Genomic DNA, 243,793 nt, shown 5'->3' on the forward strand with positions numbered 1-243,793 from the left:
GAGCGAATAAAAAGTTAGATAGAAACACACAGGTAAAGCTAATAAAAGCGTGCTAATAAAAACAATTGATGGAGGGCGGATGGCGGGAGTAGAGGAGAGGACCACTGATCGTTCCTCCAAAATTGTCTAGATCTCGTTCTGTATGTACCAGATACCAAATCTATTGATTTAGGAGAAAATTTAGATTGAGTTATAACAATTTATGGATTTTACACCAGAGGGGGAGATAAAGGGGGGCGGGCGGAGGGTGTCACTGCTTACTTTGTAAGCCCTCGACTTATTTGACCCCTTGAGTCTGTGATATTGGTGAAGGCCAGTATACGTAAAGTTATAATGTGTAAAAATTATGAAAAATAATTTCTCGAAGGGTCGTGGGACCCCCACCCCTCTTTCCATGTTCGAAAAAAATTTCGCTAGTAGACTACTGTCTGTGTCCCAAATTTCATCAAAATCCGTGTAGCCATTTTGGCGTGATTCAGTCGCAAAGACGAAAAAATATAATAATTAAATTATAACTGTTCCTAGGGGGCGGGGACCACGCCCCTTTTGAAAAATATATAGCTAGTAGATCCTTCTAGACTATTGGCTATATGTGTGCAAAATTTCGTCCAAATCGGTCCAGCCGTTCTTGCGTTATTGAGTCACAAAGACAAACGTCTGGACAAACATCCAAACATCCAAACATCCAAACATCCAAACATCCAAACATCCAAACATCTAAACATCCAAACATCCAAACATCTTAACATCCAAACTTTCCCATTTATAATATACTAGCCTTTACCCGCGGCCCCGTCCGCAAGGAGAAAATGAAATATGTGGGCTATTCACGTTAGCCTGCTTATAAAGTTATCTGTTTAAAATTTTTTTTCTGTCTAATGCATTTTATTTTTGTAATTGAGTAAAAAAAAGAACTTTATGAGCTGATAACCTGATAGGATCCCAAAATGATAACGAAATTATCCAGAAAAAGCCACGAAATGACCCCGACGCTATCGCGGACGGATCCCGAAAACCATCCGGAAATGCCCCGGAAGTGTTTCCAAAAGTTCCCGAAGTAGTCCCAAAAAAACCCGAAATGACAACGACACGATTCTAGACTTATCCAGATAACCACACAGAAATGATGCCTGAAGGGTACCAAATTGATCCCGAAATAGTCCCGAAAAAGTTCCGAAATTACCCTGACGGGCTCCCGGACGGATCTTAGAAACCATCCAGAAAATATCCAGGAAGGGTCCCTAAATTATCCCGACTAACTCCAGAAAAAGTTCCGAAATGGCTCCGAGGGGATCCACGATGGATCGCGAAAACCATACAGAAATGATTCCGGAAGGATTCCAAAATGATCCCGAAATAGTCCGGAATTGACCCAGATGGGATCCCGCACAGATCCAGAAATGATCCCGGAAGGGTGCAAAAACTATCCCGGAAAAGTAACAAAAAATCCCGAAATGGCTCCTACGGCATCCCGGACGGATCCAGAAATGATCTCGGAAGGGTCCCCAAATGATCCCAAAATGGTCCCGAAATGACCCTGATGGATCCGGCAAACCATCAAGAAATTATGCCGAAAGGGTCCCAAAATGATCCCGAAATAATACAGAAAAAGTCACGAAACGACCCCTAGAGGATCCCCAAATGATCCCGTATTAGCCCCGAAAAGGTCCCGAAATAACCCCGACGGGATCCCGGACAAATCCCGAAAACCATCCAGAAATGATGCCGGAAGGAATCCCAAATGATTCCGTAAAAGTCCCGCATTGATTCCGACGGGATCCCGAACGGATACCGAAAATCATCCAGAAGTGATGCCGGAAAGGTCCTCAAATGATCACCTAATAGTCCCGAAATGACCCTTAAGGGGTCATGGACGGATCCCATAAACCATCCAGAAATGATCCCGATATATTCCCGAAGAAGTCCCGAAATGACCCTGACGGGATCTCGAACGCACCCCTAAATGACCCTGACGGGATCCCGGACAGATCCCGAAATCCATCCAGAAATGATCTTGGGAGGGACCCCAAATGATCCCGAAAAAGTCCCGCAATGATTCCGAGGGGATCCTGATCGGATACCGATAGCCATCCAGAAGTGATGCCGGAAAGGTCCTCAAATGATCACCTAATACCAAAATGACCCTGACGGCATCCCGGACTGATCCCAAAATCCATCCAGAAATGATCTTGGGAAGGTCCCAAAATTATCCCGAAATAGTCTCGGAAAAGTTCAGAAATTACCCTGACGGGTTCCCGGACGAATCCTGAAAGCCATCTCTAAATGATCCCGAAAAAGTCCCGAAATGACCCTGACTGGACCCCGAAAGGATCCCGAAAACTATCCAGAAATGATGCCGGAAATGTCCTCAAATGATCACCTAATAGTTCCGAAAAGACCCTGACGGGATCCCGAACGGATCCCGACAACTATCTAGAAATGATGCCGAACGGGCCCGCAAATGATCCCGTATTAGTCGAGAAAAAGTCCCGAAATAAACCCGACGGGATGCCGGACGAATCCCAAAAACCAGCCAGAAATGATGCCGGAAGGGACACCAAATGATCCCGAAAAAGTCCCGCAACAATTCCGACGGGATCCTGAGCGGATACCGAAAACCATCCAGAAGTGGTGCCGAAAAGGTCCTCAAATGATGACCCTGACGGCATCCCGGACAGATCCCGAAATCCATCCAGAAATGATCTTGGGAGGGTCCCAAAATTATCCCGAAATAGTCTGGGAAAAGTCCAGAAATTACCCTGACGGATACCGGACGAATCCTGAAAACCAATCTTAAATGATGCCGAAAAAGTCCCGAAATGACCCTGATGGGACCCGGAAAGGATCCCGAAAACTAACCAGAAATGATGCCGGAAAGGTCCTCAAATGATCTCCCAATAGTTCCGAAAAGACCCTGACGGGATCCCGAACGGATCCCGACAACTATCCAGAAATGATACCGAAAGGGCCCGCAAATGGTCCCGTATTAGTCGAGAAAAAGTACCGAAATGACCCCGACGGGATGCCGGACGAATCCCAAAAACCATCCAGAAATGATTTTGGAAGGGACCCCAATGATCCCGAAAAAGTCCCGCAATTATTCCGACGGGAATTTGAACGGATACCGAAAACCATCCAGAAGTGATGCCGGAACGGTCCTCAAATGCTCACCTAATAGTCCCAAAATGACCCTGAGGGCATCCCGGACAAATCCCGAAATCCATCCAGAAATGATCTTGAGAAGGTCCCAAAATGATCCCGAAATAGTCTGGGAAAAGTCCAGAAATTACCCTGACGGGTTCCCGGACGAATCCTGAAAGCCATCCTTAAATGATCCCGAAAAAGCCCCGAAATGACCCTGACGGGATCCCGAAAGGATTCCAAAAACTATCCAGAAATGATGCCGGAAAGGTCCTCAAATGATCCCCTAATAGTTCCGAAATGACCGTGACGGGATCCCGAACGGATCCCGACAACTATCCAGAAATTATGCCGAAAGGGTCCGCAAATGATCCCGTATTAGTCGAGAAAAAGTCCCGAAATGACCCCGACGGGATCCCGGACGAATCCCAAAAACCATCCAGAAATGATGTCGGTAGGTATCCCAAATGATCCCGAAATAATCCCGAAATGACCTCGTCGGCATCCCGGACGGATACCGAAACTTATCCAGAAATGATGTCGGAAAGGTCCACAAATGATCCCCTAATAGTCCCGAAATTACCCTGATGGGATCCCGGACGGATCCCGAAAACCATCCAGAAATGATGCCGGAAGAGCCCCCAAATGATCCCGAAAAAGTCCCCAAATGACCCCGACGATATCCCGGACGGATCCCGAAAACCATCCAGAAATGATGCTGGAAGAGCCCCCAAATGATCCCGAAAAAGTCCCCAAATGACCCCGACATACTCCAGAAAAGGTTCCGAAATGGCTCCGAGGGAATCAACGACGGATCGCGAAAACCATACAGAAATGATTCCGGAAGGATCCCAAAATGATCCCGAAATAGTCCGGAAATGACCCAGATGGGATCCCGCACAGATCCAGAAATGATCCCGGAAGAGTCCAAAAACTATCCCGGAAAAGTAACAAAAAATCCCGAAATGGCTCCTACGGCATCCCGGACGGATCCAGAAATGATCGCGGAAGGGTCCCCAAATGATCCCAAAATGGTCCCGAAATTACCCTGATGGATCCGGCAAACCATTAAGAAATTATGCCGGAAGGGTTCCCAAATGATCCCGAAATAAAACAGCCCCAAAAAAGTCCCAAAATGGCCCTGACGGGATCCCGAAAGGATTCCAAAAACAATACAGAAATGATGCCAGAAAGGTCCTCAAATGATCGCCTAATAGTCCCGAAATGACCGTGACGGGATCCCGACAACTATCCAGAAATTATGCCGAAAGGGTCCGCAAATGATCCCGTATTAGTCGAAAAAAAGTCCCGCAAGGACCACGACGGGATCCCGGACGAATCCCAAAAACCATCCAGAAATGATGCCGGTAGGTATCCCAAATGATCCCGAAATAGCCCCGAAATGACCTCGTCGGCATCCCGGACGGATCCCGAAACTTATCTAGAAATGATGCCGGAAAGGTTCCCAAATGATCCCCTAATAGTCCCGAAATTACCCTAATGGGATCCCGGACGGATCCCGAAAACCATCCAGAAATGATGCCGAAAGGTTTCCCAAATGATCCCGTATTAGTCGCGAAAAAGTCCCGAAATGACCCCGACGGGATCCCGGACGGATCCCGAAAACCATCCAGAAATGATGCCGAAAGGGTTCCCAAATGATCCCGTATTAGGCGCGAAAAAGTCCCGAAATTACCCCGACGGGATCCCGGACGGATCCCGAAAACCATCCAGAAATGATGCCGGATGAGCCCCAAAATGATCCCGAAAAAGTCCCCAAATGACCCCGACGAGATCTCGGACGGATCCCGAAAACCATCCAGAAATGATGCCGGAAGAGCCCCCAAATGATCCCGAAAAAGTCCCCAGATGACCTCGACGATATCCCGGACGGATCCCGAAAACCATCCAGAAATGATGCCGGAAGGGTCCCCAAATGATCGCGAAATAGTTCCGAAATGATTCCGGAATAGTCCCGAAAATGTTCCAAAATAACCCCGACGGGATCCCGGACGGATCCCGTAAACTATACAGAAATGATCCCGGAAGGGTCCCAAAATGATCCCGAAATAGTCCCGAAAAAGTCCCGAAATTACCTCGGCGTAATCCCGGACCGATCCCGAAAACCATCCAGAAATGATCCCGGAAGGTTCTCGATATGACCCTTACGGGATTACAAATAAGGTGAAGCTAATTATAAAACCATGTTAATAAAGCAGCAGGCGCATTGGAGCGAATAAAAAGTTAGATAGAAACACACAGGTAAAGCTAATAAAAGCGTGCTAATAAAAACAATTGATGGAGGGCGGATGGCGGGAGTAGAGGAGAGGACCACTGATCGTTCCTCCAAAATTGTCTAGATCTCGTTCTGTATGTACCAGATACCAAATCTATTGATTTAGGAGAAAATTTAGATTGAGTTATAACAATTTATGGATTTTACACCAGAGGGGGAGATAAAGGGGGGCGGGCGGAGGGTGTCACTGCTTACTTTGTAAGCCCTCGACTTATTTGACCCCTTGAGTCTGTGATATTGGTGAAGGCCAGTATACGTAAAGTTATAATGTGTAAAAATTATGAAAAATAATTTCTCGAAGGGTCGTGGGACCCCCACCCCTCTTTCCATGTTCGAAAAAAATTTCGCTAGTAGACTACTGTCTGTGTCCCAAATTTCATCAAAATCCGTGTAGCCATTTTGGCGTGATTCAGTCGCAAAGACGAAAAAATATAATAATTAAATTATAACTGTTCCTAGGGGGCGGGGACCACGCCCCTTTTGAAAAATATATAGCTAGTAGATCCTTCTAGACTATTGGCTATATGTGTGCAAAATTTCGTCCAAATCGGTCCAGCCGTTCTTGCGTTATTGAGTCACAAAGACAAACGTCTGGACAAACATCCAAACATCCAAACATCCAAACATCCAAACATCCAAACATCCAAACATCCAAACATCTAAACATCCAAACATCCAAACATCCAAACATCTTAACATCCAAACTTTCCCATTTATAATATATATTAGATTAGATATTAGATATTAGATTAGATATTAGATTAGATATTAGATTTACAGAGCTGTTACTCAAACGAAAACCAACAACAACACCCTCTGTCTGAGCGATTAGAGAAGATAGTGGAAAAGGTAATTGAGAGAAAATTAGGAGAGCTCAGAATCTCCATAATTGAAAAGCTGACGGCGGTAATGCAGAAATCAGAGGAGAAAGTTATGCAGAAGTTTGGTGAGTTGACTGCTGAAACGACAAATTTAAAACTATAGCTTGAAACACAATGCCCTGACGCCGCAAAATAAACGCGACGAACATCGCTTTTCACAAATAGAATCCCCATAATAACATGAAGGTGAACACAATGAACACCAAGAGCGAAATTTAAGCGACGTAATTTTGCGACGATAGATTTATTTCTATCGTCGCCGCCAGACGATGACGACAAACATTCCAAGGGTTGCTGCTGTTCAATTTTTTAAGTATAAAAAAGAAAACATAATATTCAAAAAACAATTTTTTTTCTTTACATAAAATTTTTAATTTAATTTCTTAAAAGTTTTGTATTGTTTTATTAATTTCTTAACATTTTGAGCGTGTTTTAGCAGTCAAGTGCTAAAGCAGAGAATTAAAAAAGTTTTAATTGTTTTCATCTTTATTTCTAAATAATGGCCACTCTGAATAAACAGCGTCAATTTGGCCCGGCATTTTGTTTTAAGTAGACCAAATGTCTGGGCGTAATTTGAAAAACGTCATCGCCCGACACGGCGTATATCGTCGTCGCTCGGCATTGTGTTTCAAGCATATCACTGGCGGCATTTGAAACAAGTAAGGAAGGCTAAGTTCGGGTGTAACCGAACATTACATACTCAGTTGAGAGATATGGGGACAAAATAAGGGAAAATCACCATGAAGGAAAATGAACCTAGGGTAACCCGGGAACGTGTTTTTATGACATGTGTATCAAATGGAAGGTATTAAAGAGTATTTTAAGAGGGAGTGGGCCATAGTTCTATAGGTGGACGCCATTTAGGGATATCGCCATAAAGGTGGATCAGGGCTGACACTAGAATTTGTTTGTACGATATGGGTATCAAATGAAAGGTGTTAAAGAGTATTTTAAGAGGGCGTGGGCTTAATTCTTTAGGTGGACGCCTTTTCGAGATATCGCCATAAAGGTGGACCAGGGGTGACTCTAGAATTTGTTTGTACGATATGGGTATCAAATGAAAGGTGTTAATGAGTATTTTAAAAGGGAGTAGGCCTTAGATCTATAGGTGGACGCCTTTTCGAGATATCGGCATAAATGTGGACCAGGGGTGACTCTTGAACTTGTTTGTGCGATATGGGTATCAAATGAAAGGTGTTAATGAGTATTTTAAAAGGGAGTAGGCCTCAGATCTATAGGTGGACGCCTTTTCGAGATATCGCCATAAAGGTGGACCAGGGGTGACTCTAGAATTTGTTTGTACGATATGGGTATCAAATTAATTAAATTAATGAGGGTTTTAAAAGGGAGTGGTGGTAGTACGATATGGATATCAAATGAAAGGTGTTAATGAGTATTTTAAAAGGGAGTGGGCCTTAGATCTATAGGTGGACGCCTTTTCGAGTTATCGACATAAAGGTGGACCAGGGGTGACTCTAGAATGCGTAGGTACAATATGGGTGTCAAACGAAAGGTGATAATAAGTATTTTAAAAGCGAGTAGGCCTTGGTTCTATAAAGTATTTTAAAAGGTAGTGAGCCTTAGATCTATAGGTGGACGCCTTTTCGAGACATCGGCATAAAGGTGGACCAGGGCTGACACTAGAATTTGTTTGTACGATATGGGTATCAAATGAAAGGTCTTAAAGAGTATTTTAAGAGGGCGTGGGCTTAATTATTTAGGTGGACGCCTTTTCGAGATATCGCCATAAAGGTGGACCAGGGGTGACTCTAGAATTTGTTGGTACGATATGGGTATCCAATGAAAGGTGTTAATGGGTCTTTTAAAAGGGAGTGGTGGTAGTACGATATAGGTATCAAATGAAAGGCGTTAATGAGTGTTTTAAAAGGGAGTAGGCTTCAGTTCTATAGGTGGACGCCTTTCGGGATATCGTTATAAAGGTGGACCATGGTTGACTCTAGAATGCGTAGGTGCAATATGGGTATCAAACAAAAGGTGATAATGAGTATTTTAAAAGGTAGTAGGCCTTAGTTCTATAGGTGGACGCCTTTTCGAGATATCGCCTTAAAGGTGGACCAGGGGTGACTCTATAATGTGTTTGTACGATATGGGTATCAAATTAAAGGTATTAATGAGGGTTTTAAAAGGGAGTGGTGGTTGTTGTATAGGTGGTCGCCTTTTCGAGATATCGCCTTAAAGGTGGACCAGGCGTGACTCTAGAATGCGTTTGTACGATATGGGTATCAAATGAAAGGTGATAATGAGTATTCTAAAAGGAGTAATCATTAGTTCCATAGGTGGACGCCGTTTCGAGATATCGCCATAAAGGTGGACCAGGAGTGACCCTGGAATTTGTTTGTACAATATGGGTATCAAAATAAAGGTGTTAATGAGTATTTTAAAAGGGAGTAATCCTTAGTTCCATAGGTGGACGCCGTTTCGATATATCGCCATAAAGGTGGGCCAGGGGTGACTCTAGAATTCGTTTGTGCAATATGGGTATAAACGAAAGGAGTTAATGAGTATTTTAAAATGGAGTAATCCTTAGTTCCATAGGTGGACGCCGTTTCGATATATCGCCATAAAGGTGGGCCAGGGGTGACTCTAGAATTCGTTTGTGCAATATGGGTATCAAACGAAAGGAGTTAATGAGTATTTTAAAAGGGAGTGGGCCTTAGTTCTATAGGTGGACGCCTTTTCGAGGTATCGCAATAAGGGTGGACCTGGGGTGACCCTAGAATTTGTTTGTACGATATGGGTATCAAATGAAAGGTGCTAATGGGTATTTTTAAAAGGGCGTGGGGCTTAGTTCTATAGGTGGACGCCTTTTCGAGATATCACCACAAAGGTGGATCAGGGGTGACTCTAGAATGAGTTTGTACGATATGGGAATAAAATTAAAGGCATTAATGAGAGTTTTAAAAGGGAGTGGTAGTAGTTGTATATGTGAAGGCGTTTTCCAGATATCGACCAAAATGTGGACCAGGGTGACCCAGAACATCATCTGTTGGATACTGCTAATTTATTTATATATGTAATATCTGCCAAGATTTTAAGGGTTTTTTATTTCGCCCTGCAGAACTTTTTCAATTTCTTCTACTTAATATGGTAGGTGTTACAACCATTTTATAAAGTTTTTTCTAAAGTCATATTTCGCGTCAATAAAACAATCCAATTACCTTACCATGTTTCATCCTTTTTTTCGTATTTTGTATAGAATTATGGCATTTTTTTACATTTTTCGTAATTTTCGATATCGAAAAAGTGGGCGTGGTCTTAGTCGGATTTCGTTCGTTTTTCATACCAAGATAAAGTGAGTTCAGATAAGTACGTGAACTAAGTTCAGTAAAGATATGTCGATTTTTGCTCAAGTTATCGTGTTAACGGCCATGCGGAAGGACAGACGGACGACTGTGTATAAAAACTGGGCGTGGCATCAACCGATTTCGCCCATTTTCACACAAAACAGTTAGCGTCATAAAATCTATGCCCCCACCAAATTTAAAAAGGATTGGTTAATTTTTGTTCGACTTATGGCGTTAAAAGTTTCCTAGACAAATTAAATGAAAAAGGGCGGAGCCACGCCCATTTTGAAATTGTCTTTTATTTTTGTATTTTGTTGCACAATATCATTACTGGAGTTGAACGTTGATATAATTTATTTATATACTGTAAAGATATTAAATTTTTTGTTAAAATTTTACTTAAAAAAAATTTCTTTTTAAAAGTGGGCGTGGTCCTTCTCCGATTTTGCTAATTTTTATTAAGCGTACATATAGTAATAGGAGTAACGTTCCTGCCAAATTTCATCATGATATCTTCAACGACTGCCAAATTACAGCTTGCAAAATTTTAAATTACCTTCTTTTAAAAGTGGGCGGTGCCACGCCCATTGTCCAAAATTTTACTAATTTTCTATTCTGCGTCATAAGTTCAACCCATCTACCAAGTTTCGTCGCTTTATCCGTCTTTGGTAATGAATTATCGAAAATGATTATTCGAAATTTTCGATATCGAAAAAGTGGGCGTGGTTATAGTCCGATATCGTTCATTTTAAACGGCGATCTTAGGTCAGTGCCCAGGAACTTGCATACCAAATTTCTTCAAGATACCTCAAAATTTACTCAAGTTATCGTGTTAACGGACGGACGGACGGACGGACGGATGGACGGACATTTATCAATCAAATTTGTTTTCGATACTGATGATTTTGATATATGGAAGTCTATATCTATCTCGATTCCTTTATATCTGTACAACCAACCGTTATCTAATCAAAGTTAATATACTCTGTGAGCTCTACTCAACTGAGTATAAAAAAGAGTGTCTCAGGTTGAGAGCACATGCACTGATATTATTTCTCTTCATGGTGAGCTGCACCCCGGTCAGACTCAAATCAGTGTATTAGAAAGCAGCGCAGTATCAATGAATATTTTCAGTTGCATTTTGTCGCTTTTGGAGCCAGACTTAGCCCTTTTTTTTCGTTTAGCTCCACAAATTCCAGTTTAGCTCCTAGCTCTTTTTTTGGCCCTTTTTAAAATGGATCCAAATCAATTTGCGCAATACGTATTTTGAAATTTGTGTTGTGTTTTATGTGTGTCGAAATTTTGGTTTATTTGTTTCTTTATGTATGATGTTGCAACTCATCTGATAACAAAAACTTTAATCGATAAACTGTGCCATGAGGTTGTACATTTGCTTTTCCACCTTGTGCACCAACATAGTGTCACCTTCTAAAAGTTTCGACTCTTTAACTTCAGATTTTAATCAATTTTTGTCTCCCGTACCTTATTTGCATTATACCTTTGAAGAATATAACGAATTAAAAAAGAAGATAAATGTATAGACGAATTTATTGAAAGAAAGGTAGGTAATATATGCCGCGACTTCATAATTAAATTAATAGAGCAATTAAGGCAACACTTGCCGAAAAATATAGAAACCCTTAGCAAAATATATTTCTTTTCAGTTGAAAACACATTGAGAATTGTGAAACCTTAATTGTTTTCATATTTCACAAATGAAAAAAATAAAAAACAAGTATATCGCTGATGAAATAACTAGGTTAGAAATGCCGTGGATAATATCAGTCTCCAAAATTGGAAAAATGTGACTTCAACTTTAAGTTTTTGGTTTGAGGTTAAAGAGTTTAAGAACGCGTTGAATGAAAACCCTTTCCAAGAGTTGTCGATAATGTGCTTACATTTCTTTTGCTGCCAATAAGTAATGCCGAAGTTGAAAGAACGTTTTCAAACGTGGGTTTAATTAAAAGCAAACACGGAAACAAAATGAATTTAGTTATGTTAAAAACCCAAAAAATATTTAAATCTGTTATTTACGTACCTGGTTTATCAGAGCGACTTGCCAAATCAGATTACTATAATAGCGAAGAAACAAGAATTGCCCATAAACAAATAAACACTCTAAAACATATTTTCAATAAAACAAAATCAAAAATACCAAACACCGAAAAAGCAATGTTGTATATAAATATCCTTGCAAAGGTAATGATAAAGAATCGTGCAGTAACATTTATGTGGGCACAACCAAAGCAAAATTAAAAACTCGACTGTCACAACACAAATCTGATTACATACATACAATGTTATTCTACTAACAGCCATAAAACAGCTCTCATGGCCCACTGTGCCAGCAGTTATCATAGTCCGAACTTCGACGACGCTTCAGTTATTGAGAAAGAAGAGAAATGGAAGAAGAGGTACACATTAGAAATGTTAAATATCGTTAACACATCTTCAAACATACGAATTAACTACAGAACAGATATTGACAATACTGCACAGTCGTACAGACACTTGTTGACAAAAAATAAACAGTATAATACTCCACGTCAGACAGTGTAAAAGTGAAATAAATGTATGTAATTAGAAAAATTATTGTTATTTGTGATATATTGTTTGATTATAATTTTCATGTTGTTTTTTATTGTTAATAGTCACCCTGAGGACGATTACCGAAGGTAATCGAAATATATCGGTTATACAAGAACTTTTTGGTGTTTCATTACACCTGACCTCGAGCCAGCTTAACTCACAGAATTTAGTTATGTTGAATTCGCTTCTGACAATAAGAAGTGGTCTTAAACGGCTGAATAAATGCTGTCATGACTTTGAAATAAACAACGATCTTTTAAAATTAATGAACACAACAAATATGTATGAATGTAGCAATAATAATCAGGCCTGTTCTGAATTCCGATTCCGATCAATTTTTTTGGAATCGAAATGGATTGGTGTTCTCAATTTCGATTCCGACCAAAAATTATCGGTTTGAAAAGTATTGCCTCTGAGCAGTCGGAATGAAAATTAATTGGCAGATTATACACAAATGTTGCAATATTTGTCTTTCAAATAATTTTTTTTTAATTCTTCATTTTATTTGGAAGAGTTGTATGTATTTTTTTGTTTAAATTTGAGTTAAATTGGCATAATAAATCTTTCTTTAATAACTTCTATCAAGAAATCTATTAGGAAAACAAATCGATGCTGATCGAAATGAAGTCGACCTGTTCTGAATTCCGATCCAGCGCATTTTTACGATTCGCACGCACAATAGCACGTCTTCTTGCGTCTGCGCATCCAAAAACCCTATCTGCAGGCATTTTTTAATTAAAATAAAATTTTATGATACTTAAAACAAAACACATAAACAAAAACAGCTGATTAAACTGGTTACCGAATCGGAATTAAAACGATTCGAAATCGACTTCAAATCGATTTTTTACAATCGGAATTGAGAACACCAAATAGAAACCGAGTCGAAATCAATGTCGTTTTACTTTTCATTCCGAGTCGGAATTCAGAACAGGCCTGAATAATTCATCTTCTGAGGACGAAATCATAGATTTTGAAGTCTAAGGCCCTTCATATATATCTCGTCCCAACATAAACTTAAATCACGCACGATACCTTACCGCCAAATGGCAAAACAAAAGTTAAAAAATAAAACGTATTTTTGTTGTTAAAAAATATAAAATGAACTACAAGAACAGTATTATTTATGTACCTCTATTGTACCTTACTTTTCTTTTTAGTTTACTATACCTTTTTTATACATTTATTTGAGTTTGATTTAAAATAAATGTGAAAACTTACGTTGAAAAATACACATAATATTTTAGCTCTTTTTGCAACGGGTTTTGAATTTTCTTGAAGAAATTTAGCTCTTTCTAGCCCTGTTTTTCTAGATTATAGTCCCAAAGAAATTTTTTTCCTGACAACACTGGATATTGTAGTGAACGGCAACCCTCATGAAGCAAATGAGTGCCTGTCTAAAATTGTTGAAGAGGTCTGTAATGGAACGCAGCACAAACCACCACCTCTGCGCGATGCATTCCGACTGCGAAGTGCAACAAGCAACGAGGGTAAAAATGCTCCCATAATTTTCAAGCTCTTCCCTCCTCATGAGCGCAATCAACTCTTAAGTCTATCGCTGTTTTTTGCAAAGCGAACAAGATACAGTGCACGGACTTTTAAAGAGAGAATGTTGGTAGACGAAAAATTTAAATAGTGGTAGAAGTTGGTAGATTTTTTTTTTTTTCAAGAAAACAATAGCTACACTTTATATTTGTACAAAACAATTCATATTTTATTGTTAAACAAATAAAGCACATTTCACGGAAATAACACTTAAAAAAAATGTAAACAAAGCAAAAAAATGCATGTAAATTTGTATATACATAGCTTATGCCTATATCATACTTGCTTTTTTCCTGTATTTTGAGCTTGAAATATTGAGGAAACTTTACCGATACGTCTCATTACAACAACGATTTTCCAATGTACCAGTATTTTTCTGCCACAAAATAACCGACTTTGGCAAGTTATCGTTTACTTAAACTTTCTTATTTTCGTTCAAAATTATTCGTAAAAACTGATGAAAATATTTCCGGAAAATATTTGCGAGTTCATTTTCTACATTTCTTTCATAAACAAATTTATTTCTTGTTTGAATTTGTGCACGAATTTTTCAAAATAAAAACCGAATTTCAACAAAAAAATAATCAGAAAAAAACAAAAGAAAAATCTAGTTCCATATGTTATTGTTATATGTTATTAAATACAAAGAACAAAATTACCTTCTACAAAGTAAAATTTTTTATAAAATCATATTAATTTAATTGCAGGCTGAAATAAAGTCCGTCCGATACAATACTCCTTTATTAATATGTGATTGGAAATTCTTTGAATTTTTTATCAATTACGCTTGGCGGTTTTTATGTCGTTTATTATATAGAACTACCTTTCTGCGGCTGCACTACTGTGAGGTAGTACATTTAATCACTCAAATTTTCTTTTAGAAGACTCTTTTCAGTTCCCAATCTTATCCATCCTTTAAGAATATCGTCGAAAAATATCTTTTCTATTATTTCCTTCTCATATAACATTAATGATCGCCATTCGTTGTTAAGAGTTTCCATGGAAGTCTTGTGAAATGGAAAAGCTTTAAATAAGGGAACAGTCATTGTCATTGCACTAGAATTAATATTTTTTTCATCAACATTTTTCAAAAGATGTAACTTTCGTCTTCGAAATTTAATAGTTTCTTAATTTCCTTAAAAAGACAAATGTTGGTAGATTTTTGGGCTTTGGTGGTATGAAAATGGGCTAAAAAGGTTGGTAGATCTACCAATAAAGTGGTAAAGTCCGTGCACTGAGAAGAGACCACTGGCTTTGTTTGATGTTAATTTGCCTGGATATGGCTCTATTTATGTTCACGAGAGCTTACCTAAGACTGGTCGCGATCTGATGTCATATGTCTCTGATCAGCAGACATGGGCAGAGCGGCTCGGTCGTTCTGAGAGAGTAAAATTGCGTGTATATATACAAAAACGAAGAGTACGATTTCAGCGTTGAACTTTTTCAGTCAAACGAACAATTTGATCTCGCACATTTTTTGTAATTCGTGCTTTTGATACAGTGGGCAAACGTTAACGCGCATGAATTTTTTTACTTAAAAACAATGCGGAAACACCGCAATGCCTGATATGTTCAAAGTTATTAAATTTGATAAAAGCATCAAATTTAAAGCTGCGTTTTTTAACGTTTCAATGCAAAATTGCTTCTAAGGAACAGGATAACAGTTCGAAAGAAGCTCATTTAAAAGCGTTAATAGTAATAAGCTGGGCGTTGGCCAAAAAGGGAAGGACACTAGAAGATGAAGTTTTTTTTTAAAGAGCCTGCTGTAGCTGTACTTAAATGTTTAGGGGAAAAAGGCACAGAGATAGCAGAAGTTGTAAGCGCTATACCTTCTTCCCGCCGAACAATTACTCGTCGTGTTACAGATATTTCGCAATTTTTATATCTTAGCCTTAAGAGAAATATAATTAATTAAAAAATTTATAAAAAGAATCAAAATGCGCCTTACTTAAATTTTTTAGTAACTTTTTTCGTTATTACTAGAAGTTACAATTCTTGCAAAGTAATAAATTGAATTATTTTTTATTATTGAAAAAAAAAAAAAAACAAACAAAATATACAAAAAGACAAAAAATTAATAAAAAAGATCAAATCAAAATTTGTGTTATTTTATTTTTTATTAGCGATGTTCATTGTCAACATATTTTTACCAAAAGTTACAAATTGGTAATAAAAAGAAGAATGCTGCAGTTTGTTCCACCGTTCTATCGTAGGCACACCCACCCATGCGCAAGTTGCGCTGATCACTTGAATGTGGTAGTGCCCATGTCTGCTGATAAGAGACGTAAAAGAATATTGACCTCTGCGTTCTCCAAACGTTGCACAATTTATGTGCGCATTAAAGCTAATGAGGAGCCAAAGCTAGTTAGCAACAGATCCGAGGTGAATGCTCTTATTAGCACTCACAGCCAATCAGGGCCGTAGAAAGAAAATCCGGGCCGGGACTAAACAATTTGCGGACCCCATATAAAAATCCACTAAAACATTTGATTAATTTGAATTAATGACGTCTCATTCATGAATCATTATTGAAGGATTACATCAAAAATATTTGTTTTCCACAACAACTAAATGATTTTTAGACTAAGAGCTGAAAATAAAATTAACACAGAATATTTAATATTTATACTGTTCTATTGTAACGTAGAAATAAAATTCTCTTTTAACAGCCACGTATTGTTTTAAATAATCGTTTATAGTTATAAATTTGGTAACATATTAGAACATTTCTGATAAATATAAAGATGATTATAAATTTTAATTATTCAATATAGAAGGTTATAATGATATCAAAATTTAACTGTCCTGCCAAAACGGATTCACCGCAAAGGGTGGTAAGTCCTGAAGCTCGCTCTTGAGATGAACACGATTTATGAAAGATTTTGATTCTTGCAAGGACGCTGAAAGAACGTTCTGCACTAGCTACAGTGACAGGTATAGAGCAAAAGATACGTGAAGCAACACCAATGTTGGGGAAAATTGTATACAGATTTTGAACATAGATGGCATTTAGCAAATCCAATGGTGACAGACCTTTATCAAAATTTGCTTCGTAAATGTGTTCGAAGTTAATTATTCCGCATTCTACGCTTTGAGAAACGTCCGACTTGTATTTTTCGACAAATTTTGCACCGCTCGCCTGAACCGTAGTTTCATCCATGTCTTCAAATTGCCACAAAAAGGAAAACGTCCCTTCAAATTTCTCATAGCTGCAAATCGCTTAGTAATGCCAGTGATTACCGAATCAACGATCACCAGGAATGTATTGTTTTTAAATTCAGACTCTGGATCATCCGTAATCATCTCATTTCCATTATCTTCAAAACGTCTTTTGGGTTTTCTCTTTCGAATGTCCGGAAACTTTGGTGAAATGTTCAATTGAATAGCAGCTGTTTTGCATTCGTTTAAAATTGTTTCCCATTGGTTCCTGATCAACTTCAAATCAGCTAATAAGGCATCTAAATGGCGGGCCTCAACATCTATGGTGGCGTTTCTAGCTTGGAGGACCACGTTTCTTTCATTAATCGTAGTCAGTATTTTGAACCAAATTGAGGACAGAAAGATACATTCGAACTTGTTGATGTACTTGAGAATGCCGGTAACATCGACGTATGCTTGCGCAGTCGAAAATGGGGTTTTGGCTGAAAGACTATGAAGAGAGCTTGGTACATTTTTTTGAGGATGCCCCATCATTGTGGAGTGCTGCTGAAAATAATAAAACATTTTTGTACAACTCCGAAGAAAGCAATTGCAGCCGTACAACATTCTGCGGCATCAATACCACATAAATTGAGACTGTGGGTTGCACAAGGCGAGTAATCAGCATTCGAGTTTTTGTCGAGAATGTGACGTTGTGCTCCGTTGTAAGCGTGAACATATTGGCGCCGTTATCGTACCCTTGTGCAAGACAATCTTTTAATGGGATTTCATGTTTACCTAGAGTATGGCACATTAAATCAACGATTTCCTGACCAGTTTTTGTTACGATCCACTAAAGCCAAAAAACGTTTTTGAATTGTAAAATTTGTTGCTTTCGAATTGAAATCGAGGTAGCGCAAAATGAACGTAGTCAACGTGACTAGCACCAGGCGTAAAATCAACGATAATAGCAAAATACTTGGCTTTCTTGCCTAGGTCTAATATAGTTTCCCTCACGTGCTTTGCACAAATTTCTATAAACTCGTTCTGAATGTCTGTGGAAAGATAGTGAACGGGTAAACGTTTGTGCTGCTGTTGTGAAATCCTAACTTTCTCCAAATGATCTCTAAGTATCGGATCATAATGGCTTATGAGATCTTAGATGCCCAAAAATTGTCCATCGTTTCGTTCACCGATATATATACTTTGGCCTTTGAAAGCTAGGCCTCTTTCACCTAAAAATAAAATAGCGTGCAAAATGCTATATAAAATTCCTTTCCACTTTTGTGTTTCAGTGATTAGCTTTTCATTGATAAGTGTATCAATTGTAGCCTCCCTTTGAATTAGATTTTAGGACAACAAATTTTAGGTCGATTTAATGTATTGGTGCTTAACAGATGACATGGTAGGCAATAAAAAGCATTGCTACTGGCACACCGCCCCAACCAGTCACGCTCCACTTTCTCTCCATTTGGCAAGATTCTGTTTAACAACGAGGTAGGAAATGCCTCGTGATGACGAGCACTTCGAAAAATAACAGGACACTTTTGATGACCTCGATTAATTATTTCGTAGATTTCTTCAGATTGCAAAAACTCATCATTCACGGTACCGAGGTCGAAGTAGTTTAAATAATCTGGACTTTGATACAGAGTTGGTGGTATTGTTGGAAGAATTTTTGAAGATGAAACTTCATCAGTGTCACAACGAAAGTTTATGATTTCGGATTCATGTAAACTGACATTTTTGTTTGATGTTTTTATTGTCTCCTCGCTGTTCGAAGGTCCAGGCAAAAAATCATTATCAATAGTCGAATCGGATGCGGAACTTGAATGGTGAACACAATTGTGCGTGATATCAGAATAGTGTGCATTTACATAGTTACTTTAATCCATTGATTACAAATAACGGGAATTTTTATTTTCTGCTCAGAAAATAACAGTTGTTTTCGAGTTTTTTATTTCGCTTAAAAAATAACCTTTAGTTTTGGAGTGAAATTAAAACGAAATGCAGATATTCGTTGCTTTTGAAATTCGGCTAAAAAATTGCACATGTAACAACTAAAAACTCTCCTGAATTTAAAAAAAATTTCTTAGTACATCTAAATCGCGGGCCCCCTCAGAAACTCCGGGCCCGGGGGCAATCCCCCATTCCCCCTCCCCTATCGTCGGGCATGAACCCAATAACAAAAATTAATATACATATATATGTCTTCTTTAGTCAGTATTATGTTTTATTTGTATTATGTTATGATTGTTTTTATACTCAGCGTGCTTTGCAAACAGAGTATATTAACCTTGATTGGATAACTGTTCGTTGTACAGGTATAAAGGAATCGAGATAGATATAGACTTCCATATATCAAAATCATCAGTATCGAAAAACATTTGATTGAGCCATGTCCGTCTGTCCGTTAACGCGATAACTTGAGTAAATTTTGAGGTATCTTGATGAAATTTGGTAAGTAGGTTCCTGGGCACTAATCTCAGATCGCTATTTAAAATGAACAATATCGGACTATAACCACGCCCACTTTTTCGATATCGAAAATTTCGAAAAACCGAAAAAGTGCGATAATTCATTACAAAAGACCGATAAAGCGACGAAACTTGGTAGATGAGTTGAACTTATGACGAAAAATAGAAAATTAGTAAAATTTTGGACAATGGGTGTGGCACCGCCCACTTTTAAAAGAAGGTAATTTAAAACTTTGCAAGCTGTAATTTGGCAGTCTTTGAAGATATCATGATGAAATTTGGCAGGAACGTTACTCTTATTACTGTATGTACGCTTAATAAAAATTATCAAAATCGGAGAAGGACCACGCCCACTTTTAAAAAAAAATTTTTTTAAGTAAAATTTTAACAAAAAATTTAATATCTTTACAGTATATAAGTAAATTATGTCAAGATTCAACTCCAGTAATGATATGGTGCAACAAAATACAAAAATAAAAGAAAATTTAAAAATGGGCGTGGCTCCGCCCTTTTTCATTTAATTTGTCTAGGACACTTTTAACGCCATAAGTCGAACAAAAATTAACCAATCCTTTTGAAATTTGGTAGGGGCATAGATTTTATGGCGTTAACTGTTTTCTGTGAAAATGGGCGAAATCGGTTGATGTCACGCCCAGTTTTTATACACAGTCGACCGTCTGTCCTTCCGCTCGGCCGTTAACACGATAACTTGCGCAAAAAACGATATATCTTTACTAAACTCAGTTCACGTACTTATCTGAAGTCACTTTATATTGGTATTAACTATGGCCGAAATCGGACTATAACAACGCCCACTTTTTCGATATCGAAAATTACGAAAAATGAAAAAATGCCATAATTCTATACCAAATACGAAAAAAGGGATTAAACATAGTAATTTCATTGGTTTATTCACGCAAAATATAACTTTAGAAAAAACTTTGTAAAATGGGTGTGACACCTACCATATTAAGTAGAAGAAAATAAAAAAGTTTTGCAGGGCGAAACCAAAAGCCCTTGGAATATTGGCAGGAATACTGTTCGTGGTATTACATATATAAATAAATTAGCGGTAACCGACAGATGACGTTCTGGGTCACCCCGGTCCACATTTTGGTCGATATCTCGAAAATGCCTTCACATATATAACTAAGGGTCACTCCCTTTTAAAACCCAATTAATACCTTTAATTTGATACCCATATCGTACAAACACATTATAGAGTCACCCCTCGTCCACCTTTATGGCGATATCTGGAAAAGGCGTCCACATATGCAATTAACACTCATTAACACCATTAATTTCATACCCATATCGTACAAACACATTCTAGAGTCACCCCTGGCCCACCTTTATGGCGATATCTCGAAAAGGCCTCCACCTATAGACCTAAGGCCCACTCCCTTTTAAAATGCTCACTAACACCTTTCATTTGATATCTATTGTACAAACACATTCTAGAGTCACCCCTGGTCCACCTTTATGGCGATATCTCGAAAAGGCGTGCACCTATAGTTCTAAGTCCCACTCCCTTTTAAAATACTCACTAACACCTTTGATTTGATACCCATATAGTACAAACATATTCTATTCTGGTCCACCTTTATGGCGATATCTCGAAAAAGTATCCACTATAGAACTGAGGCCCAATCCCTTCTAAAATACTCATTAACACCTTTAATTTGATACCCATACCGTACACGTACATTCTAGAGTCACCCCTGGTCCACCTTTATGGCGATATCTCGAAAAGGCGTGCACCTATAGTTCTAAGTCCCACTCCCTTTTAAAATACTCATTAGCACCTTTCATTTTATACCCATATAGTACAAACATATCCTATTCTGGTCCACCTTTATGGCGATATCTCGAAAAAGTGTCCACTATAAAACTGAGGCCCACTCCCTTTTAAAATACTCTTTAACACCTTTCATTTGATATCCATATCGTAAAAACAAATTCTAGTGTCAGCCCTGGTCTACCTTTATGGCGATATCCCTAAATGGCGTCCACCTATAGAACTATGGGTCACTCCCTTTTAAAATACTCTTTAATACCTTCCATTTGATACCGTGTCATACAAACACATTCCAGGGTTACCCTAGGTTCATTTTCCTACACGGTGATTTTCCCTTATTTTGTCTCCAAAGCTCTCAGCTGAGTTTGTAATGTTCGGTTACGCCCGAACTTAGCCTTCCTTACTTTTTCTTAATTTATTTGGGCGCAGTAACACTTACCTGTTGATACAGCTGTTTATTTTGCTGTATTTACTTTGTAGTTGTCTCACAATTTGATCGTCTTAAGCCCCAGTAGGAAATATATCTCTGGCATTGAAGGCAACCAGAAGATTATGCTTAATATTTTATGCTAAGAGTCAAGAGGCTTTAAGGTGGTACATTTTAACGCGCGTAGCCTCAGTGGTGGCGAGCTTTACTATGATGGTATATATAGTAGACTGGGTCGATTTATTGACCGATATCGTGCCATCGATTTTTCGATAGGATTTGGGCTCAGGAAAAAAAGTTCCACTATGCATACACAAAAAAATAATTTTCGAGCCTGCGAAATTTCATTTTTTTTACATTTTTTCGACTTTGATTTCACTGGTTTACAGCCAAAATGCACCAGAGACGCTATTATGAAATTCCTATGTAAAATTATGCCGCAATTCCGAAAATTGCGGTTATTTTTAATTCTATAGTAATGTTTTTTTTAGATATTTACGAATAACCGTTTTTTCAAAAAAAAAAAAAAATAAATAAAAAAAAATTGGGTTCACTTAATCATATATATCCCAAGAACGAAGTGAGCAATTCCTAAACGGTTTGAAGCTTTTATAATGTAATAAAACTTGCTATAAACTTTACATACAACACTTTTTGCTAAGCAATGCAGTTTCAAAGATAATGAACAATCATTACATTTGTACTTTGCGAGGAAGGATCTCGAAAACTTTTTAATTTTTTGCAGATTTTTTTTCTCTCTAAGCTCCGTTGTATTACAAAAAAAATAAGATTTCATTCAACAAAATCGATGAACTAATACAAAAGTTATAAGCAGTCAAATAAATATATCCATATAGTAAAAATTAAGTACCCTACAAATAATAGCATAAATACATATGATTATGTCATAATTCTATGATCTTATTTTATAATTGAAAAAGTTATGTGTCTTGTTTTGACACTTATTTAGATTAGGATCGGTTTCTCTTATGAGAAACCAACAGTAGGCACCCATCATAGCGACATCCCAGAATACTTGATACCGACTTTCAATCATTTTCATTTGCTGGTGAAACCTTTCGCCTTGCTCGTCACTTTTGTCGCCAAGATTTTGCGGGAAAAAATTTAAATGGGAGTGTAGAAAATGAATTTTTAAAGACATATTTACCCCTGTGAGAAAATAAAAAAGTATATTAGATAAATACATAAGTGACACATTAGTATATAATTTTCTTAGGCTGGATTTATCTTTCAATTCAGAACATATTTTTTGTTTACATTTTTCTCTTTCTTGTTTGTTCGGGACTGGACGATGAATTCAGATTTAGGGCTATATATTCTCAAGTAAATTAAAAAATTTTCATACAAATTTTTTGTTTATCGGGCAGACAGGTTTTAAAGTTAACTTATAAAGTGGTCTTAAATATGTTTTTTTATTTACCCGTTTCATAGTTTTTGATTAAGTCGTTCACTATCATCTCGTAGTTAGGACTTTTGTGTTTGCCCAAAAAAGAAGTAACGACCTTTTCAAAAGGATCCCACGCTGCTGCCTCCACTGGGGACAATAGTTCTTTGAATTGGTAATTGGTCATCATGTTCCTTATTAGCGGTCCCACAAAAATTCCCTACTTTATTTTTGCTTCTGAAATCTCTGGAAAGATGGTCTTCAAAGGACGAAGAGCTTCGCCTTCTTTGTCTAAAGCCTTGACAAAGTTTTTGATAAGGCTGAGCTTGATATGGAGCTAAGGTAGAATTATTTTTTCCTTCTTTATAAGTGGGGAGTATTTTATGTTATCCACCCCAACTTGAAACTCGATTCATTCTGGCCAATCATTTATGATGTAGTGGTCTTGACGAGCTCGGCTATCCTATTGGCATAGAAAGCAATAGTATTTTGTGTATCCACTTTGTAGACCACATAGCATTCCAACGACTTTAAGATCGTCACATATTTTCCAATCATGTTCTTCGTATTTGATTATTGATTAATTTGAGCAATTTTTGCATTATCTCATACGTTTCCTTCGTATTTACTGCATGCGCGATGGGGATAGATGGCTTTTGTTTGCCATTATGCAATAATACGTCCTTTATACTTAATTTATTGCTATCTATGAACAATCGCCACTCTTTTGATTCATATGGTTCACCAAGCTGTCTGAATAGACCAGCAAAGCCTTTGAAGTAACAAACACTGTCCTCCGTCGCATAGTACTTGGAAAATTGTTCATGACGAGTTTTATAATATGTTACCTTAACATCAGATGAAACAAATTTAAATTGTTGCATACGAGGTGCGTGTAGTTTGGCCTTTTCCTTTGACAATTCCAAATCCCTTATCCAATCATTGAGTTTTGCTTGTGACAAAGAGTTTCTTCATTTTCCGTTTGAAGTCCAGTACAACATGATGTCGCGTAATCAGATATTGCTGTTGACAATGAAACTGGAGCCGGAACTAAAGTTAAATTTGATTCTGGCAATGTAGCTTCCGTTGAATTTAATTCTGGTAATGACACTGTAGATACGCTCGCATAGGTTAGTTTTCATGACTTTCCAACCCCAAGTACTTGTGTAGTACAAATATAGCAGGCCGTTGAATGACAAGTTGGTTCCCTCCACTTCATTGGTGTGATAAATTTCATATGTCGCTTAAATAGATAATTTCAGAAATTAGTCAGCTAGGCATTAAAAGGAGCAAATTCCTAATTTTTACAACGCACTTTTTTGTTCCGGTGTCCGAAAAAATCAATTCGACTCAACATGTGGCGCACACAGTATTCGGTGTCCATGGTTTTTCATTGTTTTTAGGCTCAATTTCAAAATACTTATAGTATGTAACTTTCAAAGGATTTGAAAACACACCTCGCATCCTTTTAACTATAAATGGACCGCAGATGAAACAGAACATATCTGGATCAGTTGTACACTCAAACTCTGGCACCCGTTTATTCATATTATATTTTTAAGTAAATGATGGGTTATAAACTGCAATTATAAACTGAACAGTATCCGCGAGCCCAGATCAAGTAAAAATTCAAGCCTAGTTCTACAAAAAAAACACCACCTGCCTTAAAAATATGCTCTTGCTTGAAATGTACCTGGGCTTCAGAAACCGACACTAATAGTTTTTTGTATCTAATAACCCTTCGAACATCTACCTGCTAACTAACTGATATACGAATACTAACACACATGTACCAGTAGGGTACTTAAGTATTAAATGGATATATTTACTTGAATGCTTATAACTTTTATATTAGTCCATCGATTTTGTTGAGTGAAAGCTTTTTTTTTTGTAATAAAATAGAGTTTAGAATGAAAAAAAATCTGCAAGAATATAAAAAGTTTTCGAGATCCTTCCTCGCAAAGTACACATTTTTTATATTCTTACAAAAAAAATTGAAAAAATCCGTAATGATTGTTCGTTATCTTTGAATCTGTAGGGCCTAGCAAAAAGTGTTGTATGCACAGTTTATTATTACCTTTTAACCGTTTTGGAATTGCTCAATTCGTTCTTGATATATATGTTATTAATTTTACCCAATTTTATGTTTTTTTTTTTTTGAAAAAACGGTAATTCGTAAATATCTCAAAAACCTTACCATAGAATCAAAAATAACTCTGATTTTCGGAATCAGGGGGTGATTTGACATAGGAATTTCATAATAGATTCTCTGGTGCAGAAAAAAAAAATTGGAATTTGTGATCCAGGGTTTTTAAGTTTTTTTTCATGACCTACTAAAAAATTTTCATTTGATTAATGTATACCCTGTCCGAACCAAAAATGTCCGCTAAAAACATTGGCGTAAACATTATTTTGAAAAAAAAAAAAAAATATATATATATATATATATATTTTATTAGGTCATGAAAAAAACCTTAAAAATCAAAGTCGAAAAAAGTCAAAAAAATGAGATTTCGCTGGCTCAAAAATTATTTTTTGGGTATGCGTAGTTTAACTTTTTTTGCTGAGCCCAAATCCTATCGACAAATCGTTGGCGCGATATCGGTTAACTTTCGTCGATACAAATCGACCCACCCCAATATATAGTCTATATGCAGTACTGTGTGTGGTGTGGCGACGGGTCGCCATGAGCAATCGACTGGCGATTCTCTTCCCACTCGGTCCTGCGTTAAGCCAGGGTATTCCTGGGGTTATTTAGAGGGCATTTAGTAATAATTTTGTGGCTTCCTGAGGGTTATTTGGGACTAATTTCCAGATGGTTTTAGGAACTCCCTCGGTATATTCCCAAGGTCAGTTGCGGTTAATTTCGGTATGTTTTCAGGCTCCCTTTGGGGAAACTTTCGGGATGATTTATTGAACTCTATTGGGGTTCTTGCGCGGTCATTTGCGTGTAATTTAAGGATGATTTCGGGTACTCCTTCGGGTTCCTCGCGTTGTCGTTTGCGGGTCATTTCGCGATAATATTGGAGATTTTCCAGGGTTACCGAAAGGGTCTTTTGGGGCTCATTTCGGGGTCTGACAAAAAGGGCTCACTTCCATGTCTGACAAAAAGTGTTAAACTTATACATATTAGACACATTTTTTAAATTAACTCTGAGGTAAAAAAATAAGTTACCGCTCTGCAAGTGTGCCTAAGTCCGCAGATGCACTAATTTGTATAATACCTTCACTGCTTTCTTCAGCATAGCTAATTCTACAATTGCAAATTGTACAGACAATTTAATGTAACAAATAATTTGAATAAAATAATATTATTAAAGAGGAGTGACGAAAATATACAAAATCACGCAATGATGACCAGCTGCGCTTGTATTCACTTGTCGTAACTGCCCACCTACCTCCGGATGCAAACAATAATAGTCCGCTGATCGACACCTCGGCACCACCCACTTAATCCTGAAATTCACGCGAGTTCCAACGACAAAGCACTCAAATTACTTTCTTATCGCATTCTCAACTACCGCCATAAATAACCACCAACATAACTGATTACTAAGGCACGAACATAGTTGTTACTTGTTGTGAGAAAAACAAACAACAATAACAATAAAAGAGAGAAATTGAAACTTTTATGACAGTAGTTAAAAAAATATTAACACAACATGGCGATAGAGCTATAAGGGAGGGTGGTGATTATACCAAACGGGTAATTATCGCTTGTTTACTAAGTTAAAGATATTAAGTTAAAGCATTTGATGGTGGCTGGCGTAGAATTACTTAATTGACACAAATCAAGTAACAGTAAATCAGTGGGAAATTAACAGCTATCGTAGACACCAAAGGCGTTTATTGCTTAACTTAATACAGTTAAGTGACGATTTTATTAACCAACTTGAAGCGTTTTTGTACATGTTGAAATAAAGGCTGTTAGTAGGTGTAATTGTGGGATATCGAAAGTAGAAGTAGAAATAGGAATATTTGAGAGAAATTCCTTTTTCTATATATCAGCTGTTGAGTGGAATATCACCCAAACTCAGCTGCCGTTTCGAAAAATCACCATTTCGTAAATCTTTTGGACAACGCCATATTTAATAAGCAAGGCTGTCTAAGGGTGCAATAGAATATTATATACTCAGCGTGAGCTTCAGTTGTACAGTTAATTTCAGATAAATAACAAGTAAGGAAGGCTAAGTTCGGGTGTAACCGAACATTACATATTCAGTTGAGACAAAGTAAGGGAAAATCACCATGTAGGAAAATGAACATAGGGTAACCCTGGAATGTGTTTGTATGACATGTGTATCAAATGGATGTTATTAAAGAGTAGTTTAAGAGGGCCATGGTTCTATAGGTGGACGCCATTTAGGGATATCGCCTTTAAGGGGGACCAGGGCTGACTAGAATTTGTTTGTACGATATGGGTATCAAAGGAAAGGTGTTAATGAGTATTTTAAAAGGGAGTGGGCCTTAGTTCTATAGGTGGACTCCTTTTCGAGATATCGCCATAAAGGTGGACCAGGGGTGACTCTAGAATGCGTTTGTACAATATGGGTATCAAATGAAAGGTGTTAATGAGTATTTTAAAAGGGCGTGGGCTTTAGTTCTATAGGTGGATGCCTTTTCGAGATATCGCCATAAAGGTGGACCAGGGGTGACTCTAGAATGCGTTTGTACAATATGGGTATCAAATGAAAGGTGTTAATGAGTATTTTAAAAAGGAGCGTGCCTTAGTTCTATGGGTGGACGCTTTTTCGAGATATCGCCATAATGGTGGACCAGGGGTGACTCTAGAATTTGTTTGTACGATATGGGTATCAAATGAAAGGTGTTAATGAATATTTTAAAAGGGAGTGGAGCTTAGTTCTATAGGTGGACTTCTTTTCGAGATATCGCCATAAAGGTGGACCAAGGGTGACTCTAGAATGCGTTTGTACAATATGGGTATCAAACGAAAGGTGTTAATGAGTATTTTAAAAAGGAGCGAGGGGTGAAAGGTGTTAATGAGAATTTTAAAAGGGAGTCGGCCTTAGTTCTATAGGTGGATGCCTTTTCGGGATATCGGCATAAAGGTGGACCAGGGGTGACCCTAGAATTTGCTTGTACGATATGGTTATCAAATGAAAGGTATTAATGAGGCTTTTAAAAGGGAGTGGTGGTAATTGTATATGTGAAGGCGTTTTTAAATATCGAACAAAATGTGGATCAGGGTGACCCAGGCCATCATATGTAGGGTACCGCTAATTTATTTATATATGTAATACCACGAACAGTATTCCTGCCAAGATTCCAAGGGCTTTTGATTTCGCCCTGCAGAACTTTTTCATTTTCTTCTACTTAATATGGTAGGTGTCACACCCATTTGACAAAGTTTTTTTCCAAAGTTATATTTTGCGTCAATAAACCAATCCAAATACCATGTTTCATCCCTTTTTCCGTATTTGGTATAGAATTATGGCATTTTTTTCGTTTTAGGTAATTTTCGATATAGAAAAAGTGACCACAGTCGGATTTCGGCCATTTGTTTTTTTTCCAATACAAAGTGAGTTCAAATAAGTACGTGAACTGAGTTTAGTAAAAATATATAGACGGCCGACTGTGTATTAAAACTGGGCGTGGCTTCAACCGATTTTGCCCTTTTTCACAGAAATAAGTTATCGTCCCAGAATCTAAGTCTCTACCAAATTTCAAAAGGATTGGTAAATTTTTTTTCGACTGATGGCATTAAAAGTATCCTAGACAAATTAAATGAAAAAGGGCGGAGCCACAACCATTTTGAAATTTTCTTTTATTTTTGCATTTTGTTGAACCATATCATTACTGGAGTTGAATGTTGACATAATTTACTTATACATTGTAAAGATATTAAATTTTTTGTCAAAATTTGACTTAAAAAATTTTTTTTTTTAAAAGTCGGCGTGGTAGTTCTCCGATTTTGCTAATTTTTATTAAGCCTACATATAGTAATAGGAGTAACGTTACTGCTAAATTTCATCATGATATCTTCAACGACTGCCAAATTACAGCCTGCAAAACTTCTAAACTACCTTCTTCCAAAAGTGGGCGGTTCCACGCCCATTGTCCAAAATTTTACTAGTTTTCTATTCTGCGTCATAAGTTCAACTCACCTACCAAGTTTCATCGCTTTATCCGTCTTGGGTAATGAGTTATCCCACTTTTTCGGTTTTTTGAAATTTTCGATATCGAAAAAGTGGGCGTGGTCCGATATTGCTCATTTTAAATAGTGATTTGAGATGAGTGCTCAGGAACCTGCATACCAAATTTCATCAAGATACCGCAAAATTTACTCAAGTTATCGTATTAACGGACGGACGGACGGACGGACCGACGGACGGATATGGCTCAATCAAATTTTTTTTTCGATACTGATGATTTTGATATATGGAAGTCTACAACAACCAACCGTTATCCAATCAAAGTTAATATACTCTGTGAGCTCTGCTCAACTGAATATAAAAAAAAAATGTCTCCCAATTTCTACTTACAATAAAACTTGGTAAGGGAAATATCATTGATATAATACTATTTTTCTCTAATTACACTGGATCATAAATTCCAACTTTTTTTCTGCACCAGAGACGCCATTATGAAATTCCTATGTAAAATCACCCCCTGATTCCGAAAATCAAGTTTATTTTTAATTCTATGGTAACTTTTTTGAGATATTTACGAATAACCGTTTTTCAAAAAAAAAAAAACAAAAAAAAAAAACAAAAATGGGTCCACTTAATCATATACATCTCAAGAACGAATGCAGCAATTCTAAAACGGTTTGAAGCTTTAAAAGCTAATAAAATTTGCTATAAACTATGCATACTAACTAACTGATATACGAATACTAACACATATGAACCAGAGGGTACTTAAGTATTAAATGGATATATTTAATTGAATGCTTATAACTTTTGTACTGGTCCATCGATTTTGTTGAACGGAAGCTTATTTTTTTGTAATAAAACAGAGTTGGGATCTATGGTGACAACATAAGGGAAAATAACCATGTAGGAAAATTAACCAAGGGTAACTCTGGAATTTGTTTTTATGACATGTGTATCAAATGAAAAGTATTAAAGAGTATTTTATGAGGGAGGTGGACGCCATTTAGGGATATCGCCATAAAGGTGTACCAGGGCTGACTCTAAAATTTGTTTTGTATCAAATGGAAGGTGTTAATGAGTATTTTAAAAGGGTGTGGGCTTAGTTCTATAGGTGGACGCCTTTACCAGATATCGTCATAAAGGTGGACCAGGGGTGGCCCTAGAATATGTTTGTACGATATGTGTATCCAATGAAAGGGGTTAATGAGTATTTTAAAAGAGAGTGAGCCTTAGTTCTATAGGTGGACGCCTTTTCGAGATATCGCCATAAAGGTGGACCAGGGGTGACCCTAGAATTTGTTTGTACGATATGGGTATCAAACGAAAGATGGTATTGAGTATTTTAAAAGGGCGTGGGGCTTAGTTCTGTAGGTGGACGCCTTTTCGAGATATCGCCATAAAGGTGGACCAGGGGTGACTCTAGACTTTGTTTGTACGATATGGGTATCAACGATTTTTTCTAAAGTTATATTTTGCGTGAATAAACCAATCCAATTACCATGTTTCATCGCTTTTTTGCGTATTTGGTATAGAATTATGGCATTTTGTTCATTCTTCGTAATTTTCGATATCGAAAAAGTGGGCGTAGTCATAGTCGGATTTCGACCATTTTTTATACCAATACAAAGTGAGTTCAGGTAAGTACGTGAACTGAGTTTAGTTTAGATATATCGATTTGTGCTCAAGTTATCGTGGCAACGGCCGAGCGGAAGGACAGACGGTCGACTATGTACAAAAACTGGGCGTGGCTTCAACCGATTTTCCCATTTTCACAGAAAACAGTTGCCGTCATAGAATCTATGCCCCTACCATATTTCACAAGGATTGGTAAATTTTTGTTTGACTTATGGCATTAAAGTATTCTAGACGAATTAAATGAAAAAGGACGGAGTTACGTCCATTTTGAAATTTTCTATTTTTTTTGTATTTTGTTGCACCATATCATTACTGCAGTTGAATGTTAACATAATTTACTTATATACTGTAAAGATATTAAATTTTTTGTTAAAATTTGACTTAAAAAAAAATTTTTTTTTTAAGTGGGCGTGGTCGTTCTCCGATTTCGCTAATTTTTATTAAGCATACATATAGTAATAGTAGTAATGTTTCTGCCAAATTTATTCATGATATCTTCAACGACTGCCAAATTACAGCTTGCAAAATTTTTAAATTACCTTCTTTTAAAAGGGGGCGGTGCCACGCTCATTGTCCAAAATTTTACTGTGAGCTCTGCTCAACTGAGTATAAAAAAAACCTGCAAAAAAATGAAAATGTTTCGAGATCCTTCCTCGCAAAGTACAATTTATTTTATATTTTTACAAAAAAAATTGAAAAAATCCGTAATTATTGTTCGTTATCTTTAAATATGCGGGGCTTAGCCAAAAGTGTTGTATGCACAGTTTATAGCAAATTTTATTAGCTTGTAAAAGCTTCAAACCTATCGGTTAACTTTCGTTTATAAAAATCGACCCAGGTTAATGTGTACCCAATTTTATTACGATATGTTAATTTTTCTTCTAGTTATGGCTCCTGAAACATAGAAAATTGCTTGTTAAAAAAGGTGGAGTGTCACGCCCATTTTACAAATGTTTAATTGTTTCTAACTTTTTGTTATAATTTCATTTAGGAAGTAAAATGCCATTAATATTAAGCTATTTATATTTGTGAAATTTATTTTATCACAAGTGGGCGGTGCCACGACCATTTTCAAAAATGTTTTAAAATTTTTATCAAGAGTCTCAATATCAGTACACAAATCAAATTTCAATATTCTAGGTGTATTATTTAAAAAGTAATCAGGCTTTTTGTGTTTTCCAAAATTTTATATGTGCTCTTTTTCATTATCAATCTATTCTGAGTCCAGATAAGCCCGTATGTCGAATTTGGTGAAGATATCTCAATAGTTGCTCAAGTTATCGTGTTAACGGACGCACAGACGGATGGACATAGCTCAATAAAAATTTTTTTCGATACTGATTATTTTGATATACGGAAGTTAATATCTATCTCGGTTCCTTTATACATGTACAAACAATCGTTATGTTACCAAGTTTAATAACTCTGTGTGCAAAGCAGAAGCCCAACACAGTATAATAGTCGATCGTAAGGTTCTCTCAGTTCCACACGATTTTTCTAAATATCTCAATCCGTGCGTTTTATGTTTTATACTGTCATCGGCCTCTGAATTAACTTTGATATTTCTCCAGCTCACTGAGAAGTTACTTAAAAACGCATTTCAAGATTCAAAATTTCCAAATTCTTGTCTATTGAAAAATGAATGTAATATTTTAAATTATTTGGCAGCAGGAAATTGCATATCTATGTATAAATTGTTGGAGTGGAAAACTCCGGCGTATCTGTATGACAAGTTACAGCTAAACAGGTCACAGAGATGCAATACTTTGGTTGTTCCCTGATATAACTCTCTTACAACTGAGCGAATGTTTTTCATTAACGCTGCAAGACTTGGGAACTCTATTCCTGAAAATACAATATAAGACTAACTAGAAATAACTTTAGGACAAAAATAATTCAATACTTTACTAGCATATGCATATAATTAAACTGGGTATGAGTCTGTACTTCTTACCTGCTCCTATTTACCTAGTGATATTCATCTCCCTGTTAGTTATAAGCCTATGTTAAGCAGATATGTACTTTTTTGTGGAACATTGTCATTCTATGTGATTGAATTTATGAATTTCTCAATTGATGTACATATAAAAGATTTGTAAGTCTTAGTTATACAATCAAATGTTTTCTTTTTTTTTTTAATTAATAAATAAATAAATTATTTCGATCTGTGCGCCACCTAACGGAGTTTCTTTCTACTTTAGCTGCATTGTCTTGGCGTCTTAACCAATCTGTGAAACTTCACGTTTGTAGCTCAATGTGAAGTCACCTAAAAATCGATTTCAAAATTTGTGTTGCAAATGTGGACAAACATTCAGCGGACTAATGTAAAGGAAATAATAATAAATATAAAGGAAATAAAATAGTGCGCACTTAAGTTTTTCCAATATAGTGTAATGTTTATGAAACTGTAATGCACTCAGAATTTAGTGAACTTGTTCCATCTGTGTGGTGGAAAATCTAAAAGATCCCGCGAAAAAAAGAATGATCTAAAGTCAAAACGAATTTCGAAATACCTTTATCTTGTACTTTATTATTGTTCGAAATTTTAGTAAAATTTTCCGAAAAGGATTTTAAAATGCTGTGTACTGTAAAGATTCGAAATTCATGAAAGTTCTTCCTGATACTTTCAAAACAAAAAGAAAGGAATTGACAAAATTTGGTAAAATTTCCACTGCTATTTTCGCGTTCGTAGCTGTAGTAACAAAGACATTTACATGTTCCTTCAACATTAAAATTGTATATGGGAAAATAAATCAGATGTTGTCAATACATAATTATTCAATAAATGCGCGTTGATTATCATGTCAACAGTGGAAATCGATTAAGTTTGCCGGAAATAGAATATTGGAAATGAGCTTTGCGTAACTTAAAGCATAAATGTGAGGTTACATAAATTGTTGTCAATCGTGGTCCCTTGTGAGGTTCCAAAGATTCGTTTATTTTATTCATTGTAAAGCAAATTATAATATCATGCAAAGTTGAGATAATTGATGAAAAAAAAGAGAAAGCTCAACTATGACATTAAGCCTTCGAAAAACGCATAGGTATCACAAATCTCACCAAATTCCCATGGCCTTACAGTGGTCCCCATGAGAGGTGTCTTATTTGAGATTTTCTTGCTGTGACTGCTTCAGGTTTTCAATATGCTATTGGCCTTTGGCAAGTAAATTTATTTTAATATTCACTTAGCTCTTTTTTTTGTTGAGTCTATTGTTCTCTCTAAAAAACAATAACCAAATGCGTTTTTCCATGGCCACTCAGCCAAAATCTTGACAGCTGGCGTGTTTTCCACCAATAAATATAACCAAACATCAATAAACTGCTCAGAAAGATAATGCAAAGTGAAATGTAGTGTAATTAACAGACAGACATGAATATTGTGAAGCTCACAATAACACTAATCAGCCATGTTAAGGAATAAATGTTGGATTTGAAGGAAGCATTTGAATAGGGTAGCCGAAAATTGGGCGCATGTAACATTGATTTTAAGTGTTTTATATATTTGGCTAACGCTTGGAAGAACATACTCTGTACTAGCATCTTAAGACAAGTATTAAACATGTTCTCTGTTTATGTCCTGCGCTTACGAGGTCAGGCTCTAGCTGCTAAGGGCGCTCAAGGCTCCAGCTGTAACGCAAGTCATGTTACATACTCAGGGTCTTTTCGTTTGGTGGTCAAACAAATTCTGGTAACACTATGGACACATTCAGTCCATTTAAGGTCTTTATGGTTCGGCCTTATCTAAATTTTTCTTACCTTAATTTGCTGTCTGATTACGCTCATCTTAGCTCGTCTGCATAATTTGTTACAAAATAAAGCCAATGTTACGCTAGCGTTATATGCTTCCCCATACAGAATATCACTTCCAAAGACTACGCTTAAACTTATACCTAACGCTTACACCTGGGATTACATTTCAAACTTCTTACTTATTAAAAATAAATGTGCAAAAGACGAACTAACAGAAGTAAGTCGAGTAGTCTTTGGACTATACATTTTATATAATTTTTCTCACAAATTGGCCGAATAAGATCGACATGTTTTATGCCGATTCCGGACGGCATCTGCAATGCAGATGAATTTTCCTTGAGAAGTTTTTCATGACAGAAATACACTCAGAGGGTTTTCCGAATCATTGCCGAGGGACGACCCCGCTTAGAAAAACTTTCTTCTAATTGAATAAGCCTTTTAATAAATTTTCGATGTCGCTTTGACCGGGAGTTGAATTCATGACCTTCGATACGGATCACGCTACCACCGCACCATGGCGTCTACCATTTTAAGCGTTAAGTTAGAAAAAGTTTGCACCTTTTGCCATACACACCATATATTCATGGAGGTTGATGGAACCAGAAATAAAGACGGCTTATGCCGAATTCGCTGGCAGAAAATATCAAGTCAAAAGTATATTAGCATTGATTTCGATTAGCCGGCATATTGTTGTACCAAGGCGTGGTATGGAAAATATCAATAAAAAGCAATCAGCTGATGGGATAACATCACCCGGTACTGAATACGCCTTACTTGGAACAGAGCTAGCAGCCACAAACTTCTTTTTTTTCTGGTTGTCATGGAGGGGTAACCAACTCTGGCTTCTTTTCGGCAATGCGCCACAGAATAATGGCAACAAAAAAAAAAAAAAAAATAAAAAAAAATAGATGCACTCTGGGCAAAAAAATTATACCAGTATTTTGTTCTGATCTTCCCCTTTTTTGCTTCCATTTTATTTATGTACCAAGTGTTCGTCAGGGACTTTTTTTGTAAGTTGTTGGAAAAACTCAGACAAATTACTAATATACAATTTTGTATGTCATTTATCGTCCGAGACGTTCGAGACCGAATCAGCAGTGAGAGAGTGAGCTAGGGTGAGGTGTCGTGTGGAATCATATAACAGATAAATATTGATGTATGTACGTCTATATAGCAAACGAAAGCCAGTGGCAACGCTGCTTATTGCGACGTGCATTCTGGCAACGCTTTACATCACAAACGAATTCCTCCTACAAAGAATGAAAGCGAATAAGAAGTAACGATTTAAAATGCATTGAAAAATACTTCGAGTCTTAACTGACACAGGATGTGGCAAACTAAAAACAGAAGAATAAATTTAAGCTATTCTCTTCGTTCTTGCTTTTTTTTGGAGCAGCGAAACGAAACTACCCGTTTGCTATGGGCGGAAACTGCCAGGCAACACGCCTGTGTACCGTTACTGCCGAGTATCTGTGTTTGTGCCAAATTTAAGTAGCACCAACTAAGTACCACATTCTTTCAAGTTGTTGTGGCTGCAGTCGCACTAAGCTATGCAGCTCTTTTAATAGCTCTGTACTCAATACAAAAAAAAAAAAGAAAAAAAAAAACAGAAACAGAAACACAGCAAAGACAGACTATTTGTAGCTCGACTCACGCCAATCTGCCAGTCACTAAACGTCAGTTGAGTTTCAGCGCTTAACTTTAAGTACTTCCGACTTTAAAAAGCACGTCACATCCATTTTGGCTCTTCAGTCATGAAGCGTGTGATTCACTTTGAGAGTTGAGCTGCGAACAAGTGGTGCTTACAAGAGTTTTGTGACGTCTCGGAAATCGGCAAAGCAAGGTGTATTGGTGTTTGTAAAAGTTGTTTAGGTAAAGGTGTGAATACCATAGTCGCAAAGTTGTTTTTATTGTTTTACCTGTTAAAGTGTAAATAATGTAAAGCGTATTAATAATTTGAACGATATTGGCTGTTTGAGTTGGAAATTGGGTGCGTTTTTCCCTTTTAGATGAAATTAATAAATTTCTGGTGCCTTTGTTTCTAATTGTGTCACGAGCCCTAAAAAACAAATGCTTACTTTAATCTTAAAGGTTCATGGCTGATCTGGCGCAGGCAATCTTACTGATGTATCTAAGAATGAAGAAAAAAACGGCACTGAAGAAGGCTGAAGTTGGTTTTTCCCGAAGTCAAATTTGACAAGATATGATGGCTAATTGTTTTAATATACATAAATTAACAGCTTTGTAGGAAATAGGAACTAGTTTCCGCTATAAAAATAACAATCTTACGTCACGGTAAGGCTGTCTTAAAGGTATTCAAATTTAGTTTTAGAAAACCGCACTGGTTCACCATGCTCCTTGGCTGACTTTTCTTGTACAAAAGTATCGAATAGAATGAAAATGAGAGACGACCAGAAACATTCTGAACTCAAGGATTCCTGGTATGAATTTCAGCTCAAGGCCTATAGCAATAGTTTTTATGATAGTTATGGTTTTTTTCTTTTGATGATGAAGTCTTAGCAACCTTTCAAATAGATCTATCAGCACAGCTATGAAAAAGTTCACATCTCTGATCATTAAAAACAAAAACTGCTTATGTTGTTCCATAATCTTTCTAGTATTAATTTCGCGGTAAAATAATTTACAATGAAACAACTTAGATAATTGTGCGGCTACAAAGCATCTATTGCCATGTTTGTATTGGAAAAGGACGAGGTTCCTTATGGATACAGCCATATCGCACGATAGAGTAAACCAAAAACTTTACTCTCCGGAAGCTGCCTAGATTAGTAGGAACAATAATAAGAGCTAATTCATTAATCTGCCTATGCCAAAGACTGCAGGTGAAGCTACTCAGAACTCTGTGATATGTGAAAGTAGATGGTTTAAAGGTATAAAATAGGAAATATCTGGTTGGATGAAACTTCCTCCACTCGACACGGAGCGATACTTAAACTCTACATCTTACGCAACCTTAGCTCTTTGGCTATAGCTCCGCTCAAAATATGCCCAAGATATCAGTTGCCAGTTCAGTCTAAGTAGAATACTTTATTTGGCTCTCTTGATCAACACATTTTGTTTTTATAAGTCAAGCTGAGGTGGCTGGCAATTCAAATACCCGCGGACATTGCTCTGGTATTCAGTTCATCGACGAAAATTTGATTGTTGCTAAGTGTGAATGCTACATACATTGATGTTAGATGATAATCCAGGTGCCTAGTAAGGAGAAAAACTTTGCTGTCAAGGTGCTTGAATCGTTGTGAGAACTTTAAAGTTTTGAATTGCTGAGTCATTGTTTTATATATTATTGTAATTCACCCCTCTGGGTAGGCATACGATACTCGAGCTACGGTGACAAAATAGAAATGTTTGATTTGTGGGTCGGAATCGCCACTTTTATATTGTAACATCTCTTAAAGGCGGCATTATAAGTCGCTCATCGTAACATGTTTGCCTATTTGAAGGTGACACAAAGTCAACGACCACAACGTCGACTGGCTTTAGGGCCACTTAGTGCACTAAATATTTAGAGAAAATAGCACGTTTTTTTTCAAACTAGCAGAGTGCGCCGAAGTTGTTCTGTCCGAACTTTTGTCCATCTACATAACTTTAAAGAAGTGTTTACCTCTTCCTCCCCCTCTCTTTCAACTTTTCTTATCCTTTTGTTCCCTCTTCCCACTTCCTTTATCCTTCTCTGCTTCTCTCCACCTCCCTCTACGTCTTTTTCCTCACTTTTCCGCTCCATATATCCCTGCCTCTCTATATTCGTTTAATTCTATATATTTCTCAGTCTCTTTCTCCTTTCCTGTTTTCTTTTCTCTCTAGTTCTTCTTCTTCTCCTCCTTCCCTTATTTCTAGGCCCAGTTTAAAATTCAGTTACAGTCCCATCTCAAGTCCAAGTCTCAGTGTAAGCCCCATTCCTCAGTGCCAGTGCTAGTGCCAGTCCCATTCACAGAGTCACAGTCCCAGTCCCAGTCCTAGTCCCAGTCCCAGTCCCAGTCCCAGTCCCAGTCCCAGTCCCAGTCCCAGTCCCAGTCCCAGTCCCAGTCCCAGTCCCAGTCCCAGTCCCAGTCCCAGTCCCAGTCCCAGTCCCAGTCCCAGTCCCATTCCCAGTCCCAGTCGCAGTCCCAGTCCCAGTCCCAGTCCCAGTCCCAGTCCCAGTCCCATTCCCATTCCCAGTCCCAGTCCCAGTTCCAGTCCCAGTCCCAGTCCTAGTCCCAGTCCCAGTCCCAGTCCAAACTCGAATTCAAATTCCAGTCCCAGTCCCAGTCCCAGTCCCAGTCCCAGTCCCAGTCCCAGTCCCAGTCCCAGTCCCAGTCCCAGTCCCAGTCCCAGTCCCAGTCCCAGTCCCAGTCCCAGTCCCAATCCCACTCCCAGTCCCAGTCCCAGTCCCAGTCCCAGTCCCAGTCCCAATCCCAGTCCCAGTCCCAGTCCCAGTCCCAGTCCCAGTCCCAGTCCCAGTCCCAGTCCCAGTCCCAGTCCCAGTCCCAGTCCCAGTCCCAGTCCCAGTCCCAGTCCTAGTCCCAATCCCTGCCCCAGTCCCAGTCCAAACTCGAATTCAAATTCCAGTCCCAGTCCCAGTGCGACGGGTCGCGGCAGGGCCCCGCCTTCAAGGAGACTCATAAAATGAGAAAAAATAGTTTCACACATCTGTTGATTTATTACCCTTTGAAGAACACATTGATCAACTGACTGTAACTATCAGATGCGTGAGAAACCTCGACTCAATCAAACGGTTTCCGACTTTCATCCACTTTCAAGATGTGGGCACAGGCGTGAAAATATTGCCGATTCCGTGGTCAGTTACTGTACCCTACTTTAGCGGTCAGTACAAAGGAATACTGGTAAGAGTCTTAGAAGTAAATAATAATGCGGATTATATTCCATCCATAGAAAATTTTGCAAATATAGAGAGATTTTTGTGTTTTCTTTCGAGATCAACGATAAGGCGCCGTATATTAATGAGCCACTTCTCATCACTCAAAATATTACAATTACTGAAGCTATAAAAGCTGTGAAAATTGGATTTGTACACATCAAAAATACACTGACTACGATAAGGGAGGTCGCTGAAGGGAAAGACGTGGTTAGAAATGAAGCACAGTGGTAAGCAGAGAAAAGGAACTCTTTTAAATCAGCTTCATACGTTACGTTTCAGTGTCATTAAACCTGCTCAATGTCCTGCTATAACCACACGAATTGCTGTTAATACTCAGATTTATATTGGTTAAACCAAAAAGAGATGTGTGAGATACATAAAAAGAAGCTCCAGGTACTATCTGTCTGTACGAATTCGATCACCAAATGTTCGCTTGCAACCCCCATACATAAGTATTCCCAAAGGAAGCTTGTTTTCCTGTTATTGATGAATAATCAGGTGCACTTGGAGGCAAGAATGCCTTTAAGATTCTAGTTTTTGGGATATCGAATTCCACTGGTGAACTGATGCTCATGAAAGACACTGTGGGAAGCGAGAAAGAACCAACTAGCTTACTTAAATAAAAATAAAATAAATGTAAGGCGCGATAACCTCCGAAGTGATCTAAGGCCGAGCTTCTCTTCCAATTTGCGTCGTGCTCCTATTGATTTTTCCCTACAAATTGGCCGGACGGGACCTACATGTTTTATGCCGACTCCGAACGGCATCTGCAAGGCAGACGAGTTTTCACTGAGAGCTTTTCATGGCAGAAATACAATCGGAGCGCTTGCCAGACACTGCCGAGGGGCGACCCCGCTTAGAAAAATTTTCTTCTAATTAAAAAATCTTATTTCTAAAATTTTGATGTTGCTTTGCCCGAGAGTTGAACCCAGGGCATACAGTGTGATAGGCGGAGCACGCTACCATCACACCACGGTGGCCGCCAGCCCACTAGCTTACTTAATTGATGCAAATTGTTCACAGGTGATCGTTTTTCACCAGATACTTTCAGCAGCATGGGTGTCGACCTCTTCCTTTGCTGCCATGCTCCGATAAAAATACTCCAGCTGAAGCATCATCTTTTATTCGCATAGTATAGCGTAACCAGCGTAGATGCTGTGTTTTAATTCGTTGGTTTATATTGAAGTCTACTTTAATATCGTACAGCTCATGATTAAATCTTCTTCGGTACTCACCCTTTGCCAAAGTGTAGAGGTTCGAAAATCTCTGGAACACTTCCAGAGCCGTCAAGCTTTTGCACCATATAGCAGGATGGGTACGATTAATGACTGGGATATCATCTACCGACTTTTACTTTCCAACTGCCTACTCAGTCCAAAATGAAACAAAGTGGACTAAGTAGGTAAAAGGAATCAACTGATTGTTTTCATACCGCACCATCAAAGAAAAAGACCTACAGCCAATTTTTGTCAACTCAGATATTGTTTTATGTTTGTAGCTGACAAAAATGGGAGCTTATTGCAAAAGAGAAAGATCACTCTCCAAGACGAAGTAAATTGAAGACCACTTCCTACTTGTATGGCGAAAAGCGACTCATAAATTAAGTCCTTCGCATGTCAGATGGAGATGCACATTGTGAGCCATATTTTGAAGTTGGTATCGAAATATTTACAGCCAAACAATTATCGCAAATAATTTTATTTTTCTAGATTATAGCCTACACAAGCTATTCGATTTGGGATTCACATTCTTAACCGGCCCTGGGTTTTATAACTCTGAGGCAATGCCTTTACTCGTTGTATCGGGGCATGATATGTAATGCACAATGTACAATTCATTACAAAATCATGAGTTGCAACCATTGCGGACGTATTAAGGAGACGAAACGAGGTGACTGAGGACAATGCTCGAAACTAGCTAACTAAGGGTATGAATGGACGAATTCGTGACTTGATAGTCATGCTACTGCTGACACTCCAGATATAGCCATGATAGTTTGAAGCACTATCCAACTCAGAAAACCGTATAAGTTAAATGTTATTTTTAAGATTGAGGCTTCTATGGCATGCAGTTCTGTAAAAAATTATATTTCTTATTATTATGATGTTATATATAATATAAATGACTCCTGAAAAAATGGACACGCATTCCTCATAAAAGAATAGTTGATTTCTCCAAAAGTAATTTCCCTTTTACATATGCAATGAGAGCACAGGTGTGCTATGGAATTCAGTCCCGTGCTTTATACTCAATTTTAGCATTCGTGAAAAATGTTCTCCTGTGGTAAAATGACTTTGCCCGAAGTCTTCCATTATTCTTGTTTTGCCTTCACTCCCTCTCTGCCTCTCTCTCTCTGTGTCTCATCTCCTCTCACTCTCCCTCTTCCTATTACTCTCCCTCGCCTTTTTCCAATTTGTTTCTTTTTTTCTCTCCCTCTCTCTTCTTCTTCTTTCCCTTCCTCTCACCCTCCATCATCCTCTCACTCACCATATTCCTCTCACTTTCCTCCTTTCTCTTCTTCTTCTTCTTCTTCTCCCTGTCAGTATCCCTTTTCTTTTCCATCTTAATATTCCTATCCCGACCCTTGACCGCTCCCTTTGCCAAACCATATACATACATAAACCATATACATATATGCACTGCACATTCAACCCATGGATACAACAACACAAGACACACATATTCCCCACATTCAAAAATTAATATTGCATTGTTTTGAAAATTTCAATGGGTTAGAAAACCAAAGCATAACTGTGTTTACCAAATTGCTCTGAATATTTTTTTGAACTTTTTTGTTATTTCGTTGCACTTTGCAAATTGATAACAGCCACATGGATGCAATGTAGACAAACTCCGAAAAAGCATTAACATATATATAAGAATAATACTTACACATGATGCGATAGTATTGACATGTACATATAAACAAGGATGTAAATTTTTTTCACATAGTATATTCAACAACCTCACATATACAGACATACCGGAATTCGTACAAATAACCGTTGCAAATTTAACTACATGCAGTGCATGCGGAATAGGAAATGCATTGGTAAATGCAATACACTTATGTCACATTTCACAAATTCATGAATTTACAAAATTTTTTGAAATTTGTAAATATGTTTGTATGTTTAAAAATTTTCGAGTTTGTAAAGTTTACTCATTCGAGTGAGCATTGTGTCAATGTTTAATAATAAATGCATTTGCATTTCACACAGCATTTTTAGTCCTGCGCTCTATTAGATGATGGGTGTGGGAGTGCAGGAGCGGTAATGAAAAAGGTAAAATACGTAGCAAATGAATTTGGAATTTTACAAGCTTGATGACCAGATTTGCACAGTGCAAGCAATGCGAGCTACATATATGCATTCGAAAGTAATCTGAATATCTACAGTAAAACACAAAGCTAATCTGCAGTAATAGCCATCGCCTAAATTCTAAAATATTCTTAAATAACAAACCAGATGAACTCAGAAATTTAGGAGCTTTCGTGGAGTAGAAAAAGCTGTCAAAATTAAGCTGGATGTGGCTGTTGTATTTGTTAAGTTTTACAGCGCACAAAAGCTGCAAAGTTAAAATAAGCGAAATACAACCATAATTAGTTAATAAAATAATAAAAAAATCTAAGTTAAACGGTTTTATTGAAAATAATACTTATATTAAGTAATAATAATACTAAAAGCTAGAAAATAATTAGGAAGGTCCTAGGTATTAGTCATCACACTCCTTATCAATCTAGGACGTTCATCAGACAATTAAATAAAAGCATTGGGCGTGTGTAATGTAAGTATTATTTTCAGTAAAACCGTTTAACTAAATTTCATTTTTTTTTTTCAAGTTTTTAGTCTTAATTTAATTGCCTATTATTGCTCATTCTATTTAGTTCTTTTAGTGACTCATTATTACAAGGATTCTTTCCTGACAATTTGTTACAATCTAAGTCCTCAATACATAATCCTTCCAAAGACTTTACTCGATTCAGCGCCACGTATGCTTGTCCCTCTTCGAACTCCAAAGTATTTTGATGTCACTTCTACCGGACCTTATGTAATATTTGTTCGAAATATGAGCCAAATCAAAACCACAAATACTAGTATTTTGAATATCTCGATCCTTGCCGCACCTAGCGGAATTTTTTTTTCATAAAGCGATTTCTATTTCTGTATGTAATATGGGTTCTAAATATGAGCCAAATCGGACCACAAAACCATTTTTTTTAATATCTCGAACTTTTCGCAGGTCGCTTCTATTCGTGTACGTATTATGTGTTCCAAATATGAACCAAATCGGACCATAAAAACGAGTTTTTTGATTATCTCGATCTTTGCGCCACCTATCGGAGTTTTTTTCTTATTATTGAATTGTCATCGGATACTGAACTATATTCTAAGTTTCAAGCTTATAGCTTAATGGGGAGGTTTACTTAAATTTTAATTACAAAATTCGTAAACAACTGTCGACAGGCCGCTAACTACACAGAGTCAAGCTAAATAAAGTCGTTTGAAAACAGGCCTTTTGTTAAAGAATAACATATTAATAATTCAATGAGGCTTAGCAGAGCGCCGGCCTTTACTAAATCTTGCGCCTTCTCGTTGTCCTCAGTGCTGCTGTGACCAGGAACCCATATAAAGTTAGCTTCAGCATGAATGACAAATTGCTAACGAATGAACACCGGTATTTGCTATAATATCACTAAGATATATCTTAAGAATATTTCGCAAGCTCGATGCGATCAAACAGCGGGTAAAGGAACGAAAGAAATATTTTCATTTATTTAGTTTTTGCATACCCTGCATATTAACTTCAATTCGTTTAACCTTAACGATCTAATAGGATGAATTATCAGACTATGTACTGGTCAATGAGGTGCAAGTTACAAGTTTGCAGACTAGTTTGGGGCTACACTGCATGGTGAGTGTGAACCTCGTAGCAAACTTACATAGTAGTTTAGGGCATTGGAATTCGATTTTTTCATTCACCACTCGGCCTCACAAAACTTGTTGTTTTTGCATTATTGCACTCATATCGTTTGTTTTTATTTTTCTTTTAATTTACTGTTACCATTTGGTACCATCGTTTAGTTTGTTGGTGATGATGCAAAAATTGATTCACGTAATCGTATTCAGTGCATTGTTGCCGTCCCTTTGTTTACTCGCTGACAATATGCAGTATGCTAATGCTTGGCCTGCCTTGCCTCCTTGTCGATGCAGCTCAGCTGTACATCAAGGTACATTTTTAGTTGTGTTGTTTGCTTTAAATTACCATACGCACATGAATACACAAATTTCCTACATGATTCAATAGCATATTAAAGCGAGTATGCATTAGCAGTTGAAGAGTGCCAAAAGAACTTTTTTTCTATTTGGTGTATAAGTCAAAGAAAAAAAATGCAAATTCATTAGATAAATTCGGTCTTTTTTGAGTTTGCCTTCTTGGGTTGATGGGCTGAGTTAATAATAAAGTTAGTATGGGTTTTGGATATATGTGAGTCATGTAAACACAGCGTAATGTTTTTTGTGGTTCAGATTATACCATAAGAGGTGTTGTTGTTTTCGTAGCGATAAGGACACACACCGAAGGCCCTGGGGAGTGTTACTGATGCTGATGGTCTTCTGCCGGATGCAGACCCTGTATGTTCTGTTAACAAGCACCATTAAGGTGCCCGACCATCTCGGGCACTAGATTGATGAGAAGTGTGGTTACTAGTACCTAGGACTTACCTAATTATTTTATAGCTTTTAGTATGATTATTACTTAATGTAAAACCGTTTAAGTAAACTTTTTTTTAATTATTTTATTTCCAGAATATTTAATAAATTCAAATTAAAAATTGCTATAAAAATATTTTCATAAAATCTCGCATAGCTGCAATAAAGAGATCGAACATTTTGCCCATTTTTTTTGTCCGAAGAGATTTTGACCGAGCTTCTCTTCTTTGACTCGTGCTCCATTTCATTTTTTATACAAATTGGCGGGATGCGACCTAAATGTTTTATGCTGACTCCGAACGGCATCACCAAGCAAATGAGTTTCCACTGAGAGCTTTTCATGGTAGAAGCACACTCGGAGTGCTTGCCAAATACTGCTTAGGAGTGACATCGTTAGAAAAATTGCCTTCTAATTGAAAACGCTTTTTTATAAAATTTTGATGTTGCCTTGCCCGGGGAGTGAACCCAGGATCTTCGGTGTGACAGGCGGAGAACGCTATCATCGTACCACGCGGGCCGCCATATCTGAACTATGTCTATCTCCTGAAACTTGCCATCAAAACTTCCTCAATAGACATCGCTGACATAACACACGCCCATAAATCATATTTCGAATACTCGAAACGTCATTTCTTATGAGATTACCTATGTATTTAAACTCCACTCTTCAGCTTAGTTTTGACAGCATGAAGCTGAAGAAACTGTCGATAGAAAATTGCTTTTTTTGAAACCTTTTTTCAATTCTAACGGATCAAAGACATTTTCTGAATTCTATTGGAGTTGCAGGTGTTAACTAAAGTCAGTTGGGATAAATGTTTAGGTTTTTGATCGACTTTTCAATGGTCTCCTCTTTAAGTTGGCTGAGCATAGTTCGCCAAATACTTCACTTCTTTATGCAATATCCACATAGACACTCAATTTTACACAACGACCAATATGAAAAAAAAAACACAACTTTTGTTATAAAACAACTCCGTCCTCTATGCAAATAATCTGAATAAGACCTATCCAACTTGATGCTGTTAATCTGATAGCAGGGTCACTTCTCAGGGATAAGGTCTAAGTCTTGCGACCGAGAAAAGGCGAATCGAGAGTGCTCTTTTTTCAATGAAATGGGTAACTTTATAAGTCTATGTTCAAAAGACCAGCACATGATATTTGATACTTTGAAAGCAAGCGTTTCCTTTTATATCACACATTCCCATTTGGACATCTAAGGTATAATCTTCGCGAGTTGCGCTTTTCTCAGCCAGCTCGTCATCTTATTTATTTGCTTCTTATTCCCCATATCCATTGACCCAATATAAATAGATGTATGTTTCTCTCTATATTGTTGTTGTTGACACTCCTCGAAGGCCTTGGGGAGTGTTATCGATGTTGCCGGATGCAGATCCGTTACGTTCCGGTAAAAAGCACCATCAAAGTACTAACCCAACCATATCGATAATGATTAAGTATGACCACATGAAACCTTCAAGACCATCCCGACCTCGCACTCGCCAGATCAACGTGGAAGTTGGGGTCGTCAAAGCCTCGGCTGTTGCAGAAACAGGATTCGCCACGGGTAGGCGATGTTGACAATTGGGTTGGAGAAGCTATATATTGCACTGGCAATCCCTTAAACGGGTTGCGCTACACAACCGCTTGAATCAACTTGGTTGTGCGCCTCTTACTACAGGCACACATGCAGCTGTGGCTAGTTTCTCTCTATCAGAAAACTTCACAGGTATTGCTTAAAACGAATCGAATTTTTACATGTTATAATAGAAGAAATTATTTATATTATTTCCGTATTTATTTCTGCCTCAACCAAAATTTATTGAAAGACACGTATGTGGGCTGGCAGATTTTTTTGTTCTCATTCATACATCAGTACCTTTTACAGTAGCGAACAGACAAATAGCAGTTTTTTTTTTTTGTCAATTTTGTCAACTAAATTTTTCTTTTTGTACTTGTGTATTGTATGAAAAAAATTTTATTAAACTTTGTAAGTAAAACTACGCAAACCAATCTCGAAACTTTTTTCGGAAAAAAATCGAAAACAAGAAAATAATATACAAAAATTTTGAACTTTTTATTTGCAAAAAAATCATTATTTAACTAACGAAACTTGATAAAAATTGCCACTTCGGTGTTGTATACAGTAAAACTTTTACTGAAAGAGTCTTCTTAAATGGCATCTAATGAGTTTTATGTAACAGCTTGTTGGCTGATCTCTTGTGCAATTATCGGATGAAAAGTAATACTATTTGCTCGGCTTCTAAAAATTTCAAACTGTCTCTGGAAATAATTTCATTAGCTGTATAAAAACTTGGTAACAAGTCAAGATTTTAGCTCGTTCTTCTTTTACGTTCTGAAATTTGTAGTCACGAATGTAAAATTTACAAATTTTCTAGACATTTTTTAAAAATATTTACCCCTTTTAAATAACTCACAATAAACTCATTCTCTTTGCCAGCTTGCGACTGTCCCCTCTTGTTTAATTCATGTTTAGTATGCATATGACGTTTACCCCATCCGCAGTTTTTTGTCATTAGTGGCAGTTACTGTTATATTGGCATATTTGTTTTTCCATATTTGTAGTGACAGCTGTGTTCAACGTTTGCTTCATTAATCTCTCTTGCTGCGTTGATGCAGCACATACTCGCATGAATATTTTAATATATGTAAGTAAAACACCACTTAAGGTTGCCACATGAAATTCAGTTTTGGAAACAAAATATTTGGCTTATTTTGGAAACTCATCAGTTCTTCCGAATACCCATTGGCTTGGACTTCTATTCATGCTGATCCTAAATAATCTTGATACTTTGGGGCATATCTAACTAGAAAAGTTCTTAAAATGTCGCGTTTAAACAATAAAAAGCGGCAGTGAATATAAATACCTTGAACTCTCAGAGGAGGACAGAAATCTCCTTAGGGAGACGTGTTTCACCCTAGCTCAACTTCGATCTGGATACTGTAACGGGTTGAATTCTTACTTATTCAGAATCAACCCCTACACACATACATCCAACATGTCCTCACATGACACCAACCATATTTTCAAATGCAATGTGGATTCAACGCCTCTACCACCCCCTCTCATTTCGCCCACCCCAGTTAAAACTGCAAGTTTCCTTGAAATCCAGTTAGACGATATTGTGACAATTTGTGAGTGGTCGCACCTATTGCATGGGCCGAAGCACTGCTACAACAACAAGGTAACATAACATAACAATTTTAAATAGCGACAATAATACCACTGTTTTTCAGTGCAGTCACTATCTGATGCCATTTGGTAATACTTAAGAGACTGAAATAGCTTTATATTTGATCCTTCCATCAAGTTTTGGGCTTCCTCATTCTCTGCTTCCATTAGCACGTCGATCCAAACTTTCACAAAGGGGTTGGTATTTGGATTAAATAGAACAAGATGGCACCTCTGACATCAGTGCATGTACGAACACAATCTTACTGAAAATAAAATGTTTGCATATTTACTGGCGTGTCAAAACTTATTTCGGCGTAAAATTGAAAAATTCTTATATTCTTTATTTAAAGGTTCATTTATGTTGGCGTTTTGTTTTTGTTTTTTTGGTTAACTTGTTAACATATACCTTTCGCTCTAGTTTTAATATACTTACTATATTCACATGTTTATTTAAAATAGTTCGTTTTAAGTATTAGTGAGTGTACTCATTTAAATGTGTAAACAATTCATAAATTACAGGAATAATTTACATGTGTTTCACTAAACTTGTTACCTTATACAAATGGGCCTATTAATCTTCCGAAGGGCTTTGTACTTCAATACGACCGTAGTCGATCTATGTTTAGCTGCAGAATGATCACATTACAATGGGGTCTACGTGAGGCAACAAAATCTGTAAACAGAGGAACGCCGCAGGGTGGGGTTTATCACCAATGCTGTGAACGCTGGTTATAAACCAATTTTTTAGGCGGTTTGACGAAAGACGAGTCAAACTTACGGCATATGCAGATGACGTTTCAGTCATCATAAGCGGTATATCCCTAATAACAATCAGCTTTCTGCTGGTTCAGGCACTTCGGGATGTACATGCCTGGACATCTGAAGTCGGGTTAACCGCCATCGTAAAAAAAATCGATCTAGTATTATTAGCTAGGGAATAAGAGGTCCCTAATTGGACTAAATCATAAGCTTTAAGGGGTAACCCTATAAGCAAAATATACCACAAAGTAACCAAGTGTAGGTAGTAAGTTGTCGTGGAACCTCCAGTTGGAAGAGAGAGCAAAGAAAGCCTCGGCAGCACTTTATGTAGTAGATCCTACAGGCTGCCAGATTGCTACAGCGTCTTTAAGGTGAAAACTATAGCGATGAAGAGAGCTGCAGAAGTTCTGGAGGAGGCGTACTTAAGCTATATTCGGGTCAAAATATATATTGATAGTCAGGCGGAGATTAAGGCAATAATGTTAGACAGTACTTCATCAAGAAGTGTTCTGGAATGCAGAGAAGCATTGGAGAATCTTCGCTTAGGTCGGACCAAATATATGAACAGGGTTTCCAGTCACAAAAGAATAAGAGGGAACGAAAAGGAGTTACAGCACTCGTTTAAACAAGGATAGACGTCCCAATTCATTTTGGAGAAACCAAAAGGAAACTGGAGTTGCAAATGATGCATCGAGCAGGAACGCCGTAGGCAAAATTGTGAGACTGGAAAAATGTCTAAGGTCATGTGCAAACCTTTTTGTATTAGATTCACAAAGTGGCCCATATCTCTTAAGAGAGTAGACTTAAGACGATTGGCATATTACCTGGACACTGCCTTCTGCCTTGACATGCTAGTAAGCTAGGCCTCGTCAGTATCAGTAGGTGTAGGAAGTGCGAGTTGCAGGAAAAAGTGGTTGAGCATCTTCTGTGTTCATGTCTTGCACTAGCCAGGTCAAGGCTCAAGCTATTAGGGGTGGCAGAGTTGCCAGGTCTCGAGACAGCAATTCAGCTAGGTGCCAGAAAACTTTTAGTATTTGGAAAGAGGGCGGAGCTATTCCAGGCACTTGACTGTGTTTCTTCCGTTTGGTCCTCAAAAAAATTATGTTATCCCTATTTACACATTCAGTCTATGTGTTGATATCTTAATCTCCCAATTGGACTTGGCGTTTCAATAAGTAGGTGATCCTTACTGAGATTGGCCACCAGTAAGACCTTTTGCAGTTTGCCAAATTTCAGTACAGCCTGATTCTATCACCACATCCTTTGCATAAAAAAAAACAGGTTGCCTTATTTAGTTCAATTATATTCAGGACAGGTTATTCAATATGATATAGATTTCATCTTTGAAAAGCTTTGGTCTACGCATTTTTGCTACCAAGCTTATTCCTAGCAGGCAGTGAAATTAATTTACTGAGTGGTGGAATGCTGTTGACAACAGTACGCTACTGGCCACATCCTGTCTGCTAAGTGGAATATTAACACTTCCCATCCGAGACTCTGCCCGTTCCAGCACGCCCATACCCTCAGGCATTTAAGACGACTTATGTATATGCTGTTTTCCTTGCTTTTCTTTCTGCTGTTCCTGTTTTCTTAAGTCTGATACCGAAGACTTTGTGGAAGGGTATAAGTGGATTAAAATATATGCTAACGAAAACGACATGGAACATTGTTTGCCCTCCAAATTCCTAGCAGTCCCGATGCAAAAGTAAATTTACGAAGTAATACGCATTTAGTATTCTTAGGTTATATATCCTCTTAATACTTCTATTTTAAGCTTAGTGTAAAATGTTTAGCATAATTTTTCATAATTTATGCAACTCAGTTCCTACTGAACTAATACACGCTACTTGCAAGCTTTATAATTAGGACAGTGTCTGTGGGATTTCCAGTTGTCAGTTGTAGTAGTATGAAAGAATAATTGCTAAAGCTGTAGGTCGAGCATAAGTAAGAAACTAAAAGTTGATAAAAAAAATGCCGGTAAGGTGTTACGAAAAAACTTTGTGTCGACCACTGTGCGCAATCGGGTGTAATAATGAAGTGTTATTTGAAGATTCCGGTGGGCAACCGCAATTCTAAGCTCCAGAACAGAGAAAAATGGAGAAAAACATACGAAAGAAATAGCAAAACTATAATACAAATCTTAACATCTACGTGTAAAATATACTATTTTATATATATGTATATGCGTATGTATCGAGTTAGTATAACAACTGTAAGAGTTACAGAAGCGCATGTTGTGCATTTATTTGAACAAAAAGTATTTGGATATATACGATGCAGTGAGTCAGTAATGGCAGTAATTCACTTCTTTAATTATCTGTATACTTAACTTATTGAATGGGCTACTGCATTCTTGGGAACTAGAAAAACAACTGCAATAAGAATAATATTCATAAATCAATCACCGCAGAGCTTAGGGCTGAACTTCAACACCCATAATTTGTGTATTGTCACTGAAAGTTTATCTGCAAAGAGTACGCTGGCCCTGAGCGAGTTAAATTGAGAACCTTTTGGTAACAGATATACACTCGTAGGGTTTGTAGAGCACTGCAGAGAGCAACTATTTTCTGTAAAGTTTTGATATTTGATGATATTTGCGCGGGAATATAATGCTGGGACATTCGGTATATCAGTTTAGCGCACTACCATCATACTACGAGGATTATATGAAGTTAACCATTTCACAAAAATATTTTAGTTTCTTAATGTAATAAGAATACCGGGGTGGCCGCCGTCATTAGAGCAAGTTTGCTGGTCAAACCAACCAAAGAACTCCGACCATAATGGCGGAAAAACTAACATCAAAATGCTTAAGAACTTTTTTTATAACGAATATATTTTTATACTCAGTTGAGCAGAGCTCACAGAGTATATTAACTTTGATTGGATAACGGTTGGTTGTACAGGTATAAAGGAATCGAGATAGATATAGACTTCCATATATCAAAATCATCAGTATCGAAAAAAAATTCGATTGAGCCATGTCCGTCCGTCCGTCCGTCTGTCCGTTAACAAGATAACTTGAGTAAATTTTGAGGTATCTTGATGAAATTTTGTACGTAGGTTCCTGGGCACTCATCCCAGATCGCTATTTAAAATGAATGATATCGGACAATAACCACGCCCACTTTTTCGATATCGAAAATTTCGAAAAATCGAAAAAGTGCGATAATTCCTTACCAAATACGGATAAAGCGATGAAACTTGGTAGGTGAGTTGAACTTATGACGCACAATAGAAAACTAGTAAAATTTTGGACAATGGGCGTGGCACCGCCCACTTTTAAAAGAAGGTAATTTAGAAGTTTTGCAAGCTGTAATTTGGCAGTCGTTGAAGATGTCAAGGTGAAATTTGGCAGGAACGTTAAACTTGTTACTATATGCCTGTTTAATGAAAATTAGCAAAATCGGAGAACGACCACGCCCACTTTTTAAAAATTTTTCTGTTAATTTCAAATTTTAAAAGAAAAGTTAATATCTTTACAGTATTAATTTGTCTAGGATACTTTTAATGCCATAAATCGAACAAAAATTTACCAATCCTTGTGAAATTTGGTAGAGGCTTAGATTCTAGGACGGTAACTGTTTTTTGTGAAAAAGGGCGAAATCGGTTGAAGCCACGCCCAGTTCTTATACACAGTCGACCGTCTGTCCTTCCGCTCGGCCATTAACACGATAACTTGAGCAAAAATCGATATATCTTTACTAAACTCAGTTGACGTACTCATCTGAACTCACTTTGTATTGGTGTAAAAAATGGCCGAAATCCAACTATGACCACGCCCACTTTTTCGATATCGAAAATTACGAAAAATGAAAAAAATGCCATAATTGTATACCAAATACGAAAAAAGGGATGAAACATGGTAATTGTATTGGTCTATTGACGAAAAATATAACTTTAGAAAAAAACTTGGTAAAATGGGTGTGACACCTACCATATTAAGAAGAAGAAAATGAAAAAGTTTTGCAGGGCGAAATCAAAAGCCCTTGGAATCTTGGAAGGAATACTGTTCGTGGTATTACATATATAAATAAATTAGCGGTACCCGAAAGATAATGTTCTGGATCACCCTGGTCCACATTTTGGTCGATATCTCGAAAACGCCTTCACATATACAACTAAGGGCCACTCCCTTATAAAACCCTCATTAATACCTTTGATTTGATACCCATATCGTACAAACACATTCTAGAGTCACCCCTGGTCCACGTTTATGTCGATATCTCGAAAAGGCGTCCACATATAGAACTAAGGCCCACTCCTTTTTAAAATACTCATTAACACCTTTCATTTGATACCCATATCGTACAAACAAATTCTAGAGTCGCCCCTGGTCCACCTTTATGGTGATATTTCGAAAAGGCGTCCACCTTAAGAACTAAGGCCCACGCCCTTTTAAAATACTTGTTAACACCTTTCATTTGATACCCATATTGTACAAACAAATTCTAGAGTCACCCCTGGTCCACGTTTATGGCGATATCTTGAAAAGGCGTCCACATATAGAACTAAGGCCCACTCCTTTTTAAAATACTCATTAACACCTTTCATTTGATACCCATATCGTACAAACAAATTCTAGAGTCGCCCCTGGTCCACCTTTATGGCGATATTTCGAAAAGGCGTCCACCTTAAGAACCAAGGCCCACGCCCTTTTAAAATACTCGTTAACACCTTTCATTTGATACCCATATAGTACAAACAAATTCTAGAGTCACCCCTGGTCGACGTTTATGGCGATATCTCGAAAAGGCGTCCACATATAGAACTAAGGCCCACTCCTTTTTGAAATACTCATTAACACCTTTCATTTGATACCCATATCGTACAAACAAATTCTAGAGTCACCCCTGGTCCACCTTTATGGCGATATCTCGAAAAGGCGTCCACCTCTAGAACTAAGGCCCACGCCCTTTTAAAATACTCATTAACACCTTTCATATTATACAAACGCATTCTAGAGTCACCCCTGGTCCACTTTTATAACGATATTCCGAAAAGGCGTCCACCTATAGAACTAAGGCGCACGCCCTTTTAAAATACTCATTAACACCTTTCGTTTGATACTCATATCGTACAAACAAATTCTAGAGTCACCCCTGGTCCACCTTTATGGCGATATCTCGAAAAGGCGTCCACCTATAGAACTAAGGCCCACGCCCTTTTAAAATACTCATTAACACCTTTCATATTATATTATGGCGGCCACCGTGGTGTGATGGTAGCGTGCTCCGCCTATCACACCGTATGCCCTGGGTTCAACTTCCGGGCAAAGCAACACCAAAATTTTAGAAATAAGGTTTTTCAATTAGAAGAACATTTTTCTAAGCGGGGTCGCCCCTCGGCAGTGTTTGGCAAGCGCTCCGGGTGTATTTCTGCCATGAAAAGCTCTCAGTGAAAACTCATCTGCCTTGTAGATGCCGTTCGGAGTCGGCATAAAACATGTAGGTCCCGTCCGGCCAATTTGTAGGGAAAATCAAGAGGAGCACGACGCAAATTGGAAGAGAAGCTCGGCCTTAGATCTCTTCGGAGGTTATCGCGCCTTAAATTTATTTTTTTTTTTTATTCTAGAGTCACCCCTGGTCCACTTTTATAACGATATTTCGAAAAGGCGTCCACCTATAGAACTAAGGCGCACACCCTTTTAAAATACTCATTAACACCTTTCGTTTGATACCCATATCATACAAACAAATTCTAGAGTCACCCCTGGTCCACCTTTATGGCGATATCTAGAAAAGGCGTCCACCTATAGAACTAAGGCCCACGCCCTTTTAAAATACTCATTAACACCTTCCGTTTGATACCCATATCGTACAAACAAATTCTAGAGTCACCCCTGGTCCACTTTTATAACGATATTTCGAAAAGGCGTCCACCTATAGAACTAAGGCGCACGCCCTTTTAAAATACTCATTAACACCTTTCGTTTGATACCCATATCGTACAAACAAATTCTAGAGTCACCCCTGGTCCACCTTTATGGCGATATCTCGAAAAGGCGTCCACCTATAGAACTAAGGCCCACGCCCTTTTAAAATACTCATTAGCACCTTTCGTTTGATACCCATATCGTACAAACAAATTCTAGAGTCACCCCTGGTCCACTTTTATAACGATATTTCGAAAAGGCGTCCACCTATAGAACTAAGGCGCACACCCTTTTAAAATACTCATTAACACCTTTCGTTTGATACCCATATCGTACAAACAAATTCTAGAGTTACCCCTGGTCCACTTTTATAACGATATTTCGAAAAGGCGTCCACCTATAGAACTAAGGCGCACGCCCTTTTAAAATACTCATTAACACCTTTCGTTTGATACCCATATCATACAAACAAATTCTAGAGTCACCCCTGGTCCACCTTTATGGCGATATCTCGAAAAGGCGTCCACCTATAGAACTAAGGCCCACGCCCTTTTAAAATACTCATTAGCACCTTTCGTTTGATACCCATATCGTTCAAACAAATTCTAGAGTCACCCCTGGTCCACTTTTATAACGATATTTCGAAAAGGCGTCCACCTATAGAACTAAGGCGCACACCCTTTTAAAATACTCATTAACACCTTTCGTTTGATACCCATATCGTACAAACAAATTCTAGAGTCACCCCTGGTCCACCTTTATGGCGATATCTCGAAAAGGCGTCCACCTATAGAACTAAGGCCCACGCCCTTTTAAAATACTCATTAGCACCTTTCGTTTGATACCCATATCGTACAAACAAATTCTAGAGTCACCCCTGGTCCACTTTTATAACGATATTTCGAAAAGGCGTCCACCTATAGAACTAAGGCGCACGCCCTTTTAAAATACTCATTAGCACCTTTCGTTTGATACCCGTATCGTACAAACAAATTCTAGAGTCACCCCTGGTCCACTTTTATAACGACATTTCGAAAAGGCGTCCACCTATAGAACTAAGGCGCACGCCCTTTTAAAATACTCATTAACACCTTTCGTTTGATACCCATATCGTACAAACAAATTCTAGAGTCACCCCTGGTCCACCTTTATGGCGATATCTCGAAAAGGCGTCCACCTATAGAACTAAGGCCCACGCCCTTTTAAAATACTCATTAACACCTTTCGTTTGATACCCATATCGTACAAACAAATTCTAGAGTCACCCCTGGTCCACCTTTATGGCGATATCTCGAAAAGGCGTCCACCTATAGAACTAAGGCACACGCCCTTTTAAAATACTCATTAGCACCTTTCGTTTGATACCCATATCGTACAAACAAATTCTAGAGTCACCCCTGGTCCACTTTTATAACGATATTTCGAAAAGGCGTCCACCTATAGAACTAAGGCGCACACCCTTTTAAAATACTCATTAACACCTTTCGTTTGATACCCATATCGTACAAACAAATTTTAGAGTCACCCCTGGTCCACCTTTATGGCGATATCTCGAAAAGGCGTCCACCTATAGAACTAAGGCCCACGCCCTTTTAAAATACTCATTAGCACCTTTCGTTTGATACCCATATCGTACAAACAAATTCTAGAGTCACCCCTGGTCCACCTTTATAACGATATTTCGAAAAGGCGTCCACCTATAGAACTAAGGCGCACGCCCTTTTAAAATACTCATTAACACCTTTCGTTTGATACTCATATCGTACAAACAAATTCTAGAGTCACCCCTGGTCCACCTTTATGGCGATATCTCGAAAAGGCGTCCACCTATAGAACTAAGGCCCACGCCCTTTTAAAATACTCATTAACACCTTTCATATTATACAAACGCATTCTAGAGTCACCCCTGGTCCACTTTTATAACGATATTTCGAAAAGGCGTCCACCTATAGAACTAAGGCGCACACCCTTTTAAAATACTCATTAACACCTTTCGTTTGATACCCATATCGTACAAACAAATTCTAGAGTCACCCCTGGTCCACCTTTATGGCGATATCTCGAAAAGGCGTCCACCTATAGAACTAAGGCCCACGCCCATTTAAAATACTCATTAACACCTTTCGTTTGATACCCATATCGTACAAACAAATTCTAGAGTCACCCCTGGTCCACTTTTATAACGATATTTCGAAAAGGTGTCCACCTATAGAATTAAGGCGCACGCCCTTTTAAAATACTCATTAACACCTTTCGTTTGATACCCATATCGTACAAACAAATTCTAGAGTCACCCCTGGTCCACCTTTATGGCGATATCTCGAAAAGGCGTCCACCTATAGAACTAAGGCCCACGCCATTTTAAAGTACTCATTAGCACCTTTCGTTTGATACCCATATCGTACAAACAAATTCTAGAGTCACCCCTGGTCCACCTTTATAACGATATTTCGAAAAGGCGTCCACCTATAGAACTAAGGCGCACGCCCTTTTAAAATACTCATTAACACCTTTCGTTTGATAACCATATCGTACAAACAAATTCTAGAGTCACCCCTGATCCACCTTTATGGCGATATCTCGAAAAGGCGTCCACCTATAGAACTAAGGCCCACGCCCTTTTAAAATACTCATTAACACCTTTCATATTATACAAACGCATTCTAGAGTCAACCCTGGTCCACTTTTATAACGATATTCCGAAAAGGCGTCCACCTATAGAACTAAGGCCCACTCCCTTTCATTTGATACCCATATAGTACAAACAAATTCTAGAGTCACCCCTGGTCCACCTTTATGGCGATATCTCCAAAAGGCGTCCACATATAGAACTAAGGCCCACGCCCTCTTAAAATACTCATTAACACCTTTCATTTGATACTCATATCGTATAAACAAATTCTAGAGTCACCCCTGATCCACCTTTATGGCGATATCTCGAAACGGCGTCCATCTACAGAACTTAGGCCCACGCCCTTTTAAACTACTCATTAATACCTTTCATTTGATACCCATATCGTACAAACAAATTCTAGAGTCACCCCTGGTCCACCTTTATGGCGTTGTCTCGAAAAGGCGTCCACCTATAGAACTAAGGCCCACGCCCTTTTAAAATACTCATTAACACCTTTCATTTGATACCCATATTATACAAACGCATTCTAGAGTCACCCCTGGTCCACTTTTATAACGATATTCCGAAAAGGCGTCCACCTATAGAACTAAGGCCCACTCCCTTTCATTTGATACCCATATAGTACAAACAAATTCTAGAGTCACCCCTGGTCCACCTTTATGGCGATATCTCCAAAAGGCGTCCACATATAGAACTAAGGCCCACGCCCTCTTAAAATACTCATTAACACCTTTCATTTGATACCCATATTATACAAACGCATTCTAGAGTCACCCCTGGTCCACTTTTATAACGATATTCCGAAAAGGCGTCCACCTATAGAACTAAGGCCCACTCCCTTTCATTTGATACCCATATAGTACAAACAAATTCTAGAGTCACCCCTGATCCACCTTTATGGCGATATCTCGAAACGGCGTCCATCTACAGAACTTAGGCCCACGCCCTTTTAAAATACTCATTAATACCTTTCATTTGATACCCGTATTATACAAACGCATTCTAGAGTCACCCCTGGTCCACTTTTATAACGATATTCCGAAAAGGCGTCCACCTATAGAACTAAGGCCCACTCCCTTTCATTTGATACCCATATAGTACAAACAAATTCTAGAGTCACCCCTGGTCCACCTTTATGGCGATATCTCCAAAAGGCGTCCACATATAGAACTAAGGCCCACGCCCTCTTAAAATACTCATTAACACCTTTCATTTGATACCCATATTATACAAACGCATTCTAGAGTCACCCCTGGTCCACTTTTATAACGATATTCCGAAAAGGCGTCCACCTATAGAACTAAGGCCCACTCCCTTTCATTTGATACCCATATAGTACAAACAAATTCTAGAGTCACCCCTGGTCCACCTTTATGGCGATATCTCCAAAAGGCGTCCACATATAGAACTAAGGCCCACGCCCTCTTAAAATACTCATTAACACCTTTCATTTGATACTCATATCGTACAAACAAATTCTAGTGTCACCCCTGGTCCACTTTTATAACGATATTTCGAAAAGGCGTCCACCTATAGAACTAAGGCGCACGCCCTTTTAAAATACTCATTAACACCTTTCGTTTGATAACCATATCGTACAAACAAATTCTGGAGTCACCCCTTATCCACCTTTATGGCGATATCTCGAAAAGGCGTCCACATATAGAACTAAGGCCCACGCCCTCTTAAAATACTCATTAACACCTTTCATTTGATACTCATATCGTATAAACAAATTCTAGAGTCACCCCTGGTCCACTTTTATAACGATATTTCGAAAAGGCGTCCACCTATAGAACTAAGGCGCACGCCCTTTTAAAATACTCATTAACACCTTTCGTTTGATAACCATATCGTACAAACAAATTCTAGAGTCACCCCTGGTCCACCTTTATGGCGATATCTCGAAAAGGCGTCCACCTATAGAACTAAGGCCCACGCCCTTTTAAAATACTCATTAGCACCTTTCGTTTGATACCCATATCGTACAAACAAATTCTAGAGTCACCCCTGGTCCACCTTTATAACGATATTTCGAAAAGGCGTCCACCTATAGAACTAAGGCGCACGCCCTTTTAAAATACTCATTAACACCTTTCGTTTGATAACCATATCGTACAAACAAATTCTAGAGTCACCCCTGATCCACCTTTATGGCGATATCTCGAAAAGGCGTCCACCTATAGAACTAAGGCCCACGCCCTTTTAAAATACTCATTAACACCTTTCATATTATACAAACGCATTCTAGAGTCAACCCTGTTCCACTTTTATAACGATATTCCGAAAAGGCGTCCACCTATAGAACTAAGGCCCACTCCCTTTCATTTGATACCCATATAGTACAAACAAATTCTAGAGTCACCCCTGGTCCATCTTTATGGCGATATCTCCAAAAGGCGTCCACATATAGAACTAAGGCCCACGCCCTCTTAAAATACTCATTAACACCTTTCATTTGATACTCATATCGTATAAACAAATTCTAGAGTCACCCCTGATCCACCTTTATGGCGATATCTCGAAACGGCGTCCATCTACAGAACTAAGGCCCACGACCTTTTAAAATACTCATTAACACCTTTCGTTTGATACCCATATCGTACAAACAAATTCTAGAGTCACCCCTGGTCCACCTTTATGGCGATACCTCGAAAAGGCGTCCACCTATAGAACTAAGGCCCACGCCCTTTTAAAATACTCATTAGTACCTTTCGTTTGATACCCATATCGTACAAACAAATTCTAGAGTCACCCCTGGTCCACCTTTATGGCGATATCTCCAAAAGGCGTCCACATATAGAACTAAGGCCCACGCCCTCTTAAAATACTCATTAACACCTTTCATTTGATACCCATATTATACAAACGCATTCTAGAGTCACCCCTGGTCCACTTTTATAACGATATTCCGAAAAGGCGTCCACCTATAGAACTAAGGCCCACTCCCTTTCATTTGATACCCATATAGTACAAACAAATTCTAGAGTCACCCCTGGTCCACCTTTATGGCGATATCTCCAAAAGGCGTCCACATATAGAACTAAGGCCCACGCCCTCTTAAAATACTCATTAACACCTTTCATTTGATACTCATATCGTACAAACAAATTCTAGAGTCACCCCTGGTCCACTTTTATAACGATATTTCGAAAAGGCGTCCACCTATAGAACTAAGGCGCACGCCCTTTTAAAATACTCATTAACACCTTTCGTTTGATACCCATATCGTACAAACAAATTCTAGAGTCACCCCTGGTCCACCTTTATGGCGATATCTCGAAAAGGCGTCCACCTATAGAACTAAGGCCCACGCCCTTTTAAAATACTCATTAGCACCTTTCGTTTGATACCCATATCGTACAAACAAATTCTAGAGTCACCCCTGGTCCACCTTTATAACGATATTTCGAAAAGGCGTCCACCTATAGAACTAAGGCGCACGCCCTTTTAAAATACTCATTAACACCTTTCGTTTGATAACCATATCGTACAAACAAATTCGAGAGTCACCCCTGATCCACCTTTATGGCGATATCTCGAAAAGGCGTCCACCTATAGAACTAAGGCCCACGCCCTTTTAAAATACTCATTAACACCTTTCATATTATACAAACGCATTCTAGAGTCAACCCTGGTCCACTTTTATAACGATATTCCGAAAAGGCGTCCACCTATAGAACTAAGGCCCACTCCCTTTCATTTGATACCCATATAGTACAAACAAATTCTAGAGTCACCCCTGGTCCACCTTTATGGCGATATCTCCAAAAGGCGTCCACATATAGAACTAAGGCCCACGCCCTCTTAAAATACTCATTAACACCTTTCATTTGATACTCATATCGTATAAACAAATTCTAGAGTCACCCCTGATCCACCTTTATGGCGATATCTCGAAACGGCGTCCATCTACAGAACTTAGGCCCACGCCCTTTTAAACTACTCATTAATACCTTTCATTTGATACCCATATCGTACAAAATAGATTCTAGAGTCACCCCTGGTCCACCTTTATGGCGATATCCCTAAATGGCCTCCATCTATAGAACTATGGTCCACTTCCTCTTAAAATACTCTTTAATACCTTCCATTTGATACACATGTCATACAAACACATTCCAGGGTTACCCTAGGTTCTTTTTACAACATGGTGATTTTCCCTTACTTTGTCTCCACAGCTCTCAACTGAGTATGTAATGTTCGGTTACACCCGAACTTAGCATTCCTTACTTGTTTATTAGTAGCTTGTCCAGCCTTTCGAGTGCATTTCCACGAGAAAACATTCGTCAGCATTGGCGTTCGTAGTCGCAGTAAAGGTATTAAGTATGTATGACAGGGCGTATGAGTAACTTTTGAGATGTTGCATTAAGACAATTATATGGGAATTATACCGTGACTTGAGAAACTGTAAATTTCAGCAATTACCTTTAACGAAATAAAACAAAGGGTTGAAAAGGACAGACTGAAAAAAATTGGAAAAAAGAGAAAAACGTTATTTTAACAAAACAATGCGACAACTGATTGATGGTTCCACGCTCGCGGTCTTGGCCCGAGTTAGAGTAGCGAGCGTTTCTTGTTATTTTAAATAGAAAAAGTGAGAAACCGGCTAACAGGTATTCTAATCCAAGCTTACCATCGAACTTGTTGAGGTTGTTGTGCTCACAAAGGACGACGGCGAAGTGTGATTCAACAAATCATATTACAAAAGACCATCCTGAAGAATTTGTATTCTAAATTGTATACTAAAATCCATACCTAGAAGGCGAAAACAAGATTTCTCAATTGAATTGAATTTTAGAAATATTCGTTTACGTGCTCATCGTAACCAATAAAAGTACTAAATTTGGTGACATTCCCAGATATCTTAATACAAGCTCTCCTTAAATAATTTTTTTATGCGGCGTTTTCACAAAGAGCTGAACTTTTCCGAATTTTACGTACCTAGCTCAATAAGAATATACTTGAAAATTCGTAGCAAAATATCAAATTTTTTGTGCTACTTTTCCAGATATCTGGAACATATTATTGGCACATATTTTTGGATATACGTTTTTTTTGTCTTTGATGGCTAGCTGACGGTGAGCTGTTCAATGGCGGCGAGGAATTATATTAGTTGCTGGCTTGAGCAGATCACCATCTTCTATGCCCAGAAAAATCTGATGAATAACGTCAAGTTTTGTTAAAAGCAGAATCAAAATTATTTTCGGGATAATGTTAAAATTTTTTCAATTTTTCTTGTTCAGAATTTGATTGCCATTGCAAGTTTTTCCGTATATTTCCCGTTGCTGTTTAAAAATGGCTTAAGAGTGATTATTGCAATAATTATCAAACAATCTTTCACGTAGTTCCAAAATTCCACAAACACTTCGGAAAGGATAAAAATAGTCACGAAAGTAATCCTATACTAGTTTCCAAAATATGGCGATCTTGTTTTGCAGTGATACTGAACTAGCCTAAAATGATAAACATATTTGTAAGATATCAGAATATACCCGAAATCTGAATGCAACAATCAGTTTTCTTAAAATATTGAACAGAGCTCTAGAGGCAGTGCCGATAAAATTTTTTAAAGCGCAAACTGTTTCAATATGAGAACTAAATCTTAAAAAACACTATTTTTCCAGTTTAATGCGTTAGGGATACATTTCCACTACCACACTCATTTCCATTCCCACTCTTACTCCCTAATTTACTTCAAATATGGGATCTATATACCAAATATTGGATATACACTTAAAAAAACTACAGAGGAATTGAGAATAAAATATGTTAAAGAAAAGGGGAAAAATAACCGGCGTGTCTTATGAAAATCACTGTGCTTCAAAATAAGTATGAATGTTTTGCGTCAATTTCAGTAATAATATCGCCAGAACCAAATTACAAAATCTGACTCAATATTCGGGTTCAGTGAGCAGAAGACCTTTTGAAAATCTTCAACTAATTTCTGGGTGTAAATTTTTTTTTCAATTTTGTAAATATAAAGCAATTAGTTGCTAAAACCGTGATAATAAAAATTTTAAGTATTTATACCTTTCACTGCACTGTGCACCAGCATCTGTAACATGAAAAATACGAAATACATCTATTCCTTTCTCTTCGTTGCGCCATTGTGGTTTGCGGTTTTTGTGTACAATGTACCTTGCCTATTTCTCATGCCCCTTCCTATTAACTTCCCCTTTTTTCTCAACGAAATGTTATTACTATTTCCACACTTCATTTCCACCTTCTGTTGCTTTACACTACAGATTTTCGTTTGTAGAATGGCAACTCTCCCATTTCTACTTCAATTGTTTTATAATATGGCATAGAAATGTCCTGGTATGTCTCAATATACGTAAGTATATGCAGGTGTGTTTTTTTCGAAGAGGTCCAACATTGTTTACTCTATGGCCATACCATAAAGCGAAAGCTCAACATTAGCCAAGTAAATAAGTTTGAAAAACGTAAGACGGTTGCGTTGTCTGCAAAACCAGAAAATTTGAGTTCAAAACCCAATGCACCAACGCTAAAGACTACATACCAACTAGTATTACCTCCTTCATGCACGAGGTTCCGGAAAGGCTTTACATATTCACATAAGGTCGGTCCTAGGTGGAAACAAGCTTTCTACTGCATAACATGCGTACATGAAGGCCAGGTCTACAGAAACCGCCCTCCATGAGCTCATAGGTACTACAAAGAGATCCCTACACTACAAAGAATACAACCTCGCTGCCTTTTAAAACACAAAAATTAGCGCGGTTACTAACGCCCTGGATAGCAGCGGTACAAATAGACTGCTCCGCCAATGGACGAAATCAATGCCGGAGAATAGGGTGATACAAGCCAACATGGGTTCGGTTACAACTACCCAGCTTGTGACCAGAGGAGTTCCCCAGGGAAGAATTCTCTCAATGCTTCTCTGGGTGGTCGCACTGGCCGAGATTTTACTGGAGCTGAATAAAAATGCAGTGAAGGTAGTTGGATATGCAGACGACGTCGTAATTGCTGTACCGGGTCCATTTCGCTCGACTTTAAGTGAAATACAAGAAGGGGCGCTTCGAAGACTTTACGATTAGGCAGCCATAAGCGGACTTAACGTAAACCCTAATAAAACTTAGTAGATGCTATTTACTAGCAAGAAAAAAAATGCCAGAGTTTCAACCGCTCTCTCTAAATGGTACTCCTCTCACTCTGTCTATGAGGGATAGATATCTGAACGTCAAGGTGGATAGTAAGCTCAACTGGAAATTGAATATCGAACGTAAGTTCGAAAAGGTTTACATAGTCTTCTAGTCACGTAAGAGAATCTTTAGCAGAAACTGCTGTCTAAAACCCAAACTCGTGATGTATTATATATTAGGCCGTCGTCCAGATCCATACTAACATATGAAGCCCTAGCATGGTGGCCGGTGTTTGAGGGACTGTCGTAGTCGCCAACAGCCAACCCTCCTATTTAATAGAAATTAGGCTTAAGGAAACCTAAACATGAATTTACCTGAATTTTATATTGAATTTATTTATATATGTACCTCTTACGTATAAGTACGCATTCTGAATTAGTTGCACGTACAAATACGTAATATCATATATTACGTAAATATTTATTAAATTTAAGAATTTGAAATGTTTGGATTTTACGCTAACGCGCGAGCGTATTTCACCTCTCTGGCAACCCCAACAATGGGTTGACAGATGTGACTATGTACGTACATACATACATTTATATTATTGTTTTGACATTCCCTTTTATATTTTATTATACTTTCGAATTCTTTAACCATCGCGGTGTGATACCAAATTTTAAGAAATTGTAATTAAGATTGAAAATCGCTCTCTAAATTAAAGAAATTAGTTTTTTAAAAAATTTATAAAGTGCCTCTCTTTATTTATTTCGGTTCGGAGTCGTTATAAAGGAATATCGTGAATTACCAGTATCGTTTCCGCGGTCAATAGTGCCAGATTAAGTGCGATTATCGGCTTACCTTTTCGCTGTTCATTTACAACTTTAACGCAATCCTTGCCCAACCCGCTGCGGAAAAACTGACCTCTATATTATACATCAAAGGAGCCATTCGCCACCAGCAAATCACCGTCACCATCGTGTCCAGCAGCTACCGTACAACGAACTGCAAGGAGTCATCCATCCCTCAAACAGTGCACAGCGCCACCGTAACCAACCTTGCCACCACAACAGCTATATCCCGCCAGGAGAGGAAGGTAAATTTTATACTACCACCCCCTTAAACAGTGGTCCTTCGTCGCCATTAAGCAGCCAACGACCAAAAGTGCTCCTATACACAGCACATAGGCCTTGCCAAAAAACCGTGAGTATTAAATCAATCTTAATACCCACTTCCCAGTGCGGCAAATAATTTAAACAAAGAAAATTAAGGCAAATTTCATTTTCGAGGATTATTATTTCCCGCCAATAATCCTCATTTCCCGCCAAATTTTCTCAAGTTCCCACCAAATTTGCACATACCATTTCGTATATATATATATATATATACATATAGCAATAACCCCATATTGCAAAACTCAGTACGGTATATTGTCAAAGCAAAATAAGAAAAACTCAGTAGTTAGCTACAGTGGGCACACTTGCTAAAAGCACCCCTTATATTTTAATGCGACAAATCTCTTAATAATTTAAAATTTCCTCATTTTAAATTAAAATATCTCTTGTCGTTAATTAAATATATTGCACAACCTCTGCTAACTTCTGATTTTTCCCAATTTAAATTAATACAAAACGCAAAAAATATTTTCAAATCTCCATACTTGCGTATACATACATACGGATATACAAAAGAAAGAAAACGACATAAGCGGTGAAATAAAATATCGTGCACAGTGGTACAAGAGTGGTGCAGTGCGTATTATAGCACTTTTCTCGCATTAAATTTGCACGCTATAAATTCTCAATCCCCATTAAGAATTTCGATAAGCTACTAATTTCTCTCTCCTCAAAGCCCCTACAGTCCAACAAATCGAAGTTAAATAAGACTCCTCTAAGTCACAAAAAAAAAAAAAAAAATACACATTTTTAGATAATCTCATACGTATCAAAATTATAATAATTTACCCCCGAGATACTTTTAATACGTATATATACATATATCTCACATAATTTTTTCCACGTATATTTAAACCACCCTCATATACATATATTAAATATAGTGCAAACGCAGCACAGTGGTAAAATTTTCTCAGTCTCACCCTCAAATAAATTTAACTTAAAAACTTTTTTTGGTTTTGAAAAGTACTCTCTCTTGCTATTTAACGTGAATATAAACGTAACTCCCTCACACATAGTTAAAAGCAAATAAATACTCTCTATTCAAAAAAAAAAAAAGTTTTTTTCTCTCTTAGTTAAATTTTATTAATTCTCAACTCTAAGCGACATAAAACAAAGCTCAAAAATGAGTGACGATGAAACCAAAAAAGGTGGCTCCAAAACTCAAGGAGTTAAAAAATTTAAAATCTCGTCTGTCCCCAAAAAATTTACATCCGAAACGGACAATTTTTTGGAATATTGTGCTCGGTTTAGGTCGACGTCGCTCCAAGACAACACGGAGTCCTCACTCAAAATAAAAAACTCGAATATAGAAAAATTCTGGAATAGAGTCCAAACCGTCTTCGATAAGATTGTCGAAACCCCAGATCAGGCCCTGCCCGAAGATTTTCCACCATCTGCTAATAGCATATACAGTTCCTGTCTCATAGCATACGAAGACACAAAAGCCCAGATCGAAGACCAGCTTCACTTGCTTAAACAAGCAAATGCCCCCGCTCCCCCCACCGTCACACCAGCTCCATCTGACAACTCCGGTATTTCGCTAAAAATCCCTCCCTGCGATACCGAAATATTTTATGGTGGTTATGAAAAATGGCCCTCATTTCGTGACATGTTCACAGCCGTTTATATTAACCATCCCAAACTCTCCCAAGCGCAAAAATTGTATCACCTCAGATACAAAACCCAAGGAAAGGCAGCTCAAATAGTCAACCAATTTCCTTTGACTGACGACAACTTTGCCTTAGCGTGGGAAGCCCTAAAGTCCCGATACGAGAACAGACGTGTTCTCGTAGATAATCAAATACGGGCCCTAATGAACTTAAAAACGATCACCACGGAAAACAGTGAAGACATTCAAAGGTTGCAATCATCGGTAAATAATTGCCTTCGAATTCTCGCCACGCAACAAGTCTCCACAGATAACTGGGACCCCATACTTATTTATCTCGTGACCTCTAAACTCCCTGAAAATACAGTCACGTTATGGGAGCAGTCTCTGACTTCAAGAAGAGAACTTCCTAACTGGCCCCAAATGGACCAGTTCCTCACAACTCGATATGAAGTCGTAGAGCGAGTCGATCAATGGCGACCAAATAAATTTAAAGCCACCCCACAAGCTAGGCCAGCATTCAAACCCCAGCAGTCGCATCCCTTTCAAAATAGATCGACCTCCCACACCCAATCTCATATGACAGAGCAGCGAACAATGTACAAGTGCGCTTTGTGTAAAACATCATCTCACCCCCTTATAGGTTGCTTCAAATTTAAGAAGCTGTCGACCTCTGATCGCCGAAGGTTTGTGAGAGAAAACAATATGTGTTTCAATTGCCTCTCTCAGTCACACATATTGAAAGACTGTTCCAGTACTCAAACTTGCAATCAATGTCAAGATCGGCACAACTCAGTTCTTCACGAAGACACATCTCAGTGCCGAAAAGACAACCCTCACGATTGCAAAGGACAGCCTCACAAGCCACGACCACGAATTCCACAGTCTCACCTGGCAATACTCCCGATCAAGCCAATGCTCTGGATGAAAGCCTTTCATGCTCGCAGAAAAGCCAAGTGCAATCGTTTTATTCCGAAAACGATTGTGAAGTAATTTTACCCACGGCTATCGTTCCCGTAGAGCATAAAGGAGAAATTTTTAAACTACGAGCTCTTGTGGGTCAGGGATCTGAACGAACTTCTATATCTACCAGAGCCCAAGATAGACTCAAACTCCCATTCAAACCCTCTAGATTTGAAATATCAGGGATGGGCGGCAAGGTAGTTCAGACCTCAAACAAATTGTGCTCTCTGACTTTGGTATCCCCCGATTTCAAAACCAGAATAAGTGCAGAGGCAATAGTATTACCCCGGCTAACTAAAATGCTCCCCTCGCTTAAGCTCACTAGCGAGCTTCAAGCAAAATGGGCACACCTCAACCTCGCAGACTCGAACTGTCACTCCCCCTCGCAAATAGATCTCGTCCTAGGCAGTGATGTAATACCGCAAATCATCCAAAATGGCGTTGAGAAACTTTCCCCCCATCTTCTAGCGCAGAAAACCATTTTTGGATGGATTCTGAGCGGTAGAGCTCCTGTGATGGTAAACGCTTTCTGCATGCAAGTGTCAGAAGTGTCGAACGAAGATCTTAACTCTCTATTGCGTAAATTCTGGGAATTGGAGGAAGTTCCCACCAAACCCCAAATAATCCCAGAAGACGAGTTTTGCGAAAATTTCTATGCAGCCACAACCTCACGCGATGATAACGGTCGTTATATCGTAAGGCTGCCGTTTAAACCCAGCTTCCCAGAGTCAATCTCATTATCCCACTCTCGGTCTTCAGCTCTAAGCCAGTTTCTTGGAATGGAGAGAAGTCTGCAGAAGAAAGGGGATTTAAAGACTCAATATGATAGTGTTCTAGAAGAATACCTCACCCTTGATCATATGGAGGAAACCGGCTCCTATGAAAAATTTGGCGGAGGAAAATGCCTCTCATTTTATCTTCCTCATCACGCAGTTGTGAAACCCGAGAAAAAGACATCAAAGGTGCGGGTCGTGTTTAACGCCTCAAAGAAGTCGGCATCTGGACATGCGCTCAACGACGTTCTTTATACCGGCCCTACCCTCCAGCCCGATCTGATGCTTCTGATTCTCAAGTGGCGTACCTACCAATTTGTTTTTAACGGAGACGTAGAAAAAATGTATCGTCAAATCATAATGCATGAAGACGACAGAGACTATCAGAGGATCGTCTTTCGCTCATCTCCGAGCGACCCCATAAAAGACTATCGTCTGAAAACAGTCACATTTGGTGTGAACTGTGCCCCCTACCTCGCCATACGTACTCTTCACCAACTGGCCAAAGATGTAGAAGAAAATTTCCCCAAAGCCGTCCCTGTTTTGACGAAAGAAACATATGTAGATGACATTCTCTGTGGCAGCCATGAAATTCTCTCTGCCGAAACATCTCTCTCCCAAGTCATCCAAGTGTTAGCGTCAGCAGGATTTCCATTACGTAAAATAACGGCCAATCACCCCAGTATAATAAAAAACATCAAAGAAGAGGACTTGGTTGATAAAACAAATTTTTTGGAATTCGAGAAAGCAAGCAACACCAAAACTCTCGGCATACAGTGGAACGCTCTGACCGACACGTTTTCGTATACAGTGGACTCAATACCCCTCTCGTCCGCTAGTACAAAACGACAAATTCTCTCCTCGGTCGCAAAACTTTTTGACGCCGCAGGGTGGCTTACGCCGATTATGATTCGGGCCAAGATTTTACTCCAAGAGCTATGGATAGACGGAACTGGCTGGGACGAACCAGTGAAGCCCCTCCGGTTCATTAAATGGACGCAGTTCGCAAAAAATTTACCCAACATCTCAGATATAAAGATACCTCGATGGGTTGACTATATGCCGAACCAGCATGTTGAACTGCATGGTTTCTGCGATGCGTCAGAAAAGGCATATTGCGCCACTATATATCTGCGAACAACCCACGGTGCCACCACGTCGTCCCACCTTCTGGTCGCTAAAGGCAAGGTTGCCCCTCTTCGCACTACCAGTCTTCCAAGACTAGAACTATGTGCAGCTCTACTCCTTGCCCGACTAATCGCCGTCGTACAATCCCATCTCGAGCTCTCTCTTAAAAATCTTTACATGTGGTCTGACTCGGAAATTGTGTTAGCATGGCTCGAAAAGCCTCCCCACGCTTGGAAAACTTTCGTATCCAATCGAACAGCTGAAATTATGGATCTCGTCGGAAGCGCCTCCTGGAAGCATGTAGGCAGTCGCGACAATCCAGCAGACATGGGTACTAGAGGGTGCAAACCCATGGACTTGGCAAATTCTTCGCTGTGGTGGAATGGCCCTGCGTGGCTGACCCAGCCCCCCGAAGCTTGGCCAAACCCATCTACCCGCAGCATCAACCCGCCTGAAATGCGCCGAGTCGAAGCACTATACTCAGCTGAAGATGACCCCGATGTATTGGATCGATTTTCCTCTTTTCCTCGCGCCCTCAGGGTCATGGCATATGCCTTCAGGTTCACTAATTATCTCAAGGACCGAATTCGAGGCATTAAACCCGCTTACACTCCCTCTCTGTCTCATGAAGATCTACGTAAAACGAAAAATAAACTTCTGACGTTAACATAAACCCGACATTTTCCTCGCGAAAGAGCATGCTTGGAAAATGCAAAACCCATTGATCAAAGAAGCTCTCTACTAACCCTCAACCCATACCTCGATGAAAACGGGCTCCTCAGGGTTCATGGTAGACTAGTTCATTCGAAGTTGACTTACAATGAAAAACATCCCGTTATTATCCCAGAAAAATTAAGATTCGCTGTCCTCTATATACAGTACCTCCATGAACTTCTTCTCCATGCCGAAATACGTCTCATGCTGCAATGCCTCAGACAGGATCTCTATATTCCACGACTTAAACCCCTCATAAAGAGATGCATACATCAGTGCAAAACTTGTACCCTCCACAAGCAGCAAATGCGATCGCAAATCATGGCGGCTTTGCCCCCGGAACGGTGCACATATGCTCCGCCTTTCACCACTACCGGTGTCGACTTTGCGGGGCCTTTTCAAATAAAAGCCTCCTTGCTAAGGTCTCACACCTAACTGAAAGGATACGTGGCCGTTTTTGTCTGTTTCGTGACAAAAGCTGTCCACCTTGAGCTGTGCTCGGACCTAACAACAAACGCCTTTCTCGCAGAATTCGCTCGCTTCGTCGGACGTCGTGGATATCCTGCCACAATGATGAGTGACAACGGCAAAACGTTTATTGGAGCTAAAAGAGCGACGGAAAAAGAGTTCGTTGACGTCATGAAAACTGCCTCTCAAGAAGTAATCGCAAAATACTCTCCCCAGGGCATTAATTGGAAATTCATTCCGCCCGGAGCTCCCCACATGGGCGGCTTGTGGGAGTCTGCAGTGAAGAGTTTCAAACTGCACTTCAAGCGGACTGCAGGAGCCCACAAGTTCACATTTGAAGAATTTACCACCCTCTTGGTAAGAATTGAAGCCGTATTAAACTATCGTCCTATCTCACCTTTATCCCAAGATCCCACAGAGTTTACCGCGCTGACCCCCGGCCACTTTCTCCGAGGTAGCCCCTCCTCGCTATCCCTGAAGTGGATCACGCGGATTTATCTCTTATAAACCGATGGGACAGGGTAAAAAGCTTACATCAGCAGTTCAGCAAAAGGTGGAAGGAAGACTACCTAAAGGATCTCCAAAAAAGGCAGAAGTGGAAAAATCCACAACCCGAACCCAAGGTCGGTGAGTGTGTCTGCATTCACGACGACTCACTTCCCCCGACTGAGTGGCGCCTTGGACGTATTGAAAAAATACATCCAGGTCCTGACGGCCATATACGTGTTGTTGACGTTCGTACTCAAACCGGCACCCTCACGCGACCACTTGTCAAGCTCTGTTTCCTCCCTCAGACTGAAAGCCCACCCTCTCGGGCAACCCCGGAGAATTCGTAGTTACTCTCAAACCACCTCTGTCCACTCTTACCACATCACCGTCACTAATATGTCGAATTTTGCAACATAATGCCAGCTGAAATCCCCTGTATCAGTATTTCTCTCCACTAAAATACTTTTACAACTGTAATTACAGATCGCTATGGATCGTGCAAATCAGTCGTCGTCACGAAGACCAGTGCGGTCGGAGATCGTTGCTCCCAACCGCGCCAATGAATCACGCAGCTCGACACTAATAACGGATTATCGACGGTGCCGCATATGCACCCGTCAGCACGCTCTTCGGAACTGCGTCATATTCAAAAAAATGAAACCACCCCAGAGATGGATGCTTGCACGAGCCCATAAGTTTTGCCTGAATTGCTTGGCATTATCTCACATCACCAGCGAGTGCAGCTCGTACGACAAATTCCGGATCTGTGGAGCGCGACATCACTCCCTACTCCATCGGCGGGACGCTACCCCAAGCGCCCAGCGCGCCATCCAGGCACCCCGGCCTGGCAGATCCGCCGTACCGGCACCCCCTGCCGCCACCGGGCAACCCCGTTCTCGCCCGGGAAACAACATTCCCTCAGCAGCACCCAGCATCGCACGACGCACCATTCGATGCACCGCACAAGGGCTGCAAACCGCCAACGCTAGAGGAAGAGTGTCCCAAATCCTCGTGCGAGATGCATTGCGGACCCTTAAGGAGCTACAGGAGGCTCTAGCCGCTGAACGCGCCTAGGGCGGGGACGATGTTTGAGCGACTGTCGTAGTCGCCAACAGCCAACCCTTCTATTTAATAGAAATTAGGCTTAAGGAAACCTAAACATGAATTTACCTGAATTTTATATTGAATTTATTTATATATGTACCTCTTACGTATAAGTACGCATTCTGAATTAGTTGCACGTACAAATACGTAATATCATATATTACGTAAATATTTATTAAATTTAAGAATTTGAAATGTTTGGATTTTACGCTAACGCGCGAGCGTATTTCACCTCTCTGGCAACCCCAACAATGGGTTGACAGATGTGACTATGTACGTACATACATACATTTATATTATTGTTTTGACATTCCCTTTTATATTTTATTATACTTTCGAATTCTTTAACCATCGCGGTGTGATACCAAATTTTAAGAAATTGTAATTAAGATTGAAAATCCCTCTCTAAATTAAAGAAATTAGTTTTTTAAAAAATTTATAAAGTGCCACTCTTTATTTATTTCGGTTCGGAGTCGTTATAAAGGAATATCGTGAATTACCAGTATCGTTTCCGCGGTCAATAGTGCCAGATTAAGTGCGATTATCGGCTTACCTTTTCGCTGTTCATTTACAACTTTAACGCAATCCTTGCCCAACCCGCTGCGGAAAAACTGACCTCTATATTATACATCAAAGGAGCCATTCGCCACCAGCAAATCACCGTCACCATCGTGTCCAGCAGCTACCGTACAACCAACTGCAAGGAGTCATCCATCCCTCAAACAGTGCACAGCGCCACCGTAACCAACCTTGCCACCACAACAGCTATATCCCGCCAGGAAAGGAAGGTAAATTTTATACTACCACCCCCTTAAACAGCCGGTCATGGACAAACTGTACAACATTTAAAAGACGAAGAGAGTGCAGCGGGCAGCATTCGAAGGGAAAACATGTGCACTAAGGTCATGTCCAACTGACGCACTAAATGTGCTCCTAAATCAGCTACATCTGGACTTTTGTACACATGATTCTGCAACATGTTCGGCAGTAAGACTTCTCCATCTGATGGAACTAGAGGCGGAATGGCCACAGTATAATACTCAGGAGGTTTCCCGATGTTGCTCTGTCATCTGATTATCTGATGTTCTCACGAAATTTTGACAGTCGTCATATGGTTAACTTCACCTAAAGAGGTGACTGGGTGCAAAGCAAGGACGCAATTGTAGTCTATATCGGCATTTCCAAAATGGAGGGCGATGTGGAAGCGGGTGCCTTCTGCGAAGATCTTAAGGAGTCGCTGATGTTCGTCTACCCAATTTTGCTAGTATCTTCAAAACGGAAGTTGAGGGCATAACTAGAGAGGTTGTGTACACTCGAGGAACATCGAGGGCAATGAGAAGGCAGACGAACTTGCAAGCGCGGTCGAGATGCATCGCCCACTTACTTCAATCAAAGAAAATATACATAGCAGATTCAAGGAGTTGGCAGTCTCCAACTGGTACTCCTCGGACGCCTACAAGACATCCAAGCAAAAATGTCCTAATTACGATAGTAAGAGAACAGAGGATGTACTAAATAGCTCAAGCAGAGAAATGTTTATGATCATTGTCACAATTACAGGGCACTGGCCGCTTGATCTGCATGCTGCGAGAATAGGGATCACTTTTAACAGCATTCACAGGAGCTGCGGCAATGAGGGCAGCAAAGAAACAAACGCGCACAACCTGTGTGAATGCCCAGCTCTAGCAAACACTAGGTTTCTAACTGTTGGGTGTCATATACTGTCAGAACTTTAGAAAGTAGCTAAATGCTTTGTAAAAAATATCAGCAGATTCATGGTCTGCTCCAAATTATTCGAACGAAGTACCGACTTGCCGTACGATATCAGCAGCATTTGGTTTTAGGAGAAACGAGCCGGACCCGTGCGCATTTTGCGCAACCAATATAAAAGTCTCTTATCAAATATCAGCGGAAATCAGCTGTTCTATCAATCCATTAAAACTTACAGCTTTCGATGCCATCTAGCGTATAATAGCAACTGCCGGTAATGCAGTGCAAATATTCATAATAGTGTCATAGTAAAAATAGATTTCTTTGTGAGCTCACAATCGTTTATTTTTATCAAATTATTTTAATAAAATACAGCTAAACAAAAGCACTACGACCAAAATTGCCCAAAGCTCGCTAATAGCCCGAAACTCCATCTTTACAACCAAATTTTGTTTATAGATTTGGATTCCAAATAAGAGCGAAAAAGGGACCCGTACATAAAAATAGCAATTATATATAATATATATGATGTGTATCAAAATGGCGCGCCGTCTATTTGAGCTCGGATCTTGATATCCGGGCGGCACTGCAACGAACCATCCATAAGAAGAAAGACTAACGTTACTTTCTCCGAAATGGTCAAAACGGCATAGGTGATTGAGCGCCAATGATGCTTAGGTCCAAATGTCATATAATGAATTATCAGTTCTTGTAATCCCTGATTAGGCATACGGTGCTTAAAACTGAAAGCGAAGCTAGGTCGTAAAACTATTCCAATAAGAACTAATACCAATGATATATGTATATAGACATTCTAGTTCCATCATTTCCTTCTCTGCTGTTCGTAGCAACTCCGCTTCAGTTATAGATAGAGCAGCATTCCAAGTAGTAGGTCGAGTTTGAAAATATTTTCGTAATGAATTTTCTTGTATATATTTAGGCGAATTTTAATTTATTTTGTATTCAATATTCTTGCCGCACTGCAACAACCACAATAAAAACAAACCACTTGTTTCACCTATTTTCATACATTCCATCCTCACTATTCATATCAGTTAGTTGTGTGTTGTTGTTTGTTGCTTACATTTGTGTGCATTTTACAGGTGTTGGCATAATAAATGATTTACATTTTTGCTCTGAAATTCTAAGCAAATATCCGTCACATATTTTGTCAGTGTGCTGCCAACCGTACGTCGTGCACCTTTCTCTCTTTGTTGATTTTTTGTCATTTCGTTTTCGGTTTTCTGGTTGATTCAAATAAAGGTACAAGATACCATTGACATTTGTTTCTGCTATATTGCTTGTTGTTATCTTTGTTGTATTCATCGTTGTCTGTGGTTTCTGCTATTGTATTCAACAACAAAGTAAGTGCGGTTATGTGGACATTCTTACATATTTTTACATATTTGAGTTTGTGCAGATAATGTTTAGAATTTTCAATTAGATTTAAAATTCATTTGAATCACAACAAAAATTTCTAAAACTAATTATATTTTAGTGTTTTATCCAAGTTACATATATACTATTACACAAAAATGTATTATATGGTATGCTTATTAAGATTTATTTCAAGTCTCAGTGAAATAATAATTAGTAGTGGAATGGAAAGGTGTTAAAATTCTCAATTGACAAGTGATTACCTATCAATAAATGGAAGCATACCGTTAAGGTGTTATTTCTTTTCAGAGGAGAACCCATTAAAGGGCTCAAAGTTAGTGTGGAAATTTAGCCTGTACTGAAATTCCTACCGCTTATGTAATTTCTCCCGGTAGTACCGTTAAGTATTTGTTGAAGACTTGCGGCAGTGGTTAAATAACTCATTACAAAACGAGTTGTGCTTAATAGCGAAGACACGAACCTCTGTTGGCCACAGCTGAATGATCTTACTTACTTACTTACTTAATTGGCGCTTAACCGTCTAAACGGTTATGGCCGTCCAACAAGGCGCGCCAGTCGCTCCTTCGCTCCGCCAACCGTCGCCAATTGGTCACACCAAGGGAGTTTAAATCGTTTTCCACCTGGTCCTTCCAACGGAGTGGGGGCCGCCCTCTACCTCTGCTTCCATAGGCGGGTTCCGATAGGAACACTTTCTTGGCCGGAGCATCATCTTTCATTCGCATAACATGGCCTAGCCAGCGCAGCCGCTGCGTTTTAATTCGCTGGACTATGTTGATGTCTGCGTATAGCTCGTACAGCTCATCATTAAATCTTCTTCGGTACTCGCCACCGCCAACGCGTATAGGTCCATAAATCTTTCGAAGAACTTTTCTCTCGAACACTCCCAAAGCCGCTTCATCTGCTGTTGTCATGGTCCATGCTTCTGCCCCATATAGCAGGACGGGTACGATAAGTGACTTGTAGAGTATGATTTTCGTTCGCCGAGAGAGGACTTTACTTTTCAATTGCCTACCTAGTCCAAAGTAGCATTTATTGGCAAGATTGATTCTTCGCTGGATTTCAGTGCTGATGTTGTTGCTAGTGTTGATGCTGGTTCCCAAATAAACGAAGTCTTTTACTATTTCGAAATTATGGCTGCCAACAGTAGCGTGGTTGCCAAGGCGCATATGCGCTGACTCTTTGCTCGATGACAGCAGGTACTTCGTTTTGCCATCATTCACCATGAAACCCATCTTTACCGCTTCTTTTTCCAGCTTGGAGTAAGCAGAACTAACAGCGCGGGTGTTTAGGCCGATGATATCAATGTCATCAGCATATGCCAGTAATTGCACGCTTTTATAGTATATTGTTCCAGTGCGGTTAAGTTCTGCAGCTAGTATAATTTTCTCCAGCATCAAATTAAAGAAATCGCACGATAGGGGGTCACCCTGTCTGAAACCTCGTTTAGTTTCGAACGGCTCGGAGAGGTCCTTCCCAATTCTGACTGAGCTGATGGTGTTGCTCAACGTCATTTTGCACAGCCGTATAAGTTTTGCGGGGAAACCAAATTCAGACATAGCGGCATATAGGCACCTCCTTTTCGTGCTGTCGAAGGCGCCTTTAAAGTCGACGAAGAGGTGATGTGTGTCGATTCTCTTTTCACGGGTTTTTTCCAAGATTTGGCGTATTGTGAAAATCTGGTCGATGGTAGATTTACCAGGTCTGAAGCCGCACTGATAAGGTCCAATCAGCCGGTTCACGGTGGGCTTCAATCTTTCGCACAATACACTTGAAAGGACCTTATATGCGATATTAAGAAGGCTGATTCCACGATAGTTGGTGCATTTTGCAGTATCCCCCTTCTTGTGGACTGGGCAAAGAACACTTAGATTCCAACCATCGGGCATGCTTTCGTCCGCACATATTTTGCTAAGAAGCTGCTGCATGCGCCTTACCAACTCCTCGCCGCCGAACTTGAATAGCTCCGCAGGCAATCCATCAGCGCCCACGGCCTTGTTGTTTTTCAATCTGGTTATTGCTATTCTAACTTCGTCATAATCGGGCGGGGGGACATATATTCCATCATCATCGATTGCGGGATCGGGTTCTTCATCTCTGCGCGGTGAATTGCTGCCTCCATTTAGGAGAGCAGAGAAGTGTTCCCTCCATAATCTAAGCATTCTCTGGACATCAGTTACAAGGTCGCCGTTTTCATTCCTACAGGAGTTTGCCCCGGTCTTAAAACCTTCCGTCTGTCGCCGTATTTTTTGGTAGAATTTTCGGGCGTTATTCCTGGTGGCTAGCATCTCAAGCTCCTGGCACTCACGCCTTTCTGCTTCTGCTTTTTTCTTCGTGAAAAGGCGTCTCGCTTCCCTTTTCAACTCACGATAGCGTTCACACACTCCTCTTGTCGCGCTCGCTTTTAACGTAGCCCTGTAGGCAGCGTCTTTTCTTTCGGTTGCAACGCGGCATTCTTCATCATACCAGTTGTTTTTTCGTGGCCGCCGGTAACCAATTTTTTCCTCGGCGGCAGTACGAAGTGCTTTGGAGATATGCTCCCACTGCTCCTGTATTCCTTCAGGATGAGTTGTGCCCTCAGAGAGCAGGTGTGAGAGTCGAGTTGCGAAATCATTGGCAGTCTGTTGTGATTGAAGCTTTTCGACGTCTAGTTTCCTTGTGTTTTTTGTTCCTTGTTTTTAGCCGCGTTGAGGCGGGTGCGTATTTTGGCTGCAACGAGATAATGGTCCGAATCGATGTTAGGTCCTCGGATCGTGCGCACATCTAAAACACTGGAGGCATACCGTCCGTCTATCACAACGTGATCGATCTGATTGCGAGTATTTCGATCAGGAGACAGCCATGTAGCTTGATGTATCTTTTTATGCATGAACCTCGTGCTTGATATGACCATGTTTCGAGCACCGGCAAAGTCAATCAGCCTCAGTCCGTTAGGAGAAGTTTCATTGTGTAGGCTGAACTTTCCGACTGTAGGGCCAAAAACACCTTCTTTGCCCACCCTGGCGTTAAAGTCGCCAAGCACGACTTTTATATCATTGCGGGGGCAGCGCTCGTATGTGCGTTCTAATTGTTCATAAAAAGTGTCTTTCACCTCATCGTCTTTCTCCTCTGTCGGCGCATGGGCGCAGATGAATGATATATTAAAAAATTTTGCTTTTATTCGGATAGCGGTGAGACGCTCGTCCACAGGCGTGAACGCCAGCACTTGGCGACAAAGTCTCTCTCCCACCACGAATCCGACGCCGAAACTGCGCTTATTCGCATGGCCACTCCAATATATGTCACAATTTTTGATCTTCTTTCTGCCTTGCTTCGTCCAACGCATTTCTTGGATGGCGGTGATGTCAGATTTTGCTTTGACGAGGACATCAACCAGCCGGGCATCTGCACCAATCCCATTCAGGGAGCGGACGTTCCAGGTGCATGCCCTCAATTCATTGTCCTTCAAACGTTTGCCATTGTCGTCATCAATAGAGAGTGTATTTATCCGAGGCTTGTTGTTATATTTCATTGGAGTATGGGTTTACGTGGCGGGTCCCAAGCCCAGCGCACAACCCGCTCAGCGGGGGTGAAAATATTACTTGGCACGTTTATATAGCGAGCCGCTTGCTCCAAGACAGACGCCCGCTTGCAGCCGCACCTAGAGGTGTACAGACGCTGCCGATGAAATCTCGCCCGGCTAGCCCATAAACCGATTATGTCAGAGTGGCCTAGCCAGGTCTCTTAGTCAAAAGTACCAAATTTCAAACATGTCACATCATGAACAAACCTTTTTTTGACTAGGTCGATTGGTCCTGGCGCACTTCTCAGAAAGAAAGTTTTGAATAGGAGTAAAGGAGAAGTGAAAAAACTCACAAAGAATTTTAATTTAGAATACGATGAATGGGAGAAGGGAAAAAACTAGCACTACATTTTTGCTTAGAATTGGGCTGATAAGTTAATAGAACTAAAAAAACATGCTTATAAATAAATATCGAACTAAAATTTAAAAATAACTGTAAAACAATAATGAACGAAAAATACGAGTATTATTGTGAAAAAAATGTCAGGCGCTCGATATACTAAAAATATGGCACAAAGCGCCCACGTTTTTTTTTATCACAATAGTACTCGTATTTTTCGTTCATTATTATTTTAAAATTATTTTTAAATTTTAGTTCGATATTTATTTATAAGCATGTTTTTTAGTTCTTTTAACTAATCAGCCCAATTCTAAACAAAAATGTAGTGCTAATTTTTTCCCTTCTCCCATTCATCGTATTCTAAATTAAAATTCTTTGTGAGTTTTTTCACTTCTCTATTCAAAACTTTCTTTCTGAGAAGTGCACCAGGACCAATCGACCTAGTCAAAAAAAGGTTTGTTCATGATGTGACATGTTTGAAATTTGGTACTTTTGACTAAGAGACATTTTTTGGGAAGCGGACAAAGTTGATATTTTTTTTAAATAATCGTAGAACACCCAGAAACTTGGGCGTCCCAACAAACATCTGATTGATGGGCATACACCTGCCAGGGGCTTAAGGGGTTATCTTCGTAAGCATTTTGAGGAAATATGGCACCTGAGCACATAGCCGTATGAAGCAAAAAACCACAAGCAGGTACTCACTGATATCCACAAACAGGCGTCAGACCTCTACATCAAGAATTGCCGGCGAATCCAGTTCTTTTGGAAAAATACCCAGAACTCGCAGAAGAGGAGAACAATCTCCCTAGAGAAACGCTCGCCACTCTAGCTCAACTCCGATCTGGGTACTGTAACAGGTTAAACTTTTACCCAGAACTCGCAGAAGAGGAGAACAATCTCCCTAGAGAAACGCTCGCCACTCTAGCTCAACTCCGATCTGGGTACTGTAACAGGTTAAACTTTTACCTATCGGGAATCAACCCCGAAATCCAAATAAATATTGTATTTAGTTTGAAACTGTAGAAAGGGTAGTGCAGGGGACAATTTTCACCGCCCAGGACATCATCATGTTAAATTCTCCAGTTCAAAGCATGTAAAAGATATGGAAGGCGAACTAATGGTGATTGGTTCCGATCATATATATAATACTCCTATATTGCTACAAAATGCTAGGTACATTCCCAAACATCAGAGTGCCGATATATTGCTGTTTAAACGTTTTTGTTTTTGTATTCAATAATCGAATGTACCTAAATTTAAACTTTTTCTTTCCACACTTATGCTGCTATAATCACAAAAATTGTATAGGCTGTCTTGTTTTGATTTCGAATTCAAAACACATTGCGAGCATTTTCTATTAGCAATATAGGAGTATTACATATATGGTTCCGATGCTATATATATGAAAAAAGGTTTTCTAAGCGGGGTCGCCCCTAGATAGTGATTTGGCAAGCACTCCGAGTGTTTTTCTGCCATGAAAAGCTTCTCAGTGAAAACTTATCGGGTTTGCAGATGCAGTTTGGAGTCTGCATAAAACATGTAAGTCCCGTTCCGCCAATGCGGAGGTTATAACGTCTTACATTAATTTTTTTATTGCAAATTTGTTCTGATTATTTTTCAACTTTCCATTCATGAATGGTAAGGGGTTTTACTTCCTATTGTTTCACTGTCAATTACAACATTTTTTTATATTATGCCCAAAATTTTAAACGGTTTTTCCATTTACTGAATATTTCTAACTGTGTTTTTAGAGCTAGATTGTTCATAATTTGGCAAGTTTTGTTTGAGCTATTTAGGAGTTCGATGTAACTGATTACCTGGTACTAACAGGTTTTAAAAAATTGGCGCTTAACGCCTTATTCATGACTCGTTTCTTATATACGTACACACTAAGCTGGGTCGATTTATTATACCAAAATGATCAGGGGACAAGCTAAGTTGATTTAGCCATGTCCGTATGTCCGTCCGTCCGTCCGCCCGTCTGTCCGCCTGTCCGTTTGTTTGAACGCAAACTAGTCCCTCAATTTTTGAGATATCTTGATGAAATTTGGTAAGCAGGCATATTTTGATGGGGGATTTGACGTTGGTCGGAATCGACCGGATGGGACCACTATAGCATATATCTCCCATACAATCGATTGTTCAGTAAGAGGGTTTTCGCCATTTCTGCCCCATGTCTACCTCATTTTAACAGCTAGCAAACCAAAACACTCCTCAAAACCCAAAAAATGTTTTTTTTTTTTCAAAAAGCTGTTATCGCCAAAGTTTTCAAAATCAAATATAAATTTTTTAAGTAGGTCATGAAAAAAACCTTAAAAATCAAAGAAAAAAAGTCAAAAAACTCAAATTTTACAGGCTCGAAATTTATTTTTTTGGATATGCTTAGTGGAACTTTATTTTCCTGAGCCCAAAACCTATCGAAAAATCGATGGCGCGATATGGGTTAACTTTCGTCCATGCAAATCAACCCTGCTTAGTACACACTATATTAACATGCATACATATTCCCACATATGCATATATTTACCAATGCGTCTAGCGGTTAAAGGACCACTGTATGATAATAAATGTGTTTACAATTTTCATTAAAATGTAATTACAATTAATGGCAAACAATAAGCTAGCGGCAGACATGTGTAATGGAGCGGCACAATGCAGCGTCATAAATATCTGGATATGTATACACGTACATTAGGGTGTTTCGTTTAACGCAATAATATTTTGTTTAGTGCTTGAACATCGATTCAATATATGGTCACATTCCTGTGTTGCCTGACTATCGCCGCTTTACGGCGATAAAAGTAAAAGTTGTTGCCAATAGAAGAAAAGAAGGTTGCGCTTTATTCCATATGCAAAATCGAAGTATAGTTGACTGCACTCGATTTTAGAATACAAAACTTAATACCGGCATTTATCCACTACGTGGTTTTTATATTTTAAGGGCTTAAAATTTTTAACTTTTATTTTTATACCAAGCATTATGTTAGATACTTCGTTTAATTACTCCACCCTAATGTACATACAAGCGAATCAAAAGTATCAACAGTAGCTGGCTGCGACTACAATAATTTGTAACAAGTTGCAGATACCAACACATTCAACAATCAATTACATAAAGTGCGGGTGAAAAACATTACAGCTTAAACGTAAATAAAACTTTACATAATGGGAGTATAAAGCGAGTTTTTAATATTTAATTAAAAATAACAAATGTTAAAATTGAATTTGTAAGGTTATACAAAAACAAAGTGGTGGCAAATAGCAATGCATGAATTCATGATTTGCTTTAATAGTTGGAGGGTAATTGCGAAAAATATTGTAAATTCTTCACGAAAGCAAAATATAGAAATTTTTAAATAAATATAAGGCGCGATAACCTCCGAAGAGATTTTAGGCTGAGCTTCTCTTCCAATTTATGTCGCTCTTCTTTTAAAATTTTCCTACAAATTGGCAGTACTGGACCTACATGTTATATGTCGACCCCGAACGACATCTGCAAGATAAAGAAGTTTTCACTCTGAGAAGCTTTTCATGGCAGAATTACATTCGGAGTGTTTGCTTGCTAAATCACTGCCGAGTGGTGCCTCCGCTTAGAAAAATTTTCTTCTTATTGAAAAAACTTGTTTCTAAATAGAACGTAAGCGTAAGTGCAGTCACTACATAAGCATAACTTGGGAACAGTGTTGGGCAAAGCAAGGAGAGTAAAGGTTTGTTATAACTTTGTAATTGACTAGGTGTAAAAAAAAATAAAATAAACAATAAAATAAATACCTGGCGCGATTTACCTACAAGAAGATTAAGGTCGAATTTCTCTTCCAATTTGAGACGTGCTCCATTATATTTTCCCTACATGTTTCATGCTGACTTTGGACGGCATCTACAAGACAAACGAATTTTCACTGAGCAGCTTTTCATGGCAGATTTACACTCGGAGTGTTTGACAAAGCACTTTCCAGGGGCGACCTCGATTTGAAAATCTTTCTCTAATTGTAAAAACTTTTTATTAATTTTGATGTTACTTTGCCCGGGAACTGAATCCAAGACCCTAGGCGTAGAAGACGGTGCACGCTATCACCACATTACGGCGGCTGCTATGGAAACAAGCTTTCGATAACAAAGCTGATTGGTTTGTTATCAAAACGTTGTCAACTGTTTTTCAAAAGTCATCGATATGCTATTAAAAAGTAATCATAAAATTATCGATATGCTTTCAAAAATGTATCGATTGGTAAAAAAATATATATTATTGACCGCTATTTATTGAAAGGTGAACGTGTGCTATCACAAATTTATCGATTTTTTATCAAACATTTTTTACTAAGTCTTAAATTGAAAATGTATGATTTGGTTTCTAAAAGTTTTAGATCTTTCATCGAAAATTTATCGATCTGCTATGATCTAATGCTAATTTTTTACCGAATAGTAATTCACTTTTTTATCAAAAAATTATCAATTTTTTATCAAAAATTTGTAGATTTTTTAAGAGAATTTTTGATTCCCAACTGGAGCATTACAATTTTGTTATCTGCGTGTTAACAACGACAAATTGGATTGTAATAAAAGAGATGTCGATAAAGCTTCAATATAAAATAGATGAAGCTTCTGTAAACCGTCGAGAAAAACAATATCAAGCGAATAATCTAATATCTAATCTAATATCTAATCTAATATCTAATCTAATATATATTATAAATGGGAAAGTTTGGATGTTAAGATGTTTGGATGTTTGGATGTTTGGATGTTTAGATGTTTGGATGTTTGGATGTTTGGATGTTTGGATGTTTGGATGTTTGGATGTTTGTCCAGACGTTTGTCTTTGTGACTCAATAACGCAAGAACGGCTGGACCGATTTGGATGAAATTTTGCACACATATAGCCAATAGTCTAGAAGGATCTACTAGCTATATATTTTTCAAAAGGGGCGTGGTCCCCGCCCCCTGGGAACAGTTATAATTTAATTATTATATTTTTTCGTCTTTGCGACTGAATCACGCCAGAATGGCTACACGGATTTTGATGAAATTTGGGACACAGACAGTAGTCTACTAGCGAAATTTTTTTCGAACATGGAAAGAGGGGTGGGGGTCCCACGACCCTTCGAGAAATTATTTTTCATAATTTTTACACATTATAACTTTACGTATACTGGCCTTCACCAATATCACAGACTCAAGGGGTCAAATAAGTCGAGGGCTTACAAAGTAAGCAGTGACACCCTCCGCCCGCCCCCCTTTATCTCCCCCTCTGGTGTAAAATCCATAAATTGTTATAACTCAATCTAAATTTTCTCCTAAATCAATAGTTTTTCGTATCTGGTACATACAGAACGAGATCTAGACAATTTTGGAGGAACGATCAGTGGTCCTCTCCTCTACTCCCGCCATCCGCCCTCCATCAATTGTTTTTATTAGCACGCTTTTATTAGCTTTACCTGTATGTTTCTATCTAACTTTTTATTCGCTCCAATGCGCCTGCTGCCTTATTAACATGGTTTTATAATTACCTTCACCTTATTTGTAATCCCGTAAGGGTCATATCGAGACCTTTCCGGGATCATTTCTGGATGGTTTTCGGGATCGGTCCGGGATTACGCCGGGGTAATTTCGGGACTTTTTCGGGACTATTTCGGGATCATTTTGGGACCCTTCCGGGATCATTTCTGTATAGTTTACGGGATCCGTCCGGGATCCCGTCGGGGTTATTTTGGAACATTTTCGGGACTATTCCGGAATCATTTCGGGACTATTTCGCGATCATTTGGGGACCCTTCCGGCATCATTTCTGGATGGTTTTCGGGATCCGTGCGGTATCTCGTCGGGGTCATATGGGGACTTTTTCGGAATCATTTGAGGGCTCTTCCGGCATCATTTCTGGATGGTTTTCGGGATCCGTCCGGGATATCGTCGGGGTCATTTGGGGACTTTTTCGGGATCATTTGGGGGCTCTTCCGGCATCATTTCTGGATGGTTTTCGGGATCCGTCCGGGATCTCGTCGGGGTCATTTGGGGACTTTTTCGGGATCATTTTGGGGCTCATCCGGCATCATTTCTGGATGGTTTTCGGGATCCGTCCGGGATCCTGTCGGGGTCATTTCGGGACTTTTTCGCGACTAATACGGGATCATTTGGGAACCCTTTCGGCATCATTTCTGGATGGTTTTCGGGATCTGTCCGGGATCCCGTCGGGGTCATTTCGGGACTTTTTCGCCGCTAATACGGGATCATTTGGGAACCCTTTCGGCATCATTTCTGGATGGTTTTCGGGATCCGTCCGGGATCCCATTAGGGTAATTTCGGAACTATTAGGGGATCATTTGGGAACCTTTCCGGCATCATTTCTGGATAATTTTCGGGATCCGTCCGGGATGCCGACGAGGTCATTTCGGGACTATTTCGGGATCATTTGGGATACCTACCGGCATCATTTCTGGATGGTTTTTGGGATTCGTCCGGGATCCCGTCGTGGTCCTTTCGGGACCTTTTTTTCGACTAATACGGGATCATTTGCGGACCCTTTCGGCATCATTTCTGGATAGTTGTCGGGATCCCGTCACGGTCATTTCGGGACTATTAGGGGATCATTTGAGGACCTTTCCGGCATCATTTCTGTATTGTTTTCGGAATCCTTTCGGGATCCCGTCGGGGTTATTTCGGGACCTTTTCGGGGTTAATACGGGATCATTTGGGGATCCTCTAGGGGTCGTTTCGTGACTTTTTCTGTTTTATTTCGGTATCATTTGGGGACCCTTCCGGCATAATTTCTTGATGGTTTGCCGGATCCATCAGGGTCATTTCGGGACCATTTTGGGATCATTTGGGGACCCTTCCGAGATCATTTCTGGATCCGTCCGGGATGCCGTAGGAGCCATTTCGGGATTTTTTGTTACTTTTCCGGGATAGTTTTTGGACCCTTCCGGGATCATTTCTGGATCTGTGCGGGATCCCATCTGGGTCATTTCCGGACTATTTCGGGATCATTTGGGGCTCTTCCGGCATCATTTCTGGATGGTTTTCGGGATCCGTGCGGGATCTTGTCGGGGTCATTTGGGGACTTTTTCGGGATCATTTGGGGGCTCTTCCGGCATCATTTCTGGATGGTTTTCGGGATCCGTCCGGGATATCGTCGGGGTCGTTTGGGGACTTTTTCGGGATCATTTGGGGGCTCTTCCGGCATCATTTCAGGATGGTTTTCGGGATCCTTCCGGGATCCCATCAGGGTAATTTCGGGACTATTAGGGGATCATTTGTGGACCTTTCCGGCATCATTTCTGGATAATTTTCGGTATCCGTCCGGGATGCCGACGAGGTCATTTCGGGATTATTTCGGGATCATTTGGGATACCTACCGGCATCATTTCTGGATGGTTTTTGGGATTCGTTCGGGATCCCGTCGGGGTCATTTCGGGACTTTTTCTCGACTAATACGGGATCATTTGCGGACCCTTTCGGCATAGTTTCTGGATAGTTGTCGGGATCCGTTCGGGATCCCGTCACGGTCATTTCGGAACTATTAGGGGATCATTTGAGGACCTTTCCGGCATCATTTCTGGATAGTTTTTGGAATCCTTTCGGGATCCCGTCAGGGTCATTTCGGGGCTTTTTCGGGATCATTTAAGGATGGCTTTCAGGATTCGTCCGGGAACCCGTCAGGGTAATTTCTGGACTTTTCCGAGACTATTTCGGGATCATTTTGGGACCTTTCCAAGATCATTTCTGGATGGATTTCGGGATTTGTCCGGGATGCCCTCAGGGTCATTTTGGGACTATTAGGTGAGCATTTGAGGACCGTTCCGGCATCACTTCTGGATGGTTTTCGGTATCCGTTCAGATTCCCGTCGGAATAATTGCGGAACTTTTTCGGGATCATTGGGGTCCCTTCCAAAATCATTTCTGGATGGTTTTTGGGATTCGTCCGGCATCCCGTCAGGGTCATTTCGGGACTTTTTCTCGACTAATACGGGATCATTTGCGGGCCCTTTCGGTATCATTTCTGGACAGTTGTCGGGATCCGTTCGGGATCCCGTCAGGGTCTTTTCGGAACTATTGGGAGATCATTTGAGGACCTTTCCGGCATCATTTCTGGTTAGTTTTCGGGATCCTTTCCGGGTCCCATGGTTTTTATCATTTTGGGACCCTTTCGGCATAATTTCTTGATGGTTTGCCGGATCCATCAGGGTCATTTCGGGACCATTTTGGGATCATTTGGGGACCCTTCCGAGATCATTTCTGGATCCGTCCGGGATGCCGTAGGAGCCATTTCGGGATTTTTTGTTACTTTTCCGGGATAGTTTTTGCACCCTTCCGGGATCATTTCTGGATCTGTGCGGGATCCCATCTGGGTCAATTCCGGACTATTTCGGGATCATTTTGGAATCCTTCCGGAATCATTTCTGTATGGTTTTCGCGATCCATCGTGGATCCCCTCGGAGCCATTTCGGAACTTTTTCTGGAGTTAGTCGGGATAATTTAGGGACCCTTCCTGGATATTTTCTGGATGGTTTCTGAGATCCGTCCGGGAGCCCGTCAGGGTAATTTCGTAACTTTTTCGGGACTATTTCGGGATCAATTTGGTACCCTTCAGGCATCATTTCTGTGTGGTTATCTGGATAAGTCTAGAATCGTGTCGTTGTCATTTCGGGTTTTTTTGGGACTACTTCGGGAACTTTTGGAAACACTTCCGGGCGTTTCTGGATGGTTTTCGGGATCCGTCCGCGATAGCGTCGGGGTCATTTCGTGGCTTTTTCTGGATAATTTCGTTATCATTTTGGGATCCTATCAGGTTATCAGCTCATAAAGTTCTTTTTTTTTACTCAATTACAAAAATAAAATGCATTAGACAGAAAAAAAATTTTAAACAGATAACTTTATAAGCAGGCTAACGTGAATAGCCCACATATTTCATTTTCTCCTTGCGGACGGGGCCGCGGGTAAAGGCTAGTATATTATAAATGGGAAAGTTTGGATGTTAAGATGTTTGGATGTTTGGATGTTTAGATGTTTGGATGTTTGGATGTTTGGATGTTTGTCCAGACGTTTGTCTTTGTGACTCAATAACGCAAGAACGGCTGGACCGATTTGGATGAAATTTTGCACACATATAGCCAATAGTCTAGAAGGATCTACTAGCTGGTCCCCGCCCCCTAGGAACAGTTATAATTTAATTATTATATTTTTTCGTCTTTGCGACTGAATCACGCCAGAATGTCTACATGGATTTTGATGAAATTTGGGACACAGACAGTAGTCTACTAGCGAAATTTTTTTCGAACATGGAAAGAGGGGTGGGGGTCCCACGACCCTTCGAGAAATTATTTTTCATAATTTTTACACATTATTACTTTACGTATACTGGCCTTCACCAATATCACAGACTCAAGGGGTCAAATAAGTCGAGGGCTTACAAAGTAAGCAGTGACACCCTCCGCCCGCCCCTTTATCTCCCCCTCTGGTGTAAAATCCATAAATTGTTATAACTCAATCTAAATTTTCTCCTAAATCAATAGTTTTTGGTATCTGGTACATACAGAACGATATCTAGACAATTTTGGAGGAACGATCAGTGGTCCTCTCCTCTACTCCCGCCATCCGCCCTCCATCAATTGTTTTTATTAGCACGCTTTTATTAGCTTTACCTGTATGTTTCTATCTAACTTTTTATTCGCTCCAATGCGCCTGCTGCCTTATTAACATGGTTTTATAATTAGCTTCACCTTATTTGTAATCCCGTAAGGGTCATATCGAGACCCTTCCGGGATCATTTCTGGATGGTTTTCGGGATCGGTCCGGGATTACGCCGGGGTAATTTCGGGACTTTTTCGGGACTATTTCGGGATCATTTTGGGACCCTTCCGGGATCATTTCTGTATAGTTTGCGGGATCCGTCAGGGATCCCGTCAGGGTTATTTTGGAACATTTTCGGGACTATTCCGGAATCATTTCGGGACTATTTCGCGATCATTTGGGGACCCTTCCGGCATCATTTCTGGATGGTTTTCGGGATCCGTGCGGGATCTCGTCGGGGTCATATGGGGACTTTTTCGGGATCATTTGAGGGCTCTTCCGGCATCATTTCTGGATGGTTTTCGGGATCCGTCCGGGATATCGTCGGGGTCATTTGGGGACTTTTTCTGGATCATTTGGGGGATCTTCCGGCATCATTTCTGGATGGTTTTCGGGATCCGTCCGGGATCTCGTCGGGGTCATTTGGGGACTTTTTCGGGATCATTTTGGGGCTCATCCGGCATCATTTCTGGATGGTTTTCGGGATCCGTCCGGGATCCCGTCGGGGTAATTTCGGGACTTTTTCGCAACTAATACGGGATCATTTGGGAACCCTTTCGGCATCATTTCTGGATGGTTTTCGGGATCCGTACGGGATCCCGTCGGGGTCATTTCGGGACTTTTTCGCGACTAATACGGGATCATTTGGGAACCCTTTCGGCATCATTTCTGGATGGTTTTCGGGATCCGTCCGGGATTCCATTAGGGTAATTTCGGGACTATTAGGGGATCATTTGGGAACCTTTCCGGCATCATTTCTGGATAATTTTCGGGATCCGTCCAGGATGCCGACGAGGTCATTTCGGGACTATTTCGGGATCATCTGGGATACCTACCGGCATCATTTCTGGATGGTTTTTGGGATTCGTCCGGGATCCCGTCGTGGTCCTTTCGGGACTTTTTTTCGACTAATACGGGATCATTTGCGGACCCTTTCGGCATCATTTCTGGATAGTTGTCGGGATCCCGTCACGGTCATTTCGGGACTATTAGGGCATCATTTGAGGACCTTTCCGGCATCATTTCTGTATTGTTTTCGGAATCCTTTCGGGATCCCGTCAGGGTCATTTTGGGACTTTTTTGGGGCTAATACGGGATCATTTGGGGATCCTCTAGGGGTCGTTTCGTGACTTTTTCTGTTTTATTTCGGGATCATTTGGGGACCCTTCCGGCATAATTTCTTGATGGTTTGCCGGATCCATCAGGGTCATTTCGGGACCATTTTGGGATCATTTGGGGACCCTTCCGAGATCATTTCTGGATCCGTCGGGGATGCCGTAGGAGCCATTTCGGGATTTTTTGTTACTTTTCCGGGATAGTTTTTGGACCCTTCCGGGATCATTTCTGGATCTGTGCGGGATCCCATCTGGGTCATTTCCGGACTATTTCGGGATCATTTTGGGATCCTTCCGGAATCATTTCTGTATGGTTTTCGCGATCCGTCGTTGATTCCCTCGGAGCCATTTCGGAACCTTTTCTGGAGTATGTCGGGGTCATTTGGGGACTTTTTCGGGATCATTTGGGGCTCTTGCGGCATCATTTCTGGATGGTTCTCGGGATCGGTGCGGGATCTCGTCGGGGTCATTTGGGGACTTTTTCGGGATCATTTGGGGGCTCTTCCGGCATCATTTCTGGATGGGTTTCGGGATCCGTCCGGGATCCCATCAGGGTAATTTCGGGACTATTAGGGGATCATTTGTGGACCTTTCCGGCATCATTTCTGGATAATATTCGGTATCCGTCCGGGATGCCGACGAGGTCATTTCGGGATTATTTCGGGATCATTTGGGATACCTACCGGCATCATTTCTGGATGGTTTTTGGGATTCGTCCGGGATCCCGTCGGGGTCATTTCGGGACTTTTTCTCGACTAATACGGGATCATTTGCGGACCCTTTCGGCATAATTTCTGGATAGTTGTCGGGATCCGTTCGGGATCCCGTCACGGTCATTTCGGAACTATTAGGGGATCATTTGAGGACCTTTCCGGCATCATTTCTGGATAGTTTTTGGAATCCTTTCGGGATCCCGTCAGGGTCATTTCGGGGCTTTTTCGGGATCATTTAAGGATGGCTTTCAGGATTCGTCCGGGAACCCGTCAGGGTAATTTCTGGACTTTTCCGAGACTATTTCGGGATCATTTTGGGACCTTCCCAAGATCATTTCTGGATGGATTTCGGGATTTGTCCGGGATGCCCTCAGGGTCATTTTGGGACTATTAGGTGAGCATTTGAGGACCGTTCCGGTATCACTTCTGGATGGTTTTCGGTATCCGTTCAGATTCCCGTCGGAATAATTGCAGGACTTTTTCGGGATAATTGGGGTCCCTTCCAAAATCATTTCTGGATGGTTTTTGGGATTCGTCCGGCATCCCGTCGGGGTCATTTCGGGACTTTTTCTCGACTAATGCGGGATCATTTGCGGGCCCTTTTGGTATCATTTCTGGATAGTTGTCGGGATCCGCTCGGGATCCCGTCAGGGTCTTTTCGGAACTATTGGGAGATTATTTGAGGACCTTTCCGGCATCATTTCTGGTTAGTTTTCGGGATCCTTTCCGGGTCCCATCAGGGTCATTTCGGGACTTTTTCGGCATCATTTAAGATTGGTTTTCAGGATTCGTCCGGTATCCGTCAGGGTAATTTCTGGACTTTTCCCAGACTATTTCGGGAGAATTTTGGGACCCTCCCAAGATCATTTCTGGATGGATTTCGGGATCTGTCCGGGATGCCGTCAGGGTCATTTTGGGACTATTAGGTGATCATTTGAGGACCTTTTCGGCATCACTTCTGGATGGATTTCGGTATCCGTTCAGGATCCCGTCGGAATTATTGCGGGACTTTTTCGGGATGATTTGGTGTCCCTTCCGGCATCATTTCTGGCTGATTTTTGGGATTCGTCCGGCATCCCGTCGGGTTCATTTCGGGACTTTTTCTCGACTAATACGGGATCATTTTCGGGCCCTTTCGGCATCATTTCTAGATAGTTGTCGGGATCCTTTCCGGGTCCCATCAGGGTCATTTCGGGACTTTTTCGGCATCATTTAAGATTGGTTTTCAGGATTCGTCCGGCATCCGTCAGTGTAATTTCTGGACTTTTCCCAGACTATTTCGGGATAATTTTGGGACCTTCCCAAGATCATTTCTGGATGGATTTTGGGATCAGTCCGGGATGCCGTCAGGGTCATTTTGGTATTAGGTGATCATTTGATCTGGATGGTTATCGGTATCCGATCAGGATCCCCTCGGAATCATTGCGGGACTTTTTCGGGATCATTTGGGGTCCCTACTAAGATCATTTCTGGATGGATTTCGGGATCTGTCCGGTATCCCGTCAGGGTCATTTAGGGGTGCGTTCGAGATCCCGTCAGGGTCATTTCGGGACTTCTTTGGGAATATATCGGGATCATTTCTGGATGGTTTATGGGATCCGTCCATGACCCCTTAAGGGTCATTTCGGGACTATTAGGTGATCATTTGAGGACCTTTCCGGCGTCACTTCTGGATGATTTTCGGTATCCGTTCGGGATCCCGTCGGAATCAATGCGGGACTTTTACGGAATCATTTGGGATTCCTTCCGGCATCATTTCTGGATGGTTTTCGGGATTTGTCCGGGATCCCGTCGGGGTTATTTCGGGACCTTTTCGGGGCTAATACGGGATCTTTTGGGGATCCTCTAGGGGTCGTTTCGTGACTTTTACTGTATTACTTCGGGATCATTTTGGGACCCTTTCGGCATAATTTCTTGATGGTTTGCCGGATCCATCAGGGTCATTTCGGGACCATTTTGGGATCATTTGGGGACCCTTCCGAGATCATTTCTGGATACGTCCGGGATGCCGTAGGAGCCATTTCGGGATTTTTTGTTACTTTTCCGGGATAGTTTTTGCACCCTTCCGGGATCATTTCTGGATCTGTGCGGGATCCCATCTGGGTCAATTCCGGACTATTTCGGGATCATTTTGGAATCCTTCCGGAATCATTTCTGTATGGTTTTCGCGATCCATCGTGGATCCCCTCGGAGCCATTTCGGAACTTTTTCTGGAGTTAGTCGGGATAATTTAGGGACCCTTCCTGGATATTTTCTGGATGGTTTCTGAGATCCGTCCGGGAGCCCGTCCGGGAGCCCGTCAGGGTAATTTCGGAACTTTTTCGGGACTATTTCGGGATCAATTTGGTACCCTTCAGGCATCATTTCTGTGTGGTTATCTGGATAAGTCTAGAATCCTGTCGTTGTCATTTCGGGTTTTTTTGGGACTACTCCGGGAACTTTTGGAAACACTTCCGGGGCGTTTCTGGATGGTTTTCGGGATCCGTCCGCGATAGCATCGGGGTCATTTCGTGGCTTTTTCTGGAAAATTTCGTTATCATTTTGGGATCCTATCAGATTATCAGCTCATAAAGTTCTTTTTTTTTACTCAATTACAAAAATAAAATGCATTAGACAGAAAAAAAATTTTAAACAGATAACTTTATAAGCAGGCTAACGTGAATAGCCCACATATTTCATTTCCTCCTTGCGGACGGGGCCGCGGGTAAAGGCTAGTATATTATAAATGGGAAAGTTTGGATGTTAAGATGTTTGGATGTTTGGATGTTTGGATGTTTAGATGTTTGGATGTTTGGATATTTGGATGTTTGGATGTTTGGATGTTTGGATGTTTGTCCAGACGTTTGTCTTTGTGACTCAATAACGCAAGAACGGCTGGACCGATTTGGATGAAATTTTGCACACATATAGCCAATAGTCTAGAAGGATCTAGTAGCTATATATTTTTCAAAAGGGGCGTGGTCCCCGCCCCCTAGGATCAGTTATAATTTAATTATTATATTTTTTCGTCTTTGCGACTGAATCACGCCAGAATGGCTACACGGATTTTGATGAAATTTGGGACACAGACAGTAGTCTACTAGCGAAATTTTTTTCGAACATGGAAAGAGGGGTGGGGGTCCCACGACCCTTCGAGAAATTATTTTTCATAATTTTTACACATTATAACTTTACGTATACTGGCCTTCACCAATATCACAGACTCAAGGGGTCAAATAAGTCGAGGGCTTACAAAGTAAGCAGTGACACCCTCCGCCCGCCCCCCTTTATCTCCCCCTCTGGTGTAAAATCCATAAATTGTTATAACTCAATCTAAATTTTCTCCTAAATCAATAGTTTTTGGTATCTGGTACATACAGAACGATATCTAGACAATTTTGGAGGAACGATCAGTGGTCCTCTCCTCTACTCCCGCCATCCGCCCTCCATCAATTGTTTTTATTAGCACGCTTTTATTAGCTTTACCTGTATGTTTCTATCTAACTTTTTATTCGCTCCAATGCGCCTGCTGCCTTATTAACATGGTTTTATAATTAGCTTCACCTTATTTGTAATCCCGTAAGGGTCATATCGAGACCCTTCCGGGATCATTTCTGGATGGTTTTCGGGATCGGTCCGGGATTACGCCGGGGTAATTTCGGGACTTTTTCGGGACTATTTCGGGATCATTTTGGGACCCTTCCGGGATCATTTCTGTATAGTTTGCGGGATGCGTCCGGGATCCCGTCGGGGTTATTTTGGAACATTTTCGGGACTATTCCGGAATCATTTCGGGACTATTTCGCGATCATTTGGGGACCCTTCCGGCATCATTTCTGGATGGTTTTCGGGATCCGTGCGGGATCTCGTCGGGGTCATATGGGGACTTTTTCGGGATCATTTGAGGGCTCTTCCGGCATCATTTCTGGATGGTTTTCGGGATCCGTCCGGGATATCGTCGGGGTCATTTGGGGACTTTTTCTGGATCATTTAGGGGATCTTCCGGCATCATTTCTGGATGGTTTTCGGGATCCGTCCGGGATCTCGTCGGGGTCATTTGGGGCTTTTTCGGGATCATTTTGGGGCTCATCCGGCATCATTTCTGGATGGTTTTCGGGATCCTTCCGGGATCCCGTCGGGGTAATTTCGGGACTTTTTCGCGACTAATACGGGATCATTTGGGAACCCTTTCGGCATCATTTCTGGATGGTTTTCGGGATCCGTCCGGGATCCCGTCGGGGTCATTTCGGGACTTTTTCGCGACTAATACGGGATCATTTGGGAACCCTTTCGGCATCATTTCTGGATGGTTTTCGGGATCCGTCCGGGATTCCATTAGGGTAATTTCGGGACTATTAGGGGATCATTTGGGAACCTTTCCGGCATCATTTCTGGATAATTTTCGGGATCCGTCCAGGATGCCGACGAGGTCATTTCGGGACTATTTCGGGATCATTTGGGATACCTACCGGCATCATTTCTGGATGGTTTTTGGGATTCGTCCGGGATCCCGTCGTGGTCCTTTCGGGACTTGTTTTCGACTAATACGGGATCATTTGCGGACCCTTTCGGCATCATTTCTGGATAGTTGTCGGGATCCCGTCACGGTCATTTCGGGACTATTAGGGCATCATTTGAGGACCTTTCCGGCATCATTTTTGTATTGTTTTCGGAATCCTTTCGGGATCCCGTCAGGGTCATTTTGGGACTTTTTTGGGGCTAATACGGGATCATTTGGGGATCCTCTAGGGGTCGTTTCGTGACTTTTTCTGTTTTATTTCGGGATCATTTGGGGACCCTTCCGGCATAATTTCTTGATGGTTTGCCGGATCCATCAGGGTCATTTCGGGACCATTTTGGGATCATTTGGGGACCCTTCCGAGATCATTTCTGGATCCGTCCGGGATGCCGTAGGAGCCATTTCGGGATTTTTTGTTACTTTTCCGGGATAGTTTTTGGACCCTTCCGGGATCATTTCTGGATCTGTGCGGGATCCCATCTGGGTCATTTCCGGACTATTTCGGGATCATTTTGGGATCCTTCCGGAATCATTTCTGTATGGTTTTCGCGATCCGTCGTTGATTCCCTCGGAGCCATTTCGGAACCTTTTCTGGAGTATGTCGGGGTCATTTGGGGACTTTTTCGGGATCATTTGGGGCTCTTGCGGCATCATTTCTGGATGGTTCTCGGGATCCGTGCGGGATCTCGTCGGGGTCATTTGGGGACTTTTTCGGGATCATTTGGGGGCTCTTCCGGCATCATTTCTGGATGGTTTTCGGGATCCGTCCGGGATATCGTCGGGGTCATTTGGGGACTTTTTCGGGATCATTTGGGGGCTCTTCCGGCATCATTTCTTGATGGTTTTCGGGATCCGTCCGGGATCCCATCAGGGTAATTTCGGGACTATTAGGGATCATTTGTGGACCTTTCCGGCATCATTTCTGGATAATATTCGGTATCCGTCCGGGATGCCGACGAGGTCATTTCGGGATTATTTCGGGATCATTTGGGATACCTACCGGCATCATTTCTGGATGGTTTGTGGGATTCGTCCGGGATCCCGTAGGGGTCATTTCGGGACTTTTTCTCGACTAATACGGGATCATTTGCGGACCCTTTCGGCATAATTTCTGGATAGTTGTCGGGATCCGTTCGGGATCCCGTCACGGTCATTTCGGTACTATTAGGGGATCATTTGAGGACCTTTCCGGCATCATTTCTGGATAGTTTTTGGAATCCTTTCGGGATCCCGTCAGGGTCATTTCGGGGCTTTTTCGGGATCATTTAAGGATGGCTTTCAGGATTCGTCCGGGAACCCGTCAGGGTAATTTCTGGACTTTTCCGAGACTATTTCGGGATCATTTTGGGACCTTCCCAAGATCATTTCTGGATGGATTTCGGGATTTGTCCGGGATGCCCTCAGGGTCATTTTGGGACTATTAGGTGAGCATTTGAGGACCGTTCCGGCATCACTTCTGGATGGTTTTCGGTATCCGTTCAGATTCCCGTCGGAATAATTGCGGGACTTTTTCGGGATCATTGGGGTCCCTTCCAAAATCATTTCTGGATGGTTTTTGGGATTCGTCCGGCATCCCGTCGGGGTCATTTCGGGACTTTTTCTCGACTAATGCGGGATCATTTGCGGGCCCTTTCGGTATCATTTCTGGATAGTTGTCGGGATCCGCTCGGGATCCCGTCAGGGTCTTTTCGGAACTATTGGGAGATTATTTGAGGACCTTTCCGGCATCATTTCTGGTTAGTTTTCGGGATCCTTTCCGGGTCCCATCAGGGTCATTTCGGGACTTTTTCGGCATCATTTAAGATTGGTTTTCAGGATTCGTCCGGTATCCGTCAGGGTAATTTCTGGACTTTTCCCAGACTATTTCGGGATAATTTTGGGACCCTCCCAAGATCATTTCTGGATGGATTTCGGGATCTGTCCGGGATGCCGTCAGGGTCATTTTGGGACTATTAGGTGATCATTTGAGGACCTTTTCGGCATCACTTCTGGATGGTTTTCGGTATCCGCTCAGGATCCCGTCGGAATTATTGCGGGACTTTTTCGGGATCATTTGGTGTCCCTTCCGGCATCATTTCTGGCTGATTTTTGGGATTCGTCCGGCATCCCGTCGGGTTCATTTCGGGACTTTTTCTCGACTAATACGGGATCATTTTCGGGCCCTTTCGGCATCATTTCTAGATAGTTGTCGGGATCCGTTCGGGATCCCGTCAGGGTCTTTTCGGAACTATTAGGTGATCATTTGAGGACATTTCCGGCTTCATTTCTGGATAGTTTTCGGGATCCTTTCGGGGTCCAGTCAGGGTCATTTCGGGACTTTTTCGGGATCAGGTCAGGGTAATTTCTGAACTTTTCCGAGACTATTTCGGGATAATTTTGGGACCTTCCCAAGATCATTTCTGGATGGATTTTGGGATCAGTCCGGGATGCCGTCAGGGTCATTTTGGTATTAGGTGATCATTTGATCTGGATGGTTATCGGTATCCGATCAGGATCCCCTCGGAATCATTGCGGGACTTTTTCGGGATCATTTGGGGTCCCTCCTAAGATCATTTCTGGATGGATTTCGGGATCTGTCCGGGATCCCGTCAGGGTCATTTAGGGGTGCGTTCGAGATCCCGTCAGGGTCATTTCGGGACTTCTTCGGGAATATATCGGGATCATTTCTGGATGGTTTATGGGATCGGTCCATGACCCCTTAAGGGTCATTTCGGGACTATTAGGTGATCATTTGAGGACCTTTCCGGCGTCACTTCTGGATGATTTTCGGTATCCGTTCGGGATCCCGTCGGAATCAATGCGGGACTTTTACGGAATCATTTGGGATTCCTTCCGGCATCATTTCTGGATGGTTTTCGGGATTTGTCCGGGATCCCGTCGGGGTTATTTCGGGACCTTTTCGGGGCTAATACGGGATCTTTTGGGGATCCTCTAGGGGTCGTTTCGTGACTTTTACTGTATTATTTCGGGATCATTTTGGGACCCTTTCGGCATAATTTCTTGATGGTTTGCCGGATCCATCAGGGTCATTTCGGGACCATTTTGGGATCATTTGGGGACCCTTCCGAGATCATTTCTGGATCCGTCCGGGATGCCGTAGGAGCCATTTCGGGATTTTTTGTTACTTTTCCGGGATAGTTTTTGCACCCTTCCGGGATCATTTCTGGATCTGTGCGGGATCCCATCTGGGTCAATTCCGGACTATTTCGGGATCATTTTGGAATCCTTCCGGAATCATTTCTGTATGGTTTTCGCGATCCATCGTGGATCCCCTCGGAGCCATTTCGGAACTTTTTCTGAAGTTAGTCGGGATAATTTAGGGACCCTTCCTGGATATTTTCTGAATGGTTTCTGAGATCCGTCCGGGAGCCCGTCAGGGTAATTTCGGAACTTTTTCGGGACTATTTCGGGATCAATTTGGAACCCTTCAGGCATCATTTCTGTGTGGTTATCTGGATAAGTCTAGAATCCTGTCGTTGTCATTTCGGGTTTTTTTGGGACTACTTCGGGAACTTTTGGAAACACTTCCGGGGCGTTTCTGGATGGTTTTCGGGATCCGTCCGCGATAGCATCGGGGTCATTTCGTGGCTTTTTCTGGAAAATTTCGTTATCATTTTGGGATCCTATCAGGTTATCAGCTCATAAAGTTCTTTTTTTTTACTCAATTACAAAAATAAAATGCATTAGACAGAAAAAAAATTTTAAACAGATAACTTTATAAGCAGGCTAACGTGAATAGCCCACATATTTCATTTTCTCCTTGCGGACGGGGCCGCGGGTAAAGGCTAGTATATTATAAATGGGAAAGTTTGGATGTTAAGATGTTTGGATGTTTGGATGTTTAGATGTTTGGATGTTTGGATGTTTGGATGTTTGGATGTTTGGATGTTTGTATGTTTGTCCAGACGTTTGTCTTTGTGACTCAATAACGCAAGAACGGCTGGACCGATTTGGATGAAATTTTGCACACATATAGCCAATAGTCTGGAAGGATCTACTAGCTATATATTTTTCAAAAGGGGCGTGGTCCCCGCCCCCTAGGAACAGTTATAATTTAATTATTATATTTTTTCGTCTTTGCGACTGAATCACGCCAGAATGGCTACACGGATTTTGATGAAATTTGGGACACAGACAGTAGTCTACTAGCGAAATTTTTTTCGAACATGGAAAGAGGGGTGGGGGTCCCACGACCCTTCGAGAAATTATTTTTCATAATTTTTACACATTATAACTTTACGTATACTGGCCTTCACCAATATCACAGACTCAAGGGGTCAAATAAGTCGAGGGCTTACAAAGTAAGCAGTGACACCCTCCGCCCGCCCCCCTTTATCTCCCCCTCTGGTGTAAAATCCATAAATTGTTATAACTCAATCTAAATTTTCTCCTAAATCAATAGTTTTTGGTATCTGGTACATACAGAACGATATCTAGACAATTTTGGAGGAACGATCAGTGGTCCTCTCCTCTACTCCCGCCATCCGCCCTCCATCAATTGTTTTTATTAGCACGCTTTTATTAGCTTTACCTGTATGTTTCTATCTAACTTTTTATTCGCTCCAATGCGCCTGCTGCCTTATTAACATGGTTTTATAATTAGCTTCACCTTATTTGTAATCCCGTAAGGGTCATATCGAGACCCTTCCGGGATCATTTCTGGATGGTTTTCGGGATCGGTCCGGGATTACGCCGGGGTAATTTCGGGACTTTTTCGGGACTATTTCGGGATCATTTTGGGACCCTTCCGGGATCATTTCTGTATAGTTTGCGGGATCCGTCCGGGATCCCGTCGGGGTTATTTTGGAACATTTTCGGGACTATTCCGGAATCATTTCGGGACTATTTCGCGATCATTTGGGGACCCTTCCGGCATCATTTCTGGATGGTTTTCGGGATCCGTGCGGGATCTCGTCGGGGTCATATGGGGACTTTTTCGGGATCATTTGAGGGCTCTTCCGGCATCATTTCTGGATGGTTTTCGGGATCCGTCCGGAATATCGTCGGGGTCATTTGGGGACTTTTTCTGGATCATTTGGGGGATCTTCCGGCATCATTTCTGGATGGTTTTCGGGATCCGTCCGGGATCTCGTCGGGGTCATTTGGGGACTTTTTCGGGATCATTTTGGGGCTCATCCGGCATCATTTCTGGATGGTTTTCGGGATCCGTCCGGGATCCCGTCGGGGTCATTTCGGGACTTTTTCGCGACTAATACGGGATCATTTGGGAACCCTTTCGGCATCATTTCTGGATGGTTTTCGGGATCCGTCCGGGATCCCGTCGGGGTCATTTCGGGACTTTTTCGCGACTAATACGGGATCATTCGGGAACCCTTTCGGCATCATTTCTGGATAGTTGTCGGGATCCGCTCGGGATCCCGTCAGGGTCTTTTCGGAACTATTGGGAGATTATTTGAGGACCTTTCCGGCATCATTTCTGGTTAGTTTTCGGGATCCTTTCCGGGTCCCATCAGGGTCATTTCGGGACTTTTTCGGCATCATTTAAGATTGGTTTTCAGGATTCGTCCGGTATCCGTCAGGGTAATTTCTGGACTTTTCCCAGACTATTTCGGGATAATTTTGGGACCCTCCCAAGATCATTTCTGGATGGATTTCGGGATCTGTCCGGGATGCCGTCAGGGTCATTTTGGGACTATTAGGTGATCATTTGAGGACCTTTTCGGCATCACTTCTGGATGGTTTTCGGTATCCGCTCAGAATCCCGTCGGAATTATTGCGGGACTTTTTCGGGATCATTTGGTGTCCCTTCCGGCATCATTTCTGGCTGATTTTTGGGATTCGTCCGGCATCCCGTCGGGTTCATTTCGGGACTTTTTCTCGACTAATACGGGATCATTTTCGGGCCCTTTCGGCATCATTTCTAGATAGTTGTCGGGATCTGTTCGGGATCCCGTCAGGGTCTTTTCGGAACTATTAGGTGATCATTTGAGGACATTTCCGGCTTCATTTCTGGATAGTTTTCGGGATCCTTTCGGGGTCCAGTCAGGGTCATTTCGGGACTTTTTCGGGATCATTTAGAGATGGCTTTCAGGATTCGTCCGGGAACCCGTCAGGGTAATTTCTGAACTTTTCCGAGACTATTTCGAGATAATTTTGGGACCTTCCCAAGATCATTTCTGGATGGATTTTGGGATCAGTCCGGGATGCCGTCAGGGTCATTTTGGTATTAGGTGATCATTTGATCTGGATGGTTATCGGTATCCGATCAGGATTCCCTCGGAATCATTGCGGGACTTTTTCGGGATCATTTGGGGTCCCTCCTAAGATCATTTCTGGATGGATTTCGGGATCTGTCCGGGATCCCGTCAGGGTCATTTAGGGGTGCGTTCGAGATCCCGTCAGGGTCATTTCGGGACTTCTTCGGGAATATATCGGGATCATTTCTGGATGGTTTATGGGATCCGTCCATGACCCCTTAAGGGTAATTTCGGGACTATTAGGTGATCATTTGAGGACCTTTCCGGCGTCACTTCTGGATGATTTTCGGTATCCGTTCGGGATCCCGTCGGAATCAATGCGGGACTTTTACGGAATCGTTTGGGATTCCTTCCGGCATCATTTCTGGATGGTTTTCGGGATTTGTCCGGGATCCCGTCGGGGTTATTTCGGGACCTTTTCGGGGCTAATACGGGATCTTTTGGGGATCCTCTAGGGGTCGTTTCGTGACTTTTACTGTATTATTTCGGGATCATTTTGGGACCCTTTCGGCATAATTTCTTGATGGTTTGCCGGATCCATCAGGGTCATTTCGGGACCATTTTGGGATCATTTGGGGACCCTTCCGAGATCATTTCTGGATCCGTCCGGGATGCCGTAGGAGCCATTTCGGGATTTTTTGTTACTTTTCCGGGATAGTTTTTGCACCCTTCCGGGATCATTTCTGGATCTGTGCGGGATCCCATCTGGGTCAATTCCGGACTATTTCGGGATCATTTTGGAATCCTTCCGGAATCATTTCTGTATGGTTTTCGCGATCCATCGTGGATCCCCTCGGAGCCATTTCGGAACTTTTTCTGGAGTTAGTCGGGATAATTTAGGGACCCTTCCTGGATATTTTCTGGATGGTTTCTGAGATCCGTCCGGGAGCCCGTCCGGGAGCCCGTCAGGGTAATTTCGGAACTTTTTCGGGACTATTTCGGGATCAATTTGGTACCCTTCAGGCATCATTTCTGTGTGGTTATCTGGATAAGTCTAGAATCGTGTCGTTGTCATTTCGGGTTTTTTTGGGACTACTTCGGGAACTTTTGGAAACACTTCCGGGGCGTTTCTGGATGATTTTCGGGATCCGTCCGCGATAGCATCGGGGTCATTTCGTGGCTTTTTCTGTAAAATTTCGTTATCATTTTGGGATCCTATCAGGTTATCAGCTCATAAAGTTCTTTTTTTTTACTCAATTACAAAAATAAAATGCATTAGACAGAAAAAAAATTTTAAACAGATAACTTTATAAGCAGGCTAACGTGAATAGCCCACATATTTCATTTTCTCCTTGCGGACGGGGCCGCGGGTAAAGGCTAGTAAACCAATAGTTTGAAAATAACAACACGCTATCGAAAATTAGCCGATAGTAAAAAAATAACTTGTAAGCAACGGTGCATGTCGAAATTTTTTGTTTCTGGTATAGTTGCCTCTGTTTTATTTCAACATCTAGACGAGCTTTAGTCAATTCAAAAACATTAGTTTTCAAGACGTAGACCTCCTTAAAGGGAAGAGGTAGACCCACCAATAAGTATATCGAATTGATCAGGAGGACAGGCTGAGTTGATTTAACAATTTCTGTCCGCCTGTATATGTCGTTCCGCCTGTTTGTCTGTTTGAACGCAAAGTAGTTTCTGAATTTTTGAGATGTCTTCATTAAGTTCGGTAAACGGGTATCTTTAGGGTTCCAATTAATCATATGTAGTAACCGACCGACATAACGCATACATTTCTGTTTGAAAAAGTTGTTGTATATAATATATATCCCATATCAGATAAGAGGTTTCTTTTTCAATTTAATCGCTTGAAGCATGAGAATTTACAGGATGTTAACATATAAAGCAAATATTGTAATCTGCGAAAATCGTCAAGATCGGTAATATATACAATACATATATCCCATAAAACCAATTTTTCAGATTTTATGAATCTTTGAAATTTCAACACATTATTGTTCAGCTCCATTCATGAAAGGTATGAGGTTTTCGGCACAGCCGAAGACAGCCCCCTCCCTACTTGTTTAGTATTTTTTTTAGCTAACAACAAAGTAAGACGTATGGTAGAAAATATTATATCGAGTTGATTGATATTTGGACTTTAAAAGAGGTCAGTTATGCATAAGAAGTTATTACTTTGCGGTATTAGCGCTCCCAACGCTTTTCGCGATTACCCTTCAAGTGTTATATTTTAGTCTTATTACTACATGTATACTTGTTTTAAACGTATAATTTTTTACTACCTGGCAACAATAACAATTGCAACACTTACCACTTGCAATCCTTTTTGTTCGTTTATTATTTGCGAAAAAAATTAAAACTTTTTGATATTTCTAAAAGTTTTTCACTTGATTTTCATTTTCATTACTTCCGCTAGTTGCGAAAGTTGTATGTTCTCACCAATGTTTCTTCTTTTTATCTTTTTTTTATTGCTACTGACAGCATAGCACTCGTTATAAATATTGTAAGGCGACTCTTATGCAATCAACAGTTCCAACAACAGCAATTTTAATAAAACTTTTACTTTAACCAATCACTATGTATTAAACTCGAACACTTAAATGCATTTGTATGTATGTCTGTAGTTTTATAAGTAGTATTCACAGCAGACATAAGTACTTACTCATAAACATACAAACTTAATTAGCATTGAAATCACTGCACATAGCCCTCGAAAAGTTTGTGACAAGAAATCAATAAATTTTAATAATGACATAAAGGAATTTAATCACAAGCTTTTCACACTTCAGCGAAAGGAGAATGTAAAATCTATTTTAAAAGTTTTATGTAAGTAAAATATTAACAATTTAAAAGAAATATAATTTAAGTACTTTTATTGTGATTGTGAATGTTAAATCAACTAGCTGGCTTTATATAATACACTTACGGTCAAAAAAAAAAAAACCGACGAAAAACGTTTCATCTTACAGTATTTCTACGGTCACTACAGCTCCGCAAGGAACGTTTTTAGTTCTTGGTGTCAATATTGGTAATATCTCAGGTCATTTAGTAATATGTTGAGACAAAAAAGTTAGTAAGTCCCTAGCAGTTTTCGTAAAAGCAACGATATTTAATAAAAGCAATATTGTTATCCTTAAAAAATAAATTTACATAAATGTCTTTAAGCCTCAAATAACACGAAATATGAATAGCGCAGGCGATGTACATTGGAATGAATCATCTTTTAGGAGATTCTGGATGAAATATATAGAATCGGGGACTTTATCCCGTCATTTTAAAAGCGGATGACCACGAAAGGCTATTGAACGTGATGATAAGGATATCATCAAGATAGCTGTTCTGAACACATTTAAAACTGCTGCAGAAATAGTCATCGAGTTTAGGGATAATATAAACATGAAAATCAGAATCGCAACTTTACAGCGTCTCTTGAAGAAAAATAATTTGATGGCCCTTGGCTAAAAAAACCCGCTTTCCACCACAATAAAGCGATCACGCATAAACATAAATTGGACAGGGAACTATTGGCTATGATTCATATTCTCTTATGAGTGCAAAATAAATTTTATTCAGTTAAGGTTCGCGATGTTTAATAAGTCCCAAAAATTAGGAATATTGAGTCAAAACTGCGTTAAGGCAACAGTGAAGAATAAAACCGTGAGAGTTGCTTAGATTTTGTTTATGGGAAGATAAACTAATTCCGTCGCCCACATTGACAGCATTCAAGACAGCATCTAACCAAGAATCGGGCAATCGAACACGGTAATCTGAAAGCAGCTGTGAATCGATATTTTTGTATTTTTGGAGCTATATATATTTATTTTGTGCTAATCAGAGAATACGAATCGTTCCAAGTCGCTCCGAGGGAAGTTTCTTTTTTCGTAGAACCAGCTTAGTGGGAGGAAGAATTTTTGTAGTAAGAAGCTAGTTTTATTCTAGACAGGGACCATCCAATTATTTTACCCCATATGACGGCGGCCCAAAAGTGTTATCATTTTCATTATTATACTATACTTTAATTCCGCGGAAGTTTCTGGAACAGTTTTAGATATATTTAGAAAAGCCATTGTGATAATATTCCAATTAGCGTGTTCAGTGGCGTTCCGTGGTCGTGTACTTCGAAACGAAAAACGAATGGATAAAGTCACCTATTCAATATATTTCGTCTAGACGACGCTTTCCATATTTTGCGTCATTTGTTCTTTTTAGTCAATTATGTTAATATTTTTTCAGGATACGAAAACGGCTAGGAGCTTTCTGACTTTCTCGCCCTAAGAAAAGGCTAGGTTAAATTGATAAATAGACAGGGGGTATGATAAATAACCAAGTTTATCCTTTGTTTATTCAGGATATCGACCGTTTTAGTTTTAAGGCTAAGTGCAGTTCTAGCATACCACAGGTCGCATTATTATTCTTACATATGCTTTTGAAGCATCTTTGTTGTTGATTTTTTGGATTTGATCTTAATTGTGACATCTTCAGTATTTAATTTCTATCTCGGAACACTCTCAAAGAAAATCGAACCCTGAAGATAGTGCAACGCCGAAATCGATTTTTTTCCACAACAAAGTTGACATGATACAGAAAATCATTTCAGAATAATTGTAGCTTTTGAAGAGCTTTACTAAACGTGATGGCTTCTGGAAAGCAAAAAGTATTTGTGACACGTAAATCGTCAAATTCACAAAAATGGCTGGCACCAGCCCTACGGCTGTGTTTTTTTTTTTTTTTTTTTTGTTTTTTGACTTTTATATTAGGTCAGTGTCATGTTTGCCAGCAAATTTACGAACGAAATTGGGGAATCTTGCAACAAACTTTTGAGTAACTTTCGGCGGGGCTAGAAACATGCAGCATACTTTAGAAGTAGATGACAATGCAACACGAAGAAAAAAATGTATCACTAAATGGCGCAGTGAACGTGATATTTAAAAAAATCGTTCAAATCTTTGAATTTTGATGTCTGGCTTAAAGTTCTATGAAATTCAAACATCTCAAATTTTTCTAGATGGAGCAGGGATAGAAATATTTAGAGATCTTTGGTTCAGGCACCGTGAAAATGCAATGAATCGAAGAAACATTGGTTAGGTGGCAAGCCGGAATTAAAAATTAAAATACGTTTATAAGATTTGAAATTTTAGAATAGGTTTCAAGTAATTTTTCGGTGAGGTAGAAACATGAAACTTCAAAAAATGGCTTGAGCCTATAAAAAGAAATATTTAGGATAAAAAGATTTTCTTGATCAAGCAGGGAACCGAATATTAAAAAAAAATCATACGGAGAATGTGAAATCTGGTGACAGATAGATTTTAAAGTAATTTCGCGGTAACAATGGAGCAAAAGATAAAAATAAGTCCCGCTAGTTATAGCATGAATCTAGATATTTAGAAAAATGGTACGATCAGATGGAATATTGAGATACATTTGTTATATACTCCCCATTACGCAACAAACCTAATAGATTACTTATAATTGAGAACGCAACGACAATGCATTAGTTGTAGGGAAAGATGCCGATAGTTGGCAACCGGAGCGAACCAATTAGAAAATTCCTACCAAATGGGGGAATATTGCGATCAGGTTTCAAGAAACTTTCCATTGAGCCACAAAATTGAAACCTCACATATAGTTCTGAGGACTAAAGTAATGCAACAAAAAGAAAAAAATCTGCTAGCTGGCGAACGGGCCACAATAATAACAAAGTTCTTATTAGATTTAGAATCTTTCTAAAAACTTTTATATATTTCTTGAGATTTCCTTATATCTTTATATATATTTTTTAATTTATATTGAGATTTGAACCAGATTTGTCAGATTTCTATTCCTCCATGCCCAAACGATTAAAAATTCAAGTTGAAACTTTTTTGTACTACATGCATGATAAAAATAAATTTAGTTTCAAATATATATTATGCCAGTATTTCTGAAAATGGGTCTACAGTAGTGAGTCTCAATTCGAAACTAGAGAGGTCTTCACTTACTTACTTAATTACTTCCTTAATTGGCGCTTAACCGTCTAAACGGTTATGGCCGTCCAACAAGGCGCGCCAGTCGCTCCTTCGCTCCGCCAACCGGCGCCAATTGGTCACACCAAGGGAGTTTAAATCGTTTTCCACCTGGTCCTTCCAACGGAGTGGGGGCCGCCCTCTACCTCTGCTTCCATAGGCGGGTTCCGATAGAAACACTTTCTTGGCCGGAGCATCATCTTTCATTCGCATAACATGGCCTAGCCAGTGCAGCCGCTGCGTTTTAATTCGCTGGACTATGTTGATGTCTGCGTATAGCTCGTACAGCTCATCATTAAATCTTCTTCGGTACTCGCCATCGCCAACGCGTAGAGGTCCATAAATCTTTCGAAGAACTTTTCTCTCGAACACTCCCAAAGCCGCTTCATCTGCTGTTGTCATGGTTCATGCTTCTGCCCCATATAGCAGGACGGGTACGATAAGTGACTTGTAGAGTATGATTTTCGTTCGCCGAGAGAGGACTTTACTTTTCAATTGCCTACCTAGTCCAAAGTAGCATTTATTGGCAAGATTGGCAAGAGGTCTTCGCTTGCAGTTATAAAAAAAGAAAAATCTAGTGGGCGGTGTCCTGATTTCGAACGGACATGCCACGGTTTCTATAAGCTTTCTCTGCCTACACCGTCCCAAAAATATTAGGGACAAAGGCGTATTTGAAATAGTCTTAACCCGGTTCAACCTGGGACTATGCATATTGAAAAGAATGTAAAACAAGGAAAAAACAAGTAAGAAAATTTAAGTTCGGGTGAAACCGAACATTGTTAAGGTTAGATCTTTAGGAAATGGGCGTTGTCCCTAACCGATTTTGATTTTCTTCATTCAGTCTATATAATTTGGCAAGTATAATGTATCTGCCAAATTTCAATGTAAAATCTTTAAAGGCATTTGAAGGCTTGTTAAACTTTCAAATTTTCTTCTTCTTAATGTGAGTGGTGACACACCCATGTTACACAATTTTTTGCAATTTATGTTTTGCGTCATACAACTAATTCACGTAACAAATTTCATTAGCCTAGCGGCATGTTCGTGAAAAGTTTAGACCTTAGAAGAAATAGGTGAGCGAGATTAATTGAGAGTATAAAAGAAGCGCGGTGCAAGCGAGAATCGATCAGTTTGATTTAAGCACGCTATCCATGAAGTAGGCGATAATTTTAATTGTGAAGCAGACTTGTAAATAAAGACCATTTTCCATACTGAAGATTGGCCTTATTTATTTGACAGTTCAGCGATTCGAATATTAACAGAAGGGGCATAATAATCAGGATTTATCCAATTGTTGTTAAAATTGCAAAATTCTTCAACATTTTGTCTGTGTTCAAAATCACAGTTATATACATACATAAAGGTAGTGTTTGAAATTATTTTAACTTTTTTGTTATTTAACATATTTTTGTAAGTACTATCATAGTAATAAATATGACATAACACTTTAGTAGTACATTTGTAAAGCTGAAGCCACAATTTAACCATTTCACAAATGAACAAAACTTATCAGCATCTTTATGTACGCTATAATGTGCCTCCAGTTTATACCCTGCAGGAAAAATATTAAGAGAAAGTAAGATGTTAAAATTACCATGGCAGTCCCATTTTAGATACATTTTACACCGTAAAAACAGATCAAGGGGTGCACCTGGTTGCCATCTTGTTTTTTATTGTGTAAACGATTTGAGATATCGCACTAAAATTGACCCTAACTCTAGCTGGTAGATATTCATGTGAAAATTCCCTGCAGTCTAGAAGGATACTCCTCTGACTAGCCAATCGAGTTGAATTTTACAGTGACTCAGGTCTCAATACCACTTTCAGGAGGGCACATCTCAACAAAGTTTTGCACAAAAGGTAGCCGATGAAGCTTAAGACCTTAAGCCAAATCAATATAAAGCTGGAATATGATACTACCTTTTAAGTTTCAAAATAGCTGATTTAGAATTTTTTTTTTGTGTCAAATACTATCAGTGAACCTGGGGAAGGCTGGAAATAGAGCGAAAGCGTAACTTCAAAAATCATTGGTAAATCCATAGAAATAGGTCGTAAAATAGACCTTATAAGGAAATGGCCAAGTGGCTGAAGCTATTTGTTGTTTTATAAGCTATGTACACTAAAATAATCACCCCCATTTGAAAAACCTAAACTAACTTCAGTGATATGTTTGAGTTTGCTACACCTTTTTCAGTTTTAGTTCAGAAAGTGACAATTGAAGGTCAGGATTTTCATTTTTAATTCAAAAAATAACAATTGATGTTCAGAAAGAAATTATAAATGAAATTTAGTAGAGAATTCTGAGATTCTATTGTAGTTTCCTGAACTTCAATTGTAAGTTTCTTAAATTCAATTGTAACTTTCTGAACTTCAATTGAAAATTATGAACTTCAGTTGTAATTTTCTGAGCGTCAATTACAATTTTATGAACTTCGTAAAACTGAAAAAAGTGTTGAAGTGAAATTCTAACTACTGCGGAACTGCTTTTGGCTCTTTAGCTCATGTTCTGAACAAGGAGATTTTGCCACTAGTTATCAGAAAATTTCCTGCAGGGTATATGTCATATGTACATGTGTGAATATATTCTCATAAATTTAGAGCTCAATAATAAACAACGACAACACTGCTAGATTATTATGAATTAATATTTTGTATTAATTAAATTTATCAAGCTGTGGTTTTAAGTCATTCGCTGTTTTGTGACCTGCCAAAGTGGCGTTTAGTGACTGCGTGCATACAAAGGCTTGTTATACAAATGTGTGTACGGAAGCTTTGGACTATAAAGCATGCAAGTCACTTCATATTTTATTAATACAATTAAGTGTGGTCTATATTTGTTGGTTTTTATCGGTTAAAACTTTGCCTGACAAAACGATAAAAGTGCTTCAATTAGTGTGAGGTTAATTTAGTTTTTGTAAGGGCTTGTCAATAAAGTGGTTCAAAAGGCACCCAAATTTGTTAGCGGTTATTGCTATCAATTTAAGTTAATTTGTGAAATTTCGGTTGTTTGTTTACTAGAAATATACAGGTTTTGCTGAAAAACTGCATACGCACAAAAAAAAAAAAAAAAAATAAGTTACTGTAACTGGAAATGACAAGTAATTAAGATTTGTGGATTTAGGCGTTTAATTAAGTACAATAAAAAAAAAAAAATTATGGAATTATGGTGATAGCGCCACCTCCGAATTTCTTCTAATTTGCATTGTGCCCGTTTAAATTTTATTACAAATTTTTCGGGACGGGACCTACACGTTTTATGCCGACGGTATCTGCAAGGCAGATGAATTTTCACTGAAAACCTTTTCATGGCAGAAATACACTTGGGGTGTTTGCAAATCACTTCCGAGCGGCGCCCCGATTAGAAACACTTTTTTCTAATTGAAAAAACTTTATTACCACGGCGGCAGCGGCAGCGGTTAAATCTGTTCGTGGAAACGATGAAAATCAAGGCATGGCTTGAGGAGGATGATGATTATATTGTTGAAAGTGTCTCGTCTGGCGAAGATGATAGTTTACAAACATTTGAGGAGGAGTCCAATGAACATTTCTATATGTCTGACGATAGAAGGCTAGAATAGCCCCGAAGAAAATATAGACATATCGGACCGCTGCAGTAACTCCTTTTCCGGAAAAATGGGTTTATATGGAATAGTTCACCACCCCAGCATAACAAAATTCGTGCATATAACTTAATGCGTTTTACTCCTGGTCTTATACAAAAATGTAATATTTGGTCTAAGAAGAACGCTTGGGATAAATTTATTACATCGGAAATGATCGAAGAATTCATATTATGTACAAACAGAGAAGCTAGCCGCTGTTTTGCGGCACAGGGGAAATATTGGCCACCCCTGGAGAAAGTCGAAACTGAGGTTTTTTTTGGGTTGCTACTGATGGCTGGTGTAAGCTTTTCCTGGATAAAACGGCAAACCCTTTATACAAAGCCACAATGTCAATAAACCTATTCGAAAACATACGCAGGATGCTTCGATTCGATGATAAGAGAACACGCAATTTTCGAATTTCATCAGACAAATTTGCGCCCATTCGTCGCATATGGGAATTGTTTCTACAGATGTGCCGAACAGTAATCATTCCAAAAGCATTTGTAACAATTGACGAACAGCTATTAAGTTTTAGGGGACTCGCAAGTTTTATTCAGTATATGCCGTCGAAGCCAGCCAAGTACGGAATTACATTCTTTTGGCTCTGTGAAAGCGATTCGGGTTATACCATTGATGGTCAAGCTTATTTAGGTCGCCAGCCCTTAAATAATGTTCAACATAATGTAGCTGAGAATATCGTAAAATCCCTTGTTACAACCATACAGAATCCTGGGGAAATCTAACTTTTGATAATTATTTTACGAGCAGTCCCCTTGCTTGGATTTATTGGAAGCTGGAATAACGATTGTAGGAACTTTACGTAAAAATAAAACGGAAATACCAGGAGAATTCCAAGCTTCTAAAGAAAGAAGCGTTTACTCATCTCAATTTGGTATCAAAGACGACTTAACATTAGTTAGTTACGTTCCGAAAAAAAAAAAACAAAGGGGTTATATTACTAAGCTCTATGCATCACGATGATATTGTTAACATTGAGAATGTAACTAAAAAACCAGATATTGTCGAGTTCTATAACAAAACAAAGGGTGGTGTAGATCATATGGACCAAACGGTTGGTAATTATACATGCAAGAGGCAAACAAGGCGATGATCGATGGCTGTTTGGTATAATATAATGGATGTTGGAGCTCTGAACCCCTTTTTGATATTTATTCAGGAAAATCCCGCCTTTACAACTGGGATATGGCACAAAAGGCGTATCTTCCTGACGGAAATAGCAAGTGAGTTAGTACTTCCATTTATGAAGCGGAGAGCACAAAGTTCAACCAAACTGTCTAAAGTTCATAAAATGGCTATGGCAAATTTTATACAGATTGAAGAAGAAGCAACGACTAAGAATGATGCTCCGGCGACAAAAAGGAAAAGATGTGAATTCTGTCCTTCGAAAATAAATCGTATCAGCAGACTATTTTGCGCTAGTGTGCTAAAAGTATTTGTAAAGAACATTCATTACTGCTTTGTGAAACATGTTCCAATTGTAATTAGCATGTAATTTTTGTATTTATATAACCATTACACGTATTTGTAATAATAAAAATAAACGATAAATGAATTAAAGTTTTTTCCCAGTAATATTTTGTTTTATTTATAATTAAACCCATACTTCTAGTACTTGAGCCTCTGAGGCTCATCGTATGTATAACTGTAGTTTTTTTATGCATGCATCCTAGGGTTAAAAAAAATATAAGCTTTTTCGTGCTTCTTTGAAATCAACAAAGATCGCGGAGATAGGGCAGACAGCAGACTTAACACGACTCAAGATATACTGAAATAAGCCCCTGCAGGTTAAAGGACTAAGAATATTACCACCGTAGGTATATACACGAATAAAATCCACAGAGCAGAAGGAAACTATTTTTCGTGGAAGTGTTTGAGAATTTCGCATATAAAAAGGTATTAATTAGACGTATAACGGAAGAGTAATGTCAAAAGAAGTATTCATGTTAATGTTGTGTAGTAGCGAATTTCGCACAACTGCTTGAATTCTCACTTATTAAACAGTAACAAAATCAGATTTAGTTTACTTTTAAAAAGTTTTAAAAGAAAAATTAATAAACCACACACGTTAATCCGGTAGAAATCTGTATGTTTCAACAAACTTTCGCTTTTGAGTCAGTGAAGCTATCGTAGAGATTTCCGAAGTTACCATTATACTTACATACATATGCATATACCATGCATGTTTATTGATACAAGTCTACGCATACTCATATGAAAGCATATAAAATAAGCCGTCATGTTTTTATGAACATTTCAATACATTTACAAATATATATATTTACACCAAAGTGCAGGGCCACAGACACTTAGATTTACACACCTGTGTATATTTGAAGCAACATTTTAGAGCGAAAACAAGTTTTATGTTAAGTTACGTTCGAATAAATGTTAAAACTTTTTCGATTACGTGCTTGTTGTAAAAGTTTTTCGCTTCATATTAAACGCCCATCGGTATAAAGTTAAATAATAATAAAACATAAACAAAAGAAATCATTGTCAAAACAAAGCTGTATAAAGGTATTTAAACAGAGCTTCACACTTCTCCCCTTAAACATCTATGAATGTATGTGTATGTGTGCAGACATGTCGCAAAAGCAATAACCACAACAGTAGAGCGACTCACAGCAGTGATTTAAAAAAGGTAATAAAACCTTTTAAAAATATATAGGACACAAGCAAAAGTACATTAGGGTGGCCATTTTTGTAAGGAGAAAAAGCCCTAGGAAAATTCTTAAAGCGAACTAAAACTATATTTTCCGAAAAGGTAGATTGTAAAAATTGCACCTGTAACTTTAATGTTATAAGGTACCTCATTACGGTTTTACGTCTCGCATAAGTTAGGTTAGCTTGAACTGGCTTTTCAACAAAGACCGCACATAGACTGAATGTGTCCATAGTGTTACCAGAATTTGTTTGACGATTAAACGGAAGAAACCCAATCAGGTACCAGGATGTACATATGTTATAGAATAACTCTGTCCTCCTGGCAAATACTAGAAGTTTTCTTGGACCTAGATTAATTGATGCCTCGAAATTTTGCAACTCTGCCGCCCATAATAACTGGAGCCTTGACGTGGCGAGCGCAGGACACGAACACAGAACGTGCTAAACCGCTTCTTCCTGCAGCTCCCACTTCCTACTCCTGCCATTACTAACGAGGCATAACTTATAAGCATGTGATGCCAGAAGGCAGTGTTCAGATAGTATGCCCATCGTGAGCCTTAAGTCTTCTCTCTTCAGAGATATGAGCCACTTTGTGAGTCTTATATCGTAGGCTTTACCCATGATGGCGGCCACCGTGGTGTGATGGTAGCGCGCTCCGCTTATCACACCGTATGCCCTGGGTTCAACTCCCGGGCAAAGCAACATCAAAATTTTAGAAATAAGATTTTTCAATTAGAAGAAAATTTTTCTAAGCGGGGTCGCCCCTCAGCAGTGTCTGGCAAGCGCTCTGATTGTATTTCTGCCATGAAAAGCTCTCAGTGAAAACTCATCTGCCTTGCAGATGCCGTTCGGAGTCGGCATAAAACATGTAGGTCCCGTCAGGCCAATTTGTAGGGAAGAATCAAGAGGAGCACGACGCAAATTGGAAGAGAAGCTCGGCCTTAGATCTCTTCCGAGGTTATCGCGCCTTACATTTTTATTTTATTTTTTTACCCATGATCTTAGAAATTTTGCAGCCCCGCGCTCACCAGGATTATCGATTGTGGATTTATTGTACGTTAGTGCATATGCAAACGTAGCCTTAGTTTCTATACCATAAATGATTTCGTCAAGGATATGTATCAACACATGGAAAATTATAGATATTCGTTGCTTCATTTCACTTGATTATAATGACTACAATTTTTGTGGGGCTTATACATGCCTATATCTATATATATAAAAGAAAGTGATGTTAGTTACACTACCAATAACTCAAGAACGGATGAACCGATTTGGCTGAAAATTGGTAGAGAGGTAGCATAGAACCAGGGAACGGACATATGATACTTTCTATCCCGTTCTGGCGAGGATCTTGAGATCAAAACGGGGACCTGGGTAATCCTGGGATGTGTTTGTACAATATGGATATCAAATGGAAGCTGTTTATCAGTACTTTGATACTGGGTATTTTTCGTACCCGTGGGTGACTAGGGTCTCGAGATGTAGGCAAAAACGTGTACTCGGGCACCCCTAGAATGTGTTTATACAATGTGTGTGTATTGTGGATATCAAATGAAAGCTGTTGCTGAGAGCTTTAAAGTAATTTTCATTGTGATATTCGATTTAGTTGCATCAACCTGGTAAAACTGGTAAATATGCTTGCGAAGCCGAAACAAAGACATCAGTTAATAATACCCACATACCTATTTACATACGTCCTATTCGAATTGCCTGAAATTTGATATATAAATTTGCCTATATTAGTATTTACGATGCTTTTTTCCGGGAAGTAGACCAGATACGGATTGGGACTGTGATTAGGACTGGGACTGGGACTGTCATTAGGACTGGGACTGGGACTGTGATTAGGACTGGGACTGAGACTGAGACTGAGACTCGGCGTGGGACTGGGACTGAGACGCGGAATGGGACTGGAACAAAACACATACAACCCTCTGGGACTGGCAATAAGATATAAGGAAGAATGAGAAAAACTTTAGAGAAGAGAAAAGAGAGAAGGAGAAGGAGACCGAGAAAGGGATAGAATGAGACGAATATGGAGATCGATGAAGCGAAAAATATGGAGGGAGGAGTGAATACAAAGATTAGGAAAAAGTGTAGAGGGACGAGGGCAGAGTTAGACGGAAAAAGCTTATTAAAATATATGCAGATAGACCAACTTTAGGGCAGAGCAACGTCTGCCGGGTCTGCTAGTATTGTATAAAGAATGGAATATATATACAGGGTTAAGCGATTGAACCATTACCAGTAGAACTAACGATATTTATTTTTGTGTTAAAGCACTTTTTTACAGAGATACTGGAAAAAGCAAGAATATAAAAATTCATTCACTTTAGCTTGACCACGTTTTCTTTTCGTCTTCAAATGGTTATAAATTAATTGCATTTGACACGTACTTGATGCTGTGGAGTTTCGGATTTCTCCACCGCATCCATACTAGCATATTTATTTTTTTTTTGTTTCCTTTTTTCTTGTAAAATAGCCCAAGTAAAATAGTTTATTGTAGTAATTGCATTACCTGTAACTCGACAAATATATTTTGAACTTAAAAGCTTGTTCGCAATACAAACAGCCTACATTTATCTGAATTTGACACAATTTACTATATTGACTTGCCAAATTTATAAGTATGCAATCGCCCTGCAAAAAATGCGATTAGTCTAGGATGAGTCCGGGATGAGTCGCAAAGTGTATGCGACCAGTGCCAGTTTTGATATCTTAGTATGAGTTGAACTGTTCCCTTTTGTTTGAGCATGTCCTCAAACGAGACTAATTAAAAATAAAAATAAATGTAAGGCGCGATAACCTCCGAAGAGATCTAAGGCCGAGCTTCTCTTCCAATTTGCGTCGTGCTCCTCTTGATTTTTCCCTACAAATTGGCCGGACGGGACCTACATGTTTTATGCCGACTCCGAACGGCATCTGCAAGGCAGATGAGTTTTCACTGAGAGCTTTTCATGGCAGAAATACAATCGGAGCGCTTGCCAGACACTGCCGAGGGGCGACCCCGCTTAGAAAAATTTTCTTCTAATTGAAAACTCTTATTTCTAAAATTTTGATGTTGCTTTGCCCGGGAGTTGAACCCAGGGCATACGGTGTGATAGGCGGAGCACGCTACCATCACACCACGGTGGCCGCCGTGACTACGAGACTAATTGTACCATTTAAATTCAGAAGTGATCGATAGGAGCAATCCCCTTTGTACCCATATGCGAAAAAATGAAGACTCCTTTTCGTATCAATAGTGCCTCAAAGAGGCACCAGTCGATACTCTAATGATAGTGGACGCTTTATTGTGCTAAAAGACGCGTACTGACCTCGAAAACAATAATCCGAAGACGAAAATTGATCACAAATGGTTATGTTAATTTGAATATGAAATCATGTCCAAAATAAGAACCAATAATAGATGACAAAGAAGGTAAGAAGAGATTTAAAGCTGAGCCCATGATTTGAACGCTGAGGCGGCTTAAAGAAATGTTAATGATCCTTGGGGCAGATCCTCTTCGTACCTCTATGGGTACTATTGGACAGATACTCTGCCTTCGCTTACATGTACTGTCGGATAAGTCCTCTTTCTACCCATACAGGAATTCTTACCGATTTTATATTTTTTTAACTTTAATACAATATTCTTATTGTAGAAAAATATAACATAAATAAATCCTGCGATAATGAAACCTAGGACACCATGCTCGATATGCGGCTCCCGATATATATGAAAAAATTCGTTTCATGTCCATTTAATTTTTTTTATTTTACCCATTTCGTTTCGTTTTTTTGTGACTGTTTCTTAAAATTTGCTACATAAGTTTAACACTGACTTATCACAACTCTACCCAAAAGGGACTAGAGGGGATCAATTATACCCCCATAAAGGAAAAACCGATCAACCGCACGTCACTCTCTTTAGGGATTAATGGCATGATTTTTTGTAGAGTGTTTACACTTCAATCGCCTAACCATGTTTAAGCATACACATATATGTACATACATATGTTGTATTTTGATTGCCTCCAACGGCTGTTGTTGCTACGTTTTGGCTTCGATTTGTCCCTTAAGCTGTTATTTTTATACTCAGCTGAGCAGAGCTCACAGGGTATATTAAATTTGTTCGCATAACGGTAATCCGTAATGGCATAACCTAATCGAGATAGATATAGACTTCTATATATCAAAATGATCTGGGTGAAAAAAGAAATTCATTTAGCCATGTCCGTCCATCCGTCCGTCTATCCGTCCGTCTGTAAACACGATAACTTGAGTAAATTTTGAGGTATCTTGATGAAATTTGGTATGCAGGTTCCTGGGCGCTCATATCAGATCGCTATTAAAAATGAACGAAATCGGACTAAAACCACGCCCACTTTTTCGATATCGAAAATTTCGAAAAACCGAAAAACCGAAAAAGTGCGATAATTCATTACCAAAGACGGATAAAGCGATGAAACTTGGTAGGTGCGTTGATCTTATGACGTAAAATAGAAAATTAGTAAATATTTGGACAATGGGCGTGCCCCGCTCACTTTTAAAAGAAGATAATTTAAAAGTTTTGCAAGCTGTAATTTGCCAGTCGTTGATGATATGATGATGAAATTTGGCACGCACGTTGCTCCTATTACTGTATGCGTGCTAAATAAAAATTAGCAAAATCGGATGACAAACACGCCCACTTTTAAAAAAAAATTTTTTTTTAAGTCAAATTTTAACAAAAAATTGAATATCTTTACTGTATATAAGTAAATTATGTCAACATTCAACTCCAGTAATGATATGGTGGTGCAAAAAAATACAAAAATAAAAGAAAATTTCAAAATGGGCGTGGCTACGCCCTTTTTCATTTAATTCGTCTAGCATACTTTTAAGGCCACAAGTCGAACAAAAATTTACCAATCCTTGTGAAATTTGGTAGGTGCACAGACTCTATGACGATAATTGTTTTCTGTGAAAATGGGAGAAATCGGTTGAAGCCACGCCCAATTTTTATACACAGTCGACCGTCTGTCCTTCCGCTCGGGCGTTAACACGATAACTTGAGCAAAAATCGATATATCTTTATTAAACTCAGTTCACGCAATTATCTAAACTCACTTTGTATTGCTATACAAAATGGCCGAAATCCGACTATGACCACGCCCACTCTTGCGACATCGAAAATTACAAAAAATGATAAAAATGCCATAATTCTGTACCAAACATGAAAAAAGAGATGAAACATGGTAATTGGATTGGTTTATTGACGCAAAATATAACTTTAGAAAAAACTTTGTAAAATAGGTGTGACACCTCCATATTAAGTAGAAGAAAATGAAAATTTCTGGAGGGCGAATTCAAAAGCCCTTGGAATATTGGCAGGAATACTGCTCGTTGTATTGCATATATAAATAAATTAGCGGTGCCCGACAGAAGATGTTCTGGGTCACACCGGTCCACATTTTGGTCGATATCTCGAAAACGCCTTTACATATGCAACTAAGGGCTGCTCCCTTTTAAAACCCTCAATAAAACCTTTAATTTTATACCCATATCGTACAACACACATTCTAGAGGCACCCCCGGTCCACTTTTATGGCGATATCCTGAAACAGCGTCTACCTATAGAATTATGGCGCATTCCCCTTTAAAATACTCTTTAATACCGTCCATTTGAAACCCATATCATACAAACACATTCCCGGTTTCATTTTGGTGATTTTCCCTTATTTTGTCTCCAAAGCGCTCAACTGAGTATGTAATGTTCGGTTACACCCGAACTTGGCCTTCCTTACTTGTTGTTGTTTATTCTTGATTGAACTGGGACATTCAGTATTGTTTCTTAAGCTCGCAGCAATCTATTTAACATGCGTATACATCAGATTTTTTTTCATATGAATTTCCAAACAGAAAGTAAAAATTATGTTTGTATGAATGTAGGTTGTTATTAAATGAAATCGATTAATAGTAGTTCGCTGATTTATTTCGTTTTTTAACTACAGACAGCATTTAGGGAGTTTAATATGATTTTACAAAATGTACGTACGCGCATACATAAATTTAAATATTACTTATGTTTTTGTGGGTAAAAATGTACATATATACGAATATTGTAACTTACTGTTTATTTGAGGTAACAGTTTTTTTGAGTCAAATAAATTACTTGATGAGTATCTTATATTACCAAATTACTGGTTATATTTACACTAGCAAAATTTTTTTATGTTAATTCATTTTGGAAAGCTTTATTTATTTTCATTAAAATTATTCTACATTTAATGCAAACAATGATGGAATCACCAGGTAAAATAAATAAAAAAAGACACAATATGTACGCTATCTGAAACGGTAGTGATGTATTTTCAGCGGTCGGGAGAGGGTAAAATTTTTACCCGCTTTGAAAAAATAGGAGTAGAAAAATAAATACGAAAGCCATAACAGAAACTGTTTTTTCAGCATATAAGAGCCACCTAACGCCAGTGCAGACGGGATGCACAGGACCAGTGAGAGTTTACGATACTTTTGGCATCGAATAAAAATAAAAAAAATGTTAACTGTGATGAGCGGTAAAATTCAATGAATGCATCTAAAGTATACTGACCCCAACTTAAACTGCAGTTGAAACTTTCATCGAAAAAGCGGACATAAAACTGAGAGGTGTTATCCATTATTTAGTTGAATTGCAAAGTGTCCGCACTTAAATGGGCTTCGTGTTTGATTAAGAGTTTTACAGTCCCATAATACTTCTAAATGTATTTCTATGCCTAAAACTTCTTTTAAATTAGCATATGCTCTGTTGATTTGTCGTTGAGAGTCGGAACTAAAGCATATGCAATTGTAATATATTATACAAACTTGATCAGAAGATCCCCCAAAAACTCCTGACAGTTGAATTAGTGATGTATTATTAATGTTATCAAGTTATTAATTACTAAAATATATCACGGGATATACTATCCCCGCGGCAGTCTGCCTAGAACCATAAGATGCTGATTCGATTGAGCCGTATTCATACATTCTAAATTACAATCCATAATTGTGACATTTCTCTTATCTTAGTGGTCTGATTTATAGGACAAAACAACAGGAGTGAGTTAAAGTTTTTTGTAATTGTATTTAGAATTCTTTTGTTTTAGCGAAGTTTTTACATAAATAAGGTGAATACGAAAGATTGGTGTTCTTGTTGTAGGAAAGACAAAAACATTCCTCGAATGCTGCACAGGATAAACCCCTTAGTTGGATATGACGTAAATACAAATAGTTTGTTTTAACAAATACCTGTTTAAATTTTTTTGAAACAAATTAAACATATATATATGGACGTAATAGTAAACATGGCCTTACTTACGGAAACCAACACCAAAGATACCAAAATGATGTATCTCTGTTATTAAATCCAGTAAAGGTCCATCGATATGCACCAACTAGTTTATGTGAAAAAAGTACTAAAACTATCATATTTTACTCCGGAAAAGCAAAATAAAAAAAAAAATATTTTTTCTGGGACAACATTGGTGAAAAATTTTCAGATAGCCGAATGACAGAACAACGAAAAATTTAGAGCGAGACAATCGACGGGGTACTTCACCTGGTTGTTCCACCATGATGCAAACAAAATTAAGAAAATTCAAAAGGTTTATTTATGACGTTCTTCAAAGAAGCAGAAAAATGTTGGCCGCAGTGGCGTATCAGCTCAAAGCAAACAGTCATATGTTTGTGATAAATTTGCTTAGTATCAAAATCATTGCGAATTCCAAGCGTGAAGTAAAATAGTACAAGAGCTGCAATGAAAAAATTTAAAGATTTTCAGAAGCGCTAATGGTTGTGTTTTAGATGTGATAAGTTAGAATCAGTTCAAAAACAATTTTCACTTTTTGCCTTAAGGGATTCGCAATGGGATTCCTGTATACCAAACCGCCAAAACTTATTAATCTTCTCAACCTTGCAAGTTGCAGAGATATGCTTGGAGTAATTTTTATGATCAAATAAGAGAACAGCTTGGTCTCTAATCATTTTTTTACTCAGCCAAGTTAACTTTAATGTTCCTTTTCGGTCCCTTTTTCTGAAACAATGTTGGGCCAGTTTTGACTTAAATTAGCCCTCCTGCAGTGTGTGTTAGTAATCCTAATCTCTCATTCAAGCATAATTGGTAGTTCGGAATCACTTTTAGGCATTAAACAATCTAAAATATTTAGTAATAATTAGCCATTCACTTATCCTAGTAACCTGATTATTATTACATACATACATACATTATTAGTGTTTAACTTAGCTGATTAGTTTAATATTTCTCTGTAGCTAAGCAGTTTCAGATTTCAACGCTTAACGAATCCCTGACTTTCAACGGCTCGGCAAATAAAAACAACAAATCCGTGAGGGCAAAACCGTTGGGAATTAAAATAACGTGATAACTAGCTCTGAGATGTTCTGAGACGTTGCAAAATTTTCGGCAGAATGAAATTGTTTGAGAAAAGCTGAGCATTGGCACAGGTCGAGGAAATATAATATACAAAAAGGTTTTCAGGGTCAGGCTTCTGAGCTGCGGAATACTCATGATTAAGACCTCTTTAAAGACCAACATTAACACCTCTTTATAGATTTCGGTCTGCGAAACCTGACATTGTCACCGACGAAGTCATCGGCGACCTTACATACAACATGTACACGGCAATTGTCGACCATATTTCACATCCACATCGACGGCATTATGCTACCGACTGTTTTACACCCAAAAATTTTGGGTGTGACGTTCGAGCAGGATCTATATTTTGGTGAGCATACAATCGCAATTGTTTCAAAAAATCAAATCAGTAATAAAATCCTCATATCTCTTGCTGGCAGCATTTGGGGTAAAGACAAGGGAACGCTCATTACCACTTACAAAGCAATTGGCCGGCCCGACATTGTCACCAAGCCTAAAGGTTACTCACTGGAAAAAATACAGGCCTGTCAAAACACTGCCCTCAGAACCGCTACGGGCTGTCTTATATCTCCAGAATACTATCTACACAATGAGGCGATAGTACTCCCCATTAGGGAGAGAAATGAAATGCTGAACAAACAATATCTGTTGAATATACAGAAACTTGAGCATCCCAACAGACATCTCATTTATTAGGCCACACCTCCCATGGGCTTTAGAGGTCACCTCCGTAAGCATTATGAGGAAATATGAAACCTGAGAACACAGCCCTGTGAAGCAAAAAAACACAATTAGGTCTTCAGTGATATCCATAAACAGGCGTCGGACGTCTATGACAAGAATTGTCCGGCGAATCCAATTCGTAAAGAAAAATACCAAGAACTCGCAGAAGAGGAAAAACGCACCCTCTCTAGGGAAACGCGCGTCACTCAAGCTGGACTTCGTTCTAGGTACTGTAACATGTTAAACTCTCACCTGTCCAAAATCAACGCCGACATACAAAATGTATGTCCTGCTTACAATGTGTACCCACATGACACCAAACATCATTTCAATTATAATGTGGAAATATTGACTCCCCTCTCACACTGCAAGTTTCCTTGGACTCCCGTTAGAGAATATTGATGACAATTTGTGATCGGTCGCGCCTATTGAATGGGGCGAAGCACTGCTAGAACAACAACAACAACAACAACAACAACAACATAAATGCCAAGAGACCATATAGAAAATGTGAAAAAGTTAATCTTAACGTTATTTCTGTGGAAAGACTGGATGATCGTAGTCGGCACCCATTCATAGCAAATCCGTTCAGGGTCGGCATAAAACAATTAGGAAAAATTAAAAAAGGAGCACCACGCTCGGCCCAAAATCTCTTCGGAAATTATCGTGCCAAGTATTTATTTATTTTGTTCTATATTGTGCGACATATTGGACTATAAAGGGGTGCTGGCCGCCTTTTCCAAGTATCATCAGGAAATTCTAGATAAATATCAGATTTCATCGGCCAGTGCCAATGATCAGATTTTAGAAAATAAATTTCAAACCAGTGCCAAATTTGATAATTTTAGTATCGTCTCAGCCGAATCTATTGTGGTGTGGAGAGCCTTTTAATACACTTTCCTTAACGAAAAAGCAAACCATCATTTAAGTGAATAAAGAATGAAACTGAAGATACACTTTATATTAACCAAAATTATTTCTTGGCTCTTATACAGCAGAAATTTTACCAAAGAAGGTGCTAGCGCTGAATTTTGACAGTTCCTTTCTCCGAAGTCCTAAAATTTGTTTCACCTCAAGAAAAAATACTTTGAAAATTTAAATTTACGCCTTTCCTACTTAAATTTTGTCATGTTATAAAAATGCTCTGATGAATGTTTTAGTTTTTGGAAAACTATGGGTCGTATGAATAAGTATTTTTAATTAAATTTCATTTGAGTAAATGAACTGATCTCGAAAAAACGAAGGCGTGTATGTTTGCGATCTAGCTCCACATTTAGGATATATAGCTCTTGGTTATATGTACCAATAAATAAAATTTTTTCGGAAAGTTTTTTGAACTGCTCAGTCTATTCGCTCAACCTTCCACAAACCCCTTTTAAAAGTCCCAACTGTCACATAGGCATAAGCTAGTATACCAATACTTTGATTTAATTATCAATCGGTGGTATAGTGAATATTATCAAGTCATCTAAATAATTTAGCCTTTTCGAGAACTCATTAAGTTACTTTACGAGAGAACACCTCTTCTCCAATCTTGGCTAAAATGTAACCTTTAATACTTCTCGTAGTTCAACAGATATGTGCTGATAAATTTCTTAACTCAACTCGAAGCATAGCTAAAAACATGCTAAACTGAAAAAAGTTCCTCTTCAAACTAACATGCTTTTTAAATCTCCAAGTAATTTTTATCAACTTCCTCAACTCAATTTTTATGAGTCATATATATCCTTACATTTTATCCGATGTTTAGTTTATCCAGCATATCTGCGCATGTGTGAAAACTGAGAACGGCAACATAAAGCTTTTTTACCCCAGCTGGATGTCATAAGTGGTAACGTATACGTAGATATCAACGTATGCATCTACGTACAAACACTGTTCAATCAATCACAGCGCCTTACTAAAAAGACCATAATAAAAAAATATAAAAGTAAGAATTTTGTTTTTGTAATTTTTACACCAATAAAAATGCGTCATAATATGTATGTGTCCGTAACTACGTTATATTCATTCTTAATATTACATAACAACTGTGAGGGACCATTTAAGAGAGTTGTTTATTTAGCACAAGCTCGATATTATTTATATTGAAAAATGAAATTTAAAAATTAAGAAAACGTCTGTGGACTTAGACAGGTTAAAAGGAAGTTGAGCTCGTGTTAAAGTTCCACAAAAGTGAGTAAAGTTTCTCACTTCGATCCAACAATGGTAGTGACAATAGATGAAAGGGCTTCTCTCATTCCATCTGGCATGGACATTGATTAAGCCAAAAATGCTGTACGGGGTTAAAAAAAATGGGAAAAAGCGTTTTGTTTTTTGTTCTAAGAACTTTGTTACTTAAATGTAGTACTCATCATTGGTTATTTTAGGTAAATTTGTTTTGCCAGACACGAGTAAACGCGTTCGGTGCAGAGTAATTTTTGATGAGATAGGGAAGAATGCTCGTTACTTTCTTATACAAACATGACTGCAAGACATCAGCATCATCACAGCAAATTCATTGCTAATATTGCGTTTTTATTTTTTTTCTCAGGTAATATAATATTAGTAACCGCATTTGCCTAGTTCATATCCAATCTTTCCCGGTCTTTTTGTCAGCAAATTAATTGTATCAAATCATTACCGCATTCAGAAACTTAGCCAAGGGAGGACGAGGGTTGCGTTATAAATGCCTGGACGACTCGACACGTCCGTATGATATTCATCATTTTTCAAATGGATTCCAATGCCTTTAACGCAGGCCAACTGTCAACAAAGATCGTTTATTCTGAGACTGAAATGGAACCGTTAAGCCGCTTTCTTTATTTGCTTCACATGCCAGAACTCCAGGACTTCTTGCTGGAAATGGACCATGAGTTAACACTATTTTTTTTTAAAGCTATGTAGCGCTGCGTTTGCTCCAGATAATAGTTTGCGAGTTCCAGATGCGTAAGATGTTATATCCAGCTGTACTTGTACACAGGGTATTATAACTTTGGTTGGATAACGGTTGGTTGTACAGGTATAAAGGAATCGAGATAGATATAGACTTCCATATATCAAAATCATCAGTATCGAAAAAAAATTTGTAGAGTAAATTGTTTGACCACCTTTCATATTTAATATTCATTCGTTTTGCCGGCTCGAGGTCAATTAAAAAATAATAAACACAAGTTTTCTTTAAAAATCCGATATATTCCCGTTACTCCGCGGTAACCGTCCTCAAATCCGTCCAAAACCGTGCAAAATCTATACAAACAAATAACATTATATAAACAAAATATTGATGAAACAGTAACAACGAATGACATACATTAATTTACACGTCCTCTTGCTTAGGCGTGGAGTTTGTTACTACTTTATTTGTAATTAAATGTCTGTAAATATGCGCGACGTTGTCTGTATCAGTCTTGTAGTTCAGTCGTATATTTGGCGGAGTGTTTATAATGTGGCGGCCACCGTGGTGTGATGGTAGCGTGCTCCGCCTACCACACCGTATGCCCTGGGTTCAAACCCCGGGCAAAGCAACATCAAAATTTTAGAAATAAGGCTTTTCAATTAGAAGAAAATTTTTCTAAGCGGGGTCGCCCCTCGGCAGTGTCTGGCAAGCGCTCCGGATGTATTTCTGCCATGAAAAGCTCTCAGTGAAAACTCATCTGCCTTGCAGATGCCGTTCGGTGTCGGTATAAAACATGTAGGTCCCGTCCGACCAATTTGTAGGGAAAATCAAGAGGAGCACGACGCAAATTGGAAGAGAAGCTCGGCGTTAGATCTCTACGGAGGTTATCACGCCTTACATTTATTTTTTTTTATGTTTATAATAATGTGTAACATTATAATAATGTGTAACATTTCAAGTGAGAAACGCTTTGAATAATGTGCTTCTTGCTGTAAGATGGATGCTTTAGCGAACTTGGGAGATTGTCCGCTCGATGCACAGTGTGCTATTATCGCAGTTTATGTGTAAAAGAATTTAAGAAGAATTTAAGAAAAAAAATTTGATTGAGCCATTTCCATTCGTCCGTCCGCCCGTCTGTCCGTTAACACGATAACTTGAGTAAATATTGGGATCTCTTCACCAAATTTCGTACACGAGCTTATCTGGACCCAGAATAGATTGGTATTGAAAATGAGCGAAATCGGATGATAACCACGCCCACTTTTAATATATATATAACATTTTGGAAAACACAAAAAACCTAATTATTTAGTAAATAATACACCTAGAATGTTGAAATTTGACCTGTGGACTGATATGGAAACTCTTGATAAAAATTAAAAAAAAAAATTTTAAATGGGCGTGCACAGCCCACTTGTGATAAAATCGGTTTTACAAATATTATAAATCATAAATCAAAAATCGTTAAACCTATCGTAACAAAATTCGGCAGAGACGCTGCCTTTCACCCGAACTTAGACTTCCTTACTTGTTGTGTCTAGGTTGTCACCATATAGCTCCTATGATTTTTTGTTGCAGCTCTGATGGAGTTTTTTTGCTCAAGAGTTTTGTCGTTATCGTATGAGGATACTAGTGTTTGCGATAGTGCTTCCGAAGCAATAGTGAAGAATTTCCTGCAATGACCCAACAGAAGTACACGTCTAATTACAACCAGTTGGCATCCAGGTCCCTCATCGGATTTTAATATTTTCTGGCCTCTCATCTGTGCTTTAATAAATTCCATTTTATTCTTCTAGCCTTAAAAATTTCCATTATTTTTAGTACCTTCTCATAGGGTTCTTTTCGAAGTAAAAGTGGCAGAAACTGTTTTTCATCTTTCCTGAGGTAGTAGGAATAGTGATTAAGCCAGCCTTGAGCTTCCTTTTTTATGCGTTTTGCAGAGGTAGAGCTTAAGGCGTGTTCACCTCTACCTCGGATTTAAATCTATCGTCATCGCTTTTCAACTAATTGATCATCGTTCAAAAACAAAAATAAATACAATGCGCGATTCACTCCAAGGAGATTTAAGACGCAATTATCCCTTAATTCGCAATGTGCTTCCTTTTAATACAAATTATCAAAAGGGGACTTAAATTTTTATGTCTACTTCGAGGGGAATCTGCAGTGAGATGAATTTTCTCTGAGAGGCTCTTCATGCCAAAAATATACACTTAGTATTTGCCAAACTCGACCCGGCTTAGAATACTATTTTTTAATTAAAATTAATTGATTGTTACTAAAGATTTTGCTCTACCCCGACCTTTAATTGAGAGCCTTCATCGAATGAGGCGAGCGTGCAATCACTACACTACGACAGCCGCATCAGCATCATTACTTATCGCTAACGACACATAAAGTCCTCATGTGATGTTGATCTATATATCTATTCCAGGAATGATCTCGGACGTATTCCTAGATAATTTGTTGCCGCATGGTGCATCTCTTCCCACGAGCATTTTAATATCGTGTAGTTCGTTACCCACCAAAGTCTAAGAAATTACTAGATAATAATGCCTGATTTGCATCTCGCGCACAAAATACCGCCGTTACTTGGGTTCCGAGGCCCTATACATCTTAATATAAAAAAAACCCGTGTCAAAACATTTTCGGCCGAAATGGACTCCTAAACTATTGAACCGATTTTGAATTTGTTTTACACCCCGTGTGTAGTTTGATCTAGCTTGAGACTTAGGATAGGTTATATCTCAGTTTATAATCGCAATATTATTTTATTGCAAATTTTTTTATTTGTTTATACGTAACAATAAAATGTTACGTATACGCAGTGGTGCACCTCTTTTCAATTGATATGGATATGTTTGTGCACGTGCTTATTTAACTTTACATACATATAATATATTTATATATATAGTACATCACCAGGGCCGGCGATAGGGTGGCCCGGGGTTTCTGAGTTTCTGAGGGGCCCGCGATTTGAGGTACTAAGATATTTTTTTTAATTCAGGAGAGTCTTTAGTTGTTCTATGTGCAATTTTTAAGCCGAATTTCAAAAGCAACGAATATCTGCATTCCGTTTTAATATTATAGTGAAGTGTGAAAAATAAAAATCTATATATATTAAACTGACTCGGAGGGGGACTGCAACTGGGACTGAAATAAAATACATACCACCCTCTGCAATAAGGGATGCAGAAGAATGAAAAGGAATTGAGAGAAGAAAAAAGAGAGAATGAAAAGGAGATTGATAATGAGACGAAGATGGAGATATATGAAGCGAAAAGGACGGAGGTAGGAGTGAATAAAAGGATTAGGAAAAAGTGAAGAGAGGGGGAGGGCAGAGTCAGGTGGAAAAAGCTTATTAAAATGTATGCAGACAGGCCAAATTTAGCGCAGGACAACGTCTGCCGGGTCTTCTAGTAAATATATAAAATATTGACCTATCCTTCCATCCTCTGCGTAAAAAATTCGTCACCACTCATCCGAGTTTCTTTTCAGTCTTCCACTACACTCAAAAGACTTGCACTCGACCGCCGCTCACATAAAAAAGGAAAGTCATTATGTTCACCTCGCGAATGACTGCAACAAGTTCTCGTGTTTCTTTAAGGACACTTGTGCCAGTTATTATGTTAACATGTTAAATAAAATACAACTGGCAATCAAGAAGTGCCGTCCTCTTCACATGAAAAACGTACAGCCGTAGAAGCAAGAAAGTTCTTGGTTACCACTCGCATGAACAACGAATCATGTAAATATATAAGGCCGCAGCATCTTTCTCTAAATGGCCAGTACCTGGATGACACAATATCAGCCATACACCACATCAAGATACGTCAACAGCGAAGAATACTTACCAGAAGTGTTAATAAGAATAAGCAATGCTTTCAACACTAAATTTTCATAGCTTATTAGCTCCTCAAGAAAAGACAATTTTTTTGTCCCAACAAGTTCGGAGTAACAAATCGTTTCCTGATATACATAGATAACTGCAAATTCTTATTTTCACATAGTTAGGTTCGTTGCGAAAGATTTTACTACAATCTTTGCATTTTGGATTGAGACAGACATTTAATTAGCTCTGGGACTCAATTCCTCACTGCTACTACTACTATAGTGAATTCCTAGACCCAAAAGGAATCAAAGATTTTAGCAAAAGTACGCCTATATATATTTTGTTGGACAAAATTCCAGAAAATCGTTGGTTTTGTTATTATATTAGCAACGAGTATACCAACAATAATTTGTAGTCCAAATTCGCTTGGGATATTTTTGCTTATTAAAAGGTTTGTGGTTGGACAAGGAATATATACAAGAATTTTGTAAGCATTAAAATCAGGCAGCCGGTCAAGCGAACAAAAATATACAAGTATGTACTTACATATATACATATAATTAATATATACTTTAATACACCTTTATAAGCTTGTAAGCATTTATTTCATGTAGCAAATATATGTATGTATGTTAATAAATATCTCATAGTATTTGCGCTAGTGACGACTAGCATAGTCTTTGGCAGCCAATTTTCTAAAATTTCAACAAATTGCTTTACTTTCCGCAAAGTGCTTTTGAGCTGCTTTTATACAACAACAGTAACAACAACAAACAGCGAGCAGGTTTAAGAACTAGTATCTTTACTTAAAAAGAAAATGTGTTATCTAAAATTGTATTGTTGCTTACCGAGCTGGAAATTATGTGGTTTTCATGTTTGACTTTTTGTTATATTTAGCAAGATTTTAGAATTTGTTTGTGAGTGTTATATTTGTTGTCGTTTTGCAGCTCAATCCGTTGTTGTTGGCAACGGTCATGGCGTTGCTAGTATTGCAGCAGAATTACCACAACTGACCACACATTAAAGTAAAACTCATATGGGCGTGCAGCAATTATTTCACTCCAAAAATGTGTTACATATGAACAAAGTTGCCACTTTGATTCATTTGTGCCAAAAATGGTAACTTTTTTCTTAAATTGTTTGCGATGGTCCTTTTTAGAATGGCTTTGTTAATTCTATGTAGTGCCGACGGTTATCATAAAATAAGCTTAGCGCTATGAAAGTCGTCTGAATATCAGAGTAAATATTAAATCCCCAACGGTTGCAGGGATAGTTTGGAGACAGCTGCCGTGAAATCAAATATAAGATTGAGATGCCAACTGAGAAATACTTGGAAAGCCAATTTTAAAACTAAACCTTCTCCAACATAGGTCCTGGGTTCAAGTCTCGGGCAAACAACATCAAAAATTAAAAAAAAAAAAAATTGTTTCAATTTGGTAAAAAAAATTATAAGCGTGGTCGTCTCTCGAAAGTAGTTTGGCAAGCACTCCGAGTGTATTTCTGCCATGAAAAGCTTCTCAGAGAAAATGCATCTGTCTTGCAGCTGTCATTCGGTGTCGTAACATAACATACATAAAATATGTAGGTCCCGTACGCCTATATGTAGGAAAATTTATAAGCAGCATGGCGCTTATTGGAAGAAAAGCTCGGCTTAAATCCCCCCTGCTGTAAATCGCAATATATTTGTGATAAAATGGAGCGCAACTTGAAAAATAGAAAACCGTCTTTAGACAATTGAAATAAACATACCCAACTCAGTTGTTAGTTTCCTTCTTTAATATTACCTTCTATAAAAACCAATCACCTGAAAATTGTTAATCCTTAAAGATAAAGCATAATTGCCCTGAAACGAATGTGATGTAGCAACCGGCGTTGTATATATAGAGCTATAGATATCCGTCAAGAAGAAAATTTATAGATTAAAACATTTCTCAGAACCTTTGACAGGGCAAACAAATTTTGGTATCATGCCATGTCTGAACATAAGTTCCGTGCAAAATTAATTAGGCTTTACCAATTGACGCTCAGCCACACCAACTCGGTAAAAACTGAGAAGAACCTCTCCCAGCCATTTGAAATCAAACGAATTTTCAGACAAGGTGACCCCCTTACGTGAAATTTCCTTAAACGAATGCTGTGCGGGGCTTCGGAATCTCCCCTCGTTCATTCATTATTCCCAATAAGTAACAAAAATCAACTTTAGTAAAAAAAATCATTGCATGTTTCACCCTTGACCTCCACTTTTAAGATCTAAATCTAATGAAGACTTCCTATGTCGAAAATTAAAAAATTTCTTAAAATAACTATTACATTTTTGCACTTACAGTCCAACTTCAAAACGTACAAGTTAGGATCTATTACATTACTCTGACCATTTTGCAATAGTCATCAAAGCAAGCAGGCTTTTATTTTTGAAAAAGAAAACTCATAGAATACTTAGTACAGAGATCACAGGTCTGGAGCCACTCATGACATATGCAAGCCACAACTCCGTGAACAACTTGGTTGGTTGAGAATTTGCATGTGCGGGAAATTTCATTTGAAATAAGCCTGATTAAAGGTCAACTAAGATTTGTAGTTTCTGTTCATATGGAACTAAAACTTCGAAGGAGCATGTTTAGAGTTGCTTTTCATTAGATCTGAAGCCCTCTTCAAATATACGGCATCCGTAAGAACTGAAAAGAGCTGCTGAACATCTAGCCAAAAAAGTCACCTAGATATAGCTTGTGTGGGATACTGTTCCATTCCTTGTTAGAGCTGGCTTTAATCTACTTTTACAAATAAAATCATCGCCGAAGTAACTTGGACGGCGATACTAAAATCAGCTCCCCCAAGATCAACTGGTTGGGGTGTTAATATGCACCCTTTGGTGGGAATTGATGGTGATGTATAAGCCTCCTAGTAAATTTGAAGGTTAGAAAATGTGTGATCAAATGAAAACAGCGAGAGCTTAAAAAGCTGGTTATAGCATTGAAGTGCAAAAAATTGTTTTATATATATTACATATATATTACATATATATCGAGAGGCTCTGGTGACTCCAAATTTCTCGAGCAAAAAGTTAGTGAAATAAGTTTGAGAGTTTTATACAGGTCATAGCGAATCATTTACAATAGAGCAAGGGTCGGCAGGTGCTATTTCTGAAGACCACCAGATCTTTAAAGCTTAAAATATTACATTTGACTTCATCTTAAACCTTCTTGGGATATCTTTATCGTTTGTACAGCTATACAACTACTTAAACCAGTTACGTCTGGCGTTTAGTATAAGAGACATGTTCATTAATTTTTTCGCATATCTAAAAGAAAGAAAGAAAGCTTATACAAAGAACAGTCTAAACTTGTCAGAGCCTAATCCACTTCTTTCCACAAGAATACTAATTAAGTGAATGCACGTTTACTACTAAATTAAGATGCTCTGGAATATAAAGTATTATCTATTACTCCAGGAGGGGTCTTTAAGTTTTCTTCACTGAGGAAAAGACAATGAAACTAATAATTTCCAAGAACTGGTAGCTTTTGATTTTACCACTGTGTCAGACCCTACTACAAATTATATTGCATTCTATATTGGCTACTTAATAAACAAAACATCTTAGTTTTTGATTCTTCACCTGTCTGAAATGAACTAGTCCTGGTCCCATTGTTTTCTCGATCACGTTGAAGAGCTTAAAGGTCAGAACAAAAGTCTATCAGACTTCAGGATTTCTTTCATAAACAAGGAAACCGCACATAAAAATTTGTGGAAGGGTTTCACCTCATGTATGTTACGTTGGTAACCTGATTAAATTTTAGTTTAGCTTGATTGGACCTCACATATACTGAATGTGTTCATACTATTACCAAAACGTGTTTCACGACCAAATGGAAAACCCAAATTAGGTAACAGGACTTATTTTATAAAATAACTACTCCCTCTTTATAAATACAAAGACTTTGCTGAGACCAAGCTTAATTGCTGCTTCGGATCTGGTCAATATGCAAGTGACGCGAGAAGCCAGTGTCTCAAAATGAGCCTCTCGTTAGAGACATAAATAACTTTGCGAGTATTGTATCGAACGATTTCCCCACGATATTCGAAATATTGCAGCCCAGCGTTTCAGCACACACCTTTCCTGCTTAATTTATCATATGCAACTCCTATATAATTATGATTTCGTCCAAGCGCATTGGGATGTCTACCGCAGATTAGTCGAATCATTCAGCCTTCTTTGGAAAATCATCGGCTTTTTGTTACCATCTATCTCTTTATGAGCAGAAACCTAGCACAGATGCTTGAAAAAATGTCTCTCTAAAATTTGCTTGCATTGAAGAAAGATAGTTTATGAAGTGCCGTGTAAATTTATATCTTTTATGCCCGTATAATTTGATAATTTTGATTGAGCTTTAGGCCAGATTATTGAATAAAACTTCTTTTTTAGTAGTATTCAAAATATATTTATTTTTCGATATTTCGACTTCAATCTGAAGTCATCATCAAGAATCTACGAAAAGAAAACAATTAACATTTTTAAACATACATTTACGTAGCAAGAATACGACTTACACATATCGACTGAACAGAAATTATGACAACATAATTTTAGTAAAAACAAAAGAGCGAAAAATATAAATAAAGATAAATCAAAAACTCCCGCGAATATAAACAATTTCATGTACCGCAAGTGTAAACAAAAAACATATGTATACAATAAAAAATGTGTCAACAAAAGTTAAATATATATATATATATATTTATGTATTTACGTATCTAATGTATGTTATGCTCTCAGCATTGCTAGAGTTATTGTTCCAGCTTAAGTTTAGTGAGTGTGCTTAACTGACAGCAGCGTGATGTTGTTGTTTTAAGACCAAATTTCTGTAGGTTTGTGCACAATGATCTACATCTGATTTAAAATTCAGTTTTGCATCATTAGGGGTGTTCAAAATGTGTAAGGTTTCTAAAATGAAGCGCTTATTATAATGTTTTTCATGTTCCAGAATGGTTACGTTTTCAAAATCTGGATAGTGTCCCGTGTCTTTGCAATGCGCAGCCAATGCTGTCTTGTTTTCTGGATTATTATTTCTCAATTTAATATTCGATTTGTGGGCGGAAAGCCTCGTCTTTAGTTTAAGTTTAGTTGTCCCTACATATACTTGTTCGCATACGTGGGACCCGTCGCCGTTGCATGGAATTTTGTACACCACGTTGGATTTCTCATGATTTGGTATTTTGTCCTTTAAATTACTATAAATTGGTCGTAGAGTGTTGTTGTAAGTAAACGCGATTTCATATTTCTCTTTGTCATATAAATTTGAACCCTTGATTCTTTCAGACACTCCCGGAATATATGTCATTGATTTATAAATTTTATCACCTTTCTCGGTTGTATTATTATTGGCGTTCGCTGTGTGATGTTTGTGAATCAGTTTGTTTATAAGGGACCTGGGAAAAGAATTTTGTTCCAGGGTTTTTCTAATTATGGCTATGTTTTTGTTGTGAAACATCTTATCACTTATGTTAAGAACCCTTCTTATAAAATTTTTCGCTGTGTTCAAAATAGTGTTGGGTGCGTGTTTGGAATTATAATTGATAAGTCTACCCGAAGCTGTTTGTTTTTTATACCAATCAATGTATAACTTATTATTATTTTTAATTATTAATGTGCCAAGGTAGGGAAGTCTGTTGTTTTTCTCCACTTCCATAGTAAATCGTATGGATTTGTAATATGTATTAAGTAGTTTAAGCATGTTTTCCATTTCGCTCGTTTTGACGATGGCAAATAAGTCGTCAACGTATTTGGTTAGCAATCGGGGTATGCTTTTTGATTCCATCTCGAATCTTGTTAGTAGTTCATCTAAAACAATGTCAGCTATCACTGGGGAGGCTGGAGATCCCATTGGCATACCTGATCGTTGTTCGTAAATTTTGTCGTTTTATGCCCGTATGATTGTCAGTATATATATGAAGCGACTGCTGCTTAGGTTAGGTTAGTTAGACTGAATGTGTTCATAGCGTTACCAGAATTTGTTGGACGACGGAGCCAATCAGGTGCCAGGACATACGTTATAGGATAACTCTGTCCTATTGGCAAATACTAGCAGTTTTCTAGGACCGAGTTTAATTGCTGCTACGATATCTGGCAACTCTGCCGCCCCTAATAGCTGGAGCCTTCACCTGGCGAGCGCAGGACATGAACACAGAACGTGCTCAACCATTTCTTCCTGCAGCTAACACTTCCTGCACTTGCTGTTACGAACGAGGCCTAACTTATAAGCATGTCACGTCAGAAGGCAGTGTCCAGTATGCCCATCGTGACCCTTAGGTCTTCTATCTTCAGAGGTATGAGCCACTTTGTGAGTCTAATATTGTAGGCTTTGCACATAATCTTAGAAATTTTACTGCTTTATGGGTAATATGCAACTACTGCCACCTTTTGATTTCTCCCAAGCGTATTGGTATGTCTATCGTCGACTCAGCGAGTATTGCACTCTCCTTTACCAACTCACCGGCCTTTTCGTTACCTTATATTTCTTTATGACCGGAAACCCAGTAAAGATGTATGGTACGGCCTAAGCGAATTTTTTACAATGCTTCATTGCATTACAGAACACTTCTTGATGAAGTACTGTGTGAGATTACTGCAATACAGTTATACTTCAATATTACGTACTTCACAACTTATGCGAGTTTAAATCAAACTGGTCAGTCATTCTTCAGCTTGCTCTACTTTTATACTCTCTGTTGCCTCGTCCGCATATATCTACTAACGTCTAGACGTCTCGCCTTCTAGAACTATTGTATCTCCTGCTTGGTAATTGAGCTATATGCGTGTGTATGTGTAAGTAACAACTTCGGCTGATGACTGCATGTAGGTGTTGCTAGCTTTAATGTGTACATGTACATAAGAGTGGCTGCTTCATGTTTTTGTTGTTGCGTGATAATTTACTAACAGCCTAGTGAATTCAACATTCGGCACAATACGCGACTGCAGCTAAAGCACCTATATACACTTCACACAAAAGACACTGCAGTGATCTGGCAGCTTGTAGGATCTACTTATTTCTGTATCCTTAGCAATTATTGCTTACCATCTAGAGAAATTCAAAGATAGTTTGTGCTGTACCTCCCTTGTAGGATTACCGCTTCCAGCTTAAGCCGAGTGCACATCGAGACCTTATATTGTCAAGCAAACAAAACTATATTAGTTTTTCCTTCATTGATGTCTAACCCGACTCCAGGTTCTCTAGGCATATTCATCTCAAAGCGCCTGATCCGCAAGAGAGCTTATTGTTGGACTCTAGATTAAAAAGTTTTAGAATACAATTTTAGCAGCTCAAGTCTATTACATAAGGTTACATTCCGTCCATATAAAAATTTCTTACTAATGCGTTTCAACAAAAATCGATTAAAGTTTAATATGTTGACCCATAAAATGTCAGCAAACAAAAGAGCATACAATAGATTATCCGTTTCCTTTCTTTTAATTTTGCAGAAAGTCGTGTAGAAAACGAACGCAGCTAAACTAACTTAGAAGCCATAAAATTTCAATTAAACGCAGCTCATTCACTCGATTAATTGACGAACTTCACCATGAGCAGCTACAGCAGTCAAAAGCGCAAATACAACACACACACACACCAAGTCAAATAAACAAATATTCCAATACAAAGCTTTCATTTTCACACGCTCACATACACATATCTTAATCTTTTGGCTGCACGTTTGGTTATATAGCGGAGGACAATTTAGAAAATAAATTTACCTTAGTTTATGATGCTATATAGAAATGCGTGAAAGTTAAACGAAAGTTGAGAGAGTGTGGAGTAAGGATGCTGGTTGAAGTGTTTGAAGGATAAGGCTTTAGGTAAAAATTTTGGTATACAAAGCTTCAGAAATCCAAAATTGTTGGTTGACTGGTTAAGCTGAATATGGGTTGAGGGAATTGGGAAGTTTATTGGCACAAATTCCACTCCTATACATTATTAAATGCACACACACACACACACACACACACACACACAAACACACTTACACACACTTTATTTGCCCTGCTTGTAAGCAACACAACTTTCAACAAAGGAATAATTTTCATTGAAAAATTTCCTAAAATTACGATTATATGAAAATTTACATAGACGTTGAATGCTTATTTACATGTAGCAAATAATTGAAGCAAAATTTGGTGTTAGCGATGCACCTAATCATAAGGCAATTATAAAATATTGCAAACTGAGATGAAATAAAATAATTAAAAAAAATGTTTTAAGTTAAACGGTTTTATTGAAAACAATACTTACATGAAGTAATAATAATACGAAAAGCTAGAAAATACTGATTAAGGTTCAGTTAGTTTTACTTATGACTATCAGTAGAAATATGACGCGTCCAACGCTTTTATTTAATTGTCTGATCAACGCCATAGATTGATAAGGAGTTTGATGACTAGTACCTAGGACCTACCTAATTATTTTCTAGCTTTTCGTATTATTATTATTTCATGTAAGTATTGTTTTCAATAAAACCGTTTAACTTAAAATTTTTTTTAATTATTTTGTTTTCAAGTTTTTAGTCTTTATTTAATTGCCTATTATTTCTCATTATATTTAGTTCATTTAGTGACTCATTATTACAAGAACTCTTTCCTGACAATTTTTTATAACCTAAGTCCTCAATACATAATCCTTCCAAAGACTTTACTCGACTCTGAGCTACGTATGCTTGTCCCTCCTCCAACTCCAAAATATTTTGATGTCACTTCTACCGGACTGTATGCAATATTTGTTCCCAATATGAGCCAAATCTGGCATCATAGGTCGCTTTCTATTCATGTATCTATATATTATGTGTTCCAAATATGGGCAAAATCGGACCACAAATATGATTTTTGGGAACATCTCGATCCTTCCGCCGCCTAGCGGCGATTTTTTTTCACAGGTCGATTTCTATTCTTGTATGTATTAAGTGTTCCAAATATGAGCCAAATCGGTCCACAAATACGATTTTTGCGAATATCTCGATCCATGCGCCACCTAGCGGCAATTTTTTTCATATGTCGCTTTCTATTCTTGCATGTATTATGTGTTCCCAATATAAGCCAAATCGGGCCACAAATACGATTTTTGTGAATATCTCGATCCATGCGCCACCTAGCGGCGATTTTTTATACAGGTCGATTTCCATTCTTGTATGTATTAAGTGTTCCAAATATGAGCCAAATCGGTCGACAAATACGATTTTTGCGAATATCTCGATCCATGCGCCACCTAGCGGCGATTTTTTTCTTATTATTGCATTGTCATCGGGTTCTGAACTATATTCCAAATTTCATGCTTGTAGCTTATCGGGAAGTTACTTAAATTTCAATTACAAAATTCGTTCACAACGGCCGTGCAGCCGCGCATGCGTCCATGCGGCCTGTCGTCTCAAGCTAAATAAAACCGTTTAAAAAGCAATCAACTCAAAAAATTACAATGTTCAGGAAAGGCAACTGATTCATTATGGATGTGGGGTCCCAATGCTATTATTAGGTTCTACCAAGATCCGGTGTGTAGTGCAAGCGATTTATTATAGAGTATATATCCCGGTAGGTACTAAAAGGGGAACCTTGAAGTGTGCATAACTTCAAATTTTCAGATTTGTGACTTAGTTAACTTTTGATCTAGGTTTCCGGTATATTCTGTTTTGTTTGTAAACCCTTTAATAACTTTTATTTACTTTATACATTGACGCTAGCCTTATCTTCTGAAAGCTTGAATTTTAACGAAGGTAATTTGAAAGAACCCTCCTAACCTAAGTTTTATGAAAAAGTGAGTCTTACGTTGCCTTGGAACACTTTCTTTAAATTATGTATTTGGTAATCGCCGTGGCGGCCTCTGTGGTGTGATGGTAGCGGGCTCCGCCTACCACACCGAAGACCCTGAATCCGGGTATATTTTTGCCATGAAAAGCTCTCAGTGAAGACACATCTGCCTTGCAGATGCCGTTCGGAGTCGGCATAAAACGAGTAGGTCCCGTCCCGCCAAAATTAAAAAAAGGCGCACGACGCAAATTGGATGAGAAGCTCGACCTCAAATCTCTTCGGAGTTTATCGCGCCTTACGTTTATTTATTTTTTAATCGCTGTGTGACTCAATCACATCATTGGACGTTTTGGTATGAAATTAGTTGCGCAGACAGATTCAAAATATCTATTGGCTTTTTAAATGGAGGTCAAAAGCTCCTGGGAAACAGTTATGTTTTAAACAATATTCAACACATTTTGTAACATAATTACGCTCGCAATCGTTTCCAAACTCTTTTTCTGATCATTTTGGAACTATATATTGATAATTTTGGTATCTTCTTTGGGATCGTTTTGTAAGAATTTTTGGATCATTTCGACTTATTGAGAGTATATCTTTAAGGCAGGGTCTTTTAGTAATATTTCTTAACCTTAATTTACATTCCCTACGTATAACTTTGGCTATTGTGGTGTGGTGATGTCATACTCGTCTACCATGGCAAAGGTACTAGGTTGAAGGCCCCGGAAAAGAAACATCAAGATGTTCAGAAAAATTTTTTAGATTATAAAAATTTATTTTCAAGCGGTGTCGCCCTTTGGAAGTGGTTTGGCAAACCCTTCGTGCGTATTTCTGCCTTTCGAAGTCAGCATAAAATAGGAATGTCCCGTTCCGTCATGTGTTGTGACCATTTTAGGATTACTTCATATATTTTGACTGGTTCTTGATTATTAAGGGAATATTTTCCTAACACTTTGGGTTCATTTCAAATAGCTTTTGTAAGATTTTTTTTAGATTGGTTTATAAATAGTTTTGAACATACATCCGATGGATATGGGCAAGGCGGCTGCGGCCAGTGCACTGATCCAGATTCCTCACATGGGCTTTCGGCTTCCTCATCTAGGGTATTCCAGTACTCTTACCAACCTTGACTTCATCGCAGACAAGACAAATAAGTATGTGCCAAAAACAGCAACTTTCAAAACAGATATGTCTTCAAAAGAGGAGTGGGGAAAGGAATTTATATGGGTCAGTCGACTGGTAAACTGGCTAACAGTTGGGTCAAAGTTGTCGGGAACGTTGGAGAAGGGTTGTTTTGTTTGCGCATCAACGTAAGGCTGGATCAGCTCAGTGTCTTCCAAGCGGAAGTTGACGTGATTAAGGTTGCGGTGGAGTGGATGCTGCTTGGTGCTACTACGGTAAGAGAATTCAATATCTACTACAATAGCTTAAATCATTAAATTTCACTGTGGTGCGATCGATGATGATATGGAAATTCCTGACATCGTCGCGAGTATTAATATCATCTGAGCCCTGGGACATATCAATATACATGACTTAAATTAAAGTAAGGTACCCTTGACCCTCTGTGCTTTGCTTGTCTATAGATGGGGCTCGAATCAGCTTAGAAAATGCTGGGCTGAGCGAAAGAAAATAGCAAGCTGTAAGCTGAAATTTTTGGGTTCACCAAGGCTCATATATCAAAGGCGTTTGGTGCTTTACTGGTACAGCCCAATCGGAATCCATTCGGTACTTCTCAATATATTGGAAAACCCTTCTTTCTGCAGTTTCATGTAGAATTACAAGATGGAATCACCGACTATGCTGCTGTGCTATCCATATTTCAACAGAACTGAGCTAAAGTATTTGGGTCATCCCAAGGACCTATCCATAGTCGCGATAAGTCTTATTAGAAACGACATAGTTGTAGCGCAATAGTTCTCTAAATAGCTATAGTTCGCGTTAGCTTTATCTTATGAGGTATCATAATGGATCTTCATGTTGTCCGAGTGAGCTTCCTCTGCTATGGTGACTGCCTACGAATCTAACCTATGATGAGTTCTGAAAGATTTCTCGATTAATGTAGTTGATTTGGAAATAAATTCCAGCTAGTGTCAGGCCTATTTTTAAATACTTTCGGAGTTGTTTTCTGTATTAGACTCTCTGTGGAACATTCTCAAATGCTTTCGGCATTGCTTTGCAATTTCAAAACTATTTAGCGATCATTCCGGAATTGTTTTCAAAACCCTTTCTGAACTATATCGGGACCATTTCATCTTCTTCTACCGCTTGCCTTTCACATTGACACAGTGTTTTCTTTATGGTTGTGAGTTGATTCACTGTAGAAAACGATATGCCTCTAATCACTATTTTACGTCATACATAAGCATTATACAACTAATATATGGACTTTAGTTTTACACCTGTGCGTCTTTTTTAACTACAGATAAGGTTTACATTTTTGTTGGGTATTCACGTTTTTACCATTTGCATATGTATATGTGAGTTCATATTCGCACTCATATCGCTCACATCCGTTTCCTTTCATTTTGCAATATGTGTTTTTTTGTGTTACTTGCACGCGGTTGCGCGCCGGAAAGTAGACTAAAAATACGCGGAACAAGTTACGGCGACATTATCATTTCAACATCGTTATAAATGTGCTTCGCACACCATTAAACGTTTAAACGCACACAAATATATATGTGTGTGTGTGTGAGAAATGGAATTTTTAGTGCACTGATGACATTTTGTTTGCTGGCAGCTTGCTGATCTTTGTTGTTATACCTGCAAGTGTTTGATAATCTGTTTCCATTGCCTTCAGTTATATGTACCTATAAGCTGACAAAGTCGGTTAGAGAAAACTAATTTTACTATCCGGGCATTAAAGCTGGTACCATAGAAGCATTATTTATTCAGCTTAGTAACTATATTTTTTTGACTGAGCAGCTTATAAATTTCAAAGATTTAATGCCTAACATATTATTTCATTATATTGAAATGGCGGCGTAATATGCTGGCTCAATGCGTCCCTATCAAGACCTACTTTGACTAATTCGGGTTTTCTAACGATCCACAATTTTACGTCCTACACCTGGCCTTAAGTGACTTCTACTGTATAGAGATTGAAAGCTGTTTTTGCGTATTACATCCACTGAATGCCTAGTAGTTGGAGAGACATAGCACTTCATCCATCTGGAGTGCAAACCAGCCATCTTTACTGAGTTCCCGGTCATAATAGGTTATAAGGCAATGAAAAGGAAAGAAGGATGCACAGAAAGTAACAAAGAAGATTGCAGCACTCGGTAACATTACGGCGAACTTCGCAAGTGGAACAAAAATTTCTAGCGCGGTCGCTCTTCGTCGTGGTTTGGCAATCAGTCCGAATGTATTTCTGTCATTAAAAGCTTCTCAGCAAAAAATTATTTGGTTAAAGACACCGTTCGGAGGCGACATATAATATTTAAGTCCTAAGTGCCCTCGGAAGTATATCAGCCCATATAGTTTTAAATTAATTATTTACGTCTCAATTGGGGTAAGATGAAAACGTGACAGGAGCGGCATATGATCAATCGAGTAGCCAGGGCGTAGATTGAAACATGGTGCTGAAAACATCAAAAATCATGCGGCCTACTAGCTTTAAGGAGGGAAGAGTTGCATCTCATAACGTAGATACTTACTTCGTTTTATCTTCTGGTGTCATATGCTTTTGAATTGGGCCTTATTTGTGACAACAAGTGTAAGAGGTGCACGCTGTAATTATTTACATGCTGTGTAGCTATTAGAGGCGGTGGCGTTTTTAGATCTCGAGGCAGCTTTAGCTGGGTTCTTAACAACTTTTACTATTTGCGAAGTCAACGGAGGTATTAAATAACATAAATCCTGGTACTTCATTACTTCCATTTTTCTGTATGACGACAACCAAATACCGTTAAAATACATAATTCGTCGAAGGATAACCTAATCTTACCTAACTGGTTATAAATCTGATCATAGATATGCCTGATGGCTCTCGGTAAAATATCTCACGCATTTGTAAATATTTGATATATTACCAAAATTTACCTAAGCATAAGTGACTTATGATTATATATAGTTTGACATCTCATACGCTCAATTGCTATTCCTGGAATTTAACCAACTTAACTTAACTTTTCAATGCAGCATTACCTGAGTTATTGTATGGGCTGAAAAATTGGATGAAAAAACCAAACCCTACATTGGGTATTTACGGCAATTTTCATTCCCACATTTTATTATGAGTTCCTTGTTTACAGAAAAATCAATACAGACTATATATTTATACGATCGTGTGCAGAGCCTACGATATTAGACTCACAACGTAGTTCATACCTCTGAAGAGAGAAGACTTAAGGCTCACGATGGGCATACTTATTGGATACTGCCTTCTGTGTTTCTTCTAATTGAAAAAGCTTATTTCTAAAATTTTGATGTTTCTTTTCCAGGGGCGTGAACCCAGAATCTTCGGTGTGGTAGGCAAAGCAGGCTACCTTCACACCCGTCGGTCAATAAATGCAGTTGCACGAAGTGCGAGCTGCAAGAGGAAACGGTTGAGAACGTTCTGTTTTCGTGTGCTGCGTTCGCCAGGTCAAGGTTCCTGTTATAAGGGGTGGCAGAGTTGCCAGATCTCAAGACCGCAATTAAGCAAGGTCCCAGAAAACTTCCGGTATTTGTCAAATGAACGGAGTTATTCTACTACATAAATCCTGGTACCCGATAGGGGGTAACACTATGTACACATTCAGTATATGCGAAATCTTTATCGACCAGCCAGTTCAACCTAACCTTAACCCCAGGATTTGTTTTACGAGCCCTGGAAAACCTTAATCTCTCGGCAACCTTGCAATTTGAGCAGAACTTCTCTTAAAACTTGCGTCATGCTGCTTTTTGTTTGTTTCTTCAAATTCGTGAAATTGATTTTATCTACATTTTTGTGACAACAGCGAGCGACATCTGCAATATAGATGAATTTTTGCATTGGTTTTGCAGAGAGGCGACCCCGCTTAAAAAACATTTTTTAATTAAAATGTTTTTGGATTGCTGTTCTTGCATATGAACCCCATAAAAGCTGTTTAGTTCGTATGAATTTTCTTTCTTTATGGCAAAACGAGGAACAGATTTTTCACTGCTGTTGAAAAATTTTGATTTACAATTCAAATCAAACATTTTGCTGGCCAGAATTAATTTTCAACTCGTTAATGTCAACAAAATTTTAATTATTGGGACTAACGTCCAACCTACTTCCAGCGCTTTAGATATTTGCAGATATTAACAAAAACTCAAATCTACTGTTATTTCTTACCGCTATAAAAAAACTGTTACCAACACATTTACTTTTTTAAACCATTTTTTTTTTATTTATAGGCTTTTATTAAAAAGCAAGCCCATTTGTTTGCTACTCCCTTTCGACCTGAAATCACTTGAGGATACCAAACCGAAATCATTTTCCTGAACTCATATTTTCAGTTGACAGATGAAAAGAGTTATCATTTGTGCATGGTCTGACAACATTAAAGGAAAATAATAAAAAGAAAACGCTACAATTTAAACAATGAAAAGGAGAAGTTAAAAAAAAAATCAACAATAAAACTGTCGCGGTTGAAATGAAAACAATAGCAAACAGCAAATTGTAATTGTAACAGCAGTGACAGAAGCAATATTGCAAACTTTTATGCATACATTGGTCAATATGAATGCTGTTGAAGATATAAAAACAAGACAGACGGGATCTTAATGTGCATTAACTAGATGGTAAAGAATTAGCTTAATAAATTAGGTTTAATAATGACTAGTTTCCAAAATGACTTTCTTAATTTGATATGGTTTTGCAGCATTTTCGATGACAATACTAAAAAATCTACCTATGCTATCAATAATCAAAAGAAAAATAACAATTTCGGTGCATGTGACATGTGTCATCGATATTAGAGTAACCACCTAGCAATAAATACAACATTTTTCTATTCCCAAAAAACACGACGCATTTCGGAAGGGTTCAGGGAGTTATATATTATTTCTAATTGCTGTTTTTTTGTGCAGATCCCTTTTCCACTCTTATTTGGAACCCAAAGCTACAAATAAAGTTTTTGTTGTAAAGATGGAGATTCATGCTATTAGCGAGCTTTGGGCATTACTGGTCGTAGGGCTTTTGTTTAGCTATATTTTATAAAAATAATTTGTTAAAAATAAACGATTGTGAGCACACAAAGAAATTTATTTGTACTATGGCGCTATTGTGAATATTCGATTAGAACTAACACTGCATTGCCGGCAGTTGCTAACATTCGCCAGATGACAGCGCAAGCGCATGTAAATTTTTATTGATAGAAGGTTGATTGATAGCACATCTGATTTCTGTTGATATGTGATATGAGACTATTATATTTGTTGCGCAATATGCACACGGGTCCGTATAGTAATTATAAATTCCGGCAGGAAAGATAACATATATGAGGAATTTCAAACCTAAACATTTTTGAGTTATAAATGGGATTTAACTTTACTTTCTAAAATCTATGAGAAGTGAAAAAGCAGCAAATTAAGCCATTCCGAAGAATACGTTTCAAATCGCAATATTTTCATATAATTTTTTACATTTTTTTAGTTGAAAATATGTGAAGTACAGGTATAATCCTTGAGGACGATTTGATGATTACTTTAATAGTACTTAAGGCGTATATCAGTACTCCACAACTGTTTCTTATACATTAGAAAAATGTGGTCGAATTTAACCTGCAATGTCCTAGGCCAGGACCACCTACTTCTACTTCTTAAGATTACTACATGGAACACCCAGGGATGAGAACTTTCCGAAAAATTACAAAAAATTACTTAATAGACCACTCACAATTAAAGCTAGAGCTGAGGCATGTACTTCATATTGGAGCACTAATATGATGAAAATGGTATACTTGACCCAACTCTTTCTTTAAAGGTCGCTTAACTAATGGCATCCGACTTTTTTATCAATAAAATGCAAATACTATTCACGCCAATAAATTTCAAACCAAATTCCAATATATAAGTGTTTTAGGCCAAAATGCAATTATTACAAACAATTATATGTCTTAATTTCAAATCTAGTTTTCTTATATGTAAATGTGATTTTTTGGCCTGTATATTTGTTCTATGATAACTGATTCAATGTCAGAACCATTATTTGAAAATGCGTTTCTACTTACGACTTAGCACTTTCTCTCATGTATTTAGGAACTTGGTACAAGTCAGTGAGAGGGAGATACGGCTCACGATAGACCTGTCGTTAGCGGCGTAGCCTGTTATGACAAATATCGATAAGCCGAATGACAGTGAAATAGATGATTGTTCTTTTGTCCAAAATATGGTAGGGTTTAATATTTCTCGAAGGTCTGCAAGAGGACTGCACCCACTATATATAAAATTAGTAGATTAATGATAAACACCCGAGGCCCGAGTTATGTAAAAGGAAGCTGACTTCGTAATTATTTGGAGCTTTTCGGCCGATAAATTAAAGACAAAACACAAGGTTTCTCTTTTCCTCCTACGCGTTTCGATGAAATATTTTCATCTTCATCGGGGAGAATTCAATTTACAACATTGCAAATTTTAACATTTAAACATAAATAAACAAAACTTTACATTTTATCTACTTCACGTTTCCTGCTTCGTCCATTGGCTGACTTCATCAGCATCATTTCCTGTATACCAATACGGTGCTAAAATTTAGGTGGATGCAATGAAGCACAGGCAGTACCGAACCCACTCACCTCAGTCCTACGCAGAGGGGCTCTTCAAATTAATTCAGTTTACCGCATATCATTAGCATAAGAATACCGTAGAATCGTAGCTGGCAACAAGACGGAAGAAGCAGTACTGCAGGGAAGGGGACCATATAAGTACTTCCCTAACTGAGGCCGAGGTTGAAGCGTCCACACGGAAAGGTCCACCTCTACCTTACTCAATTCTAAAAGGGACTAAACTGTCTATACTGCACTAATACACCGATAAAGGTCCACCCTTCTCCGTATGCGCACACTTCTCCCAAGAACCATATATTTAAAGAATATACATCTCAGCAAACAGAAAGATGGATTCTGACGTCATTAGCGTATTAGTAGCCATAGAATTCACATTGCGCACCACACCCTTGCCCTGAGTAATGGTGAATGCGGCCCCGGAGTTTCTCGGGCAGTTGGAGGTTAAGTTTAAGCGGATAGCTTTTAAATGAGGAAGAGAGTCAATGTTTCTTTACAAAGCATGACCTTACTTACTTAGTTACTTAATTGGCGCTTAACCGCTTAAATTGTTATGGCCGCCCAATAAGATGCCTCTTTCCTAGGTTAACTGGCGCCGATTGGTCCCACCAAGGGAATTTAAATCGTTTTTCACCTGGTCCTGCCATCGGAGTTGGGCCCGCCGTTTCCGTCTGCTCGCGTAGGCGGATTCCGATAAAAATATTTCCTTCACATAACATGGCCAATCAAACGTAGCCCCTGCATTTTGATTTGCTGGACTATGTTGATGCCTGCGTAAAGCTCGTACGGCTCAACATTAAATCCTCTACGGCATACTCCATCACTAACGCGTAGGGGTCCGAAATCCTTTCGAACGACTTTTATATCGAACACTCCCAGAGCCGAATTATCTGATGTTGTCATGGTACACGCTTCGCCGCCATATAGCAGAACGGGTACGATAAGTGACTTGCTGAGTATAATTTTCGTTTGCCGAGGAGAGAGGAGTTAACTTTTCGTTCCCCTACCTAGTCCAAGGTAGTACTTATTGGCAAGAGTGATTCTTCGCTGGATTTCAGAGTTCATGTTGTTGTTTGTATTATTGCTGGTTCCCATATAAACTAAATCTTTTACCATTTCCAAGTTATTGCTTTCAACAAAAGCGTGATTGCCAAGGCGCAGGCTCTTAGTTCTCTATTCTTCCTTCTTCCGATATCTATTGTCTATAGGACTTTTAAAGCGAATCAAAATTTGAGTCTGCCTACCTGTTTACTTCCATTCATGCACATATACAAACAGCATCCTATACTTATTTCTGCGCTTCCAACCATCATCTGTACGTATGTGTTTTTATGCACTCGTGCATGTAAGTTTGCGTGATGATAGATCTCTAAGCGCCATCATAGTTGTCTCGCATTCATCATCAGCTGTCGCGCCTATTCATACATATATTTTCTTACTTCATCTGTATTAGTGCAGTTGCATATCGGAACACTCCTACCACTCAATCCAATTTAGGGAATTTTAGCATGAATAGCACAAAATGTCATTCTCTCAACGGACATTTTGTAGCAACTGCATCCGCTGAGCCGTTTAAGAGCTGCATTGCTACCGCATGCAAATATTGTTTGTCTTCTTTGACAGTCATTTGATTTTGCACTCTAGAGTCTAGACTTTAAATATAAGGCATACTATATTTAGTTGAATATTTTAAACAACTCTTGGAATGGCGTTATTTTGCGGAAATTTTGAAGGTGATTTTAACAACGTTCAAGCGGAGGCCATCTGCAGGGCAATTTCACGACATAGCAACCAAGACTATTCAGTTGCATGGCTCGATTTTGTGCTCAGAAGTTTTCAGCGCAACAATACGAGTTGGCTCCCATCGTTACATGGATACCGGTAGTTACAGAAACCTCCAGGGTGAAAAAAACGCAGGTCGTTGCATACCACAACGATTAGCGAGTTCATGGAAATAGAACTTTGCGACATTCCAAAAAATCGCCCTTTACTTACCGAGGCTAAAGGCCACAACGGTAACTCTGTATTTAAAAAAAAATACTCTCGACTCCAGCTTAGCTGGAAAAAGGACGTTTAGGTGAGAACAAAATAGCTCTGATAGCATACTACATCTGTATATAGGCTTTCGGAAGAAACTGGGAACTATCAACGCATATCAACCATGGCATGTACAACACAGTCATTCGACAAATACCACCATGAGACATGAACGCTGGTGGAACACGATAGACAAAAAAAGAAATCAACAGAGGCCTAGCAAGGTGCAAATTCGAGTTCACCTGGGAATGTCAGATGTAGTAAGCAGCGCTTGTTGTTGTTGTTGCAGAAACGATAAAGACGCTCCCCGAAGGTTTTGGGCAGTGTTATTGATGTTGACCAACATGGTTCCATGAGGAACTTGACGTCGTTAGAGCCTCGCCCGCGGAATCTCTGAAGCTATAAAGCTTTATTTTGCGTTTGTCATAAGGCTTTCATATCATCCGAATACGGCCACGCGATGATAGTAGATGACATGGCAAGGGGATGCTTAAACGGGATCATAACTGAGCTAGCGTCTGACACTGACCATAATACGACGTTTGTTGACTTTCAGGTGCAGAACATAAGATATAATGCGAGGAAAGAATGGTCGCGAGGTCTAGACAGTTGTAGGGACATTATAGTGTAAATAGATGGCTCGAAAAAAAGGAATTGAAGCTAGAATAAATTCAAAGCATGGCTTATGCAGCCTCTTCCATGCGAATTTTTATGGGATAGAAAGAGCAGCCAGACTGCTCCAGGATAGTACGGTCCCAGAGAATATTGTAACGATATTTGTCGACAGTCAGGCTACCTTAAAAGCATTAAAATCCAACTTAAAAAAGTCGGATATCGTGCGGAGGTGTCGAGCATTGCCAGTGTCTATAAGACATTCAACGCATTTTCTGCATCCCTGCGCACAGTTATATTGAAGGAATTGAAGGATAGATAGCTCCATACGACCACCGCTGGATGATATCCTGAAAAAAATCGAGGAATATGAAATAAGGGCAACGGACTTGCTGTGGAAAAACCGGGATTATTGCTAGGTCTAAAGATCCGTATGGCCATGTTTGGATAGAAAAGGAATCAACTCCCTTCTCAAAGCTTCAGTGATAGTACTTATGGGTGTTATGTTGTTGTTGTAGTGATAGGGACACTCTCCGAAGGCCTTAGGGAGTGTTATCTATATTCACGGTCCTTTGCCGGATGCAGATCCGGTACGTTTCGGTAACAAGCACCACAAAGGTACTAGCCCGACCTTCTCGGGAACGCATGCAACCTTTTAGGCCAACACGTGCTCCCACCCCAAGTTCCGCAGGAATTCGGGGTCTCCAAAGCCTCGGCAGTTAATGAAACCGAATTCGTCATGGGTAGGTGAGGTTGACAATTAGGTTGGAGAAGCTATATATTGCACTGGCAACCCCTTCAGAGGGTTGCGCTACACAACCCCTTGCATCAATTTGGTATTTTATTCACCTCTTACGACAGGCATACCTACCGCGGGTATATTCTAAGTCCCCTAACCCGCTGGGGCTTATGGGTGTTATCCTAGGTCGTTGTGTTATTGCGTTGATACACCGACGGTGGCGCAAAAAGCTCCCTCCTCAGAAACTGGCAGAATGAGGAGGATGCCCAGGACGTATAAAATATCGGAGTGCACAGATTTTCGACAGCAAAGAGATAGCAATGGGGATTTTTCGTTTCTTCTACTAGGTAGTACTCTGGCTGGACGAGTTTGCCGCCACACGGTACTTACTCCAAGTGGAAGTGTGAGAAGTTCTCTTGCACTCCCATTCAACCTAACATAACCCTCTGCCCCAAAAACTTTATTTTCCTTCACAGGAGAGTTAAAGTCATCAAAGAAAAACTTTATGACTAGTTGCGGAGGAAACAATTTCAAGTATTACTGTTTGCTCCTCCAACACAAGCAGCGCAAAATACAGGATTGGATATGATGTGTGCTTACTCAGGAAATTAAGCAAACACCATTACACTTAGTATCCCTCTACGTACCTTAAGCAGAAAAGTTAGAATATCATGCCTGCCTGTACTTCAATATTTCTTTGCTGCACCAAATTCACTGCTAATATTCCTTTTAAATTATTTAATAGCACTGTTTGAGCAAAGACCAAGTAAAATTTTGTGTGAGTAGGAAGGAGCGCAAAAAATTGCATAATTTCGCGTCAAAATAGCAGTAAATTTGACTTCCTGCGCTGGAATCACCATCACATCCGCCAATGAAACTCGATATACTAGTGATAAGGTAACACCGATTAAAGTTTGTTGGGGATAGTGAAAATTAAATTTAATTGGCTGCAGTTAACTTGGAAAAACAATAGAAAATTTTGGTTGAATTTATTTCGCTAGCGAAATTTGGAAAATTTGCAAAATTTGTGAACTTTTAAGTTAGTAACTTACATACATTGAAACACGAAAGACAGGTTTGTGAGACAATTTTATTTCGCATAAATCGAACAAAATTTTTGCTTTTTATGACATTTGTTCTCGAGATTTTATGAGATGCGATTGAACATTTATATGCATGTATGTATATTTGAAAACAAATTTCTTCGCAAGGCTTATAAGGTAATCGAAGTTATACTCATTCATCAATAGGTCCGTCAGCCGTTTGCTGAACGATTTTCCAAATTATGCCTGCAAATTGCTCATTGTAATGGGATCTTATTGGAAATGAAGGACCCCGATATAAGTATAATGTAACGAATTTTCGGTATTTCTGATTACTATGCAACTTCTGCTAACGTTCGAACCGCTGAACTGTCGAATAAATAACTCCAATATACAGTTTTGCAAAATGGTCTTTATTAGACTACTTTGGGCGTAGTACTTCACAACTATACTTCACTTCACAAATAATACCGTCCTTAAATCAAACTGATTAGTTATTCCGCAGCTTGCGCTGCTTTTATACTCCCGTTACCTCGCTCGCATATTTCTCATTAGGTCTAGATGTTTCACGCACATGACTTCTAGAACAGTTGTATCTCATACTTGGTTATTTAGCTATATACATATATATCTGTAGTTTATTCTTTTCTTCTAGCCATATGCGTGTGTATGCGTGGGTAACAACTTCTGCTCTTAGCTGACGGCAACATATGTGTTGCTGATTATATATGTGGAATATTCTTATTTGCTTTGTACATAATTGTGGCTGCTTGCTTTAATGTGTACATGTAAATACTTGCTTGCTGTTTTTGTTGTTGCGATTATTTACTAACAGCATAGTTATGCAAATATTCGCCACAATAAGTTTAGTCAATCCACCTACATATGTGAAGTTCAAGTAGAGCCCGAAAAAGTTTCACAAAATAGTGCTTTTTAGGCAAGCTTAAAAGTTAAGTAGAAGCATAGTGACACATTTTATAAAAAAAAAAAGTATGGCGCAACAACCTTCGAAGAGACTTTAGGGCGAGCTTCTCTTCCCATTTGCGTTGAAATAAATTTTTCCTACAAATTGGCGGGACGGAACTTACTTGTTTGATTCTAACACCGAACGGCATCTGCAAAGCAGATGAGTTTTCACCGAGAAGCCTTTCATGGCAGAAATACACTCGGAGTGCTTGCCAATCACTGCCGAGGGTAGACCCCGCGGCCGAAGTGAAATCCTATTAAATAGTTACGCCAAAGTTAATAGTATGAGTTTTGCTACAGGTATGCTTGTCATAGGAAGCGACAAGAATATCCAACTGACTCAAGGGGTTATGTAGCGTCACCTTTTCAAGGGGGAGCGCAAATATCAACCTCAGCTACCTGTGGTGAATCTTGCCGAGGCTCTGGTGACTTCAAGTTTCTCATGGAATTAGGGGGTGAAATATTTGTAATGAATGAAGATTAATAATTTAACTTAAATCTTCTGCGTTTCGAAATTTATTTTTGTATGATAAAACTTGTAAAATTTAGCGTTAAATATTCTCAGATGCCTAAATCACGAATAAAGCTCCAAGTGGAGATATGTTATTACGTTTAGAAACTTAGTTCAGATATAATTCTTTAGAATGCAATATTGAAATATTTTGTATCACATTACTTTTAAACTTTTTGTAAAAAAAATTAATTTAAATTATTTTTCCCGAAATTACAGCAATTTCGTATCAATACATTTTTTATGCATACGATGAACAAATTAATATTATTAGTATTATTTATGTATGAATATGAAAGCTGATCTTCGTCGGTAATAGTATACTGAAAAAGGTAAAATAAACAATTAAATGTGTCTAAGTTCGGGTGCAACCGAACATTATATACTCAGCGTGAGCTTCAATTGTACATTTTATTTCAGATAAATTATTTTTTTACATAACAGGTGGCATCGCCCGTTTAAAAGAAAAATGTCTGCCCATTTCCTCTTACAGTAAAACTTTATAAGTGAAATATCATTGATTCAAAACTATTTTTTGCTAAGTTATAACTTATTATTCTAGTCTACGACCCTTTTAAAAATCTTTTATATAAAAGTGGGAGTGGTCTTTAACCGATCTCGTCCATTTTTTCTAGAAATATTTTCTGCTATAAGGAAAATATTTTTTTTTTAAGGAAAATATGTGCACCCAATTTTGTTACGTTATGTAAATTTTTCTTCGAGTGATGGCTCCCGAAACATAGAAAATTGCTTAGTCATAAAAGAAGCGGCGCTACGCCCAGTTTTTAAAACGTGAAGTTTTTCCTATTTATTGTTATAAATCCAGTTCGGAAATGAAATACCATTGATATGAAGCTCTTATTTGCAAAGATGTAGCTTAGTTTATTCGTCCACGAACCTTTAAAAAATCTTTTTTTATAAAAGTGGGCGTGGTCCTTAACATATTACGTTGATTTTTCTTCAAAGCATTTCTTATAATAAAGGCAACATCTCTGCCGAATTTAATTAAGATAGATTTAACGATTTTTGATTTATGATTAATAATATTTGTAAAATTGATTTTATCACAAGTGGGCGGTGCCACGCTCATTTAAAATTTTTTTTTTTTTAATTTTTATCGAGTCTCAAATTTCAACATTCTAGGTGTATTATTTACTAAATATTCAAGCATTTTGTGTTTTTCAAAATGTTATATATACAAAAGGTGGGCGTGGTTATCATCCGATTTCGCTCATTTTCAATACCAATCTATTCTATTCTGGGTGCAGGTAAGTTCGTGTACCAAATTTGGTGAATATATCTCAATATTTACTCAAGTTATCGTGTTAAAGGACAGTCGTACAGACGGACGGACAAGGCTCAATAAATTTTTTTTCGATACTGATGATTTTGAAGTCTGGAAGCCTATATCTATCTCGATTCCTTTATACCTGTACAACCAATCGTTATCCAATTAAAATTAATATATACTCTGTGTGCAAAGCACGTTGAGCATAAAAATTCGAAATTTGTTAACTCAATTTTCCAGAAGAATAGGGAAGCGCCTTTTTCAATACGTTAATGTACGTAGCGCATAAAATGTTTTTCAGTTGATTGCCGAGATATGCTTTGTAATGATAAGAATACTTCGGTATAAATACAGCTTTCAATAGATAGATATATCATAGAACAAAACAGCGATGAACTAATACATTCGCAATGTACAGAAAACGCGATAAACTGACTACCATTTCCATATGCACCAATACAAATAACATTTTTTACAAGGCCAAATATTAGTAAATCGAGTATACTGTTCGGTTGGAATTGAATTGCGAAGCCACGACGTATTTATAATTTCGAAATTGAAGATTTTTGAGTGAGATCCCTATTCATATGAATATCATCGACATCAAAATTATCAGCGGCAGAAGGGAAACCGAATTAATAATGTCGAAAAAGTAAACCTAAGAAAAATTGCATACATATGGGTATGGAATATTGAAAATTGTCTTAATCGGGCAAAGCCCCCTACACATTTTCGATATAAAAAATTTTTAAAAAATATTTACCTTTTATTTCAACTAATCTTGAACTCTACGGCCTACTTGGAGAACGATCAGTTAACTTTTTAATTCGGAGTTAACCTGACTTGGGGTAAACTTGTGCATTGTTTAAATTAACTCTAAGTAAAAAAATAACTTGTGGTTATCGAAGTGGGCCTAAAAGTAATAAATTCGAAACAAAAAAAATTTATTAATTAATTAAATATAATAAACGAAATGTTGAAGCTTTTGGCTTTTGAAGCTTTTAGTCAAAACTGACCAAAGTTATCGTGCCTAAATGTAGACCGAAATTGATTTGAGGAAGTAAATAATCGAATTAACTAGATGAAATTGATTTAGGATCACATTTTAATGAGGGATTACTTGCACGATCGGACCAATGTTGAAGTGGCTATGCCTTTGTAGCTAGAGGCCCTATAGAAAAGCACTGGAATTTTACAATAAATTTTATTCATTCTGGGATATTTGATAAAATTCAAAGTATAATTAGGTAAATTAATTAATGCTTTTTTTTGAGCAGAAGAAGGTCCGAATAAAAAATATGTTCGGGGTGGAAATGTTTGCTGGCCCGAGGATACCCACGTCATACCCATATATATCTCTTAGGTTTCGTTTTTTTAAATTTCTTTATATAGAAAAATAGCAGTGGCAAATTTGATCAAATTTCGTCAATAAAATTTGCACTTTTTTTTTAGGAAAAAACTGCTATGAATTTTATAACAGAAACTATGCATACTAATCCCAAAAACGTTTTCGAGAATTCCTAAAATTTCTAGCTGTTTCGTAACCAAATCTGTAATCTGAAAAAGTGGAAGTTATAGCTCTCTCAAATTTCGCATTGATTTTTGGGTGTTTTCCATACAAAGTGTGAACATTTTGTTTTTTTTTTTTGGTATATGGAACAAAATCTGAAACATCCTTCAAAGAAACAAGTTTCAAATATCGAAGCGAATTTTGTGAGACTTATGAGGTGTACTTTGTTATACTGAGATTGGCTAGGCTACAAAACTGCATACTCAAAAAAATTCGTAGAATTTTAAACAGCGAGTTCGAAATTTTCGAAAATTTTTTAGAATTTTAAAATTTTTTCTAATACGTTTTTGGGATTGTTTTGCATGGTTTCAGTAACAGAATTTATGGTAAAATTTTTTTATTTTTATAGGCGTGGCTTTATGTCAGCTTGCTTAGCAAATGTTACAACAAAAATCGGTTAAATTATTGATTTTATCACGACAAGTATTTTCTGTGAAAATAAGCAAAATCGGTTGAAAATTATGCCCAAATTTTTAAATTATTGCTTTCTTTATAAGTACACGATTAGGGAATAAAACGTATTGCATTACTTTTTTTTTATTCAGTTTATAAACATCTACTGCAATTAAAAATAACACATAATTATTTAAAACTAAAGTGACGTCCAATGGACGACTTTTTTTTTAATCCTTTTTGTTTTATCTCATAACCAAAATAGCCAATATTTTTAAACTCGAACAAAAGAGACGGTGATGTTTCTATAGCCTTATAAATCGCCTTTTCCAGTTGACCATATTGATTATGAGACGGGAAAGGCATATCTTCGAAACTGCACATCAATATATTTCCACGTTCATTGCCAATAGCAAGTGATCTGCCGCAAAGGCTCACTCTGCGGGAAAGTGATATATACATGTTATATATAATTATGGCACTTACGTATCTAAAATATCTAAAGACCTAACACTAAAAGCTTCCAAATTCCTGCAGTACTTACTTAGCAATTGTGTGAAAAGATTTGTCAATTTTTGTTGATGATACAGGTGCTAATAAATTACGCCTTAAATCCCACATATCTACAGTTTCGCGATTTATTGAAATAATAACCGTCGAATTCGTGCGACTCCACAAAGCGCAGTGAATTGGTGTATAGCGCTCGGTAAGCGTAATTAACGGTTGAAATATACCCTCTAGCCAAATACGAATAGTCCTAAAAAATTAAAAAAATATATATGTAGATAGCACCCAGTATTGCATAGTTCTAAATATAAAACAGTTCTGAAAATGTGATGCAAAAATTCTGACAGCTTTTAATATTTCGAAGATGAACTTAAAACGGACTTACAAAACGCAGAGAGAAAATTCCCATAGGATTTAAAGTTTTAACAGTTCAAGTATTCTGTGGTTAGCCACTGAACATGTATTTCTAGGTTCGCTTTACATAAAAAGACAAACTTGGAAGACACGATGATCAGCTTAGTCGTCTCCGAGGCGATTTTCGTCAGTGTCCAAGCTACGAGCGGGCGTATGTTAGATGAAACGAGTGAAACGTATTATTGATTATCCTGCAACTTCTGTTACCATTCAAATCGAATAAATAACTCGAGCATTCAGTATAGCAAAATGTTCTTTATTTACAACACAACTATGTTAGTAGTAATTCACAATCAAATTACTTGCGTTCTTCACTTCCAAAGTTTGAAATCAATTTGACAGACTACTCCTTAGCTTTCGCTGGTTTTATACTCTCAGGTGCCTGTTTTTTGCAGGGACTGGACTTTTCGTGAACAACCTGCTCGTATAGTTGCTTATTTTTTTTTTTTCTCATTTTTCTTCGTTGCTGTCTTCTAGGTGTATGCGTGTATATATGCAAGTCATAACTTCTGCGCTTTTAGCTACTGTTTACATGCATGTAGTGCAATAACGTCCGAGCTCTTATACACACTCACTGTTGTCTTCTTTTCACTCACATGTTGGTGTAAGGCTGAGTAATCTCCGCTCTTTATTGTTATGTACATGCTTACGTGGCTGTTTTCCCATTCAGCGGCATAGTGACGTATGAAAACTGCGAATATTCTCCACAGTATGAACATTGCCCTCAGAACAGGTTGCACCCGTGCTTTCGAGTTCGTTACAGACAACCCATAATCTTTTGCATTTCGACAAAAGGTATCCGAATATGTGGAGAAGAAACTGTTAATACCAGTAGTAATCAGGTGGAAAATAATTTAAGCTCATTTGGTGTGACCAAGGTATCCCTACGAAGGAACTGGCGTGCCTTGTCCGACGGGCATAACCCTTCAAACAGTTAAGCGCCAATTAAACTAAAAACGCGATAGGGTACGCAAAAGATGTTTTTCTACACTGTCTTGGGTTCTGACAATGAACGACCTGCTTCATTACCTTAAGGATAGGGTACGCTAAGTGGTGGTTTATGCAGACAAGCTTGCTGTTCTGGTCCGAGGAGAGGTGCTAAATACACTAAGGAACGCTTTACAGCGTTACCTGTGTATCGTGAACATGTGGTTTGAATAATGCGGATGAGCTATGAAGCTTTGTAAAAAGGAGCTCGTTTTATTTTCGCAGATGTGCGGTACTCCATAATTTAGACCAACCTTTTTTGGAAGAGTAACGTAGTTACTGTATCACAGGATTAAAGCACTTTGGGACTATTTTTGACAGCAATCCTTCATTAGGAGGTAGGATTCAGTGCCTTGTACAAAAGGCAATTAGCATATGCTGACTCCCTCGAAGGGTTGTCTAATGGCTGTACGACCTCTTATAACATAAACAATATGGCTGCGGCTGGCTCCACACTCACCACTCATGTTCCCTCAAAAATAAATAAGGTAAGGAATTGACGTGGAACTGGAGTCTTGTTAACCTGTTCACGGATGGACTAAAGTTAAACGGAACTGTGGGCGGGTGCCGTATTCTGCCATTAGTTCGGTATTGGCCAGAACTTTAAGATTCTTGATGACTGCATCATCTTCCAGGTGAAGGTCGCCGCTAAACAGGATGAGGTAGATGGAATACTATCTTCCGTTTTCAATGTTAGGGAACATTATTCAAATATGCGGCCATGGAAACCTATAGCTTTACCGCCGTAATTTGGAGGTTGTAAGAGATTGATTGACCTCATAAAAAACGTAATCTTACTACTTTTTGATAAAAAGTATCTGTATTCTAGGTCATTATGATATCCCTGACAACTGTCAAGCTGATCTCTTGGCCCAAGCAGACACTGGCGAAATGAACTTGTCTGCCATTGGAGACTTTGTGAAACCGCTGGTCATATTCTCGGTGCTCCTGGAAAGGTTCGGGTTGAGCCAGCTGACATCACGTCTTGTTGTTGTTGTTGTTGTTGTTGTAGCAATGCTCGCCCCACCTAATAGCCGCGACCGATCACAAATTGTCATCAATATCCTCTAACGGGAGTCCATGGAAATTTGCCGTTTCAACAGGGGTGAACCATAAGGAAAGGGGTGTTAGAGGCATTGGTTCCACATTACAATTAAAGAGATGGTTGGTGTCATGTGGGGACACATTGCAAGCGGGGCATACATTTTGTATGTCGGGGTTGATTCTGGATAGGTAAGAGTTTAACCTGTTACAGTATCCAGAACGAAGTCGAGCAAGAGTGACACGCGTTTCCCTGGGGAGTATGGGTTCCTCTTCCGCGAGTTCTGGATATTTTTCTTCAAGTACTGGATTCACCGGGCAATTCCCGACATAAAGGTCCGACGCCTGTCTATGGAGTTCACCAAGGACCTGCTTGTGTTTTTTCGCTTCATACGGCTGGGTTCTCAGGTGCCGTATTTCCTCAAAATGCTTACGGAGATGACTCCTTAGGCCCCTAGGCGGTGCTGGTTCGTCAATCAGATGTCTGTTGGGATGCCCAGGTTTCTGGGTATTCAACAGAAACTGTTTGGTCAGCATCTCATTTCTCTCCCTGATGGGGAGTATTCTCGCCTCATTATGCAGATGGTGTTCTGGGGACATAAGACAGCCCGTGGCGATTCTGAGAGCAGTATTTTGGCAGGCCTGTAGTTTCTTCCAGTGGGAAGTTTTTAGGCTTGGCGACCATATGGGTGACGCGTAGCACGTAATCGGCTGGCTAATTGCTTTGTATGTGGTCATGAGCGTTTCTTTATCTTTTCCCCAGGTACTGCCAGCAAGGGATTTGAGGATTTTGTTACGGCTCTGAATTCTCGGAACAATTGCGGTTGCGTGCGCACCAAAATGTAGATCCTGATCAAACGTCACACCCAAGATTTTGTGGTGTAGGACAGTCGGTAGCGTAGTGCCATCGACGTGGATGTTCAATATGGTCGACATTTGGGGCGTCCATGTTGTAAATAAGGTCGCGGAAGATTTAGTCGGTGACAATGCCAGGTTTCGCGAGGCGAAAAAACTGTAGAGATCAGGGAGATAGCCTTTTATTTTATTGCATAGCTCATCGATCTCTGGGCCTGGGCCTGTGGCCATTATTGTGCAGTCATCGGCGCAGGAAACGATTGTGACTCCTTCCGGTGGTGAAGGTAGCTTAGATATGTAGAAATTAAACAAAAGAGGGGATAGGCCACCACCCTGTGGCACCCCTTGTTTAATTCTCTGGTTTAGATGTTTCGTTTCTGAATTGCACCGATGCCTGCCGACCACCCAGATCATTTGCGGTCCACCTTTTAAGACATGGGGGAAGGGTAGACCCTTCCAGTTCTTGCAGTAATGAGCCATGGTTGACCGTATCAAAGGCTTTTGATAGGTCTAGCGCTACGAGTACTGTTCTATGTGGGGGTATTGATTCAAACCGCAATTTATCTGGGTGCTAACGACGTTTAGCGCGGAGGTAGTGCTATGAAGTTTTCTGAAGCCATGCTGGTGAGGGGCTAGGTGCAAAAGTGCTTGGAAATAAGGGAGCAAAATGGCTTCAGGCGTCTTTGCCACTGGCGATAGGAGAGATATCGGACGATAGGACTCACTTACGTTAGCTGGTTTCCCAGGCTTTAGTAGCGGGACCACCTTGGCCATTTTCCATTTCTCGGGTATGGCAAAGGTGGAGAGAGACAGGTTGAAGACATGCGCTAAATATTTGAAACCCTCTTTCCCTAGGTTTTTAAGCATCGGCATGGCTATGCCATCTGGGCCCACTGCTTTGGATGGTTTAGCGCGACCAATGGCGTCCTCAACCTCTCTAGCGGTGATGGTGATTGGTGACGCGCTGAATTTGTGTTTATGTGCGTGTCTATTGGCTCTCCGTCTATCTTTGTCGACCGTAGGATGCATTATATATTGTCGGCAGAAAGCGCTCGCGCATTTTTTCGCATCCGACAGCACCTTATCGCCAAAGGCGATGGAAACTTTGTCTTTGTGCTTAGTCGGATTCGATAGGGACTTTACGGTGGACCAAAGTTTACCTGCACCGGTAGAGAGGTTACAACCTCTCAGGTGCTCTTCCCATTTCGCCCGCTTGTGTTCGTCCACAAGCAATCTGATGCATTGGTTTATATCCCTTATTTGGGGGTCGCCTGGATCAAGCTGTCTTATCATCATCTTATCATCACGTCTTGTCGTTTTTCTTGGCCTTACTAGCATGTTTTTCAATGACTAAACTCAGCGGAACCATTATATTTTACAAAAGCTTATGTATTCAATGCTATTTGAGTGATAACACGGCTCGGCCCAATGGAAGTCCATACTGTGCACCTAAATATACTAGAAAGCCCTAGCTGTGTGAGCTGCATGGATAACCAGGAGAGGAAATATCTCGGTCGGTACGTATTAGACTCTCAGCAGGAAATTTCCGAGTTTGACAAGCGCCTTATTCGTAGCTTTGTCGTTGCACGCAGCAATGTACTAAAAAAGTGGAGACCAGTTTCACAGAAAGAGCATGTGATAACACAAGGCACTAAAATATACACATATCCAAGTGAGTTGTCCTTCCACTGGATAGCTGCAACCCAACCCCATCTAACCTAAACTGAGGCAGGAAGTATGTAATTATTATAATTCATAAAAATAATTTAATCGCGTGCCCTTAACGCTTCCTTACACTTACCAGTCATTGCCGCACGTTAGGAAAAGTCGCGGTGACCATGGTGAATAGTCCATATGATTGACGGCACCCTCATGCACTTTTAATACATCCAAATATTGATGAGTATGATTTAATGAACACTTTTGTATGCAACCTTCATCGGTGAGTATGAAATACAAATCGCTAATTACTGGATGAAGAACCAGATTCAAACCACCTGGATGTCTATTAGATTTAATATAATTTTCAGCCAATGGGCCAATGTCAGTTGACTTGATTTGGACACCTTCAGGATTGCCTTCAATGCGATTCAGCATCATTTGGCGCATACCCAACAAATATGGGCTGGCTATTATACGAAATTTAGCAATTTTACCATCTCGTGTCAATACCAAAAATGGATCAATTTCTGGTGAATCATCATGAGGTTGATGAAACCATTGTAGTGCTGTCACTGGTTCCGATGTCAGCAATAACGTACGTTGTGATATGGCAACAGGTGGATCATTTGCATTTGTAATATTACGTACTTGCACTGTACCATCGTACATGCCAATTGCAATAAGAAATGGTAAAAATGGTGAAAACTCTACAGCTGTTACAGGCACCGGATAGCTGTAAGTGCGTTCAGGATTACATGGATTTTTCACACTCCAAATGCAAACATTACCATTGGTAACAGTTCTCTTTGCTGAATGCGAATAAAATCCATAACCGACAGCTATCAAATCACCATTGCCATGACAAAAACTTATTGCTGATACGGCTTTACGTACTTTTCCCATTATTTTACATTCCTCGAAGACTGGTTGTATCATGCGATAAAGTAAATTAATTCGATATTTATAATCAACATTTGCATCCATTTTAGTTTTAATTGACATATTGCGATAGCGTTGTTGTTGTTGTTGATAATAATTACTAGCCAACATACGTTCCAATACCATAGCTGAATATGAGAAATTTGGATTTTTTGCTATAACATCCAAACGATCTGGATAAAGATCTGCATTAGCAATCATGGGCACTCCGCTAAGTCTTTTATTATTTTCAAATATTTTTTTATAGGTATCGTACATTTCGTATAATGACACATAACAAGGTCTATCCATGTAATGTTTAACAGTTGTATTAACTTCACGCGCCTTTACTAGTACATCTTTTGTTTGCGTTTCAGCTTCAGAGCGACGTCTAAATTTTCCTCTACCCACCGTTAAATAATCATATGCACGATTATCATAATCCGCAGCTTCAGCGTCGAAACTATCCTTCAATACAACAGTGCTAGCTTGCTCGTACAGCAAAAAGTTGTCGGTCTTGCGCAAAATCACTCTTATGAAAGGTTGCCTAAAGTCTACGGTTAGTGGTAGTAGATCATAGCGTGAACCGAACTCATCGTCCTTTAACATTAAGTGTATGCTACCAACCTGTAAGGTGTGGACAAATTGTATACGATAAGCATTAGGGTGGGGCAAACAAATATAATTTTTTTCCTGTAAAAATGTAAGCTTATTATTTTAATGTGTAGAGGTTCCTAATCGCGATTTAAGATTGCCAATACAAATCATATTGCGACACCCATAAAATTTGAAATAGAAATTTTGACCTCGAATAACTACTAAATGAAATAATTTAAATCGTTATATTCCGTATAAGAATAGTTAAAGCTAAAGATTTGGGTACAAAGGGTTGGAGATCTGGTAATTTTTATATTAAACTTTGAAAATTACCCTTACTATTTATTTGAAAGTCAGAGGTCGCGATGATGGCTTCGAAACATTACAATAATAAGCTTAAATTGCAAAATCTATATTTTAAATGCTCTGAAAAATATTTTTACTATCCCAGAAGGAAAATAAAAAAATTGTTTGGCACACCCTAATAAGCGTTGTATATCATAGAAATTTCTATATCTAAAATTAAACTAAAAACATATGACAGTTTGGAGTTTTGTGAAAATGCATTGAAAATATATACCATAGCAAATATAAGCTGCGGATCGTAAGTAATTTTTTGATATCAAATTTTTGTTTTCACAATAAGGTAGTTCTGAGGCCCTGTTCAGTAACTATGAGCTTTGAAATGCACATTTTTATTTTGTAAAAATTATACGAAGAAAAAGTGTACATTTTAAAACTCACAGTTACTTAACAGGGCCCCAGAAGTTTGATGTTGGAGACGTTGTCATAGCAAATGAATGCTACGAATTGTGATCAACTTTTCTCATTTTTGATTTTTTCTTTGCATATTTTGTTTTGTTTTCACAGTTGTTATTTTGCCATTGTAAGTGTATTGTAAAAATATTTTAGACAAACTTCGAACGCAATGATGTTAGACCATTTGCACAACACTCTGATCTGCCCTGTTGTTTCGTGGAATATATCAATAGCTATCATCCGGTGGCAAAATCCTGAGCCAGATAAATAATTTTGCATGTATATGCAACAACGATTTGAGCCAGATAAATCCAGATAGAAGTCTGGTTCAGGTTGGCAACGCGGCCTTTAATATGCCTACTTTTTCAAAAATAGATGTCGCTGCTTAGCCTTTCGCCGTATGAGTTAAATGAAAAACAGCGGCGACATCTGCCTATCGCATTTCACGTGTGCGAAAATTTCACGACATCTGCTTCTCAAGTCTCTCATGAGAATTGAGCGTGAGCCGGAGTTGTAAAACTCACTGAAAGACGGCAAATATATCATAAGGGATTTCAGAATTTTGTGTATTTGGTGTTGGAAACGTTGCTATAGGAAATGCAAGCTATGGATTCTTCGCATATTTTGTTTTTTTTTGACAATTGCTAATTTCCTATTGTAAAGTGAAAAAATGAACTACAGTTTTTGATGTTGCGATGACGTAGGAAATACATAGCCGTATAATTTTTTGGCGTTTTGTGTAAGAATACTACACCAGTTTGCAAATACATTGATGTTAGACTATGCGCACAACATCCTGAACTCTCCCCATACGTTTTTAGGAAAGCAGCATTACTTGCAGAAATGTGCACTTACAACATTTTTCACAACTGACATTCATACGAACTATTTTTTTTTTGTGGCCTCACAGACTATTTGTGCAAAGATTTAGTCGAATAGGAATTTTGTTGAATAATATTCTAGAACATGGTTCTTCAACCATTTAAAGCGATTGGTCTTTCGCATACGCAGTGAGAGCACAATTGTGCCATGTAGTAAAGACCCCTTATTTAATGGGGTTAACTGGTTAAAATAGTATATAAAAGTGTTCCTCGTAAAATTTTTTTGTATCGTTGGTGATGCGTTAAAAGTTGCTAACTCCACTTTTAATAATTTCACAAAACGACATTTGATACTAAACGAAGGGGAAATAATTTCTGGCAGAATCTTGATATCATTATTTATAATGTACAAACCCCAATAAGTATATCATCTAGTGAAGTCTTGAGACCAAGACCAAAACGCATACTAGATTTAGCTCTTACGGAGCTTAAACTTTGTCTTCTGCTGCTTTCTGCACTGCGTGAAAAATCTTTATTCAACTGCGTTGTTACAAATAAATGTATTGCCCGAAAATTTTCAAACGCGTCAGCATCCAAGTCAATTAATTTCGGTGTAACGTTTGCGTGAGTTTGCTGCGTATGATCATAGACTTTCAAAGTTCTACGCCAATCTATTGCAAAATCGATCTCTTTGTCAAGTGTTTTTATGTAAGTAATGCGTTCAAGATGTCCAGTTTTCTTTCTTTCGGTTAACTAAAAAAATTAAAATGCACAAAGCTCACTTAAAAATATTTTCGTCGAATACCAAAAAATTTGATATTTAATACCGTTCTGCGAGCCATCGTAATGAAATTAGGTTCGTTGATATTGGTAATATACAAAAACTCGGTTATCAGCAAATATATGAATATTTTTGAGGTTCTTCCTAATGTAAAATAATAAACTAAAAACTGTTTTGAGTGGTACGGCATTTGTAAATTCAAAAAAACTTGAGTGAAGGAAGTCTTTTATGTTGCCAGTTGTATTTACAGGTAAAAGAAAAGTTTTCAAATTGAGTGTTTGTATAGGCACGTTTTTGTAACACATTTTCGCTGAAAGTAGAGGAGGTTGGTTGTTTGGTTGGTTGCTGTGCCGCCCGGATACTAAAGATCCGAGCCTAAACGGAGCGCTTTTTAATTCCCGTTATTGTGGTAGTGATCACAAAGTTTTCTTTCCGTGACATATTTATTAATTAGGTTATCTGTTCTTTAGCTGTCGTAATTCGGCCAAGAGTGCATGGCAGGTATCCGAGGAGTGCCAGTTGGAGACTGCTAACTAATTGAGCAAAGAAGAAGCAATCCACAAGTGGCCAGCGGAATCCCGAAGTTCCTACAGCCATCTCCATCCGGTTCAGTTGTACCGATGCGAGCTAAGATATCCGCTTAAAGGTTACCCGGGATATCACTATGGCCCGGGACCCAGATATTCTTAATTGTAAAATAATTCGATGCAATCGCAAGCGAGGTCAAGCACTCTCACACCACTCTCGATTGCACTGTAGTTGAGGTCAAGGCCTTGATAGCCGCTTGGCTATCAGAGTAGATGTTAAATTCCCTAACCGTAGTATCACTGGATAGCATTAAATGCACCGCATCCTTAATCGCAGCAACATTCGCTTGGAATACACTGCAGTGATCAGCCAACTTAACTTTCGGCTTACATTTAGCTCTTGACAAAAGACCCTCCCCCTCCCCCTACCAACCTTTCCGTCCAGCTTCGACCCATCCGTGAACAAGCTAACCAGTCCCATGCCCCAGATAATTCCATAAAGCCAGTGTGCTAATTCAATCAGCCCAATTCTAAACCAAAATTCCCTGCGAGTTTTTTCCCTTCTGCCATTCCTCGTATTCTAAATGAAAATTCCTTGTGAGTTTTTTCACTTCTCCCTTTCCTCCTATTCTGAACAATGTTCGAAAAAGCGGAAACCGGTTATGGGGGAAAATTAAGTATTTTGAATGTTAGGGAGAGGGAGATTTCTCTGCCATTTCATAGGAGTTTTTTCACTTGTTAAATTAAAGGCAATGCATCAAAATAGTTAAAGGAAATTGGTTCTTTTAAGAAAGAACACTTATTTGTACAAATTTGTGCTAAAATATTTATTTACATTCTACCACAATATTCTCACTGTTAATATACCAACAACAACAACCACAATATCCTTTATTTTAAGTTGAAAAATATATCATAAGCAACGGTAGAGCTCTTCGCATATTTGATGCAGCCATCCAGAAATTGCGCGAGGATTTTTTTAATAAGACTTAAATAGATTTTGGCATATGTCGAAGGACGAATTCAACTCAACTTGGCCGCCAGAAAATTGCTTTGCTGAATGAAAGAAGGCAACTCCGGCAGATTTGTGTTATGCGGCCGTTTTCTTCTTATGTTCCGCTGTTGATGTTGCTGTGGCACCAATTCATTACTCATTTCAGTGAATACCACATGAAATGCAATAAATACTGTGCATTGTTTATATTTTATTTCTTAATTTCCAACAAATTTGCAACAATAATTAAACTTTTCAATTTTTTAAACAAAATAGGAAATGTGCAACGAAATTTCAATTGACAAAACAGCTGACTTCGAAAATTCGAAATTCCTATTCCCCAATTATTGTTCTCCATAGGAGAAAAGAATTGGAGGAATTTTTCCGCGGGAATAAAAAAAACCGCGAGAACAAAATTCCGCGAGAATATTTAGAATTGGTCTGAATATATAGTCTACTACACAAATAAATTGTATCAACTACATCAAAACTTAACAAAGTTTTTACCGATAAGCATAACAAATAACAACAAGAAGCACGTATGTGAGCCACAATTTTACACAATATTGTCTTGAACATAACAATTTAGCATGTTTCATAAGAGTTCATATATTTATAAATATATAAACCTTAAGTTTTTCTATACACCTAAAAATAATGAATGAAATTATAAATGATGAACTACACATAGTAGTAGCGTATTGAAAGATAGTGGAGGCAAACCAAATTTGAAAGTGGAGAATAGTGGAAACACACACTTTTTAGGAAAAACCTTATGCGCAACAATTTCATAAGTGTAGATAAAGCTATGCACTTAGCAGTCCATATAAAGCTTAATGCATATGTACATACATATCTACATATCTGTAAGAGAAACACAGTTAATATAAGGGTGTTAAAATGGGAAGACTGGAATATTAGTTAACAACTCATTTTGATTGAATTTTGTGAATTGCAGGTAATCCCTCTTTTTGCTGCAATCAAATTGCTCAGCCTTATTAAGCCGTCCCTAACAAAAAATTTAACCCTTTACGAGAAACGATTTTGTTTTATGAATTTATTTGATTCTGTCAAGCTTAAAAGCTTAAACTTTATTTAATGTATCTCTTATTCACATTAGACAATCACAGCCTAAACGTTATTTATAAATATTTGAGTTGATTAAATTGAACGCTTAGACACTTCTGATAAATGAAAAGTTTCGTGTGATAAACCAGATGGATTAATTTTCAATTTTGTATATTAAATACAACTAAATTAGTTTTATTTTACATATGTTTATATGAACGTCTATTACCAATAAAACTGCTACTACGTACATACATAAGGGCTATGCATGTATGTATATACATGTGAGGAGTTCCAAATCGAAATGCAATAAATAAAATAGAACATTTTCGAGAAAACTGAGTAAACGCTATAAAAAGACGTAAGGTGTCTGTACAACTCCTAATTTTTTATTAGAATTTTAAGTAAGACCAATTAATCCTAAAATTTTTATGAACAGTCTGAAAGATATTATAAATTAGAATATGTTTATATTGAAATAAAAAAGAATGTTATTTGTATGTATTAAGTTTTGATATGGAACTCCTCATATATACGGCAACGAACACGAAAAAAGTACTTCCGTGATTAAACAAAAACACGTAACTCTTATTTACGCGCTTTTGTCTTGCTATGGATTTTTGGATTCCCGAGAAAAAAACCTATTAGGGACTTTAACCAATTTTTTTCTATCCCATTTCTAAGCACCTCAAACTCAAACCAAAATAAAACAACGTAGCTTAAAATGTATGGAAACCTTAGAATGGGTGCATGACAAAAGCAAGCTACTTTTAAAGAATCCCCGTTATTGCTACACATATTGCTCTTTTGGCAAAAAAACTACCACATGCCAATTCTCCCTATCATTAGAAACTCAACGAAAAGTTTCGTTGTATAATCGGTGATAGACTCTGAAATCTCGCCATTTTAAAAATATCTGAAGTTATGTGATTATATTAAAGCACAAAAAATTTAAATGTATGAAAAAAAATAGTTTATGTTATAATTTCTAGAGCTTGAGTCCAAGTTACGTGGTTTTATTGTGACATGAAAAATTATTTAATATAAAATGTTAAAATTAGTATTATTTTCGATTTTACATTTTAATTAATGATTCCAAAGCTAGGAATGTAAAATGTTAGACCCTTATAAGTAAAAACTTTCGAATTTAGGTTATCCAAAAGTATAAACATCTTTGAAATAGCTTGATATTTGTGGGAGATATGGATTACTATGCAAATCCTAACTTTTCCACAATGTTAAAAAAAAAAAAAAAATAGTTACTTGTTTTTGTTCTATCACGGGGAAGTAGTAGTAATTTTTATCAAATTTCTTCAACTAAATTCTCCTTTGTACAAAAATACGTAAGCATACAATTTGTAGCCCTATAAATTTTATTCTAATACGGTACAACTTATAGGTCGCGCTATTTCTATGAAGGAAAGTGTAAAACATATTTCCAGAGATCTTAAACTTGCACTTTAATAAACTATACATTTATCTAATATATAAAATTCTTCTGTCACGCTGTTAGAGGCTTAACTCCTCCGAAACGGTTGAACCGATTCTCATGAAATTTTGTGAGCATATTGGGTAGGTCTGAGAGTCGGCCTATGTCTACCTTTTTTTCGCTACGTGGCTACGTGCCTAGGGTCTTGCGATCAAAACGTGGACCCGGATAACCCTAGAATGTGTTTATACAATATGGATGTCAAATGAATCCTATTGATGAGTGCTATAGTACAGGATATTTTTCAAACAACTGGGAGGCTAGGGTCTCGAAATATAGCCCAAAACGTGGACCCGGGTACCCCTAGAATGTGTTTATACAATATGGATGTCAAATGAAAGCTGTTAATGAGTACTATAGTACAGGATAATTTTCATACAACTGGGAGGCTAGGGTCTCGAGATATAGCCCAAAACGTGGACCCGGGTAACCCTAGAATGTGTTTACACAATATGGATATCAAATGAAAACTGTTGATGAGTGCTATAGTACATGATAATTTTCATACAACTGGGAGGCTAGGGTCTCGAAATATAGCCCAAAACGTGGACCCGGGTACCCCTAGAATGTGTTTATACAATATGGATGTCAAATGAATCCTATTGATGAGTGCTATAGTACAGGATATTTTTCAAACAACTGGGAGGCTAGGGTCTCGAGATATAGCCCAAAACTTGGACCCGGGTAACCCTAGAATGTGTTTACACAATATGGATATCAAATGAAAACTGTTGACGAGTGCTATAGTACAGGATAATTTTGATACAACTGGGAGGCTAGGGTCTCGAGATATAGCCCAAAACGTGGACCCGGGTACCCCTAGAATGTGTTTACACAATATGGATATCAAATGAAAACTGTTGATGAGTGCTATAGTACAGGATAATTTTCATACTACTGGAAGGCTAGGGTCTCGAGATATAGCCCAAAACGTAGACCAGGATACACCTAGAATATATTTTTACATTATGGGTATCAAATTGAAGCTGTTGATGTATGCTTTAGTACAGAGTAAGTTTTACACCGCTGGGTGACTAGGATCTCCAGATATAGGCCAAAAAATGGATCCGGATACCACTAGAATGTGTGTGTATTATGGGTATGGGTTGCTGAGAGCTCTAAAGTTTATTGTGATATTCGATTTAGTCGCATCAACCTGGCAAAACTGATAAATATGCATGCGAAGCCGAAATAAAGACAAGAATTGATAATACCCACATACCTATTTACATACGTCCTATTCGATTTGCCGAAAATTCCGTATATAAATTTGCTTATATTAGTATTTATGATGCTTTTTTCCGGGAAGTATACCAGAGACGGACTGGGAATGGGATTAGGACTGGACTGGGACTAAGACTCAGACTCGGAGTGGGACTGGGACTGAGACTCGGAATTGGACTGGAACAAAATACCTACCACCCTCTGGGACTGGCAATAAGAGATGAAGAAGAAGGATAACAACTTGGGAGAAGAGAAAATAGTGAAGGAGACTGAGAAAGAGATAGAATGAGACGAAGATGGAGATGAAGCGAAAAATACGGAGGGAGGAGTGAATAGAGAGATTAGGAAAATGTGTAGAGGGGTAGAATTAGACGGAAAAAGTTTATTAAAATGTATACAGATAGGCCAAATTTAGCGCAGAACAACGTCTGCCGGGTCTGCTAGTTAGACTATAAAACTATTTACTTAACCCTTTGTTAAGTTAAGAAAAACTTAAATACGTGTTGTTGAGGTCACGAAATGCCCATCACGATTTTTTCTACGTATATCGGCTTAAAGGTTTATAATCTCAGATGCAGCTTTCAACATTTATATATTTTATTGATTATTCTTAGCTTTATTAGCAAATTTTAGGTTTTTATACATACACTAGAAGACCCGGCAGACGTTGTCCTGCCCTAAATTTGGCCTATTGCATACATTTTAATAAGCTTTTTCCGTCTGACCCTGCCCTCCCCCCCCTCTTCACTTTTTCCTAATACTTGTATTCACTCCTCCCTCCATCTTTTTCGCTTCATCTATCTCCATCTTCGTCTCATTCTATCTCTTTCTCAATCTCCTTTTCTACTTTCTCTTCTCTCAATTCTTTCTCATTCTTCTGCATCCCTTATTGCCTATCCCAGAGGGTGGTATGTATTTTATTCAAGTTCCAGTCCCAGTTCCACTCCGAGTCTCGGCCCAGTCCCACTCTGAGTCTCAGTCCCAGTCCTAGTCCTAATCCCAGTCCGTCTCTGGATAATATATTACTCTGTACCAAAGCATTCATCAACAGCTTTCATTTGATATCAGTGTTGTATTAACACTGTCTAGGCATTCATTGGCCCATGTTTTGGCCTATATCTCGAGACCCTGTTCCTGTAGTAACCACCGCGTGTGGTTTACGCAACTTGTGTGAAAGTTTGAACAAAATCGACCGACGCATCTCTTCAAACACCGGCGACCAACTAACACACATTTTAGCCTCGCTTTTTATGTATATAGATTTTTACTTTTCACACTTCACTATAATATTAAACGAAATGCAGATTTTCGTTGCTTTTAAAATTCGGCTTAAAAATTGCACTTGGAACAACTAAAGACTCTCCTATATTAAAAAAAATGTCATACCACCTCTAAATCGCGGGCCCTCTCAGAAACCCTACTCCCCCCCGCTCGGCGGGCCTGGTGATGTGATATACCTGATATCATTCGCTATAATATTTTTTATTGATAAGCAGGTTGTTTATTTAAACCCAAGCAATTACACGGAAGTATATCCGCACCACCTGAAAATATGAGTGCCACTGCGTATACGTAACATTTTAATATTACGTATAAACAAATAAAAAAATTGCAATAAAATAATATTGCGACTATAAACTGAGATATAACCTATCCTATATTTCAAGTTAGATCAAACTAAACAGGGGGTGCATAACAAATTCAAAATCGGTTCAGTAGTTTAGGAGTCCATTGGCCTCAATTTTGTGACACGTGTTTTTTATATATTAAGATATATATGAGCTCTAACGAGACATGCTCAAATATTGGGTAATGTTGTGCTTCACATACGTATTTCTTGTTGTTATTTGTTACGCCTATCGGCAACATTTTTGATAATTTCTGATGCAGTTGGTAAGATTTATTTCTTTAATTAATTATGTATCGGTATTCTTGCGATATGGTGGACATGCTATATACGTAGGATGCCGGCCTACCATACCGAAGATCCTTAGTTCAGCTAATGGAAGAATTAACATAAAAACATTTACAAAATTTTTTTAAGCGGGGTCGCCTTTTGGAAGTGATCTGGCATACGTTCTGAGTGTATTGTGCCAAAAATCGTTAGGAAAAAAAATATCTCCGTACCACTAATTGGAAAAAGGCTTCGTCTTAATGTTCAAAAAGATCTATGGTGTCCAGTTACAATATTTTAATTATTTTTTGTTATTAATTGAACTTTAAGTAACTTCCCGAGAAGCTACACCCTTCAAACTTGGAATATAGTTCAGAACTCGATGAAAATGTAATAACTAGAAACAATTCCGATAGGTGGCGCATGGATCGAAATATTTCAAAAACTCGTATTTGTGGTCCGATTTGGCTCATATTTGGAACACATAATACATACATGTATAGAAAGCAACATGTGACAACAATTGCCGTTAGGTGGCGCAAGGATCGAGATATTCAAAAAATCTTACATACAGCCTGGTAGAAGTGACATCAAAATACTTTCGATTTCGAGGAGGGACAGGCATACGTGGCGCTGAGTCGAGTAACGTCTTTGGAAGGATCATGTATTGAGGACTTAGATTGTATCCAATTGTGAGTAAAGAGTCCTTGTAATAATGAGTCACTAAATGAACTAAATAAAATGAGAATAATAGGCAATTAAATTAAGACTGAAAACTTGAAAATAAAATTATTAAAAAAAATTTATTTAAACGGTTTTATTGAAAACAATACTTACATTAAGTAATAATAATACTAAAAGCTAGAAAATAATTAGTTAGGTCCTAGGTATTAGTCATCACACTCCTCACCAATCTAGGGCGTTGATCATACAATTAAATAAAAGCGTTAAGCGCGTAAAATTTCTAAAAATGTGAAGCGTAGCATAACCTGATTAAGGTTCAGTTGGTCTTACTTATGCATATATGAAAATATACATTATAAAGATGTAAGCGGCTGACTATCAATAGAAATTTGACGCGTCCAACGCTTTTATTTAATTGTCTGATCAACGACATAGGTTGATGAGGAGTGTGATGACTAATACCTAGGACCTACCTAATTATTTTCTAGCTTTTAATATTATTATTACTTCATGTAAGTATTGTTTTTAATAAAAGTGTTTAGCTAAACAATTTTTTTTAATAATTTTGTTTTTCCGATAATTTCTTTTTACGCTCAGAACAACAACTCTGGTCACTAAATGACCCTATGTTGCGCCCACGTAAATAAATTAATAAACGCAAGGTGCTATAACATCCGAAGAGATTTAAGCCCGAGCATCTCTTCCAATTTACGTCCTGTTCCTCTTATTTTTACCTAAAATTGGCTGGATGTAACCTACTTGTTTTATGCCGACTCCGAACGGCATCTTCAAGGTAGATGAGTTTTCACTGAGAGCTTTTCATGACAGAAATACACTCGGAGTGTTTGCCAAACACTGTCGAGGAGCGACTCCGCTTAGAAAAATGTTCTTCTAGTTGAAAAAACTTGTTTCTTAAAATTTTTATGTAGCTTTGCCCGGGGCGTGAACCCATGATGCCCGGTATGGTAGACAGAGCACGCTACCATCACACCACGGCGGCCGCGCCCACTTAAGTTCCTTTATTATAAGTCATGAAAGGAAATTCCAAAACTTTTCTTTTATCAAGAGATATTAGAACAACAAAGGTCACCAAATGACCTTAACGTAACAGAAAGCTCAGACAACTCTTAATAAAACATTCGAAATTTTCGTAAAATCTTCGAATGCTCGAATTTTTTGATAATGTTTCAATGATTAATTAATTAATTCCTGTGAAAAACTTTTAGAAGTTCTTTTCTTTAATTAAAGAAACTAAAAAAGAAGAGAATCTCTGCATTTCAAACCAACTGAAACAGAAAGTTTCCCCATATTTCCTTTAACAATTTTTCATGTGCGGTCATACTGATTAGGAAGAGTGTTATTCCCCCACAAAAATGACATTAGTAAAAACAAGGAACAAGAAATTAACTTAAGTATTCCGAAAATAGATGATGAGTATGTACTATGAATATAGTCCACCTATAAAATGACTAGTTACAGTAAATATTCACAGACTATAAAATAAACATATGTTAAGCTGCATTTATAAACAAGAAGACAAGGTGTTCTCGAGCCACTTCACTTTTTGTATGAATGTGTAGACTTATTTACATACAAAACCATGCATACAAACACTCAAGCACCCAGCTATGTATATATGTATGTAGATAAACATTAGGTTGGAAAGGCTTTTACCATGCAGTCGTGATCATAATACTCCTTGTTTACAAACCAAAAATTTGTCTCTGCATAGGCCTAAGTTCTCTTTCAAGAGCAAGTATTGGCCGGGATCAAAATCGGAAAAATACTTACTTAAATAATTGGCGCTTAGCATATAAGCAAAGACGGTCAAGCAAAGCGAGTCAGTGGTTCTTATTTTTGCACTCCCTATCCCAATTCTAAACATCCGTATTGACGCAAGTGGCGCATTTTTTAAATTTAGGGAATTAGTGCGACAAAGTCCTGGTTTTCAGGGCATGAATATGTTGATTAAAGCCGCTAAAGAGGAGAATTGCTGATGTGGGACGTCTTTTGTCCACCTCGAGTCCTGTACGCGGCGGTACTAGCACTATGAAGTAATAGGGCTACTGCCGTGGAAACAATTTGTTTGATCCTTTGCACCTCTAGACCTCTAGACTTGTAGATTTCAGATTCCTATTACGGCAGACATGCTTTTACACAAAAATAACCAAAGCCCATTTATCCGCCTGGCCTCAGCATTTTTAATCGCAACAGGAGTTTATTTCGTATACACTGGTAACCATTTTTTATCTGCCAACATCTTTGCACACGGTATGGGAGACTACAGAATGTAAGTGAAGGTAGGCGTGATGTGTAGAAGTGATGGAAAAAATAAAGAAAATAGTAGAAACCAAAAATGGAACAGAATTGTTAAAAGCTTGTTATTGTTATAGATTTTTTTCCATTTATTATCGATTTGTTCTGCGTGCTATCGATGAAGTGAACCCAAGTTATCGATTTGTTATCGATGAGTTATGGATTTTAAATCAAAAATTTATAGTAAGCTACCGATATGGTATGCAAAAGTTATCGATTTGATATCGAAAATTTATAAATTTGTCAAGTTTTCAATTTGTTATGGACGAATTATCGGCCATCACATCACCGATAATTCGTGGATGTAATTTATCGATTGTGGCTTTGATTTCTTATGGAAGTGTTAATAACTCGTTTTCGAAACACAACCGCTATCGAAGTGTCACAGGCTTCTATTTATTTTTTATTGTATTTTTATAGCTTGTTATTGGCGAGGTAAAGAGAAGCTATCTGTTTGTTATCGAATTTTTAAAATTTTTATATCCATGAAACAAATGTACGAAAACCCATGGATATTTATAGATTTGGCATCCAAAATGTATCGTTTTGTTATCGAAAAAATAACTATTTGTTATAATTTGCTCTCGAAGTGTCACCAATTTATTATCGACAAGTTTTCGGCGTATTATCGATTGTTATTGTCGAACTAATCGATCTATCATAAACAGACAGTCGGTTTGTTTGATACTCACGCCTTATTTTTTCCTCGGCGGCGGTATTAAATCCTCTAGAGATATGCTTCGCTTGTTTTATAGTTCTCCGGTTCCTAGTGTAATTTCGTGTTCTCAGAGTGTAGCGGTGTGAGTCGACTTCTATAATACTTGGTTGTCTCTAACAATTGCACTATTGACGCCTGTTTTTCTTTGTGTGCTTTTTCGAATTCCTCAAGGTCATGTGGCGTGGGCGCATCCGTCTTTCGCAACATGATCGATCTGGTTCTGACGGAGCATAATTTTATAGCATACATATCGCCACAGTCTAATATTCTTACTTAAATGAACTAAAATAGTTGTCTAGTGTAAAATTATTTGCTAAACCTTGGGTAAATATATGCAACTGTTTCGCCTATTTGTTGCATGCAACAGTAAATGGTTGTTACTTGGCACCTTATTATCGATACGATGAGACACGTGTATGAATTGCATGCCGCAAAACACTTTGTCGCTGCCAAATGCTTGCCCCTTAAGGAATTGCATTGCTATTGCATATTCTAACACATGCTAAGCACACAGTCATGCATGAAAATAAACGTTTATAAGGATGTTCTAACAGTTGGTACTCTCAGTTGTTTGCCAAGAATTTGGTTTCACTTTTCCGTTGTCATCGTCATTCTCTACATGTTTTGCATATATGTATAGTGGTTTATACATGCATACCCGTACATATGGTTGTATTTTCGCTTTGCTGAAATGCGCGTTTGTTGCAAGCCATGTTGCAGTTGACTAAAATGTCTCGTTTTTGTATTTTGCTTTCACATTTATTTATATTTCTTTCGTGTTTTCCTTGGCGAAAAGCAATGTATGCATCGTTTTAAGTGACTTTGGTTTATGGTGGCTTTGAAAGCAATGGCTTTTACTTAATAAGAATATTTTTTGTGGTACCTGCGTTCTCTTGAAAGCCTCTAGATACCTGTTTGCACTTATAACTACAAATATACAGACATTGTATGTTTCCCTGTTCTGTCTACCGAATATCGTCAAGCATTTTCTTTGGCGCGTCTGCTGTTAACCATTTCGGCTAACAACTCTCAGATCTTGTCGATTTAGTTTAAAGTGATGCAATTATTTAGCTAAGTCGTTGCATTTGCTTGCTTTACCCGCATTTAGATTTTTATTTGAGTTTAACTTTTTATTTGTCTTCTAGCTTTTCTCTTCTATTAAGCCAAGTGAAATTTTTATCAAACAAATATTGCTTTAAACGATCTACATTTGCTGTTAAGTACTCAGGCGGGCACTTTTTTCATTGGAAAATTTCTCATTTCGATTAAGTTAAAATTTTCAAATTTATAAGAAATGCTGTTCACAATTAGGCAAAAAGGAATTTTTGTTTTCATATGTATATTTTACAAGCTTGAAACGTTTCTGCCATTTCCTCAGCTTTTAAAATTTTTCGTAAAAAATAATATTTTTCAAAACTTTCTCTTTTAATATTGCAGCAACGTTTTTTGCTTCCATGCCATTGTCAATCTTAGGTAACCTTACCAGCAACAAATAAATTTAGGCTATTTGAGAAGAGCTTGTCGGCTTCTTATAGATAACAATCGGTATCGATAATTATCGGCTTATTATCGAAAGCGAAATTATTGTCGAGTTGTCGGTTTGTAATCGGCTTGTTATTGTCGAGTCATTGGCTTCTTATTGATATTTAATTGGCTTGTTACCGACGTATTATAGATGTGTTCTTGTTTCTATATTTCACAAGAAACCGATGACTTGTCGAAAGCAAATTGATAACCCGCCATTAGAAAATCGGAAGCACTGCAATGAAAAATCGGTTACAAACATTTGATAGCATAAAGATAAGTTTTCAGTAACAAATCTATATATTTTTGATGCAGTAACGATAGTTTTTTCTTAAGCAATGCATAACTATTCAAAAATAAATCGATTTTTTTCGATAAAAATCGATGCTTTTTATAACAAAAAAGGATCGTTTATAAATAAAATAAGCTATATCTCTGCAAAAAAGATCTTCATATAAATGGTTTTTCTTTCCCAAGTGAAATCATAACAAGAAATAAGAGAAAATTTAAATTTTTTAAAACGGGCGTGGCACCGCCCCATTTATTACTAAGCAATTTTCTATGTTTTGGGAGCCATAACTCGAATAAAATCTAACGGATCGTAATAATATTGGGTACACCTATTACAGCAGAAAATAGTTCTAAAAAAATAGACAAGATCGGTTATAGACCACGACCACATTTATATGAAATACTTTCAAAAAGCAGAGGACGAATATAATAAGCTATAAAAATAAATAAATAAATGCAAGGCGCGAGAACCTGCGAAGAGATCTTAGGCCGAGCATCTCTTCCAATTTGCGTGGTGCTCCTTTTAATTTTTCCAACAAATTGGCCGGACGGGACCCACTTGTTTTATGTCTACTCCGAAAAGCATCTGCAAGGCAGATGAGTTTTCACTGACAAATATTCATGGCAGAAGTACACTCGAAGTGTTTGCCAAAAACAGCCGACGGGCGACCCCGCTTAGAAAAATGTTATTTTTAATAGAAAAAACTTGTTTCTCAGATTTTGATGTTGCTTTGCCCAGGAGTGAGCCCAGGATCGTCGGTGTGGTAGACGGAGAACGCTTCCATCACACCACGGCGGCCGCTATGCCTTTGCGAAAAAGAGCTTAATATCAATGGTAATTTACTTTCTAAATTGAATTATAACAAAATGTTAGAGAATGCAAAATTTTTTTAAAATGGGTGTGTCCTACTGCCCCTTTTTTCAAAAATTAACATATAATAAAATTGTGAATACATAACTTCTTTATAGCAGGAAATATTTCTATTAAAAATGGCCTAGATCGAATTTCAATTTCGAGTTGTATTTTGATATATGGATCTCTATATTTATTTCGATTGTTTTATGCCGTTACGATCAACCGCTATGTTACCAAAGTTCATAATGCTGAAACATATAAAACGCTTCAAGTCTTAGCTTAGTTTCCTTAAAATTTAGATATGCTTATAAATATCATCACTACATGGTATAAAACAAAGTCACTTTTTCTGTCAAATTACGCAACGAATTTTAATGCGTTTTTTTTTTAATAGATAGAGTGATTGAAGAGGAAGGTTTGTATGTATAATAACATCCATTAAATAGAGGAGAAATACTGTTATTTTTGAAATTTCTAATATGATGTATACATATAAAAGAAAGTGGTGTTAGTTACACTATTTATAACTCAAGAACGGATGAACCGGTTTGGCTAAAAATTGGTGGAGAGGTAGGCTACAATCAGGAGACGAACATAGGATACTTTTTATCCCATTCTGGCTAGGGTCTTGAGATCAAAACGTGACCAGGGTAATCCTGGGATGTGTTTGTACATTATCGGTATCAAATGGAAACTGTTTATGTGTACTTTGATACGGTGTAGTCTTCGTACGCCTGGGTGATAGGGTCTCAAAGTATAGGCGAAAACGTGGACCCGGGTACCGCTAGAATGTGTTTATAGAATATGGATAACAAATGAAAGCTGTTGATGAGTGCTTTAATAGAGGGTAATTTTAATACACCTGGGTGACTAGGGTCTCGAGGTATAGGCCAAAACGTGGATCAGGGTAACACTAGGATGTGTTTTTACATTATGGGTATGAGACTGAAGCAAGCTGTTGATGAGAGCTTTAGTTCAGAGTACTTTTCATACGTATTGGTGCTTAGGGTATCGAGATATAGGCCAAAATGTGGACCCGGATACCCCCAGAATGTATTTAGGATATGGATATCAAACGAAAGCTGTTTCTGAGAGTTTTAAAGAAATTTTCATTGTGATATTCGATTTAGTCGCATCAACTTGGCAAAACTGATAAATATGCATGCGAAGCCGAAATAAAGACATGAATTAATAATACCCACATACCTATTTACATACGTCCTATTCGATTTGCCTGAAATTTGGTATATAAATTTGCCACTATTAGTATTTACTATTCTTTTTTCCGGAAGTAGGCCAGAGACGGACTCGGACTAGGACTGGGACGGAGACTCGGAGTGGGACTGGGACTCGGAATGGGACTGGAACAAAATACATACCACGCTCTGGGACTGGCAATAAGGAATGAAGAAGAATTTGAGAGAAGAGTAAAGAGGGGAAAAAAGGAGACTGAGAAAGAGATAGAGTGAGATTAAGATAGAGAGAGGTGAAGCGAAAAAGACGGAGGGAGGAGCGAATAAAAGGACTAAGAAAAAGTGAAGAGGGGGAGGGCAGAATTAGATGGAAAAAGCTTATTAAATGTATGCAGATCGACCAAATTTAGGGCAGAACAACCTCTGCCAGGTCTCCTAGTGTAAAATAAACAGCAGTGTAAATCAAACTTCGGTTACACCCGAACTTAGATAGCCTTACTTATTTTTATTTTAATTGTGCAAATCGCTACGCTAAGTTTTAGAAAAATTCTGCACATTCGAAAAAACCATTGACGGCACAGTACAGGAAGTTCAACTCAAATCGAAAAAGTCCACTATTTCCTATCTATCTGCATAGGCCCTTACTGCAATTCTTCTTCAATTAGTTTGCCTTAGCGAAACTTGAGAACAGTTGGTTGATCTCGAACCATCCTCTTTCTGGGTTTTAGAAATTATGCCAAGATACTTACTACCCTCAATTGTCTCTTTAAATAAATTGGGTTCTCTTGAATGAATATTCCTTTAAATAACAACCTACTCCTTCCACTTTATTTTTTTGCAAAAATGTGTTAAAGAGGACCTCCAAGGAGTTTTCTCTAAGGAGTGAAGTTATCACTATTTAAATGATGTTTCTCATAACTTGACACCTGCAAACATTTTACGATCGCAGCTCTACGGATTGTAAGGAAGGTGTTTCGGGAAATATACTGCCTTTTATATACCATTTGAAAAAGAATTAACTTCTTTCTGTGGTTTTCTAGAACACAAGCACGATGTCTACAAAATAATAGCGGTGGTCAATTTCCCTAACCAATTCCTTTTTTAATTCTGAGTATCTTAATTCCATAACGAAATACCATTAGTCAATCATATTAATATACCCTAATAGTTATACACATTATAGTATCAAAGAATTTTCCTCTTCCCCCTTCATACCGAAAAAACAACATCGACCAAAAACCTTCGAGCTGTCACTTCATTTTCTGATTAAAATCAATCAAAGCGCAACTCAACAAGTCAGAAGGCGATGATAGCAACCCTATGTAATGTAGCATATAACAAGGAGCATGCGTTCCTATAATGGATAAACGTGTATGTGCGTACACTTACATATGGGAGTTTCCACCGAATCAAACCACCGTAAATAAAATGCATAATAAATAAAATACATTTTGCACCATCCAAAAACGTTTACATGGATTCCAAGGCTACAACATTATCATTTAAAATTTTTTTGCGAGGAAGTTGTAGGATCAGTTCATAGTTGTTAACAATATAATTTAAAAAATCTATAAAGCCACCAGAGTACCACACAGACTTGGTTCGGCCCGAAAATTGGTTTACCAAAATTTAAATGGGCCTGGCTTCCCCTTTTCACTATCTGCCTTTCTATCCCTTCAATCTTTCTTAAATTTTTCTTAAAATTCTCATAAATCACTTATTTCTTTTGTTTGCCTCTTACTCCTACTCCGACTCCCCAATCCCAACTCCACTGCCAATCCCATTCCTACTCTCACATCCAGTTCTACTTCGGCTAAACTTCACATTCCCATTCCCTCTTTCAGTGCTAGTCTCTCTCCCACTAAAACTCCCACTTACACTCCTTTTCCCTCCCCCTCTCGAACCACAAATTTCTCATATATGGAATCTCTATACCAAATATCTGCTTCACATGGCCCACCAATTTCAATAACCTTTACAAAACTATATGAAACTACCGCAATTTTTAAAATGGCTTTCGATGTTGTAAATAAGATAAGGGAAGATAATTGACCGTTCCCCTGCCCGATAAAATTTCTCCCTGCGATGCTATTACTTTACCAGTAAACAGGGGCATTTGCCGCATTGTAACTTCTGGCGGCCGCCGTGGTGTGATGGTAGCATGCTCCGCCTATCACACGCGAATATCCAGGGTTCACGCCGCGGACAAAGCAAATTTTGGAAACAAGTTTTTTCAATTAGGATAAAGTTTTTCTAAGTGGGGTCGCTGCTCGGCAGAGTTTAGGAAGCATTTGAGTGTATGTATGCCATGAAAATCATCAGTGAAGCCGTTCCGGCAATTTGTAGGAAAAATGAAAAAGGAGTTTACACAAAAGTGCCGTGACAATAACAATGGAAACGCCCATGTGTATAAATGATTCGCGAAGATATCGAAGGTGTAAAATAACTTTTGTCACACTTGATGCAAACATATACACAAATAGAATCGAATATATGGTAGATACCCTGAAGGAAATGTATGTATATGTCACTTTTGTAGTATCTTAACTCGCGGTACAAATAGTTAATTCTTACTTTATTCTCATAGGAAAATACCTAACGTTAAACAAGCGTCCATACTTGCATATATACTGAGTAAGTAATAGAAAATAAGGGAGTTACATAGGTACCGTAGAGGTGCACCCTCAGTGATAAAACACAGATAAAATAAAAAATATGTCAAGGAGCATTGCATGGTGTTTAATAGATAGTAGTACTTGAAGCAAAGTCACAGTAGAATTTTTTTTTTGTAACGTTTTTAACACGCTTATATTAGCTCCACTTATATGTATGCTTGTTTGTAACTCTCTAGGCTAGGCACGCAAAGGAGAGTTAGACCCATCTAGCAGCAATTATTAGGCCTGGAAGCACTGCGACCTTTGTGCAAATCTATTGTGCATAAACTTGCAGAGTAATATTTTATGTATGTGGAAGCTTTTAATGCATCTAAGTACCTATTCAGGCTTTTTGCTCCATATCACAATGGGCTTAAGAGTCACACCACCTTCGCAGAGAATGTGAACCGCCGTTTCATCCTGCAGCTCACAGAAATGACAAATTGGAGTATTGAATAGATTTATCTTACTTAGGTGATATCGTAGACCACAGTGTCTCGTATAGTGCCCAGTGAGAGTGGGTCCTTCCTGCTTAGATTAATCGGTTTGGCTGATTCTTTCGTTGTCGGAAGTATAAACAGTTTGGCCCATCTTTGCCCTGGGCGGATTGACTGCCCAGTCCACAGAAATGGCTCTGGACCATAGAATGCTGCTGTACCACCCTGCTTTGCTAGGTAATTTGCATGATCATTACCTTCATATTCCTGATGTCCGGAATTCCATCCTAATAAATCCTTGTTTGTGGCAGTAGTTAAACAACTCACTACAAAACGAGTTGTCGTTAATAGTGGAGACACGAGCCTCTGTGCTACAGCGTGTTTTTTAGTTTTTTTTTTTTAAACCATATTTATGTTATTCTATCGGCATTTCCTATAGGGACACACTCTTGAGATTTCGTCTTATTCAACAAGCCAAGAAACCGTTTAAGTGAAATTAAAAGGGCATGTATGTAGCGTATGTGGGTATGTGTATATACTAAGTGTATCGAAGGATAGAACATATAAAGTGAGCATTAATTTTTGTGGTACGTAGCGACAAGATAAAATGGCACACAGTTTACGTACGTAGATACATACAAAGTACTTAACTTTATGAACTTCAGCTAGCAATTTCATGAAAGTAAGTAAAGAAGCAGGTGTAAAATATACTCATATGTGCAAACATTTATGTATGTATGTACATAAGATCCTATTTGTACTTTCGTACGAAAGTGCTACATTTATTCGTTGGTATGAAAGCAGAGAGTCTTGCTTGGTGGTCTCCTTGCATCCGCCATTTAGAATATATGTGTCCTGAATTAAGGTATGCACGAATGTGTGTTTACTTGTAAGTGCGAAAGTGTAAACACCGAGGTAAGATAAATGTCAGGGATATTAAGATAAGTGGAAATTCATTTTTATATAAAAGAGAGCAAGCGGCTGCAGTTATTTAATAGGTGAAAGATCTGCACTTACTTTAAATTTTATATATCGTCTTTAAAAATAATACATACATGCATATGTTCATAACCGGTACCGGCCGCCGTGGTGTGATGGTAGCGTGCTGCGCCTACCACACCGTATGCCCTGGGTTCACACCCCGGACAAAGCAACATCAAAATTTTAGAAATAAGGTTTTTCAATTAGAAGAAATTTTTTCTAAGCGGGGTCGCCCCTCGTCAGTGTTTGGCAAGCGCTCCGGGTGTATTTCGGCCATGAAAAGCTCTCAGTGAAAACTCATCTGCCTTGCAGATGCCGTTCGGAGTCGGCATAAAACATGTAGGTCCCGTCCGGCCAATTTGTAGGGAAAATCAAGAGGAGTACGATGCAAATTGGAAGAGAAGCTCGGCCTTATATCTCTTCGGAGGTTATCGCGCCTTACATTTTTTTTTATATGTTCATAAAAAATATACACATACAATCTCTTTTACGTATAACGCAGCTTCTATCTTAAGAAGTTCACATCTTGGGATGTTGCAGTTTTTGAATATGTTGCCGGTAATGGTATTCGAAATTAATGCTTGAAAGTAATTCAAAACTAAAAAACCTTAGTGAACGGAAAAAACAAGACGAGGATTCTGCTTTCAATTCCCGAGCAACATCAAAATCATTTTTTAGAAACAAATTTTTTCAATCAGAAGAAAAATTTTCTAAGATGGGTAACTTCTCGGCAAAGATTTGACAAACATTCCGAGCATATGTCTGCCATGAAAAGCTTCGCAGTGAAAACTCAACTGCATTGTAGATTTAGTTTGGAGTCGGGATAAAAGATGCAGGCCCCATCTCGCCAATGTGTTAGAAAAATTAACAGGACCACGACGAAAATTGGAATAGAAGCTCGGCCATAAATCACTTTAGAGTTTATAGCACCTTATATTTCTTTACTTTAAATCATTAATAGCCTTTTTGAAAATAAATTTCCCAAAGAGCCACAAGGTTTTAAATTTAATGATGAATTAATAACATATCTCCAATATTTCATCAGATACTTTTCATGTACTAGGATTCGATTGCCTCTAACAGAATGATAAGTTGAAATAGGTTTTGTTAAGTGGTAGCTACTCCAGCAGGGAACCTCGTTTGTACAACATGAAGGCCAGTTGTGATATTTCCGGTCAAAAGGGTCTCGCTTCCATTCAATGGGTAGTGTCAGCCCAGCGTTGGGGTAGCTGTTTCGAGGCTTATCTATAGAGCAGCAGACCACAGTTGACCATAGGTAGTCCGTTTTCCCTCCGCTATCTATATTCGGTTGCAGGGATGTTAAGACCAGTTGCAAGGTATATTGCTATAACCAGGGCCCCTGATAACATTCATCCATATATTTAAAAATAGTTAGACGCAACTGCAAGCGCTCTTCACAGTAGTGCTTAGTGCTTCAATAGTCGCTTGGCTATAGGAATAGATGTTGAATTCTCTAACCACAATAGAGATGGACATGTCCCATCTACCACATCCTAAATTACGGTAACCTTCGCTTATAAGGCGTTACAGTGATCGGGTAACTTAAACTTGCTAGCATCGAACTTCAGACACAACCCCGACTTCAACTTTCCCATCCGTGAACCAGCGGAACCGCTGTTCCATGTGAACTCCTTTCTTTACTTCTTTCTAGAGGGGATGACTGCTTTGAAGTTTGTACAGGGTGCAGTTATTGGCACACAATAGTCTGTCTTGTCTGGGATGAATACGAGATTCGTAAAAATGTTGTAGGGCCCTAGATGGGAAAGCACATAGCCCATGTGGCAAATCTTAATAAGTGACAAGCTGCAACCGCCGTGTTTGCCATATCCACTTGACGTTGTATTGACTGATCGGCTTGACCACCAGTTTATAAAGTTAGTGTTAGTTAGCAAGCTCTTACCGAAGGCCCCCTGCAGCAGTAAAAGGCAACTGTGTCTTCCTAGCCCTATCCTGCACATTTGTACTCCAGAAATATTTTCCGTCGAATGTAGTATCCCTATACTTACCCCTCGAGGGTCTTATGAAAGCGAGGACCTTGTATCTCTCCGTTATCCGTTAGAAGAACCAGCTCTGTTTTTTCCAGGGTCCACCCAGTCACTGAGTCCACATACCTCTGCAAAATATGGCAGGGCTTTCAGAAATTTACCTGTTAAAATGAATGCCGGGTCATAAGCATAGGTCACCACTTGAAAGCCACTGCATTCCAGCTCCATCAGAAGTTCTTTTACTACCACAATTTAGAGCAGTAAAGATATAACACGAAAACGAAATCGTAGCGAAGCTTCTTGAAATTTCTATAAACCTAAACTCTTTAATTTCTAAAAACTTAATATTATTTTAATTAGTGGAAGTGTATGTGATCTCACATATGTATGTGTCGTGAAACACACAATTTTATTATAAATGTTTTAAATGTCATTCGAAATTATCAATGACCCTGTAAAAGTATATGCGTATTGTGTTACAGAATCTACTGTGCACATAAAATACTTATTGAATAAATTTGTATGTGATCGAAGTAAACTGTTATCACATTTTTTCTTTTAATGTTAGAGCGAGGTAAAAGCATTATGCTTTACCGAGCGTGCTACTGTGCGCCACGATGTAAGCTATAAGTGTCGAAAAGGTAAGAAAGGGACAAGTATGTGAATAAAACTTGTCTGAAAAAATACTCGAATAGAAGAGTGCTTGTGATTTTTCATTATTGTAAAAAGTTTTAAATCGTTTGGACGCACAGTTGTTCGCTGCGCTTTATTTTCACAGTTGTTCGCTGCGTTTTATTTTCACAGTTGTTCGCTGCGTTTTATTTTAATAAAAGAAAAAAAAAGAAAAAATAACTTCAATCCTTTCGAGTTATGGAAAACGTTACCAAAGATGGTGATTCGGGCCAAGGGACTACGGCTGGCGAATTTCACAATGTCAATTGTAATCTTGACCCGACATCTGGTGAAAGTCAAAATGGCGTTTGCGCTTCCATTCCGACATCAGAAGTGGGATGGACTCCCCCATTCTCAATGAGCGCAAATAACGAGCAGCTGCGCCAAATTCTGGAGATGCAGAATCGACAATTCATTGTACTTTTTAAAAACAATGAATCCTACAAAATCTTCAAGAAAAGAGCATGTTACTTTGCCGAAATTTAACCCTGATGTTATGGGTGTAGATGCTATATCTTGGTGCTCGACTGTGGACGTAATAATGGCAGACAATCCGTTGGAAGGCAGTGCGCTTATTATTGCCCTCAGTAAATCGTTCGAGGGGTGCGCGGCGCAATGGTTGTCTCAAGTAAGCTTTGTGGGTATTACTTGGCAGCAGTTTAGGGATTTGTTTGTACAACGCTTTGAAGGCATAGAGACTTCAGCAGCTACACTCATGAATATACTAAATGGGAGGCCAAATGACAATGAGTGCATTTCGGTGTATGCAACTCGGCTAGTAACCTCACTTAAGCATAAATGGAAATCACAGACTATAGAAGAAATAGCTATCGCCGTGGTTCTTGCACATTCAGCTCGTTTCGATAACAATTTACAACGTTTATTATTTAAAACAAACATTAAAACCCGTAATGAGCTTCAACAAGAGCTTAGAGCATTCTCGTTTGGCAAAAGAAAGTTTGCTTTTGAAAATCAGCCTGAACTGAAGAAGCACAAACCATCACCATACTTAAAATGTCATTTTTGTGGAAAAGTGGGCCACAAAATCGCTGATTGTCGACTAAAGAAAGACAACAACAAATCATCAATCAAAGCAAATCAATTTTCCGGTAACACAGCTGGTGAAAAAGGTCGACCACTCATTTGTTTCAAGTGTGGAGAAGCTGGACATTACGCATCAAAGTGTGCCAAAAGCAACAATCAGTCAGCAAACAACAGCAAATTCGGGGTTGAAAAAAGAGTGGATGTATGCGAAGTAATTGAACCAAAGGGAGTACTTAGTCAATCTGGTGAGTTATATCAATTCTACTTTGATTCTGGGGCTGAATGTTCGCTACTCAAAGAATCGGTGTCGTAAAAATTTTCGGGTAAAAGTTTATATAATACTGTATTTTTAAGGGGTATCGGAAATACTTCTATATGTAGTAATTTACAAATTTTATCAAGTGTTAAGATATGCAGTTATTCTCTTGAAATTTTGTTTCATGTTGTACTAGATAAATATTTAAAACACGATGTTATGATTGGCCGTGAAATTCTGGCTCAGAATTTTAGCGCTATTATTACGGCAAACAAGTTTGAAATTTTTAAAGAAAAGATGGCAAATATATGCTCTAATAGCTCATTTCCTCTAAATACCAATGTGGCAGATAATGATAAAAGTATGTTGATGACATTGTTGAATAAATATTCAGAATTTTCCATAGAAGGTATTCCGCGAACTCGAGTTACCACTGGTCAATTAGAGATACGATTAATTGATCAAAATAAAACAGTGCAGAGGCAACCTTACAGGTTAAGTTGCGAGGAAAAACAAATTGTTAGAAATAGAATATCAGAGTTGTAGGAACATAATATTATCCGCCCTAGTAGTTCTCCATTTGCTAGTCCAATGTTACTTGTGAAGAAGAAGAATGGGTCAGATCGCCTTTGTGTTGACTACCGTGAATTGAACTCGAACACAGTTTCTGATAGGTATCCATTACCACTTATATCCGACCAAATTGCTAGGTTACGTGGAGCAATTTATTTTACTAGTTTGGATATGGCAAGCGGATTTCACCAAATACCTGTTCATCCAAACTCAATTGAACTCACTGCTTTTGTCACACCAGAGGGGCAGTATGAGTATTTAACAATGCCTTTTGGACTCAAAAACGCTCCATCAGTGTTTCAAAGAGCTGTAATGAAAGCATTGGGAGAACTTGCATACTCGTATGTAATAGTGTATATGGATGACATTATGATAGTCTCATCAACTAAAGAAGAAGCTTTTGAGAGGTTAGAGGTGGTGTTGAGTATTTTGACAGAGGCTGGGTTTTCGTTTAATGTCACCAAATGTTCTTTTCTAAAATCGAGTGTTGAATATTTAGGATATGAAATAAAAGCCGGAATAATTCAACGCAACCCTCGTAAAATTCAAGCTTTAACAGCTCTACCACCACCCCAGTCGGTTCACCAATTAAGACAGTTTTTAGGGTTAGCTTCGTATTTTCGGCAGTTTGTAGCTAAATTTTCACAAATAACGAAGCCGTTATACTTCCTTGTCTCTAACAAAAACAATTTTAACTGGAAACCAGAGCATGAACAAATACGACAAAAAATAATTTCATTGTTGTCAAATAAGCCAGTGTTAACAATTTTTGATCCGCAATATCCAATAGAATTACATACAGATGCCAGCGCTGATGGATATGGTGCTATTCTACTGCATAAAATTAACAATAAGCCTGATGTTATCGAATATTTTAGTAAACGGACTTCTCCTGCAGAATCTAGGTATCACTCATACGAGTTAGAAACCTTAGCTGTCGTTAATTCGATTAAACATTTTCGAAACTATTTGCAAGGACGCCAATTTGTTGTAGTTACGGATTGTAATTCTCTTAAAGCATCTCGTACTAAAAACGACTTAACGCCAAGAGTCCATCGTTGGTGGGCTTATCTTCAATCCTTTGACTTTGCGGTAGAGTATGCAGAAGGTAAACGCATGGTACATGCAGACTTCTTCTCTCGTAATCCACTACCACCTGACAACCCCCCTATTGTAAAAATTCTAGAAAAGCGTGTTAACCTAACAGAAATTTCAAAAGACTGGCTTCTTGCAGAACAACAACGAGATACCGAGGTGGCTTCCATTGTGTGTAAGTTGAAAAATAATGAACTTAACAGAGATGAGGCAAATTCATATGAGCTTCGCGCAGGAACATTATATAGGAAAATACAAAGTAATGGTAAAACAAAATGTTTACCAGTTTTACCAAGACTTTTCAAGTGGTCTGTGATTAACCATGTTCATGAATCTATCATGCACTTGGGTCCAGATAAGACCCTTGATAAGGTATACGAATATTATTGGTTCAATAATATGTCTAAATACGTTAGAAAATTCGTTGATAACTGTATAACATGTAAGCTGTCGAAGTCAAATTCGGGCAAAATTCAAGCAGAATTGCACCCTATTCCTAAAGTTAGTGTACCATGGCATACCGTGCATATTCACATCACTTGCAAGTTAAGTGGTAAAAACGATCTCAAGGAATATATCATTGTTCAAATTGATGCATTTACTAAATTTGTCCATCTATACCACATTTTAAATATTGACACAGAAAACTGCATTAGGTCTCTCAAAGCAACAATTTCACTTTTTGGTGTGCCTACTCGAATAATTGCTGATCAGGGTAGGTGTTTCGCTAGCAAGGGGTTTCGGGATTTTTGTTCTTCTCAAAATACTTTGAAGAATATGTTAACCGCGGTTGAAACAAGCCAACGCTCCTGGCAAGATGCTCTGTGTGAAATTCAATTAGCACTAAATTCCACGGTCAATCGTGTTACTAAGGCTAGTCCATTAGAGTTACTAATAGGAAAAGAGGCACGGCCATATGGATTAATTCCAATTATTACAGAAGAAAATAGAGTAGATCTTGATTTAGTAAGAGCTGAAGCGGCTAGAAATATACAGAAAAATGCTTGTTATGATAAGAAAAGATTTGATAAAGGTAAAGCAAAAATTGTTAGATATAAAGTAGGTGATTATGTACTTCTTAAAAATGAAGAAAGGCATCAGACGAAGTTAGACCCTAAGTTCCGTGGTCCGTTTTTGGTGGCAGAGGTTTTAGAAGGAGACAGGTACATATTGAAATCACTAAACAGTAAAAGATCGTACAAATACTCACATGAACATTTGCGAAAATTTCCTAAAGAAGAAATTGCAAATGAGTTGAACATGAGTGATAATGAAAACGTTGAAAGAGACGTTAATGATAATGAAAACGTTGAAAGAGGCGTTAATGATAATGAAAACGTTGAAAGAGACGTTAATGATGATGAAAACTTTGAAAGAGACGTTAATGATGATGAAAACGTTGAAAGAGACGTTAATGGTAATGACAACGTTGAAACAGACGTTAATGATGGTATAGAAGTGGATGAAGAAGATATTGAAATAGATGTTGTAAACGATTAAAATGTTGAAAAGGGCGTTATTGTTGATAAAAGCATTAAAATACTGTTTTAACTGATTGTGAGACAATTAGAATCAATATAATCAATTTGACTCCTAATTAAAATACTCTGTCACTAAAACAAATACCTTATAAATTTATCTTATAAAAGCTACCTTAAAGAAATTAGCTTTAAGTTTAGTTTTTAACAATATAATGTTTTGTTATTTTAGTATAACGTATAACACACGAGGACGAGTGTATGTCAGGAAGGCCGTGTCGTGAAACACACAATTTTATTATAAATGTTTTAAATGTCATTCGAAATTATCAATGACCCTGTAAAAGTATATGCGTATTGTGTTACAGAATCTACTGTGCACATAAAATACTTATTGAATAAATTTGTATGTGATCGAAGTAAACTGTTATCACATTCTTTCTTTTAATGTTAGAGCGAGGTAAAAGCATTATGCTTTACCGAGCGTGCTACTGTGCGCCACGATGTAAGCTATAAGTGTCGAAAAGGTAAGAAAGGGACAAGTATGTGAATAAAACTTGTCTGAAAAAATACTCGAATAGAAGAGTGCTTGTGATTTTTCATTATTGTAAAAAGTTTTAAATCGTTTCGACGCACAGTTGTTCGCTGCGCTTTATTTTCACAGTTGTTCGCTGCGTTTTATTTTAATAAAAGAAAAAAAAAGAAAAAATAACTTCAATCCTTTCGAGTTATGGAAAACGTTACCAAAGATGGTGATTCGGGCCAAGGGACTACGGCTAGCGAATTTCACAATGTCAATTGTAATCCTGACCCGACATCTGGTGAAAGTCAAAATGGCGTTTGCGCTTCCATTCCGACATATGTATAAATATGTATTATTCTATATTTTGTAAAACGAATATCGTTAGCTTAATGTGAACATGTGCTAAGTCACTTTTTTTGACAAACTGTATTTCAATGCAGTTTTAAAACTGAATTCAAAATACATCCATCAAAAAAACATTTAAATTTTTCATTTTTACGTCCTGTGGGCAATGATGTGTAAATGTGCTAAGTCGTCAGCTGTTTAAAAAAATGTGCTAAGTCAACCTGTCAATAATATCAGTCTGAATGACTAGTCATTTTTTGTGCGCGCATTTTATTTATTTATTTAATTCATTCAGTCTAAAAGTACATGCTTTGTTGTAGTTGTTGTATTAACGATAAAGACACTCCCCGAAGGCTTTGAGGAGTGTTACCGATGTTGATGGCTTTTTGCCGAATATAGATCCGGTGCGTTCTGGAAACAAAGCACTATTAAGGTACTACTAGCTCGACGATCTCGGAAACGATTTATATGATCACATTAAACCTTCTAGGCCATTCCGTCCTCCCCACCCCATAGTTCCATGAGGAGCTTTGGGTCGCCAGAGCCTCGGCTGTCAATGAAACAGAATTCGCCACGGGTAGGTGAGGTTGGCAATTGGGTTGGAGAAGCTATATATTGCGCTGGGAACCCCTTGAGAGGGTTGCCTACATAACCCCTTGAAATTGGATTCACCCAATTTAGACATACCTTTTTTGTTTGATAAACGTTTTGCGCTGACCATAATCTACTTCAATTCTTACATGTCAATAACCACATGCTTTGTTACAGACTAGTTAAAAATAGGAAACAATTCAAGCTTAAACTTATATAAGCTGTTATTAAAATTGATAACATTACTGAATCGATTTGCTAGATGTATAGTCCTAGTTATAGGTTCATTCATAGCATAATTCGTTTTATGAGTTATTTTGATAAATAATCTATTATGCCAAAGATCACGCAGTGGAATATATGGAATGAAAAATCATGCAAATCCTTAATAACAAGCAATTTGTGCCTGCTGGTATGTGATGGGAGGCCGTATGGCCAGTGAAGCATACGTAAAGCAATTTTTGTAAAAATCTTTTGAACTTTCTCAATTTTATAGGAGTTGATTCATAGAAAGGATTCCATATTATTGAGCAATATTCAAGACCACTTCTGACCAAGTATATATATATTAATCGTCTCCAACTTCAGAGGGTCCTTAAAGTCACTGGTGTTACGTCTACTGAACCCAACCATTGCAACAAATTTTGAAACAACGAAGTCAATGTGACTAGAATAAGAGAGTTTGGAGTCAAAAATTACACCCAAGGATTTACTCTCTTGACAATGATTAAGAGATTTAGCATTTAGTTTGTAGATAAAGTATGTGGCAGTTGTCTTTTTGAAATAAAACACAACACAGCATTTGTGTGAATTTAAATATAATTTATTGTCTGCGCACCATCCGGCAAAAGAGTCCAGATCAGAACCGTCAGAAATAGTTTGTTAAATAAATAGTATTTTTTGTGATATATATAGTTTTAGTGTTTTATTTCGATCATTAAAGGTGAGGAGTGATGGAGAACATATTGAGTAAAGAGTGTTAAGTCAGGAGAAAAAATTTATATTGAGTGCGGAAATTGTGCTAAGTTATAAAATAGCTGCTGGCTTAGCATACATGATTTTTATTTATCTTTTTCAAAGCTTCTACACTCAAAAGTATTGCAACTAAGGTATCCTCATCCACAGTTTTGAAAAAAGAAGGTTATTTAAAAAGCTATTCATTTTTTTCGTCTTCTGTAAAATTCGTAAAAGTGGACTTAGCACATTTTCACATTAAGCTAACGATATATCGTTTCTTACTTGTGTGAGTATAAACGCTTTCTAGACAGACTAAAATCATAAAATTTTTCAAGGTTTATTTACCTGCTAATAGCAAGAAACTTGCCAAATAATTATTCATATTTTGCCAATTGTGTCTTCTTTTCTGTTGGTTTGTTGCATTTGATTCTCATGCAGTGATGCCATAAAAATGCTGGTAAAAGCTTTTAGAGAAATTAAATGAGTGGCTGAATAGAAGTACAGAGATAATATTACTCATCAGGAAGCTTGCATATAAGTATGTATATGGAAACTGCTTTAAAATATTTATAAACGGAAATATTTAGAACTTTAAGCACAAAACAAGATTTGCCAAAAATTGAAAAATTATTGAAAATCCTTTAAAGCAAGCCGAGAAGTTGATATACATATGCGCAAAGGCATTCAAATGGAAGTGAAATTATTCTGATTTTGGCTGAAGCCACATTTTCATTTAACTTTCTCTGAAGCAGCAGTTTTTAGCTACATAACGCGAAAATATTTACATATCTAAGTAAAAACACTACGTCGGTCTATGCCTGGTAAACCTCATGGTAATTTAAAAAATATCCAAATACTTAAAAAAGGTTTTGCTTAGCGGTGTCGTTCCTAGAAGGCGTATTGCTCCCGTGAAAAGCTTCTCAACGAAAATTTATCTAGCTTACAAATGCCACTCCGTCTTCGATTTGTAGAAAAAGTCAAAAAGTAGCTAAGTAGTAGAGTATATATCGCCAAGCTTACCCTATTATTTTTATAAAAGAATTTAATATTTTTAGAAAAAATAAAGTTGAGTTTTCGCAAGAAATCTGTGACTCGGATTTTTTATTTTTTTTAGGAAGTGTGTTTTGATTCAGTTATAAATGAAATATAAAAGCAAACTGAAACCCCAGAATCGCCTTAAAGTCTAAAAAAAAGTTAATGTAAAGAGAATATTTGTGCTGTACTTCTCCTTGCTTACATATACATATGTCTGCCACCTCTCTATATGCTTGTTTCTCCTCTTCCCTTAATTTCCCGATCTATTTCGGCGCAACCCCTAGTCTTCTTCTTCTGCTGTTTGCCTTCTTACTTTTTCCCCCTTGAACTTCTCCCCCCTTTCCATTTTTTGCTAGCAAGCTCCGCCTACCGCATCGAAGCCGGAAAAAAACAACTTGAAAAGTTCATAAAGAGGGTTTTTCATTTGCAAATATATTTCTGCTTGGAACAGCTAATCTGCTTGAAAAAAAATTTAAAATCCCGCATTTTAGAAAGGAAGCCTTAAACTTATCTCCGGTAAATCGAACCAAGTTGTTATTTTTTTTTTTTTTAACAATTATCGGTTAGCGAACACGATAAGTTTGAGCCGTTTATAAAACAAATGTAAATTTAACAAAAGGTCTTGAATTAATGGAGTCATGGTATGGGGTTGTATGTCGTCTGCTGCGGTCTGAGAATTCTTATTTATAGAAAATGCAATGGATAAGTATGCTTACTTTAGTATAGTAAAAGAAAATTTGGCAAAGAGCGCGCGAAAGGTAGGCATAGAATCCGATAATCACTTCCAGCACGACAAAGTCCCCAAGCATACTGCAGAAATTGTTCGATTGCCGATCTTAAATAATACTCCCCACACCTTAAAAACAACCCACAATTACCGGACTTAAATCCCATAGAACATCTATGGGATCATCTTGACAGAAAGGAGAGAGATAAGATCAAAAAACTTACTAAAGGAATTTATAAAGGACGAATTTGGAAAAATTGGTCCTGATGTTACAAAAAAATTGGTAAACTCAAAGCCTAATAGGCTTCTAGAAGCCGTAAAGTCTAAAGGAAGACAAACCAAACATCAGAAACTAGTATATTTTATTATTTTTTTTTAATTCATTCAAGGTGACGAACACTTTTGTCCATATAATTTAGTACCTATTTTATTTAAATCGGATTTATTTAAAATATGGAAGCATTGATTAAGAGCTTTTCAGTACTGTAATATATCTAATACATTGTAATAACTAATAAGACTTGAATTAAAAATATTTAAATAAATTTATGGGCGTGGCATATTATTAAAAGAACATACGTTAAATGACGAATACTTTTGTCTATATGTATATTTAATAGTTTCAGAAAAATTTTAACAACGTGACATCAAAGCATTTTCTCTAGGGAATAGGAAGTTGGAGTGTTACAAATGCATTCAAATCCTACTCCCGGGAGAAAAGGATTTAAAGAGATGTACAAGGTAAAATCGAAACGGCTATCGCCTTGTCCGTCCTCATTTTTCCCAAATCATTAAATAAATTAATATACTTATTGAACTAACCCAAAACAGGCGATCGTAAAAGGAAAATACTCAAATGAACCAATGGAATGCTCGCTTATCAAAATCGGAAGTAAATTGCATTTAAAAATTTTTTTTTTTTTAATTTCTATTGGGATGCATAATCTTTATCGTATCGTAATGTAACACATAGAACTTTTTTTATTGCAAGTGAGCTTTGGTGTATTAAATTAACTTTAAGATATTTAAAATCTGTTGATTCCGTTCTTCTTTCTGAAATCATCACATTCTCACTTCTTTTCTTTTATTTACACATAAATGTATTTCCTTAAAATTGTATTTGTCCAGTTAGTATTAGGATTTTCGACCATTTCAAACTAACACTTAAAGTAATGGAAATAAAACCACAAAAGTTTAATATCTAAGACAGACAATCAAGCTATTTAAAGCACACTAAAATTTGCTCATATTCACTTCATCACACACACGTTTCATATACACAAATGCCATTGTACGCGCACACACAAATTTCACATCTTGCTGTGGTGAAGTAGAATGAAAATTGCATGACTTTTCAACACACTTTTTTATACTCATTTGAGCAGAGCTCACAGAGTATATTAACTTTGATTGGATAACGTTGGTTGTACAGGTATAAAGGGATCGAGATAGATATAGACTTCCATATATCAAAATCATCAGTATCGAAAAAAAATTTGATTGAGCCATGTCCGTCCGTCCGTCCGTCTGTCCGTTAACACGATAACTTGAGTAAATTTTGAGGTATCTTGATGAACTTTGGTATGTAGATTCTTGGCCAATCATCTCAGATCGCTATTTAAAATGAACGATATCGGACTATAACCACGCCCACTTTTTCGATATCGAAAATTTCGAAAAACCGAAAAAATGCGATAATTCATTGCCAAAGGAGGTTAAAGCGATGAAACTTGGTAGATGGGTTGACGTTATGACGCAGAATAGAAAATTAGTAAGATTTTGGACAATGGGCGTGGCACCGCCCACTTTTACAAGAAGGTAATTTAAAAGTTTTGCAAGTTGTGATTTGGCAGTCGTTGAAGATATCATGATGAAATTTGGCAGGAACGTTACTACTATTACTATATATGTGCTAAATAAAAATTAGCAAAATTGATTGAAGAACACGCCCACTTTTTAAAATAAAATTTTTTTAAATTCAAATTTTAACAAAAAATTTAATATCTTTACTGTATATAAGTAAATTAAGTCAAAATTCAACTCCAGTAATGATATAATGCAACAAAATACAAAAATAAAAGAAAATTTCAAAATGGGCGTGGCTCCGCCCATTTTCATTTAGCTTGTCTAGAATACTTTTAATGCCATAAGTCGAACAAAAATTTACAAGTCCTTCTCAAATTTGGTAGGGGCATAGATTCTATAACTGCTCTCTGTGAAAATGGGCGAAATCGGTGGAAGCCACGCCCAGTTTTTATACACAGACCACCGTCTGTCCTTCCGCTCGGCCGTTAACACAATAACTTGAGCAAAAACCGATATATCTTTACTAAACTTAGCCCACGTACTTATCTGAACTCACTTTATCTTGGTATAAAAAATGGCCGAAATCCGACCATAACCACGCCCACTTTATCGATATCGAAAATTACTAAAATGAAAAAATGCCATAATTCTATACCAAATACGAAAAAAGGGATGAAACATTGTAACTGGATTGGTTTATTGACGCAAAAAATAACTTTGGAAAAAACTTTGTAAAATGGGTGTGACACCTACCATATTAAGTAGATGAAAATGAAAAAGTTCTACAAGGCGAAATCAAAAGCCCTTGGAATCTTGGCAGGAATACTGTTAGTGGTATTGCATATATAAATAATTTAGCAGTACCCGACAAATGATTTTCTGGATCACCTGGTCCACATTTTGGTCGATATCGCGAGAACGCCTTCACATATACATCTAAGGGCCACTCGCTTTTAAAACCCTCATTAATACCTTTAATTTGATATCCATATCGTACAAACACATTCTAGAGTCACCCCTGGCCCACCCTAATGGGGATATCTCGAAAAGTCGTCCACCTATTGACCTAATGCCCACTCCCTCTTAAAATGCTCAGTAACACCTTTCGTTTGATAACCATATCGTACAAACATTCTAGAGTCACCCCTGGCCCACCCTAATGGCGATATCTCGAAAAGGCGTCCACCTATAGACCTAATGCCCACTCCCTCTTAAAATGCTCAGTAACACCTTTCGTCTGATACCCATATCGTATAAACATTCTAGAGTCACCCTTGTTCCACTCTTATGGCGATATCTCGAAAAGGCGTCCACCGATAGAACTAAATTTACTCCCTTTTAAAATACTCATTACCACCTTTCATTTGATACCCATATCGTACAAACATATTCTAGAGTCACCCTGGCCCACCCTAATGGCGATATCTCGAAAAGGCGTCCACCTATAGACCTAATGCCCACTCCCTCTTAAACTGCTTAGTAACACTTTTCGTTTAATACCCATATCGTATAAACATTCTAGAGTCACCCTAGGTCCACCTTTATGGCGATATCTCGAAAAGTCGTCCACCTATAGAACTAAGGATTACTCCCTTTTAAAATACTCATTACCATCTTTCATTTGATATCCATATCGTACAAACACATTCTAGAGTCACCCCTGGCCCACCCTAATGGCGATATCTCGAAAAGGCGTCCACCTATAGACGTAATGCCCACTCCCTCGTAAAATGCTCAGTAACACCTTTCGTTTGATACCCATATCGTACAAACATTCTAGAGTCACCCCTGGCCCACCCTAATGGCGATATTTCGAAAAGGCGTCCACCTATAGAGCTCATGCCCACTCCCTCTTAAAATGCTCAGTAATACCTTTCGTTTGATACCCATATCGTACAAACATTCTATAGTCCCCCTTGGTCCACCTTTATGGCGATATCTCGAAAAGGTGTCCACCTATAGAACTAAGGATTACTCCCTTTTAAAATAATCATTACCATCTTTCGTTTGATACCCATATCATACAAACACATTCTAGAGTCACCCCTGGTCCACCCTAATGGCGACATTTCGAAAAGGCGTCCACCTATAGACCTAATGCCCACTCCCTCTTAAAATGCTCAGTAACACTTTTCGTTTGATACCCATATCGTACAAACATTCTAGAGTCACCCCTGGCCCACCCTAATGGCGATATCTCGAAAAGGCGTCCACCTATAGACCTAATGCCCACTCCCTCTTAAAATGCTCAGTAACACCTTTCATTTGATACCCATATCGTACAAACATATTCTAGAGTCACCCCTGGTCCACCTTTATGGCGATTTCTCGAAAAGGCGTTCACCTATAGAACTAAAGCCCATTCCCTTTAAAAATACGCATTACCACCTTTCATTTGATACCCATATCGTACAAACACATTCTAGAGTCACCCCTGGTCCACCTTAATGGCGATATCTCGAAAAGACGTTCACCGATAGACCTAAGGCCCACTCCCTCTTAAAATGCTCAGTAGCACCTTTCATTTGATACCCATATCGTACAAACAAATTCTAGAGTCAGCCCTGGTCCACCTTTATGGCGATATCCCTAAATGGCGTCCATCCATAGAACTATGGCCTACTCTCTCTTAAAATACTCTTTAATACCTTCCATTTGATACACATGTCATACAACCACATTCCAGGGTTTCCCTCGTTTCATTTTCCTACATGGTTATTTTCATTTATGTTGTCACCATAGCTCTCAACTGAGTATGTAATGTTCGGTTACACCCGAACTTAGCCTTCCTTACTTGTTATTACATATTTTATAAAATGAAAAGCTAAGTTGATATGTCATATACTTGGCATGTCATGACATTTCTAACCGACTAAAGTCAATTCCCATGGTTCTTAGTGTTATGGGACGTAGAGATTGCTGGTTTAATTCGCTGTATAGAATGTGGTTTGTGCGTGTTGTGCTTTTCCAGTTTTACTCTTTTTTTACATTTTTTATTTTAATTGGATGCTTACAATTCTTTCAGTTTTTCAAATATTCTCCAGCTGAAGTTTATGTTAAATAGCTTTTGATCATTGAGGTAATGAAAAAATACACTATGGTTTAAAAACGCTAATATTTACATTTTAACTTCGACTGAACTGAAGTGAGAACGAAAGAGATTTGAAGAAGAAAGTAACTAAACTATAATATGACTTTTAAGTGGTAAGTTGGTTAAGTTGTAGCGTTCTCCGCCTACCACACCGAAGAACCTGGGTTGAAGGATAAGTAACATCGAAAATTTAGAAAAAAGTTTTTTTCAGTCAGAAAAAAGTTTTTCTAAGCGGAGTCGGCAGTGTTTTGGCAAATACCCCAAGTGCATTTCTGCCACGAAAAGTTTCTCAGTGCAAATGCATCTGCCTCTCTTCGGAGGTTATGGCGCCTTGTATTTATTCATTTATTTAAGTTGGTCAAAGAAAGAAAATTTATATACAAGAAAACTTATAAATGCAGAAAAAAGGGAATTTTTTATCATTACAAATTTGACATAAGATGTGGACTATTCTAAAGCCACACTCGATCTTTAGAGTACAAAAATGCTGCTAGCGCTTTCGTTGGAATTAGTTTTGAAATTGTTGTAAATGGAGTAAGTACATTATCAGTAAATTCAAATTTGCACGTCCTTCGAACACTTACAAAAGGATTTTTTTGTACACTTTAGAGTTTTTGACCTTATGCGACTTCTTATTGACATTATTTCTCTCTCGGATTTGGGATAAATGTCATTGAAATTAGTTCTCTTTCAAAAACGAATTTATGTCAATTGTCGCTGGTTCCAGTAGTTGTACTTCCGGAAGAATTACTTAAAATGTAATGTTAGACGCCTTATAAATTACACGATTGTAGCATTACAAACAAACAATGAAACTTTAGAAAAAAGTTTTTTCAATGAGCAGGGTCGCCCCTCGGTAGTGATTTGTCAAATTCTCCGAGTGTATTTCTGTCGTGAAAAGCTTCCATATGCAGTTCGGAGTCGGCATAAAACATGAGAGTCCCTTCCCGACAGTCTGTAGGAAAAAGTAAAAGGAACTAAACGCAAATTGGAATAGAAGCTTGGCCTGAAATCTGCTCGGGGAAAAATTGCACCAAGCATTTATTTTTTAATCGGCTTCGCATTAGTTTCCTATTGGCTAGTTAGGGATGGGTCACGTAACATTATATTGAAATTTTCTCAGTATCTGTATCATCACAAACGATAAGTTGTCATTAACATATCGATAACGCGCCTGTAAAAACCGGCAACACTCAGGAAAAAAATTTCGATCACTTTTACACAAAGAATCCATACATATTCTATAAAAATCGATAACTTTCGATAAAAAATCGATTATTGTTTGATAACAAATCAGTTACTATTTTATATTAAATCGATAACTTTTCGATCATAAATTGATGACTTTTCTGTATTTTTTTATAACATATCGATAAAAAAATTGACAATATTTCTATAAAAAAATACATAGTTTTTTTCTGATAAAAGGCCTCGCAGTATGCGTGTAGTAAAAAGTGCTAAAAGTATTCTTATGTGTACATTCATATAAAAAACAAATAAGGAAGGCTAATTTCGGGTGTAACCGAATACTACATACTCAGCTGAGAGCTTTGGAGACAAATTAAGGGAAAATCAGCATATAGAAAAATGAACCTTGGGTAACCCTGGAATGTCTTTGTATGACATGGGTATCAAATGTAAGGTACTAAAGAGTATTTGTAAAGGGAGTGAGCCATAGTACTATAGGTGGACGCCTTTTCGAAAAATTGCCATAAAGGTGGGCCAGGGGTGACTCTAGAATGTGTTTGTACGATATGGGTAGCAAATGAAAAGTGCTAATGAGTATTTTAAAAGGGAGTGGGCCTTAGATCTATAGGTGGACGCCTTTTCGAGATATCGCCATAAAGGTGGGCCAGGGGTCACTCTAGAATGTGTTTGTACGATATGGGTAGCAAATGAAAAGTGGTAATGAGTATTTTAAAAGGGAGTGGGCCTTAGATCTATAGGTGGACGCCTTTTCGGGATATCGCCATAAAGTTGGACCAGGGGTGACTCTATAATGTGTTTGCACGATATGGGTATCAAATTAAAGGTATTAATGAGGGTTTTAAAAGGGAGTGGCCCTTAATTGTATATGTGAAAGCGTTTTCGAGATATCGGTCAAAATGTATACCAGGGTGATCCAAAACATCATCTGTCGGGTACCGCTAATTTATTTATATATGTAATGCCATGAACAGTATTCCTGTCATGATTCCAAGGGCTTTTGATTTCGCCCTGCCCAACTTTTTCATTTGCTTCTACTTAATATCGTAGGTGTCACACCCATTTTACAAAGTTTTTTCTAAAGTTATATTTTGCGTCAAAAGACAAATCCAATCACCATGTTTAATCGCTTTTTCCGTATTTGGTATAGATTTATGATATTTTTTTAATTTTTAAAAATTTTCGATATCGAAAAAGTGAGCATGGTCGTAATCGGATTTCGCAAATTTTTAATACCAAATTAAAGTGAGTCCAGATAAGTACGTGAACTAAGATTAGTAAAGATGTATCGATTTTTACTAAAGTTATCGTGTTAACGGCCGAGCGGAAGGACAGATGGACGACTGTGTATACAAACTGGGCGCGGCTTCAACCAATTTCGCCTCTTTTCACAGAAAGCCCTTACCAAATTTCACAAGGATAGGTAAATTTTTTTCGACTTATGGCATTAAAAATAAATGAAAGAGGACGTAGCCACGCCCATTTTGAAATTTTCTTTTATTTTTGTATTTTGGTGCACCATATAATTACTGGAGTTAAAAATAAAATAAATAAAAAAATAAAGGTATTCTATTTTTTGTTAAAATTTTACTTTAAAAATTACTTTTTTTTTAAAGTGGGCGTATTCTTTATCCGATTTTGTTAATTTTAATTTAGCACACATATAGTAATAGGAGTAATGTGCCTACCAAATTTCATCATGATATCTTCAACGACTGCCAAATTACAGCTTGCAAAACTTTTAAATTACCTTCTTTTAAATGGGGGCGGTGCCACGCCCAATGTCCAAACTTTTACTAATTTTCTATTCTGCGTCATAAGGTCAACCCACCTACCAAGTTTCGTCGCTTTGTCCGTCCTTGGTAATGAATTATCGCAGTTTTTCGGTTTTTCGAAATTTTCGATATGGAAAAAGTGGGCGCGATTATAGTCCGATTTCGTTCGTTTTAAATAGCAATCTGGGATGAGTGCCCAGGAACGTACATACCAAATTTCATTAAGATACCTCAAAATTTACTCAAGTTATCGTGTTTACGGGCGGATGGACGGACGGACATGGCTAAATGAATTTCTTTTTTCGCCCAGACCAAGAAGTCTATATCTATCTCGATTAGTTTATGCCGTTTCAGGGTACCGTTATGCGAACAAAATTAATATACTCTGTGAGCTCTGCTCAGCTGAGTATAAAAATATATACCGTGTGAGTTCTTTTGACATCTGCTCGCTATACATAATACATACATATTTATAATTATACATGGATGAAATTTTTATGTCACTTTTTATGCTTCTTTGTTTACATACTTTTGTATACTTCAAGTAAATTTTGATGTATGTCTTAATATTTTATTATTAACATCTTAGTATCATATTAGTATTCTTTTGTTCAAATTTTCGGTTTTCTTATTTATCCAGGCTTACTGTGGGCACATTATTAAGATTCTGTGTATTTTGCAGTTCTTGTTTTACGCTTCTTATTTCATTAGTGCTTTAGTGCAGCTACTATCTTACTTTTCTTTCTAACGTGGCTACGTCTATTTCATTTGCTTAGTTTCAGTTTTCCTTTAGTTTGCTACAATGAAGCTCTTTGAACACGTTCACACACTCACGTACATCAGCAATCAATGCGAACTTATAGTAGCACTTAAAATATTTGATGCCTTGGAATTTTCGTTTTCTTTAATTTAAAGTTTTCTTCTCTCGGTACGTTTAATATATTTTAACGACTTATATCCCTGCACCCCGAATGACACAAGACTTCAGTAATTAAATCATACACAAATCAGGCAACTAAGCAGGAATGTTTTATATTCATACGTTTTTCCTAAGAATGCCACTTTCTTAATGCTTCCGCGGTTTTGTTATCTGTGAGAACATTTCATGGATTTTTCAGCCATCCTGAAACTAAGACAGTTATAGGTATAACACTTCTATTAACATTTTATTATGTGTTGCACAGATGTGGAGGTTGAAGCTAACCGCGAAGACATACATATGTAGGCCTCTGTCAGAAGGCTCGTTGTGATAACACCAAAATAAAACATTACCATTTTGAAGACCTGATAAGGGCTCATAAGTTCCTGATATGCTACTCTACCTCGTAGCATAGATTATCCAGAACGGAGCTCCCTGGCAGCGCTGTTGGGCACCACTTAACGCCGTGCAGTTGCACATGAGAAGGATCGACCCTTTGCTTCTCTTTGTCATATTTAAAACTTTATGGCATGAGAGGTAGGACACTGCTAACCTCTCTGTATAGCTACCAATAAGGAGTTTCTTAGTCTGAGCTCCTACAGATGTGGAAATGTTACACCTACTTAGGGTGTAAAGGTGGCTGAGATCTCTTAACATCAAATTATAGGCAGCCTTGTTCAGATTTTCGAGACCCTGGTGAAAAAGCCAGCATTCGCTTGCGTTATATAGCTTCGGGAATGCATTAATAGTTATGTATGGATGTATGCATGAAACGATGTTCTTTTCATATCAGCTTGACAAACATACATATTTTATGTTTTTAATGGTTAAGAATGCCATCTCTTGCAAAACACTATTCCGTTAAACATTTTAAACTCTTCGTTAAAGTTCTAAGACAAAAGTTCTGTTTTTTGGTATGTTTGTATGTATGTATGTATGTACATATATGCTAATGTGTGTTCACTGTTGTTATTGTTGTTGTAGCGATAAGGACACTCCCCGAAGGCCTTGGGGAGTGTTATCGATGTTCATGGTCCTTTGCCGGATGCAAATCCGGTACGTTCCGCTACCAAGCCCGACCATCTCGGGAACGATTTGTTAAGTTCACAGGCGACCTTCTAGGCCATCCCGCCCTCTCACACCCTAGATCCATGAGGAGTTTTGGGTCGCAAGAGACTCGCCTATTAATGAAATAGGATTCGCCACGGATAGGTTAGGTTGACAATTGGGTTAGAGAAGCAATATATTGCACTAACCCCTTGAGAGGGTTGCGCTATACAACCCATTGATCAATTTGGTATTTTAGTCGCCTCTTACGACAGGCATACCTACCGCGGGTATATTCTAACCCCATAACCTGCTGCTGTTTGTTCAGTAAGGAGATTTAATTTATCTATATATATATGGAAGGATGTACATATTTTTTAGTATACGTCTTATGGAGTCCGAAACCACTTCTCCTATTTCATTCAAATTGGCAGGATAACTTAACCGGATAGTATTTCTGTTAAGTTTATTTCCGGGAAGTGGACCACGGATCGATCTGTTCCAACAAATTATATTGATGGTTCGATTTACCTGAAATTTAGTGTATAGGTAGCCTTTGCCTAGGTCAGTATTTACGATACTGGTCAATGATGCCAAAGAAGCATAACAATTCACACGCGTACGTAAGTACATGCACTCATTTTACAAGTTTAATTTTCATAACAGAAATTTTTGTACTCAAAACTTTTTTTTGCAAATATCTTGAGTTCTTACCATCATTACTCAGCCAATATTTTAATTGCAAACAAAATATATTTATTTCTTGCTTACTCACCAATTATTTATATATAGAGATGCTCACATTCGGACATACATACACACATGCAAAATATATGTGTGTACCTGCAGCAAAAATAATTATAGATTCACTTTCAATGGGTTTGGTTTCGAAATTTTATTTACATACTCTATCAACAATATAATATATTATAGGTTTTAATTAAAAATATATTTCAAATGAATTGGTTATATTTTGATTGGAACATTTTTCTCACATACAACGAGCAACTTTACTAAATATGCCTACAAACATAGATATTTTTAAACATAATACATACTACCATAAATTAATGATAAGTATGAGCCACATATTGAGGTCAAAATTCAAAAGTACTCAACCATTTTCGGAATTCATACAATTTTGCTTCACGATGCATGGCTTTCCACAAGTGAAGAATAATAAATCTTTACGCGCGGATATGACATTAAAGTAAAACTACAAAAAGGCGGCCCAACAATGATAAAGAACAAAAAGCATTGGGGACATCAGTTGGTTGTTGATGCTCGTAACTGTTAAACATAACTTTGCATCTACTCAATACATTTATGCAAAGACATATCTCTGCAAATAATGCGATTAGTCAAGGATGAATCCGAGATGAGTCGCAAATGAGTATGCGAACAATGCCAGTTTTGATCTTTTTGTATGAGTTGAACTGCCCCCTTTTGTTTGAGCATGTCCTATGAAGAGACTAATTGTACCCATTTATACCCAAAAGGGTGCGATTGGACCAATCCGTTTCCTCCCATATAGGAACATATGAAGACTAGTCCCTTTTCGTATTAATAGGGACTCAAATATGGCTAAGTCGCATTTTTATCCCCAATGAAAATAGAATGATACTCTAATGGTAGTGGACGCTTTCTTGTGTCAAAAGACGCGTATTGACCTCGACAACAATAGTCCGAAGGCGGAAAAGAAAAATTTTACCTGGTGCAGTGATAGAATATTTTGCCCAATGCAATCAGAATATAAGTGAATTTATCACTAATGGTTATGTTAATGAAAGTGAAAGCATCTCAAAATAAAACCCAACAATAGATGACAAAGAAGGTAATAAGGTATTGCAAGCCGAATTTTTATTTTTTTTTTTTTATTTAAGCCGAATGCCAAATTAGGAATTGTCGACCAAATGCGTTCGGCTTCGACAAACTTTATCGCTAAAAGCGATTGATATTTTTTCGTTGCGTTTCGTCCGGTTTGACAAGACTTTTACCAGACCACAGTAGACCATAGTTCACCAACTCCGCTAAACAAGTTTAAATAGTTAATTGGCGCAGAACACCTGAGCGGACAATGTCGGACAGGGCCTCTTTGTACCCCTGTGTGTAGTGTCGGACAGGGCCTCTTTGTACCCCTGTGTGTAGTGTCGATCAGGTTTTCTTTGTACCCCCACGAGTACTGGCGGACAAATACTTTTTCTACACTGTGTATACCTTACGGGATACTGTTCGAAGGTCCCCTTTGTACCACAACGGGTGATGTCGAACAGGTCCTCTTTGTACGTGTTCGATTACTGTCGGGAAGATCCCTTTCGTACCTCTGCGGGTGCTATCGGACAGATACTCTTTCTTCGCGCACGAGTACTGTCGAATAAGTTCTCTTTCTACCCATATAGGCATTCGTGCCGATTTTACAATTTTTTTTAACTTTAAGAAAATATTTTTATTTTCGTATTGGTATTTTAGAAAAATTAAACAAAAACAAATTCTGCGATAATGAAACCTAGGATACTTGTATATTAGGTTCAGTATGCGGCTCGGCATATTTGTGAAATAATATTTGTTTTTTTTATCCATCGTTTTGTTTTTTTTTATTGTTTCCTAAAATTTGCTACATAAGTTTCCAACGGACGTATTCCAACTGTACCCAAAAGGGACTAGAGGGGATCAATTACCTTATATATTATTTCTATATGCTGTTTTTATGTACAGCTCCATTTTTCGCTCTTATTTGGAATCCAAATCTATAAATAAAGTTTTGGTTGTAAAGATTGAGATTCGTACAATTAGCGAGCTTTGGGCATTACGGGTCGTAGTTTAGCTATATTTTATTAAAATAATTTGTTAAAAATAAACGAATGTGAGCACTACTACTATGGCACTACTGTGAATATTTGATTAGAACTAACACTTATTAACGACAGTTGCTAACATTCGTCAGGAGACGTTTATATTTGTTGCGCAAGATGTGCACGGGCCCGGCTAGTACCCCATTAAAGACAAAAGAGATCAATCGCAGATCACTCTTTGGAATTAGTCACATGATTTTTTGTAGGGTATGCTTATTTACCTATATATATACATACATGACAACACCTAACCCCATTTAAAATATGTATATACAGTTTCTATACGTAGGAATAATGCGAGTGTCAACGTCATTGATCGCCACTGCGTATACGTAATATTTTTCCAATCATCAACAGCTTGTTTTATTGTCGCCTCAAGTTTTCAGTAAGCAAGTGAGCTTCATTTCATTTTGCTTGAAAATTAAATTTACTTTGGTTGAGAAATCTTCCCCAAGATAGGATACTAAAAATGTCATGCTTTAGTATGTTTAAATGTTTATATAGACACCCCAGCAAAACTGAACTGGTTCTGTTTTTTCGGAAGTAAAAGACTCCTGAAATTGGGGAATACCGCTGTTACTCTGTGACAAAGACAAGTACTTTGGGTATATGCTTGAATGCAAGCCAAGTAAAGCCAGTCGAAACTTTTTATGACTGTCTGGGGCTGCTCTCATAAAGATACGTGGCTAAAAGGTGGGAAGCGTTACAGCGAGTGGCGATAGTTGAAATAAATAACCGCATAGAAATACACTGGCGCTAAAGGCAATGCTAAAAATTTTCCTCGCTGAAATTGTGGGAAAAATCATAGTTGCCAGGTGAAGAACTAAGCCTCGTAACGCGGAATATAAGATTTTGATCACTGGCACATTACCAGCGTTTGTTGCTAGTAGAACAAAATACTGCAAGCGTCTTCCTCCTGTTGTCAGAGTACCACTCGAAAATTCAAGCTGTAGGATTATTGCAATGTCTTTCAGGCTCAGGTCACCACTCTTAAAAACTCGGTAGATGGATGGCTAACCGTCGCTTTTTGTTACAGGGAGTTTAGTACTTACTCGGAAAGTCGGGCGCAAAGTCAAAGCACTCGGCTCAGCACAGTGGGGTCGAAAACTGTCATGGATAGCTTGAACCTCCTCGCTGCACCATCGTGATAGGTTTTGATACATTTTATCGAATGTGCCAAGGCATTAGGATATCCATGGAAAATGTCACGCTGATTTCTTGGCCTAAGGCATTTGCTGGCTACTTACTGTATGAATAGGTACACTGTATACCTCATTCAGCTATAGGTTTGCCATAATATCCTCGACAGCCCCGACCTGTGTGAGTATCGGTGGGGACAAATTCGATTTTACTTAGGTTTGGTTGAGTTGAACTGGAAAGTCAATAAAGACCTCACATGGACTGTTTGGGTCGATAGTGTTACCAGAATTTGTTTGACCACCAAACATTAAAAACACCAACTAGGTACTAGGACTTATGTTACAAAGTAACTTTGTCCTTTTGGCGAATACTTAAAGTTTTCTAGGTCCTAGCTCAGTAGCTGACTCGAGATTTGATAATTCTGCTGCCCCTTTTAGCTGGAACCTTGGCCCAACGAGCGCAACACAAAAGGACATAGAACGTGCTCAACAGTTTCATCCTGTAGCTCGTACTTCATTCATGAGTCTAGTATCGTAAGATTGTGTCCATGCCTTTCCTGCTTGATGGATGAGATGCAACTCCTGTCGACTTTTTATTTCTTCCAAGTAGATTGGGACGTTAACCAGAGATTCAGCGAATGCTTCAACCTCATTTGTAAACTCATTGGCCTTTAGTTACCTTCTATCCCTTTATCACCGTGAACCCATCACCCACACCAACTCACACAGAAAAGAAATCATGTAAACAGAAGCTTATCCAAGAGATACACATCGGCTATCGAAGGTAGTGCTTCTGTCGCGGGCACCACAGTAAGGCATACATCATGAAACTTTCGTATAGTCACCCAAGAACATGTGACATTAATTAAAACTTTAAAATAAGAAAACACTTAACCAATTGAAATATATTTACATATTTACCCTAACAAAAAGTTACAAATTTCAACACTAAAACTCATTTTTAAGCTCTTGCGCACGCACAAAACATAAATAAATGTATTTATCTCTCTTCCTTGACAGGAGCCGATAGCGAAATGAGCTAAAATATGATGATTAATATTCTTTGAAGTGTCAAATAGGACCTGAAGCAATAAATGGCAGAACACGCACCGCACTCATGGTAGAGGGAGAGGAGCAACAGAAGCAGTACAAAAAACGAGCAGCAAATTACAGCGACAACAGTAAGTACATATGTATTTCACTTTAGCAATTATTGAAAATTCTTGCTAGTTGCACAAACTCTTATGTGGTGCTATGTCGGGTATTGAGTTCATGCCAGCGGGTAAATTGCAATTACTATGAGACTCTCAATGGGATTACCAATATTGCGTTACTGTGTATATGTTGTCGTGAATATTTATTAGACTGAATCGAAAAAAGTTCCAAAAGTTCGCGCCTAAACTAAAAGCTTGAAAATTAAAAGCAAATTATTTTATCCATTTATATACAGCTAAAATTAATTGTTGTTATAACTTGGTTATCCCGCAACTGATTTTTATACTCAGTTGAGCAGAGCTCACAGAGCCATGTCCGTCCGTCCGTCCGTCCGTTAGCACGATAACATGAGTAAATTTTGAGGTATCTTGATGAAATTTGGTATGTAGGTTCCTGAGCACTCATCTCAGGTCGCTATTTAAAATGAACGATATCGGACTATAACTACGCCCACTTTTTCGATATCGAAAATTTCGAAAAACCGAAAAAGTTCGATAATTCTTTATCAACTTGGTAGGTGGGTTGAACTTATGACGCAGAATAGAAAATTAGTAAAATTTTGGACAATGAGCGTGGCACCTCCCACTTTTAAAAGAAGGTAATTTCAAAATTTTGCAAGCTGTAATTTGGCAGTCGTTGAAGATATCATGATGAAATTTGGCAAGAACGTTACTCCTATTACTGTATGTATGCTTAATAAAAATTAGCAAAATCGGAGAAGGACCACGACCACTTTTAAAAAAAAAATTTTAAAGTAAAATTTTAACAAAAAATTTAATATCTTTACAGTATATAAGTAAGTTATGTCAACATTCAACTCCAGTAATGATATGGTGCAACAAAATACAAAAATAAAAGAAAATTTCAAAATGGGCGTGGCTCCGCCCGTTTTCATTTAATTTGTCTAGGAAACTTTTAATGCCATAAGTCGAACATAAATTTGCCAATCCTTTTGAAATCTGGTAGGGGCATAGATTTTATGACGTTAACTGTTTTCTGTGAAAATGGGCGAAATTGGTTGAAGCCACGCCCAGTTTTTATACAAAGTCGTCCGTCTGTCCTTCCGCATGGCCGATAACACGATAACTTGAGCAAAAATCGACATATCTTTACTGAACTTAGTTCACGTACTTATCTGAACTCACTTTATCTTGGTATAAAAAATGAAAGAAATCCGACTATGACCACGCCCACTTTTTGATATCGAAAATTACGAAAAATGAAAAAAATGCCATAATTCTATACCAAATATGAAACATGGTATTTGGATTGGTTTATTGACGCGAAATATAACTTTAGAAAAAACTTTGTAAAATGGTTGTGACACCTACCATATTAAGTAGAAGAAAATGAAAAAGTTCTGCAGTGCGAAATAAAAAACCCTTGAAATCTTGGCAGGTATTACATATATAAATAAATTAGCGGTATCCAACAGATGATGTTCTGGGTCACCCTGGTCCACATTTTGGTCGATATCTGGAAAACGCCTTCACATATACAACTACCCCCACTCCTTTTAAAACTCTCATTAATACATTTAATTTGATACCAATATCGTACAAACACATTCTAGAGTCACCCCTGGTCCACCTCTATGGCGATATTTCGAAACGGCTTCCACCTATAGAACTAAGACCCACTCCCTTTTAAAATACTCATTAACACCTTTCATTTGATACACATATTGTACAAACGCATTCTAAAGTCACCCCTGGTCCACCTTTAGGGCGATATCTCTGAAAAGGCGACCACCTATACAACTACCACCACTCCCTTTTAAAACCCTCATTAATACCTTCAATTTGATACCCATATCGTACAAACAAATTCTAGGGTCACCCCTTGTCCACCTTTATGGCGATATCTCGAAACGGCGTCCACCTATGGAACTAAGGATCACTCCCTTTTAAATACTCATTAGCACCTTTCTTTTGATACCCATATTGTACAAACAAATTCTAGGGTCACCCCTTGTCCACCTTTTTTGCGATATCTCGAAACGGCGTCCACCTATCGAACTAAGGATTACTCCCTTTTAAAATACTCATTAACACCTTTCATTTGATACCCATATCGTGCTAACAAATTCTAGAGTCAACCCTGATCCACTTTTATGGCGATATCCCTAAATGGCGTCCACCTATAGAACTATAGCCTACTCCCTCATAAAATACTCTTTAGTGCCTTTCATTTGATAGACATGTCATACAAACACATTCCAGGGTTTCCCTCTCTTCATTTTCCTACATGGTTATTTTCCCTTATGTTGTCACCATAGCTCTCAACTGAGTATGTAATGTTCGGTTACACCTGAACTTAACCTTCTTTACTTGTTAAATTTGATATGCTATGACTTTCTTGTGACACTTTCTATAACTACATATAATGGCCGTTTGAGCTTTAAAGTTGCTTTCTTATAGCTTTATCCGCTAAACCAATTGTAGCCCCTTTAAGTATGGTTTTCTATTTACCAAATAAGAAAAAATCGAGCTTGTGAAAATTAATGCAGAGCACAAAAACATATTCAAGAGAATTCGGGAGCTTTTCAAACAAACATAGTAACATTTCAGTATCATCAATCGGATACTATATAGGATGCTCAGTATAAGCTTCAAATTTAGGGCCAAATTTTGGCAATACTTTTGTTTGTCATTAAGTCTAATAAATAAATAAATATAAGCCGCGATAACCTCCGAAGAGATTTTAAGCCGAATTTTAAATTTTTCTTACAAATTAGCGGGACGAGACCGACTCCGAAAGGCATCATCACGGTAGATGAGTTTTCACTGAGAAGCTTTCATGGCAGTAATACGCCAGGAGCGCTTGCCGAATCACTGTTGAGGGGCTACACCGCTTAGAAAAACTTTCTTCTAATTAAAAAACTTGTTTCTAAAAATTTGGTGTTACTTTGCCTGGGAGCTAAACCCTAATTAAAAAACTTGTTTCTAAAAATTTGATATTACTTTGCCTGCGAACTAGACCCACGACCCGAGGTGTAGTAGGAAGAGTACGCTACCGCCAAACCATGGCGGCCACCGGTTGACGTAGGGTAGGTTAAGCTGGCTGGTCTGCGAGGAACACACCGAACTAGTCCGTTGTGCTACCACGAAGTTTGCTTAACAGCCAAATTAGAAAACCCTATCAAAACAAGGATCTACGTCTTCTTGGCAAATACCATAAGATTCCTTATAGCTGGAGTTTTAGCGCAGGTTTTGTGCTCGATCGTTTTCTCCTCCAACCCTCACTTGCTATATATGCTTTCACTGACCAAGCCTAATTTAAAGGCATGTGACGCCAGAAGGCAGTGTTCAGTCATCAAATCAGTCATAAGTTTACAGTTCTCTTTTTATACAAGATCTACGGATGATCTTCTACACTTTACAGCCCCGCTGGGTCGCTTATGTTCACCTCTCCCCTCTCTTAGTCTCGCTCAATATTAGCTAGTTTAAGCTATTTTCTCCCAGTGTTTCTACTTCTTTTGTTACGATACCATCGGTAACAATCCACCTCTGTTGTGGCTCAAGCCAGACGAAGCGCAGACACAGAATCACGCGCCCAAGGCTTTTAATTAACAGTCTGATCAACGCCCTAGATTGATGAGGGGTGTGGTGACTAGTTCCTAGGACCTACCTAATTATTTTCTAGCTTTTGGTATTATTATTACTTTATGTAAGTATTGTTTTCAATAAAACCAATTAACTTAAAAAAAATTTTTTATTATTTTATTTTCAAGTTTTTAGTTTTTATTTAATTGCCTATTATTTCTCATTCTATTTAGTTCATTTAGTGACTATTTATTACAAGGACTCTTTCCTGACAATTTGTCCGCAATACATAATCCTTCCAAAGACTTTACCCGACTCTGCGCCACGTATGCTTGTCCGTCCTCGAACTGCAAAGTATTTTGATGTCATTTCTACGGGACTGTACGTAATATTTGTTTCAAATATGAGTCATTCGGAGGATAGATACGATTTTTTTAATATCGCCACCTGGCGGCGATTTTTTAATAGGTGGCTTTCCATTCATGTATGTATTATGTGGTCCAAATATCATCCAAATCGGACCACAAATACGATTTCTTTAAATATTTCGTTACATGCGCCACCTGTCGGAGTTTTTTCTTATTATCGCATTGTCATCGGGTTCTGAACTATTTTCCAGGTTTCAAGCATGTGGCTTATCGGGAAGTTACTTAGATTTTAATTACAAAATTCGCTCATAACGGCCGCTACCCAAGTCAAACTAAATAAAACCGTTTAAAAAAGAAATATAACTTTGACAGATTTATACTTAGCAGCACTTAAATACCTTTCGCAAAGACTCTTATACTTCAATATAAATAGCAAATTATTTTATTAATTGAATTGATTATTCAGCGGTCACAAGCAATTATGAGCATAAGCTTTTGCTTCTGAAAAAAGGAAGCACACACACATACACAGAGTATACAAAAAGTCATAAATGCCAAAAATTGACAGTGCGGTTTACGTTCCGGTAGGCGCTCGGTAATAGCAAATATCTTTAGCATTTACCGTTACTCACGTTAGGTGCTGCACATGGATTTTTGGCTCGCATAGGAATATTTATCCTACCGATGCGGCGCCCTTGCCGTTTCTGCTGCTGCTACATCATATTTGCGCTTCCATTACTCAAAAGGTTACCATTAATTGCTTCACTTACTATGGCACAACTAAAGTTTTTTTTATTTTATTTTATTTTAGTTTATACGAGTATATATATATACACACATACATACATGATATATGTATAGTAGTTACATTTATTTATATGCGCACCTTTGTTGCTTTATTGTATGTAGCAATATTTGGCTGATTTTTTGGCCACTGTGATTGCGGTTTAAATAAATGCAATTTGCAAAAAGCACTCAACAGGATAAAAGCTTTTAATATTGGCAACGTTTTATCAAATTATTCAGAGAGTAACATAACTCATTTATTTATAAATATACTGCGACCATATGCCTACATAAGGATGTGCGTTTTTCATATAAACATTTTGTTTGTTTCAGATATAATAAAATACTGCTGATTAAAATACCCAAAGCTAAGTTCTTGGCGATTTGGTTATTTTCAAAATTCGTGTATATCGAGTAATCTAAAAATTTTGCAACAAGACATTCTGTTAATAGGGTCATGAGTCCGATTGAAAATGTTTTAACTAAAAAAATTTATTTCTTTTGCAGACACGATATGACCTCAACTTCATTTATTTCTTTTTCACAATTATCAAAGGGTTTATATAAGTAAGCAGTAATGTTAAAACCTCTTTAACCGGCGTCCTGAGCTACAACCTTGAAAACAAAATGGATGAGATACGTTCTCGTTAGCGAACACGTTAACTCACGGCCTTTCTATAAGTAAATAATAAGGACAGATCGATATACCGCTTTGTTGATTCAGATTTCCCTTAGTAAATTAATTGTTTGTAAGATCGACAATTTTATTGCATTTCTCTCTTTCGGGCTCTCGCCATCTGCCACTGCTTTTTCATGGTTTTACAACTCATCTTTTTCCGAATCTCTTCCGCATCTCTTTTTGAATTTCTTTTCAAAAATTTTCTTTTCCACTACTCTTCTGCAGTTCTCGGTTTCATCTTTCGTCTACTTTCCCATTTGCTTTATCTTACATTTTGTTTTGCTTTCGGCCCGCTCCCTTTCTCCGCCTCCGTTCCCCGCCCTTTCGTCTTAATCCACTCCCACCTTTGCGATCCCTCTTTCACTCTTTAAATTTCCATCTTTTCTTTACCCATCGCTTATTCATTTTGTGACTCGATTTCATCTACCCTTTCCTCTACTACCAGTTTTATGCCGATTTGCTCTTCCTTAATTTTCATACTCCTCCCTTCTCTTTCTTCCTACTCCACCTTTTTTTATATTTCTATTCTTCCTTTTTTGTGCTCGCCGTCTTTGCCTTGCTCACCACTCACTTTCTCTCTTTCGCCATTAAACTATCGCTATCCGTTATTACTCGTATTCGTACCCTAATTAGCTCTATTTTTCTTTGCGCGTTCCTTTTTCTTTCCCTTTCTTTTTCCACCTCTTCTTCATCAAAGTCTCCCCACACCTCTCTTGCTTAACATTCCCACCCATAAGTTTTTTATTCTCACCACTTCTTCTTTCCATAATACTCTTCTACTTTTTAAATACGATAACTATTCCAAGTACCTACTTAGATTTATTTTAGATCTAAATAATAATTTCTTCTAAAAATGCGCGTGGCACCAGCTCATTGCCTACTTTATCAATGAGGAACAAGTTCTTAACATTTGAAAAAAAAACTGCTTCCTGCTATTTTGACAGGCGTATTTTACCTCTAGTTGAAACCCTAAATAATTTTTTTTTGGGGAGGTTTTATTATACAAATAGTGAACCCTTTTTTAAATGTTTGTATATAAATTCAAGAAGATTATTTTTTTCCTATGATTATTTTTTCCACCTTTGTCAGATGGGCAGTCCCTTAAAACTAGAACCCAATGCTCATGCCGACCCGGTGCCCATAGCTACGGACGTTATCAAAGCAGGCAGTGCAAACCTAAATATCACTGAGTCCGACCTCGCAGGAATTCAATGGCGCGAAATAAATGTAAATAACAGACACCATAATACAAGTACATGCATACGATCACATTTATGCATCATTAATAACTATCTTCAGACCTTTTGAGGGTTTTATGAAAGCGTATGCCTATATGTAGACTTACAAAAGGTATTTGTGAGTATTTGCGCCTAAGCAAGTGGTATAAGTAGATACATTGGTTTACAATGTTAAGGATTTAATAGCTACAAGCCTCCTACTAATTGATGCAATTTGATGCGATATACTCCGAGGCGACTTTGCAGAGCTCCTCCTACAATTTTATTGATAATATTCATTAAAATTATTTCTTATAAAATGGTGGACCCCACATTTTTATGTAGACGCTGAAAGGTACCTGCCAAATCAGAAGATTTTTTTTTGGGAAGAGGATTTCTCAAATATTGCCAAGCTGTGACACATTTGCCCCTTTAAAAATTCAGCAACTGGCCCTAAATTAAATACACAATATTTACCTATTTTTTTAGTCAAGGGCTTAAATGTCTTACAACTGTAAGATTCTACATTCTGAAAAAACGCCATGGTTCGGTTAGGTTGAACGGTTCGGTCCATGAGGTGCGCACATAGACTGAATGAGTCCGTAGTATTACCAGAAGTTTATATAACGGTCAAACCCTATCCCTAACCAAATACCAGGATATATGTTTTAAAATAACTATTTTCTCTTTATTAATACTTAAAGCCTTCTAGGACCTATGCCACTTGCTGCTTCTGGATATGAAAGCTGTGTCACTCTTAATAGCTGTAGTGTTAGCCTGCAAGTGCAGGGCTCGATCGGTTCCTCCTCCAACCTGCAACAAGTTATCGTGGTAATATTATAGGGAAATTCTATTCAACGTATCCATTCACTAGGTGTCGAAGGATATTTAATCGTTATATAATTGATAAAATGACCAAGTGCACTTTAAATGAAGCTGCGTCATTAATCCAAAAAACAAAGGCCCAGCGCCATTTTTTTCAGGGTCGTATTTATATATTTTGTGTATGAAGTTCCTCTATCGTTTGATGGTAAATCTAGAGCACTGAGCTGTACAAATCCAGCATACTATTTCGGAAAGAAAACTACAAGAGATGAATTGGCAGCTTACGGAATAGTTCGCAGGTTATAAATTAGATATTTTACAGAATCTTAGAGATAGTGATTCCAGATATTGCCAGGAGGTTTGTTGGTGTGTTGTCGTAAAAAGAATTAACATGTGTTCGCGTGAGAGAAGATTTCGCTTTAACCTTTAGGTAGAAAAATTACGGCCATTTACTGCGAAAAATTTTAAGCATATTTCTTCAATCTTGCGTAATAAGGGACAAAATTTAGAATGTCATATAATTTTTTTCCGGGAATTTCCATAAGCCAAACTTGTCTCAGACACGAACACAAAATAACATTCTCTACTTTGTTTACAGTATATAACAAGAACGTAAATGTAGTCCTCATTTCGAGACTACTAGATTGAAAAAAAGTGGGAGCTGTTACGGGAGGCCTGGCAGATGTAACACATCGGTATTATTTTCTAAAAGTAATATGCAGAAAGTAAAAGATTGCGATAGGAACTAAATATGGTATAATGATAAAATAAAATATTACAATTTTTTGCGAATTGACAACGGAAAGATCACGAGGAGTACAAAAATCACTCCAGAAATTACATCAAGAGGACCCCGAGAGAAGTCCCATAATCATCCGCGAGAGAATCCGAAAATCATCCCGAAATGATGCCCAATTAACGCCGGAAGGACCACAAGAGAGTCATATAAATCATCCCGAAAGATTCCCTAAATTACCCTGGGAGGACCCCGAGGGAGTCCCCAAAATTATCCCCAAATTATTCTGGGAGAACCCCGGAGAAGACTAAAAATCATCCCGAAATGAACCCCAATTGACCACGGGAAGATTCCGAGGGGTTCCCAACATCATCCCGAAATGACCCCAAATTACCCTGGGAGGCCACCTCGTGGTAGATTCACTAAGTGCCAGTTTTAAAATGTAGGGTGTAGGGAAAATATAGTCAAGAATAATTGGCAACCACTTCCGTGTTCAAAGGCACAAACAAAATGGGGTGAGCACAGCTTTCACTTCACTCTCGTTTAAGACCCAAAAATAAATTTGTGGAATTGAACGCGTTATTTTGAATAGGTTTAAAGCCTTGAAATAGATTTTATATGTGAAAAAATAAGGTAAAACCTTAAAGCTCGATCTTAAATAATTGTTTGATGAATGTCTTCGTTGCGGCTCTAGGAATAAAAGTATATGGCCAAAAAATTGGATCTTCTTCTCAACTAATTTCAAAAAAAAAAAAAAACACTATTACTCCTACTAATTGTTATAAATTTTTTTTTTTTTTTAATTAATACCCATTAAAAACTGAATACAATTTCAACTCATCGACAAAACTGACTTGACAAATTTAAAATAAGTTTAATAATAAATTTTCCACGCTAACTGCAACGAAAATTGGAAAAAAGATGCGTTCCACATGTTACCAGCCACAAACATTTAACTTGCTCTTATACTTGTATATGTGTATATGCATATGTATGTGTGTGCTTGAGTTGTTTCAAGTTGAACGCCCAGGAAATCAATAAAGATTTTACACTTTTTATACGCTGTTGTTGTTCTTATTATTGCTGCCAAAACTTTGTCTTGCCTTTTGTTGACTTAGTACGTTCTTTTTGCAGTTTCCTCGCACTTCAGCCAGTTCTTCCAGCTTTTTTTGCAATTTTTACGCCTCAACGATAGCAAAATTCGCTTCTTCGCTCAACTAATATGGCTTTTCGAACTTTTTGCTTCCTTTTAAGGTTATCAAAAAACTTTTTTTTTTTCGAGAAAACTTGGGTTCTTGTAGCACTTTTTCCTGCTACTTCTCTGTCTAGTCTTATATTTTGTTTTTCTAATTTTGTAAGCGATTAAGTGCCTGCGGTAACAATTTGTGTTTTTAATCCTTTTTTTCTTGTTTATTTATTTGTTCGTTCGTAACTTTTCGTTGTGATTTAGTTTGTAATTAAATTTTGTTGATAGATTTTACAGAGATTATCGAATTTTTTTTTCTTTTGGACATTTCTTGGTGGTGGTGGTTGTAGTTTACTTCTTGTAGATATAAACGTAATACATAAATAAAAAAATTTTGGTATTTTCCATGAAAGTTGAAAAATAGCAAAATATTTCTAGGTATAATAATGCAAGCGAGGCAAAGGCTTTCGATGAAAAATTGTTTTCGTTTAAGTTCTTTTGGTTTTGTAGAAACAGCATTTATAAATTTAATTTAGAATTTCAAAAATTCATGGCCTTTACATTTTTCGCGCTTGCTTTTCCGAAGCCAAAGTAACAAACATCGCAGAACAGAAATAAATGTTACAGGTTATAAAATCATGCGAACTTTCCAGACCGCCGGGACTGTAGGGGGTGATTCCACCTTTGTTGAAAGCTTCAAGTAAAAAATATATTCTTCTTTTACTTTGCAACCTTCTTAGATGCTTACGAAATGGTAAAGATGAAGAAGGCGTGCAAGTGCATTAAACAGCTTACTAAGCCAATAATTTTCATTTCTGGTCAATAGCCTTTATTTTATTGAAATGAATACGCTTAAGAGTTTTAATGATCTACACTGTCTGGCGATTAGACTCAATTCAGCATACATATCGGAGAGGCAAATCGATTGAAAGTGCTCTTCATGAGGTGCGCACCGTTCCAACTGCAAGGAGTATACCGTGATAGGACTCTTCGACATTGAAGGTACTTCCGTCGAAATAGAGGTCGTCTGAAGGACACTTGCATGGCATGAAATCCCAAGCTTAATAGTTGCCAGAGTTGATTTTATGATCAGGACTAAATTCACCAAAAAGACTTGCTCGGTATTTAAAATGACTACTCAGCACACTCTTCATCGATGCGTGCTCTGGTGTTGTATATGTATGTAGTTAGTTAAAATATTTAAAACAAAACAAGTAAGGAAGGCTAAGTTCAGGTGTAACCGAACATTACATACTCAGCTGCAAAATTACAGATTGCAAAACTTTTAAATTCCCTTCTTCTAAAAGTGGGCGGTGCCACGCACATTGTCCAGAATTTTACTTATTTTCTATCCTGCGTCATAAGGTCAACCCACCTACCAAGTTTCATCGCTTTATCCATCTTTGGTAATGAACTATCGCACTTTGTCGGGCATTGAACAAAAGACGCCGATGCATTGAAAAGTAGGCTTTCATCAGATATCGCAACCCGTTTTGGAGTTATCGAAAGAAATTTAACCCAGGCGGAAATAAGTACAATAAGGTTAGGTTAAGTTTAAATTGCCGGTCTATGAAGACCTCACATAGACTGAACGAGTCCGCAGTATTACCTGAAGTTTATTTAATGAAAACGCTATCACAAACCAGGACCTAAATATGTTATAAAATAACTCCGTCCTCTTGGCAAATACTAGAAGCTTTCTAGAACCTATGCTACTTTCTGCTTCTAGATCTGACAGCTGTATTACTCCTAATAATTGGAGTCTTAGCCTAGCCAGCGCAAGGCACGAGCACAAAACGTGCCCGATCGTTTCCTCCTCCAACCCTCACTTCCTACATCTATCACTGACCAAGCCTAATTTAAAAACATGTGACGCCAGAAGGCAGGGTCCAGTGAGAATACCCGTCATGAAGCTACAGTCCTCTCTTTTTAATGATAGAATCAACTTTATTAGGCTAAGGTTCTAGAACCTGCACATAATCTTGGACACTTTACAGCCCCGCGCTGGACCCACGAATTTCTCTCTTGCTCGATCAGGTGGACCTCTCGCCTTCTCTTAATATCTCCTAATCTAATTGGGACGTCTACGGAGCCAACTGCAAAGGATGAGCCCTCTTTAGTACAATAAAGAAAAAAAAAAAAAAAACATTTTGTAATATTGTTTCACATCTTTCCTCTATGAGACCGAATCAGCGGCTAAGAGCTAATGATAAGTAGGTATATATGTAAATAGAGCTGATGTCGAGGTCTGAAACGCTATGTAAGCGTGAATGAATACAAATTTGCCACTTGGCAATCATAGAAGTGTCAAGTTAACACTCTGCTTACCACTCATAATTAGGTCCCTGACTTGCTTGCATCACATCCATACACATATTAACTTCAAAGCAGGGAGGGTTACTGACACACATGCAATCATAATCATAATTAACAAGCAGACTTTTTGTCACCTTGTGTAATGACTAAATAATGAACTACACCAAAGGCTATACCAAAAACAAAAAGACATTTCATTCATATATGAAAACGTGCACACTACACAGACTTTCTCGTCCCCTTAGGCAGTTTTATTACATACATAAGTATGAGTTTAGTGGCAATATTTTGCATTTGAATTATCTTAGACAATTGGAGCGAGAGGTGATTGTTCATACTGAGCTGAGTCAGTTTTGTTCCTACTTGTGGCGCTTCTATATTATCACATTTTGTGGTGTGTCCTCAATAAATGTGGGAAATTGAGGTACTTGATAGCGAAGTGTGGGAAACTTTTCGGAGTTAAACATAGAAACCTAGATCGTAATACCACTTCAATCGTATCACATTAACATTAACCGAGTGAAGGTTCTTATGCTAAGCTCTGACGATAAATTGTTTAGAGTTCTAGAGGTTGGTTAGTCTTTGTAAATCAATGAAGAGAGTTTGGCAGTACGGATTTGGTAGACGAAAAGCTTATATGTATGTATATAGTCTGGATTTCTCTTTAAAGAAAGCTTTTTAGGTGTCAGTTGCAAAAATTTTGTTTTAACGGCTAGTCGATTGTTTAAAGTTGGTGTACACAGGGAAAAAAGGTTGAACTTGTTGTTTAAATGAAGTCGGTGTTTTCTTTGCTTATAACAATTTGGTTTTATTTTTTTACATTTTCTGTCAGTATTATTCTTTGTTTAATTTTTGCATCATACTTAAGCTTATACTAACGCTAGACATGGTGTTCTAGTTACATCTTAACGATTAGTGCTTCAGTTGGCATGGAGAAAATGAGAATTTGGATTACATATAGATAAGTGACTAAGGCACTTTCAACACAGTTTGTCAGTTAAACTACGCTTGAACTTATTCCGCAGTTTTTTATTCTAATTTAACTGAGGTTTAAGCTGAGCTTAAGCGGTCGATATGGCAGGGTTAAAATCTACTTAACCTATCATTTATTTGCATTCGTTCGAAATGGCGTCGAACATACCCAACAAGCATTTGTTCTTGAGTACCATTAGAGCTCATGTTGATAACTAGGCTTACTTACTTACTTAATTGGCGCTTAACTGTCTAAACGGTTATGGCCGTCCAACAAGGCGCGCCAGTCGCTCCTTCGCTCCGCCAACCCGCGCCAATTGGTCACACCAAGGGAGATTAAATCGTTTGCCACCTGGTCCTTCCAATGGAGTGGGGGGCGCCCTCTACCCCTGCTTCCATAGGCGGGTTCCGATAGAAACACTTTCTTGGCCGGAGCATCATCTTTCATTCGCATAACATGGCCTAGCCAGCGCAGCCGCTGCGTTTTAATTCGCTGGAATATGTTGATGTCTGCGTATAGCTCGTACAGCTCATCATTAAATCTTCTAATCTTCTAAACTCGCCATCGCCAACGCGTAGAGGTCCATAAATCTTTCGAAGAACTTTTCTCTCGAACACTCCCAAAGCCAAAGTAAAGTAAAAGTAAAGTAAAAGTAAAGTCCTCTCTCGGCGAACGAAAATCATACTCTACAAGCCACTTATCGTACCCGTCCTGCTATATGGGGCAGAAGCATGGACCATGACAACAGCAGGTGAAGCGGCTTTGGAAGTGTTCGGCTTTGGGAGTGTTGATAACTAGGTATACTTCTAAAATCTCAAGAGTTTGTTAAACAAAAAATGCTATATCTTAAGATGAAAAATTATATTTCCCAACTTGTGGTTCTCTAACTGGACTCAAATGTAAGATTCCAATACTACAATATTTTTTGCGAAAATAAAATAAAATATATATTATTCATTTTTAATTAATAAGACTTCATTACTGCTAAAAATGAGTTGTTAGCTGTTAGATTTGGTGGTACCACCTTGGGAATTTTTTTTCATCTTCACTTCAGCTAGATATCCAATGTATTCATTTGAGAACTGTACATTTCTCAAAATGTCTCAAAGGTTGGATAATAATTTGAAAATGCTAATGACGTTTGAGATCAACTCGAGAACTAACTGAATACTGGAACTAAGAATAACTAGATAATGATGTTGGATATCAACTCTGGAACTATATATATTTCACTGAAGAAATGTCTTTTAAATGTTTGTTGGGTAAACAAAATCTAGCTGTTGTCGTATCTACAAATTATTTAGATAATAAAAAATCAATGTTGCTGTACAAAAAATTCTACCCCAAAGGCGGCCTTAAACTGTGACTGAAAAACTGCTCTGTAGTTTAACTGGAGTTTAAATTTGACTAGACTTTAAGAAATATTAGTTTAAGCGAAGCTTAACCAACTACTGAAAAACCGGGCCTAAGTGAGGATGGTGCAAAAAGCCTTTAAAATGTTAGGCTTCGAGATAAGAAAGATAGAAAAATAACAATTGATAGTAATAAAACGAATAGCTCAATATTATTAAAAGTCAGCAAATTATAACCGTTACATAGCTTCGCAATTAAAAACTGCAATATAGCAATCGATTACGGCACAAAATATGTTAGCAAATATTCTTGTTCTATAGGGAAAATGTTTATAACAATGCTTCGCGAAATTTTGTATGTGAATAGGCAAGGCGTAATAAACTTCAATTGCCACGTCTGAAGTTCCTTCATATTTACAAACGCAACATCTTGGTTGATTGTGGCGATGTTATTGGAATGCATAAGCTTGTGTTAAACGCATCAAAATGTCATTGTACCGCGGCCTTTAGTTCTCTTAAACAAGTAGCTAACATATGTAAATATATGGGTGATAGTTAAATACCTAAAAAAGTTTCAATTTCATAAGAAAACATTGAAATATATTTCAATTTATAAAATCGTTTTGCGGATAATACCAAATTGCTGCTTTTTATTATTTTGAACAAAAAAAAAAAAACTTTTGATAGGTCACTTCATCTAGAACGTTATCGATTGTTCTGTATTCATGCAAATAGTAAAGTATTCATTCCAATCATGGGTTGATTTCACATGTAAAAATCTATTAATATTATACTCAATTTATGAATATCTCGACTCATCAACGAAAAAGGCTTTGCAAATAAATAATAAAATTACATTGGCGTATATGGAAGAGGCAGTCAGTTTTTCGCGTTTTCTGAACATTGCGATTTTTACAGTTCATAGCTGTTTTGATTTATGTACGTGTGCGATACGTAAATACAAACACGTTTATGTTGTTATTGTTGTATAAAATTAAAGTTCAGTTAACTATTTACATTTTATTAATAATAATTTTTATTTTTTTGATTTTTATTTGATGACAGGAATCGCAATTGCAACAGACTGCCAATGATTTACCAGCCCGACTCTTACACCTGCTCTCTGAGAGAACAAGTCAAACCGATGGAATTCAGGAGCAGTGGGAAAATATCTCTAAAACACCTCGTACCGCCCCCGAGGAAAAAATTGTTTACCGCCGACCACGGGGAAAAAAATCGGTACGATGAAATATGCCGCGCTGCAACCGAAAAAAAAATGATGCCGACAGGACTACCATAAAAGGGAACGTAGTAAGAAGTATGTCCGAGCGCTACCGCGAGTGCGAGGAGCTTGACCAGCTAGCCACCAAGAATATTGACTCCAAAGTTTATTAAAAAATCCGACGACAGACAGCAGGTTTTAAGCTCGGAGCAAAGTCATGTAAAAACGAAAACGATGCCCTGGTAACTGATGTCCAAAGGTTGGTTAGACTTGTACTATGACAAAGTGAGTGTAACAATAACCAGATTAAAAAACGAGAAGGTAACTCAGATAAGCCGGCGAGGCCTTAGTAAGGCGCGTGCATCAGCTTTTTTGCAAAATATGGTCGAACGGTGCATGCTCGAATGGAACACACGTCAGTGTTCTTTGTCTAGTCCACGGGAAGCCAACTATCGCGTAATCAGTCTTCTTAGTAACGCCTGTCAACCGTATTGTGCGGAATATTGAAGTCCACCGTGAATCGGCTGATTGTACCTTATAATGCGGCTACAGACCTGATAAATCTCCCATCGACCAGATGTTTGCCAACACCAAGTCGTAGTTTAAATAAATTTTTAACAAGTTCAATGTTTATAATTATAGTTAAAAAAATTTTTCATTTAAGTTGTAAAAATTAAGTTTTATTTAATTAAACTTATCTAATTTGAATTGAATAAACAATAGATACATAGTTGAAATATATAAACAATTATTTTTGTTTATACTGAACGGTTTTTATTTTGTTGGTTATAAGAAAAACTAGTCAAATTTAATCAAATGCAATCGAAGATTTCTTGCAGGAGCGGAAATTTAAAAAAGCCTATTTTTTCTAACTTGCATGCTCTAACAGGAGCTCAGAAATTAAACGCAAGCGGCAGCTGAAGCAGTTGCATTACAAAATGCTCCTAAAAGTATGATACAATTTTACTTATTTGTGTAACGCATGGTATACCCTATTGCAGAGGTTGAATATAATTTGTTTGAATTTGCAATAGAAAAGGACTTGATAAATTCCTTTGTTTGTTTGTGTAAATAGACTGTCGTTCGACTATATTGAACCCTCTAAATGTTTGTACTTCATCTTTTCATAAGGAACGAGCACGATTCCTATCATGTAGCGTATTAACTTATGCTCACAATCCCTGGCTGTTGTAATAAATCCTTCCAACCTGAAAAAAGTATGAATGTGCGAGTTGTTTTATAATACAAGTGCTTTTGTTATTAAAATGTTCCAGAAAAACGTGACTTCCGTCTAACTTTTAATTAAGATCTCTTAGCTTTTATCAAATCTATAACGAAATTAGACACACGTTCTAAAATCACACACGGTTCTAATTGAGCGTCGGAATAGTTCGCGTGTTCTTGGCACCACGGCGTTTTTGCAATTTGCAATTCCGTGGCTGAGCCATAGCAATTTTAAACAGGAGCTCAGAGGTTGAAAGAAAGGCACAATGTCTCTACATGTATGGAAACAGAAATATAGGTGGACACATAAAAAGGAGATCCGTGAGCACAATAACGATACTTAAATATTGCCCATTTGAATAGGTGCTCAGAATAAAAAGATCGACGACAGCAGAAGTAAATGATTTTGAATTGCCTATAAATGTATGCTAGAAATTGTGTTGTGCTGTCTTCAATGACGCAAATCCGCTCTAAGATTACAGAACGTGCACGTAATACTCTGTACCCTATTGCAGGTTATCAAAAAATTTGGGATTTCTGTATTTTTTTGTTAGTCCATATCGAATTATGATCACTATTAATAAGTGTTAAAAAATTTTCAATAAAAATTAAAAATAACCTTTTCTTTAAAATCCTTTATAATTTTTTGGGGATAATTAAGCTAAGGCACATTGAGCGGCACTACACTACGCCTGTATTCTTATGGACACTTCACAGCTCACGGCAGCAGCACTATGCTACGCGGCATTGATCGGTAATGTCGATCAAATCTTTTTAATTCCTAACTGCACCAGAAATTTCGCAAACACTGCATACTTTAATAGGGACTCAGAAATTCAAAACAAGCGGCAGTGGAAGCAATAATTTTAGAAATGCTCCTAAAAGTATGCTACACATTAAAAAATAATAGCAGAACTAATTCCTTTCCATGCGCTATACATACTAGTGCAACAGCTGAATATAATTTGATATTGCTTTGATAGAGTTGGATTTTTTATCCTTACTTGCTTGTTTCTTCTGTAAATATGCTGCCTCCAATTATTTTTGATTCCTTTTTATAACATTGCATTTATTTTTGTGTTCGTTTCGAACTTTTTCTTAGATTTCATTAAACTAGCAGTAAAACTAAGATAACTAATTTATTAAAACGGGAAAGTTCCCAGAAACCTAGTCCTGAATACAGATGTATGTAATTCAGCCTCTCGTGTCAGGTAAATAAGGAGACATGCCCGTAAACACTATGAAGAAGTTCGGCATCCAAGAACTCATACGGTTAATCTAAAAGAGAATGAAAATACTTTCAGCCTTATCCTTGCACGGTCGTTAAGTCCCTTATGGCGAGTTATGTGCGGAAAGCTCTCATCTTACAGTTCTCTACTCAATTCTTACAAAAGAGGAAAGCATACCGCCCATGGACTCGCGTTTCGCTTTGATCCAGCTTTGATCTGGACATTGTTATAACTATCCGGAATCGTAACGTATTTCATTTATGTTTTTTGTCTCCACCAACCATAGAGTCAACGGTATGATAAAGACGAAGCCTGTAACACCAAAGTCGCTATGCTCCAACTCTGTTAAAGTACCAGTTTCCTTAACTCCCTTAGAACATATACTAGATAATTGAGTACTACAGCTATTTAGTCAAATTACGCACCGTACTAGATGATTCGTCTTGGAAATTATGTAGAATATTTGGTGTAGTTAGGAACGTATTTCAAAAACTTTCTGGTGAACCTTCACCTCAACGGCAACAACAGGTCTTGACGTGGACGCGCGGCTTCAAAAAATTTATAAAAAGGACAGGACATGGTAAATCGGGTAGTCTGAGCTCTATCATAACGCAGTATGAAATGCGCCGTAATGTTCCACGTTCCTTAAGAGCAAATTATTCATCACTTTTCACTTAGTATTCTGCTTTTTTTTATTCACAAATTACGTAATTCTTATATCATCAGCAATGCCGGTTGTCTGACTCCCATGTCAGTCACGGACGCTCCTTTAATATACCCTACATTTTAACAGGCGCTCAGATTGGAACGACAAGCGAAACCGGAGAAAATTCGCCATACCTTGCTCCTAAATGTATGCCCATTTATTCCAAAATGTTGCATTCAATTTTACCGTACGCACAAAAAATGTGAGTTGTTTGTTTGTGTAGTAAAAACCAGCTGTTATACAGTGTGCAGGAAAAGGAAATATATATTATACCCTGCAGCAGGTTCTGAAAAAATTTTTATTTAAGAATTGTAATATATATCTATTTATATGATTTTTTTTTTTTTCAGTCCCCATTTACAAAGAGTTTAAAAACTAAATTAAATTCACTTTATCTCTTAAATCCTTCATAAGGTTTTGGGGACAAACAATTTTTTTTGTTCTTAAGTCCAAACTGCGCCGGAAATTTCGCAAACAATGCATACTGTAATAGGCGCTCAGAAGTAAAACGCAAGCGGCAGTGGTAGCAATTGCATTACAAAATTCTCCTTAAAGTTTATATTAACAACATATAGTGGAAGCGATTCCGTTGCATGCATTATTTATCTTACTGCGACAGGTGAATATAACTTGGTATTGCTTTCATAAAATCGGATTTTGTCTTTAATGTGCTGACCTTTTTTCCTGAATTGTTTGATTCCTTTATGAATCATTACATATATTTATTTGTTTGTCTAAAACTTTCTCTTTGATTTTAATAAATGTGCAATAGAAATTTGAAAATAAATGTATTAAAACTGGTTTGTTGACAGGAACGTGGTCCACAAAACAAACAACTGATTTATGCGGCGTCGCTTCTCAGGAAAATAAGGAGACATGTCCGTAAAAACTGTGAAGAAGTTCGGCATCCCAGAACTCACATAAAAATAGGGGAAGAGACCCTTATCCTTATCTAATTCTCACAAGGACTCGCACGATATAGTGGCCCAATTTAGATCTGAATATTAGAATAGTTACTCTCTCTTATCCGGAATCCACAGCGACATAAGTAACGTATTCCGGTTGTGTTTCGTGTCTCAACCAACCATGTTTTCAATGGTATTATAAAACCATCCCATCTACCACCAATGTCCAAATGCTGCAACTCTGTTGAAACTGACAATTTCCTTGGAGCATGTCAATGATAAACTGCGAGTTACCAAAGCTACTGGATGGGGCGAAACATGAAAGAAGAATACAATTATTTAATAATAAAATGGTTTGCCATCTAAATTGTGTATGTTATTTGACGTAGTTCGGTTATGTAGGTCAGAAATTGTCTGACCTTAAGGCCCACAGGAGTCCATGGCTTCTTGTTGTAGACCGGCAGCTTCAAAAATTTCGTAAAAAGAACAAAAAAAAGTAGAAATTACATAACGTATTATGAAGCACACCGAAATATCCAGGCCCTTATTTCATTGCTTCTCAATTTGTATTCGACGTTTGTTATTTTACAAATGGCACCATTTCACGTTGTCTATCTGTCACGTCAGTCACCGTCAACATAATTAACGAATTTCGGACGACCCTTTTATGGAAATAGGTACTCTACATTATAACAGGTGCTCAGATACGAGCAACAAGCGGCACCGGAATTAAACTGTCATACTTTGCTCATATAGGTATACTACGCTAATTTCAAATGTTGTAGCCCATTTTACCGAGCTCCTGTAAAAGGTGGGTATTTTGTTTGTGAAGCAAAAACCATCGGTTTTAAGCGTGCATGTTTTAGAACTTTGATGTACTATACCCTATAGCAGGTTTCCAAAAAAAACAAAATGTATTTAAGAATTATAATATCCCTACATATATATTTTTTCAGTTCAAATGGAGAAGCGTTCCTCATTTAGAAAGAGTAAGAAAAACTAGATTTGTTATTCCACATTTTCTCTTAAAGCCTTTAGAAGCCTTCGGGGACAATTAAACCAGTTTTATATTTTTTAGTCCCAAGCTGTAAAGGAAATTATACATTAGTGCATACTTTAAAGCTGAAACACACTGAGCTGTACTAACCTAAGCAGCAATAAGATACCCTATTGCAGAGGTTAGATATAATTTGTTTGATATTGCAAAGAAAAGGGCGTGAGGTATCGTTTTGTTTGTTTGAACTCCATCCTTGCGTAAGAAACGAGCACGATTTCTATAGCGTAACCTAGTTATGCTCACAATTCGTGGTTGTTCTAATCAACCCTTCTAAAATGTACGCATGTGCGAGTTGTCTTATACTACAAGAGCTCATCTTTTCAGAAGGTTAGGCCCAGCTTCTTCTAAAGATGCACAATTTGCTTTCAGGGTTTTGACCGTAATTCCAGAAAAACGTGACTTCCATCTAACTTTTAATTAAGATTATCATAGCTCTAATCAAAACTATAACGAAATTAAACACTCGTTCTAAAATCGTGCCCACACGGTTCTAATTGAGTCTCGAAATAATTGGCGTGTTCACGGCACCACGGTGTGTTTGCAATTGTTTCAATTCCATGGCTGAGCCATAACTATTTTAGCAGGAGCTCAGAAGTTGAAAGAAAGGCGCAATGTCTCTTAATGTATACAAACAAAAATATGTAGACACATAAAAAAGTGATCGTGACTACAATAACGCTGCTTACATATTCCCCATTGGAATGGGTGCTCAGAATAAAAAGATCGATGACAACGGAAGCAAATGATTTTGTATTGCCCCCAAATGCATGCTAAAAATTTTTTGGTCCTGTCTTCAATGACGCATTTCCGCTCTACGGTTATACAATGTGTACGTAAGTGGATTATAATACTATATACCCTATTGGCAGTTATCAAAAAATTTTTATTTCTATATTGTTTTGTTAATTCAAATCGAATGGTGGCCCCTATTAAAAGGAGTTAAAAAAATTTTCAATAAAACTGAAAAATAAACTTTAAAATCCTTAATAAGTTTTTGGGGACACATTGAGCGGCACTACACTACGCGTATATTCTTACGGACAATTCACACCTGACGGCCGCAGCACTACAAAACGCGGCCATTGATCAATATTGATCAAATTTTTGATAAAAATGTTGTTGCACCAGAAATTTCGCAAACACTGCATACTTTAATAGGGGCTCAGAAATTAAACACAAGCGGGAGCGGAAGCAATCATTTTAGAAATGCTCCGAAAAGTATGCTACAAATTAAAAAAGGAAAGCGAAAACAATTCCTTTTCATACCCTATACATACAAGTGCAACAGCTGAATATAATTTGATATTGCTTTGATGGAGTTGGATTTGTATCCTTATTTGCTTGTTTCTATAAATGTACTGCCTTTTCCCCTACATCTTTAATTCCTTTTTGTAACATTGCATTTATTTTTTGTGTTCGTATCAGAATTTCTCTTAGGTTTCAAAAAACTAGCAGTAAAAATAAGAAATTAAATTATTAAAACGGGAAAGTTCCCAGAGATCTAGCCCTGAATAGAGGCAACTGATTTAAGCAGCCTCTCCTGTCAGGTAAATAGGAGTCAGGTTCGTAAACACTATGAAAAAGTTCGGAATGCAAGAACTCATACGGTTAATCTAAAAGAGAATGAAAAAACTCTGTCTTGTCCTTGCACGGTCGTTAAAGTTTTATAGCGAGTTATGCGAGGAAAGCTCTCTTCTTAGAGTTCTCTACTGAATTCTTACAATAGAGAAAAGCATACCCCCATGGACTCGCGTTTCACTTTGACCCAGCTTATATCTGGATATTGGTATAGCTATCTGAAATCGTAACGTATTTCATTTATGTTGTTTGTCTCCACCAACCATAGTTTCAACGGTATGATAAAAGCGAAGACCGTAACGCCAATGTCTCTATGCTCCAACTCTGCTCACACTACCAGTTTCCTTGAACTTCTATAGAACATATGCTAGATAATTGAGTACCACAGCTATTTAGTCAAATTACGCAACGAACGAGATGTACAAACTATGTATGACATTTGCTGTAGTTCAGGAACGAATTTCGAAAACTTTCTGGCGAACGTGCACCTCAACGGCTACAAGACGTCTTGACGTAGACGCGCGGCTCCAAAAACTTTGTAAATAAAGACAGGACTTGGGAAAGCGGGTAGTCTGAGCTCTATCATAACGCAGTATGAAATGCACCGTAATGTTCAATGTTCCTGAAGAGCAAATTATTCATGGCTCATCACTTAGTATTCTGCGTTTTTTATTCACAAATTACGTAATTCTTATATCATCAGCAATGCCGGTTGTCTGACTGCCATGTCAGTCACGTACGCTTCTTTTTGTATACTCTACATTTTAACAGGCGCTCAGATTGGAACGACAAGCGAAACCGGAAATAATTCGTCATACCTTGCTCCTAAATGTATGCCAATTTATTCCAAAATGTTGCATTCAATTTTACCGTACGCACGAAAAATGTGAGTTTTTTGTTTGTGTAGCAAAAACCAGCTGTTATACAGTGTACAGGAAAATGAAATATATACTATACCCTGTAGCAGGTTCTGAAAAAATTTGTATTTAAGAATTGTAATATATATCTACTTATATTTTTTTTTTTTTTTGAGTCCAAATCGAGAGGCGATCCCCATTAACAAAGAGTTTAAAAACTAAATTAAATTCACTTTATCTCTTAAATCCTTTATAAGTTTTTGGGGACAAACAATTTTTTTTGTTCTTAAGTCCAAACTGCGCTGGAAATTTCGCAAACACTGCATACTTTAAAAGGAGCTCAGAAGTAAAACGCAAGCGGCGGTGGTAGCAATTGCATTAAAAAATTCTCCTTAAAGTTTATATTAACAACATATAGTGGAAGCGATTCCGTTGCATGCATTATTTATCTTACTGCGACAGGTGAATATAACTTGGTATTGCTTTCATAAAATCGGATTTTGTCTTTAATAAACTGACCTTTTTCCATCATTGTTTGATTCCTTTATGAATCATTATATATATTTATTTGTTAGTCTAAAACTTTCTCTTTGATTTTAATAAATGTGCAGTAATAATTTGAAAATAAATTCATTAAAACTGGTTTGTTGACAGAAACATGGTCCACAAAATGAACAACTTATATATGCGGCGTCGCTCCTCAGGAAAATAAGGAGACATGTCCGTAAAAACTGTGAAGAAGTTCGGCATCCCAGAACTCACATAAAAATAGGGAAGAGACCCTTATCCTTATCTATGCACGGTCGGTAAATTCTCACAAGGACTCGCACGTTATAGTGGCCCAATTTAGATCTGAATATTGGAATAGTTACCCTCTCTTATCCGGAATCCACAGCGACATACCTAACGTATTCCGGTTATGTTTCGTGTCGCAACCAACCGTGTTTTCAATGGAATTATAAAACCATCCCCTCTACCTCCAATATCCAAATGCTGCAACTCTGTCAAAACTGCCAATTTCCTTGGAGCATGTCAATGATAAACTGCGAGTTACCACAGCTACTGGATGGGGCGAGACATGAAAGAATAATAAAATTATTTAATAATAAAATGGTTTGACATCTAAATTGTGTGTGTTATTTGACGTAGTTCGGTTATGTAGTTCAGACATTGTCTGGCCTTAAGGCCCACAGGAGTCCATGGCTTCTTGTTGTAGACCGGTGGCTTCAAAAATTTCGTAAAAAGAACAAAAAAAAGTAGAAATTACATAACGTATTATGAAGCACACCGAAATATCCAGGCCCTTATTTCATTGCTTCTCAATTTGTATTCGACGTTTGTTATTTTACAAATGGCACCATTTCACGTTGTCTATCTATCTGTCACGTCAGTCACCGTCAACATAATTAACGAATTTCGGACGACCCTTTTATGGAAATAGGTACTCTACATTATAACAGGTGCTCAGATACGAGCAACAAGCGGCACCGGAATTAAACTGTCATACTTTGCTCATATAGGTATACTACGCTAATTTCAAATGTTGTAGCCCATTTTACCGAGCACCTGAGTAAAAGGTGGGCATTTTGTTTGTGTAGCAAAAACCGTCGGTTTTAAGCGTGCATGTTAGAGAAATGTGATGTACTATACCCTATAGCAAGCTCTCCAAGAAAAAAATGTATTTAGGAATTGTAATATCCATATATGTATATATATATTTTTTTCAGTTCAAATTGAGAAGCGATCCCCATTTAAAAAGAGTAAAAAAACTAAATTTGTTGATTAACATTTTCTCTTAAATCCTTTAGAAGCTTTTGGGGACAATTAAACCGGTTTTATGTTGAGAATGTTGATCAAATAGGAAAAAAGTGTGGCGTCGCTGCCGTTATATGTGCACGCTTAGTGCGTACCCATTTAATAGGAGCTCAGAAAATAAGCACGAGCGGCAGCTGAAGTAAGTACATTACAAAATCCTCTTACATTTTTGCTTTTTATTAACAACAAACAACGGAAGCATGAATATAAAATAATTCTATTTTGACTGAATTTCATTTTATCTTTATTTGTTTGTTTCTGTAAATATGCTGTGTTTCTGCCTTTTTTGATTCTATTTTATATCATTGCATTTTATTTTGTGTTTGTCTTTAACTTTCTACGATATTTCGATAAATTACACAAAAAAATTATAAAATTATTAAATTAAAAACTTAAAAATCATGGAAACTTTGTCCTCAAAATAGTCAACTAATTGAGGCAGATTCTCCTCTCTGGACGATAATCCGCGAGTTACCACAGTTAAATATGGAAGAAGAAGAAACTTTATTTATTTATTAACAATAAGATGATTTGCCATCTAAATTATGTATGTATATGACGTAGTTCGGAAATTGTCTGGCTTTAAGGACTACAAGCGTCCAAAGCTTCTTGTATAACACTTCAAAAATTATATAAAAAGAACAAAAAGGTCCAATCACATAACGTATGGAATGTTCTTGATTCACCGTTTCTCACTTTTTATTACAAATGACACCATTCCTATAGAATCAGCAATGTAATAGCGTTTTCTTTTCTGGCAAAAGTTTTACGCCTTTTGTACGCCGCGCAAAGGTTGTAAATATATTTTGTTCTATTCTAAAAAGCAGGTAACGCCTTTAGGGGGTATTTCGTTTTTTTGTGAAAATAGCTGCCTGCTCGCAACGCAAAAGCGTTACCGTTTTACCCTCGATAAAATGGCGATGTGGCAGTGCAACTCTGCTAAACTAGCTGATTGTGACAATTTATTTTCGTAACTTCACATATTTTTAGCCGAAGAAAATTGAAATGAAGGAAATAATTGCTAATGCTTTTTATTATCATTGACAGCGCGTTTGTGAAAATTAGCTAATACACGGTGTAGCCATTTATGTTCTTTGCATGCACTATAAATGTTGAACATTTTCTGGGGTAGGGGTAACTCTATTAAGGCTTTACCATTTACTTAGGCAACAATTTATTATTATTATTTTATTATTTTTTTTTTATTTAAATAATTTTTGTAAATAGAAACCACATAATAAAAACTTTTAAAGTTCTAGAAACTTAATCGAGCTTCAAAAAAAATATCATCAAAATTTTCAACTTTTTTCGGAGTTTTTAGAAAATTTTCGAAAATGCAGTTTTGTACCCCGCCCAATTTTAGATAGAGTAATGAAAGTTTCACATATGTAGGGTTGCATTCACTTCTATCACAAATAGTTATATTTATCTTGAAAAACTTCCTCGATCAAAATAAGCGGAATTTGTATATACATATATTTTGTAACACACGTTTTAATCTGTAGACATATCCTGTGTTTCCGTTGAATCAGGACAATGGACATCCCAGCTACTTATCATACCTGAATGACGATCCCCAGAAAATAGTGATGGCGGGTCGGGTAAAACTAGTAAGTTCCTAACTTCAGGCGGAAGTGGTTTAGTTATAGTTTCAATGTTGTTTCTGTATTGATTGATCTTTGGATCAGATGAGATCAGCAGCATTGTAAGCAAATCTGTATTCGTGGCGTTTCTGGAACACTTACCAGTATTGAATTCGCGAAATCTTCGACAACTTTTATACCGGGTTTCTTGCGCTTCCTCTTACAAATTCCCTATAGGTAAAGTCATATGCTTGATTATGTTAACACTATGATATAAGATTTCGTGCACCGTGATTGGCATATAATACCACGAATAAAAATTGAGATATAACGCTGCTGTGTCCTCCGTAAAGATTTTAAATTGGTCTGTTTTAATTTGATACCCAGACGCCAGCGCGTTAAGTAATATATGCAACTTGTGTATTAGATTTTTTTCAAGGCCAGTAATTACAGCAGTTTTTTCATAGTTGTCGAAAAACCTTCTGGCAGTATTGCCATCATTGGTTGTCCTGAACCGAGGTTTGACGCCATCTATGTTAAGGGCTAGATCAGATTTTAACTTTTGCTTGATTTGGCTTTTTCTTTCATTAAAAATGGTTTGGTTCTCTCCTCGGATTTGCCAAACTTTTAGGGGCAATCTATATGATATATATAATAAACACTCGAAAGTTTTTATCAGCGCATGGAGTGTAGACAACACATAATCACAATTTTCAGTCTTTGCAATGTAAGAAGCAACTGGTATGTTCATTTGACTAAGTTTGGCACCGCAAATGTAACAATTTTGGTTACCCTTCGTCCCTGAGAGTATGTTACATATTTTTCCATCAACCATTGTTGAGAGGGTAGTATGTTTCACTAAGAAATTATAACAATCAGTTGACCTCAATTGATTAATTTGAGCCCTTATATTATCTGCTTCGCGTTTCACTAAATCTGGTGTTTCTTTTTTCTATTTGATTGGACGACAAATTGGAGTATCGTAGTCATCATTTAACACAAGTTTTAAAGGCACGAAACAAATTAAAAATAAGTGCTCGACAGTTGCGGCAGCATTTTCAAACTTTTGCTTGTACAGGCTAAGCCCTGAACTCCCATCTAAGCCCCATGTGCAAATAAGTGCTGCTTATTGGACTTTTTCAGCTCCAGAAAGAGGCAAAGTGTCTAAGACGCGTTTAGTGGTTATATATAGCAAAGACTGCAATGTAAAACTAGCAGAAATCTCATCAGGTGGAAAGCATATTTTCTTAGATTTCGTTAAACTATAGGACGATGAAAAGACATCGTGATCTACACCCAGAGCTGCATTTCTCTATCATTTATAATAATTATAGTAGTTTATTTAGCGTCAAGGTAGAGGCCTATCGCTTCATCACCAAAAAGACACCTTTGTTTTGAAGCAGGGTAGCTTTGCCACAATTGGAAAAATTCTTTTCGTGAAATTATATAAGATGATACTGAAAATAGAAAAATTTAAAAAATTAAAAATTACAAATTTTTGCAAATCCGTGCGCTACATATGCTACATAGCTTATATGAGCAAAAACTAGATAAAATTCTCTACAATATGAATCTACTTTTATTGAGTTACTAAGGGGTACTCACTTTTTTTTACTACTAATCTAAAAAATTTACAATTCTTGTTGTTTTTTTAAGAAAAAAAAAAAAAAACACTAAAATCCAAAATTAATGACAAATATTTTACCAGGGTTATCCATGACTCGTATTGAATAGATATAGTTTAAAATATTACGGTTTATATTAAATTTATTACCGCTAAACGCACTTAAACCGATTAATCAATATCACCCGGATTTCACAAATGTCCACAAAAATGCACCATTTGTCGAAGATTGGTGGCAGATAATTACCCGAAATTTTGCATAGTTGCCCTCTACCATAAACACATTTTCGCTTTTATCTGTCACTATGACTTTTTTTCATCTGCCCCCTTATAGTCGAAACACTGTGCTGCGTACTCAAATTGCATTAGGTTCACGTGTATAAAAAAGCCGGTAACTTGTCCTCAAACCCAATAGAAATTTTATTTTTATACTCAGTTGAGCAGGGCTCACAGAGTATATTAACTTTGATTGGATAACGGTTAGTTGTACAGGTATAAAGGAATCGAGATAGATATAGACTTCCATATATCAAAATCATCAGTATCGAAAAAAAATTTGATTGAGCCATGTCCGTCCGTCCGTCTGCCCGTTAACACGATAACTTGAGTAAATTTTTAAAGATCTTGATGAAATTTAGTATGTAGGTTCCTGGGCACTCATCTCAGATCGCTATTTAAAATGAACGATATCGGACTATAACCACGCCCACTAAATAATATGTATACAAGTCGTGGGATTGCTTGAAATAGTCACACTTGGTGTGCCCTGTTATTAAAACTGCATTTACAGGCATCTCAGAAGAAGGAAGCACACTTCCCAGGGAGACGCGCATCACCCTGCCACAGCTCGATCTACATGTATATATATCCCCCGTGCAGATTATCCCTACATGACACAAAGGATATATTCAGCAAAGAGTTCACCTCGTCATTTAAAAATCAAAATATGTATCGTCCATCCTCACTGTAACTGAAGGTTTCTTGGATCATTCATTAGAGAACTTTAATGTAAGTTTTTTTTCGTATATTGAGGTTTGCGAAGCCATTCGAGCGCTACTATCTGCGTGACATCAATATCGGGTTTTGCGGCTGAACACCAATATGGAAAAAAGTATCCTTGGCATCAAAGTGTGCTGGAGATTGTAAGTATGCCGCCTGATGGACAGGATCAAACAAAGCAGGATTTTATGTAAAACAACGCAAATTTCTTTAAAACTCAAAAATACCAATTGAAAAAAGCTTTCAAATATCATATTTCCGTCGGATGCGGGAGCGAGGCAAGTGCTCGTGTACATACGTGAAACTGATGGAACATGAGAACGGAGTTGGTTGAAACTGTTCAGCATTACTGGGAAAAAGTAATCGCGTAGTCTCACATAACCTGGTGTTCAAAAATACCCCAGTCTACACTACCTTCTACCATTACTTACGCATAAAAAGCCAGAATTTCCTTAGAAATGTGGCTAACTGGTTTTTGCTACAAAAACAAAATATCCACCTTTTAATTAGAAACTCGGGTCTGATAAAATGACAAATTTTTATGCGTAGGGTCCATTGTGCGCACGGTAAAATGGAAAACAACATTTTGGAATAACGTGGCATACATTAGGAGCAAAGCTTAACAAATTATTTCCGGTGTCGCTTGTCGGCTGTATCTGAGCAACTGTTAAAATGTAAAGTATTTCACTAAAAGAAGCATCCGCAATTCATTGATGATGATGGCCATGACTGACGTTACGGGCAGACGACGTGCATTTATTTACATTGCTGATTCTATAGGAATGGTGTCATTTGTAATGCAAAGTGATTGGGATTTTTTTGTTCTTTTTATAGAATTTTTGAACTCTACTACAAAAAGCCTTAGACTCTTGTTAAGGCCAGACAATTTCCGAACTACATAACTGAACTACGTCAAATATCATACGTAATTTAGATGGCAAACCATCTTATTGTTAATAAATTAATTAATGTTCTTCTTCTTCCATGTTTAACTGAGGTAACTCACGGATTATCGTCCACATGCTATAATGGATGCCCAAAGAAACTGGTAGTTTCAACAGAGTTGCAGCATAGGGGACGTTGGAGCTAGAGACATAAACATTGAAACATGATTGGTGGAGACACGGAACATAATCGGAATACGTTAAGTTAGATTAATCGGATGAGTTCTTGGATGCCAAACTTCTTCATAGTGTTTACGAACATGACTCCTCACTTACCTGAGAGGAGAAACTGCATCAATTAGTTAACTATTTTGAGTACAAAGTTTCCACGAACTTTAAATTTTTAATTGAATAATTTTCTAATTTTTATTGGATGTTTATCGAAATACCGGAGAAAGTTAAAGACAAACACAAAATAAAATGGAATGATATAAAATAGAATCAAAAAAGGCAGAAACACAGCATATTTACAGAAACAAACAAATAAAGATAAAATGAAATTCAGTCAAAATAGAATTATTTTATATTCATGCTTCCGTTGTTTGTTGTTAATAAAAAGCAAAAATGTAAGAGGATTTTGTAATGTACTTACTTCAGCTCCCGCTCGTGCTTATTTTCTGAGCTTCTATTAAATGAGTACGCACTAAGCGTGCACATATAAGGGCAGCGACGCCACACTTTTTTCCTATTTGATCAACATTCTCAACACAAAACCGGTTTAATTGTCCCCAAAAGCTTCTAAAGGATTTAAGAGAAAATGTTAATCAACAAATTTAGTTTTTTTACTCTTTTTAAATGGGGATCGCTTCTCAATTTGAACTGAAAAAAATATATATATACATATATGGATATTACAATTCCTAAATACATTTTTTTCTTGGTGAGCTTGCTATAGGGTATAGTACATCACATTACTCTAACGTGCACGCTTAAAACCGACGGTTTTTGCTACACAAACAAAATGCCCACCTTTTACTCAGGTGCTATGTAAAATGGACCACAACATTTGAATTAGCATAGCATACTTTGTTTCTTATCAAACTGTGATTTTTGCCGGCTCAAGGTCCAATGTAATAAAACACTTTTTTAAATATTTCCCAATATATTTCAATCTCCTTCGGAGATCGTCTTCAGGGGCTATAACAAGAACAAACAAATATTCACATATAAAACTGAATACAATTTTTCCATACATACATACATTAATTATCTTGTCCGATACACGACACTTGTTAATTCGCCATGCAGTTCAGAACTAATTTTTTTTTTTTTTTTTTTGTTCTTTTGTGAGTCAAGTAAGTGTCTATAAATATGTGAGCAATTTTCTGTGTCCGTTTTGTAATTTAGTCTCTTGCTTGGTGATGTATTTGCTATGTGTAGCATTTCTAACGTAAACCTTTTGCTATAATTTGTCTCCTGCTCTAGTATGCTCACCGCTTTAAAATCTGGTTGGTGTCCGTTCTCTGTACAGTGGGCCGCAAGTGCTGTTTTATGAATGTTGCCCGATGATCTACATTTAATATCCGATCTGTGTCCTGCTATTCTTGTTTTTAATTTGTTCGTTGTTGTACCCACATATTCTTTTTCACAGTTATTATTTTCATTTCCCGCACACGTAATCTTATATATTACATTATGTTTGTCTGAATTTTTTTTTTTTTTTTTTTTTTTTTTTTTTTTGGAGAACGAGGATGCAAAAGCTTTATTTGAGAGTGATCAGCAGCTCACACTGAAAAGAGCTACACAATGGGATGAGCAACAAAAAGCAAAGTTTGAAAGATTACGAAGCGCGCGAAATAAACAAATACTAGGCAACAACAGTAACAACAAACAGTGGTTGGTAAATAAAACAAACACAGATTTTCCACCTGAAGTTGAAGCACTGCTTGAAAAAGGTCCAAAGTTCGCTCTACCAATGTCAACAAATACATTCCCTCTTTTCAAATGCATAGCTGATGGGGAAGAATTGGTAAGGAGCATAAAAAACAAAGAGCACCAGGAATCTGCGAGAACCAAATTATCAATTTTAATTAAAGACACTTTGACGAAAAACAGAGCGAGCACAACAGACGTAGCCATTAATGACACAGTGGAACAAACACGGGAATTTTTGAACAAAAATAAAAATATTATGATTGTGAATGCAGACAAAGGTAATGTGACGGTAGCAATGGAAAAAAGCGACTATAGGTCAAAAATGCAAAGTTTGCTGGAAGATTTGTCGTCATACCGAAGATTACGCCAGGATCCGACATTGAAGTTACAAACGAAAAATAATCAGTTGGTAGATAAATTGCACAAATTAGGTCTTATAACGAACAACGAAAAACTCAAAATGTCTACACACACAG

The 243,793-nt window shown here is 38.0% G+C and overlaps 1 protein-coding gene and 1 long non-coding RNA gene across 2 annotated transcripts; one reads left to right on the top strand and one right to left on the bottom strand.

The window, feature by feature from the left end:
- The first annotated feature begins 141,571 nt into the window (after positions 1–141,571).
- On the top strand, positions 141,572–227,484 carry LOC137235665 (uncharacterized). The gene is made up of 3 exons (XR_010948015.1): positions 141,572–141,677; positions 211,522–211,682; positions 226,765–227,484. It is a non-coding gene; the product is annotated as an uncharacterized lncRNA (long non-coding RNA).
- LOC137235663 (dynein axonemal intermediate chain 4-like) lies at positions 157,362–166,575 on the bottom strand. The gene is made up of 5 exons (XM_067758553.1): positions 166,561–166,575; positions 166,148–166,486; positions 162,778–164,183; positions 157,717–157,929; positions 157,362–157,611 (listed from the first exon to the last, which is right to left on the bottom strand). The coding sequence occupies exons 1-5, from the start codon at positions 166,573–166,575 to the stop codon at positions 157,362–157,364; spliced, it is 2,223 nt and encodes a 740-aa protein (XP_067614654.1).
- Positions 227,485–243,793: the final 16,309 nt, after the last annotated feature.

Source organism: Eurosta solidaginis, unplaced genomic scaffold (assembly GCF_040869045.1).
Source record: "Eurosta solidaginis isolate ZX-2024a unplaced genomic scaffold, ASM4086904v1 ctg00001046.1, whole genome shotgun sequence".
Taxonomy (NCBI): Eukaryota; Metazoa; Arthropoda; class Insecta; order Diptera; family Tephritidae; genus Eurosta; species Eurosta solidaginis.

Coding starts and splice junctions, on each gene's coding strand:
- LOC137235663 (XM_067758553.1), bottom strand. Junction 157,930..162,777: donor CTAACGTGCGGCAATGACTG/GTAAGTGTAAGG, acceptor TTAATTTTTTAG/GACTATTCGTATTTGGCTAG. Junction 157,612..157,716: donor TCTTTTCACACAATTGCTAA/GTAAGTACTGCA, acceptor ACTTTCCCGCAG/AGTGAGCCTTTGCGGCAGAT.